Source organism: Lepisosteus platostomus, chromosome 1 (assembly GCF_059453375.1).
Source record: "Lepisosteus platostomus isolate fLepPlt1 chromosome 1, fLepPlt1.hap1, whole genome shotgun sequence".
Taxonomy (NCBI): Eukaryota; Metazoa; Chordata; class Actinopteri; order Semionotiformes; family Lepisosteidae; genus Lepisosteus; species Lepisosteus platostomus.
The window spans coordinates 73,286,326-73,574,683 of record NC_142611.1 but is presented as its reverse complement, the minus strand read 5'-3'; the positions used below and the strand labels follow the sequence as shown (position 1 = coordinate 73,574,683).

General features: G+C 37.1%; 4 protein-coding genes and 1 non-coding gene across 8 annotated transcripts; 1 reads left to right on the top strand and 4 right to left on the bottom strand.

Moving 5' to 3' along the window:
• Positions 1-9,406: 9,406 nt before the first annotated feature.
• Positions 9,407-9,593, bottom strand: LOC148678712 (U2 spliceosomal RNA). The gene has a single exon (XR_015940275.1). It is a non-coding gene; the product is annotated as a U2 spliceosomal RNA (small nuclear RNA).
• Positions 9,594-82,594: 73,001 nt separating this feature from the next.
• Positions 82,595-86,571, bottom strand: spry1 (sprouty homolog 1, antagonist of FGF signaling (Drosophila)). Of its 4 annotated transcripts, none has more exons than XM_088637421.1 (2): positions 86,003-86,571; positions 82,595-84,384 (listed from the first exon to the last, which is right to left on the bottom strand). In XM_088637421.1, exon 2 carries the CDS (start codon positions 84,327-84,329, stop codon positions 83,364-83,366), a length of 966 nt encoding a protein of 321 aa, XP_088493547.1. In that variant the 5' UTR covers positions 84,330-84,384; positions 86,003-86,571; the 3' UTR covers positions 82,595-83,363. The 4 variants fall into 4 exon arrangements, with proteins under 4 accessions (XP_088493547.1, XP_088493565.1, XP_088493556.1 ...); XM_088637439.1 differs by lacking the exon at positions 86,003-86,571 and adding an exon at positions 85,374-85,963; XM_088637430.1 differs by lacking the exon at positions 86,003-86,571 and adding an exon at positions 85,245-85,384.
• Positions 86,572-90,111: 3,540 nt separating this feature from the next.
• Positions 90,112-242,200, bottom strand: afg2a (AAA ATPase AFG2A). Its single transcript, XM_088637409.1, has 16 exons — positions 241,916-242,200; positions 240,146-240,270; positions 239,756-239,913; positions 238,804-238,862; positions 235,829-236,443; positions 235,548-235,677; positions 234,538-234,594; positions 233,552-233,675; positions 230,247-230,502; positions 219,218-219,372; positions 217,462-217,671; positions 206,994-207,047; positions 205,680-205,759; positions 199,765-199,891; positions 125,152-125,316; positions 90,112-90,378 (listed from the first exon to the last, which is right to left on the bottom strand). Exons 1-16 carry the CDS (start codon positions 242,091-242,093, stop codon positions 90,193-90,195), a joined length of 2,679 nt encoding a protein of 892 aa, XP_088493535.1. The 5' UTR covers positions 242,094-242,200; the 3' UTR covers positions 90,112-90,192.
• Positions 242,201-242,440: 240 nt separating this feature from the next.
• Positions 242,441-260,322, top strand: nudt6 (nudix (nucleoside diphosphate linked moiety X)-type motif 6). Its single transcript, XM_088637388.1, has 5 exons — positions 242,441-242,835; positions 244,784-244,987; positions 253,172-253,227; positions 257,298-257,352; positions 259,640-260,322. Exons 1-5 carry the CDS (start codon positions 242,574-242,576, stop codon positions 260,041-260,043), a joined length of 981 nt encoding a protein of 326 aa, XP_088493514.1. The 5' UTR covers positions 242,441-242,573; the 3' UTR covers positions 260,044-260,322.
• On the bottom strand, positions 256,768-282,087 carry fgf2 (fibroblast growth factor 2). Its single transcript, XM_088637400.1, has 3 exons — positions 281,437-282,087; positions 271,144-271,247; positions 256,768-261,139 (listed from the first exon to the last, which is right to left on the bottom strand). The coding sequence occupies exons 1-3, from the start codon at positions 281,612-281,614 to the stop codon at positions 260,954-260,956; spliced, it is 468 nt and encodes a 155-aa protein (XP_088493526.1). The 5' UTR covers positions 281,615-282,087; the 3' UTR covers positions 256,768-260,953.
• Positions 282,088-288,358: the final 6,271 nt, after the last annotated feature.

Genomic DNA, 288,358 nt, shown 5'->3' with positions numbered 1-288,358 from the left:
TTGGACATTTCTAAGCACATTACTAATCCTCATTAAAAATTGTAAGTTAAAAATAAATCTCAAATGAATCATTAATCATAATTTAAAGTAAATTTGATTTAAAATGAATTTGATTGCAATGCCTTATTTTTAAAGAAAAGGCAGTCTGGTTATTTCTCATTTAAAAGAAACAAGGATTTCAATTAGGTGAGTTCCATAACCATCTACAAAAAAAAAACCCAGTTTTCTTGAGGCAATAATGACATTAGTTCACCCACAGATCTGGTTGAGCCTTTGTCTTGTCCTCTGGTTCCCCTTTGTCTTGTATGATGTCATGCATTAAAAATGTTCTCCAATTTTAGCCAAAAACATTAGATCTGACCCCACCCATGTATACTGGGAAGTGAAGCACCATCTGGTGCACATAAAAACAAGGAACATAATGAAAAGGGAAAAATAATAGATTTGGCTGAGGAGGCTGAGAAAATACCCACACACACTTTACAGTGGGGTCACTCTTTGCCACAATGTGCTCAGCAGTTTCCCTTTTCCTGTGATGCAGAATATGACTCTACATTCATCAGACCTTTCTCATGATTACTAAGAAGTTTGTCACATTCACATCTAGGAAGTATCTCATCTTCCTCGTGGGAGACTCTCGGGTATACTGGAAAGTGACCTTAAAGTCAAGTGTTGTGTATTTCAGAAAGCAACAGAAAACTCTGTGTGAGTAAGTGCCTGACATGTTTCGTAATATATGTTTTAATTTTGAATGGCTCATAAAGGTTTCCCATTGTGGTTTTGAAATATTTCTATTTCAAACAAAATATTTCATATGTACTGTACATAAATCAAATATTTAGTTTATTTTTTTAGTTCACCCTAAACCATTCCACTCTTTTTCTATTTCTCCTTCCCAAGCCAAATTCAGAAATAACCAACAGTTAAATTTAAGTTTCAATGACTTTTATATAGTGTGCTTCCCTTCACCTGTTAGATCTACACGCAGGGGACCGGTTTGTGCCATAACACAACATAACATATCTCATTTTTGGCATTGGACAGAGCTGCCTAAAATGCTATTTTAAAGTGCGGATTCATTTGACTAAAAAATGAAAACATATAGGATAGAATTGTCATACTTTCTGAAGAGGATACACCAGGGTACTGCTTATGTTTAAAACATTGTTGTCCACTTTGCTGTCCGCATTGACATTTCTGTACATTTCACTTGAAACTACAATCTGGGTTTTGTTTCTTCTTCTACTTCTCAGACGTGCCCTTTCAACGGTGTGTGTACAGTAAAAATATAATGAAAACCAGATGTAGTCAATCTTCAGTTTAATGGAATTTCATTTAAAAAATGAAAAATACACTACTAAACAAATAACCCTATTCAACAAACAAGAAAAGAGCAAACCTTAGCATCCAACAACTTCATCTTTTTCCAGTATTTAAAAATTTTTCTATCAAAACTGGTTTTCTTTAACCCCATACTCTGTCATTCAGCTTCCCTTGAAAAAGTGGCAGTGTGGTTTTTACATAAAGTTTGTATTATGCAAATGTATTTAAAACGTTTTCAATCTAAAGGGGGCTGGTTAAACACCCATGAGGCATGAGATTGTCACAGTGCTGGCAATTCTACTCTTTAGTGCACATATTTCATTGGGAAAACAGAAAGCAGACTTAGGATGTTTATCGCTATAACCTCGGCAAGGACAGATGCAAGCACTAGATTTCAGTCCTGGAATAAGACTGTGAAATGAGCAGGAGTTCCTTTTACACACTCATGCAATCGCACACATCTGAAGCATCCTGTTTATGTGGCACATGATTCTCTGATTGGCTGCAGTTCATCAGCATACTACTACCAACAGCTGGGAATTACTCCAGTGAAGCATGCCTTTCCTATGACAAACATCCATGGAGCAACAGTAACATGTGTCTCCTCAGTCTTCCATACAAAGCTGCATAGTGTACTAAATGAATAGCACATTGGGCACTGGGATTTTGCTGGAACACCACAAAAAAGGGCCCCCAGCGACCTTTGGAGGCCATCTGAGATAATAAATCCATGACCCTGAGTTCCGGAGTGCTTTGGGCAAGGTCAGGATGGCAAATTTCCCACTTCCACAATATCAGATGTTAACGGTAATTCCTTTTAGCTAATGTGTAAGGGCAAAGGAATTTCTTCAAACCTCATCTAGGCCCTGTGGAATCTGTTGAAAATGTGTGACAGCTGTGAGACTTGGCTAGGCCGCTCCTGTGAATGTATAAGATTTGGAAGCAGTTCAGTAAGGAGAGGAATGACTGAGCTGTTGTAGTAAGCTTTTCGTTCCCTACTTTGGTACAACATAACCATGTCATGGCCCTGCTGCAATTTTCTTTACCTCTCCTTGAAGGAACATTTAAAAGGAATTTTCTCATATATACGTATGTAATTCACTGGACATAAAAGGGTTTGGAAAATTTCTTACAGATAAACCATATTTAAATGCCCAATTACACATTACAATAGCTATTTATTTTGAACATACAAAGGCCACAATAACTTATATTGCATCTACAAATATGTTTATTGATTATTGTTAGTGTCATAAAGCTGTCACATTATTTAGATCAAACTTGTTGGACTCAAAAGCAAAGTTCCATTAACATTTTATTAGTTCTATAATTTTATTATTTTGTTTGTCTCAGTTTACCAGGGTGTTTTCTGTTATACTCATTTTAGTTTAGTGGTAAAATCATGTGAATTATAGCAAACGAGATAAATCTAAAATGACATTTTTTTTAAAAAGTGCCACAAATGCTTGTCATGTAAAATTATTCTTCTTTTTCATCACTTTATGTGGCAAAAGAAATCCTTGTTCTTGTACGATTACTATTTGTGCAACCATTTTGTTATTTAAATTAAAAAAAATAAACAAATGTTGTTTTGTGTGTGTGTTTCAATCATCCTGTGTTTAGTTAAGGGTGTCTGGGATTGTGTACATGATTGTACATGAGGATAATGGAATTTACAATTCTTTTGAGTTTTTCTTCAAGAAAACCCCAATTATTATATTGATGATAATAATAATAAGGCAAAACAAAACAACAAGGCTATCATAGCTTTTGCCTTTATAAAGAGATGGGACTTAATGCTATATCAGAAAACCAATTTAAATGTGTAGGTTTCTAATTAGCTACCCCTCAAAGGAAAAACTAAGAGGACTATTCAGTCTAGGAGGAAACCTCTTCCTGTAATTTTGGTTGGCAGTGATGACTGCTTCTAAATCCCAAGATGATATTACACATCGTGTTATACCCTGTGGAGCGGGTGTTAAATAAGTAAAAACATTCTCTTTACTCTGAAAAATTGTTTTGCCGCATCTCTCATTAATGTTATGTTCCAAAATAAAATATCAAATTAGAGGCTTTTTATCTTTCTACCTTCATATGAAAATGTTAAATACACTTTAACTTAAGGAAGTTTGTAAACAAGAGGAGGCCTTTCATTCCATCTAGCTCATTTAGTGTGAAGTCACTCATTTATCTGATAATCTCTTGTAAAAAATACACCTCTTGGAAAAAGTCAAAGTATATCCTCTTTGCACAAAGAAGTGCCTCCTGTTCTCTGTTTTAAATACACTTCACCTTAGTTTCTATTTGTTTCTTCGGGTTCAGATTTTTAAGTTGGTTCGAAGATGTCCAAAGAATTGAACCTGAATCAGGTTCCCTTCAGTCGTTTAAGACTACATCAGAGAGCGGCAGTAAGATTTGCAGGCTTTCCAAAAACTACAGATTAAGCTGTACAAACAAAAATTATTTGAACCTATTCTAAAGTGTTACTTCAGCACTGCTCTATCCTAATCTGAGTAATAAAATTGGTAAAATAATTAAACATCACAAGTGTCTAAGAAACCTACAGATATCAGGTTTTTCATATAACAGACATTCCAGCTACAGTAGCTGTTAATAGTTGTTAGTCTACAGTATAAAGCACATGGTGCTTAGATACTTTGTTAAGAACTTTTATAGCTATTATACAGTCTAGAATCTGAACTCATAGTTAACTGATTACCTGTATATAAGATTGTAAGTAATCCCAATCATTGAATACAATATACAATATTAAGTCAAAATTATGACGTCTCATTACCCTTTTTTATAACAATCAAAAAGGTAATATTTCAAAGACAGTCACCCAAAATGTTCAGGCACTTTTTTAATGTGAGGCACGGGCTCTTTAAATTATTTTGTGTGTCAGTGCACTAAAGGCAGGAACTAACTGTTCACCTTTATCTTGAACTCAAGAATGGAAAGGATGCCACATACACTGGCAAAGACATTGGATACACATTACAGGTGTTCTCCTAATGCAATCTGAAAACTAAAAAGTGCATTTGGAAGCAACTGATTTAAGGTTATGGAAACTGTCGACCACCAATATCCCCCCCGATATGGAATATTCCATTATCCAAAGGTTCAATCAAATGAAATCTCAGATTTAATGCCAACAGGAGGAGGCTTCAGCTGGCTTCATCATATTCAGTTCTGCAACAACTCTACTGACTATGGAAAATTTAAATTAAATTCTGGAATAAATAATACAGACAGAATGCTAAATTCACTCTGGATCTATCTTTCATCAGCAAACTCCACTGCATAAAAATTTGAAGGTTTTTTCCATTAACTCTTAAAACCTTCAAACTACATCTGGAATTTACAACTGCAGGTTGGCTGCTGACGTTAAAGCACCAGAGTAAAATTTCTACTCCTGTGCCATCTAAACTCTTGCCAGTTCAAATTACTCTCTTCCCAAACTGCAGGAGCTTAGACGCAGCCCCACCCTATGCACCTGACTGCTGTTATATCCTAATTGCTGATCCTGTGGAATATTTTATTATCCAAAGAGCCAATCAAATGAACCCATGTTCCACCTGCGGAATTTTATTGTAAGAAGTGATCTTAATCACCAATTAAGACAGATGTGTCCAATGTAAATCCAGCAGAAGGAGGCTTAAGCCAAGCTTCAGCTGGCACCATTACATTATTCACCAACTTGTCCCCCAGTTATTTGGTTAGGTTACACTCTGAACACGTAGTGGGCTAGTGTATGGTACTAATTCGAGGCTTACATGGAAAGTCTTGAGAAAACCTTACTGTGTACGAACCAAAGATTAGTTTAGTTCAAAGATTAAGGTATTACAATGGCTTTGGTGCTGCAGAACCAATGGAAGGAACACAGGTCTCAAAATCAGGAAATCACAGCAAAATGCTGGGCAATAAGATTACCGTTGACAACAACAAATCACGTCGTAATGTCAGTATTACTGATCTCTACATCTTTGTGCAACTCTGTTAAAATAATATTTCTTTTTACACAGCAAACATTTTGAGTAATATGCTAAGAACACAAAATGTGACAATGTAAATTCACCAATGTAATTCACCAATTCACCATATTTGTCAATACTGAATGATTTACAACATGCAGAATATTGGCTGATGACATAGAGTTACCAATAGAGAGGTGAAGATTGCTTCAGCGGTCTTCCAAGATTCCCAATACTTTTAGCACTGGGATCTCTTACTTTTAGCAACAAGGATCCTGTTTTAGGGTCATTAGACACAGTTGACCAGGTTTTGGTCACTCACAGGTGTGTCCTGTCACTCAGCTATGCCAGTGAAATCTAGAGATGGTAAATGAATGATACATTTTTTGCCAGACATATTCCCTCTATGTCATATTTAGTGATGCAGCATGATAAAAAGAAAACCATGTGCAATTATGCATGCATCATTTTTCAGATATATGCTCACTAGTACACACTTCTTACGACATCTTCCCACACTTATATATTTTATCACTTAAAAAGTGGCAAAACAATTCTGAATCTATTTTATAGGCACAATCTCTCATACTTAGTTAATCATTAAGTAAGAATCATTTCAAGGGTAAAATAATGACATATGATGACAGATGAAACAATGACGGAGGTAGTGACCGTCTTCTGTGTTCTAGGTGAAGTGACAACAGAGAAAATGATTCAACTAGGTAGCTGCGTCAGCATGCGTAGGCTGCAAAGGAACAAGTAATAGGTTTATTCCATGCTGAAAAGAGAAGAAAGGAAACACAACGTTTCGGCAGTGGAGCTTTCTTCGAGTTTCCCTCCATATACAAACATTTTTAATTATTCTAAATAAACTATTTTCTATGTTGTAAATCATGCCATTTTCACTTTTACCCTTTTTACCTGTCTTATTAAAGCTGGACATCAAACAACAGTTCTGTGTGTTGCTATTTATAGATTTAAAATATAATAGCACCTTATAATACTGCACAGAAAATAGTCTACAAATTCAAATAAAAGAGTGATTGAATTAAAATACAAAATAAAAATACGATATTTGCCAATTTGGTTTTTTTTCTTCATAACTACTCCTTTACTAACCTTGCCGACTGTGAAGAAAAGATTAGCAATGTAAATCCAATTTTTACTTCCCTGGGGTAATCCCTTGAAGATATATCCATGACCAATGGGATTGAAATTTCACCCCCATGCTATATGTTCTCCAATTTAGACACAAAATAATGGTGCAAGTACAAGGAATCCAAGACATAGTGCAGCAATAATTAGAGCCTCATCTTTGCAGCATGGAAACGTTGCCTAGACTTGGCAAAGAGCAAAGTCTTTGGGGATGATGTTAGTCATGTAATGGTAACCCACAAGATTACATCAGCTATTTTATCGAAACACATGGGCTCCATTTTTCCACACTTTTTAAAGTTATAAGACGTTAACATATTTTTTAAATGAATTATTTAAATTATTATTATTTAAATGAATAATATTATTCATTTAAAATATTTGATACTTAAACAGAACTCTATGTAGTGGGTATATACGGGATTATAATAGCATTTACAGAAGTTACATTATTAAAATGTATGCATTATGTTTCATTACAATTTTAAATTAATTTGAAAACTGATAATAGTTTGTACTCTTGAATTAAAACAATAAAAATACAGCAATAAATATAACATTTGGCAACACTTCTTTTTAAGGTTACAATTGAAGCATCTATAAGAATCTATAAGCTTTGCACTTTAAGTGTCTCAAACCATTACAATTAAAGATTTTTGCATACATATTTATTGATTAACAATAATTTTTCACAGTTACATAATATGTCATCTTACATCTGGAGGACAATTGAGTCATTTAAAGGAATAGCTTATTATATCTGCTTGTTTCTGCCAGTTTTGTAATGTTATTTCCACTAACCAAGAAAATCAACTTTTTGAGCTTTGTTGCCTTTCCAATCTTGTGGAAAAGACAAGTATGATGCACTGTAGGCTTCAGCAAGTTTACTGTAATAAAACTGTCTCTGAATGCTACCCATTATTGAAATGACTGATTTAAATGCACAAACATAAACTGAGATATTTCTGTCAACTGAGCAGTTAAAAAGAAGTAATTTATATCAGAAGTATTTATATCTGGGTTCCTTAGAAATACATTCTCCCTGAATATCTCCAAAAGGAACCAGAGCACCCAATATAAAGCCACATGAACATGGGGAGAACACCCAAAACATGAAAGGCGACAACACTTACCTTGATGCGATGCCACAACATCACCCTGATTTCCAAAATAAAAAAGATATATCCAAATGAGATGATGTGCTTTTGGAAAGCCATTTTAATCAATTCAAGTAGGTAGCTGCATCAGCATGCTTAGGCTGCAAAGGAACAAGTAAAGGTTTATTCCATGCTGAAAAGAGAACAAAAAACACAACGTGAAGAAGGCTCCACAGCCAAAAAGTTGATTTTATTTTCAGTATGGAATAAACCTCTACTTGTTCCTTTTCATTTTAATTAATTGTGCAATACAAAGCTCTGGTTAATGAGTGTAGCCATTTATGACATATGGATACCTAAAACCTGAACACAAACATTATACAGGATGTGCATATTTTTCCAAAGAAGACGGAAAAATGTAAGTTCCAAATAAGTAGAACAAATGGTTGTACTTATTGAAATGGCATATTGAAAAACACAAATTATAACTGACAATGTGCTGTTGGAAAGAAGGAATCAGGGATCATATTAGACAAAGAAAATTGTAAACTGGATTGCAAGACACAAACTGAGTGACAGAGACCTCCATGCACATATAAATAGCCATTGGACAGTTGTGGGAAGTCTACTGAGAATACCTAAACTAAGTAGTGCATCAACAAATGGTGTTACTTCAGGAAGAAGTCAAATTCTAATCTCACACTTCTGCTTTCCTACATGTAAATGCTCACTGACTCCCCACAAGTTTGAATGCATCCTTTCTAGCACTCATATTTCGGTCTCAGTGGAGACAGATATCTCTTACACTTGGTATTACTAACACCTTACCTTATCGCATGTACCTCTTACAAGCCAGGAATGAAGTTGCTTTCTTGCCTCTTGTCAAATAAGCAGTCCTTCAACCTGAAATTCTCCACAGAATACAAATGGCTTTGCTCCTGTCATGCTTTCTGCTCTTTTCTTTTAGTTCTCCTAATGCCATCAACCCACCCTGGAATTCCAAACAACTGTAGTCATGTCTTCTCCATTTTTTTGCCAGCAGCCATATCACTCTGCAACCCACAACTGGCAACCCACTGAAGCTAAGCAGATTTGAGCCTGGTCAGTACCTGGATGGGAGACCTCCTGGGAAAAACTAAGGTTGCTGCTGGAAGAGGTGTTAGTGGGGCCAGCAGGGGCTGCTCAACCTGCGGTCCATGTGGGTCCTAATGCCCCAGTATAGTGATAAGGACACTATACTGTAAACAGGTGCCATCCTTCGGATGAGACGTAAAACCGAGGTCCTGACTCTCTGTGGTCATAAAAAATCCCAGGATGTTTCTCGAAAAGAGTAGGGGTGTAACCCCGACATCCTGGCCAAATTTCCCATTGGCCCTTAACAATCATGGCTTCCTAATAATTCCCATCTCTGAATTGGATCTCCTCCCCACTTATAGCTGATGTGTAGTGAGCGTTCTGGCGCACTATGGCTGCCGTCACATCATCCAGGTGGACGATGCACATTGGTCATTGTGGAGGGGAGTCCCCAATACCTGTAAAGCGCTTTGAGTGGAGTTTCCAGAAAAGCGCTATATAAGTGTAAGCAATTCTTCTTATTATTATTTTGGCTTCCATTTTTTCTTCTTCTAATCATGTTATCTCCATCCTTTCCCTTCCCCTTTTTTCTACTTTTCTGGTCCAGTGTCCAATCCACTGTACCTCCAGCCCCTGCTGCTCTCTCTCCAATCCTCCATTTTGTTATCCCTGTCCATCACCACCACGTTACTAATATACACTCCACTCAGAGGATGTGTGCAAATGCATGGTGTCAGTATAGATAGATAATATTTTATTAATCCCATAGGGAAATTGATGAGAAGGTAGTGCACCGTTCCTGGAGGCGCTGCAATACCGGGCCGATGCGTGGAGAGGACGGAGCAAGCTACCGACCCGGCTCCCTGTTCCAAAAATCCGTTTAATATGTGGTCCCCCGTTGGGGGACGTATCAGATATTAAACTGATAAGAACAGATTTTTTTTTTTATTAGAAAACAGTTCATAACCATACATTTAACATTCATTAATACACTAGGTCCAGGTCTTCTCATTCATAGCCTTCACCATCCCTCGATTACATGCTAATAGGTCTCCCCCTCCTTTACCCCACTCCTTTACTCCTTTACTCTTTGGTGTCAAACTGATTCAGTGTCAGCCCTCTACTCTTTCCCCCTAAAAAAGCTTCCACTTGCTAACATAATTGATAGTTCTGTTTCCGGGGATTCCATTTGGTCCTCATCCAGTTCTAGCAAAGTTAAGCAAAAAGTAATGCTCTATCTGTTCCTTCCTATCTGGTTTTTGACAATCCAGAGCCTGTCAATTCAATATACCTGTACTGCCCAGCAGCCCTTATATTATTATGTTCTTCTAGTATTTATGGACATATGTAAGCATACATGCCTATTTGTATATATACACCATATAATTTTAAGTACACCTTTAAAGGGTTTTTTTTTCCTATTTGTTTTTCTTACGTTGTCTTTCTTTATGGTTCTGTGTTGTGGTTCTTATTCAGCTTAATTAAAATTATGTCTGGCAGACATCTTTATTTGCCCGTTATTTGCAATTGTATTTGAAGATGAGGGATCTTCATTATATTCTACATGTAATATGATGCTCAATGACATTTCCAGGTATGGCCAAATACTGCATGCAGATAAAAGAAACTTAATCCTCCACAATGGTTTTAGTGTTTTTTTTTCTCTTGTTGTTTTCAAAGGAGACATTTCACAGTGCAATTTTTTGTCAAGTTTTATGAAGCAAAAGTCCACAGAAGGCTACTGTATGCTTTACATTACAGAATAACTTGAGTGAGTGAATTAATGCAAGTTTACATTTGGCAAAAGGTGACTTCCCATTCTCTCACAAATACTGTAGTAGAAATATCAATTCAAATGCACTCGAAAGTAAAAAAATGTTGATAGTGCATGATAATTTAATCTCATTAGTTATTAGAAACAAGAGGAATGAATAAAAAACATCAAACACTTTGGAAAACCCCTTCTGAAACAGGAGGTCTCCTGTTTGTTCTTTGGTACTTTGGCAAAGGTGATAAGTGGAAGAAACCTGAGATTCTGTAATGGGATGAAAGGTGATGTGGCTTTTACCAAAGTGCAAGGCATCAAAACACAAAGTTAAAGCATAATTCACAGTATAGAACAGGGATGTTCAGGTGTGATGTTGTGGGTCACATTTTCGACAAGCTGTTTGTAAGGTGCCCCAACACAAGAATGCTGTCTGATATCAGGCCATCTTGGAGGAAAACAATCCTGGGGCCATTACATTTTCTGGTGTGCAACCTGATATACTTTCAATTGGGCAGTGATCCCTGTAGCTCTGCACTCATCACCCCAGGGTAATGTGAACAGGTAAATGCTTCCTGTTCTTTAACGCATTATTGTGCAATTACTTTTTAACCTGAAGCAGCACTGTTCTCTTGTCACTAAAGGACCAAAGCATTGACAGGTTTAGACTTAATTGTATTCAGAATTGAAAATCTCAATGCTATATAAAATATGTGGAATCGATGAAAAGAACAGTGAAAATAGGTTTCATGATGTTAAAAGCAATAAATTAAATAATTTCCATTCCTTTCATGATGTTGTCCTCGAGCTGGTTACATCATCAGTGGACTCTGTTCTTTCTCTTTGCTAAAGCTATCAGTCAGTTTGCACTTTCAAGATAAACTTGGGAAGTTAGAACAGATTTTATTCACAGAGCACTAACCTCAGATCACTTAAGGTCATCTTTTTATAAAGAAAATAAAGCTATCTCTCAAATCACTCACAAAATTAATCTACACAATTCACAACTAAATACTAAGGATTAAAGGTGCAAAGCTGCCAATGCATATTGAAAAGAGAAAAAGTGGGCTGGGACAAATAGTTTGTTTCAAATGCAAAATAAGAACAAAAGAAAGGATTCAAACAAGGAAAGGCCATTCAGCCCATTTTAACATAGCCAGCAGCTATATCACCTTGCCTCCCATGACTGGCAACTCACTGAAGCTCAGCAGCTGTCCCCCTGGGAAAAACTAAGGCTGCTTCTGGAAGAAGTGTTAGTTGGACTAGTAGGGAGCTCAGAAGAAGGAAATGAAAAAATACACGCAAAAAATATGCTGCAAACCCAATAATGCAACATTTCTATCACTGTTTCACACCTTTCCCACAATACAGTGTGTACCTTTTTTATGTGAGCAAAAATTCAAAACTATATTTCTTTAAAAATCAGTATTGATCTGTTTTACTGGTTTACTGATTTGTTGTTTTACTAAATATGCAGTCAACTTTTTTTCAGGATAAGCTTAGAACAAAGCCAGGTTACACTAAATAAGAATCCTTACACTTACATAGTGCTTTACTAGACACTCCAGAGTGCTTTAGAGGTAATGTGGGCTCCCCTCCACCACCATCAATGTGCAGCTCCCAGCTGAATAATACGATGGCAGCCAAAGTGCGCATTGTGCGCACTCACCACACATTATGCCTTGATTGGTAAAGGCCAGGGGGAAATTGTGCCAAGACACAGTGGGAACACCTCTACTTTTTTTGAGAAAAAAATGGACACAGGGAGTCAAGACCTAGATTTTATGTCTCATTCGAAAGATAGCACCTTTTTTACAGTATAGTGTCCCCATACTATACTGGGGCATTAGGGCCTACACAGACTGCAGGATGAGCTCTCCCTGTTGGTCTTCCTAGCATCTCTTTCAGCAGCAACAGCTGCTTAGCCAGGAGGTCTCACATCCAGGTAGTGGCCAGGCTCACACCTACTTAGCTTCAGTGGGTTGCCAGTTGTACACTGCAGGGTGATATAGCTGCTGGCCATATATCATCCAGCAACTTTTCTGCCCATTGAAAAGGAAGCAAGGTGTTGCCTGGAGAGTTATTAGACAGTATTGTGTGTAGGAGCAATAAGGAGTCCCCTGTGGTTTGGTGCCTCCCTGGTGCCCAAGCTGAAGATCTTCCTGATCAAGTGCACAGGCTCCTGACCAGAGTTGGGGTGGATCTGGTGTGCTGGTCCATTGTGTGACAAATGGCATAAGAAAAGGCTGATGAATCTGCAAGACACATTTTAACGTGGTTTTAACTTGGAAACTAATTTTCTAACATCTGTGGTGGTTTTGTTTGGAATTCTACCAGTGAGTGGCATATTTCTGATGAGAGAGCCACTGAAAATTGTGACCATAATATGGTAATTTAGCAACTGTTTGCTATTTGTTGTTGCTTTGACAACATTGAAATTCAACAGTCAAGTTAATAAAACTCTTTGAATTTGGTGTTGAGATGCAGAGTATAGTGCATGTTCTAAATCTTAAAACTATCAGTTTTAGTTTACAGTTAAATAGAAATTTAAAAAAGTGGACTATGAAGGAGAAATAGGAAGAAGAAAAGGATACAATGTCAGTGGAAAAGGATGGACATACTTCAAAAACATAATGTTAAAGATTCCAAATGCATTTTAAAAATTCCAAATAAATTGTTTAATGGAGATATTAAAAAAAGAAAAATTCAAAGATAAAGTATATTTTACAGAATGATCCCAAACTTCAGAGAGAGGAAAAGAATATACAGTACTTCAGATATTTAAGAGGAATAAGGGGAACCGAAGATTGTGGGAAACCATCCACATATGAGTATCGCATTGATATTGGGATCCTATGACCAAGGGGATATATTTACCTCAGCTCAGGACACCATTTTCTTCCATCACCCTCTTGCGGAGTTACTATCCCTGCTTCTTGGCCAAAGCTGCTAGGATGTCACGCACCAGTGCTAACCTGAAAACTTTACTCTTTCTACCATGCCTGAAACCCATTTTTCTTTGGCTCACAAAGACTGGCCAGACCAGCATTAGTCAACACCTGATCTGTAAGCAAGACTTTTCTCCTAAATTACTTAATCACATAAATATATATATATATTCTGTACTTAAAGGAAACTCGGCACAGACAAAATGATGTTCCCCTGTTTAACAAATTTGTCCCTCTGGATTACAGTTTGTTTGAACTGCCTCGCCTTGCTGGCCATGGTGGAGGAATTATTGTTGTTTATAATCTGTTTTTCTGTTTAAGTTCTGTTACTGTACCTCTGCTATTCTTTTGAGTGTCTTGTTTTAAATGTCTCTGTTCCCCACTCTACTATTATTGTAAAGGAACAAGTAATAGGTTTATTCCATGCTGAAAAAAAGAAGAAAGAGAACACAACGTTTCGGCCGTGGAGCCTTCTTCAGGTGTGCTAGAATAAACCTATTACTTGTTCCTTTGCAGCCTACGCATGCTGACGCAGCTACCCACCTGAACTACTATTATTGTATATGCCTATAGACCCCCCCCCCCCAAGCCTCATGATGACTTTCTAGGTGGGTTTGCAGATTTACTTTGTTTTTTATGTCTTAGATTTAAGACGATTCTTGTTCTTGGTGACTTTAATTTTCATATTGATTCATAGTCTTCCATTTTAGCTTTAGCTGAACTAATAACAAAGGACACATCCTTGATTTGGCAATTGCAAATTACTCTTTTATTTCTCACTTCTCTTATCTTGAGCTAAGTCTCTCTGACATTTATAATTCCTTTAATAGGAAATTATAGGAATAATTTCCTATTACACACTTGCTCCCCAATCGCTCTGTAAGTTTTTGCAACTGGCAATCAGTTGACCAGACTAGGTTTGTAAATTCTGTTCTGTTCTCCTCACCTAGCTATCTCTTATCTACCCTCAACACCTTAGCTCCTCTTAAAACGCGAACCATCTCCATTCCTTGCTCTGCTCCTTGGTACACTGACCAGCTGCGTTTGATGAAGGCAGTCTCCCAGAAGCCTGAACATAGTTGGTGTCATTCTCGCCTGTATGTACATTTTCAGACTTGGAGGGACCTTGTCTGAATACAAGGATGCAGAAGAGTCTACTAGATCCAACTATTTCTCTCACATCATTGAAATCTCTAGACACCTTTTCTCCACCATCAACAGATTGCTTGAAACAAACTGTCAAAGATAATGCAACAGTAATTGAACTATAAAAGTGGGAGCAAGTAGTTTAGAAGACAGTGAGTTAATAACAGAAAATGGTATAGTAAGTATAGTAATGAATATTTCACACAGACTTTTCAACTTTGAATGAACTTAATCATATTGGGTGAGTTTGATATAGGAGACACTAAAATTCTGCAGGGGCAAAAACAATAAATCTCTGTGAGTACATTATTCCAGTCATTCCACACATTTCTAGATTTTATTTAAGAACCATAGATAGAATATTTCATGTCTCACTTTGAATTGGAACAATATCCACAGATTATAGAATTGCAGATGTAACTTTGTTAAGTAGGATCTAACAAGAAAGCTAAATTATTAGGTAGAACCTTTAAGTAGAACCAGGTTAAGAGCAACCTGAAGAAGACTGGGCAGGTTTTTCAGAAGATAGGACCAACAGAAAAGAGCTTGAATCCCTGAGGGGGTCCAAAAAAGGCGAATGATAGAGCATGTAAAATGCAAGAAAACTAATGTAACACACTGGTAGGGTTATGATTATGAAGTGTGAGTGAGTGTGTGCCGGTGGTTGTCTCTTGACCCCTTTCCAAATCAACCTGCTTCACTTCACCTTAGTTGTTCCTACCTGCAAGATTGTGGGCTAATGTGTTCCTCTGATATCTGATATCAGGTGCACCATTTGATATAGTTGAATCTCGGACTGGTGATTACTAATTGAACACATATCTGAATGAGAATCATTAGTATGTTTGCTGCAGAATCACTTTAGTATGATCAACAAGAGGTCAACAAGTCCCAGCATGTATCTTGTTGCTCTTCTTTGGATTAATTCCTGAGCAACATTATATTTTGTAATGCAGTGACCAAAAAAATGCACAGTATTGTAAATTAGGTTTTATTGGTGCATTTAAAAAAGGTTAATGTATCATTGATGGTTTTATTTAACATTTTGTTTGCCCTTTTGATTGTGACGACGCATCTTTCAGGACCCTATGCAGATGACACAATCCGGAAGGGAGTGAACACACACAGGGAGGAGACGAGGAACAGGGCTGGTAGACGAACAAGGTGGGGGGGGGGGGGCGTGGTCCAGGCGAACAGTACAAAAGGATGTCCAAAGGGAAATTCATGGTGAGGCAAATGTCCAGAGCCGGGTGATCAATCCAAGACGAACAACACAAAGTTAAAAGCCAGAGCGGGATCCGGCGAAGGGTCGGGGGGAAAAAGGGGGAACGGAACCAGGAGCCCCAGGTCCCGGACTTGGCTGGTTCAGGACACCTAGGAAGTGAATGCCACCCAAGCCGCAAACGTAGGGCGACTCGGTGGTAGGCAAGCCTCTGGGCGTCCAAGTTTCAGTGCAGAGCCCAGAACAGAGTGAGTGTCTGGCTTTTGTAGGGAGGCTCGAACAAGAAGCAGGTGCACAAAATCAACTAAAAAATGAACTAGCCGGAGTGCCCTTAAGGTGAGGGACTACAATTTTGACATTGATTGCTTTCACCACATACTGTAAAAGATGCAAATAATGTGTCAACACAAAGATGCAAATGTGTCAACAGAAACATCTTTTTCACAAGTAACCTCTTAAGCCTCAGCTTTTTAATATATATAAAATGCTGGTATCCCCAGGTATCTCAATTTTACCTCCTCCCCAAAATCCACTAATCGGACACTCCTGAATGCCCCATCGTATCAGCATGCAACTGTACGACTACTTACATCTCAGCCTTTCTCGACAGCCTTATTAGACCGCTAGTTGAAGGTAATCCCTCGTACATCAAGGACACCAACCATGCGCTCCAACTTTTTAATGATTTCTAATTTCAGGGCCCCAAATGCGACATTTTTACCATGGACATCACATCTCTTTACACTGTCATTCCCCATAATGACGGTTACAGCCCTCAAGCACACGCTGGACAAACGCACAGTGCTTGATCCACCCACCCACACCCTGGTACACCTTGCAGAATTGGTTCTCACACTGAATGTATTCTCATTCAATAACCTTTTCTACCAACAGGTTAGTGGAGTCACCATGTGCACCAGAATGGAACACAGTTATGCCAATTCTTCGCCTCCTATACTCCCTTTGTCCCTGATCTCTGCAAGCGATACATCGATGACTGTGTCGGTGCTGCCACATGCTCTAACGACCAGCTTGAGCACTTTCTGCATCACTTCACCAACTTCCACCCGTCCCTCGAATATAGAGTTAACATATCTTCCACCACTCTTCCATTTCTAGACATCAACTTCTCAATTAACTATCTTCGACTCTCCACTTCTGTCTATTATAAACCCACTGATTCACACAACTATCTCCTGTATAGCTCATTTCACCCAAAACACACTAAAAACTCTCTCCTTTTTTTACAGTTCCTTCGGCTACGACGACTCTGCAGCGACAACATCGATTTCCAGAACCAAACCCTCAAAATGTACTCTTTTTTCATCAACAGAGGATACCTAGCAGTGTTATTGACAGGGCCCTTGCATGAGCCAAAAATCACCTTGCATATCACCGACCACTTAATCTGCGTAACCTTCACAGCTCCCTTGACCGCCCTCAACAACCATCCACACCAGGTACTTTCCCTTGCAACAGAGCTTGCTGTATCACCTGAAAGTACATATCTAACACCACACTCATTCAAAGCCCCTCAGAACAAATCTGGATCACTCAGATGACATCTTGTACCTCCAACAACCTTATTTACTGTATCTCGTGCAGTAAATGCGAAGCCATCTATATTGGGGAAACAGGAAGGAGACTCAGAAACCGCTTCTGAGAACATGTTGGGGCTGTGAAGATTAAAGATTTCTCCCAGCCTCTTGTTTCTCAGTTCACCTCTGACGGCCATGATTACACTAATCTCTCCGTCTGTGTTCTCAAAGATGGTTTTCCTAACTCCCACATCTGAAAGACTACAGAAACTAAAATTATCCTGCAGCTAGGATCACACCTTTCTCTTTCTCTCAACGACAGACTAATGTTCTTCTAAATTCTCTCTATTTATTGTAGGTTTCATTTCACATCTCACTTCACCCATCCTGACTTCACACTACCTGATTGGCCACTCTGTCTGTCCCCTGCTCCCACCTGCCCATCATCCTCTCTCCCAGCTTTTGTGCTCCTGTTACATTACCTTTGCTTACTGCCCTGTCTTTCTCACACCTGAAGAAGGCTCCATGGCCAAAACGTTGTGTTTTCTTTCTTCTCTTTTCAGCATGGATTAAACCTATTACTTGCTCCTATATAAAATGCAGTCTGCCAAGTGTTTTGCCTTGAATTTTATCTCAATTCTTTTAATTTCATTTGCTTTGTTTATACAGTGCTTATTAATTATGCTTACTAATCCATTTTAGCATTGTCTCCAGACTTGACTGGCTTACTAACGATATCAGAAATTAATTATAAAAATTTGAAAGAGCAGTGGTCCTAGTACAGATCCCTGTGGTATTCCACTAATTGCAATACCCCAATTCTGAGCATTTATTCCTCATCTGTACTTGTTGTTTTCTACAGTGTGAATGAACCAATTTTCAATAGAAACATACACATTTCCCCATATCCCTACAATCTGTAAATTAATTTCAGAACATTTGATAGTGAGGAACACTATCAAAAGACTTCTGAAAATCTTAGTACATTGTCTGATATTATGTGTGCGTGTGCATTGCTGTTGTTGCTGCTCATTCAAAGAACTCTAACAGGTTAGTTAAAACAAGACCCACCTTTTACAAATACATATCGACTATCCCCTAAAATACCCTAATAGCCTGCTTTCAGAACTTGGCACTCTTTTTTCTAGAATCTCGTCTCAATGTAGCCAGGCTCGAAAAATGTTCTTTCAGCAGTCACAGTAGATTGTATTTCCCCAGGCTAAAAGGCAGAACTCAAACAGTGGCTTCTTTGTTGTTTAAGAATGGCATTCAATTTGCACTTGTGGAAGTAACTCCAGAGCTATGCCCATGAGTTTTCTTGGAATTTTGACCTGGATTTGAAAATCTCTCTCTGCACACTTTTCCCAAGAGGGTGCTCAGCAAGCTCAGGTATAATGGTTTTGCATTAATTCTGCTCCATTACCACCTGCAGATGAAGAATGCTCATTAACGTGCTTATAGTCATTATTAAAAACAGTTTCTCTGGAAATTATGCCTATCCAAATCTATTTTAACTGCCAAATCTATTAAGTAATTGTTATATTAGAAAGCATCTGCGCATTATAGAAATGTTGTGCGATATATGAAATATGCATGTTTATTACAAATATTTTTAGACATGCATTGGATCACCATTGCAACACAAAATGCATTTGTGATATGTAAATAATATTGCTCACTTGGATTATTATGAAACTTTAAAGTCATATGGGACTTCATAGGGTGTTTTCCTCAGGGCTTTTGTTTACCAGCAGTTGCATGCAGCTGCTACTAGAAATGTCCCTAAACCTGTACTGTAATCAACTGCAGATGACTTTATGAAATCAATGTGTATATGAATTAGTTTCTTGCCATCTGTGTATGATGGTGGGTAGCTGCGTCAGCATGCGTAGGCTGCAAAGGAACAAGTAATAGGTTTATTCCATGCTGAAAAAAAGAAGAAAGAGAACACAACGTTTCGGCCGTGAAGCCTTCTTCACCTGAAGAAGGCTCCACGGCCGAAACGTTGTGTTCTCTTTCTTCTTTTTTTCAGCATGGAATAAACCTATTACTTGTTCATCTGTGTATGATGTAAGACAAACAGTTGTCCTGAGAATTCATGATCCACAAGGGTAAATATAAATAAATAGAATTTTAGTGCTCCTTATAGTGCATGCATTCAATACACTTATTGTGTGTAATATACAAGAGGGAAGTGTATCCTTGACCATGTAATACTTGACACTCTATGTGTGGTGCTAGTATTCATCCTTTAAAGACATCTGCTCCGTAAATACATTGTAACACAGCATCTCCATTACAGAATCATCAGACTCTTGCATAGTAAAAATTGTCAGATGAACACAGGTGTGTAACTATGCTGAAGTCATCCACAGTCATATAAAGAAGGAAGTAATGGACTTTTATCATGTGTCATCACCACATATTACCATTTGTTCACCATTACAGATCCAGGAGCAAGCAGGCATCCATGTCAGGAAAGAACCTGTCATTCTGCTGTATATGACACCTCATGGCCACAAAAAGCTACAGTGCAGTGCATTGAGCAGCTTCTTAATTGAGAACTGCTACTCCACCAAACTCATATTTTGTATCTTGCAATATCAGGTTTTTATCTGCTATTTTGGTCCAGTTACATACATATTCTGAGGTCTGAACTTTAGTGATAAAAAGGTCCAAGGAGCGATGTATGTATGGCTTAGGGACAAGCCAACATCAGTGTATCCATTGTCTTGTTTAGTGGTGGCAGAAAAAGTTTGCTATGGCAACGCACCACAACATTATGCTTTCTGTTTTATTATTTTAAATTTAAATAGTACACTTGATTCAGTTTTCCAGTATCATCCTAAGCTTTCAGAAACTAGACTACTCAAATAAATACATTTAATTAAAATAGTTTAGAAAATGAAAACAATCTGCAAAGGGATCACCGCTAATGTATCTCATTCACTTATGAGAACAATTGGAATTTTCAAACTCTCGTTTGTGAATTTAAGATTTTCTTTTGAAATAACATTTTTTTAAAATACATAAATGCTTTTACGTCACATTACAGTGGTTATTATTGTCTTATCTTGATTTTTTGTGTGATTGCTACCAGTGTTTCTTAAACAAAGGAATTACATCCATCAAAACCCGATCACTGTGGAATAAAACAAATACTTTCAATCCAGCAAAATCCTATTATTTTCAGCTTACTTTTCATGAGTAATGATAAATGTGTTCCACAATGACTGTGTTTGTATAGTGTTTGGAAACTGTAGAAAGGAACTTTGATCTCACTTCAGTGGATACTGTGATTAAGTACATGCTGAAAAGGGGGAGACAGTGGTTGTCCTTGAGAACATGCCCCAAAGGTAGTTAGTAGGAAAGGTGCTGGGAAATATGGGTAGACTGTTCTTTAACTTGGTTCTCTGTACAGAAGAAATTCCTCTTGCGCCACACCCAAGGTCATTGTAATGAAAATTCCAATGGCCATGCCAAAGGGATAGTGTTGCTCTTAATCCCTCAGCAGCAGGACATTTGATCCCAAGGGCCCAACAGGGTTATTGTTCTATGGCTACCTAGGGTAGCCTGGGGAGAAGTGAGGATGCAAAGATCCAATGCAATGTCTCTTCCCCCTGTCATTAAGGCTTGTGCTGCTGAAGTCAGGGCCTCCTCCTTCCATCCAAACATTCTAAATCATAAGGGATCATATGCACATAGCCCTTCATCAAAATGAGGTGATCAAATCTTTTTAGCACTTGGGTTCCTGTGCTGAAATGAGAAAGAACAGGAACACAAAATCAATTACATAGTTGTTTTCATCACAAGAAGCAAACTTAGATTTTATAATACGTGATTGTCTCTCAGCCAAACCAGAAATCACATAGTAAACTGCACCCATTGATGTATATGAAGTTCAATTGATCAACATCAGCATGTCACATTTTAAGTAAAGAAGGTTTTAATGAAAACAGCATGAAACATATTCCTTTTTCTTTGTTCATGCTAATTGGTTATTACTCTATGATCATACTAAATGCAGATTATGACTTCACAGTGTATGACTAACTCCAAAGAGAATGCATTTTAAGCACAGCTCACACCTATTACTATAACAGATTACTTATTACTATAGCACATAAATTACATGAATAGTGGTAAATCGTAAACAATGCTGTGAAACCAATGCATCCAGTTTTTTTAGTTAAAAATGCTGTCCCATTTTATTTCTGCTGTTATGCTACATTTGAAATTAACAAATGTTTTATGTACACATTTTATATGCAAAATTATATTTAAACTTATATTCGAGAATTAAAGTTTTTTCCTCAAACTACTATTGTTGCTGCATATAAGGACTAGCAGTTAAGGCCATGACCACTTATATACATCTAAGAGAGTGGTTTTCTTTTTACCTATCGAAGGTATACCATATACAATCTTAGGTTTCCAGTAAATTTCCACATCTTCTAATGATGTCATCAGCAATGGTACACTCCAGTCCAGTGCAAAAACCAGTGCTGACCATGTCTGCCAAGTCTCTCCTTACATTTTTTGATGGCATTCGTTGGACCCGAGCACCAAACAACCCATTCCAATGCAGGAAAGTTAACGTTTTGCATTCACCTGCTGCATTATTCTCACATTTGTCACATTCATATTCTATACATGGACTGTGCTTTGAGCAACAAGCAAGGAAGAGAAAACCACAGAATGACCCCTGTGTTACGATCCCTGCTTCCCGGCAACGGAAGAGGCGTAGCCCACATTTAATTAAACAACCAATCAGATCACGTATTCACCACCACACCTCCGTCTCATCTTATACTTAAGCACAGTTTTTCCCTACCTCCTCGCTCAGTATTGGTTTTCAGTTTGAGCTACTTTGTTGCGCTACGCCTCATTCCCCTTTACTACTTTTTAGGGTTAGGAACTGCTTTTCTCTGTTTTGACTACAGTTTTCAGATTACAGCTTGGCTTTGGAAAATACTCTCCCTGGTTACGGTCTCTTGGCTTTCTCCTTTGAACTACGGCTTTTTGGATTACGGCTTGGCTCGGAAAACTCTCTCCCTGGTTTAGGATTACTGGCTTCCCCTTTTGACTTGGTTTTTGTATTGCGGTAAAGATCTTTTTCAGGATTATTTTTCAGCTCCCGCAAGTGGGTTCATTTCTAAGTTTCGGTTTCACTGTCCGAATTCTTAACACCCTGCTGCTCTTGATGCCATCTCATCAGCCCCTGATCTGTTGGGTGTCCTAAATGCAAGTAAGCCAGAAGGGTCATATGATATTCCCTGTCCTCTGATGTCAGAAAATCGACTCCATGGCCTCTTTCATCTGTCCTCCACACCAGTATAAATTCATCAAATAATCTTTCAAAAACCCCTCAAGAATTCTGCCTTCTATGTTCTAGACTACCAAAGCAATCCGCCTATATCCATCAGTAACAAACCAATCAAACAAGTCAACATTTTAATGTTCAGCACACCAAAAGCAATTCTACTATTAATATGTCGTTTATCTATTTACTTCCTGCATTAGTCTACCTCTATTACATTATCCAAAGAAAGCTTATGCTTGCTTATTTGCAACAAGTAATACTTTCTCAGCACAAGTATGTTGCTTCAGAGTTCATCTCCATTTCAAAAAGTCACACTTGACAACAAAACAACTGGTACAAACACAATAATGACATGGTCTTAACTTGCTTACATAGCAATAGCTAGAAAACTAAGAAAAAAACATCTTGCTCCCTGGCATATATCAGCAAATGGTTTCTGTACCACTTTCACTCACTTATGTCCCTGCAAGCAGGTCCAGGCCGCTGCTGCTTCTTAGTCGGTGAAGCACCTTCTCTGTTGCAGAATTACAGCATGTGTCCAGAACTGGTGGCCATACCACCTTGTAAAGATGCATGGCCATTGTTAATTGTAAATTGTAAAGATGAATGGCCATACTAGATGATATACCTTTCAGCCAAGTGGGAGGGCATCCATTAGGCCAGGACCACGAGAGATTTTTGTTTTCCTCTCCACCATGCACATATGGTCATACCAACAGTGTCAATCATGCACAATGTGTTTCGTCATATTTCAGAGTCCATAAGAAACCATGTTGCCCAGCAGTTTTTACCCTACACTCACCTGATCCAGCCACAACGGGAGTTTGCAAAGTCAACTGCGTCAACTGCCTCGCTGTCAACTGTCAACTGCCTCCAGTTGGCTCAGAATACTTACCTCACACCCAGAGTTCACACTTGACCACCTAAAAAGTATTTAATCCTTCCACCTCTCCTCTAATGCAAATTAGCTTTTGGATCTCTTGTTGTTGTTTTGTAGGAAAATCGTATGGTCATGGCCAATTTAAATCTACCTCCCTAAAACATTAAGAACCTCTACTCCATTATCTTCAGTTTCGGATCTCTCAGTGAGCATGTCCTGCTAATCCTCTTTTTGCTAATGAAATGTTTCATACTGTATTGTAACTGTTTTTTCTATAATCTGCAAGAAATTCTCACAAAGTCTGGATTTACTTCTGAGCAATTCTGGCCATTCCCTCCAGATTGAAGCTGCCTGCTCAGCAGCTCATCACCACATTCCTGACCTATCTCATTAAGCAAATTGACTGATGAGGCCTACCTCAGAAACCTTACAAAAACCTATACAGATTCCTTTATTCAAGCACTCCTCCAGCTTTCCAGTCACAGTTCAAGCGATACTTCACAGAACACTTCTCTCACCTTCTCTATGTTTTCTCTAATTCTACATTGGTGATTTGGGGTCCCACTTGCTTCTTTTTGGGGTTCCTAGAATCCTCTTCCTAGGTTGGGCCTCATCCAAGAGGGTTAAGCCAAATTTGGACTAAAACACTCCATAATACTTTCAGTACACTTAATTCTTGGGTGTTGTTATTCCTAGTGAAATACCCATATTACATTAGAGGATTCTCAAAGCAATACTAGTTTCCAACATTTCATCATGCTGGCACTTGTTGCTGCTATTCTACAATGTGCTTTTAAAAATTATTTACATAAAATAGTGATGTTTAACACACACAGAAATATAAACATCATTGTAATTGATTGTATGGATATGTAGAGATAGTGATGTCTTTCAATTTCTAACAATATTTTTGATAATATCTGCTTGAAAAATCTAACACATTTTCTGCATCTTATTTTTAAAAGCACTAAATGTGTGCGTGTGAAGGTTGATGCTTCTCTTCTAAAAGGTTCAAACAAAATGTATTCACAGATACACAATTACTTTGACAGCTGAGCCATTTCCTGTTTTCTGAGTTTCTAATAACTCCATAATGTGAAATGGTTATTCATTTGGAATTTAATATCAGAATTTTAAGTCAAAATGTATTTTTAAATATATAAAAATCAATGTAGATATATACAAAGATATTCTAAAACTGCTAGGTGCCATTGTAAGAATAATGCAACTGGTATTCTTGAAACGATTTACTTTTGTAACTATCAGTTTTGTGTTCACAGATTTCATTTGTGAGTGGAACACAGTTTGTATGCAAAGAGTTCTAATTAGTCTCTTAAGGGTGCTGCAGTTAAGTCAAAACCAAATGCAAACACACCATTTGAATATCAACTGACCTACTTCTGATTTCTTCACCTTAAGTCTCCTTTGTATTGGTCCTCTTAATACTTAGTATGACTAAGGTAAACCTCAGATGAATAAAGTTAATTTTTATTTAGGTCACTGTGGAGAAAGTACCCAAATCATAATTTTCCATTGTGTGCTTGGCAGACCTTATTTAAGAATGTTTTCTTTTTAAAAAATACATACGTAAATACAAGAGTATTAGGACATAATTGAAGGATTTATGGGAAAAAATATGAACCAATCAAATCCATTTTTACATTTTTGGAAAATGTATTTTGAATATATATAAATACTGTGTACTTCAGGGTGTTTGGCAACTAGTTGGCATTTGTGCCGAAGGCCCTCGTTAACATGCTGAAGTTGTGTCTTTACATATGCCCAGTGGGGCACACGTTGCTCCGCAACTGTCCTCATCTCTAGGGTCCTTCAGGGACAAATAAAACAAGGAGAGTGAAGGAGATGAGGGGACGCAAGCAGGACGGATTATACAGACCAGCCATCTGCAGAGCTGAAGGCTTCCTGAGGAAAAAAGGCCCCACTGTTCATGAATCAGTTACTCCCTATTCACAGGCTCTTCTATAAAAAGTTTCAATTCAAAATGGCTCTTAAGGTAGCCGTGCCAACAGAGTAGTCTGTGTTTTTTGTGAAGCTTGATTTTTTTTTATTTGGGCAGAAGGATGCTAGTATTTGTCAGTCTTACCCCTGCTAGTGTATCTTGGAATGAGTGAGAGGATCTTGGGTTTGTGGTACAAAGGCTGTGCTGCTAATACTCACAAGATCTAGTTTTTGTTGATGAATTTAAAATGTAACCTAAAAGCTAAATAAGAAACTTTCTTTAGACCATCTTTGACCCACATTATTTCAGTGTGTTCTTTAGACACAAGTATTTTAGGTGAAAATAAATCACCATTTTTTTTTTAAATTTTATTTTGTGGAAATATGTTTTTCTTTAAATTGGCTATGAATGTAAAAATATAAGAACATTCACATTACTAGGGTAAAAACCCTACACAACAAGTTTCTTTTGGTATACATCTGTTTAGATAATGCTTATTTTGTTAAGAACGTAATAGTCTGATTATCTGATTTGCTTATTTTACAACTAATTTTAGGCCTCACTTATATCATTTAGATTTTAAAAAGTGAATTCCACATTAATACCCCACAATATTATTTTTAAAATGTAATATGGTTAGTATTTACAACCTATTTTTTAAGATCTTATGTGAGAAAACAATTTCTTGTTTATTGATTGAATACTGGAAATTTAAATCCAAGAATTTCAATGTAAGATTATATTAAATGATGTTGATATTACAGTATGTACAAGTAAATCCGTATGTTTCTTATTAAGAAAAGGTTTAATTCATTCAGGCCCAATGACTTGGCTTTTGGTTTCTATTGCCAAACCCATAATTGCAATGGAGCAGGTTGATTTCTAGAAAGATTTTAGTTGCAAAATAGCTATATTAGAGTCTCTTGTCAGAATGTATTTGTTTGATAACTAAAAGCCTAATGGGATTTATGGACATGCTGTCTCAGAGTCAGTTAAATTATTTCCAGTGCAGTTTGGGCCACATTCTCCTGAAAGACATTAATTTCAGCCTGGACATATGTTAAGCAGTAATTCATAGTATTGTTACGGAAATTTCTTCTATCCTGCAAGTGCTTCACAACTCACAGCTGTTCATGGTAGCCACTTTTGTTGTACTCAAAACCAAAGCTTCCCCACTCATTTACCAATCCCCACACCAACATGAGCAGCAAAACAAAAACAAGAAAATACCAAACACTACTGGAATGCAAACATTAATTTGCTTTAAATTTGCTTCTACTTAATACCTTAAAATATGAAAACAGATACAAATGAACAATATGTTCATTTTTTGCTTGCTTTTGTCCTGTGTTTAGAGAACCAGGCTATGGAAAAAACAGGAGGCATCACGAGTCTCTCAATCTATATGAGTTAGATTTGTAAAAAACATTCCAAAAGTATAGAGCGAGGAGTATGCAACAGACAACCAAATACATGTGTTAATTGTAATTCAGTGCTGAAAAATTAAAACTGAATAAATGAAACATTTTTCTGAAAAATAAGAAGTGTTTTTATAGAAGACTTCAACTTTTCCCCGAAAGATTGGGAAAAACCAATAGCAATGTCAGTAACAGGAACATAAATGATAGACATGGTAAAATTATTGTTTTTGTATATTGATTAAGCCCCTACAAGAGGAAATGTTTGCATTGATATTGTATTTTAACATGTGTGCATGCAAATATTGACATTGCATTTCAGTGAAGGTTTGAAAACAGGTTTAAGCTGTTATGAAACAGCTTCTTCATAAATCTGACAGAGTAGACATACAGTATATTTATCTCTTCCTGTCTGGTCTACATGTAGATGTCCACAAGAAACCTATATACTCTAAAGACATCAAGAACCACATTTTTCAGAACAAAAGTACATTTAGAATTAACCTTTTGATTTTCCATATAAGAGACAATGGCATGTCTTACGTGGTTTTCGTTAATACAATGCAACAGGTATTTCTCTTTCTGCTCATGAACACCATTTACTCACCAAGCAAAAATCTTTTACACAAATAGCATATCCAAACAACCAATAGAGAATGAGGTCAACAGTGGTGAGAAAACCAATAATGAATTCTAATTATAATATGAGATTTGAAGTACGCTTTCACACTGTCAAAAGTACACAATTTCACAAAAGCTGATGTTAAATGAGTAGGTCAGAGCTTAAGATGTGGAATTGTAGAGAATGGAAGACAGCAGTTTAAACTAATTTTGCTTGAGGCAAATCAATTATAAAAATCAAGAGAAAAAGCACTTTTTTATGAGTGGAAAAAAAAGGCTGAAGAATTATTGTGACCCTTCTTGATAAGAATGGAACATCAGGTGGTTTGGGCACATACGGAAATTCCTGTATGACAACCAATGTTGTTTAAATTCTATATATTAATATGTATATATTCATATCTTGTGGTTGTCTTTTTAGATGTAAATAAACGCCTATGTGTTTTTGTAAGCAGCCTCTTCAAACACAGTCTTTCCCATTTTGTATTTTATCTTGCATTTTAAGTGAATATTTTTTAATTTCATTTCGTGCTTTTACAGTATTTCATATTCTTCTGATTCTGGTATTTTCTGCAACCTTGACTAGTTTACTAACTATACCAGAATGCAGAACATTGATATAAATTAAGAACAGTGGTCCTAGTACAGATACCTGTGGTACTCCACTACATTATACTCCATTAAATCAACTGATTTGAGCATTTCACCCATTTTCTGTAATTGCTGCTTTTTGTTTACCAGTTCTCAATCTAAACACAAACTTCCTCAAATATTTATTGAATTTCATTGGAAAATTAATCTTTTATGAAGTTCTTTGTCACAAGCCTTCTAAAATCCAAATGTGCCATGTATATGTACATGTAAATTCATTACTTATGTTGCTTGCTCAGACTGGACAAAAAGTGTTTAGGTTATAGAGCCATGCTTGATTTTAAGGCATAGGCATAACTGATGCTGTTTTAAAGGAGGGTGGGAATTTTGTTGAGGACTGTAGAGCAGACTGTAGAGCAGGATTAACATAAAGCAGAAGGAACGGGATCTCGTAGACAGGTGGTGGGTTTCATATGCAATGCCAATTTACTAACTCACACCTGAAGAAGGCTCCACAGCCAAAATGTGTTTATTTTTTTCTCTTTGCATGGCATAAACCTTTACTTGTTCCTCTGCAATTTACTAATTTACAGTGTCAAATTGAGAGAAATAATAATTATTATTATAATAAACGCTTACACTTATATAGTCCTTTTATGGACACTCCATTCCAGGACACTCCAGGTAATGGGGACTCCCATTCACCACCACCAATGTACAGCATCCACCTGGATGATGCGATGGCAGCCATAGTGCGCCAGAACGCTCCCAACACATCAGCTATCAGTGGGGAGGAGAGAAGAGTTATGAAGGCAATTCGTTGATAGGGAATTATTAGGAGGCCATGATTGGTAAGGGCCAATGGGAAATTTGGCCAGGACACCAGGGTTACACCCCTACTCTTTTCGAGAAACACCCTGGGATTTTTAACGACTACAGACAGTCAGGACCTTGGTTCTACATCTCATCCGAAGCACGGCACCTTTGTTTTTACAGTATAGTGTCCTCATCACTATACTGGGGTATCAAGACCCACATAGACCACAGGGTGAGCACCCCCTGCTAACCCCACGAACACCTCTTCCTGCAGTAACTTTAGTTTTTCCCAGGAGGTCTCCCATCCTGACCGGGCTCACACCTGCTAAGCTTCAGTGGGTTGCCAGATATGAGTTGCAGGGTGACATACAGTAGTTGCAGACTGCAAACCGGCAAAAACAGGCATGCAGGTGTGAGGTGTAGTAGTGACAAACGTGGTGGAAAGACTGAGATGCTGGACATGATTAATCTTGAGACAGTCATTTTGTCTCTGCCAGTTTTAAGTCAAGCACAGAAATTCATTTTTTTCAATGATGAAGTCATTAAGTAAGACTGCCTTGTTGTTTGCATAATGGGTGTTAAATAAAGCTAATTTGGTCGGTCTGAGTGAGGCAGTAGACTTGGCGAGCAGCAATGTGTGATACCGAAAGGCAGAGTAAATAGTGAAATTCAGCACCAGAGTGGGATGATTTATGGGCCTGGTGCCAAAAAGAAAGGTATTGTAACACAGTTAGAAGATGTCGGCAGAAAACGGTGCATGTCATAGGTTGCACAATCCCTGGCAGTATTCAAAGGTATTCATTTAGCCTGCATTATGGTGAAATCCAGGATGGAAGAGCAAAAAACGGCGTACAGAAGGTAGGCAGATACTGTAGCAGTTGTAGCCAGGAAAGCAGTGACAGACTGCAGAGAATGAGCAATAAATTAATAAAGATTAAACTAGAAATAAATATGATTATCTAGTGAATGCAGAGGAAACAACACACATATATAAAAATATAAAGCAAAAAACTGAACTAAACCGGTACAAGGAGTGGCAAGAGGAGCAGCAGCAAAAAGCACCAGTATTAACCCTTGACAGGAAAAGGAGGAGAGATCTTCTTTTAATATTGCAATATTGGAAAAACTCGTTATTTATTTTAGCCTGTATTATAGTATTCTGCTATCTGTCTCTTGGCTATTTTAATATCCATTCCACCTCATCTTGTTGTTTATTATACTCATTTCTTTATCTTTATGGTGCTACTTTAAATTAATTTATTAAGTGGTTTCTTTCTCCTTCTATTTTTCCTATTTGTTTTATTACACCATGTATATATGTCTTTTGATGTACTTTTAGAATAAACATGTGTTGCTTCCTTTTTTTCACAGGTATATTTATGTTATTGGTTTGAAGATAAAAGAGGGTGAAGCTGATTTTAATAGGCAATGAGGACAAACACAGATACACATTAATTTGAAAATCTTTAATATATAAATTGTTGCATTGTACTGTTGATGTACATTGTGTGTCATTGTATATCTTTGAAGTTTGTGCTGTTATCCTTTTCTATTGTGATGCAGAAGGATTTCAGTCTATTACGAAACAGATAAGTGAGCTTCTGATATATCTCATGTTCTCATTTACCAGCAGTTCAAAAATAACTGAGCAAGAAAGCCATCTTGAAGGCTGTATAATTTAAAATTGAATAGGTAACCAAGACTTGCAATGACTGAAATGAGATAATGAGAAAAACCCAAACTGCATCACCATGACGGTTGTCAGACATTACCAGACAAAAAAAAGAAAGAAAATGAAATCAGTTTAAAGATTTTTGTTCACTTGCAGCACAAATCTAGTCAAAAACTAAATCTACCCACATTAACAATGATGGATGCAGAAGAATGTAATGGTGAATGCTGCATCTCAGTGCCTTTAGTTAATCAATAATATTTTGCCTGATTGTAACTGCCTCCTTTTCTTCTATGTTTCTTTTCTGTGTCTCCATGTTCAGCATTCCTCTGGTTAGTCTGGCAATGCCTGCTCTTGTTCCTACACCTGCTGCAGCTCAAACAGCTGGGACTGCAAAACATCATTAAAGGGTCTGAGAACAGGAGAAGGCCACATAGCACAGCTCCACTGTTCACTTTCCTCTGAGTTCAATCTAGGGGCATGTAGAAGAAAGGATCATGATTAAGCTCACAGTGACAGATAAACCAAACCAAGATCATGGGGAGATGGTGAAGTTCTTTTTTTCTTTGGGTACCTGTTTAAAAAAATTTACTGATCTTAAATGTTTTAATGTATCAAAAAGACACAGTTGAGCAAAGCAGCCCAAAACGTTTTTCTGTTACATCTTTTTTTCCTCATTCACAAAATTGCAAGCCTCTTCATCTCTTTGACATCTTCCAGCATTTCATTCTTTGTACTAATGTGTAATTCCACCATATATAAAAAACTACATATATAAAAAACTACATTATACACTTGGTTACTTATTATTAATAAACCAGTTCACATATGAAAGATGAAACTACATACAGTAGCACAAAGTTCATAATTTATAGAGGAGTTCAAAAATCATTTAAAATTTTAAAGAATTTCCTATTTTTCTACAGTGTGTTTTCATGTGCTAGCAGGTGTACACAAGATGGAAATATAGCTTTTCTTTGACTAGAAGTGACAAACACAAGGATGCTATGAAAAATGGTAAAGCCACTAAAAAAAGCTACAAAAGGGGGTCGGTTTGCACAGAACATGAATTTAGTTTTGGCAACAACGTTATTCTATTTGCTGTAAGTATTTTATGATGTGGATGAAGCTTGATAAAGCACAGAGTTGAAAAAGCTGTTATGAAAGAGTAAGGAAGTAAAATGAGAAACCAATGATAACTGTATAACTGGCTATTTAAACAAAGAGATTACAATGTGTACAAAAGGGGATGTAACAAATCGAGTCAACTGACCCATCACTATGGAAAAGTAAAGAGAACATCAGCCTTTTATCACCTAAGCTTTTGCTGGCATGCAACTGCAACATTAACAGAAAAAAGGAATTGAGTCACATACTGTATGTGCTAGAAAAAGAAAATGTTAACATCGTTATTTAATTTTTAAATTAAATGATGCACGAGATAAAAAACAAAGTGGAAATTGTGAATTGTGATGTTAATTTGCTTCAGAATGACATTAAAAGGGAATGGCTGAATAGATATAATTAGTTTTTTGCTCTCTGTCAAGATCTTATAGAGTATATATAAACCACACTTAAATGAGGACTATCCAAAACCAGTGCAGAAACTGGTTTGGGTTATATCTGTACATGTTTTGCATAAGTTTTCGTCTCAAATTTGAAGTCCATTAGAACTCAGAATTGAAAGGTCTCCTGCACACCTGCTGAACGGAGGGTATTCGTCTACATAACAGCATTGACACAACCCCTGAACAACTTGTATTCACAAATTGTTTTTCATGCAGAATCACAGGGCCACCTTGTATACAGCAATATTTAATATATTTTTTTCTCAATTTGTAACATAATTTTATGCTTACTGTAGCTCAACAAGATTTTGGTTTAATACAATGACATTGTGGTATGCTTGGAAGAAAAGGATTATGACTGGGAGGATTCATAAATAATGGTCTATAATGTTCGTTGCTCTCAAAACTACGTCAATGACAGTGGGACAATTTCTTCAGCAGTTGCCGAGCAGAAACAAGGCTTATTGTTCATTTACAGGCTTTTAAATCAGGGGAAGTTATATTAATTTTGACAATAAATGTAATTAAATATTGAATTAAATATTAATTTGGAATATTGTGCATAATTTGGTCAGCAAGGTATTGCTGGATGGGATCAGTCCAGAGAAGAGTAACCAGATACATATCCAGGCTTAAAAGAATGTCCACCACTGACAAGCTAAAAGAAATTAATCATTTTAATCTTGAACAGAGAACACTATGAGGAGACCTCATTCAAGTATGTTAAAACCTCAAAGGCTTTGACAAACTCTATGCTACAGAATCTGCAGTGAAACATGTACCAAAGGAATCTTCATTAAAGTATTTAAAACTGAATGTATAAAAACAGTGATGTTGTGCATGAAACACAAAGGTTGTCCAGCACTTAATTTGTAATTCCTGCAAGCTTTCCAAAGCAGTAAGTCTGACATATATAAGATCCATGCACATAAACAGAAGTGAGGGATATCCTGTTTTTCAAACTTGTTTTCCTTCCATGAGCAATCAAATGCTGCTTTTTTTATAAATTAAACAATTTATATAATATTAAACTGTCCAAAACATCCCTTTTTCTGTTCCAGCCTATAAATCCCAAATTGTATATTTTGAGAGATCCTTCAAAAGAGTCTTTACAAATGAACAGTAAAATTGGAAGTGAGAGAATAAATGCTATAGGATTTAAGAAATGTGACGCTTTAAAATTGAAGGCAGGTTACCAAAGTGCTCCAGTTAATTGGATCCATACATTTAAACAAGCTTGTAACAGCTTATGGGCTGGCAACCCACGTTGGGCCTGCAAATAACCAAGCCACATCTTTGATTCATAAAGAGATAAAAAGAGAAGGAGACAGTAAAACTAGTCCTCCATTCATGCAGTTAATCCAAGTGTGGCAGGCCTCTGTTCTCTGTCACTCCTGGCTAATGTTAAAGCCAGTTCGGATGTGGTAAATATTAACTTTCCTTTCTGATGTTGACAGTGTGTGATTTTCCACACACACTGAACAAAGGTCTGCATCAGTGTTCACCCACCTTCCCTCTGTGTTAAGATGCACCAGACATTTATTATGAGACTCAGTCAGACCTTGTGTACTAAAGGTCTTTCGTCCATACAGTGCTAGTGAGTCCTTGATACCCAGGCACCTCCATGTTAAAAATAGCAAGGATTATTATACTGTAACGCATACGGCCACCATTGTTTGTGAGAGCCGGCTTACCAGAGCGGTGACGTCACCGCCCTTCCCTATGAATAGCTGGGCCCGCAGCCTCTGGGCTGAAGGGAGATTTCCCTTTGGCTCAAGAGGCTGGGTCCCTGTTGAGTGATGCCAAAGGCCCGGGTTTGAGTCCCCAGTGGTTGGTAGCTGACCTGATGTGGCAGTGGCAAGGGCACCCATGTGAACCCTGTGGTGTGACAATACATTTCAAACCCAATCATGAAACAAATCAATGTACTGTTTTTACTGACACTACTATTTGTGTTTCCTTAAATAGTTTTTAAGTACGTCACGTTCAAAAGTGCTGAGACATTCTGTATTTAAGTTTAATCTCCCATTGCAATCCGTCCTTGTTTGTTGCTCTGGACATGTTTTAAAATTACTATGCTGCGTGACACAAGAAAAAAATGGAACTGCATGCATTTTATTATTTAATGTAGAAAATGTATGTCAGGATTGTTATTATTTTTAATTTGATTTTTTGTCCTTAATTCATCTCTACAGTTTTCCTGAAATCATTCATACTGTTGCCCTTCCTGCGTTGTAGGTTTTTCTTGTGTTAACACAAGCACTTTACACCCTTTGTCACTGTCAAATCTTCAAAGAATTAACAGAAATGTTAACAGAATATAGGTCACGTTTTGTAATTAAATTCCCAAGTTCTGAAACAGTTACAGGTAGTGGACAAAAATGTAATTGTCAAAGTCACCCAACAGGGCATTGGGCCACTACATGCAGTCAGTGTGTCCTATATGTGCTGTAGCATAGAATCCACCAGTGCCTGGAATTCTGCAGGAGGGGTGCAGCACCATTTACTCCATGAGAAAGCCAATAATCTTGTGTTTGGTTGATAGAGGTGGAAAATGCTGTCTCAGGCATGATTTTAGATGACCAAGGAGACTGTGACGGATAGATAATATTACTGGCTTGTTTATCAAACTATTGGGCGACCGCATGTACAGTGCAAATGGGGGCATTTTCATCCTGGAACACATCCCATCCCAGCAGGAAAGAGATGCTGCATGGGTTGGGGGTGGGGTGAAGATGGAATGATCACTCAGTATGATTAAGTACAGCATTGAAATTGCCTTCTGAGGCAATGGGTTCACCCAAACCATGTCAGGAAAATTACAGAACGAGCACAACCCTTCGCTTTTGGAACCAAGACCTCAGGGCTGATTCCAAAACAGATGGATTTTTTTTTCCAAAAGGATGATTCATCTGACCATTTACATCGCATCACTCTACTGCTCAGTAGTACATCACCCATTCTCTTTGCAGCACTGGATTCCTAAAGTGGACTGCCAGGTATGATGGTCTGCGGTATCAACTCTGTGGAGTCAGTGGAATTGCAGTTGCTTGGCTGTTTCACCTTCCACATCAAATTGATGTGCCAATGTCATAATCTGGGTGAATCTGTTTCTGCACATTGCTGTGCAGATGATGCTGGTGATGATGTCCTTCGCTTAGAATTCCATGTTAACATCACCTTAGACAGCATTGCTTGCGAAACATCAGGAAGTTGAGCCGTATTTGTTCCTCCTAGAGAAGTCCCCTCTTGCAACCAAGCTTGTCATAATAATAGGCTACCAGATCTGGAAATGCATTTTTATACAAGTCCCTAAGCATGCTAGGATCATATTTGTTAAAAATGCTTGAGCCACACATGTATGGAATTCATTGTTTTCAATATACTTGATGTCCATCGTTTATTCAGGTGTATCCATTTTGTCTACTACCTGTGCACGACTCTTAATTTTTTCATACACTGGATATTATTAATGTCACATATAAAAACTGAATGTGAAAAACACTCAGTAGCTTTTAGGTAAGATAATCAGATCTGGCTTTGTTAACTGGAGCAGGTATTTCCTTCAGTTGCTTCCTTTAAATAGGTTGCAATAATAGATTTATTGCAAAGCTTAATACATTTTGAGTTTTGCAGAATTACTTTTCATTTCCATCTAATTCATTTACAAGTGTTCATTTGACAGGTTCCCCTCATTCTCCCTAATCACAAGAGGAGTGATATTCTAACACTATCGCCATGTTACTGATTAACCCGCACAAGTTCCAATAGCTCAGACACAAGCTGTGAAGTGCATGTTTTGCAGATGGAAGCATGAGACGGGCCCTTGACCAAGAAAAGGCAAACGAGATATAATTAAGAAGAAATGTTTAAGGGCGTTGTGGACCATTTTGAACAATTCACTTTAGAGCCTACATCTTTAAAAACAAAAAACTCTGCAAATCATAAACTCCAAAAAGCTTTTCCTACCTCTCTTTTTGACTATGTGGCAGACTCCCCCTCCCAGCCTGCCAGTGTGGTTTCACTCGCCTGACTGATAATAACAGACACAAAAATCCTCTTATCCTGTTCTCTCCAATGAAATGAGTCACTTCCTCACCAGGACCGGTAGTTGGAACACTGCCATGAGATACCCTGCTATTTATTGCCCATTTCCACCCAAAGGGAGCCTGGGAAGTATTTTAAAGAAGCCCACACTTCCTGCCTGGCTTAACATCCGACAGGACGCAGCTATATAGGATTCCAAGACTGAGGTTTGCACTTCCGTGCCTCCTCTTGTTTGTCTCCTGGGGCCGAGAGGATTTCTGTCCATCTTGAATATTTAAGATGGAAACTGTCGCATTTAAAACATGCACACTCGCAGAGTCAAGTTTTACTCCACTTAAAACTTAAATTGAAACATATGGAGAGGATTTCCTTACTCACACAACTATTTCAGAACAAATCTTTTGTAAACAACGGTTCAAAAATGTAAGAGGTCGTTCTGCGAGTCAGCTGTCTCCCACTCCTTTTCCCTGCCGCTTTCAAAATCCTAAAGCCAATGTAGAATTGAGCATCCAATGGGTCTTTCTGATGTGGACTGCAAGTTGTCACACTTGGCTAATCACACAAAGTTTAAATCGTAATTTAGGAAAATCAGAATTGTCAATGGAAAGATTCATGGAGATGAACTGGTGAAATATTTTGCCCCGCTTTCTGTTGTGTACTGAACCATTTCACCACCCTTTTTTCATTTTTGAGAGGCATATTTTTTCTTAAGATCAATAAAGACATTTTTTTTAAGTTTTTATCTTCACCATTATTCTTAAAATAGGACTGCATGCAATTCATACCTTGCTTTTAATCGAGATTTTGTCTTTTCGGGTATTTTACTGTATATGCTAGAAATTAAAAAAGTAAAAAAGTTTGAGTTATAGTATATTAATTTTAAATATGTTTTTTTTTTACATAAAATGGGTGTAAGAGATGTTGTGCGCTTCTGTTTCTCACACAAGGCTTGCCACCTGGAATCATTATTGTAGAATGCAAATGAACAACCTATCATTATCTGCTCTGCACCAGTTATTAAGTCTGTACACATGCTGTAAGCCTATGGAGATTGTAACATTTTTAGGCTTCCAAGTCAGTTACGACTAAACATGGTAGGTATTCTAATGTCATTCTAGTGACAATGCATTTAAAATTTGGAAAACTGAGATTCCTGCATAGATCGAGACGACCACCTAACCAGATATTGTTTTCCAAAAATTTCATAGTATCGTGGTCATAAGAACCTTGTCACCATTAAAATCGAAAGTTTGCAGATGTCAAAGAATGTGTAAACCAGGATGTTACATGACCCAAAAGTGTATTGTTCTGTACATATGTGTTATATACTGTACCACCAGCTGCTCTTCTTCAAAAACCATTCAGCCAATTAACCCCAAACCTAGTCAGTATCATTCTTGTGTACATCCGATTAAGATCAGGTGCGCTGGCGCTTGGTAAACTTTCTAAACCAAGACAGTCACTGTCAGCCTACGTTTTTCTATGACAATTCAAACTACTGCTATCCGGAGAACTGCTGCACCAATTGAGTTGAAACTTGCCAGGTTTCATCAACACTTGAACCTGCTATAGACATGCTCCTAACAGGTTGAAGCAATACTTTTTATGCCCACACCAGGTCACCACCAGCTTGATGATATGTGGTTTTAGACTGGTACCTGGTCTTCAAAAACTAAATTATGTGATTATGTGAGAAATTAGCTCAAATTATAGTTGGTATAGTTCTAACGGCCAATACAATTACTGTGCAATTACAACATGGGGTTTCTGTAGCCTAGTATGTCTGCCCCTTTGATCTCTTGTTGTCATGTGGCATGTACCGCAGACTCCCATTCAGTGTTCTATCAAATTGTAATTAACCTGACCAGATGACAGAATTAAAGGGATACCACATTAAATATTTTAATATTTGACAGTAACTCAAGGAAATGACAGCGCCAGCCATAGGCAGCAAGGTTAATAAAAATCCCCTCGCTTGTGAATGAAAAATACATGCAAAGGGGGCTCAGCAGGCTATAGTTATAGTAAATAAGATAATGGAGTTGCAAGATTGTAATTTTCCTCCTGAATATCTGTTTAAAGACTCAATTTGTTCAAAACCTGTTTTTTCCATCTAAGTTTCAACTTTGTAGGTATCATTCTACTGACAATTCAAATTCAAGTGTGGTGACTTAGCAGTCCTGCAAAACAGTCACCTGATTGCCTTTTTCTTCTCAAAATTCAAAAAGTGCATGCCTGGGGAACAGATGTACCAATTGATTGGAAACGTCAATGCAACATGTTTCATTGACACCCAAAACTTATTCAGCTTCAAAATTCGAGCATTACTGCCATAATTTTCCCATTCATGCCAGGTCATCACCTTCTGCCTGAAACTAGGTGATATACAGTAACTGCCTGCCAACAGCTGTGTCACCCTGCAGTTCACAACTGAGAACCACTGAAGCTAAGCAGGTATGAGCCTAGACCTCCTGGTCTATCTAAGCTTACTGCTGGAAGAGGTGTTAGTGGGGCCAGTAAAGAGTGTTCAGCCTATGGGTCCTAATGGCCCATTATAGTGACAGGAACACTATACTGTAAAACCGAGGTCCCGACTCTCTGTGGTTCATTATGAAATACTCATATTTCAAACTGCTGTTGTTAAAAACGGTTTTAGTTAACTAATCCCAGCCTAGGTAATATACCTATATAATAGGTATAATGGTAGGGAAATTGCAATTAGAATATTATACACGGTGATCCTATGTAAAACAATAAAGTCACCTGATCCCATTTGGGCTATTGCATTCAAAAATATTAATGGTCACACAGTTTGTATCCAATCAACTTGTCATATTCTCAGGCACCTGATATGACTAACTGCCACACTGCTTTACAAGTGTATTTCTTAACAAGGTCTTTATGGTTTCATATTAGCGAAGACTCAGATCATTCTTATGATATATTCTATATAATAGATAATAATATATGATATATATTATTTCTTTGTTACTAACAAGTACTGCATTACAACCACACTGTCATATTGCTTCACAGTAGCATTTCAGAACAATACAACTTGTTTGGAAGCCTTCAAAACTGTTTAGTAATTGTTTCTGACATTTCTCTATTTTTAGATATGCTCTGTACAACCTCTTGGATTGACTTCATCAACAGTAATAGTATTTTATGTGTGAGGAATAGATGATGTTATGTTAGTTTTACAAGTTTATCTTTATTATATAGCCAAGCTAGACACAATGTTTTACTTCAGGAACCTGTTTTGAATTTCTGGTATTGCGAGCAAGCTTTTCCAGGACAATGTTGAAAACACATATTCAAGACATTCAGTACAATCCATTTCCTATGTAAGTGGAAATGTAATAATATGTTGAGCAAACTAAATATCAGATTAAGTTAAAGGTGTCGCGTCAAATAATTTATTTTAATTAGTGGAGAAACACTCTACACCAAATGTTATACATTCTTGAAACTTAAAACATTAAAATTGCATTTTTCATAAACATAAAATCACTTGCTATCACTTTGTTAATAGGTATAAACTAAATATTGATTAGTAATATGTTTTTTGCATTTGAATTATTTGTTAAATGTATTCAAATATCTTAACATTTGGAAAAATGTGCCAAAATATGTCCTTTTATATGCTTAAGCAAAATATCTAATGTATACTTATTTCTAGATGGTTTTCATTTAGTATGCAGGTTTTCCTCTGTTTTAAATTTTAAATTGTTTTTTATTTTATTCTGTGCCTACTATTGTATTGTGTATTAACATCTAACAAAGGAGGGACAAAGGGAACCCATGCATTTGTGTAAGTGTATGGCTCTATAAAGCTAAATTAATTATGAACAATAATTTGCAGAATAATCTTAATCATAGGTTGTGCAACAAATCTTGAATAATTGAGAAAAGATTGTTGATCTACAAATGCTTTGAAAACATTCTTTTCTCGAGTATTGCCTGAAGCTTTTTTACCCAGATCCACTAAGCTTGGTCTTAGCTTTGGGTTTTAGATTGTGTATCACATAAAACCTTTTCAAATCCAAAACATTCCTTTCACTCCAGTTCAGACACGTCCTAGTAATTGTAGGGTTCTACTATTATTTAAGACTTCTACACATTATTGTTTTGTTTTTTTCTCGAATGAACGTGCAGTTCTCTAGATCCTCCTAAGTTTTATATTTTATGTAAAAAAATTTGGAAGCATGTTGTTGTAAATTAAAATGTCCCTAGTTTCCAAAGAGTTTCATTTATAATTTGTGCCCAATCGCAGCCACAGCCAAATCTCAGTAGATGCCAATTTGAACAAGTGGTGAGTGTGGTTATGTTATGTGGTGACCTGGATGAGGCCACAAAGCAGAATTTAAACGAGACCAAGTTCAGCCAATGCACAGACTTCATTCATTTATAGTGTAACTGGATTGAAGCCCAGACACAAAGGAAAAAACAAACGTATGTGCATAAGGATGGGAGATATTTTCTGGCTGCTGTTTTTCCATACAATGTTTTTTTTTTTCTCTGCTTGTTCCGTTTCTGTATTTCATCTCACAGTATAGTTTAAAGCAGGGAAGAAAAAGCAAATGACTCTTAGTCTGTATTAAACTCTGAAATAGAATGGGATTTGAAAATGTTCTTAAACTGAGAGAAGTAAACACTTTTTTAAGGAATTAAGGGGAAATTAAAATGTACACCTTAGCTTAGATGAACACTGGTAATTATGTACTGTATGTTGTAAACTTATAAAGTTGATCATCAATTCATTTTCCCTGTCAAGGGTCAAATCAAGTGCTAACAAATGTTACTGTTTTATTTCAGGAGGCTTATTTGGAATTAAGCTTTATCTTCAATGTTTTAGTAGCCAGACTTGCTTCAGACTTAAAAGCTTGAAGTAATATTTTTTATGTCTACAGCAGCTTGTTGATATACTGTATGGTTTACATTGCTAACTGGGCTTCAAAAACTCAAATTAGCTCAAAATGTAGTTGTTTTATTATTACAACAACAACTTTTATTTATAAGGCACCTTTCCAAACCCAGGGATGCTGTACATAGTGATAAACAAAAAGACAAAAAAGTATAATATAAAGTAAAAGAAGAAAAAAATATACAAGAGCATACAGGTTTACACAGATGGAATGTAGGGTAATCAGATACAGAGCCTGGTAAAAAGGAAAGTTTTGAGTTTGGATTTGAAGAGAGTAAAAAAATGTGTTTCTCCACAAGTAAGGGCATCCCATAACCCTGGAGCAGCAACTGAAAAGACACGGTAACCAAATTTCCAAGATTTAGTTCTAGGTACAGTGAGCAGAGGACAAGCCTCAGGTGATTGGAGCCTAGTGTTTTCTTCTTGTTGTGGATAATTAGTTGAATAAGAACAGTAGCAGAATTTCACATTTGAAAGCAGTCAGTTGTGAACATATTGTATTGTATGGATTTCACATATTATAGTCTGGTAGAAGAGCTAATTAGCTCATGAAACAAAAGACAAGCCAAAAAAATCCAGTAATGATTCTCCTAGTAATCGTTTGATTAAGTTTGATGACCTCAGGTGGCTGGAGGCTGCAATTACCTTACCACACAGTGCACAATACCTTCAGTACTGTAATGATTCCACTGCTTTGTTTGTGACTTTTGAAAATGTTTTTATCCAAGCTGATCACAGTAGCATGAAATATGTTTCTAAAAGATAATGGGAAAACAATACATACTAAAATGTACTGAACTAACACATTGCTCAGATTCTCATGTTCAAAAGCAAACGTTTCTGAAGCTGTTCTCTTGGATGAGCTGGTTAGGGCAGAATGTTTACAGTACCAATAATTCAGAGTCATCTAGATGACATTCAAGGAAATGTTAACCAATTCAAAATTAAATACAAATGATATGAAAAGGTCTTTTTAGTATAGATGCTTCTCACCTATCTTATTTTTCTCTCATTCTCAAAACACACTTTGCCACATCTGTGCAAGCCAGTTGTTTTGGCTTTCTTGAACTTTAACCTTTACAGGTTTTTTTTTCTCAAAATAAAATCTGATTGGTTCCTGCAATTATGCAACTCCAAAAGTATACACAATGAATACTTGATAGAGGTATTCTTGTTAATGTTATAAAAAGTTATTTCTCAAGTAGCTCCCTACAATTTAAGAAAAAATATGCCTTGATGTGGAAATGGAAACATAAAAACTTTGATTCATTGTGACACAAACACATACCTACTAACACACACATACAGTATAGTGTGCTTCTAGGGAACACAGCACTGCTAAGTAGCTCAGCCTGGTGAATCAACTTTATCAAATATTTCTTTAGCGAGGAAGGTCAATTATCCCATCATCACACATCCATTTCCATTGTGGCATCTAATATTTGTTGCTATGCTGCATATAAAGAAAAAAATGCCGAATTCACCTGGCATCTACTTTTAAAATTTGAAGTCATGAGACTCAATTTCCTCTTTGTGTGATAACATCAGCCAGTGAAAGCTTTTGTAGATTGTATTATGTCAGGTTCTATAAAAATAGCAGACCGGCAATGGAACACTTCCTTCCTGAGGCCCAATATCCAGACTGAAAGGATACACAGGGGCTACCATGACAACCGTGAGAGATGACACTGGAAGCCACAAAAGGACTATTTTACACTCAGTAAAATAAAGTCTGCCATAAAGCTTGAAGTGTGCTGAATGCAGCACGCTTGACTGTAGAAAATGGTTTAGAAATTCATTTATGTCTCAATAAATGCAAAACAACCCAACACTGTGCATAGTCATCATAATCATTTTTTTAATAATGTTTGAAAGAATAATTGGGTAAAGAACTACCGTGAAGCTTTGGAGAGCAATGTAAGACAGTGTGACCTATAAAATATAGTGTATTTGGAAAGCTATGAAGAAAAAAATACTTTTTTCCTATTTTGATTAATTTTGGTTTAAAATAATTTTTAAAGAATTTTAAATTCTAAAAGAATATTCAAAATATATTTTTAATATGTTGGTTTTTTTTATTTGGAATCGGCATAGTCAAGAGAAATTAAGTACAAAATATATGATTTCCACAAGTGGAATTTATATAAAAAGGTCTTTTCAGCACAGTCTTAAAGACAGGAAAATATATAAACATTAATTAAATCTGTGTCATGTTGTGAGTGCTTAACCGCTCAATCTCTCTTAAAATAATTATACCTGAAAGGCAAGAATTCATCAGGACCGCCTTGGCTGGTAATTACAGTCAGATGGGCAGTAGGGAAGTATAACATTTGCAAACTATTAGCATGCCAATTGTTTTGGTTCTCTTGATCCTGGTGCAGAAGTTGGTGGCACTGATTACGCAAATGCACTTTGAATTATTTTTTAGGTTTTGTATTCAGGGGTTTCTATTTAAAAACAATGATTCTTTCCACATCTTACAAAAACATGAACAAAAATGAGCAGTTAACATAGCTGTGGGAACTGCTGAGATCTATCACTGTCTAAAAGCTTTGGATAAACTGGAGTGATCTCACATGTTATGTGGTCATTTTAAAAAACAGTAGCTTTATTTAAATCTGTTTAAAGTAATATGCACTTATTACTGCTATCCAATCTACCACTCTTCCAGAAAACATTGAAACCACACCCCTTCCCTGGCAAATGTAACAGAGCATTGATAAATCATAATAATTATAATAAACCAAAAATAGCCCATCTTATCAGAAGGTATAAACCAATCCCCAGCTACACTGCTCTCCAGTCAATCTGGTAGCTCCGTGCTTCTTCCCTGACATCTAGAGATCTCGCAATCACCCATCCCGCAACTAACATCAATGCAGAGATTGCATTTTAGGTCAAGGTGAATTCATTTTTGTGTTTGTTTTCCAGGATTTAAGCAGTCTCTGTAACTGGAATTCAAATTCAGGGCCACCAGCAACACCCATGAATATTATACTCAATCCAAAACAGACAGAATGCAGCAGAAATCATTGAAACCACACCCCTTCCCTGGCAAATGTAACAGAGCATTGATAAATCATAATGGGGAGTCTCCTTCTACGTTTTGCTGACACACTTTGATACAGATATATACTAGCTTTGTCTGTACAGATACTCTACACACCCCATTCCAAGTCATAAATCAGCTGTTTTCTGTTCTGTTCCTCAGATCATCTTTAGAGCCAGATTGGATGGCAAATCACTTTTTAGAGCACCTGTACTGTATTTACACAAATAAAACTGTGAGAACCATTCTATATACTCGCCATGTGGATGACCCAGTTCTACACGTTATAAGACAGAGTAATTCTCTGAAACTTTAGTTCTAGGACATTTTAGTTTACCAGGGAAGCACTTGTTTGAAACAGACTTAGTCTTGTTTCCTCTCAAGCAGCCACATTGTCAGAGGTGCAAGCTGCTGTTGTTGCACTGCCTAGCTGTAGTGCCAGTTAATGTTTGCCCAGAAATATGTAATTGCGGACTTCCTCCTAATAAACTGTTCCAGAGAGCAGGCTGCCATCATCCCTTGTTATTATCTCTTAGACTGCTGGGCTAACACAGGCTGTTCACTCCAGCACAGATTAACCCTTGAAAGGGCTAAAGGGTAATTTACCTCAGATTTTCCAGTACAGGGCTCAACACTTAGGCTACATGACTGTTGTGAAGAAGTCAAGGGAAAAATAAAACATATAATGCCATCAGTAATGCTATGTTTCTTACATTGAGCACTGCAGAAAGCCAATCCCTGTATTCATTATCTTTCCACACTAGCAAAGAAAACATATAGTTTAAAAAGTGTTTCAATTGCAGCAGTCCTTTCAACTGAACCTGCATTCAGTTCTTTCTTTTTTTAAGTAGGCTACTGAAAGTATATGAGGGTCTATGAAGAGAAACACTGGAAGATGTTAAACTTTAAAAAATAAATTGGTGTTTTAAATAATAAGAACTGACTGAAAACCATATTGTTTGATTTTGGCATCAATAATAGCAGTAAGCAGTGACAAGAACTTACTTTAAAATCTTACTCAACACGTTACAAAATATCGCTGCTCTGGAATCAATCAAGAGAAGAGTGACCATTCCATACCCAGTTTTAAAGGAATATCTTACAAAATAAAGCAACTGATTTCTTTAACAGAAAAGACTATGAAAGGATTCAAACACTCAAATCCTCAGAAGCATTGCCAAAGTAAACTGAATGGACTTCTTCAAAATCAATAATGAAATACAACCTGAGGATGCAATTGAAAAATTGAGGGAAACTTTAAAACTGAGAGCAGGATGTATTTTTTACATATGGGGTTGTGGGAGTCTGGAACAAGCACACCCAGCCATCTTGTCACACTGACTTATTTTGAGAAATAACCAAGTTAGATCAATCAACTACTAACAACCAAATGAGACAGAAGGCCAATTAGCCTTCTTCTGCTTGTAACCAATCTTAAGCTCTTTTTATATATGGGGAGAGGGAGATGTAAAAACTGTACATACAATATCTAAAACTAGACAAGAAAACAAATCCAATTCCCTTACTACTTGGGTGTGCCAGTGGGTAGGGTGTGAAGATAACATTTTGTCTAGTTGCTTCTAGAAGGAGCCCTGAATTGTGACCTAAAACTCCCAACTGGCTGACTTGTGAAGAATTAATCCCTATTCTCAGTTCTTGGTAAATTCCCTTTTTATTCCAGCTTGTGACCCTTTTGTCTTTGATTCATAACATATTATGGTAAATGAGTTCTTATTTTTGTATTGTAAGCTTAAGAGTAATGTTTCCTATATGCCTGAGCTTTTTTGTTTGATATTTTCATTCTCTCCATACATTGTCTTGACAAGCACATAGATGAACATAGATAAACATACATCAGAATAAGCCCTGCAATATGCAATGCAATGCACAATGCAATGTATGTTTCAACTTACCGAAAGGATCACTTGGCATTTATCTATGGTGCACCTCATTTGTTAGCCAATCCATTCTTTTTAATTCCTTTGGTGTTGTTTCTGTATTTGTCACTTTATTTCTGTATTGTCTGCAAATTCAACTGGTTTCCTAACTATTTAAGAATATAACTATATAAGAATGAAAATCATTATATATTACTATACTTAGACTAGAGCTCAAGGGAACAAAGCTAAGAAAAAGCACAAAACTAAGAAGGTTTAAAAACTGTAACACAAACAGAAAGCTAGAATCTTCCTTCAGCTAAAGTCTTCAATTCCTGTTTGTGCAGCACCAGTTTGTGTTCTTATATAATTAAAATTCTAGATAAATACATTTGGATGGTATGAATATTTGGTTCATACATGTAATTCAAGGAGATTCTAATTTGTGAAAGATCAACTTTAGAAAGGAATGTGACAGGATCAAATAATATTTTTCATATTTTTTCATCACTTCTTGTTTAAGTTCTCTTTGCAATAATAAACAAATTTTGTATACTCTATAACATATGGTGAAAGCTGGTAAGTAAAAAATATATTATTCAAGACTACATAGGATTCATAACAGTGATAAGTCATAATTTATAGAAAATAACATTATAAAAATCCTACATGGTCTCAGTGAATATAAACAAACCAAATTCAAGAATGAGCCTTTCATAGAATTATATGATTTGGAAACTGATGTTTAAAAGTGTACTTTGCTGGCATAACAGAAATAGTAAAATTATTTGATATATTACTGCAATTAGAATTTTTGAAAAAGTCAAATTATTATGTTCTGATTTCCTGTATATAGCATTCGTCTTAGCAGCTGCACAATCACTGCTGTCAATATTGCCACACTGTACAACTTTTTTTGTGAGATGGATAACTTGGTCCTGAGCTTTTAAGAGCATGAACCAAGTGGAACCTCTTTCAGTGTCTGTTCTGTATGACTTAGAATTCCTTGAATAATTTCAGTACCAAGCAGTGTCAAATGACTGAACCAAACTTGCCCCAATAAAAGCTGACAAAAAGCAAATGTGCAATCAATTCAGAGCAATTCAGAGTTCACCTTAGACAGGAAGCACGTACTGTACATGGAAACGACGACACATGGACTCCCTCAAGGATCATTATTGGCTCCCAACCTGTTTAATCTGTACATAAATGACCTCCCAAAAACCACATCCCAGAATGTTTATATATGCTGATGACATCTGTCAGCCAACACAAGCAACCACCTTGGACAAGGTCCTTAAATGAGGAAATATCAAAACCTGAACAGAACTGCAACACATAGCGACCCAAACCAAACCCCAAACCCCCAAAAAAGCTACAAAAAAGATCAACATTAAGAGGAACAAACAGGTACACCACCTTCCTATTCCAGAATACCCTGGAATGGCCAACAAATCCTAGAGCTTTCTTTGGGAGCGCTTAAAGGTAACAGCAGCCAAGGTCATACCCAAAACAAGGAATAATATGATGTCCAAACATGGTGCTACAACATTTACTATCACTACCCTTATACTGTTTTTCTCAGCAGCAGAATACCATGCCCCTGTCTGGTCAAGATCATCACACACCCCCAGAGTAGACCCAGCTGACACAAAGCTGTTCATCACTGGATCCCTACACTCCACCCCACTCCCCTGGTTCCCTGTCCTTGACCTGTTCTCCATAATCCTCCACATATCCAATATGACACACAATAACCAACAAAATGCTCAAAAAGGTCCAAAACACTCTGCACCTGCCACTACACAAGGTCATATTTAATCCACCAAAGACACATCTGCCTTTAAGAAAGCCAGTCTGGCAAAATCCTCCCCGTCAAGACTTTAATGCAGACATGGGCTCAAGAATAGAGATCACTGGACTTAACAAACAAGCACCTCCTCACATCCCCTGCCCAAAAAGCTTCCAGCTTTCACCTTCCAAGTAAAGAGTGGTTCACTCTAAACCACTTTAGGACTGATCATACTCCTTGTCTTTCCACCCTTTATCAGTGCAAGCTCTGTGTGTTCCTGTGGGATAGAGCAAATCATGCAGCACGTCCTAGAGGTTGGCACAGCTGGACCAGAAGCTATCACTTGGCTCAGGGACTTTATATTCGTTAAATCAATTAAAAGCAATCCTTGTCAACCAAATTAACAGAAGCCTTTGCTGTCAAATAGAAAGCTCTGTATAGTGTAGGTCACCCTTGTGTCTTCTAAAAACTGAACCTTGGAATTTCATAACTCTTTTCATCATGAAAAGTACACAAATTGTTTACAAATTGGACAAATATGCCTACACATATTACAAAGGTGCTAAAAAACTATAAATAAAATGCAGAATTCCTTTCCTCCTTGCATGTTCAGAATGCAGGAGCAAGTAGTTTTAACACAGTTTCTCTCAAGCCCCTATCTCACCAGTCCTTTCATCCAGGTTGTATACTGTTTATTTAAGGAATACATGAACATATAAAAACCTTAGGCTTTCCATTACTTATTATTGCATCTCTAGTATTGAACTCTCTAACTCATACTGATTGTGTTATGATGCAGTTAGCTGGAAGTGACAGCCATGCCTTGCTGACAGGTTAGTGGCTGGTGGAGAGAGACAAAATGGTGGAGCTTAGAGGCCACTGGAAATACCCAAGGCAGGATAGAGAGTGACAGAGATGAAGAAAAGGATATGGCAGTTGCAAACAGTAGGCAATCTGCAGGGTCTGCAGGGCAGGAACAGACAGGGAGACTGCACTGCTTTGTGGGGAACTGGTGGAGAACTTTTAGCCACTAAAACCAGATTGTCAGGTGGATCAGGTCTAATACAGGCTTGGAATTCTTCAGTAAGGTTTCAGGCAGAGAAAACCTCAGTGACACAGGTTAGTACTGCTAAGTGCAGTACTGTAATCTTGGAAGCAACTCAATGACAGAGCACTATACCAGTGAAAAAGCAGGGTTCTTATAGTGTGGTTTGCAGATTGAAGTACCAGTTAACTGAACAAGGGCGGCTGGAATAATCGTCCCGAGTGAGTCCAAATTGCCCCAGGTGGAATGTGGCTCCTTGTGAGAATGTGCTTGTTTTACAAGAGGGCTATGAATTCTACCTCGTCTGGGCATGACACAGATGATATACTGTACCTTATGATAGCAGTTGCGGAGTGAACTTTGGAGTTTACAGAATCTCCTTATATTGTACCTTGACAATGATCCAAAACATACAATCAACCAAGCAGTTTATTGCAAGAAAAAAAATGGGAAATTCTTGAATTGTCTAAGCCAATCTCAAATTTATGTTCAATTTGGTTTTCCTGTTTTTTGATAATTGATGATTATTGGTGCTCTTGTTTCACATAAGTTGGAAGCTGCAGTGCAGTGTAAGGTCTGCATTAAAGCTATTGCGGAATGATGGATGAATATTGATAATTAAAACAGATCCCATATGTATCTATAAAATCTATCCATCTGTCTAACCACCACTTTTCTAACTGCTTTATCCAATAACGGGGCACGTGGAGCCTATTCCAGCAAGCAACATGTGCTAAGTGGGATACATCCTGGACAGGACACCAGTCCATCACTGACACACACTCACACCAGTGCCCATGTTATGAGATTTCTAAAACATTAATTCTAACGATATCCTGCTCTTCACCAACCCTTCAGTGTTGTGTAGAGAAAGAGAGATAAAGTGAACTGTGTTCATCTCTTCATCCCTTTCTGTTTTAATATGTTTATCTCTCTAGCTGTTTGCTTTGTGATCTTTTTTATCTGTCATGTGGTGGATCAAGATCACACTTTCACACGTTAATCTTTTATGGTGGTTCCTCCTGTTAATCCTCGGTGTAGAAAAGACCAAAACAGTTCATACCTGAATATGTGAACACGTAGATCGGCCATTTAGTATTCAAAAAGTTTATTTCCTTTTTCTCTTTTGGACATTCAGCACTGTACAGTGTTTTTGGAATCTGAGAGGTGTCACCCTAGTTTTTCTGTTTATGTGTGTTGATTATATCTAAACAATCCGATCACAGCTATTGTAAGGATCCCTCATCTGAATGAGAAAACAGACAGATTTGATTTTATTATATCTTTCTCTCCATCTTCATGTAAGAGTTCCTTGCTCTTTGTATTGTTTCTTGTATGAACTTGCCTTTTTGCATAATTTTTTTTCTTATTTACACCTTATTATTTTTAAACCAGTAGGTGAACGTATTGCATTTCAAAAAGACTCGATCTTAGTAATAGTATGTGATTGTTCTTATTATGTTATTCATCTTATTTGCTGTAAACAAGAGAAGAATTTAATAATTATAAATGTCAAAAAGGTACCAGAGATACATTTTATTTTTGTCTTGTCTCTCTGCAAATTTAAAAGCCCTAAACTCTTTTATTAGGTTTAAAAGTGTAGAGGATTCCCCCTTTACCAAAACAGAGAGAGGTGTAAGACATAATCAATACTAAATTTGATCACATTCTTCAATAGAAGAATAGCTTCCAGTCCTATTGAGGGTGGGAGAGGAGACTCAATAGTGTTGGCAGTGGCATCTCCTGTCACAGCTTGAGGAACAGAGAGTGAGCCTCCCCCACAATAATGCATTATGTGATGTGATGTATGTACATATCAAATCATATCTTATATATCCTATGTTTTGTATATGTTATTTAAATGATGTCTGCTTTGACAACACTGTAGTACATTGGTCATGCCAATAAAGCTCTTTGAATTTGAATTATAAGTTTCAGAACCCTCCCCGCAAACACTCTCCTTGTGATATCACAACAAAGAAACAATTTATTGCATTTTCTTTGACACTTTTCACCCCAAAGGATCCCTTAGCCCTGCACATACAGGAGATGATACCACTGAAGTGCAGCACCCACTATAAACTACTCAGAGAAATGTGACTATATTTAATAATAATAATAATAATAATAATTGCTTACACTTATATAGCGCTTTTCCAGACACTCCACTCAAAGCGCTTTACAGGTAATGGGGACTCCCCTCCACCACCACCAATGTGCAGCATCCACCTGGATGATGCGACGGCAGCCATAGTGCGCCAGAACGCTCCCCACACATCAGCTATCAGTGGGGAGGAGAGCAGAGTAATGAAGCCAATTCATAAATGGAGATTATTAGAATTATTATTAATGAAAAAGCTTTCTATTCAAAATGTTATACTTTGGGCCTTAATAAGGTTCCTTAGCTGGTATTTGTCCTGAGGTGCAGCCCTCACCTGGCAGTGTAAAATATGGCAGCCATTATACACCAGCAGCTCTACAACACATCAGATCGGGAGGAGAAGTGAGAAATTGTTTTACTAACTGAATTAAGCAGGACCTTTAGGAAGGCCAGTCCAGAGTGGAATCTAGTAAGGACACCAGGGACATGCCTCCTTTTACAAACATTGCCATTGGATCTTTAATGATCATGCAGTCAGGACCTCAGTTTAACATCTCATTCATAGGACAGTACCTCCTTCAGAACAACATTCCCAGTGACAATACTGCATAGTAGTAGTATTGGTTTGGAAATAATGATCCAGAATGAAGATCCCCTCCTACTGGTCCCCCAACACCACTCACTTAAACTAAATTTAAATGATTCTACAAGTTAGACGGGCAGTATAAGCACATATATATAACTATAAGCACACAAATATAGTTATATCGAATATAACTAGATAGATAGATACTTTATTGATCCCGTGAGGGAAATTGCAGTGCAACAGCAGCTTAACACACACAACACAGCCACAGTGTAACGAATTATATAATAATAGTACAATACATACAATACAATACAAGAGTTACTCACAGTCCGGACACACAAGAACAAACTAGAACAGAACAGTACACAGAAAATCGTATCACACGTATGAATATAAATATAGATGTAACCATAGATATAAATATAAATATAAATGTATTGCACAGGTCCCTGGCATATATTGCACAAAAGTGGTTTTAAACGGGAAAAAGAAAAAGAAAGAAAGAGAACAGATGTAGCAGTAGATGTGTATATGCGTTTAGTCCAGAAACAGGTCACTGTCGCTGTTGCCTCTGCCAAGACGCAAGGTGGATGCGTTGTACAGTCTTATGGCAGACGGCAAGAATGACCTCCTGTAGCGTTCCCTGTCGCACCGTGGATGAATCAGTCTATTGCTGAACGTGCTCTTCATTCCTGCAAGCCTGTCATAGAGGGGATGGGAGAAGTTGTCCATGATGGCCTCTAGTTTGGACATCATTCTCCTCTCAGCCACTACCTCCAAGGGGTCCAGGTCAGACCCAATGACAGAGCTTGCTCTCCTGATGAGCTTGTTCAGCCTTTTGGAATCTACTGCTCTAATCCCAGAGCCCCAGCACACCACTGCGTAGAAAATGGCACTCGCTACCACCGACTGATAAAACATGTGTAGCATCTTACTACACACATTGAAGGACCTGAGCCTCCTCAAGAAGTAAAGTCGGCTCTGTCCTTTCTTATAGATGGCCTCAATGTTCTTAGACCATTCCAGTCTATCGTCGATGTGCACTCCCAGGTACTTGTACGAGTCCACCATCTCCACGCCACTCCCATGGATGTAGACAGGAGTAGGTTTGACCTTTTTCCTCCTGAAATCCACCACCAGTTCCTTTGTCTTTGTAACATTCAGTTACATTTTAGGAAGTACACTTAAAGTTTCTTAAAACGTAGTAATACTATATTTTTCAAATTATTTGCATATTGATCTCTAGAAAAGTCAATCACTTCTTCTCTCAGTTGAGTTTGATAAATTGCACATGATTACACATAAAATAAACTCAGAGATCATGTTAGGGCTGTGAAGATTAAAGATCTTTCCAAGCCCATTGTTTCTCATTTCACCTCTGACGGCCATGATCACACTAATCTCTCCGTCTGTGTTCTCAAAGATGGTTTTCCTAACTCTCACATCTGAAAGACTACAGGAACTAAAATCATCCTGCAGCTAGGATCACACCTTTCCCCTTCTCTCAACGACAGACTAATGTTCTTCTAAATTCTCTCTATTCATTGTAGGTTTCATTTCACACCTCGCTTCACCTATCCTGACTTCACACCACCTGATTGGCCACTCTGTCTGTCCCCTGCTCCCGCCATTCACCCCTCCTCTCTCCCAGCTTTTGTTCTCCTGCTACATTACCTTTGCTTACTGCTCTGTCTTTCTCACACCTTAAGAAGGCTACACGGCCGAAACGTTGTGTTTTCTTTCTTCTCTTTTTAGCATGGAATAAAGCTATTACTTGTTCCTTTGCACATAAATTAAGCAGTTTAGTGAGTAGGCTGGGATGCTGCAAGGAGTAAGAGACTGTGTCTGTAGGCTATACAATGTAAAGCACCGCAAAAGTGCACATCTTGCAAGCGATTGGCTGTGGAAGCAAATGTTCTGTAATGTGTTTTGTTACCTGAGAAATACGAAAACAAGGATTTTCTGCTAATTGGTTAGATAAATAAATACAATTTGTCCCATTAAAATAGTCAAAGCAGAAATATCAGAAAAATACCAACAAAATTACAGTAAAACCTTTTTGTTGCTTATTTATTTAATAAATCCATAGATACAGAATGCTCATCAAACTAAAAAAGACAAGGATTTCTGAACAAGCTAATTGGAAGGATTTTATAAACATCAGACAAGCCACCCCTTCAAAGATTTTATGTTGTGTTTATGAACTTTTTAGAATTTCATAATTCCTTATGAATACAACAACATTCGATTAAAGACTTTAAGCACTGTTCGGCTTTGTGCTTGTTAGTTTTAGTCATAGTGGGTTTTCACAGATATCTTTCAACAATCATTAAACTGTCAAATGTTGTTCTAAAGCCCCATTGCAAAGTTAGATATTTCTCCATTCCTCAGAACCTTTTAGAGAAGCATATTCTGTAGTGATGTTTATCTTGTGCAGTGATCACTGTGCACAGATAGCGTGATTCAGAAGTATTCTGCTGAGGGCATGGGTTTGTATGGAAATCTCATTTAAGAGCAAGCTTCCAGTCCTGCTTTTGTAAATCCAGAACATTGCTTTTAACCCTCTGTTCCCTCACTGAGTGTCTGAGTTCTTAATATTAGCTTTTCTACCACTTGGAACACTTGATTGCAGACCCATATAAGTATAAAGATTATATAAAATATATGCATTTATTGGTATTGGAACATGTGTAATAATATAATGTTTCTCACTTCCAAAAACCTCACATTAAAAAACAAAAGCATAAGTATTCTTGACCATTAATCTTCTTAAAATGTATAGTTTTTCTTCATAACTGCAATACAGTTATCTATGTCATATTATATAGGTACGTTCACATTCTTTTTGAAAGATACAGTACCTCAATCAATATATGCTTAGTACCATTCACATCGTATTTCACTAATTATCAATGATGTGTGCAGTTAGAGAAAGCATTGGTACAGATTTAACCTTGCTTTAACTTCATGTCTAACACAAATCCATAAATGCAGCACCTATTACAAGATATTTTGCTTTGGAACCCACGAAATACATTCATATAAAGAAATTATCCAACTTGTGTATTATAACATGATATGTTGTCACCTCAAGTTTATATGCAATTTATAATATTTGGTCTGGTTTATACATAGAAATGTTGTAGATGAATTAATCCAGGGTGCAGATCTGTAGAAACCACACATAAGATCACAAATGTTTTAACTGAGCAAAGCAGTCACAGCTGTTATTCACATTTTGCATAGACTTCCTCACTTATGGTACTTGAAAAAAAATTATGCATTCTGTATGTTGCTTGAATTGCAATCAATGTCATTTTCTTTCACTGATTGTTTTAGTTTTGCTATATTTGTGACAAAATCTTAGCATTTAGCTAATGTACTAATCAATTATATAAAATTAACTCATATGAACCATATGACCTTTTATTACAACTTGGGTTTTGTAACCTAACCTAAGATATTAAATGCAGTCTGTAATACACAAAAGATTATGCTTTTATCACAGAAAATAATATTCTACTGTACCCATGTTTTTTTGCTTTCAATAATTAGAGTGAGTATTAATATTACATGGAAACTATAACATGAATAAAAAGATATATAGTATTAGAAATCAATTTAATTTGTTGTTGTTGTTGTTGTTGTTGTTGTTGTTGTTGTTGTTGTAGTACTTTATCCAGCCTTAATGTGTCCAGTATTATTACTACATTTTTTTCTGCTTTACTGTTAAGTGAGACCAAAAACTATGTTGAGAGACAGAAGTAGAAGCCTTTGTCAGTTTGGTAATGTGCTTTCTGTGCTTTGAAATAATGACTCCAGTCATTAACAAGACACCACTAGATCTGTGCTCGTACTTGCACTGACTTATGAGCTCTGCTGCTTGTTTTCTCTCATCTCAAGAACGAACCCTGGACCTAACAGAACTATATGATATGTGATGAAGGTTGCACGTAGGCATGTTCTCTTCTTCTGCGTAGGTGGAGGAGGAAAGTGGATTATACAGCCAAAAAACAACTGAAAGCACAATTGAAAGGTAAGTATAAACTCACAACTACCTGTCAAGGATGCCTGATTGTGATAGAAAGGTTCCGCTGTAAGGACTCAATCTCCATCCTCTAAATGATACTACAGAAACAGTTTCGATATATATAATATGGTATATTTTACCATACCCCCTCACCTTCAACAAACTCCTACCACAATGAAGAACCCAGAACACGACCTCTGCTTAGAAGTCAAGAGATATGTAATGTATATAAGCTATATATAATTCAGAAACTATCCTGTTAGGAAGGATTAAGAAATGGCATACATCTAGGGAAGATGTACTGTATACTGTGTACTGTATGAGGTACCATTTTATTGAGTTACCAGGAAGGCAAATTCAGCTAACATCCAGCTATTCTTTTGTAACTGTAATAAAATAATACTTAACATGGCTATTTTTTATCTGATGTTTCATCAGCTGTTTTTTCATTGTACCAAAGCATTTAAGGATCAGCTAGTATTGTGACCCTCATTTTCTATCAACACGAAACACCAGCACAAACAACAAAATAGTTTGTACCAAATCTTTATTGTATTGTATTGTCATTTTTTTCAAAGAGTGTACTGTACAGTCTACAGATTATTATCAAACCTGTGGCAGGGCAGGTTTTTTGTTTTTAGTTTTTCCATAATGTTTTACTGATTTCTTTTCTTCTCCTTGTACATTAAGTGTGGTCTTTTTTTAGAATTTCTTTAGTCCACAACAGCCCTAACCAGGACAACGGATGGATTTCATTAGAGAAAAGGAGAGTCATATCTAAGCTATTCAAGACCTTTAAGACTATTAATGTACCATGTTACATAAAAACGTACAAAAATAGGTGGTACCAATTTATAGAATGTTTGGCAAAATGTTATTGAGGCAGATCCACTTGAAAAAAATTACAAAAACATCCAGGAAGCAGCAAAAATGCAGTCACTGATCAAACAGCATGGCTGCAAACATTCTGCTGATACTTGAAATGAAAAGCACTTTATAAATGCACATAATTATTAGTAGAAGTAGCAGCAGTAGTAGCAGTAGCAGTGTAGTAAATGCTATGACAAAGGGAATTGTTTTTTATTTATGAGCAAGTTTCAAGAGTATGGTTGACTAGAAATCATACTTGACTTTTATGTTTACTTTTTTGCTTATTTACTTTGCATGCCCATGACCATGAATCATTGCTTGATTAGCAGCTATGCTTCAGCTGTTAACAGGAGACTTTATAAACTAAATTTTGTATCTCTGTATATTAACCTGTATAAAAAAAAAATGCTGAACAAATGCAAATGTATTTTAATTGGCGGTTTTGTCATGGTGCAAAAAGAAACAAAATCATTCAACAGGCAGACGTTTTCTTAGTTCAGAAAAATTGGAAAAATTACTATTTCTGATTTTAAATAATTACATAAAGTTGTTTTTTTTTATTGAGAAAATATTCCAAACAGCTGTTTGAATCACTTCACATTCATTTTCCAGCATAAACTTGTCGGTTACTATATACACCATACTGTAAGTTTATTTCTATTTAAAATGCAACTTGATACACTTGAATCAGATCATGCACAATGTCCCCAAAGCAATGTCTGAGCTTTATTATTTCTAATGTGAATGTCCTGTTTCCTTCGCTTTTTTCCTTCCCTTTAATACCAGCTAATGCCAGAGGGGAATTAAGGCCTGGACTTGGTAAGGTAATATAATTTTAAAAAGAAGATATGAAACACAGACGGCAGGAGCCATGACTGCTTTGTAGAGATGTCTGAACATGCCTTAAATGATAAAGCAGCAAAATGCATAACATATATGCAGTAAAATATCTTTATGGGGATATTTTCTGAAGTTTTGATTTGACTAATGAGAGATGACGGAGGTTCAGAGTGATTGCCTTTTGCATTACAACACATTAATACTTTAGAGAAGAAGGATTATTATCACATCTGTTTATTCATTGGCGCCATTAACAATATACTGCATCCCTTTCCCTGATCTTGTACTGTATCTAAATACCTATTAGATTCATCCATTGGTTTTCTAAGCAGCTTTATCCAGTACTGGATCACAGGGAGCCAGAGCCCCCACAAAAAGTTAGTGCAAGGCAGGATGGGACACCGTGGATGGGACACCAGTTGATCCCAGGGCATAGACAGACACAAACGCACTCACACCAATGCCAATTTTCCCAAAAGCCAATTAACCTACCTACCTTTGGACTGTGGGAATAAACCGGAGTACCTGAAGAAAGCCCTCATGAACATGGGATGAAAATACCAACTCTACACAGATAGCACCCCACAGATTGAATGAAGACCGCTCCAAGTCCGCAATGATAACCACTACACCACACTCTGTTATATTCAGAAATCCTTATATTCTGTTTATAGACTATAATTCCTCTAAAGTCCTAATTACTTAACTTTCTCCCACCTGTAACCAAAGGAAATAAATTTTGCTGGTGAATGAAATGTATGGAGCTAAATGATCATAAAGGGTGATCCTTAAAATAAAGCATGGAAAAACAGCTACTGGTTGTCATGCCTGTCCTTGCAGATGCGCTGTAGAGTAGAATAGTTCAGTCAATTACACCTCTCAGACCAGTTGCTGCGGAAACACAATCAGACAAGAAGCTTGCTTCACCTGTGGGTTCTCCCCTGTCTCCTGGTGAAACAAGCTAGTTAAGGTCTGACAGAGAACTGCTCTGGGCTCTGTTATAAAGGTTAACACTGAGCCTCTCAAGTCCTTAGTTCTGTATGCCTAGTTCTCTGTCTCACAGCCTGTTTGGATTCATGACCTGCTGTGTTTTGACCCTGTCTCTCTGACTTTCCCTTGGTACCTTGAACTGTAATTGACTGAAGTTACGAACCTTTCTTCTTCATCCCTACCCCGGCATGTGTATCTGACTTTTGCGCTTTCATTAAGTTTCACCCGGTTTTGGACCTGCCTGCTACAACCTCGGATCTAGACTGTTTGACTATCTTTTTTCTCAAACACCTCTGTTTTCCTGTTTCCTGGTCCCTCACTAGGGTTCATTTACAACCTTTGCACTACCCTTTTTTGCCATTTTAAACAATGGTACCTTACACTAACAATGTAAGGATTTCTTGTACGCTGCTAGCGGTATTAACGGTAGTTTCTGCAGTGGAAGATTGATTTATAATGATTAACATTTACATGACAATGAAACATATGAGACAGATGCAGCTCTGTTCTACTCTTGCCAGGATTCTGACAAGGTCACAAGGTCAGTCACAGACTTTATGCCATTTGTTACAGAGTGGTGAAGTCCGTTAAGATAAAATATCTGTTTTTTTGCATGTGAGAAAGCTATACTGTCTAGGTGGCAAAAGGGGTGATATCACCTCTACAGCATGCTCAGTGCCAACATGGAACAGGACTAATGTTGAGTGGTTTTAGACAGATTACTTGGGAGAAGCCCATCTCAGGAAGTTTGAAATCAGCTGTCAGCTGCCTGAAGGGGCTGACCTTTGCATGCAGTCAAACATACAGTTAAAATTACAATTATCATTTATTATCAATAATTATCATTATTTGTGATTTTTATTAGTAAAGTAATTGTGGATTTTTTCTACATGGTACAGCTTTGACTAAAAAAAAAAAGCTTTTTCATGTAATAAAGAGCATAATGTAATCATCATTAAGTTATTGTGAACTTTGATTGGCAAATCCAAATCAATCAGTCATTGGATTTCCTTTTCCAGATTGCATAGAAACACAATTAGACCAGTTTTGTGATGTGTCCTGATAGTTACAGGGGTTCAACATTCAGACGACCAGTCTCATTTAATCTGTATCTATGGCAAAATAAATATGAGCCCCCAAAAAAGAACACCTTGAAAGAGTTATCTTACCATTCTACTTCATTCATTGATTTAAAAATGTTATTGGCTTGTACCCATTGTTTGCTGGGATAGACTCCAGCTCACCTGCAATATTGAATTGGATGAAGTCGTTAGAAAATGGCTGGAAGAATGTAAAAAGACACATCGATTTATTGATAAAGTATGTGTGCTGAAATATTTAGAAGGTATATTGTCATAACCGCAAGGCTACAGTGCATAGAATGCATGAATTGAATACAAATTTTCATAGGGGTTATTTTAAAAGGTATGGAAGTGGTTATAATCAAAGAATTGCACATACATTTCCAAAAGGGCGAATCATGAAATGTGTTTGGGAAATATTCTTCTAGAACAGACACATGGTGTTTGTCCTGGGGGGAAAATTGCCATGAATTTCTTCCAAGTTTGGAGCTCCCTGTGACATGAGATATGATCTACAGAGCAGAGAAGAAAAGCAGAAGGAAGTAGGAGCCAAAAAAGAAATGCATGTGCTTCAGTGAATCTGTGTGTGTGTGTGTTTGGGGAAGGGGGGGAGTCTGTTCTGTCCCAATGCAGATGAAGTGCAAGCCTCAGAAATGATAGAAATCAGGAAATATTACTTCAGGTTGCATGCTTCTCTCCTGGACTATCAAACACACAAAGTAGTTAAATCAAATTGCTGGAAACTGCACTTTGAACTTGTCTACTGGCAAGGATCCCACTCAAACAGAAATGTAAAAGTTCCTTTCCTCTGTGGGGCCTCCTGTATGGGGGTGTCCCTATAGAAGACTTATAGCTAGTTACAGCAGGTTGGAATGAGGCCCACAGACAGCAAAACAAGCCTAGACCAGTATTATTTCCTACTGCCCTCTTTGTTTAGTAAAAGTTTTTGGCATGCCTTCTGTTACAGACTAAACTCCCATTGAGAAAACATGCACGATTCTTTGTTGAGCATTTTTCCTTTTCTCAGTTTTGGAACCCAGTGACATATTAACAAATACATGTCTCTCATTCTCTCTAATGCCAGTAATGCCTTCCACAAATTCTTTTGTATAGCAGGTTAATGGTGGTGTCTTAGGAGCAACATTCTTGCATTTTCTTTTTCCAAAAAATAAAGGGAAAATATAATTGAAAGCAGTGATCATTAATAGCCAAGTTCATATATTACCTTTTTGTTATAATACAGTTAACATATAACTAGTGATCAAAGGTAACACACATTTCTTTGATAAATCACTCGTAGTTTTCTTTATTACCATCACTCTGTCTGAGCACTGCAGGTAGGTAGGTCATAAATGGCCATTGGGGAATTGGAGGCAAGGGCCACCATTTTTCTTTGACCATCCAACACTGGAGGTGGAGGTGATGTGGTCAGCATCATGCTCAAGGCCGGCCTATTACCCTCAGTAGTCACTTGGAAAGCAGGCTGCGTGGACCTGAGAGCTGTCTGGATGAAATGAGCAAGCTAAATCACTTCCCCCTACCTTGGATTGAACCCAGGACCTTCCGGTCAGGAGCCAGACGCCCTTTGCTTCTGAGCTACTACAGTTCCGGGTCTGAACACTGTAAGGAGATTTTAAAAGGTTGTACACGACTTTGGAAAGGTCTGAGGTCAAAAGCAAGGTATTTTTTTGTTATACCACATAAGGGTTGTTTTCCAGAGTAACTATGGACCCAATATGAACTTTGATAATGTAAATTAATATTTAATTTGACCACAAGGACAGGTCAAAGGTTCTGTATGATTGCCAATTTATCAGTCCAATTAACTTTATTAAGTTAAAGACTTTAATTCCTTTAGACTATTATTCTGATGTTATAATTAAGAATCCTACAATATTCTAATACAGTATATGGTGCAACCTATGCAAAGCTATGCATATTAAGCAGACCTGAAATCTTATTTTCTCACATTGGCCTTGTGTTTTCTCTCAATCACAATCTTAATCTGGAACAAATAAAAGGCCCCCCCACGTGCAGTATAGTATATAAAGTTTTGTTTCAATAAGCAATAAGTTTCAATAATCTTATTTAAACAAGTTTTGTTTAAAGAAACTATGTCTAAGAGCTGTACTTTAATTGGTTTCAAAGTTGAAAATGTTAGATAATTGTGAGAAATTTCTGAAACATATTTAGAGTAGCCATGACCAAAAAAATCTATGTCATTTGCAGATCCAAATGAGCTCTGGAACTACATTAGGTTTCATGAGCTTGACACACAACACCCCCAAAATATAATGCCATAAATTAAGTAAATTACTGCTATCTTCAGAATTGATTGGCTTTTGATAGCTGTGTTCTATAAAATAGGAACATGTCAAGAAGCAAATATGACAAACAATACCATATCATATTCAGTCGTAACTCTTTTTACAAATCTTCTTTTTATGAACACTGAAAACTACGAAGCATGTGAATTGTTACCCTTTTCACACATTTTGAGTAATGAAAGCCAACCCTGAAACTAAGAAGATGGAATATTCTTCAGAACATTGTAATAATTTGGAAAATTTAAAAAGCTCTGCTAACTGTAGAGAATGAAGAGGAGGGCGTCATATTGGAGGACTTGTTTCATATTACATTAATATGAAACTAATACTAAAGGTGTTCAGAAAATGAAAATTGTGAGTGTGTAATTACACAAAAATATATACCACATTTTATTTTTAAAGAAAACTTGTTCAAAGGTTTTTTTTGTCAAAATCCAAAATGACAGCCAAATGTGACACCTCTATAAGGTTGGGTTTGAGAGAGCAGCATTTTTCAAATTTTGTCAAGAATCCAATATGGTGACCAAAGCATGTGACCTGCTAGTGTAATTTTCATTCTGACACAACGTGTCACTCTGACCTGTTGCATTTATGAATAAGGGTATATTTATTTTACCTATTACATTACTTCAGTAACTTTTACTGCCACCAATACCAAGCTAATGACATACAGTATTTCCACCATTCTAGTACATCTGTAAATATACAGAAATAAAGGACAAAACTGAGTGATGAATGAAACCCAATGGTGAAACATGGGATTATTAATTACATGTGCAGAGGCTCTAGGGAAACAGAAGTACAACTGACTCCAGACTTGCACTCTGTTTAAGGGGGTCATAAGTTCAAAAAAATGTTTCATTCAAACAAATATTCCTGTCCATAAGCACATAAACTCTATGTCATTAACTTTTTCATTTAAGTAGGTAGGTGTCATGCCATGAAACACCTATAAATGAATATCTGCTGTATATTTTCAAACACATTGTATTCCTGTGAGGGACTCCAATATGATACACACAAAAATTCATCCAAAATGTTATTTTGTTCATAGCTTTTTCATGCCACAGTCAAAATGAAATGTTAAGAGTGCTGTACTAATGTGAGGTTGAAAACTGGTTTAAAGAAATTAATGAAAAAGGTCAGTTTGGCAGAATATTTCGGCACAGAAAAATATTTACACAAAATTATTTTGAAATAAGAAAACAATGTTTAGAAAACAAAGCAAAACCAGATATTGTATACAATGCTGAAACTGGAATACATACATATTAAAAAAATATTTATACTTTTAAAGCTTTCTCAAGATTTCAAAGATTTCTCCAATTTTAAGCTTTGAACATTTTCATGCCAGATACTTTGTTGAATGCAAGTTGCACCATTTGTTTATGGTAAGATATATACAATAAAAAGCTTCAATAGCATAATTTCAAGGTCTTAGTCAGATGAGACTACAAATTGGTTAACTAAAGCACAAGGCCATCAAAGCCTGACAAATAGTCCCTTATAATATACAACATAATTAAGGCCTATGGTTCATACCAATAGCCCTTGGCAACAACAGTCACACAGTAAAATATCTCAAGTTAATTCATTACTTAGAGAGGAAGTTGCTGCACATAATGACACCAATCGCTCTGACCTAAATGCTGTAATAAGACCTGCAATCTATTGGAAAGGAAATGGCTGCAATTGAAGCTCTTCCACTTCCTAGCAACAGGACCTCAGGCCTACAATTTCTGTGGAAATTCTGTGCATTACCTGTGCAATTCAGTCTCAGTGCTGCCTAATGAATGTAAAATTGTACAAATTAAGGACCAAAAGACTACACAGAAAGTGGAAGCATGTGTGTTAAATGGGTTTCTTATTAAGTTCAACCAGGCAAAATTGCCAAATTGAAAAGAGCAGGATTGTTCCCTCTGCAACTGGTAGTCTTTGAACAACAAAGGCAACCTGCCATTTCAAAAATAGGAATTAACAAAATATGAAAGAGGTTGAGGTCCATATTAAAAATCTAAATTAACACCAAATGGAAACATTTTGTGTCTGTTTCGTTTAATATTACATAATGGGCACTTTAATAATCCTTATACTTACATAGCACTTTTCATGGGCACTCCACTCAAAGCACTTTACAGGTAATGGGGACTCCCCTCCACCACCACTACCAATGTGCAGCCCCACCTGCATGATGCAACAGCAGCCATAGTGCGCCAGTGCTCACCACACATCAGCTATCAGTGGGGAGGAGAGCAGAGTAATGAAGCCAATTCATAGATGGGGATTATTAGGAGGCCATGATTGGTAAAGGCCAATGGGAAATTACTCTTTTCGAGAAGCCCTGGGATTTTTAATGACCACGGAGAATCAGGACCTCGGTTTTATGTCTTATCCGAAGGACGGCACCTGGGGTCCCATCCAGGGTGTATCCTTCCTTGCTTCTGTTGCTTGCTGGGATAAACTGCAGATCCCCTGTGACCCTGTATTGGTTAAAACAGTTATAAATGGAGGCATAATTAAACACTAACCATGGAAAGGCTATCAGCTCTAACAATGTCAAACGCTAAGTTGGTAAATTGTCTTCAGATTTCAGATTTCTCTAAGTCATTTCATATCTGACTGCATATTGTGCAATTGGTGCATATTGTGCAATTGAATCTAACAAACTGACTTATACTCAGAAAACCTGATTCTAGCAGAATGGAAGGAGATGTAAAAATGAAAGCAACTTTACTGACAGTGTGTTGTGTTCTAACACTTTTTTAGAGGAACAGGTCAAATTAGAAGTTACAAAACAAGATTGCTAATGCTAATAATTGCTAATGATCTCATCCAGCCACATCTAGAAAGTTACACTTTTAACTTTAACAATGTGGATGGGTGGCATGTTTCAGACTCCCACAATCCTTTTGCTGAATTGTTGATATCAACTCATTTTGGTGAATCATGGTAAACTGATAGAATGAAACATTTACAAAACCATGATCTACAGTCACTAGTTTACTTTTGACCTTTTATACGTGTTTTTTGTATTTCCCTAAATAGTGTACATTTTTGCCATTTTCTTCCTTTCATATTTTCTCAGAAGGAATTTTATAAAACACTACTGGACCATTTTAAAATATTTATATACTCTAACATGTGTCAATTTATTTAGAAAAAGAAAAAGAATGTCTCATAATTTGTCCAGGGGGTTAAGGAAATATTTTTTATTTGTTGGCCACTAATGAAAGCACATTTGATAGTCATTCACTTGGAGGCCCCACCTGAGAGTTTGTGCAGAGATCCAAACCTTTGATTTGTCAGAGGATAATGTTATCTGGCCCATCTTCAATCAGCTTTGAAAATGCCAAAAGAACATAAAAAAGATTCAAGCCAGACTGGTTTGCAGATGTATGGAAGCTTCTTTCTTTATGTCATTTTGGTTAACTGCTGGACTCTCTTGAAGACATTGGCTGAGGTCAATGGATACAAGAAAGTGTTATATGTTTTGACTTCTATTTGAGGGAATGTTTGTAAAAACATTTGTTTGCTATTAAAACTTCATTACATTTATGTTACAGACTACAGAGATGTTATCATTCCCTGTAATGAAATTACTGATATCATATAGGCAATTTCCATTTTTGTAATGTTCCTCATTTCCAGCTGCCCAGTTTTGAAAGAAGCAATGCTCTCATGTACTGTATATTGACACTATATTCTGTAGGCCTGAAGTCTCTCAGGATATGTATCAAGGGAAAAAGGGAAAAAAAATTAAACCAATCCGTTCTAGGAACAGAATTAAAAATTGTGTGTTTAGAGGGCTATCTCTGGGATGTGGATATCTCTTTTTGCACAGGTACATTCCCAGAAACACCTGCCTGTATAGTACTGTTACATTATAAATAGATGACCACTTTGATATCAAAGCAAAGAAACAAAAATCATGGCTGCACTTAATCAGCCATTTTAATCAGTTGCTGTGAGAGAGGAAGCAAGTCCACCCTGTCATCTTGCAGACTAGTGTGCACCCAAGACTTTCATCTGTACAACCCTCACTACATAAGGCTGGGGCCCATGAGTGTCATCTCGGAAGTTTTTCTCTGTTTCTCCCACTCACATCTTAATATGTTTTTTTTCTTGATATTGCATAACAAACACTCTCTCAATATTTCCTACTGATACTTATATAAAGCAAGAAAAGCAACATATTATTTTTGTATTTCCAATTCTTTCATTGACTGGAAAGCAAAGCACATTTTTATTTCATTTTGCCTTTACAATATATGTCTTCTGAAGTGAATAACACCAATGCATTGTTCATTGGTGACCTAAAGAAAACCCTTTTTAGAAGTTTTATCATTAATCGTTTTACTGAACTATCCTAAATGCACATAACAACTGGAGGCAGATATTTATGAAAGTTAGCTGCAGGTAAATAGCCAAATTCTTCCATTATCGCTCTAGTCTTCATGCAAGTATTTTTCTTACAAATGATGTGTTAAACATTAACAAAGCCTTGGCTATTTACATATTGTTTCTCAGGACATTCTGTTTCACTCTCTTACTGCTTACCGCCTTTCTCCCTTTCCACTCTGAGAAGCAGGGAGGTAGTGAAGTACACCCTATAGACTAAATGGTCATTTTGGCTGCTAAACCTTGTTGTCCAGACAATGGCACTAAAGAGAATCCCTTCTTCCTTCCTTCCTGTTGAGTGTTCTGCCTGACTTAACAAACTCAATGTGTCCTACAACCGCCAACTTCTCCCTCCCCACCCAACCACCCACCCCACAAGCGCGCACACACACACATGCATACATACATACGCTACCACACACCAACCCCATTCCAAGCTGAACCCCCCCTCTTCCTTTCCCCACTGAAAGCAAGTGGACTAGACCAGAGCTGAAAAACCAACAAAGGCGTATTCTGTAGCAACCGGGCACCAAGTCAACAAGCAGGTTTCATTGAAATGCAGATGAGGAAAATGTACACAACAGCACCTACAGTGTTCTAAACTTTTCAACCCCCACCCCCCTATCCTTTAGTCAGTCTTGAAGATCCTTTCACGGGACTGGTACCAGCAGAGCAGTCGCGACCAAAATTCACACAAGCCCAAGAGTGCTATGGTATATCAAACTACAGAAGAGAAACTGTCTATAGTAAACTCCTGCATTCTGAAATTACTACAGAACCAGCAGCATTCTCTGAAGTGATCCACACCATATCACTTGCAGGCTTCTGTTTTTTTTCCCCAGTTAGGAGGAAAGAATTAAAGGATGAGCGGTTTAAGTAGTCTTTATCTATATAACCTATATCTATATTTTTTAAAGATATGAGCCCATTTTAGCTCATTTCTGCACATTTCTACAGCATGTGATCCTGATCACTTGAAGTTTATCTGATCCAAGTGATCAAAAAGATTTTGATATTTTAAATATCATGTGTTAAATAGTGTATATGCCACAAAGATTTAATTTTAAATGTCAGAAGATAAGTTTGAAATTGTATTGTATTTTAGTGGTTCCTATAAATGTATCCAAAATTATTCAGTTGACAATAGGTTAGTAATGAAAACTTCTATTCCGAGACAAAATGTAACTTTATTCACATAGAGGCTGTAGCTATAACTGTGCATGCGTTCTGAATCAGCAATAATTAAAGATTTTCAGCAAAAAGGGTCACTTCACAAATAAATTGAAATTATTCTTAATACACAGAGCCATATATTATTCATTCCACAGTCTGTTCCAAGCAGAACTTGCAAAGATTGCGCAAAAGGCACAGCATATATCCTTGTATGGTTGAAAAAGCTAAAATCTTGGCTTAAAGGTAGACTTGCAATAGCTCATACAAAAGTACATACACAAAAAAACTGTTTCATGCACCATATGTTTTTCATATTGTAGTCCAGGCAGCTATTTCCTCACTATAATGTACATAACTAAAATGTATAAAGGTTTAGCATCCTGTTATATACATAAGTCCTTCTAGGTCATTTAGAAAGTGATTTTCAATTTTTATTCTCAGAGCAAAATTCAATCCCTAACTTCTGAAAACATTTGAACAGTTTGGAGATGCACATTTAACAGTAGAAAAAGTTTGCTGTGGAAACTAAAAGACCAAAAAATCATTTGGAAATTTTTAGAAAATTGGACAGCTTTAATTCAAATAGGAAAAGTAGATTTTTGTTCTGAAGCAAAAGCTTTGAGGGCCATACTGTAAATCAAAAAGACATTCCATGACAGAACAGCTCTCTTCAGATTGCTTTACCATTTGTTATGTATATTAAATCCTACCAGCACTACTTAGAAGCGAACCTTGTAACAAAATATGTAAATGTTAATCCTTTTGAATAGAATTCTGTTTACTTTACTTTAGAAAAAAAATGCTAGTTCATTTTCTTAGAAGAAAGCTTTTCAGTGATTTTTAATTCTTAGACTGAAACATTCACTAGCATTGAATGCTGGACAAACCATTGCACAAACATTGAAAAATATATGAAGATGAAAAAATATTTACGATAGCACACAAAAAACACCACAATTTAAATCATTATGCACAAAACAAAATTAATTAGGTTATTTTAAATTAACAAATGTGAATTATTCCAAGGGTGAGCAGTGGTTAGCTTTGCTGTCTCACAATGCTGGGGCCCTACAGTAGGTTCAATTCAAGTCCTGGGGTGGCATCTGTGTGGATTTTGTATGTTCTTTCCATGTTAGCATGGAGTTTCATCAGCTGCTCTGATTTCCTCCTCCTACAATCCATACAAGAACATACTTTAATTAATTGGCTTCTGGGAAAATTAGACCAGGTGCAAGTGTGTTTGTGTCTGTGAGTCTGCTCTGAGATCCCCTCCAAGGTTTATCCTGCCTTGTGCCTGTGGGTTGCTGGAACAGGCTCTGGCTCCCCTGTGGACTGAGCTAGGATCTACACAGTAACCCATCCATCCTTAACTATTGGTATCCTTTACTCCCCAGCTATATTATTGATGCTAATAAAACCTGCACCCATGGTCTCTGACTTATCAACCAAAATGCCTTATTACTTGCTACATCATATCAAATCCATATACAGAACCCTGGGAGATTAAAAACAAGGCACCAAACATCTGTGTAAAACTTATCAAATTACGCAAAGGGGAACAAATTGTAAGCATAAGGCTTTCCCTTAGCACACATTAAATCCATGCATGGTCGGAACATATCATCATCATCTGATTAACAACCCCCCCCTTCCCCAGCACAGCTTACTCACTGAATATTTGAATATATTCTGAAAAATAATGGCTTTCTCAAACCGACCCACTTGAGATATTTCATGTGCAATCTGCATCACACTTGCAGCAACAGCCCAGACAGGTGATCGCTGAAAAAAATGCTCATATTATTCTGCCAGGAATATTAGAAGCTACTGGAGAACATGCTGGCACCTGTCCTGATCTCCCATATTGTTCCAGCAAAAAAATTACCTTGATATGAAAGTAAGGGTAATGCATGCTTAAAGTCAAAGAAACTTCAACATGTGCAGTGGGCAATGCACAATATTGCTACTTCATAAGTACATCATGGTAAAGGTAGAACAGATCTCTAGCAAAAGTTCTACAGATACTGTGTTTTACATATCAGGACGAGCATACTGTATGTTACACCTGCAGGGCATGAAGGAATAGAAGGGGGGGTATGTTTTCTTTTTTCTGTTTTTTTTAAGAAGCACAGTTGAGTTGAGGTTCAAGCTATTCGTGTTAGCACTCTCCACATGCCATATATGTCTCTGAGAGCACGGGCGCACTGACCTTTTTTTTCCCCAAAAGACCACCACAACACATTTTTTTTCTAATATTCCTGTTAAAGGAAATGGAGCATTTGATTGTGGCAAAATTTCAACTTGTTACTGCCTTGCAAAAACCAGTAACGTCGTAAAGAAAAGGCATTTCCACACAGATGGTTTCACTTTTTTTTTATTTCTCCAATGCATTTGTATTCAGTCCTATGAATAATGATGTGAGATACACAAGCAAGGGTGGCCAAGTCTCCTTTTCAGCTCTCATATATCCCTTGCAGCTGTAATGGAAAGAAGAGAGGCCACAGACAGTGGCAATTAAAGACATATCTAATTAAAGTCAGGATTTAGGCCATCAATATATTTTTAAAGCAGTAAAAAGGAAGTATACAAAAAATCTGCGGAGAATGTATATAAAGTAGACTCATCTTGTTCATGTATTATATCCAATTGTGAGTCATATTCCTGAACATTAAGTCCATTTAATGATTCCATTGTTAATGGAGTATTATTTCATTTAGTAGATTAAAATATTTTACATTCTCTTTAATGTATAAATATTCAGGGGAGACATTAAGGAGAACATTGCATATACTATTGTTATTGTGCAGACATTTATTGCAATGGCTATTGCATCATATGCTATTCAATATTATTCATAGTTTCTGAAAGTTTAGAATGGATTGATATAAGAGTCAGGTAAATGACACTATTTTGAGTAATGATCCCAAGAATCAATAGCAAAACAAAAAGAAGATGATAAGAAGATCTTTTTCTTGTGATTCTGATCAAATGTTGGAGTTGCTCCTGAGGAAAACGCATTTGTTCCTACCAGTCTGGAATTCTGGAGCACATCCATGTTTGGACAAAATTGTGCAATAATACACAATGTAACGTTTCCCAGGAGAGCTTCCAGTGGTTTTCACCCCTATACTCACCGCTCAACATTTCATTAAAGCCACATTTCATTTCAGTGCATCAAACTCTATATAGTTATTATAGTAATAACATACAAACCCCAGAGAAAAGGAATTCTCCAGCTCTAGGACTGGGCATCCCAGTTCTTTCAAAACAAAAAAGTGATTCTGGCTCCATGATTTTATGTGATGATACACCATGATAACCTTGTTGTCTGATGCACAGCTTTACTCGATGTGGGATTTCACTGTGCACTGCCTCAGGGAGTGTTTGAAAACCAAGCTTTTTATAGATTTCAAAGCTGTTTATGCCAATATAGTGGCTAGCCAAACCTACTTTCACTAAAAGGAAAAGAGATCTACCACTATAGTTCTCACTACTGATTAGGACGTTAAGCATGTGGACAAACTTCAGGTTGTCGAGCAACAGTACTGTCATAGGTTGAAAGAATCAGAAAGAATTATCTTTCTGCTTAAATGTTTACTTGAGGAAACCGAAGGAGACAGCCCTGTTAGTTTTTGAAAAATGTCCTACCAATATGATTACCCTCCTTAGTCATCACCAGGCCAATTGATGTGAACAACCACAAAGGATTTGTGATTGTATAGCGCTTCAAGAGACAGGATTCATACTTTCATCTTTAAGCTTCTCCTCTGTACTGATCATCCTTCAGGTAGACAGAAAACGACATGCACCACACCAATTTGATGGATATGGGTCAACAATTAGTCCTAATATGGACATGTTTATCCAATGCTGGAGTTAGGTATGCATCCAAAATTATTTTTAAGACAATTATTTTTTGTGCATTTGGCAGTTACCAAAAAAGAAAAAATTAAGGAACGATAACAGTATTTTTTTGTGTGTCTTGATTGTTTTTCTCCTGAGACAAAGCTAAAATGTAAAAAAATGACAAGAACCCCTATTACACGTTTTTTTCTCATAACCATATGAAACCTCATTCATTGCACTCTAGGAAACTTGCAGAGTTTAACAAGATTAGCAAGGACTTGAGTACAACCAGGTTCCAGAATTCCACAACAGTGTAGTTGTGGTCACCACGTGTTTTATCCCTTTCAATTGACAGAATGTCATATTATTTGCAATTGCAACAAAAACTGTTCTAAATAGACATAGTGGAGAGGCACAGAATTCACCTGAGATTATGTATCCCTAATTAAGTGCTCGCAGGAGATTTATTGTTAAAGGGGAACTGCAGTCCCAATTTCTCAGACTGGTTATTAAATCTCAGTTACAAAATAAATTAATTGATGGTATCACAAAATGTTACAGATTTGTAAAAGAATTGTATAGTCACCATGTTTCTGCAAACCCAGGTCTTCCCAGGATAGCACAATATACAATATACAGTATATATATATAGAATATGTTGTTGCAGAGACAGGGTTTTGCACACTCTGACAGAATTCAGATAATTTACCTACGGTCTTTAATGACTACTCCCTAGGATGAATCACAGTTTAAAATATTGAAAACATATTTTGATAGATGAGTCCACGGTAATGAACTGAATTTAGTCAGCTGAATTAGTCAAGAATATTGTCTCAAATGGAAAGTACTAACTTCTTCAACATTAAATGCATGTTTTAAATTACTCCATTGCATTTGTGATCAGTCACTGCTGGAGTCTGGGCTCAGAAGGTTAAAAATATTACTTTAACTTACCTTCCACAGAATGAAATTTGTGTCAATCACACTGCAATCGAAATACTCATCACAGAGTTGACTCTCAGATTGTCACGGGACTTCCTGTTAGTGGATATGGTGTCAGGAAGTGATAGGGTGAATTTCTTAGCAGCAAGGAATGGACAAGAACAGATCTGGCTTATTACCATAGCGTAATGCAATGCAAAAATAGACTAAATCATAAACCGACAGATATTTACTTTATGTAAGAGTAGATTTAATTTAAGTTTACATTAAGGGAGCAAGTAGAATTGTTGTTAAAATTAAAATTGAGTAATACAGAAACAAAGACTGAATCTGGGGAGCCCTTTCCTGGTGGTCAGAAATTTAATGAGGATGATCTTCACCATACAGGTTAGTGGAAACATGTCATGCCACAATCAAGAACTTCAGAAAAAGACTATTTGATACTCAGTCTGCCAAGGCTTACAAAACGAATTCTAAACATATAGATCTCCATCCATCCACTGTCACACAATCTATACATGGAAAATATTCTAGACCACAGTGATTCTTGTCCTGACAAAATTATCCAGGAACTCTCAAAGAACTTAAAGAGTTATTTTTAAGCACTACATGCAGGTCTGTCTTTCTGATGGTAATGTCAGCGCTCATGCATCAACCATCTGGAAAAGACTGAAGGGGGACGGTTTTCAAGCAAAGAGAGCCAGGAGAAACCCTTTCTCTCTAAAAAGAACTGTGTCATCCATCTCAAGTTCACCAAAAAGCACCTAGTCAATCTGACAAGACTTCTAGAAAAGAAAAACATTAGTGTGTCAAAAACAATACACTGCCTTCCAACAGAAGTCCATTCTTACCATCAAGCATGGAGGTGGAAGTATCATGATTTAGAGTTACTTTGCTGTCTAAGGAAGGCTTGTCATCGTTGATAGAACCATGAATTCAGTGTAGTATAAGCAAACTCTGGAAGAGAATATTGAAAACGTGGATGGATACAGCAAAACAATGATCCTAAATTTTCAAGCAGATCTACAAAGGCATGGCCAAGTTAGTCTGGACCTAAACCCCACTGAAATGCTATGACAGGACCTTGTTATGCAAGGAAACCCTCAAATGTTGTCAATTTGAAGCAGTTAAATACGGAGAAGTGGGCCGAATTACATAAAAGCCCATGTAAGATACCGATAAAGAGTTACAGGAAATGTCTACTCTAAGTGATTATGCTGCTCAAGGACATGCCTCCATTACTTAAATCTAAGAATTCACTTACTTATCGCACAGTCAGAGTTACTGTTTTTTTAGTTTTATTAATCCAAACATATCTTATGTCATTGTGATATACCTTAAATTAGGTTATCTTTATCTTATATCTAATGTAATAATTGTATCTTATTACATGTAAGTATTGTTGATAGTAATAACATATATATCAAATAAACAATAATGTGTATTCTGTATAATTATTATTTTTTCTGCTACAAAAGTTAGACGTGAACATATGTATAATGTTACAAATAATAAGGGGTCTATTTGGCCGAACTAGTTACATTCCACATTAAATAAAAGTTCCAAGAAAAAAATATTTCTGAAAAAAAATCTTCAAAGCTGAATGAGAGGGATTGTGGTTGCATGATTGTCTAAAACCCCCTTTTCTTGCATGACACTGATATTCGAACCAACATTTTTCAGTATTTAACCTTGAGGAATCTTAACTTTTAATCACAGCTCGAATGCTTACTTAGACTGGCAAACCGACAATCCAAGCAGAGTACACGTGCCATGATCCTTAAAACGTAAGGGTTATAGAAACGTGAAAAAAAGATGATATAGGCTATTCCTTTAACTCCTTGAAGTGTTTCCATAACCCTCTGCTTCTGCATAAGCCTAAAATCAACAACAGATAAGTTTTCTCCATATGCATTCCTTTGATGTCAAAGACCCTCGGAGCTTTTGGAAACAGAGGAGAGAACATCCCCCACACAAGACCATATCTTACTATGTACAGATAATCCTGGAATCTTCACGTCTGAAAGAAAATGTGGAAAAGGCATGAGCGAGCTGTATAACGCATACTAATTTAAGGGGTTGTTGTTGGAATTTATCTAAAAAACTGAAATTAATATTCTTCAGTATCTCTCAGATACAAATTCTGAGCTCAGATATGTAAAACCAGTAAAGTTTTTTTTCAAGCTTTTATCAAGAAAAATATGTAGATGCTAATATCTTTGATCAGGCCTTCTAGGATATTGCAGAAGGATGCTATTTTATACATTTCAATAGACTGGTTTGTTTGCAATTTACACTGCTTAGCTAGATGGAAATTAAAATAATTCTCACAAATCATGGATAAATTTAACTAGGAGGGTATCCACAAGTGCCATCAACTGCAAAAATTATTGTTACACGGTGTGCTAAATTGGCTTTCCGTGTATTAAATTAACAATAGAAATGGTCTCTTTTAACTAGTTCAAAACATTAAACTGCAGCTGGTAACCAGCACAAAAAGAATTATATGTCTTTGATCATTTATTTATTTTATTAAATTACTTCAAAACATCTTGATGTTTGAGGCAACATCAAGAGGTATTTTAAAAGCATTAGCATCAACACTTTAAAGGCATTAAATACAGTACAGTTTCAAAGGACCAGTTGTGCAGAGTCAAACACTTTATAACTCATAAGGCTTTGTCTTAAATAATTTGCAGGCAGTTGAGACTTTTATGTGGTTTGGAAAAACATCAGATTGATAAGAAACTTGAAAATTAACACAGACAATTTGCCCATATCTGGTTTACTGCTGGGTAAGGAAAACGCAAACTATACATTCAATGAATGCCCACTATTTTAATGTGATAAAGTAAAATGTTGGCGTCAAGACATTTGCTTTCACCTGTTCGGTTTTGTACCTGATTATAGTGGCTCCTATAGACAGTCACATCAGATGGAAGATTCTGATTCATAATTTAAATTGGTTATCAAAATAATAGGCAGAGAACAACAGCATTTTAATCTGTCTTTCTCTGTAACCCTAAACTTTGGGTGTCTTTTTCAGAATAAGACCTGTCACTCTTAATGAGTACTGGTAGCAAAACATTTTTTCAGCATTGTCTCTCAATAGCTGTAATCTAGGTGCTCTGCTGTCTATTCACACCTATTCAAATCCTCTGGCCTAATTCACAAGCTGTAATAAGAGCTCAGATGCATTGTTGTGTTTTATAGTACCATAGGAACAAGAGCGATGAATAGAAAAAAGCACTTTAATTACTATAGCAGAATTTGTCGACATCTGCTGAATTTCTTAAAATTACGCAAAGCTGTTACCTCTGTTGTTTTTGGCTTAGGGTTACATTTTTTTTCATTGTTGTTGTTTGATCAAACTAAACCAAATCCAAAATATGGTTTTACTGCAATTATTTCATATGGTGAAAAAAAAAAATATGCCTTGAAAAGTAATTTAACACAACAGCAGCAAAATGAAAAGTCTGTGCCAGCTCACAATATTGAACATTCTACATGTTTGAGGCTTGGAAATTATCAATATAAAACAAGTACGTGTTTTTAGAAAAGGAAAAAGGAAAACTATTTTAATTATTTTTTTAAAATGTATTTAGATTGAAATGGGAAGAGGTACATCATTTTATAATGGTGCCATAATGTGTATTAACACATTAATTGCAAAATGGGTTTGGGGTTTTGGGGTTTGTATGTGTATGTATGTGCTTGTTTCTTGAAATACTTTAAAACAAAAGCAAGGCTGTAAAAGGTAATCATACGATGAGAGTTTTGGAGGGATGCAGAAATTCCTATTTTCATGCCCGCTGGTGCATTTTGAAAAGCGGCCAACGAGAATCTAAAATTTGAAAGACGCCAGCTCTAACAGCTCTAACAGGTCCTCTTTTGTACAGATGAAAAAGAAAAAGGCATTGAAAGACACCTCTCCTGTGATCATCAGGAGGAAGTAAACTAGCACCGGAGAGGTTAACAGCAGCCAGAGCTCCTCCTCCCTTCTCTACACCCTATGTGACCCCCACAAACTGCCCCCAGCAGAGCTGTGGACACACTAAAAGTCTGCAAAGCTTTTCATTGTTATCCCTGACACAGGATCACCAAGCTTAGATAAAAAAGAAACTGCCAGCTCAAACACAATCATGTGATAGGACCCAGCCCTATCTAATCAAGGGCAGGAGGTCACTTCCGAACAACTGGGCAATAAAAGATTATTTCCAGCCGTGGAACAGAAAGGCCAGTTGGGGAGGGACGGGGGTTCTGCTGTCTGTGTGGGAGGAAGTGGATTGAAAAAAGCCAGCAGACGGGAACCATCTGGCTGTATGCGTGGTCTAATCTTAAAGGGAGGGGGGACACCTCCCTTGAAAGGGGCCACTGCCTCCCTGGAATGATTTAAACCTTTTTTGTAATTGAGGAGTTTAGGGGCACTTTTCCCCTTTTTGTTGTAAACTGTAGGCAAAAGAGGGACAGGAAAGTCAGAATAAAAAAAATCTCAAGGGCAGATGGGAAAACAGAGGACATAATTGAGTCCAGGGCCCCATCAACAAAGCACACAATGTATGCCAAGTTTAATTTTGCTAGGGGGGTATACAGCAAAAACACAAATGCTGTGACTATATAATTTCCCATACATAAATGACTTATTTACATAACCATAGTTTAGGGTCGGCTCTATCATCAAAAATAATATTTTTTTCCCCAGAGCAAAGCAAAAGAATTTTGTGACTGCAATCCCTCAACACAGATTTAAAGTAGCTTCAAAAGCACTGGACTTCGATGTTGCCTTTGGTATTTTAAACACGCTGCATTCAAACAGAAAACATCAGAAAACTATTTTCAGTGTTATTTACTATTAATATGTAATCCAATGAACAATTACAAACAAAAGTTGAAATGAATTGTTTTACAGTGTTGATATTGAATATTTATTTAATCATCACAATATTTACAAATATATTTGTATAATAAAACATGTTTATGATCAACACAAGAAATTAACAAACTATTACCAGGAAAGATACCCTACAGAGGTCAGTAGAAGGACAAGGTTAAACTGATTTTTGGAATCTACTTTTCTTAATTTTGCTTTGTTGTTAACCCACCATACTTGGAAATAGTGAGAAATTCTTTGTAAATGTTTTTGTGAAGTCGTCAAGCATCACTACAGTTTTTATAACAAATCAGAAACTGACCTTGGATTGATTTTGGCAAATTCAGAAGAACCTAAAGGAAAAGGCTCATTTAGTCCTTAAAGAACTTCTATTAAAGAGCTACCCAAAACAGGAACTGCATATGAAACTTGAGTGTAGTTTGTTTGTAAGGTGAAAATGTCTAAAATGTGTGGGTGACAGCTGGAGATCAGGATTTGCAGAGACATCTACATTGAGAACTGCAGTACAGCATGTTATATTGTATAAAGCCTATTTAAGTGAATAAGCCTGTAAAAAATAATTAAATTATGTAAACTTCATTAGCATGAGATACAACCAGCAGGTTTTATCAGCTCATAAAACATTACTACAGTAGGTGCCAAGTGACATGATATTTGAGATGTTGAGCCATGAATTTTGTCGTGTTTATCCAAAGCAATACACAAATCTAGTGGGTAGCCGAATTTTGATAACATCAATTCTATATTTCCAGAGAGCAACTCAATCTCTTCCTAGAATATGCTCTAAATATGCTGGATATGAAACATTCATGTACATGAAAAGCAAAATCTCTTTTCCTAACATTTATATCTATGCCACTGACTGCATTACATATGATACCATTTGGAAAAGAATAAAAAATCAATACCTGCTAAAACTGGCTTTTCATTACAGGTAACTAAATTAAATATCTTCAATAAATGTGCTTTGATTATGAGCTACTGAAAGTAACCGTTAAATTATAATTTGTTATGAACAAGATGTACATAACCGTCCCTGTTGTTTCCCAGATTGTAGAAAATTGCATTCACCATAGCCAAATGTATGCTCTCCGGAAATAATGTTATTAACTTTTATTATCCAGGTAAGGGTTATTGAGCTATTGAAAGGTTCTTTTTAAGAGGATCCTGGGAACTACACTGTCATGTCATCACCAGCTTATGTTGTGCATATCAATGAGACAGCAGCTCGAGTTTCTTTTTAGTGTTCTGAAGGAGTCAGAATGGGAGTTTAAGTCAGACAGGGCCAGTTAGTCGACACCAGAAAAGGACAAAGAGAAGCCTTGCAATAGATTGAAAGATGTGCTTTTTGTTTCATTCACTGCCGCTGTGATTATTTGAAATACTACTCAATTTCTGAAGCTGGGGTGAGACATCAAGTTTAAATATTAAACCACTGTTCTGATAGAAGGATTGGTTTCTTGAGAAAACCTCCAAAACAAATTTGAGAGAACAATGTATATAACTTACAGTAATAACAAACACACCTTGCAAGTAACATTGGCAAGATGGACAGATGTCAGGCAAGTATTTCTTCTGTTACATGGATCATTTGAATGCTTCTGATATCAGTTGAACCTTCACATTTTGATCTGATGGATTCAGAACTACACCACCATGGGTGTTATTTGTACTGATCTCCCTTAAGGATGTTGTGTTCATCCCTGTTTTCTTTTTAACAAGGCTTGTGATCCCAATATCACTGCACTTCACTAAACTAAGAATCGTTTACAAAACAAGATGGCATCGTTTTTCTTCCACCGAAAGGAGGACCATTCCCCAACATCTAAAAGCATTCCATTGAGTCAGTATTTGCCTATGGGAATCTCAGCTGTTAAGTATACACATTGAAATGCAAAATTATCCATACAAAAGGCAGGAAATTGCAGTGTAAAACAATTAGCGCTTAATTAGCTGGATTAAACAAAACTTTACATTAAGGAATGCTGTATGTCTGCATGTTTTTCCGCTTGTCTAACGGTAGCTTTATGCAACAGCTCTGCCAGACCCCTGCAAAGAAAAAACAAAAAAGCAGTGTTGTTTAGGCTCCTGGAAATGTTTCCTGGGAGACAGTGAGAGATAAGCAGCTGTAAAGCTGCACTCTGTCTTTCCTCACTCTGTCCCTCCCTGTAATTTCTGGGAGCACATTGAAAGGCAGATTTTTTTAAAGCAATAGTTTACTTGCAGAAACAGATCTACTATACTCCCCTTTCCATACTTCCTTAATACTGTAGACTGAAGTGAAAATATGACAACTAATCTTTCGGAAATTAAAAGGAAGCACTGATTGGGTTTCTTAAGAACATTTGCACACCTTTTTAAAAAGGAAACTCTTTAACACAAAGTTAAAAGTTTTCAGGTTTCAAAATTGAACTTCCTTATTTTCAACACAACTTTCTTTGGCAATTCCTTAAAAAAAAGACTAATAATAAATCCCTACTTGTTTTTTTTTTTCAAAGCCTCTAAGAAGACTTGTGTACTTAAAGCTCTGGACAAATTGGGTATATGGTAGATTTGTCAAATATTCATTTTCTCTAAAATCATATTGCATGAGTTTTTTTTTTGTGAGGTCATGTAACACATTCAGTATTAAAAAAATCTGTATTGGCTTAAATATGAAAATACCATAAATGGCATTCAGGACCTAAAACCCGAAAGAACAGAAAGGCTCTTGAGTAACTCCAATGAACATGATGAGTCGCTAAGACTATCATTCCTCCGTTTAGAAATAACTTTAAATGTAAAATAAATGCCACCCCCACACCACAACCACCACCCCCACTACTAATTTCTACTTATATGGTATTAGGAAAATAATGAAAAACACATGAGGTTAGGAAAACTGAAAGTTAAGACTGCTGTTTGTGATTAATTTTCTCCATGAATGTTTATGGAAACCTTTCAAATTGTAGTGCTGTCTGCTAACCAGTGATCCTGCCTCCATGTAATGTACAGGACAGCAGTTCCACTCTGACTCAGAAGGTAATCATGAATGTTTGCATTTATAGCCTAACTGCTGTCATAGCAGACAGAATGAGCAATTCTGCTTGCCCCCGAAAACAGCTCTGTGGGTGTGTGGTGGGGGGAACCAATTTTAAATCAAACACTCACGTAAGAAAACATTAGAGGCTCACCTACTTGATGGAATCACTAAATACTTGCACGAATCATTAAGATCCAGAGGAAGTCTCAGGCTGCTCTAAACTAAGATGTTGTTCATAATCGTAAGCAATCTCTAGCAGATAAAATGAACAGAAAAGTTAACTTGAATTCATATAAAAGCATTCAGGTCCAAACAGCCTAATACGTTTGTTTACAAAAGCAGAGTAAACTCCCAAAATAGGACCTTCAAAATGCTTTTGGTACAAGCTTATTGCTATAGAACTGCACAAAGGTTTTAGCATTTGACAGACATGCTCTACTCTAATTTAGTGTTTCAGCAAACAGTTTAATAGTGTATTGAGGGTACGGGGACACAAATTAAACAGGCAGACCATCCGTTTGGGGGAAAAAAATGTTATGCAATTTACTTTTCTTGATATTTACTTGGTTAAAAACAGTGTTTCATTAAGCCCCTCCAAACAGGATTTAAGAACGTGTACTCAACCCTCCTAGGCATTATTGTAGATTCCAAACTATGAACTATGCGTTACCAAAAAAAAAAACAATGCAGGCAGTGAGGAGCTGAATACATATGCTTGCCTCTATCTGCTTTCCAAATCCAGAGCAAACATTATCTACTGTTAATTACCTGTAAAGTACAGCTTTAGTCACTTCCTCTCTGTCTAAGAGCTCTAAAGAGAAACCTGAAAAAGTCTCCTATTGTTTTCAATTGTGAAAGAGCCAGCAGCAAGTGGGGCTCAAATTGCAGCTCTGAAAGGTAACAGGAAATTGGCAAACCGCTAATCTGCACTAAACTATTCATAGTAACAAAAGCTTCATTCCTGTTGAAAAAAAACAGAAATTTAAGACAGGTCCATTTAGTAGTAAAAACCCAGTTACTTCTAACTGCTTAGACTCAGTAACTACACCATATAGTGAGCCACTAGGTTAAGGATGAACTGATTAAATGTTCCATGTTTTAAACTCAGGTCTTTTGTTTGCACGTTAGCAACCAAAATCTGAGCACCAAGAAGTCTCAAAAGCTGCTAACCACTGCTTTGCTTACCACTATCTCGTCGTTTTGAATTCAGGGGTTTGCATTTGAGCTCCTAAAAACTGTCAGATGTTAGCTCTTTGTATTTATGTTTACCTAAAGCAACCAGAACTACAATTATCCAAAATACCACAAGCCTACAATCCAAGAAATAGTAACCCCATTGCATAGCCCTGAGGGTATAAACCATTGCAATCTAAAAATACCTTGTGGTTAATTACTCACTCCATGTTTCAAAGACAACCCTGGTATTTATAGATGTTGCATGTGTTTTCGGTCAAAGCCACAAAGAGTTCTGTCAGATTTAGTCAAGGAACAGACAAGTAACTTCCCCCCAGGGCCACCATGTTTCCTAAAGTGACAAAAGCCTAAAAAAATGTTACCAAATGAGGCTGTGTTACTCTTGTCAGCACCTTCAGTGTATCCTGGCAATTGCAGACAGAATGCATACTATAAAATTTCAGCAGGCTGCTAGCAAGTTTATTATCTTTGAACAGGTGGCCCTGAATTTAGATAACTCCTAATTCTTAAAGCTCCATACTCTAGGGTACAATTTGGACCATTTGTTGTGAAATAAACCCCCCCCCCATGCCATAAAACTAGAGAGGGGAAAAAAAAACAGGGTCTAACTTCATGGAGTCCTTAAATTGACCTTCTACATTATTAAAACTTCTTTAAAAAAAGCATATCGTACAAGACTAATGCATTTCTCCCCATGCAGTATGTCAAGCTATGAAAGTAAAATGTTACGCAATAACCTCATATTCTGACGAAAATCAAAAAACACTTAGTAGCATACCTATATTTCTGTCTACTCCGAAAAACATAAATCAAGACTCTGTATGAGCTTTAACTTAAGGTTCTGAACAACAAAATCAAGCTTCAGGCATTAGCTCTGTCAGTCACAAGGTAGATCTGTGTACCTAAACACAAAGCCTATTGTTTTAAGATGAAAGCAAAGGCAAATTCATCTTAATGATTAATGGAGAATACAACAAATTAACAACAAGGCCGACCCTGGAGGTAGCAAAGATGACTATGCATCAAAACCATACCAAAAAAAAAGCAGTTTTAGAAAATACATGAGCAGCAGAGATTATACTTCCATCTAAAGTGTAACTGATTTCACAAGAACATTTCAATGGCAAACGTAATTTTACTAAATGAGGAGTTGAAGAATAACTTGTTCTGTGCAATGCAGAAAAATTGTGAGGTTTAAACTAAGTTTAGTGAGGATTAAGAGGGAAATAGGGCAAACTTATTACAGGTAATTAAAATACTCAGAGATCGAAGCAATTATTGGCAACAAACTACTTGCATAACTTTTGGTTCATCAATTTCCTGAATATTAAAGCTGCAATTTGGATATCAGACTAATGTTAAAGTGAGGTTCCCAGAATATTTTACCTTGGTTTGATCAAGTAAAAAAAATTAGCTTCAATGCATGAAATCAACACAAGCCTTCCAGGAAATTAAAACGCAAGACAAGAAATATTTTTCATTAATTAATATATTTTCTGCATTATAGTTAACATAGGTATTTTCTTTTGTGCCACCCTTTAAAATTTTCAGTAAGTATTGATATTTTGTTATATTCAGACATGAGTAAAATTTCAAGACAGTCTTTTGCAATAAATATCATAAAATAATAGAGCTTCACATAATAAATATTCTTTACAACAAAGTGTTTTAACAGACATTTTCCTCCAAAAATAGCCCAAATTCATCTTTACGATTTATACATAAATTTACAAAAAAAATAAAAATACAAAATGCCACGGTTGTGGTCCATGAACAGAATATTTGGAAGTAGGGAGAAAACCAGATCCTATAGAAATACTTTTAAGATAAATTAGCTGAACTGAACAGAACTGGCCAGTTTTGTATGGCGCCCACCGATTACTTAAGATAAAAAATAGTCTTGGTTGCTATGGATATCTGGTAACAGCTACATATTGTCTAGATAGTCCTTCACAGATTTGGTAAGAGGCTGCTCTCACACGAAGCTTGAAGCACAGGGAACTCTCCCTTAAAAAAAAAAGAAATTCTCTACAATGAGTCAAGTGTGTTAATGAGTAGCTGAGGAAGAGACAAAGAACTGTAAGGCAAACACTGGTTTGTAGAAGGGTCCAACAGCAAAAGTGGTATCATACTCCAGACATACTCCAAAAAGGATTCTTCAGTAGAGAAGGGGATGGGAGGTGCTTAAGATCTGATAAACAGCAAGAATATCATGAGAGAAAATTCTCCAGCAACAAGAATCAGGAGGGCTTGTCCTGACTCCTTGAGGGCCAGCTCTCCAGTTTGCAATAGACAGTGTTGGAGTTCTTACATCGGCACCCTGGCCTCTTTACTCGGTCATAGCAGCCCTGGCACATCTTCACACAGCCTTTAGCAGGAGGGTAGCAGAGTAAACACGGGAAAAGCAGAGACATTAATCCCATACACAGGAATCTTGAGCAGCAGTGCGACTGGGAGAGGGAGCAAGGATTGTCCGCGCACGAGTCCCCTTCGTCGTCATTCGAACAGTGGTAAAAAATCCCTTTCACCAAGCACATGCAAGTTCCGTGCTCCACCATGCTCTCTGCCGAGCAGAGGCACTGCCTGTTACAGGCCAGACAGGAAGGCAGGGTTCTCGGTGCAGTGCACTCACCACACTTACACTTCCCACACTGTTCACATATGAACTGGTGCTTTGCGATACCCTCTTTCCCTGAAATTTTGAGCGTGTCCTCGGCCGGAGCGGTCGGCTTGGGCTGAGTCCGAACGGTCCTGTCGGACCGGTGAGCCGAGCTGGGCCGCGTTGGGGGCGAGCGCCCCAGAAGCCCCTGCTCAGAAGAGGCACTGCTATTGCTCCCTGAACTTGCAGCACTTCCTGTGCTGGTAGACCTGCTCAGCACAGGTACCCTAGCATTGTACTGCAGTCCCACCTGACCCGGCTGGGCAGAGGACCGGTGTTCATAGTTATTATTCACATTGATAAGAATAATTTCGTGAGTTCTTTCATGTTTTTCGGGCCTCTGCGTCGTCCTGGGAGCTGGCTTCCTCACCACAGAAGGACCCTCGGTGTACTCATTGCTGGACCGGATAGCCTTGATTTGGTCTAACGACAGAATGGCTGTGTGCTGGAGCTCCCTTTCATAGTCGAACCTTTGCCTGCTGTCCAAGGAAGGCTGCTGGATCACAACGAATGAACCGCCGCTGCCATGTTGACTTTGGAGCTCCATCTGTGGTGATCACAACTTCCAACATTCACTGTGGACTTGGCATGCATCGGAAACCCTGTGAAGACATGGAGCATAAACAAAACGACACAAACAAATGAGAATCAAAATTAAGCGAGCCCCGTGGCACGTAAAACAGGAAGCCTTCACGATAAGCCGCGAATGGCTTGAACTATGTAAATACTTTGCCAATAAACGATTAAAGGGAGGCTTCAGCTAAAATCTGTAGAATCTCTTTACACGTAAATAACAGATCGTTTTGAACGCAAAACTGCAAGATGAGGTTCTTTGGTGATATTTATCATTAGCGTGGATTTTCACACCATTGTAATAACTGTTCAGTTTTATGATCGGTGCATTAAACAAGGCGCATATTACCCAAGTTTTCAACAACCTACTTCACAATGCACGCACATCGGTTTAGTTCAAATGCTGCCCGTCCGTATTTACATTTGTATAGCTAGTTAACATTAAAATGCGACGCGGCAGCGAACCGAGGATAAGGTCCATATTGACAAAATGATTCCCTTATTTAACAATTTAAGCGAATGCATTTGACAGATTAAAATAACGTACTAAACGTATCAAAACATCTATCCAAGCAGTAAAAATGGCATTGTAGAAAGTTAAATTTGAACTATTACAAACCTTTTAACCTTTTTATGTCTATGTCAATATTAATCATACTTTTCCAGAGCTCAAAATGACCAATTCTGCTTTAAGAATCAAGAAAAACAACACACGCTCGTCGAGAGACCGTGTGTGAAAGCACGTTTCCGAAGCGAAACCCGATCTTGCGAGACAGATGTACTAAGCTGCTTATTTGCTCCACTTTTAACACGACGTTTTACAATTGCGGACGAGCCAGAGAAAAACGTGGTGCGTCTCCTCAAAAAAAAAAAGGCCCTTCTCCCTTACCTTGCTTCGTTCACTATTCGAACAGAAACATCCTTAAGGACTTCGTTCAGGTTGCTGAAACAAATGTCCCGGTATCGGAAGGGCAGCGCGCGTTTCTTTCCTAAAGCACAGTACAATTCCTAAATTTACCTCCTACTGCTGAGTCCGTCCAACAATGTTCATCTGCAAAAACTACCCATCTTTAAGAGTCCAGGCTATAGCTCAAGCACGTTCAGCATGCTCTCGAAAGTTGAATCTGTCGTATTTCACCACTATCTGACGGTACCGCGGGTTTCAACAGTATAGCTGCGCCCTCTCCGACGGCAAGTGAAGAACTGATTAATAAACAGATCCCGGAGACGAGCCGAGGGAGGAAGGAAAAACTTATGAATGAAAACAAGCCCCGTGGGGGGAGGGGTGTTTGCGAGTTACCGCAGGAGGGCGAACTTCCTAATTTTTAAAGGAAGACCGTTCTTTCCTAAACACAGACTAAAAAAAAACCCTGAATAAAAACAGTGGCAGGGAGCAGAGAGGGTTACATCTTAGTGCCTCGATTTCGACGCGTAGAACGCAATGTATTAAAATACCACTTTGTAAAAACAAGTTTTATGACTTCGCATTTATTTAATAGATGTAAATTATTATAGGGCTTAGCTTATTATATCTACCGAGGACATTAGTTGCACCACTATCTAGCTATATGAATACGATTGCGCACCACATAGCTCTAGTAACATTACATGGCAATTCGGAAATCTTCGAACAGGATGAAGACTCACCTATATGCAATTACCCATGATGTCCAATCCATCAACCAATAAACCAGAGAAGATCCATCCACCTGTATTGTACTTATGCATTAAAGTTTGTAAATATCGCATATAACGACGACTGTAAATCCAAAACAGGCAACGTCAGTTCTGTTTCTCCGGGTGTGTGCATTCATATACCAGTTCATAAATATGTTCCAGAAAAGTAAATCCACGTATTACACTTAAACGTTGCAACAAAAAGTGGACCCGATACGGTTGGCAAGTCTTGAGGCGCCGTTCTCAAGTCCGGTAACGTCGTTACTGTCAACGCAACATCACGGTAACGAAGGCACACACGAGGCGGGCTTAGCCCGTTACGAAAATTAACATACGTCGGAAGACGAGGCTGATACATCCAAGTTTACCCTGGTACCGTGCCTAGGAAGATTCTCTGAACATGCAGATTGCTACACGGGAGACTCCATCAAAGGGAGACTAGCGCCGCACTGCACAGCCGCCTCTTGCACTGAATGAATGAGAACCTCGAGGTCTGTGTTTGTTCGCCCAGCTCGCTCCCATTGGCCGTCCAGGCCCCTGAAAAAGGATACATCGCATCCGCTCTTAATTCATTGGGCAGCAGTGGGAGGGTGGGCGAGGGAGAGAGGTGTGTGGTGCTTTAAGGTGGAGCACTCTGGGTTTTTTTTTAAACGCTGGATTAAAGAATTTAAAACTGGTCGTAAAAAACGGATTTTTTTCCGATGGGGAAAGTAACTCCATGGTCTGACCAGATACAAAAGTCAAAAGTTCCACAGTTTCATTTAAAAAAACGGAGAATATTCGCTATCGTTTTAAATCTCTTAACGCGTTACTTACATATTTCTCTCCCCAAATAATCATGTTTTTGCATTCGGTTGGCGCTTAATCGCATCGCTTCTAACTAAAACCGAAATTATGCTTTCTTTAAAACGCCTGTGCATCCAATTAAAACCACCTAAACATCAGCTACAGAGAATATATTATGCAATGTAGGATAATTTTAAAATCCACACTTTCTTTATACGTGTACATGTTTTGGTCTTTTTCCCCCTGGTCTCCCCCCGCCCCCCCATAACACAGCCTTAACTTTCAGGAGGTATTTCAGAACCACCTTAAATCGTAAAGCGCCCCATGAGGAGGGGAAGAAAGACAAGATGCCCCTCTCAGTTCCTGGCTGTCTGGTTTGATTGGTGTTGAGGATGCATTACATCCGGCTCCATGAGAATGGGAAGTTCAATACAAAGTCAATCTGCCCTATTCAGATGGAAAAATCAATAGATTTTTGACCTTTAGAACAACCTGCTGGTTCCGATTGCACGTGAAACGGCCACTTTTACGACAGGGAAGCCGGCACTGTAATAAACCCGTTTGAAAATCCTGTTCCAAGTGTTTTAAATCAGTATGCTTTAATACTTTTATTTAACTAGAATTTAACAATAACGTAATACTGCATACTCTACAGTACTGAAGTCAAATGTGCTTTTGTTTCATCTTTGATTACAAAAACGAATACTTTGAAGTTTTCTAAGGCTTCGCGTTTAATTCGGGTGCCAAAAGACCATTTTTTTTTATTAATCGCAGCAATTAGCGATTTTATCACTAATCGCTAGATTAACCTTGTTAAGTGCTCGTTTCTGTCACTTCATTTTCTTCAGATTCTGTCAACGGTAAAAATCCGCTTTTTCAGGTCTGGGATTTTGAACAGTGGAAAGGGAAATTGTACCCAAATACAAAGATCGCGAATTGCGACCTTTGGAATTCAGTTATTCCCCTAGATTAAATATATAGTAAAAATGTGTTTTAAATGGTAAATTTTAACTATTTACAACAACTGCAATACTGAGATTAGTTTCCATAACGTGTCTTAAAATAACAGTTGAACGAATTACATTCGTTATTTGTTTTTCGCAATAATTCCCATTCGAAACAGTTGTTTTTTTTTGTACTCTTACAACAGAAAAATTGCTTTGTAGAGAAGAATCAACGATAGACATCATGGTTTTATTTCCAGGTGTACAATAACTAGATGAGACGTTACAATTCTTTGTTCTCGTTGCACTATATACACGGATATATTATGAATTATGCGCAGTTAAATATATCACAGTGGTTTAACCGTGGGCAGTTAACAGATTATTACATTGCTCTGTTCGTTTTACTTTCACGTGGCTCGCTCTAGTTCAAGGTGGTGCATTGGGCATTCAGGTTTTCGATCTTGAATAACTTGGAAAAGCTTTTTTTTTTGTATTTTAGGTTTAACGTCCGTTTAAACAAATCGATTCTAAGAATTTAAAGCTTTTATACACCAAAATACTAAAGTCCTAAAGTCATAAGCGTTTCATTACTCCAGATCGTATTGGGATTTTTTTAATTTCTCCACATCATTCAACTACTGAATAGCTGACAGAATATGTGCTAATCATTGACTGCTTACCAAAGGTAGGACAATATATATATAGAATACAGTATACATACCTCACACCCGAAGAAGGCTCCCCAGCCGAAACGTTGTTTTCTTTTCTTTTCAGCATGGAATAAATCTATTACTTGTTCCTATATTGTGTACATGAAGAGGACAGATGCGATGGCTTTCAAATATTCTTTATTAAACGTCTTCCTATGCAGATAGGAGCATGATGTAATGTATATTACCCCATTTTTAATCTGTCACAGACATAAAATGTTTTGGTACTTCAAAAGCTATAAGAATATTTTTCCCATCATTTTGAGAATACATCCGAATGTGCATATAGTGCATTCAATAGAATAATCCAGATTAAAAAAAAACACATTAAAGTCTTGTTTTATAAAATAAAAAAGTAGCTGGGGCCGATATTTTTTATTAACTGTAAATTGACATTGTATTATTTCAGGTATTATCCCAAGAGGGTGCAGTGTCCAGTAGTGTATGGTGGTCTTGTGAATTGGATACAAACTAGTATAAAACCAGAGTCCTGGAGTTACGCTGAAGTCCTTCAAAATGAAAGCAAAAGAAAAGTATGTTGTTTCAGACAGAAGGTGGGAAGAACATAATTGTGATTCTAATAAAAAACGTTTGGTGATGAAAAACAAAAATGAAACAAGGAGAAGCTCTGACCCAGTAATCTGTCGTCCCTGATGTCTGCATTATTGTTTTGCATTATGTTTTGAAAGTCGTTTTTTCCTGTTTTTTTAATATACAGGTTAAGATCACAGTATGTCTGAATAAATCTTACATCTGAAGAAATTTTAAAAGATATCCCAAGAAGGCGCTGGCCCATCAGTAACCAAGATTATACCCACGACATGTAGCATCAGCGGTCCACAAGATATTTTCAGATGTCTATGGAGATGTGGGGCAATTCACAGTTCAGACTCAATTCATAGAAGGAGATATACTGTAGATAGCAGTGAATTGTGTCTAAAGGAACAGTCCAGAACATCGCACATGTACGCATGGTTTCCTGTGAGAATGACATGTCCACAGAGCTGTCTGAATTAATACATTGGTCAACTTTGTTGTTACTTTCATGATGCATCACAGGCACATGCGTCAATAGTCATGTCTCTTGTGAAGTCAGTTACAGTACATCAGTCCTCTCTTCCTTAGGGCAGAACAGTAAGGAACAGGAATCACAGGACATCCCACATGCTGTAACATTTACACTAATATGGACTGAATTAGTCACCAATGGAACATGCGATTCTTTAATATTTAGGAGTCACAGTGTATATTTGTTGAAAAGCAATAGAAATGCAACAAATGCTTCTTGTTGGTTCCAAAACTCCTCTGTTGTGTTCCCTGCCTCTCAGTACACATGTCTAGTAGAATTTACTGCTCTGGAGTCCATATTGCGAGGCTGTGAGCTCACAACCTGGTTAGGAAGACACTGCAGTTGTAGCTTTGAGCCAGGTACCTAACTCATACTGTTCCAGTACAATGTTCTGCAGTACAATGGGTATGTTGCAGATGATCATAAATAATAGCATAATTACAAATGAGAATCTGATTTCAAACATTTGATCTAGTTAGAAATGCTTAATATGTGTGCATGTACTGTATTCAAAGTAAATCATTGAACTATTTGACAATATAAGAACTATTAAAATCCTTCGCATCATTTTGTATTAAAATAATATAAGTTTATGTCATTTTCGTAAGTACACATGACTGTAATGTCATACAGTAGAAGGCAGATTTATTAGCAATGTGAGCCAGTATATAGGCCACTCTGCTTCTGGTAATTAACATAAGACTGGATGAGGGAATCTGGAATCCTCGGTTTTACAATCTCCAAAGCAGTTTCGAAGTGCTTTCCCCTGATGCACTTGGCATTGATGTCCTCCTGAAGAGCCAGAAGTGCTGCTTCCTGACACAGGGCCGTTATCTGTGGTAGGATACAAAACACAGACAAGGCAGCTCTTTCACCAATATAAGAAAACATTCTTCAGTTTCTTGCAAATGAAAGTCAGTACACATACAACGGCATTTAACTTTCTTCATGTCTTGTCATAGGTGTTCAGTACCCTCCTAAGATAAATAACTGGAGATCTGGGAAGAACATTAAGAGAAAATGGACAAGACATTTGGCACACTGGCTTGAGCTGTTATAGTCTTCCCAGTTAATTACATGAAAGGTTTATTCCAGTTGAGAATTGTACCATTCGTACAACTAGGTTGCAATGTAGAAGTTGTTAACTGCAGAACTCATTTAACACACACTTAACTTTAAACTTTGATAAATAAATGAAGAAAAACAGTATTGCTGCCTCTGTGTTTCCCTGTAATACATCTGAAAAACAGAAATACGAATGTCTGTTGCTTCTACTTGCACACACCACAGCAGGGTTTAGGATTGTTCTTTACATTTGCAAGCTTAAACACATTTTTAAATTAGGCTACGCAAGTTCAATGGAGATAACTGAGCAATATGCACTATGTGTTTAAGGTCTCATAATTTTATTTTATTTGCAATTCCACTATGGCGAGGTCTCTGGTAAATTCAGACCTTAAATTAAATTTTGTTTTCCAAAAAATATATGCAAAGTATGGTGTATGTTTGGTGTTTTGCCTTTTTTTCACCTTTTCTTGTGATTTTCAGATTTCAATTTCTCACACCTTAACTTTTCAGATGTTCATTTTTTTGATTAGTCAAATGTGAATGTCATATTTAGTCATACATACTTGAACAATATGTATAGACTTTTAAAATTGTATTCCTGTTAAACTATAGCTAGTTAACTTGCATCTATTTATTTTCTTTGTGTTTTCACAAGGTACTTGAAGCTATTTCTGATTTACTGCAGTCTCTAGAATTAGCAGTGACAGCTAATATGATGAAAGTCTACAATGCTAAAATTACCTGATTTCCAGAACGCAGGTGTCTATGTCAAAAGAATGATCTTACAGCACTAGAAATGATTCAAATACCTCTACTAAAATATGTGGTATAAAAGAATTTGAAAAAGGGCACACAGTTACACAGTAGGAAGAGCCAAATATTCACAGTACTTTCCAAATGTCTTGGGACAGCAAAGTAAAAACCATTATTTGTGCTTTACAGAAAAGTAGTCTGGATTTGCAGTCTTGAGATTAAAGGGAATGACTGGTACAATGCATCTTTAATCACTGGGTACATCCATGTGTACATTTGATCATATTAGAATAAACATGTATTTAGATACATGCATTTTTAATGATCTCCATAAGTATTGGGACATATTCATTTTAAGTACATTTCAGACTGTAAAAATTAATATTAAGTAGTATAATACTCTGGGGTAATAACTGCACAAAGCCTGCAACCTACTGTGTTCACCAAACTCCTTGTGTAATTATATGAAATTCTTTGCCAAATTCTTTACCATTTAGGTGCTTCCTTCTTCCTGGGTCTTGACTTAAATTGTTTCTTCTGCTTGGAAAATGTATGCTCAGTTGAATTTAAATCTTGATATTGACTTGGGCAGTCAAAGATTTCCCAATTTCTTTTCTCCTGATGAACTGAATTGGTTGTTTTGGGTCATTTGGAAGTATGGAAGCATTTTTACCTACATAAGCAGACAAAATATTTCTGTAAACTTCAGAATGAATTCTGTTACTAGTGACACTATTAGGTACATGACCTATTAAGACGAGTCAGCCATGATATGACTTCCACTATGCCTCACAGATGACGTGATGTTCTTTGGAACATGTGAAGCTACTTTCTTTTTCCACAGTTCAACTTTTCCATCACTTTAGTAAAGTAACTCAGTTTCATCTGTCCATAAAAGATTGCTCCCAAACTCTCCAGGTCCATCTTTGCACATACAAGTAAATTCTGAAGCATGGTGTGAGTAATTCCATGGTCTATGTATGGCCACCTCTGGAACTGACTTTAATAAATGTTTATTAAAATCACTGGGTTGAACACAAAGTATAATTTCATTTAAATATTATGCTACATACAAATGGAATTACTCAATACTAATATATATTGTACTTTTCATTCCTTTTAATCTAATTATTACAACTACAAACTGCCTGACTATAAAGCACAAAAAACAGTTAAGACATTGCTGTCTCAATACTTTCTGAGGACACTACGTTAATCTAGCCTACATACTAAAGTAGATTTTTCCATATTAAAATTTGTATGCATTACAAAACTGAACAAAAAGGAGAGGAAAAAATAATGGACTGTAATATTATTTGTTTTTCAGAGCAACCATTAACTGAGAAAGGTTAACTGAAACACATTGACAGTTAAAACTTTCTCCAAAGGTTTAATACATAAAAGAAGAAATAGCCATTGGTCAACAAGTGTCTATATTAAAACAAATCTGTTTCTACTTATTTAAGACTTCTGGAGCTTCCCACAATTTGGGTGTTTTCTCTTTCTGAAATGTTGAAGAGCTCACTAAAACATGTAAATAAAGTCATGGTCACAGGTGAAACTAATTTATCAGTATTAATCCTGCATTTATTCTGGAACCGTTCCAGTAGATGGTACACAAAAACACTACTGCTTGAGACCCTGCGTTTGCAACAGACCAAACATTCAGATAGCTTAAAACTTTTTCCATTTTAAACTTCTGAAGTTGGACCTACTACCAGTTTTAGTTTCCAATTAAAGTGTTAAGTATAAACTAGCAACGCTGAACTGAAACATCTGATCTCTTAGACAATAGATGACATTTGTCATTCTCATAAAAAAGTGACTCACTCACAAGGCATGCATAACATTTCCGAAAGGTCATAACATAAATTTCAATGTCATGGTTGCATAATTCCTCAAGGGCTACAACATTGTGCTAGACACTTCAATTTCCAAAAGAAACTAACAAGCCTAAAATGGCCAGGGAACTGCAATCACCCAAATACACCATGAAGCTAAAATAACAGCCAGCTTTCTACTACCTGAAAGACAGGATTTAAGCTTTAAATGTATGTATTTAATTAAATAACTAGAAACTTAGAAACCCGCTGCTCCTTAAAATGAGTTAATTAACTTATTTAAATTGATTTGCTTTTCTGCACTCCCCTGAATAGACACATTCTGTCTCTTGAAGACTAGATTGGACCAAAATGAAAGTATTTTTATATAACAAGCACAAGGTTGGTGTTGTTCACACAGAGCACAGGGATTTATTGAAGTGTTATGAGAAACGTAGAACATCTTCATGACTCCCACACATTGTGCTTCAACAATTACAATCTATAAAAGGCCAAGCTGATTATACCTATGAGAGCTGCAAATCCTTCGCCTTTTGCAACGTTCACAGAAATGCAATTCCAATATTAACCACATGATAGATTTATGTGTAACATGAGCGCTTGGTTTAATGGAAAATTTTAAACATTGTAAAGTGGAAGACAAAAAAGATTTGGTTAAGAAAACTTCCTTCCTACTTCAAGGACAAAAAAAAACAATAAAGAGAGAAGGAAAAATTCTTCCAGATCCTATGTGTCAACCCTATGAACTGGTTTTTGATAAGAAGCAGGCAGCTGTTGAGAAGCTGAAAACTCTTTTCACGTCACCAAGTATATGTGAGAAGACGTCAGGAATACAATCCCTTCATTCCTGGTTTTGCTCCTTTTGACATTGCCAAGAGGCTTTTGGTCACTAATAAAACCAAAGAAAACAGTAAAATCAGCTTGTGTCGTCTGCAAGCAATCACAGTTTTTCCAAAAGGGGTCCTTCAGTAAAGTACTTTTGGCCCATGGCTTCTTGGCTGTTTAGTAGATCCTATCCTTCCCACAAAAACAAAGCCACTGTGAATAAAAGGGCTAGTTTGTTTAGTGAATCTACATTTCACACTGACAGAAAACATTTTTCTCTAGGAGTTGAATCTCAACATGTCCGTTGAATACTCAATATACCTCTGTACAATATCTGAAACATCTCTGTTAGAAAGACAGAATTCCTTGTGGAACTAAACTGCTTCCACAGAAAATTCAAAGACATGGCAGGAATTACAGTAATACTCTAATAGTCTACTTTTAGAATGTTACAAGTGTTATTTGAAGCTCACGGCCAACATATCCTGCAAATACAGCACATAAATGACATTAATAGTACAACCTTTAGTTTAACATATTAGATGCATCATTAAGATAGCATTATTACAGGAGTTTGGGAGTCTGGGATTATACAAAAATTACATTTTAACATGTTATACATTGCTAAATGTACTGGTAACGTGATATTACTTTCAGAGTAAAAAAAACTTTGGCCTGAATATCACACCCCAGTAATCAGTGGGTTATTGGTCATCTGTTAAACTAGGTATGGCAGTTACCCAATATAGCTAGCAACTGTCCTACTTAACCATGTTAATGATATCTTTACACAGAACAGTATATCAGCTTGTTTCTACTAAATTCATAGTAAGGAAAAAAACTTGGAACAGACACGCGGTAGATACAAAATGAGAATATCTGAATGTAATGAAGCTTTTTCTTCAGATTCCTTAAAGTATCACTGTCAACAAACTGCACAAAATGTGAAGGGAACAAGTTATGTGGCTAGCTTCATACTTTAAGGGAATGCCAAGTACAGGACTAATTGAGCTTAGTTTTACTTAGCTTCTCAGAGTGTGACATTTTTTCTAATCAGTATGTAAAATCAAACATGTCACTGTTAAACAAAGCTGGCTGTCTTGGCTGGGCAGGTGCTCACCAGATGGCAGGAAATGGCTTTTCCGTCTCAAAAGCAGCCTAAAAACACTCGGCAGACTTTGTAAACAGTCGTGATGCCTAATTTTCTTCGAAGGGCTTCCCATCAAGCAGGGAATTCAGTTTGTTGTCTTTAAGCAGAGATATGAAATGATGAAGGCAGGCCTTAAAGGAATTATTTCCTTCAAAATTACTGAGTCAAAAGGGAAGGGTGTGGTGGTTGGTGTCAATTATCTGAAGAGCTAGTTTGCTCCAGCCACAGCTGAGCTTTTTACATGCAGAAGAAACAAACACACTCACACACATGCACACAGAAATACCACTCAGAAGCATCAGTGACCCACATCTCTGTGGAATCTGTGAAAGTATAAAACTCACCGAAAGCACATCACACAATATAATCTGTTTTGTTTTTTTAATTGATCCATTCACATTATTTCACTGAAACCAAAGTCTCTTTTTCTTCACGGCTGAGTTCTGTGCTAGTGATTGCAGGATTTCCATGTTACAGTTCTGTACGGCCGAATCTTGACTTTTTCAAGCCTACTGTACAGACATCCAAACATATACAATGTACAATTCTAAACAATTCTTGTGTAATTATATATTTAAAAAACTTAATCAGCTACATTTCAACAAAACTCAGATGCAAACACACAAGATGTGCATTTCTTTTATAAATGTGCATTTATAAATATGAAATAGGGATGACTAAATACAGGCTAGATGGGTAGCATGATATCCAACTGTTTCAGTTGTTTGATTACTTAATGTATTCCAGGCTACAGCCAAAAAGGCACTGAGAAGGCCTCTGGCTCCAGGGCATGATCACTAGCACACATAAATTAACAGACTGGATCGTGGCAGCTCAACTAAATTATGAATAACTTTATTTCAATACTGACATTTTCACACCATTCATAAATTATTGAGGCAATCTCTTCAATACATGGGATTTTTAAATGGGAAGTTCTGCTGATGCAGAATGGGTTTGAAGTTATATGGTTTAATTGTGAAACCTACTGTACCTGCTCAGATAAAGATCTCAAAGTTATACATTTATATTCGCACAATTTATATTGGCACTGTCAGGGATATGATGCCTTTCTCCCATCATCCCTTATATAAATTGAGATTTTTTAAAGATTTGCCTCAGTTTCTCTTAGGCAGAACTGGCAAGATATTAGCAAGGTTACAAAACAATATCCACTATGATCAAATGTCTTGACAGGTTCATGCCAGAAAGGTCACAGATGGATGGAGGTTATTCTGCCCATTGTACCCTACAGATATTAATTCCCCTTGACATCAATTAACCTAGCCAGAATACCTTTAGATATGGAAAGAGGCCAGAATATCAAAGTAGAAAACATGTGAGCTTCATACAGAAGTCACCCCAGTCCAGAATTGAGCCCAGCACACAAGGAACAGCAACAGTCATGGCAGACAGACAGGGTGTGAGATGTCCTAACATGAATTAGGTTTCAGAAGTGTTTAGGTTGTTCCTACAAAGAGCAGACTAAAGCCAGCACTGGATTTGTTTAAATATACTGCATGTACATAAAAAAATCCATTTGGATTAGGAGATACAATTTTTTTGCAACCACAACAAGGGTAGGCTTCCTCGACATTGATACGCTGTTGCTGGTTGGTAGTCGAGTTTATTCCCTGTGCCTAGTTGGTAATTTAACTGGGGTTAGCAGGCAAAGCAATCTGACTGCACTAGATGGCCAATGTGGTGTATATCTAACAGCGCAGAGAGCCAGATTCTCAAGTACAGATGAAATTCCGCTGAATGACATCACAGCTGGCACGTGGAAAGAAATTCCTTTGAGGTTGAGGCATTTCCACTTCCCATGCATCCCATTATTACATGCCCACAACATGAACTGATATCCTTTTGAGAACTTTCAGCTGGACGTCCTCCTGTTCTCCCTTTGCCTGTCCTCTGTTTACTGTCTCTGCTGCGCTTCATAAAAGGTTTGCAGATGCACTAATGCACTAAAATCCATATTTTTGCTGTGCTTGCTTGCGGACGTCATCGCTGGATGCTAGTCTATGTTTTCATTAACTGAAGAGGCAGGTGTGCAAGTTAACAGATTTGATTTCCTTTAGTTTATTTTGATACATATTAGATGTGAGTGACACCACTTTGATAAATGCTAGTACGACTCCATTTTTATTATATCATTACATTTTACTTTTTATACACCTATCTTCAGTCACTTTAACATTTAATTTGTGTTGTAATGAGAACTTTCTAAAGCGAGCGATACAGTTCTACAGTTTCTAAAATAACATTTTTCCTATTAGCAAAAATTCATAAAATTAATCAAATAATAATAATAAATTAATAAAAACAAATAATTTAATGTAATTTGAAGGACTAAATTGTATTGTAGCTGCAGCAGCCAAAGTGAATGAAAGGACATTTCTGGCAGTTTACTGGCAGTAAAACAATGATTAAAGAAAACAAGTGCTTGACATATTCACCAGATAGGTCCCTCCTGTACCTTTTCTGTAACACACTTCCAAAGACGGAATGCTTAAAACATTTATGATAATCAACCAGACCCTTTATCTTGATTTATAGATTAGTTTAAAGTCATCTTTACTGGAACAGAACATTCATACATATGATACATAGAATTTTCCTCACTATAATACATCCGTATACAGCCCCCTGAATCCCAGAAGATTGAATAATAAGGTTTGGAGAACATAATTAAACAGGGAGCCCAGGACATAGTCCTGAATTCTAAAGTTCAGAATGCATTGTCACAAGGCAATGACAAATACACTTGCAGACATGAAATGTATTTGTAGAGCTTTCAATAGATGAAAAAAGAATATGGTTTTAAAAAAAGGTTATGAGAAGATAATACTTTATGTAAAAACTGGATAAAAAAGCTTGCATCAAAGAGATACCTTTAAATAATACTTAAAAATGAAATAATATAAATAATATCAAATACTACCACATCACCATTCATCAGATATTCGATATTTGAGATTTGAAAGTTCTTGGTGGCAAATTGTTCTTAATTGCTTGTGATACTGCAAAGGAACATTGCTGTGAACAGTGGTGTTCTTCCTAAAACTATTATGCCGGCTCATTCCTCTTAAAACTAGGAGATACACTTACAAAAAGAGTAAATCCCAATTATTTGTTTAGAATATATATTTTAATATGATAGGCTCTCCTTGCAAATGCTTTGTATGAACTTTTAACTTACGCAACCTAAGGAACAGAAAGCTCAAAACTGAATGCCGTGTAAGGAAAGAGTCTATTTTGTGAGTTTAAAAAATAAAAATAAGTTATAATACACTGATTAAAAAACACCCATCAATTTTCCAGGAAGAATGTTTCTGGTAACAAACACCATCAGCTACAACTTCAAATTTTCAGGGAAAAAAAACCCCAAAAGAAATATTTATTGCCTTTCTTAATACAACATTAAAGAAAGATTTATAAAAGAGTCAGATGTTATCATAAGAGGACAACCTCTGTTGATGGAAATGGACACAGCACCTGGCCAAAAATATTCGCAACACCAGTCAAAAACAATACCTTTTGCAATTATTGCTCCTCGGGCAAGAAACACCATTAGCAGTGCATACTACATTCACACAATACTGCTCAGTTCTTGTATCACAGGTTTAATGAGGAAACTGTTTATTCTGTACCTGTAGATACACACAAAATGCTTGTGCTATCAACTCACACTATGTCCCTTGCAGACTATATTCACTCCCTCAGACAAATGTACACATTTATAAGAGCAGGTCTATAGAAAATCCCGTCATTCTGCATTATGGAAATCGTTCTCCCCCCTTGCATGCTGCTTTGCTTTAAGGCGGACTAATCAGGTTGACATCTACCACCGCTGATTATATTGGCCCTAAAAGACTTCTTAAGCAAATGAAAAATATTGACTTCCATTCCTAAAAGCCCTGCTTCCAATTTTTTGGAGGAAATTAAATAATGTATAAATCAAACGCCCGGGCCTGGTCCCAGCCAGAAATAAAATGTTTCATCCTCTAAAGGCAAAGAGGAAGTGTCTGCTGCAGCAAGGACATGCCAAGAGAAATAAAGCCTAACCTCAGTCCCATGTGAAAGCCATTTAAAATAATCACAAGGGGGACGGAGCAAATGGGTTAACAGGGCTACATACTCACAGGCAAGGACACATGTGAAGAAGGGCAATGTGGTAACTCCACACTGTGACGCACTTTTTGTACCAATGAAAATGTTTTGAAAACCGTGGGCGTTATTTGGTTAAAGCTAGAGTCTCCGTAAGGGGAAAGTAATGTTACTGGGAGGGAATGTGCTACAGTAAGACAACTTGTCACAAATTATGACTTAACAATTTTGTTTGGCACGCTGACAGTATACAAGACTTTGAAACGCATTCATTGATTATTACAGCAGAACATCTCTTTCTATTTGGGTTGGAATTGCATGTTAAAAGGAGAAATAACATCCCAAACAGCACAAAAAACAAAACTGAAAGGCAATATTGTGTTACTCATGTACAGTTATTGTAGGCAACGTCTACCAGATTACATTCAGTAAAGTCACTGTGAGCTTAATTGTGTTCACCCTTGGCCATGTATTGGGAAACCTTCTTAAATTTGTAAAATAATTCCTGTGGTTCATGAGGACTCGAATGCAATTCTAAACTCTGGGTCATAACTAAAATCTGGTCCTCATTCTCCGGGCTTCCTAAAACACCTTATCTGGCACAAAATTAATGCAACCTCCAACACTGCAAAGTAAAATAACAAACAGAATGACACACAAGCAAATGTGAAATTGTAATACCCGGTATTGTCCCTGACTGTGACTGGGATTAGTGAAAACGTCTAACCTTACACCATCTGCAAATTAAAAACCCCAATCTGTTCAACGGAAATCTGCCATCAAGTACTGAATTTCTAATCCACAATTGCTGGGTGGATGGAAGCTTTGAGTTTTTACAGAAGGGATTAGACTTCCTACTACAATGCTTCATACTCCATTTCTGAATTGATTTTGTCGGGGTGGATAGTAAAGTGAGGAGTATTACAGGGGGAAATGAGTAAGGAGCAACAGGCTCCTCCAGCTGGTCATCTTTTTATTCCATCAGGAATACCCTGTTTATAAAACAGGGGATTTCTTGGAGTAATCTGAGTGAAGTATCTTGCTCCAGGGTACAACAGCAGAGTCCCAACTGGGAGTCCAGAGCCCAGCCCACACTGCTGCCTTACATACAACGTAACATGCTGGATATTCTACAGTATGTTCAGCAATGTGCAGAGCATTCAGCAGAGATCTTCTGCAGGCATCCAGGGAAGTCACTGTTTTGCTGAGGGATCTGACTAATCCCAAATCTTATTCCCAGCAGTGGGGAGACAGCTTGGGGATTCCTGGTCACACTCGGCCACTGACATCACAGACTTACAAGGACTGATATCAGAAAACAAAAATACAATGTTGAATAGAAAACTGCACAGAAATTAGAGAAATAAAGACAAAAATACAAATGTTCCAAAAAGGAGAAAAAGGAAAGCTCTAAAAGCCTGACTAAACAGATCAATTTTTAGTCTAAATTTATAAACTGTAAAAGAGTTAACATTTCTCTGATTGGCAGGGAGTGAGTTCCAGGGTTGAGCAAGGCAGCAGAAAGCATGCTCCCTGATCATGTTTGTACTTCTAAGGTACTACTAAAAGGTGTGTCTCAGTAGAGCACAGTACCATATTTTGTGAAACAACTTTGCAGTTTTTTGGTTAAGTCTAGGTTAATTGTCTTACATCCATCCTTCTAAATATTTTACATAGCCCCCAGAAAAACAGTTTTTTGACCAGAGTTTTATCCAAGAAAAAGTAATTAAAAAAAAACTTTTTACCATTACCTTTTTTTTAAATTCAGTAAACTGGCAGAAGTAAACAAAAACACAAAGTAAACCTTTACCTAATACAATTATCTTGCACTGAAAAACCACAGGGAATGAAATACAACTGCTTTACTTGTGCTTCGATGTAAAACTTCATCATTATTTGACAAATTTCCAAGCCTGCACAAAACTACACAGGGCACTCTGAGGATTCCAAGAAACTAACAGTCTATTTGCAACTCTGCACGTTCTTAAGGGTCAAATTAGATACCTTGACTTAAAATACCCTTTCAGAAAAGTTACTGTCATCCATTTCAACACAAAAGGAAGCAGAAGAAATGCCAACACAAAAGGAAGAATGTAAACAACTGGAAGGTGAACCCCTGCAATAATTTTCAAATGAACATCTGAAGAAACACCTGTGCCAGAACTATTCTCCATCCATATTCAGTGTTATGGAAGAAAACAGTGTGCATATTAAGGGCATGTTTGTCCTCACGCATTAATCCGGGGAATGAAAGCAGCACATTCTCTTCTGCCTCGGGATAGATGGCATATTTACTAAACATGCCCACACTGGATTAGTCTAGAGACCTTCTCTTCTGAATGCTGTTTCTGCTCCACTGTGTATAAATGTAAACATGTGGTGTCAAACAGCCCTGTCTGTGGAGCTGGTCATGCTGGTTCCACCTGTAGCCTTGACGCTGGGAGTACAGTGTGTTTCACTCATGGCCTTAATGGGGGAGAGATCACTCAAAAAAGGATGCAGTGGATATATCTGAGTCACGGGCTGGAGGAAAAACATATGGGTTCTGAGCAGTTAAAACAACAAACATTGTGTTTGCTAGGTAGAACATTAATGATTAAGACCTGTTTTACTGTGCTATTGTGCTTTTCGGGTTGGGAGCATAAATTATATATTTTTTGACTATTATAAATGAAGAGAGATGGGAGCCGACTTGTTCCAATTAAACAAATGAAACATTCTTGCAAAGCCCTATATGAATCTCTCCTTTACTAGAAGGGGCATGGGAAATAAGGTCTGCAAAATAACATGCATTAAAGACTTTTTGTTTCTCCCTAGGGGTGTGAGGAATTGCTTTTAGAGGTATAGCATCTAAGCATCTGCAATATTTTGTAGCTTAAAACCCAACCCCCATTCTCATATACAAATTCTGTTTGTGCTTCAGCTGGAGGCAGAATAAGTTGTGTCCAACTTTTTCAATCCTTGCTTTGCAATGTCACTGTAATCTTTATCTCAGCTGATTCCTCTTGAAGGGTACTCTTTGTATTCAGATCCCTGTAAACTGCATCACCCAGGCAGCTGATGCATTGCTCCTCGCCAAAACACTCATTATCAAACAGGATGAGGAAGTGTACTTTCTGTCTGCATTAAAAACTCAATCAGCTCTTCTGTTCTTGTTTGATTAAGGGGAAGATTGCTTACACAAGAACGAGACAAAGAATAACTGTGAGCTGAATACTGCCTACAAGTTTAATGAAGCAGAAAAAAAGTTATTTCAAATACATATAATGTATATAGATACTACAGAATGAACAAGGGGAGGATAGATTACCAAAGACTATGAAAATGATAAGTTTTAAACTAAATGTGCATAAAAGAATGCAATTAAACTATACATATCTTGCATTGATAAGTAGAAACATACTTTTTAAACAGAGTAATGTCCAAAGAATGTGTTTATGAAATTGGTTTTGCAGTGTAAAAATGGTGATATACAGGTGTATTCAATATATACAAAGCAGAATAGTTATTCTTGTGGGACGGTAGGGAGCACAGGTGAAATGATAATAACACCTTGTGGGGGCAGATTCTGCCTTATACTAGGGCAACAAAGTACTTTTGTATTATAAGCAGCAGCCCACATCTGCATAATTGCCCCTCCAACCCCTAAGACCCCTAAGTACTGCCACTGACATCTTAATAACCGAAATATTTGGATTAATTATTGAAGGACGGGCTCAGAGGGCTTCATCTGTAGTGATTGGTCAAGTCATATCACAGATGTGCTGCCACGGATCTTTTCAGTGTGGAGTGTGATACAGACATCAGCAGACATGGTTACTTCTGCCAGATTCTCCAAAACATCTCAGCCAAGCCCTGGCTAATCACACCCCACAGAGTACACATGCAAGCTTGAGGCACAGTGGACAAGTTATGGGTGGAAAACACACTAACGCAGGAAAATAATTTCAGCTGTCTTTCACATGACACCTGCCTGCAAAAAGAGTTCCCAGAAATCCCCTTCCTGGGATATCCTTCTGCAAATCCAGTGCTTGAGCTGTCTTCAGTCACACCCATGTCAGTCCCACAATATGAAACGATGTACCTGACTTTGTTTTGAGCTTGGTTTACACTTCCGGTTCATTATTTATCAGGAGGGCAGATCCATTTCTATTTGACTTCATTATGATTGCCATTGCAGAGAAAAATATTTTGTACCGCGACACATGTAATGAATTACAACTGCTCACAGGTTTCCAGGTTTGCCAGAAGGCCTAGCAATAATAAAAACAATTTGTGAGAAATTGCACTGTGAAACAAAGAGACACAAAGGCACAAACATTTGCAAGGTGTTAAGGAGAAAATAAATTTCCTGTTTGAGGTTGTTTAGCAAAAGGCCAGCTGCCTTTCATTGAGGTGCTAACTACAGTTCTCTGATGTATACCAGCTATACATCTCCTGCTGGTGGCCTAGAGCACCTCCTTGGAGGTATAGTACAGAGACTTCTCAGAGTCACTAATGGGAAACTATTTAAATTCCACTAAGCCGCCTTCTATACCACAAACAACATTGACAACAAAACAAGCTTGTATTTGAATAAGTAATTATACTCTAAATTATACTTAATTTCTATGCATTTATGCATGTTTATGTGAACAAATATATAAATTGTGTGAAGAAAATGTACTGTATAGTGTATGTTTATAGAATGTAACACCTGATCTGATTCATCTAAAAGAAATGGCAGTGAAATTGATGTTTACTTTTAAACAACAGTGCACTATTATTACTTTTGCACTATTATTACTGTACATAAAATGGTTGCAGCTTTGATAAGAATAAAATGTATGTAAATGGCAGAAAATACTAAAATTATCTAATAATTCAAAAGAGCTAGCTTTACGTTGTACACTTATGTTAAGAGCAGCAGAAATGTATGCCCTCGGGTTTAGATTTATACTATTCCAATTTGCTCTTAAATTGAGGACTGTAGCCCTCTAAATGCAAAACAGCTAAAAACGAAAAAAGTCCCAATTTCTTCTTATGCTCATCTAGAAACTGAGCTCCTCAGTCATACACTCTGTTAAAAATCAAGGATGCAATCCTTGCCTGTTGTGAAGTAACACAATACTTTAAAACAGTTCAGGTGGGCAGCTGCGTCAGCGTGCGCAGGCTGCAAAGGAACAAGTAATAGCTGTATTCCATGCTGAAAAGAGAAGAATGAAAACACAATCTTTCGGTTGTGGAGCCTTGTTCGGGTGACACCCAAAGCAGGCTCCACAGCCGAAACGTGTTTTCTTTCTTCTCTTTTCAGCATGGAATAAACCTATTGCTTGTTCCTTAATGCTTTAAAACTCCCATTCTCTTCATGATAAAACAACTCCTTCCTCCAGGCATGTTCCTCACAGGCTTTTGTCCTGTGTGTTGAAACAAAGGCTTCAACAGGTCTCCTTGAAGCAACTACTTTGAATGACTATCCCTGCTGTAAAGCAGTGTCCCTCATTGTCATTCACCTATTTACAATCCGTGATGTTTTTCTTTCTTTTTAAATATCACTTAACACTTTTCTCTTACATATATGTATTAATATGTACTAATACATCATAAAGCCAGTTTATAATCTTGCATCATCCAGGTGGGTGCTACACATTGGTGGTGGGGCAGGTGTGTCCCCATTGCCTGTAAAGAGGTTTGAGTGGAGTGTATAAAAAAGCGCTAAAAAAGTGTAAGGAATCATTATTATTATTATTATTATTATTATTATTATTATTATTATTATTATTATTATAGTGTGCTATAAAGAAAAAACTATACCTTAATCAGACAGTTTAGACAAGCCACATATCTTAACATTTCTGCAAACTATGAGACAAATTTAGTTTAATTGTGTTCAGCAACAGAAAGCCAAGATAGCTAGGTCTTGTAGGATGTATGAAATGTGAGATTATGTAAAGTGTAATCTGGTAAATATACTGTATAATAAAAAGAAGAAAATTGAATCTGAAAGAGAGAATGCACAAAGCACTTCTTCTATATTTTCCTAATACCTTACGTAAACAAAGTTCATATGTTGACCATAGGTACATATGTTAACTTTATGGTGATAAAGCACTTCAGAATAATAAATTGTTTTTTTCATTATGTTAAGTACTCCTTACGTTGCTCATATCATACCACAACCAATTTTAACTAAGCCAATACAGATAGCAAGACAGATCTGCAAGGCTTTCCAAAACAATAAATCTTTTGACAGTTATTTTGACAAAGAACTGCAAGATAAACAGTCCAATAAGAGGTGTGTTTTTCTTACATTCCTTTTAAGGCAGGTGCGAGCCAAAAATACTGAATGAACGCTTGTATTGTTGTCAAAAAAGTCAATTTCAGAAGATATGAAAAAACACAGAAGAATGATTACTATTAAACATAAAAAGCTGAAAACATGGGACCTATCTGCTAACAAAGCACAAAAGCTAATATAAAAGAAATACCTTGTATTACTTTGGCCTGCTAAATCTTACCTCGAAATGTTTCAACATGTAGGGGATCACCTGTTTCACCTGGATCTTTTGACTCTAGTGAAATCATCATTTTTCCATCAGTAAGATAGTTACAGGTTTACCTGATATTCTAATTGATCATGGCAGAAATTGAAAAATAAGCATCTGATGGATGTCATAGAATAACCATTACTATCAGCATTTTCTTTTAAAGTAGGATGATATGTAAAATGTGAAACATTCACACTTTTAACATGGATACCTTTTCACAAGGCGAGATGTCTCTTATTTTATGGTCAACTTGTAAAAAAACACTGGTTCTAATGCCTTGATATTTAAGAACACCAGCCTCAGGTAAAAAAAAAACGTATTTGCCAACAAGACTATATATTAGTGTGTGTTCAATAAAAGCTTCCACGCAGAGGGCAGGACAAGTCCCACAATCACATTAGGGGTCTGAAATTAAGATGAGAAACTCAAATTTATGTGGAGGGGACAAAACAGTCAGACAGCCAAGTGACAAAACTAAAGTGCAAAAGGAAGCAGCTGTCTGACTGCAGGATCTGTGTGTGTGGTCTTGGGCTCTTCCAGGTCTGTGTGAGGTCGCAGTTTAAAGTTGATTTGATTAGCAATCGTGAGTTGCAATCGGGGTATTCAATGGGGGTTTCGAAAAAAAGTCTATCACATTCCTTGTAGTGAGGCTGAAAGCATTTTTAGATTAAAACATAAGGTAGTTCAAGTCATTATGAAAAACACTGAAATCTGAACATACAGTAGGTAACCTGAACATTGATTTAGAATTCTAAATTGCGTGCTGCAGAATAATAAACGAGTATTAAACAATGTGAGATACTGTTAAACTACACTTGTTTTTGCTAAAAAATCATCAAAATTTGTGTATTTATCTGTCATAGTTATTTTTTGTCCAGTAAACTATTTATACCTTTATGCTCAAATATACTGTTAAGAAACGAAGAAGGTTAACAGTCTTGAATTCCCTTACTTAAGTGCCCATGCTTCTTTCTGACAGCTAGTTTTAGGTGTCACACTACCTTGGCTACTGATATTCTTTTGTTCCTTTTCAAACATTTTACATATAAAATGTCTCACTTAAAAGTTTACATTTGTGACTTGTGTCACCAAACAGGGCAACTAGGACAAAAAGGGCTGTAACACAACTCCCTTTTCAGCTAGGACATGAAGCGAAACATTTCTTTTGCTCACTCTGTCCGAGCTAGTTTGTATTCTGAGGATCTTTGAGCCATTTGCTCACGGTCTCTCAGGCTCAGACTCCTGCACTCCAGAAGCACCATTCTTGGTGTCAACACATTTATCTTGTTTATTCACATGCCTCAGTCCTTCTGTTCTTTGAAATCACTGTGCTCCTAGCTCGCAGACTCCCGGGCTCAGTGAGCCTCACACTTCTGGTTCTTCAGTCTCTTTTGGGAAGCAGCAGTGGAAGACCCTTGACTTAGTCATTCCCATTTGGACTGAACGACTTTACCACCTTTTTTACTTTACCAGCTGCCAGACACAAAAACAGTGTACCCCGTACCTCGATGACTCTTTTCTCTAGGAGTCAACCTGCTCCTTGATACCTCACATTGAGTCCACTCTTGCTGATACCATACATGGAACCCATTCTCTGCTCCTATGTGGACTCCCATCTCCTGCTCCTTGATGTAACATAGAGTCTGCGCCTGCTCTTCTGTGGAGTCTCTCTGTAACTCACTCACACTCAATTGCTGCTGGGTCACTCACAATCCGCCAGTTAGGCTCGGACTTTGTTTTCGCCTCTAGGTGCTGTCATCTCTGCCCTTTGCCACCAGGTTGTGTCTCAGAAACTGGAGACTACACGACACAACTCATAGTCTCTGGTAACTTGAGCTCAAGCCCCAGACTCACACCACTTACAACTCACAAACCCCCATGCCTCAACTTCATGCCCTGGGCTGAGTGCCTGCAGCTGCTGATGCACCTCTCTCTCGTGCCCAGCCACCACTGCCTTCATATAACTCACTCACAGCTCCCGGCACATCTCTCTCTCTCTCTGGACCTCGCTGTCTCACAACTGGAGCATCTATCAGTCATGTGCAGAACTCAGTTTCACTCACCTCACATACAGCTTCCAACTCGTCCTCCTCGCGCCCCTGACCTTGCAGTTTTCTCAAGAGCTGTTTCTCTTTACATCACCCGGTTCCTACAGCTGTGGTTGTTCAGGTACATACTGAACACTTCAGGTGCTGTTTGACCTGGCATGCCCCACCTTGGACAGTGTTACAATATATGCATATATAGCCTTCAATTTGTTCAGAAGTCAGTAGCCTGTGTACAATCGAAACACTCTACATCACTATATAAAGAGCTTAAAAATGAGAGGAAGCCATTTGAAACATTTTGCTTATTTGATAATTTAATAGCTAAGTGAAACTAAAAAGCTGACTATCTGTTTTTTTAAAAGTACCCAGATTTGGGAACCCAGAATCACCTGGCAGGGAAGCCTGTTCCAGCACACATACAACACTTTGTGTTTCCTATTCTCCACTCTAAATTCTATTCCATTCTATTCTCTAAATTATTTTTCTTTTAGTTTCAACATGAGTCCTTGTTTCATTCATGAGTGTGGAAGAGTCCCCTGGATTAGCCCTACATACTCCAATACTCCTTAGGATTTTAGATACTGGATCAAGCTCTTTGCTTCCTTAACCTTTCTGTATCCGACAGTCCCCTAAGACCAGGATTTCTTGTTGCTGTTCTTTGAATGCTTTCTAATGCTATAATCCTTTTGTGGTATGGTGATCAAAACTGATTTTTAAAAAATCAACTTTGTTCATTTTAAAGTTTAATCATAACTTCCACAGATTTAAACTCAACACTTTGTTTTAGGCACTCATGCTTTCTGTTTGTTTTTTTTATTTAGATTTCCCCACATTATCTTTTTGAGAACACTTTGGAATCTATATAAACAGCCAAATGCCTTTCATTTTGTTCATGCACAACTTCTTGTAGATCCAGATCACCTATGCTATATATAGTGTATATTCCTACTACCAGTGTGTATTACTTGGCACATGTAAAATTTTATTTCTCATTTGTCCACCCAATCCATAATTATTTTTGTAATTTACTCTTCACTGTTTCTCCACTTCTCATATTATTGTATCTACTGCAAGTTTAACTAAATTGCCTTCTTTATTAGAATCTAGATAATGGAACAGGAAGAGCAATGGGTTTAAAATGGATGTCTGAGGTACACCACTGCTTATATCTACCCAATTAGAAGCTGTTTCTCTTAGGATGCCTTTTTGTTTCCAGTTCATTAACCAGTTCTCAATTCATGTCCACACATTATCTTGGATTCTTTTGGTTTATCTTTCAATTTAAGAATTAACCTTTTGTGGGGGACCTCATCAAAGGCTTTCTGGAAGTCTGTTGCATTAATGACATGACATTAACGACAACTGATGTTAAATGATATTTGCTTGCTTGAAGTATTCTTGCATTTTATTCAAACAGGAGCTTCTCTCTCTTAGGCGAAACAATACCTTTTTTTCTAAACATTTTTTTACTTTAGATCTAAATGCATTTACTTAACAGTGGGTCACATTTTACTTTCACCAGTAAAATATTTACAGAGTGATATCAGGTTACAATAATGGGTATGCTATATAAAGTGTGTACAACAAAATAATAATTCACAGGGTGGCAAAAATGGACTCAAAAAGAAACAATGATACTTTCCATTTAATTGCAGCATAATATTCATAAGCTAAATAAATTGCATATAATGCTTATATAGTTTGTTTAAAGGTGAGTGAAAAGTTAAAAGTTCTCACTGATTCCACTACCTTACCTCTTGATAAAATAAAAAAAGCTCCTAAATAAAAGACTCTCATATCACTGTTAGCACTGATGGAAGAGGCAACAGTATCTCAAATTAACAGTCAATAAAATTAGTCATTGGCAACAAATTCTTATTTTCCATTCACCATCAGTACTCCCATTCATACTAAAAAAAACAATGTGGCACAAACGAAACGGTTGTTATGAAACTGTAAAAACTATGAATTCATTATTTTTACAGTTCAATCCTTGTACTAATTTCATCTTTACATGCTTCCTTACTTTGTTACATTCTTGAGAGGAATAATCTGAAAAGCTTTGTGTGGTTGAATGTCATACAAACAAGCTGCCTGTGGCTTCCCTCAAGAAACAGCTGGATGAGATCTTTGGATCAATTAATTACTGAAAAAAAGATCCACGAGCTAAATGGGCATTCATTTGTTACTGTTCTTATGTTCATATTTCATAGAAATAGCCTGCAAATGTATTTATCAAAATTACATATTTATGGCTTTAAATAACAACTCATTTCAATGTTACCACCACAAATCTCAAAAGGATTAGCCAAAAAAGACATTTCAATTTTGGTAACTGTGAAGGAACTTTATCCGTAACACAAAAGAACTGTTAACATACAATAATCATAGTAGCATCACCTAGTAAAGAGTTAAGCAAAACACACAGAAAAACAAGTACATGAGCAATGTCATTTTAATTATGCAGTGGACAGCATTGAGCTCTCAGAAATATTTTTTTTGTCTCCAATTACATAGCCATCCACAATCAGACTTGCTTGTTATCCCTCACAGAGCTGACATTTATTAGGAAACCTTTCATTTTCACATTACCAAGGCAAAGCAGAGCTCTTCCTGACCATTTTAAAGGCATAGAGTGAAGGCTGGAAGTAACCTTAACCACCCAGCTTACTAAATGAAGTGCAGAGTGAAGAAAAAAAATATTAGTCTAGACTGCAAGCGGGATAAGCCTTTAAACGATACAGTGAGTAGCATGGGTTTTCAATTAAGCAGTACCCATGTTTCCGCAGCTTTTAACCTGTCATTGCCAACAGCCACTCTATTTAGACGACTTGCATGAAGGTCTGGGAGCCCTTTTGAGAATAACATACAAGAGCAGTCTGGGGTTGACAGCCAGCCTGTTCTTTTTCCTGAAAAGCAGGTGTTCCTCATTATGCACAACACTTCTGTAGTGTTATAAATGATTGCCACTACTAAAGCAGTTTTATACAGGTGCTTCAAGAATATGAGGGTAAAAGCACATTTAGTACCACCAACCATTTTATACACATTGCTTCAAGATTTGAAGGGAGGTGCAGTCTTTAACATCTCCACAGCCAGCCAGTCAGAAGTTTCAGACAAAGATAGTCGGTAATCAGGAGATAGGTGGTAGATCACTTGGATTATTCCAGTTTATGTGCACAAATTTACATTTAATCAGAAACATTTCATCAGCCTGCACTCAAAATATTTTTCCATATGTGAGTATGAACTAAGTCACTTTTAAAGCTGAAGTTCAGACTTTTTATTAGGATTGCAGTGTCATTTCATTTTATATAACACAGGTTCAGATATCAACATCCGATTACTGCCTTCTCAGTCAGGAAGAAAAAGTCTGCTTACTTAAACAGAGTTTTGTGATGATACATGCACAATTTCAATAGCAGCATTCAGTACACATATGCTTTTATGATCAAATAGCTCAGAGGCAATGCCTTAGTCTTGACTAGTCTTGACTTTTTTTTAAAAGAGTGCCTTTTTTTTTCAATACATCCTTCTTAATCTTCATATCAGGGTGATTGCCAACACCTAATACGAAGTTCAACTTATCATTTTCTCATTTCATTATTTTAAAGAATAAATATAAATTACTCAGGCTACCTCTTAGAAACACATGAAGTTAAAAAAAACGAGTTTACTTTGGCCTTCTAGAAGAACAAAAAAAAGTGTGAAAGAAACGGAAAAAAAACTAAACTTCACAACACTCTACCCAGATAATTAGACACCATGAAGGTAAGGCTAAAATAAACAAATGTGGCCTAATTCAATGGCCTAAAAATAAAACGTACTTTACATATTCCTTTACATGTTAACAATGTGGTTAAAAGCTATCAGTATGTAAAATTCAAAATTTCATGCTGCCTACAAGAAGACTGGATCACCCGTAAAGGGAAAAATCGGTAGAAACAGAGAAACGCATGTCAGCAAAAGTAATGAGCTGTACAAGCTGTACAGAGGGAGAACTAGCTTTAATACAATGTACTGCACACAAGCAGATATTGACGGAAGGGTTTAAGCATGACCTTCAATAAGATGGGAGAAGTGCTGATTTTGTCAGCTGCAAAGATTAATAGATTTGGAACCCACACAAGAGAAACAATGGCTCCACTGACTGCAAATGGCCATGGTCCAATCTATATACACACTTCAGCAAAGCACAAACAGGCTGCTATCTGATTAAAATATACCACTATTAGTTTGTTCCTGGAGACAGTCTAAGATATTCTCCACAGTTCTGGAACAGGATGTAGAGTACTTTGCAGGCTAAATTTTCACAGCATGAGCAAAAGAAAACCACATTTTTAAAGTACATTTTCTAAAGAAATTTTGTTTTCCTTTGTACCAAAAAATGAAGAGCTGTGCTCTTAATTAATAACGTGAGTGACAAACATAAGTTTATATTTCAATATATATCTGTGTAGGGAATAATTATGAAGGGCATTGTTTTTTATCAAATCACTCGATTTGATAGTATATTACTGAATACATATTTTGCTATTTTCAACACTGTCATGTAAACCATACAAGAGAAGAGAAAATATGCTTGAAACTAAGACACTACAGTTAAAAATGCCATTACCAGCCATATCACCCTGCAGCCATATCACCCTGCAACTCACAACTGGTCAGTACCCGGATGGGAGACCTCCTGGGAAAAACTAAGGTTGCTGCTGGAAGAGGTGTTAGTGGGGCCAGCAGGGGGCGCTCACCCTGCGGTCCATGTGGGTCCTAATGCCCCAGTATAGTGATGGGGACACTATACTGTAAACAGGCGCCGTCCTTTGGATGAGACGTAAAACCGAGGTCCTGACTCTCTGTGGTCATTAAAAATCCCAGGGCATTTCTCGAAAAGAGTAGGGGTGTAACCCTGGCGTCCTGGCCAAATTTCCCATTGGCCCTTACCAACCATGGCTTCTTAATAATCCCCATCTATGAATTGGCTTCATTACTCTACTCTCCTCCCCACTGATAGCTGATGTGTGGTGAGCATTCTGGTGCACTATGGCTATCGTTGCATCATCCAGGTGGGGCTGCACACTGGTGGTGGTGGAGGGGAGTCCCCATTACCTGTAAAGCGCTTTGAGTGGAATGTCCAGAAAAGCGCTATATAAGTGTAAGTATTATTATTATTATACTGGTTATACCACCCAATGTTCCCTCTTAGCTGTGCGCGTATATAGGAGATTGAACTGCGCACAAAAAATGTAATTAAAAAAATTATAATAATAAAACAAACACGGTTGTCAATTGAAAAATGCTAAATTGACCACATGAGACTGGCTGCGAGAGGCCAAACTTGGTTGTGTTCTTATAGTCTCGTTCCTCACTGCTAGCTCGACACTCAGTCTTTATGACTGGGCTCGTTGAATTGCTGTCCCGGTCTTTTGGATCAATATGCTTCTATGAGAATGACTATGTTTACAAAAAATAATTTCAGGTTTACAGTTTTACACCCACTTTTGGAGTTGTGTTGCAATGGCGATAAACCCAAGAATAGTCACATGAATAAGCCTACATTGTCAAACTCAGTTGGCATCATGTTCAAACAAATGCATACCTTAAGTTTCACACCTGTGACAGAACACAAAGCAAGGAAAGGATTTTGCAAGCTATTCATTGCCTTGTTCTGCTTACAACATTCCTAGTTATATAGCTGAATATACAATTCTAGATGTAAAATCCTTCGTCCAGTCTGTTCAAGGGGAATTAGCACATCATGAAAAGAAACATTAAGAGATTATGACAGAATTAAATTCTGAATGAGCTTTGAGCCTTTAAGGGAATAGACAAATACAGTGGATTAAATAACAATACAGTAATAAACCATATTCTTATGCATACGATAATTCTCTGGCTGTTCTCAGAGTTCCTTAATAAATTTTGAAGCCCCATAGCTCTTTCCATTTACTTTGCTGGTATTTTAAAACCTGGTATCAGCTTTGCTGGTTAATTATTTATTTGTGAAATGGAACGGGGCAACTTAAGGCTAGATTTAATTTCGGAAGATTGAGGCACCTCATTAAGACTGTAAGTTTTTACAGATCATATTCATGAAGATAATACTCCTTTGTTTATTGTGTGCCTTTCCTGTATCTTTTTAAAATTGTATTCCTCAACTTTAAGCCACTTACAGATCACATGGAACCAGTGCCAAAAGAAGTAACGCTAGCATTCCCTTGGTACACTATATTAAGACTTTTCATATGTAGGACCAAAAAAATGTATTTGAGAAAATCATATAGAGTTCTTATGCCAGGAACAAAGGTTAAAAGAACAAAGTTTGAAACTAAATTGCATTGCAGCATTCATTCTTCCACAGTGTCTTTCCAGTACCAGACTAAGAAACAACCCTAGACTACAAGAATCCAGGAGATATTAATGTCATGATTTCACAATTAATAGCAGTTTTTAGTTTAAGGAGATAATCGTTAAGATCTCAGGGGACAAGATCCTTGACCTTTAGATCTTCATGACAAAAGGGTTAATCGACAGCTTCCTAGCCTTTGAGCTATTATTAGCTCTTTCAGTGATTCAATCAAATTAATTTAAACATAGTTGAACCTAGGGGAAATTTAATCTAACAACAGTTTAGAAATACAGCTCCTTTGATATCACAAATATAATAAAATACACCATATATCACAACAAAATACACCCGAATTTTGTAACAAAAGAAAACTCATTAAACTTTGTGAAACAAATACCAATGCTTTACAGGTGATTCAAATGACTCAAAATAAGCAGATTCTGAGTGATAAAACAGATAAAGGTCCCTATAGGCTGGTCCTTGTAAAAGCCTGTATCAAGTTTCCTCATCTTCTTCTCTGGAAAAGGAAAAGCCTTATTTTAAAGGATAGGAATTCCAAATTTGAAAAATTGGATGTTAAACTGATATTACAATACACCTTTTATTTCCTTTAAGAACGTATCCCAACTCTTGCAGTGTCAATGGCACTGTGGGAATAATTTCACTGCTGTTACCTATGTTGTCACCTGCATCTAACAAATCAAAAGTTTCAAATAATTTATTTTCCTTTTTATTCTGTCACACTAAACAAAAACTGTGGAACCAGAGTTACATTCTGGAGAAGATAGATAGATAAGACTTTATTGATCCCGAAGAGAAATTGAGGTGTTACAGCAGCCCAGCCCAAGACAAGCAAAAACAGACATCATAATAGACGAAAAAATTAAAATACATACAGTAATACAAAATAAATATAAAATAAATACATAGTTAGGTGTGTGCAAAATATGCTCATAGTCACTGTAAAAACAATAAAATATGTGCAAAATGTGCATAGGTATATACAGATTTAGTGTCCAAAACATACAATAGTGCAGCATGCTGTTCATAGACGAGCAGATGTAGGGCTGACAGTTCTAGCCTAGGGCAGTATTATATACCCTGACAGCTGCCAGGAGGAAGGACCTGCGGAAACATTCCCTTGAACACCATAGCTGGAGCAGTCTGTTCCTAAAAGTGCTCCGCTGCCTAATTACAGTCCCAGGTAGCGGATGAGAGGCGTTGTTCATGATGGCTGTGAGCTTGGTCAGCATTCTCCTCTCAGCCACCACCTCCACGGGGTCAATGCCCAGCCCTAACACAGAGCCAGCATTCTTGATGAGTTTATTGAGCCTATTTACATCTCTTGCCATGATGCTGCTGCCCCAGCACACAACAGCGTAGAAGATGGATGCTCCCACCACTGATTCATAAAAAATGTGTAGCAGTGTTCCACATACACCAAAGTGAGCCTGAGCCTCCTAAGAAAATATAGTCGGCTCTGACCTTTCTTGCACAGGGTGTCAGTGTTAACAGACTACACCAGCTTATCATCCAGGTGTACCCCTAAGTACTTGTAGGACTGCACCACCTCTATGTCCTCACTCTGTAAGGAAACAGGGTTCAGGAGAGACTTATTCCTTCGAAAGTCCGTGACCATTTCTTTAGTCTTGCTGGTGTTTAGCTGGAGATGGTTAAGATGACACCACTCAACAAAGTTGGTAATCAAGCTCCAATATTCCTACTCCCTCCCCTCTCTAATACACCCCACAATTGCAGAGTCATCCAAAAACTTCTGCAGATGACATGCCCGAGAGGTGTACTTGAAGTCAGAGGTGTAAAAAGTGAACAGGAATGGAGCAAGGGCAGTCCCCTGTGGAGCCCCAGTACTGCTAACAACCTGTTCGGACACACAGCTCTGTAACTGTACATACTGTGGCTTGCAGGTCAGATAGTCTATAATCCAGGACACCAGGGGAGTGTCCACCTGCACCGCCCTTATCTTATCTCTCAGTAATGGGGGATGGATGGTGTTAAAGGCACTGGAGAAGTCAAAGAACATAACTCTCACAATAATCCCCACCTTCTCCAGGTGAGAGTTAGCTCTGTGTAGCAGACAGATGACTGCTTCCTCCACTTCCAAGTGTGACCGGTAGGCAAACTGCAGGGGGTCCAATGCTGTATTCAATAGGGTTCTGAGGTGGTCTAGTACAAGCCTTTCCAGAGTTTTCATTAGGTGTGATGTCAATGCCATTGGTCTGTAGTCATTCAAGACTTTAGGGTGCCCCTTTTTGGGTACTGGCACCAGGCAAGATGTCTTCCAGAGCACTGGCTCAGTTTTCACTTATTCTGTGAGTCCTGCAAGGGCCTAATAATAATAAACTTTATTTTATATAGCGCCTTTAAAGGTGGCTTCTCAAAGTGCTTTACAGAATGACAACAACAATAAATAAGAAGAATACACAAGATAAAACACAGTTAAAATCCACAGAGAAGACCATGGACGGTGGTACTAAGTATTGTAGGAGCAATTAAGCAAAGGCTTTTCTAAAGAAGAAGGCTTTGAGTCTGGATTTGAAGGAGTTTAGAGAAGGTGACTCTCTGATATCCTTGGGGAGAGAGTTCCAGAGCTTGGGAGCATAACAGGAGAAGGCCCTGTCACCCATAGAATGTAAACAGGCTTGGGGGACAGTTAGGAGACCAGAATTAGAAGAGCGAAGGTTGCGAGGTGGGGAGTAGGGCGATAATAGTTCAGACAGGTACTGAGGTGCCAAGCCATTCAGACCCTTAAAGGTGAGCAGGAGGAATTCCACACGGAATTCGACAGGAAGCCAGTGCAAGGACCCCAGGATAGGAGTAATGTGAACACTTGCACGAGACCTGGTCAGGATTCTGGCTCAGAATTTTGGACATACTGGAGATTGTTCAAGACTGTTAGATTTGGATACCCCAGCGAGTAGAGCATTACGGTAGTCTATTTGGAAAAACACAAATGTGTTGATCAGCTTTTCAGCCACAGTTAGTGAAAACATAGGGCATAGTCTAGCGATATTTCTGAAGTAAAAAAAGGATGTTTTGACAAAATGCTGCACATGTGGGTCAAAGTTAAGCCAGAATCGAATATCACCCCAAGGTTTTTCAATTTAGACTGAAGCTCAAGTACAGAGCCATCTATAGATAGGGTTACAAGACTGGCTTTACGAAGTTGATGGGGGGTGCCAATAAGCATGACTTTAGTCTTGTCACAATTAAGATTAAGGAAATTGTGAATCATCCAAGTTTTTATATCAGAGATGCAATTAGATAGAATAGAGACAGCCAAATCAGTGTCAGGTTTGGTATGGATGTATATTTGAGTATCATCAGCATAGAAATGATAGCTGAGGCCATGTGATCTTAAAAGCTGACCAAGTGGAAACATGTAAATGCTGAAGAGTAAGGGGCCCAGTATTGAGCCCTGAGGAACACCAGACTTAACAAGACCAATTTCAGACCTATACCCATTAAGAGAGACAAAGTGACAGCGATCAGTGAGGTAAGACTTGAACCATTTGAGAGCAGTGTCAGAAACTCCAAACACAGTCTCAAGACGAGAAAGTAAGATGTCATGGTCAAGTGTCAAAAGCAGCACTGAGATCAAGCAGAATGAGTATAGAAAGAGAAACAGAATCAGATGTTATTAGAAGATCATTAGTGACTTTGATCAGGGAAGTTTCTGTACTGTGAAGTTGACAGAAGCCAGATTGGAGGGGTTCAAAAGGGTTATTTGCATGAGGTGGTTATGAAATGTGACACCATGTTCTAGAAAGGGTAAGTTGGAGATGGAGCGAAAATTGGTTAGATTGTCGAGAGCCATGTTAGGCTTTATTTGCACGGGGGTAATGGCAGCAGTTTTGAGGACTGCTGGTACAACGCCAGTGCTCAAGGATTCATTTATAATATTGAGAACAATGGGACAGGGAGAAGAGAAACAGGACTGAAATAAAGTGGTGGGAATGGGATCTAAAATAGACGTGGTGGGTTTCATGTGTGTAACTAGTTTGTTGAGGGATGCTGAGTCAAGAAGAGAGAAGTTCGAGAGAAGGGAGCCAGAAAAGTTGGATAAGGAGGGAGGAGGTATGAAAAATGATATGCATAGTGGAGAGAATGTGATGCCGAATGTTGTCGATCTTGGAGGTAAAGAAATCTAAGAATGTGTTGCAAAGATGCAATCAGGCAGGTAATGTGGTGAGGAAGTTTGGCTTTAGCAAACTGTTGATGGTGGAGAAAAGATGTCTGCGGTTGTTACGGTAATTTTCAATGATGTGAGAGAAGTAGGTGGATCTAGCAGATTCCATTGTAACCTTATATTCAGACAAGTAATCTCTCCAAGCCTGATAATGTACATTTAGGCCAGAAAGATGCCACCTACACTCAATTTTGCGGGAGACTGCCTTCATAGATCGCAGATGGTCGTTGCACCAGGGGGCTGGACAAGAGTAGGAGATGGATCGAGTTATTAGAGGAGCAAAGATGTTAAGGGTAGATAAAAGAGCACTGTCAATTAACTGTATTTTGTCCTCTAGAGGGTCAGAGGAAGAGAAACAAGATAAGGAGAATAGAACAGAATTTACAAACCTTGGCTGATCAATTGATCGCCATTTGCAGACCTTTACAGAGCGTGATGGGGAATTGTTAGTAACAGGTAATTCCAGATTGAAGAGAATAGCTAAGTAGTCAGAGAGGCCTAGATCAAGGGAAGAGCAGTGGGATACAAAAGAGTCGTTTGCAATGATTAAATCTAGGGTTTGTCCTTTGTTATGTGTAGGGGTACAAACAAACTGAGGAAGATCAAAACATCCCAATAGAGAAAGGAAGTCTTTAGCCAGACTGGATGACCAATGTGTATATTAAAGTCCCTTAGAATATGGATCCTTTTAAACTTAAGGCATAAAAATGAGAGTAAATCAGCAAACTCACCTAAAAAGGCTTCGCTGGGTTTGGGTAAACTGCCACATAAACTGTGGCAATGATAGTAGATTGCGGGATAGAGACATTTAAAACAAGGCACTCAAAAGAAGAGGGAGAAGGTATAGTAATGGGACTTAAATTGTAAAAAAGGCTGTAAATAACAATGATGCCCCCGTCTCTGCCTGAGAGACGCAAAAGGTCAAACAAACCATACCCAGGAGGGACTAGCTGGTTAAACAGCAGCCCATCGTTTTGTCTGTGCCAGGTTTCAGTTAAGCACAGAAAGTCTACTTTTTTTTTCTTTGATAATGTCACATAAAAGAAGAGCCTTGTTGGTATGGAGTAGCGCTGATCTGGCCAGTCTTGGGGATGCAGGGGGAAGCGCTCCAGGAGCGGTAGTGAGAGGATTCTTTCGGCTCCGGTACGGGATGGACTTACAGTCCTGTGCCGAAAATCAGGGATAGAGACTCCGCTCGCAGACGAATGAAAGAAATGGTGCCCTGTGCTGCGATGGAAGTAGCGTCTCGGTCGTAAAATCCCAGTAATATGGCAATAATCAAATGTGATTTACGTAAGTGTTAATCAGATTTAGGAATCCCAGAATCCTGTATGCAACAGTTCCATACAATCCTAGTGGCTTTCAGGTCATTTTAACAGTAGGGACTCCCAGTGACAATTCAAAAGCAACACAGCCCGGATTTGAACCAGTCAGCCTTGATCATCATTTGTAGTATTGTACCACAATCCCATAGGTTAGAAAGGGACACTTTGTAAATGGGTCTTTGAAAGATATACACTACTACATCTCAGAATATTCATGTCAGAGCTTGATCAGAGAAAATGAGAAATATTATCCTCCCCAGCAGCAACCCCTCTCTATGACAACAAAATGCAATTACAGTATCAGATTCTACATTTTGAACAGGCAGAGAGGCATCAGACTCAGGAACCAGATGTTGCAATGGGTTGGCTCCGGCTTAAGAAAGCTGATTTTAACACGCTTTTGTCCTCAGGCTGACATTAAATGAGCGTCCTAAACAAGAACAAATTCTCACAAACATAGATAAGATGCTTGTTGTAAAAAAAAGTGGCTACTCCAGGGAAACTACTAGAACGTTACACCAGTGTACAAGAAACCATTTATAAGCCGTTGAACAGAATGTTTTGATCATTGTACAGGATAAATGTCAAGGCTGGGTTTAAAAACGAAATCCCCTAATTATTACTTGAATTCTCTAGCTTCACTAACTTTGAACTCAGGGTCCTTCTCCACAGTACTTTTCCCTTCATAAGAACGTGCTCAAACGTCCTTGTCAGTTAGTTCCCCCACACAGTCATTAGCATTAAGTACCATTTAAGATAATTAAATATTGTAAATCCCAGGGGATTTTTAGTTTCCCTCAGATTCCCTCTCCGCTATCTGCACCAGAGTGAAATTACTAAGCAAAAAAGGAGTTAACATGCGAGCTACAGTACACATATGCAGCATGGCTTGGAACAGGCTAAAGGGAGAAATATGATCATCCCTTGTCTTGCCTGTGGACAGACCTCCAGTTTCAATAGAAAAGCATGAAGATTTATGATGGCCACTCATCGTGCTTGCTTCCTATAAGCGTGGAGTTGATATATAGCTGACGCCCGACTACGCTGGCACTCTGCTCCAGCCTTGCACCACTCTTATGCACTTCGGAACTGAGAGTGCCAAAACAAATACCAGCATGTAACAGCTACCCAGGCAGACCACTCTAATCCTTTATGACCAAGAAAGAATGAATAGGAACATTTACATGTATTCTCTTACCTAGCAGGAAAGATAAGGCACAAAATGTTACATTCAAGACTGTTTAAAGATCAACACAGAATTTAAAAGAAATATCAAAAAGGAATGCAGGAATAAAAACGGGAAAAAAATAAAGGTAGGACAGTTTTAAAGGTATAGCGACCCCATATTTTAGAAGAATGCTTTAAAGCTGGTTTTAAATCTGTTTGTGTTCTTAATATTTGAAAAATGTACAATTATTCATGGCATAATAAGCACAACATTGTACAGATGTTTCTTGTGTTTTTCTTTTCTTGTGTTCATTTTAAGCCAAGCCCCATCCATAACTTCTGTATGTTTGGCAGTCATTTATTTCTGAAGAGGAAAACCACAAACTGTCTATATCAATACAATAAAAAAATTAGCAAATTCTGCTTTGCACTGGTGTAAATCAGTGTTTTTCTTATCAGGTAAACTCAGAAAACAAAGGAAAGTTTAAAAGCTTTAGGCAAATCAAGACAGGTTATGTATGAAATGCAGAAACAAAAAACAGAACAACTGACAGGATTGTCAGATCTAGAAGTACATGGCATTGATGATGAAACTACAAAAAACTATCACACCAAAATGTACAAGTGCAGCAGGGGTTTTCCTGCAACTGATTTCTTTTTCTCAATGATGCTGAATTTTGAATAAGAGATCAGAAAAAAAAAATATTTCTAAAAGGAATAAAATTCTAAACAATGTTTGCAAACAATGTGTCAGACAACATTACATTGTCCATTTTCACGGAAAAGGGAAGAGACGCCCGCGTGTTTTTATTGGCCAGAATGACCTCAGATGCGTCATAAACCGGATGTCTAAACCACCGAAGGTCAATAATCCTGAACCTATCAGATTTCCAAATATCAGCAAGATGAACATTTTCAGAATTATATAATTGGAGCTAAAATACGGCAGAATTTTAAACTATGACAGGTCAACAGAAAACGTTTCCAAACCACGTTTTGCGATGATGCTGGCAGCGCAATCTATGTTAATATCAAAATCTATTCTCTACCAGTATAAACGGTATAGCCAAATCCATATCGTGGCACATATTTCTATTGGTATACCTTCTATATATATATATTATATATAACAGCCAGCAGCCATATCACTCTGAAACTCACAACTGGCAACCCACTGAAGCTAAGCAGGTGTGAGCCTGGTCAATACCTGGATGGGAGACCTCCTGGGAAAAACTAAGGTTACTGCTGGAAGAGATGTTAGTGGGGCCAGCAGGGGGTGCTCACCCTGCGGTCCATGTGGGTCCTAATGCCCCAGTATAGTGACAGGGACACTATACTGTAAACAGGCGCCATCCTTCAGATGAGATGTAAAACCAAGGTCCTGACTCTCTGTGGTCATTAAAAATCCCAGGGCATTTCTCGAAAAGAGTAGGGGTGTAACCCTGGCGTCCTGGCCAAATTTCCCATTGGCCCTTACCAACCATGGCTTCTTAATAATCCCCATCTATGAATTGGCTTCATTACTCTACTCTCCTCCCCAGCTGGTGTGTGGTGAGCGTTCTGGTGCACTATGGCTATCGTTGCATCATCCAGGTGGGGCTGCACACTGGTGGTGGAGGGGAGTCCCCATTACCTGTAAAGCGCTTTGAGTGGAGTGTCCAGAAAAGCGCTATATAAGTGTAAGTATTATTATTATTATACTGGTTATACCACCCAATGTTCCCTCTTAGCTGTGCGCGTATATAGGAGATTGAACTGCGCACAAAAAATGTAATTAAAAAAATTATAATAATAAAACAAACACGGTTGTCAATTGAAAAATGCTAAATTGACCACATGAGACTGGCTGCGAGAGGCCAAACTTGGTTGTGTGCATTATTATTGCTACTCGATAATCAATATATATGCTCTTATAGTCTCGTTCCTCACTGCTAGCTCGACACTCAGTCTTTATGACTGGGCTCGTTGAATTGCTGTCCCGGTCTTTTGGATCAATATGCTTCTATGAGAATGACTATGTTTACAAAAAATAATTTCAGGTTTACAGTTTTACATACACTCAATGTAGTGCTCACAAGTTTTTGTGACTGTGGCAAGAATTTGCACAACATTCAATTTTTGCACACACAGGCCATTAAAAATTAGAGGGAACATTGCCACCCATCCCAAGTAATAAGTCATATCTGCTTTACAGATAGGAGAGGGCTCACTTTATCCACCAATGAAATATGGTACTATCTATACATCTCTTTGTCTTCAGAGAAATGTGTTAAATGAAGCAAATATTAATTGCCATGTTTTAATACCATCAATCAAATTTTGATGATAAAAATATCTCATTGAGAATTCATCACAACAGTGACTCCATGCTCTCTGTATTTACAAAACTGCAGTACTTCAGTAAAACTTTAGTGATGTGAGGATATCCTGTTCGAATGCACATATAAGAGAGAACAGCCAATGAAGCAGGGTTTCTCTGAATGCCAGGCTTGTGCTGTATTCTGTTATTATTCTTCAATTCACACCAATGGATGCTGCTGGGTTCAGCTGAATGATCCACTCCACTGCAGTGGGAGTGAATTTCAAGAGTTGCTTACTTAGTAGAGATTGGGGGATATGAGAAAGGCTTCCAAATTTACTCTCCTCTACCTGTTGTATAAAAAGTAACACCGGGAAAAAAGTATTTCTAAAGCATCATTCTCTTAGATCGTAATATGATAGAGATGAAATTGAACATGGTAACAAACAATCTGCACATAGCACTTAACACAATGACATATCACACAGTATTAGAGTACACAAAGACATAGATGCTCTCTCCAGAAGATTAAGAAAGGAAAACGGGCATGCACAGACAAATTCCCAAACTAAACAAGGGTCTTCTCTTTGTGAATGCAAAGTCACAAGCAATTAAAATAATTACGAAAATTAATGCTTTCGGCACGTTTAACATTTATTCTAAAAGTGCGAGAGACCTTTTAGAGAGACTCCCTTTGACACTGAGAAGTTCTTAGCACACGTTTGTAAAAGGATTTATGTGTGAGTGTGTGTCAGCATGGAGGGGGGTGTGCGTGCGAGCGAGCAGGATAGGGAGAAACGGATTTACGTTTAGAAAGAATTGTGCATTCCAGCGCTTTCAAGAAATATGCTGCTACTGTGTAACTAAAGCAACCTTTTAAAATGTGTCACAGTCTTACATTTTTGTCTTGCCTGCGCCAAAAAGGCCGGAAGAACGACATTTGTGCAGACTTGCAGGTAGGCAGCATTAGGAAATATTTTACCTGCTTCTGAAGGTCACTTTCACCAAAAACATTTTCATGTCCGATAACGACTGCTCACTTTTAATGGATCAAATGCCATAGAACAAAGTATTTAATCTGACCAGCTTAATGACATTCACCTATCAGAAATGCTTCAACTGTATTTGTTCCACTATTATATACTAAGGACAAATAAGTCAAGTATCTTTAGAAGAAGATCCTAAAGAAGAATAACACACATTGAGGATGTTTTCTGACTTCTCCCCTTTTTTGTTGGGTGTACAAAAACCTAGGTTCAAACCAGAAAAGCCAAATTTGGAACTTCAGCAACCCTCTGGGTACTAAACTTGTTTCAGGTGTGAAGACTTCTATGTTAAACCAACCTTTCAAAAATACAGGAATATCTTCATGCCTGCTTATCAGTTGCATATTTTTATACTAATACCTCGTAACATTCCTGAATCCAAGCTGCAGTAGAAAATGTTTGTACCATTAAAGCTCTCCCACAAGGAAATTTTTTATGTTCCTGAATATACCTTTATAATGAGCTGGCTGTAATCAGTGATCACTAATTTCCTTTATAACTAAGAAAAAATAATTTTATATTTTTTTGGTGAAACCTTAAGGGGCCTTAAGAGAAAATATAACTTTCTAATTTCCTTAGCAATGTTTTGCAATGCAATGCTCTATCTGTGGTGTGAAAGCTATTTCTTGAATGCCATATTGAAATTAATCGGCAGAAGTGAAAGTTTTTGCATATCTATGTAGATAAAACAATTGTCACACGTGTGATCAGATTTTCCTTGGGGGTATACTGTGGGCGAATTGCCCATCTAATTCATTTAGTAGTTAGTGGGCAGTATGCCCACAGGGAAAATAAGAAACATAGAGGTAAATCAATTTCTAACCTTTCACTTCTTCTGCATTGACTGACTCCAAAGAGAATCATAAATCTTAAAGCGCAAACAGGGAGAACTTACCTCTGCGCCTGAGTATTTCTTTGTCTGAATCACAAGGTCATTGAGACAGACATCCTCAGCAACTGGAATGTTGCTGAACTGAAGTTTCAGGATTTCTCTGCGTGTGGCTGCATCTGGCAAAGGTACATAGATGATGCGATCCAACCGCCCAGGTCTCATCAAGGCCTGCAGGTGAGGTGATGGAGGGTTCAATTGAGAAATAAAACACAAGGGTCTATGGAATCATATCTGGATCTCATTAAGATTCATTATTCAACCTTAATTACTGTAAAAGATCGGCAGGTAAGGTTAGATATTAAATTATATTAAAGCCTCTTTTTCCAGCAGGTAAGGAAAAACATACTGTGAACTCAGTAGTTCTACCCAGGTAAGACTCAATATTTAGCCATTGCTCTATGCATGATTGGAAGATAACTTAAATGTACCTGTCAACTTAAAAAATTGTGGGCACATCAACTTTTTGAGAATGATGTTTATCTTCAATACAACCCATAGTAATTTACGTGTTCTCAGGTATTTCACAAAGTGAGACGCAAGAAATACACACATTCTTCTGTACAGCACAGAATATATTTGGGTATATTTGACAGCTAACAATGTTGGTTATTGACTCAGCACAGTGAAAGCTTTAAATTTCTAGCTGCATTCAAACTGGAATGGCAGGATTTTTTTTATCACGTTATGCAGAACAACAAGCACATCATTTAGGAGCTTTTGACATCTGTAGGCAAAGACACAGGATTTTCACACATTCACAATCTTAAAAGGTGAATACTGCATTTTATAATAACCTCTGAGTCTCCCCTGTAATGTGGATTTTAAGATCACACAGTCTCTGACACTCCCATTCTGTATTGCATGTTGAAGGTGGATATATGCTAAATGGAACTGCTCTACCTTCTCCTCAGGAAGTACCTCTGGCAGGCCCTTTCACTTTGAGAAAAGTAAAGCTCAGACATGAATGAATGAGGTATCTCCATGGATCAGTTGTAAGCCACAGAAATAAGGTGGAAGTTATTACTATAAGATAAGTGACGGATGTGTGTCTTTTAAACTTATTTACTTGGTTGTCATGTCAAGGATGTACACAATCATTTTTCAGACCAACCTGAAATACTGAGATGCTTTTCCTACAAGTACATGAGGGTATTTAGGAGGTCATAATAGACCGTTGACACTGAAAAAGGTTTTTCTCCTCCACATGGATAGTGAAACGTACAATGTCTTAAAAAAAGAATGGGTTCTGAAGAAAACGCACCATGGTGGAATCGTGTTTCTGCGTTTCTTAAAGCGTGACATTGCAACAATCACGGTCAAGTTGTAAAAATGACAATACTGCTCTGGAATCAGCCAGGGGGACAGAGGCCATATGCATTCCCCATTCTCAAAGGAATTTCAAAGGTACTTCCTGACAGACAGAGAAGACTAAGGGGGGACCTGGTTCGAGTAATTAAAATCTTCAAAGGCATTCCAAAGTCAAACCAACAGACTTCTGATTCTGAAATTCTTCAGAATCATTGGTGAAAAACAGAGGACCAGAGGATGCAACTGGAAACTAGGGGAATGTGCCTTTAAAACTGAACACTGTGTAAAAAAGCCAAGGGGTACGTCAGAACAAGCTACCCAGCCATGCTGTCAAAGGTTGGAAATGATTCTATAAATTAGCTGCTAATAACCAAATCAACTAGGTGCACTTAATGATTTTCTCTCATTTGTGAATTTCACTAACAGTGATGAGAGAATGGTGCAAGAAGTTTCCAGCTGACAATTACAGAATTAATAAGCTGTGATAGGACATTTGTAAGATTTTAATAGCCCATCCTATGAAAGAATCTAATTTTGAATTGGCTGTCCTTTGACTACTTCTTTGGATATCAGGATTTAAAACTACACTTAAATATCACAGCAGACTGAAGGTCACTGGAATAGGAGTGTCAATAATTTGGGTACTTCTTTTTGTGATTTACATTTGAATCAGGTCTTTAAGATACAACTGAATAAAATTACCTGTGTGTCACTGATTGATAGTTTTTTACAACTTGATGGAAAGGCAAGACAAAAAGGCACAAATCAGATATACTGTATAAAACTGCTTCTTAATTTAGATAGTAAAATCCATATGTGTATGAAAGTGTTAACATTCACATATAATTTCAAAGAAACTAGAAAATCCATTCCTGGCTGTTTTGTTAACTTTTTCAGCTCTATTGGTGACTCTGTAGACACAGTGACCCTTGAAGGGTTTGTAGTGGTGTTACTGTTATTCAGTTCCGCTGAAAAATATCTCTTGAATCCCCATAACCCAACATTTGTTTCTATTGATTACATTAACTTGTGTCCAAAACCTTGAAAAAGATCTGTATTACTCACACAAGCAATGACGAATTTAATAAACAACGTCTGATTGATGGTACTCTATCAACCGGATTTGTGAAAAACTGTCACTTGCCATAATATTCTATAGCATGCATATTTTTCACAATCCAATTTCATGCTACATGAAATCCATTCATTCATTAACAAAAAGGCATCTATTCCAGGTACGGACCATGGCAACTTGGAGCCTAGCCTGAAAGTATAGTGCACAAAGCAGGACTACACTCTGGCCTGGATGAAATGCCAGTCCACGACAGGGCACACAAACAAGCTCAAGGGAACACTAATTGTCAGCACGTCTTCGTCAGATGGTGGGGGTAGTGTAGCATAATGGGTAAGTATCTGGTCTCACAACAAGTGGGTTCAGGGTTGAAATTCCCTCACTCCTTTTGTACCTTGAGTGAAATATGTTACCCCAATTGCTCCAGTTCACCAAACTGCACAAATGAGCTGATGTGGCTTGCATATGGACATTACCTAACCTTTATAAAATGGGATGAAACTGCAGCACCAGGAGAAAACCCCCAATAACAAGGGCAGTCCCAAACTTCACACACCGCTGTGAAACAGCATTACTAACTGCAGGCCACCTTGATTCCTCAAGACAAAAACTGTATTTTCAGAAACCAAAGCAACAACCGTGATTACAGTTTGTTTTTCAGTATATGTTGGGTTTGCACAACCGAGATGAAAAAGCAGGACTTTAAATTAAAAAAAAAATGGTTAGACTATAATGAAAAACAAATGACTGGGATATGCTATTTCTGAGCTAGTTCCTGATGATTCAAAAATAATTGTTTTGCATATAGATTTTTCACACATTATACATGGAAAGAGTTTGTAGATGTGTGAAATAAAAAAACACTATTGGAAACTGAGAAATTATGGAATAAAGTTCTATCCCACAACAAGCATGTGTGTCACAAGTTCCAGATAAAAGCAGGAGACATTAACAAACCTTTTTCCAGTAACTCTGAGAACATTAATAGGACAGCAATAGTATTTTTGGTGTTTGTCAGCAAATAAAACAGGAGTCAGAATTGTGAATGTGGTCTTAACTAATCTTAACGAGCCTTGTTTGCTTTCTTCAACTTTTCATCCACCTCATTATCCATGACTTTAAGTTCAAAACAAGCAGCTGAAAATGACTATACTTTTACAAGTCAACAACCTAATTACAGTTTCAGCTGAAAGTTATCAAAAAGTGGAATTATTTACACAGGTCTTTTCCATGCGGTATTACCATTAATTAAAAAAATGTCAGAAACAGACTTATTGTGTCGGAGAAAATGAGCTAGAAAGATTCCACTGAGCCCATTATTTTTACAGTCTTCTTCGAGAAATGTGATCAGGGTCACTTTAAAACAAAACCTTCTCAACATGGCGTTTGTATTACTTGAGTCTGAACAGCAACATCGGACTAGGGAAACTGACAAGAAATGCTCTTCGCCAACACATGTATAACAAAGCAGTGCATATAAAATGGATTAGACATCTTTTTTTTAGCATTATAATATCCAAAGGGGAATAAGCTTTATTTTCCTTGTAGTTGGTTACAGATATTATTCATTTTAGCTGTGAAGTGGGAAGAATAACCCCAAATATAGCTTATTAAAGACAAATTTATAAATTATAAATTTAATTTAGAAGTTGGGAGGGATGATTTCTAATACAACACACTACAGAGCCTGGCATGACGTCCAAAATTTAAGGCAGGAAAAAAAACATTTTTGCAATTACTATTTTAAATTTTTGACAAACCTCTCTGCAGGCCCATTATAGTCTATCAGTCAGATACGTGCTTTCAAGAACGTTTTTGGAACCGTGACATGAACAGCTTCAACTGCATCTGAGCACACACACACCCTAAGACAGTGAACAACTGTAGAACTCATTTAACTGCCCAGGGGCAAAGAAAGCCTTTTCTTCCTCTCAGCAAAGTAGAGCTATCCATCACTTAACAGAGATACTTCCTGTTTTCAAGCAGTTCAGGAGGTAGGACTTCCAACCCAAATACTTGGCTTGGCAAGAAGTGCTTGTGTTGATGGACGCTTTTATAACTACTTCATTCCACCTGAAATCTCAGTCTGGTGGAGGAAGGGTAGAGTAACAAAACTGAAACAGCTGGAGGGAAGACGCCTGTGTTCTGACAGTTGTTACTACCTAACCTTCTGCTGACATATATCAAGTTTCACTGATGGAAAAAAAAAAAGAAATAAATGAACTTCAGGCAGTAAACAGCAAAGGATTTTTTTTTTCAACTAAACCAAGATTTAATCATTCTAAACTAAGAAATTAGATGAAACAAAACTGTACTACACAACCTTGTAATTGTGGCCATTACCCTTATAGAACAGTGTCACAAACATATTCATTTTTGAGTCTTACCCATCTTGGGTCATTATATGCATTCTAATATTTTATAAATCTAATGCAATTTGAACCTATACATCCCATATTTTAAAAAAAATATACACATCAAAATGGCTATACTTTTTTCACATGACTGTAAAGCGTATATATATACAATAGCACTGTGTAATTCAGATATGATTGTATATTTGACTTGTTAGTTGCTATATTTTTAATTAATCAATTGTCTGCTGAACAATTTCCTGGACCTGTGGAATGCTGAAGGCTGGAGGGCAAAAAGGCAATTTGTTCAAACATAATCTAAGAAATTGCAACCAGTCCTCACATTGAACTATTTTGTTTTCAATACTTTAGGTATGTATTTGATGATGCAAAAAAAAAAAGAAGACCAAATCAGTGGGAGTTTTTTTCCGTTTATATCAGCTAACAATAGTATTAGGTAAAAAAGTCATTCCACCCCACTGATGAGATCCATCCAGATTTGACGTATTAGAAATTCTCCCCCAACAACTGAAGGATATTAAACCAATATTTCTGTTTAACACAGATGAAAGCCTATCAGTGTGCCACTGCTCTTCATTGCACAAACATGATTATAAGGATTTGTAGGTGGGTTCTAAGGATTGCAATTATGAAGAGTGTCCAGGTATATCAAATGAAGAAAAAGAAGAGGTAATGGGAAGAGTGAAAATGAAGTGGGAGTCTTCTCCAATGCCTGTTTTGCAATAGCATGGTCTCCTGTAAAAGGGAACTAAGTACATAAAGCATGAAATTAGCTGAGGTGACTTAACAATAACGTGTGATACAGCAACCTAACATGGGGGGAGGTCTCTGTGAGCTATCTTGAAAGCACCCCTTGCACCTATGAAGATTAATTTCTAACAATTACTGCCAAAATGGACTACAAGATAATAGCACTGTATATTTCAAAACTTCAGTTCTGAACATGCTTAAAGATGTGAATATGATTTGATGTTTTCCTTTTTGGATTGTTTTCTGCCCTGAATATTTTTTAAATACTCCTCTACGGATTTGCCTAAAGGGGCATTTGTTGAGTCTGTCCTGATATGATGGCATTTACTGTATGTGGTTTCCCAACCTGTCAGTCTGCAATCCACAGGGGCTTGAGACTTATTCTGAACATTTAGTGAGCTAAATCAGAAGAAAACAATCAAGAAACATGCTGTGAACTGTGTGAACAGCCCCAGCTCAGCTTGCTGAATGTGTGTGGAGGATGCCTGGTGCCTGCCATTTCATTACTCCAGGGTTCCATCACAGAAAGCCCTGACACCCCACCCAAAATTGACAGCAGCTCTTCCAACAACAGTGCAGTGCAGCAGTGATTATTACATTAGTCAGGCTTGCTTCCATTCCAGTAGGTAGGACTGACTTAAGAAGCCTCTCAGGATTCAGCTGCAGTACTCTTCCAGCCCAAGGCTGATTGGTCCTAATTACAACCAAAAGGGCAAGCTTAACAGTCTTGGTTCTTCACAAGGATTTTAAAAAGGTGTAATCATAATGCAATATCTATACAAAATTTGCTGTACACTGCAGGGGGGGTTTGTGTCTTCACAATTTAACTAAATAGTACACACCTAGTAATTAATTTCTTACATGATAATTACACATATGATCAATAAACATGCTTAAAGAATCTCAAAATATAGAATTTGAAGGTGTCAGGAAGGCTGAATTATCAACAGCCGAGACCTAAATGAACATACCCTTATAATCCAAACAGCAAGCTCCTATATTTCAGAATCACACAACCATATAACAATCTTGAGTGAGGAAACACTAGTGAAACCTTTCCTCACACACTCAAAACCCACTACAGCTAATCCATCTGCTGCCACATTTCATAAAATGACTGACTTTCGGCTTTGAAATGAACAGGAACTGTGACCTGTTCCAACACTGCATCGCACATAAAGAGCTTGTTGGAAAATTCCATACAGTGCCTTGCGAAAGTATTCGGCCCCCTTGAACTTTTCAACCTTTTGCCACATTTCAGGCTTCAAACATAAAGATATAATTTTTTTATTTTATGTGAAGAATCACCAACAAGTGGGACACAATTGTGAAGTGGAACGAAATCTATTGGATTTTTTAAACTTTTTTAACTAATAAAAAAATGAAAAGTGGGGCGTGCAAAATTATTCATATAATTATAAATTATTGCATATAATTATAAAATTATATGCATAAAGATATAAAAAAATTTATATCTTTATGTTTGAAGCCTGAAATGTGGCAAAAGGTTGAAAAGTTCAAGGGGGGCGAATACTTTCGCAAGGCACTGTATATTATGCAGTCTTTGTAGTGAGAAAGAATGGGCTGTTTTGGGGAAATCCAAATCCTGAGTGCAGTTTCTCAGGTAACTGCGACTCCGAAAGACTGCAGACCTTGCCACAAGCAAAACAAACACAACATAAACCCTGCATTTCCAAAATTACGGAAAACTGAGCTACCGAGCATGAAGATAGATGTTCTTACTAATAAGGGATTGGGCTGCTTGGTGTTAATATTTCAATTGCTGTGATGCAGTGTTCAGCAGACATTTAAGCTCTTACTTATTAATATACAGAAATAATATTTATGCATACCTATTTGGCTCATTTAGGCCACAGTAAAGAAGTAAAAACATAGCACAGAATAAGAAATGTTTCCTGAAAATGATATACAGTTTTGGGAAGAATTCTTCGGGGCCAACAAGAAGTGAGATTTTTCTGTGTCTGGGTCTCATAATCCACCAGATTCCATTAGAGCAGAGCTGGTCTTTGTGAATCAAGCTTTCAGCTTGTGGAGTTTGTGTCTCAGGGACAAAAGAAATGTCAGGAATTTGAAACTTTGCCTCTCTTTCTCCATGCACACAGGAGATTCATTTAATACACTCCCTGAAACCCTTACAGTAACAGCTTTATTCCATGGGATAACACTGCCTCGTATTTCATTTAATGAGCGGAAGTCCAGTGACAACAAACAGACTTGATGTGGGGACTGAGGAGCTGGTGGAGGGAATGTTCCGTCACAGCTGTGCATAGTTAAGGACTTTTCCTCCTTCATGTTGAGTAATCTGGGACTTGGCCTGCTGCCCACAGCACTCCTCACGATAACCAAATAAAAAAGCATTTGTACAAGTGCATAGAGACCAGCAGCACATACTGCAGGTCAGATGTCAACCGCGACCCCCCCCCCCAACACTAATTACTCAACTGCCAATTGAGACAGCAAGTGGGCAACAAGCTTCCTGGTCAGATCTGTCAAGTTACAGAATCTGGCAGTGTGACAAGCTATTTTTCCCTTCTCTTCACACTATTCTCAACTCACTGCAAAACAAGTCCCTCTGACTAATTTCTAAACAACTTCCACTATGGAATGAATGATGTAAAGTCACTGCGAAAGTTACATTTCTAATGAAGAGCTGTGTCTACAGCTAAAGGCTAGACCCATTCAGGTTCAAAATGGACGGTCTTCACATGGTCATCCTGTTAGGTAACGTTCAGGGATATCAGAATACCCTCAAGCCAGACGTTATTATGAATAAATGTTGCCAAATGGCCAACAACAAGAATAACAAGCTACATATCTATATATACAACTTAAAATTGTTGATTTGGAGAAGGGATAGAACTCTTTCTGACTGTGATAAGAATCTCAAAAAGAACAAATGACATGTTTCATATATGAAATTATAGAGTATATATGAAAAATCATATTTCCATATATTTCACAATATATAATATAGTTATAGCTAGTTTCCTCGCACAGTCCAAAGACCTGCTGGTAAATACATTGGCTTTGGGGAAAACTGGCCCCGGGGAAAGTATTTGCTTGTATCATTTCTGCAGTGTTCCCTGTGATTAACTGGCCTCCCATCCATGGTGTATCCTGCCTTGCACCTATTGCGCCTATGTCTCTGAATTGGATGAAGCGATTAGCAAATGGAATGATAAAATTGTTATATATTTATATTGCCATGACAGTCATAAAGTTTTTTTTAAAGGGATTTTATTCAAATGGACATACTTTAAACATTTTAAACCCTGCTGAGGTGACTCTTAATGGCTTAGTTCTTTCATAGCTAGGAAATGCGGAAACTGAATAAAATAATTATTTTAAAAATAATTACTCTAGTCAAAGATACTAGTATTTAGCAGGAAATAATACTTTGAAACAGATCACACAAGACTACAAAAGAGAAAAATTAATTCATGTTGTTTACACCGAGTCAACTAAGGAAAATATCTTTGTAGCTTTGTAGAAATTGTAGCTTTCTACAAAGCTAAATATTGTAGACATAATATATGTTTTTGGGATGAAAAATGTTAATTAAATATTCCCTATAGTATGACACTTAAAGTGTATTCGTGTTATATTGTGTAACCTAACCAGCCAGGTTGTTGAAACCAATAGCCAGATGGAGGAACAGTACTCAAATATTTTGAGACCCAAAGGTGTCAGAACAAGGATGCAAAGTGAGTTCACCACCACTGAATTCTACATCATGTGACCGGATATCACTGGAGACAACCAACCAGAGAGTCTGCAGGTCTTGTATTAATCTGATCAGCCATTTTGTGGTTTATGGAAAACAGTCATTCTCGAATGTGAGGGAAGCCAGTGTTTAAGAACGGAACTTTATGGCTTTAGTTTTCACTTCTTGATTTGGGAGCTGTAGGCTGTGGGAGTAGGAAACAGCCAATACGCTGATTTGTGTCAAGAAACGGCTGTTTCAATTAGCTACCTTCACACAGATCAGATGGACCACATGGCCTCCTCTCGTCTGTATCCCTTCTGTATATAACTGTATTGAAAGAGCTGCACTGCCTTGGAGGCCAGTGAAATGAGGTGTTACCCCAACCCCAGGCCTGTAAGGGTCACCTGAAGAACAAGCAGGGTAGTGAGAAGACTCCTCCACCCTCTGGCCCTGCTGAGCTTCAATGAAGGAACATTCCCATCAGGGCTCTAACATGCAATCCAGCTTCCATTCCTTCCATTGCTTTTTTTTTTAAATTAGAAATGTCTCGATTTGGCTTTAGATTTCCCAAAACACAAACACAACCAAAGCCCTGTGCCCCCATTAAGTGACACTTGACCCCCTTCATGCAGCCCGAGGCAACAAACAACAAGAAGTGTCCCCCTGGCATTCTAAGAAACACCTGTATGCATGTTTAATTCTGCCATAATTAAAGAGGTAACAAGCTCATAAATATTTGCATTTTTGAGCAAAGCAGGAATCATTTATGATTTGCAGGAGCATGGATAATTGCAAAGAAATTAAAAGAACCTGGATTTAAATGATACTTCTTAAAAGAGCAAATTTGGAAATGGTAAAAAAAAGCCGCAACAGAATTGGAGTAGTGATCTTTCAGTTCATGGTCGATGCTTAATGTTATGAAATAGTTTTACTTAACTGTCTGGGGGTAAATCAATATTATTAATTAGGATTTATGCTCTTGCTATTGCTCATTTTTTGTGTATGAGCTGTAGTACAGAAAATATTTTGGACTTCCACAAGTAATTTGCTTAGCAAGCTTAATATTTGACTGCACAACACAATTTTTGTTTTTCCATTGAAAGTCTCCCTAGGAGTATTTTGCTCTTGTGTGTCCATGTGTGTGGAGAGAGAAGAATTGTGATGTGGTGGGGGATGGTGTCAACTAAATTAAAAAATAATTTAAAAAATCAGTGGGATCTTGACGTACAGTGACAAATACACCTGCAGAACATTTTTAACAAAAACGTTTTTAACTTGCCAAACTGAAAACTGGGCAATTTTTTGCATACTGTGTACTCAGAAAGACAGTATTAAAGGGGAACTGCAACACTATTTTTATATTTAGGGGTTTGAAAGAATCGGCATCGATGAGTGCATTTCAAACTACAATGAAAATAAAATGTATACATGTTAAACCTTCAACTTATATCACAAAATAGATTACATTTCCAGGTATGCGGCGTGCCATATTCTGCAATTCAGAGCGAGGTAACAGAACTTCCAGTGAGATGAAGCAGCTCTATCACATAATAAAAAAGCAGGCTTGGGAATAAATCTCTTTTAATACAATAGAAGTATTGCTATCGGCTTTGAGAAAGTTTTGCCGACCAATACAACTTAATTATAACTCTGCATGTATATTGAAATATTTATGTGGTTAAATGTCTACAGCTCAACTATGTTCTTATTTGCTCATACATCACATTACATTAGTCACGGCAGTGACTAGTGAGCGGGAAGGGCTGTTTCACGTTGCAATTCGCGCAAACTCTCGCTTTCGCCCCTGGCGGGACCAGGGGTTTGTGACAGCACGGCGATCATACAGGTCATTCACAAAGTTCACGAGTTTGTGCTTAATTCGGAACTGGTACAATTCTGCGATACCATCATTTATTTTGTTACCAAGATTTAATCACAGACTGTGAAATTGTGATTGCAGTTCCCCTTTAAGGTCTCAAGACATACCGCAGCACAAAGACAAACATGCTGGATTTGCTAAACCCTTAAGAGCAAAGGAAGTGGTGATAAGAAAATACAAAATCAGGAAAACAAGGGTTTGAGGATTCCCAACGACTCTTTAACAGTTATAAATCTTGATCAGAAGTAATGGTATATGGGCTGTGAAAAATCCTTGGTTAATCCTTACTTTGATTGTTTCTCAGAAATACTCAACGACACACTGGTAGATTTTTGCAAACCTCTAAACTTAAAATTTTAAAATAAAAAAATACAGAATCTGAAAATAAATGATGGGGGGGGTCATTGACTTTGACTCTTAATCTCAAAAGGTACAGTTTCTCGAGAATGATATCAGTTTGTTTTATGACTAGGTTGCATTTTTAGTGATGACCTCCTTTATGTAGTGAACCCATAGCTGTGGTTCCTAAAAGACTGCTGCAATACGAACAAGGAAGACTTGAGTAACAGCTTCCTTAAACTACTGAAATTGGATACTTTGGGACACAGCAGGGAGTGCAAAGAAAACAGGCCTTATCAGCATTACTCTCAAAACTCTACACCACACTAGTAACCTTCTGCCAGGCTAGACTTTTGCTCCTGGCAGAGTGGTGAAAGACACCTTCCAGGGATGCCTGTTCTTCAGGACAGCTTATCTCTGCTCGCTTTTAGAGTGCTGATTGAAGACAGTGACTCACAGAAAGTCAAGGGAGGTGGCTATATCTACTTTCATTTCCGTGAAACCTAAACATTTTTTCTCCCACTCACCCCCCAAAAAACAGCTAAAATATTCAACCTTCAGTGTCTGAAAAAAACAACAACATTCTTACATGCACATGTAAATGATATTGCAAAATAGTTTAATGCATTAAAAGGCTATCATACTGCCACAATCCATTAAATTTACTCTGCATGCAGCCAAGAGTCTGTTCTTTTTTTCTTTGCCTGATAATCCCATTTATCCGTCTTTTCCTCTTCGTCTAGCTGTGGAAACTCAGGCTGGCTAGGGGTCAGGAATGCTGAACAAGTGCACTAACAGTGCCACATCGAAAAAGAATGCAATAAGTCAAACCATACAGTGGGGTGAGAAGTCCTTCTCAACAGCCCTAAATAAAATTAGTTACTTGTCCTCCACATGCCATAGCAAAATAGCAATTAGTTCCATAGTGTTCAAACATCAGATAACTTGTACAAGTGAAAACCTGCATATAGTTTTTTATTCTAACTCAGCTCTGACAAGGTCACCCCCAACTCCTCCTCCACTGAGCTGGAGGTACCTTCTGTAATCAGACCCCTCACAGGCTATGACAAACCTGTTTTTGTCACAACAGAACACCCACTTGGTTTATTAGCCCACAATCTTAGAAAACACACCTCTATGGTTTCCCCCATAAGCTATTCCAGTATATCGGAACATACCCTTCACTGAAAACCACAGCACAACGCAAAGGCGTCTCTATGTTTAGAATCACCTATTCAATAAAAATGAACACTAATCTCTACCATCTGCACCCCCTTCTCCCCTCCCTCAACAGAAAAACTGCATCTCGGCTGAGTACATTTCACAAGCCCTAGTGAATACACCCCGTTGACAGCGCCAAGCCTTTTATACATCGAAAACATACAGTATTCCCTTTCAAAAATAAAAAAGATTATCATTACAGATCCAAAAGTTACAATTGGTTTCTCATCCTTTTAAGCCCTTTACAAAGAGCTCTATAATTAAGAAGGGAAATGATATGAAATACTTTTCCTTTCAGAACGGAGTGGGTTTATTTTGGATATGAGTGTGATACCTGACCCATTTAAATGGAAACCAGAGAATCTGTTAACACAAGGAATGCCCCAGATCCTGCCTTCTGACTGATATGGATATTTCAGTTCCTGTTCCAAAAATGTCTGGATATCAGTACAATTCCATATTTCTGGGTTATGTTTTGGCAACATTTCCTCCACAGACTGAAGGGTAGGAAAATTGAGTGTGTGTGTGAGTGTGCATGTTGGCAGGGCACTCAAACACAGAAGAACAGTTGTAAGATCTTCACAACGGCCTTCTTATCTCCTTCCTATTTAATTGATTGATTTTTGGATTACTACATTAATCTGTGCTTACTATGTTGAAAGTAAAAGGATATATAATTAATCAAATGCTACAATGGACTGGCATCCCATCCAGGGTGTATCCTGCCTTGCAATCCTGAATTGAAGTGGTTAGAAATTGAATGGAGGGCTAATTAATAAAAGTGGACAGCAACATAGTGTCATGTTAAGTCCTGCTGCCTCTGAGAATAATCCCAGAGTGGAGTTTCCATGTTCCCTGCATGCCGGTGTGGATTTTCACACCGGTTCTTCCAGTTTTCCTCCCTCCTTCTCAAACGGCCACCTGGCATCTCTAAATTGCCCCCAGGTGTGATGCTGTGTGTTTCCTTTTGATGGAAAGACATCCCACCCAGGGTGCACTCCCACCTTGTGCCCTATGACTGTATGATAGATGCGGGACTGACAGGACCCTCACCAGGAATAAGCATCTATCTGAGAGCAGATGGATAGAATAGCAAAATTACACAGTCTCTGATGCCCAGAGGATAAGACTACCAATAAAAAGTCACTTGTTCATTAAAAAATACAAATTCCACATAAATCAATTTTGATGTGGAAATTATAGTGTGCCATCACTATAAGAAAAACGGGTATTTTCTGAAAACGCTGATCCCATTCGCTTTTAAATTTTTAAGATTACATTTTAGAAAATAAACAGTAAGACAAGAGAGGCATTCAAAACTAACAAATGCTACTGATCCAATAAACAGTTCTGGGTTTACATGCCTCTCAGTGCCTACCCATTTTCACCACTCACTTTATCCCGAAAGAGCCTCAGTGAGCAACAGCATGATCTGGCAGGCACAGGACACAGGCTGGAGTACATCTTAGACAGGACATTAGTCTACACACACACACAGAGGAGGCAATTCAGAGATGCCAAATAACCTGGACAGCATTTTTTTGGACACACAGATGAGTAGAAAATACGGACTCTTTGCAGAAGGTGTCAAAGGCTGGAATTTCACCCAGAATCCAATCGCACAGACACATCACCGTTTCACCACTTAATATATATTTTTTATAAATATATATATATTTCTTCATTTTCCTCACCCCTGAAGAAGGCTTCACAGCCGAAACTTTGTGTTTTCTCTCTTCTCTTTTCAGCACGGAATAAACCTATTACACTTTCCTTTGCAGACTACACATGCTGATGCAGCTACTCACCTGAAATATATATATTATATATATTTATAAATATAACATTAATAATATTATTTTTAACTACATTTAGACAGGGCTATATTGCTTACTGAAATCTAAATAAAAGAAGAATTACTATGCGTACATGGGAGACTTGTGAAGTCCTCAGTAATCTGAAGAAATTATTTCTAGATGCTAAAGTGACAGTGCCCTTACAGCATAACTGACTAAATATGCATCTGAAAACCCATCATTTATAATGCCCTCCAGTGAGGTAGATCCTACTGCAAGTTAAAATAAAAGCAAGCTCGGGATACTTAAAAAAAATCCATTACATACATTCTTTGTACAGGAAATTATTCCACTTTCAGACGTTCTTTTGCTTTTCTCTGTATAGAAAAGTTTACAGTGCTTTGGCACAAGCACATTACAACATCCTGAAGAAAATAATTTTTTAAAGGATGCTTAAGTCAATAATCTATTTGAGTAGCCAATGGTGACTAATTGGGGCTTTCCAAACTCCAGCAGGTAAGTACCAGAGTAATTAAAAAAGGAACTCAACATCTCCTCTGGGAACTTTGCATTGGGTATTTTCTGTTTCAGCCTTTCTTTCTCCTTTAGTGCCTATGCCTCTAATCAAAATGAAACAGAGTAACTGTTTTTGTTTAAACATTTCTTCTAACTGGAAGCAATTTGAATGTGTTCAAGAGAGATAATTGCTGGTCCCTGAAATGAAAGGGTTTTGCTGTAGTAATTACTAGATGTGCAGTAAGGGCAGTAAAAAATGACAGGCAGGTATTAAAATTAAAAAGGAGTCAGGAAGGAAGTACTCCCCACAGAAGGTTTGAAAGGATTTGGTGAAACAGCACAGCTAGAAAGGGTCACAAGAAATGATACTCTGTGTGTTTGCCTGTAACCACTGTTTTTGGTTGCAAAGACATGCTTATGGTTTAAGTTTACTCCAAGATGGATGGCTGCCTTGATAGAATGATTAAACAGTCCAGCCTTTCCAAAACTGCCCTTTTGGAAATGAATCTGTACTGCATGTATTTTACATCTTCTACTGTAAGATACATACAGTGTAATTAAAATTAGTTTATAAATGTATCAACTGTTCCCAAATATTAACCCTTATATGCATTAATTACTCAAATAGTTGAAAACCAAATAGTGGTTTTAAATAAATAAGTAGCTTTTAACTTTAATCTAAATTTCATAACATATTTCACGTTATCTTTGGCAATGATATGAGCTAATGACCTCATATGAAGTCATCTTGTAGCACTTGTAATGTAAAAAAATAATAATTTCACTTCACTGAATTAGGCTGAAACCCAAGACAAACAGAGCCAATTCTGGAACATGTGGTAATCTCGCACATTTCACACACATGATTTATTTGGCTACTTCCTGTCAAACTGATTTGCGTTGTTGTTTGACAAAATTATTTAACAGCTAACATATTTTAAAACACCTAAACATGATGAGCATGAGGTCTACCGCACAATTAAAAATGCAAAAATATGTGAATAGATTAAATTATATTCATGTAGCAAAAAATCGTATCTGGTAGATGGCCAAGGAAATTAAGCACCCAAAATCTATGCAAGCTTTTTCCAGTTTTCATACACAATGTGCTAAGCACATGCTATACCACATTCAAACTAAACAGCCTTTCTAGCTGTTAAAACTGTTGTGTTTTAGAAGGGTGGATTGCTCACCCGGTTTGATGAGTTCATAACTCCATTGTTTACCGTAAGATCCCCTTGTTTTTATATATACAAAAGACCCTGAATAGAAAAACAAAGTGGATAAAATAAAGCAAGTGAGAGGATAAAGTAGAATTAAAGGACAAATGTAAAGTTTTTGTTTTTACAATTCAATGCATGTAACTAAAAATGTACTGGCTTATGTCACAAAACCAAGCATTTTCATCTACAGCTGTGAGGAAATTGTTCACTACTAAGGAAACAAGTTAGTACTGAAAAACACTGCAGGACACTTAACTTAGTGTAAAATGTAACTGATTGTATTTACATCATGCAAACCTGGGTTTGCAGTTTGCGGTTTAAAGGAAGAGAAGAGGAAGATTCTTAGCCCACAATAAAAAAAATTATTTGGTTAACATATTGTAGGTTAACATAGGTAACATAATCAAAACTGGAATGCTTCAACAGTGTAAACACAGAAGACAAAGAAACTTCAGTGAATAATATGGTATAATTGATGGCACAGAATGTCTGCTTTTAGACATTCATACACATACATGGTACGTTGATAAGACATCTGATAGCCAAAACACAAATTACAGACAAATTGGTGAAATCAGTCATCCTGTTTTAGAGAAGCTGAAGTGACATTTCTGACTCAGCCTCATCTAGGATTTCTTAGCAATTCGTATATTTGTTTATAATATATATTTCAGAGTGACGGAGCCTATGTTTCAGTATTTTTGCCTTTTACTTCTTTATATATATTTAGGATATTAAATTATCAAATTTGTGATACTTGTTTTGAATTAGTTTATGCCCAACTGTATAGAATAATATAATAATAATAGAATTTTAAAAACCTGCATTTGAATACATTAAATTGGACCACATTGTAAAAGATAAAAGCTGTGTAAGTAAAGCCAGTCAACATTTAAAAATAACATGTAATCTTTAATGACAAAATAGACTGAAACACAGTTTAAAGACTCATCGCTGTATTTCCAGTCATCATACTGGGCTTATCCTTCAAGAGCGCATGTTTCGTGGTAAAGTGCTGCATCATGCTTTCATTGCTAAGAATCTCACAGCACACGACACACTGTGGTCTTGGCTCTTCCTCCGTCCTACTGTAAATTAATCCCAAATTTAGATAATTTGGATCGTACTGCGTTGTAGCCATTTTCCGACGCTTGCTAACACTAGCAGGTTCAGCAGCAGAGCTAGTGTCGGTGGCCGATGTATAATCCTCCTCGTTCTCAAGAGGTGTGCGTGATTTATCGGAGCTGGCATTATTACTCTTGGCATCTACTCCTTTCAGCCATGACATAATACTTGATTTTTGTGAGGTTTTCATTTTCGATCAATAGTTCTGCTGGCGAATGTGGCGCTGTTGAAAAATGTTTTCCCTGTTTCCCCTTAAAAGGCAGCCAGGAGTCCGTCTCAGAAGTTAAAAGAAGCTTTTATTTCATGTGCATGGGAGCGAAACAGAGATGCTCTGTGTATTTTTCTCAAACTAACCCAGAACAGTCCTTAAATATTTTCCTATCACGCTTTCCTGTGCCTTAAAGATTGTCAGTGTTCCAAAATCAGGCACATTCTCCTACCTCCCTATTTGTTGGAGATAACATTTATAAAATACAATTTGCCACTTACGTTCATAGCACGCATTCCTTTACAATGGTATAGAATGTGATATTAGCGCGCTGTATCGTCATAGCTAAGTACGTAAGCTGCGTATTTGACACTTAAATTATTTTTATTAAAATAGAAAATATGAAAACCCGTCACAATTTTTCAGTGCACACAACAAATTTCCAGGTTCATCTGGCGTACCACCTGGGGGCGCTCCACACAGTTTGAGAACCACGGGTCTAGAGTGAAGACTGCCATCTACTGGTCCACCAATATCACTTACAGCAGCAACCAAGATTTCTTAATAGGGCTCCCATTCATTTATTATCCAGGCCCAGTCTTACATAGATTTTGAACTCTTATAAGATCATCTACGATCATCTGCTGTCATTATGAAATCATTTAATGATGTCCCCTTGAATAGATTCCCCGCTGGCAAAAATTTTGCTCCATTCTGGCGATATTTTCTGGATTGGGGGCTCTGTTGACAGTGGTTGGGGTCTCCTTTATGTACATTCTGCTCACTGGTAGATGATGAGGTTTTGGAGGTGTCAGGTGTTCTTCTTTGTACACATATACTCCTTCCCGAGGGGTAAGAAAGGAGTTTGTCTTCAGTACAGCTTTGGGCTCTCTGATAGCACCTGAATGCAAGAATATAATTTTGCTCAGAACACCAAGTATGTGTTCCTTTCGCCTTATATTGAATCCTTAAGAACTGTTTTCCAAAACTACATTACAAGCACACTTTAACCTAAAAATGAAAATATTTAAGACTCTGATATACAGTATGATCACTTTAAATGCCTGACTCAAGAAATTATAGAACAATAACTCTTGCTTCCATTATATATAAGGTTAAAAAACAATAATTAGAACTAAACTATAGGATCATCTATACGGAGATTATATTCTAGGGGATTTAGAAAAGGTATGTCTTATTAAACTAACTTAATAATATAAAATTCCCAATTGAAGAATTTACCATGGTTATGAAAATCTTAGTAATGTATCTACTACAATGTTGTATATTTAGGAACTTCCATTTACAAGAGCAATAACCTACATTATTAGTTATTATTATTATATTGTTATTAATAATAATGTTATGGATTCTCACAAAGCTGCACTGTCAGTGTCAATATAGTCACATGGAAATGCTGATCTTATTTGAAATTCACTTTTATAAACCAAGAAAAAACAAATGCAGATGAAGAGAAAAACTGCACCATGTTCATTTTACAACACTGAGTTGACAAAATACAGACCCTTTTAGTGTGGTGAATGTCTGCGCCTTATGAAACAGAACCAAAAGCAGGCAAAACACATGTGGAAAGTTAGAATGTGGTCTGTCGGGAAGCTAATGATCTTAAACTAGGGACCATTTTATATTACATTTGTATTTTAAGTTTCTGTTATATGCGTGCCTCATGTTTGGCCCGAGTTTCTGAAAACAACCAAACAACCGCTTACAAGTAATTAAAAAACAAATGGGACTCTAGTTTACATTTTGGAACACTGTACACAATTACCTTTGGACATTTGTATTAAAAAGAGGTCTGAACTCTGGCCTTGTTCTTGGAATTCCTGCCTACATTTTCTAGTTCACTCAATGGGTCCTTGATCATCAACCAACAGCCTTCATGTTCCTATTGAACAATTCATCTTCACATGGTAAACAATGTAGTGTCTCCAAGATCCTCTAATTCATAAGAACATAAGAAAGACAAGACATAAACAAAAGGAGGCCATTCTACATGTCTAATCTATTTGGTGGTTAGTAGCTTATTGGTATGAGGATCTTCAACCATGTTTTTGTTTTAAAGAAGCCAAGGTAACAGCATCAAAATAATGTTGTGGTAGCCTATTCCATACTTCATGTAAAAAAGTGCTTCCTGTTCTCTGTTTTAAAAGCAAACAGTTCCACATAATTTCCACGTGGGTCCTCATGTTTCACTGTTTGTTCTGAAGGTGTCCACTGAGCTGACTCAGGTCCCCACATAGTCTACTTTGATCAAGAACACGAAGGCTTTGTACTTTTAGCACGGCAGTGTAGGACAGTCCTTTAAGTAAAGGAAACGTCTAGCAAAACTGCTAGACTTCCACTTTCTTTGAGTAGCTTTACAACTTGATTTTGTAAATTTGTATATTACATTCTTTTTGAATGGGATATAAACAGATAGTTTCCTACTACTCTAATTATGTGTCAGTCAATTTGTCAATTAGTGGTTTGTGTCAGTGATTACATACCCATTATGTAACCATAAATTGTGTAAATACCTCTTATTTTCCATGCATGATATCAGTTTAAAAATGTACTTATTGAATATGATTTCTGTCACTTCTCATTGTTATTTTGTGAATGGTTTCATATAATTTCAACTAATGCAAACTAGATATTTATTGAATATGTATTATTTTACATACTTCTGAATTAAATTGAAACCTTTATTTTTTAATGTTTTGCATGAGACATTTCTCTTGGTAAAGGATTGCTCTAAAGTTGAGAGGGACTCGACAGTTTTTTCAAAGACGGTTAATATACTACAGTTGGAATAAATGTCTAAAGCTGGCCCTAAGACACTGCATAACGAATGTTACTGGACCTTGAAGTCACCTGAACACCTCACAGCCATTCGCTTACACTAAGTTCTGCACGAAAAAAGAGCTGTGGGCCACCTAAGTTGCTGAAAAGGTAATGGCATTTGGCTGAGAGGAGGTTAAGCTCTGTAATGTCACTAGCAGACTGTGACTGGAATTCCCCAAGCGGTGGCACATGATACGCAGGTAGGCTAGGATCACTCTATCCTCTCAGTGACTCCTGCAGCCTCCCAGGCACTTGAAGGCATGCGCTGCTGTCACTAAGGAGCTTGAGATGTCGGAGAAGGCGAGTGTCTGAAATCTGTGTGTGCGGGGGGAGTTTACCTACTGTATACTTTCTAATCCCCCCTTGTGTGGTCGCAGGAATCGTAGTTGCGAGCTGCAACTGGTTATTGCAAATCAGGTGGATATAACAAAAATAATGAGGGATTCTAAATTTATAACAAAAAAACATACTAGACCTATTAGGAAGTAATACGCTCAGACAGTCACAGAAAAATGCAACCTTGAAATAAATGGTTTTCCGTGTGGTTAAAAGGCTTCTCTTTATCTGTTTGATTATCTGCTCAAATTAATGGAAACCACTCTTGAAGAAGAGCAAGCCAGAAATGCACCACTTAATATATTTAATAGTTTCACAGCAACGTTGAAAAAATGTTGAAAAAATTTGAAAGTGAGGGATTGTCTATGGGTAGCGAGGTAAAGATGAAGGTGTTTGGAAAATGAGAAGTGATTTCTGTACTCAAGGTAATAATAATAATAATAATAATAATAATAATAATAATAATAATTGCTTACACTTATATAGTGCTTTTCTGGACACTCCACTCAAAGCGCTTTACAGGTATCAGGGACTCCCCTCCACTACCACCAATGTGCAGCATCCACCTGGATGATGGAACATCAGCCACAGTGCGCTAGAACGCTCACCACACATCAATTATTAGGGGAGGAGAACAGAGTAATGAAGCCATTTCATAGATGGGGACTATTAGGTGGCATAATTGGTAAGGGACAATGGGAAATTTGGCCAGGACGCCAGGGTATGGAAAGGTATGGAAAGAAAGAACATTTTTGCTTTAATTTATGAGTGGGAGAAAAAGGGAAACAGTATCTCTTAACAAAGGACAATTCCAAGAAGACTCTTTGGGAAGATTCAAAGAATCAGAAATGTGGATAGTCTGGTACAAAACCATTATTAATGTTCGTAAAATGCACACTGATTGCTTTGGAATACTCTAGATTATATATATATAAGACTCCATACTTACGTATACCACCTACACATTTACTGAAGTCTGAAATGTCCTTATTTATGACCATTCAGTCATTGCTGGTTTGGTTTGCAGTAGCTGAGAGATGAGTTGTGAACAAACCAAACAGTGTTAAAAGAAATTATATCTTCAGTTTAACCAAATAAAAATTTTAAATAAAAAAAGTTTAGCGTGATAACCCATATAAGAGCAATGTCTGATATCTAGTTTCTGATCTCGCTAATAATTTACATTATTCTACTACTATTCAAAGTTAAAACATTTTAATTTCAAACCTGTTTATCAGCACCTTTCCATTCATTAAATCAGACCATTTCTAACAATACAGCACTTTTAAGAAAATTACATTAGAAATCCACAATTTCAAATGGAAAAAGAGCTCTGTTGCTTTTAAAATTCTTAATGCAGAGACTAAGCAAAGCTTTGACAGGCTGTAAGTACCCATAAGGCTTGCTTAAAAAATGACAAGTGTACTAGCTGTAGATTTATGTGAACATAAATATTGCGTCTTGTGGTAATGTTTGTGCCACCTGCCATTTAAAAAATAAATTAATAGTTCTAATATATGTTCTTTGTTTTGTGTTTTCTAAACACATATGGCGCCAACACAGCCTATGAAGGTGTAAAATGGTTTAATACTTATGCCATCAGTTATTATCCATCTTATATACTATTTATAATTAATTTAGGAGGATCTGTAGAATGTTGTTTTCACTTTGACATTATAGAGCGCTTTCTGACAATCCATGGAAAAACATCCCAGCTAAATACTCCACGTTTATTATTCCATATTGTAACACAGAATGAGATTTTTTTTTAAATGTTTAAAAAACAGAATAGAAAATTATATTGTGCATTTAAAAAACACTATAACTGTAGAGACACTTACGTAGTAACACAATTAAAATGTTATTAAAAATACCCAACATCTAAATGACAGAAATCTGAATGAACCAAAGGCAGCATTAATTTTGGTTACTTCAGTTACTGCAAAGTCCATGTTTATTGTCATCTCTCTGCTTGATTTACTGCACCGGAAAGTGAAAAAAGCAGAAAACCTGCTGTTTGGGTATGTGGCACCAGCTGTGCCTTAATTGCGTCCTGTCACTCACTGTGATTTGTACCTTTTCCTGTTAAGGGCCAAGCAGTAATGAAGAGAATGCACTTCTGCAACATCACAGTGCCCCAGGAGGTGCGGTTTGTTTGAGGGGAGTATACAAACATCAACCGTTTTCAAGGAGACAACCACTGATTTTCAACAGGCCAATCGGCCAATTTCCGCCATTCGAGAAAGTGGAAGCAGATCAAATTGGTGTCCTTTAAGTTCCCGTATAGGGACAACACAAGCGATAAGTTGGTAAACTGATCAACTAAAACACTTATTGAGACAGTTATTTGTTTCCATTTCCTTCAGTTAATAATTCTGATAAAATTACATACGTAAGATCCTAATTGGTAGAATAAGCTAAAAAGAAAAACAGCAAGGTAACCTACAGGTGCAGGATTACAAAAAAATGGAAATGCTTGGGTAAATGAGGGACACAAGGTATAGTCAATGGACTTAAAACACAGGTGTGTCTCATGCGTTAATTATAAAAATGCTGGACAAGCCTGGTTGCCAGTAATTATGACTTGCATAACTACAGGAGATAACCTCAATGACTCTGAAAAAGGGGCAATTTTTGGAATCTTTGGCAGAAGCAAAGCAAGGTTATCTAAGGTGATGTCAACATGGAACTCCGAGGGAAAGACATTATAACCAAGGGGCAACTTATATAAGTTATATACTTATAAGTAGGCGGAAGCACATACTGTATATCCAGTATACAGTACTTCAAAAACAGTTCACAGAAAACACCACTGTGATGGTGAATGTAGGGGTTTTGTTTAAAGCCACCAATTGGACGTAAAATTAGACACACCTGGCTTAACTGATTAATTGCCATTCAGTGTGAATGAAATTCCACAGACAGAAAAAGGCATACATGATTGGCTCTGTGAGTAATTTGCCACTCCCGTGGATTAAAAATCTGGTGTATACAGGGTTAGTCAAAATGTTGTTGACAAGTATAAATGGCAATTATTTTATTAAAGTTTTGTTTCCTTCTCCACGGATGCTGCTGCAGCCAAACAGTATCCACAATGGCGTCACCTGTGGAGAAATCACTTTGTGTTCTCTGTTATCATGAAAAAAAATCAAGCGTTTCCGTGCAGCGGAAGAGAGTTGTTGACAGCATTTTGACTAACCATGTATTAGCAGCCAGAAAGCAAGGGCAAGGGGCTACGTCTAGGCACCTGCAGGGGTGGAAGAGAGAGAATGGAGAGACACGGAGCAGTTGGGAGGAATTTACCCTTTCCGGACTTCTAGAGATTTACTGAAGTACAAGAAGTTATTTAGAAGAGTGAAAGAGGAATTAAAGTGATTGTGCTTCTTAAAATCGTAGACGGATGAACTTTTGAATAGTGGACTGTGCAGGCTTTTCCAAAAGGGGGAAACTGATACATCTAGGATCCCAGCGGGGTTCCGTCCTCAAGACTGTATGACGGGCTATGCTCAAATGCACAAGTGTTAAGGTGGTTTGTGGGTCGGGCTTCAGCACAAACAGATTACAGATTATAGTGCACAAACTATTTATTACATGTGGCAAAACATGTCTGTGAGTACAGTGGTGCAAACAGCACATGCAGTGGACTACCAAGAACCGGAGACAGGAATCTGAACCATCCTTCACCATGTTCTTGACAAATGGACAAGTGTGACACTTATTCCATGCTGACAGGATTTTCTCTGCTTTATGAAATGCTGAAATTCTTTATATATATATATTTTACAGTACCAAAACAATACAAAAGCACACCTGTTTTAACGCTTTTGTTAAGACTGTGCTATATTTTGGGTAAGGGTAGGACAACATATTCTTCTTCCAAAAGAGTTGGAAGAACCACTTGACTTAAACGAATGGCACCTATTTTTAAAGCAGGAGATCAATTTGCACTTCTCTATGACCCCCAAAGCCCTTGCTGTAACTTTATACCAGTAACCTGCCTTACAATACATTTCAGCATATTGGGAAGCTTTTAAGATTTAAATAATACATTTTTAGGCTGCTAAGTGAATGTCACCTTTTGACACTGACTTTCTGCAGCCTATAATATAACATTTTCCAAGAGACACCTGTTATAAATGGAATTATTAACATAGAAAAATCATATCCTAATATCAAATAATTTTGCAAAAATATCTATTTGATAAAGAATTAAAAGTGATCCTTAAATAGAATTCCATTCATGGGGAGAATTTGAAATAAATTACATGAATGCCATGATGCCATTTTTACTAAATGAAAAGACCCTATAGCAGCACAAGATTTTATTCTGAACCAGTAATTTTCATTACTCATATTTTATACTGTATCAACAGACTAACAGCTGAGACAGTTATTGGAATGAAATATCATATCTGCATTATTATTTTTTTTCTTTGTAGATTTTTTACAAAAGGCCTGCTTTGAAACCTTCACCAAGAGAGTTAGCCTCTATAAATTGATAACGATCACAAAGATAGTCATTTTCCAACTGTTTTAAACATTTTACTGTTCATAGACAACAAAGAAATTATATTTAACAAGATACAAGTGTGACTCTTCAGCCAAACGTTTTTGTGAGTGAAAGATATTACTGTGATTAGCATCCCCAAAAGTACTCCTCTTGAACAAACTGCTGTAACTAATTTATTACAGATTACAAAGATTACAGATTTACAGAAAAAAAACCTCCACTCATTATGCTTTCCTGGAATCATGTAAACTAAAATCTTCTTTGCCATATAAATGAAGAGGTAAGGGTCAAGATTCATTGTTTCCACCACAGCTGAAAAGTAAAAACACATGGACAGCAAGAAGCTGTTAGTTCATTGTGTGGCCAAGGCCACATACTGTCCTTGAACAAGTTATCTTTGAGAATGTGTAAAAACACTGGTGTTAAACTAATATTGTGCTGGATATATATAGTGCTTTGTCACTATAGGTAAGTAAATTATGGCAAAGACTGTAGATGTCCTGAGAGAATGGAGAATAATTATTGGATGTACTGCTGTTGTAGGACATGCCATAATATTATCATCGTCCTTAAAACCAAACATTATAGCTTAATTGTTCTTGAAAACGTTCAGTATCCAAACCAAAGATGGAGCAGAACACGAAACAGAACAAGAAAAATCTCGGTACCTTCTTCAAAACAAAAAAAAGCAGCGAAAGTAAGGGTTAATGCACTTTGTTTCTCCTCTCACTTGTGTCCCAGATCTACAACTAATGGATCTGCAGGAACACTGCAATGTGGAAGTGCATATTAAATTGATATTTACGTTCTTTTAGGTTTGTTTGTAAAATAGGGGCCAAATCATGTTTTGCCATGGAAAAAGCAATGGAAAACTATGACTGTTTTAAGATAAGACCAAACTAAAAATGAGAGCTGCAGACATACCCCCTATTAATATTTTGGAAAAATCTGTTTATAATTAATGGTGTGGGACCTGGATATCTTTTGGTCTTTAGTAACGGCAGGTTAATTCGGCCTTGTATGAGGTAGGAAATTAAGAATTGCAACAGCAGAAGCCTACAAACCCCCCACTGCCTTTATCCCTGCCTTCTCAACAGCACATCTACCTGTCTCCCACAGCACTCAGCACTGGTTTCCCCTTGCAGTCATGTGAATAAAGGCATTAACCTGCCAGCCTCCTTAATCTGCTGGCAGGAAGTTCTATCGCTTTCAAGAGGAGAAGACAGAGGCTTTACTTAAACAGCAAGTCCCCTCCAGCTGGCTCAATGAAACGCACAGGAAAGATGCAAATCTGGCTGGAAAGGTGATAGCTCAAAGTGTTCTATTCATGTCTGTCTAATCCTTCCAATGCTAAGCAATCAGGGGAGGATGAAGGCGGAGAATGCTTTGTGACATGTTTTTTGATCATTAACGTTTGGAACGGAAAACCAATATTACAAATGTAACAAATACCTACATGTTTTTTTTTTCTCTCCTGTTAATCCTGGGACAATGCCAAGGCTGCTGCTGTTTGAAAGAGTAGACATCATCAAAGAAAATGTACTAAAGTACCTGCACTACAGTAGCACCAACTCCATATAATTATACACTTATGCCTAATATTTAAAGCAACACCACAAACAGGACTTGAAAAGGCAGCAACATATATGTCTTCTTCTTCTTTTTTTTTTTTTTCTGGTAACACTAACAGAAGCTTGGTTTTCTTCTTTGTATTATTAAGGTGTACGTTTATTGAGAGGTATTTTGTCTGTGTTGTTTTAAACCAAGTAAAACATATTAGTTAATGGCACATGGATTAAAAATACCACTCAGCACCTTACATAAATGAGATCTGCATGTTGAAAATTAAACACTAAAGTATGCAGATTTAGATGGTAGAATGTCTCTATCCTCCTGGATTCAGCATACAATGCTTTACAAAAAATGCTTTAAAAGAGTATATTTCCTCACTAACTTTCCTACACCACACTAGATTTAAGAAAGTCCTTTCAATGCAACCATTATAATGACAGAAAAATAGTGCATCTTTGTTATGGACGATCAAGTTATGTTTAAACATTTTTTTATTTGCACTTTGAGGGCCCTAACATCTAACTCCACCTCTTATTGTGTAATGTTTTACTTAAGACAACACACCTTGGCAAATATCAAGCTATGCTTTAAACAAAATATGGCAGCTATTGGGAGATACTTGAAAACTGAACTTCTTGGGCCTAGGTTTAAGAACATGAAAGCATAAAGGAAGAAAAGTTCTTTAACATTATGCACTGGATATACAAATAAAACATCAGCCTTTTCTCCTTTCGTTTTGACATGGGCTTATAAAGATTTAATTTCCTACTTTAAAAACCAGTACAAAAAATTGCCTTAACCATCAACTATAACATTAAATAAGTTTGAGTAGGGAGCTGCGCCAGTATACGAGGGCTGCAAAGGAACAGGTAAAGGTTTATCCCTGAAAGGAAAAGACCTCACACCAGAAGAAGGCTCCACAGCCAAGCTGTTGTGTTTCTTTTCTTTTCCTTTCAGCATGGAACAAACCTTTACTTGTTCCTAAAGCATTAAATGTTTAATGCGTATGCCTTTTATCTTTAAAAAAAGCATACAAACATATAAACACACACAAAAAACGAAAGGTACTAAGTTTGATCTGAAAAAGTATGGGTAAGGCAGCACAGTGTTGGGGACAAGGAATTAAGCACAAAAACATCAACAGAAAAAAAAAACACCGGGACTGCTTCCATATAACTCTTTCTCCTCTGCAGTAGATTATCTCCGAGAAAGAATGGCAGGATCTTCAGGCTTTTTTTCCCCTGTACAAGGTGAAGATTACAAAAGAAACACCTGGAAAAACACGGATGTGGCCTCTTCGTCTCATTGTCATACTCCCCAATCAGCTCCTTTTCAAAACGGCTGTGCCCCTCAGCCACAGGAATGCCAAACAATTCTTTCAAGAGTCTCAGACTCCCCGGCTCTTCTTTCACACGCCAGGAAGTGCCATTCAGCAGAGCTCTGCAGGTACATGTCCTCTGAAGAAACACCTCCATGAGCACACAAGACGACTGTGAGACACGGAGACGGGAAGGATTGGAGAGACGAGCGCACACACAAAGAAAGAACAGGCAACTGCAGAGAAATGCAGAAGCAGGAGACAGTAAAAACAGCAAACATAAACCCGATACAAAATGTTTGACATGGTAAACTCTAGGTGTTTACTAGGTTAGGAATCAAAAGTAACGTTAAAAAACCCATAAAGACTGTGAAAAAATATTCCAGAGGAAACGTTTAATTAAAAAACGTAAATGTCAGGCAATAACATACAGTGCAGTTGTAATGTAAAAAGCAACTAATAAACACCAATAACTGCACCAGGTCAAGCTGAGAAAACAAACCCTACAAAGCGACACCTTACAATTCCACCAAAAACCTACAGAAGGGTATTGGCCAGTAAGTGTAAAGAATGTGAAAATGAATCGAATTATTTTCAATAACGTTTAGAAACCTTCGCATGTTGCTGACACATCTCGGGGTTTGCCCCGTCTTTTGAAAGCTAATGTTACACTAGCCATGTGCTAAATGGGAATGTAAAGCAGAGAGAAAACAACTGTATTCACTCAACAACAAAAGGAGAATCAGACAAAAATTATGTAACGTACACCCTATCGTGAGGCCTTTTAAGGGTAAAAAAATGAAAGGGCAAAGCGGTCTGTAGTCAGTTTAACGCAGTGGCACACGTATGTAAATTATGTATCAGTGTGTCGCACGCTCAGCAACGGAACGTTTTGAGCCAGTCGGCACATGTAGTAGAAAGTACTAGTTATTTAAGTTCCTTAGTTGAGGAACAAAAGAGACTGATCCAGTTCATTCGTTTATACACAGACTGGGTGAACATTTTGGAAGCAATGCAGGATTATACAGGGATCAAATACAATTTGAATAGATATTCTTAGCTGCCAGCAGCTCCGGAAAATACTGATTGGGTAATATTTTTATGTGAAAGTCAATGATAAACCTCAACATACTGCAGGCATTTTATCAAATTCTTTGGTGGTGTATTGTCTTTTTTTTGTCTAATTTTTGTTGTGCCGAAACTGAATTCTTAAACTCAAAGTTGTTAGTGGGAAATATCCTGACTTAATCATTATAGTATAGCCTACAATTTTACTGCATTTGTACTTTAAATCATGCTTTTTTTCAATTTAACCATTTTAACTAATTCAATATTCAAAAGATATCAACTATTTTAACACTGAAACAAATTGTCTCTTTTAGAAGAAACCAATAACCAAACTCATAAAGAGTGTAACAGAATACTAGAGCCAATTTCCATTTAAGCTTCAAGCCAGGAAGTACGTAAATTTAACATTGAAACTGTACAGTACTATATATTCAAATACTGGTCTTTAGTGGGGCTACTGTACGTGCTTTGGAATATGTATTTAAAAGTTAAACTCTTGACAGTGGCACAGTGTTAAAGTTTAAACAAACTCTAAATACGGACCTAACATTTTAATATTAAAATAAATTCAATATGGGCTCAAATTTAAATGGTTTGCAACAAAGTCTAAAATAGAAGTGTACACATTTTTCCTTTAATTTCCTTGTCCTCATCAATCAAACATAGAACACTTTCTCAAAGTGTAGATTTCCACAAATCTGCAGAGCTTTGCATTCATTGGGAAGAGGGATGCTATCTTACGCCACACAGCTGTTTCTGCACAGACCTGTGCAAGTTCTCCACAGCCCAGTGCAGCTGAACTGCGGCTGTGAGCAACTAGGGAGATGCCGGAGTCAAGAGTGGCCTCTTAATTTTTTTAATGTTCATATTTTTTCTATATACCTGTATATAAAGCAGCTAAAACCTAAAAGCAGCTGTATTGACCTCAACAAAGTAATAATAATATAAATCAGCAGTGCTTTCAGTGAATATTATTATTTCCTTCTCGGCTTAAATACTTTTGGAAAAGTTGTCTCTGGAGAAGCTGCATGTCACGCCATACTTTCCACAGCTGGGGCAGCAATCTCTACACTAAGAGATCGCAGTCCACATAATCCCAGTCCACCAATCCCTCTGCTATGAGATCTCAATGAAAACATTAGCACTGGTTGTGTTCAGTACCAAATTATGATATTTTACAATACATGTAACCATGGCTGACAAACAAATGCTTCATTAGATTTTCTTATATAGTAATTGAAATAATTAGAAAAGAACTGTGGAAGAATAGAACGTCCCACCATTAAGGTGCAAAAATTCCTTTTTACCCAGAGGACTTCATGAATGAACATAAGAATATGAGAAAGGTTACAAATGAGATGTGTCCACTTGTTACATCTAGCCCATTTGGCAGTTAGTAAGTAAATGATCAAATAATATCACCCAGACGTTTCCTGATATAATTCAGCATATTAGATTCAACCACATGGATGGATATCCACATATTCTTGCCACTCTTAGTGGGAGACGTGTCTCCTATTCCCATTTATAAATGCACATTGCTCCTCATAGTTTCCACTGGTGTCCTTTTGTTTCACTGTTTATTCAATGGCAGTCCACTGGGTTGACTGTCAGTGTGTTCGAAGATTTTGAATATGTGGTTTTGAGGTCTCCTTGTAGTCTTATTAAATAGGAAATACACAAGGAAGTCTCCAGTTCATACCATGTCATGACCCCTGTAATAAGTGACTGCTGTAAGAATTGTATGGATGGCTTATGGATAGTAACTTTATCTGATCAAAATAACTACAAACAACAGTTTTCACTTTTACAAAGCCTTTAAAAAAGGAACTCTATGACTGCCCAATCCTGAGCTAAACTGAGGTGATAAACTGAGGTGCAGATATCACATTTCAAAAGGTATTGCAGAATTTAAAACACCCCGGCTTACAAAGGCATTCATTATAGCAGAGGAAACTGTCAGATCAAGAAAATGAAATGAAAGAATGAAATCTTTTGTATTATGTAAATGTGCTACATATTTTGCAATCACACTGTTTCAATGTTTATATACAAATACAATTTTAAATATACCTGTGCACACTCAGGAATTAATTTCAAAGCTATTTAAAGATTACTTCACCTGTGGGACTGGGGAAAATGTAGCACATACAGTTCTGTAACAGTTTATACAGCTGGAGCCAAAGCTTTGGCAAAATTAGGTGTAATTCTCACAGCCAAAGCAACAGTGTCATCACCTTTGCTCTTTTGGTTTTTACATGAAACAAAAACATGAGAAAAGACACAGTGGAATCAAAGGAGTTCTGTTCCAATGCTTTAAAAGACGAAATCTCAACAAAACACACTTAGCTTTGGGTTGATTAGACTCTTTTCACACATCAATGCAGGTACTATAAAAGTCAACCTTTTCATTTTTTTTCCAACAAGCCAGGATGTTGATGTAAGTTGATGCCTCCTTCCCCACTGATACAAAAGTTATCAAAGTAGTGGATCGATTTAGCACTGCCTGCATGCGAGTCTCTAGGCTGTGAATTATGCAGGCTCCTGGGAAGTGGAAGAGCTTTATCAGAGGCAGATAGGCCTTCATGACCCAGATGTCAGGACTGCAGAACAATTGTCCACCTTTGAATGGCACCAGATAAATACAACTATCCTGGGACTGCACAGGTGATTTTTTTTTACTATTCTGCTTAGCAGACAATGGCAAAGCAGGAAGCTTGCCATCTGTTTTCCCCTGTTCAAAGTGAGAAAAGTAATCTCAGGCCTAGGTGTGTATTTTAGAGCCTTAAAACAAGTTGTATATACAGTACATCTGTATATATTGAGTGAGTAAGAGAGAAAGGAAGAGCTTTTAACAACATTCTACATTTAAATTGTTGTTTTAAATGAGACACACTATTTCATCCTATTTTATATTGTACAAATATACAATAATACAAGATCTACAAAAAATAACTTTTACATATATAAAATGGAAGAGAAAAATCATGTCAGCCATCTACAGATCTAAAGACAACCTCAGGAGCTCTCTATGTGTTCTTTACATGTTTTATATTTAGTATTCTCCATCTATCCTTTATTCTTTCAACAAAGAGATGCGGGAGAAAGGAACACGCTACCAAACCATGCTGTTGAAAGTTTCTTTCAAGACAGACCCAGATAAGACCCTTGGATCAATTTTCTACTAACTTCAAAAAGGCTAGATTGGCCAGATCTCCTCCCCTTATTTGTAACCCTTCTCATATTCTTATATAAATTGAGGTTTGTACAAGAAACTGGTATTAAAGAATCAAAAGGGCTTTTTAAATGCTCTATGCAAGCCCTGCCATGACACCCTAGGGCAGAAACTGTCAATAGAGGTTTGTGATATTTTTCATTTTCTATGCCTATCGTTAGGAAATCTTGTGTTTTGTAATGGATTTTAGAAGTATAAAATCACAGGTAAGTCACTTTCCGTTGTATATATGGGCTTCAATTAAATTTTACATATGTTCATACGGAAAACCATGTTATGTTTGAAGTAAAGTGCATTGGAGACATTTATGAACATTTATGAACACAAAGACATTAAATCCCATTTTCTTTACAGCATTACCAAGAAAGCCACTGTCACATCTATAGGAAAGGAGACAAATTACTTAAGATACTGTATGTGGTTTTTCGTAGGAGATGATTCTACGACACCAGCTGTCAAAGCCAAAAGTCAGGAGTCTGCATCCAGTAACAGTCAGGATGTTGACTCTATATTATGATGCCCTAATGTGATCTTGTTGAGTGCCATCTGTTGACAGTCTTGTGCCATTCTGTCCCAAATGAGACTGCTTTTCCAAACTGTTTGCTTGGGCCCCTGCTGAGAAAGGCCAACCCTGACAGGAACCCCCTAGTGGGAAAACACACATCACACAGCTGTGGCAAAGAGGCAGAACTGACAACATCTCAATGGTCTTACTTACGAGCTGCAGATTTCAGCTTCAAGCATCCTTTATGGAGTACGGGTGGCCTTGCCTTGATGATCAAACTTCCCGTTTACAACCAAAGCAGCAACCTTCGCTCAAAGTGTGAACATCTCCAGCAGGACAGAGCTCTTGAAGGTGTAGACATCTACCATTTGTTTTAAGGAAGGAAATGTCAGCTTCACCATAAACTGAAGAATTTATAACCAATAACCTTAAAACACACTCTTATAGTCTGTTTTTTTAAGCAAGGGGAAACACCATAACAATTACAAGATACTCAAGTAGAGTCTTGTGAGGTTGGAGCAGTTCAAAGGTGAGAGTTCATTAACCAGGTTGTTCAGCTGAACAAGAGTTCAGTTACTCCAATGACCTGTGAATGCTACTAGCCAGACTAGTGCATTTGCCCTTGAAATATTCAGTTGTTAAAAATGCCTCAGTTAATTCCATCACTGCATGCTCTGAAGAAAAATATTAGCTACAGCTATAGATTCTGTTTTTCCCTCCCTTATCAAGAATTAATTGCAGGAAAATGTTAGATTTTCTATTTCATAGTATTGAATATAAAAAAAATCTTGTAGTTGTCTATCAAAAATAGGTCATAAACAAAAACAAACACTTCCATACATTTAAATCCTTATCATATTGTAACCAAATATCAAAGAAGCCCCATTACAACAAAAAACCTGCTATCCTGGACCTCATATCCTATATACAAAAATTAATTAAAAGTCTGTTTATATGGTTCTAACCATTAAGCTACAATGTTACATATGTTACAATGGCCTCTCAACATTGTGAAATGACTCAAGCTAATTAACATCCATTCACATTTCTTTCCAGTTTAACTCTGTTTCGATCATATTTAGGCAATCCACTATAGGTTATAGCTTTTTTTCTGTCTCTACCTATATTAGGAATCTAGGAGATGAACCCATGTTTCACAAGTGCACGCCTGACACATCAATGTTAACATTGCATAATACACTTTTGGGAGCAAAGACACAAGGCTGTGGTAAAATATGTGAATGTTAATCACATGCATATTAGATACACAACTTCTATATGTATGATACAAAGGAATGTTTCTTTTGGGTTAGTAATTTTTTAAAAAATTGCATTTATCATTGCAAAGGAAATATTCTGCTTAAATTGAGCCAGAGAGGTGGTCCTATGAAATCATAAGGCAAGATGGAGAGTGTATCAGTTATTGTAGCTTGCAGTCTAATTGCCAATGTACACAACAAACGCAGTGCAGCTCAACATCCTAGATGAAAACTATCATTCTACAAGCCTTCTACAACACAGATCACAAGCTCTGATCACATAGTCCCACATATAAACTAGAGTCTCAAAAAATAAAAAAATAGGCGCTTACCTCTGACATAATAAGTTCAAAAAAGGACCTGGGAAGATATTCACACTAAGATTTTTATAAGACGTTATGATCATTGCAAAAAATATTTGAATGCATGAATAAAATGTTGTGACTGTAGTTAAGGATAAAAAATAAATTTAGAACATTTATCCCCACTGAATGGACTCGAAATTTGGTTACCAATATGTATCATGACATGTTCAATTTAACAAGCAGAGTGATTTTATGAAACTCAGAAAATCAAATTAACCAGGACTGAAAATAAGAGTGTTTGAAAGAAATCAGGTTTCAACTATAATTTGACAGCAATTACTCTCTGAAACTCAGAAATCATTTCCTTTTTAATCACTGTGAGTTAATGTCTTGAGATATAAGGTGCCATCACAAAGTGATGGGCTTTTCTTTGGCAGTACAGCATATCCAAAAACTGCAGCCTATATTTTATTACATTTTACATTTATTTGCACAACACGTGCAACATATATAGCAGAAGCAAAATAGCATTTCAGAATGAAAGGCAGCTGAGGGAATTTTTAAAAGGAAATTTGCAACTTACGGTAAGTAATAAAAAATAGCATTCTTGCATTGCTGGCTCAAGCTCTTCACGTGTTTGTTGAATATCTACACAGTCTCCTTCAAAGGCAACAATAACATTAATTATGTGCTCACTTGATGTGATGTTTTCAAGGTCCAGAAGAGGCCCATGGAACCAAGGGACTTTTCAGTAAATTACAAAGGATTATATAATGTATACACTTCTAAAAATGTTTACTTTAACTACTGGAATATTAGGACCAAGATTTTTAAAGGGCTACATTTTCTGAACATACTGTACCACTAAAATGCAGAATACTATATACCAAGAACTGACCCCTACTGTACGTCAACATCTGATATTAAAATGTAAAAGTATGACTGGGGTTTGTGGTAGATAGTTAAAAATTTATAACATTATGTACAGAAAACCTCAATTGAAGAACTGGTTTTGTAAAAATAAACGACTTTGTTTTTGCAGCTGATGCCTGTTGTGAAACTACTGCATTAACTCAAGTGTATTCAGATGTGTTTATAAATCCCACTACGCTAAGGCCTAAAAATGTTTGTGTTCCAGGTAGGCAATAATGCAAGACTTTGTTATGCTGAATATCTATCATAAACACTAAAAGATAAATGCATCAGTAAACAATAAGCTTTTCTTCAGTTTAATATACATAATATAATTCCTGTATGGCTTCTAACTAGGTTCTCCTAGCAACGACATTTTGGTTAAAGAGAAAAAACAGGCATCAGTAAAGTCAAAATCCATGGGCTAATCTGAAACCCAAAATAAGTTTCAAGCAACAGTATTCACAGAACTAAAAATCATTTATGGCACATTTTTCAAGAGTGTAAATTCATGTGACAAAAGGGAAGAAAATAATAACAGATAAAGAGGTCCAACATATCACTAGAAAATCTGTTGTTTTTTTTTTTTCTACAACATATCACAGATTCCCAACAGCTCCTTTAGGTGAATAACCACGTGTCTCACACTCTGGTGTGAGCTGCAATTTGTATTTCAAATTGGACGCAGGTGGTAGTCTTGAACTGTAGGCTATAGCTCACAAATCATGAATCTGCAAGAGGGATGCCTGCCTTTCTGACTGTGATCACCTATACAATGCGGGCACTATTTGTTATAGAACATGGTGCAACAGTTCACACCTCATGTGCATTGCCAAGATGAAAAGAGAATACAAAGGCACTGCCACAGTCTGGCAAGCCAATGCACAAACCCCACTGAGCAATTGAAGGCCTGACCATCCATATTTCAGAACTGCTTCAGACAGAATTTGTCTACAGAGAGGATTATAAATCCACATAGGACAGGTCATCCTACTTTCTGTAAGGCAAAGAATGCTTCATACCTTCCAGTGCTATGTACAGTTCCAGAACAAAAATCTTATTTAAATCTTGGGCTTTTACCCAGTCATACGAAGTGTTATAGGATTAAAAAAATGTAAAAGCATATCAGCTATAATGAGTTTCACTCAGCAGTCAAATGGGGTTACAAATACACAAAAGTATACAAAAAACAATATATTTCTGTTAAAAGCTTTCTTCTCTAGTGCAATACTATATTCCTTGTCTTTACTGACAAGTACTAGAAGATTTTGGGCAGCCTCAGTATAGTTTAAACCATATTTTCCATGCATCTAAGGTATCTCAACTTCTGTCTCAGCTCCAATGCAGTAGTTCATTTATTCTGACAGGCATATGGAAAATTGCTTTCTTGTTTTCTTCCACAAATGTTTCCTGCTTGTCTGCAAAAAAAGATATAGGATTTCCTCTCTGTTTCTTCAATAAATACCTAAATACTTTAAAATATATGTGATACTGGTTGACACACCGGTATAATTGCTCTTCCAAAATGCTTACACTAACCAAACTGAAAACCTGCTGTGGCACTCAAATTTTGTCATTGTAAAAATAATAAACTAAAAAAGCATCCCAATGGCAAGTTAAATTAAGTTAAAATGAAAGCTGGTATCTGTATTAATCATAGCGACTTCGCCTTGTCAATTTCTATCACTCATATATTTTTCACTGCTATTGCTGCCAGCATTTACAAGATCAAATTAAACCCAAATTAGCAGAAAGGTGTATGTTCCTAATAATTAAAATTTTAGGTATTGACTTTCCATTTGAACAAAAAAATAAAAAGAAGTTTCACAGCAGAAATACGGAAATGATAAAATGACTCACTATTTCTTGAGATACAGAGGTATGGAATGGACTTGACTTAATCTATAACCTTAAAAGAGAAAATAGTTCTGTCACATCATGCATCCATCCTTATTGCTGGCTCTGTTTTCAACTTCTTTCTGTAAAGTGGTAATTGTTTGGGTCATACCTTTCTTTTCCAAACATCGTTCACAACAAGTATGTACTTTTTAGCATTTGCCCTGTACTGTTTACAACAACAACAACAACAACAATGGTTAAGTTGAAAAGAAAGACATGCTTTATGTTGTAAGGCCATGCAATTGCATACCATAACATTATTTTTAAGTAGCATTTGATGTAAAGAATTTTAATACATTTTATCATATTTCCAAGCCAAACACTCTGCCCAATTCTGTTCGATGGGCTATATGCAGTACAATTGTTTTATCAGGTTATTTTTTCAGTACTCTATCAACATACATGTACAAATTGTAATTTTATAATAAACACAATACTGGCTGATCCGTTCCAAACACATTAATTTGTGGTAGAAATATTGATTTTGTTTAAAAACCGCTGATTGAAAATGAAATTCCATTACCAGCTAGGGACAGAAAACAAGACAAGGGAGTATCTTTACTGTGTGTGGGTCTACATGGATGAAACAGCAGTTTATGTCTCGGAACCACTGGAAAATTAATGGCATGAGTTAAAGGTCAAATGGAAGAATACACATTGGAATGCAGAAACAAGAGAACTTAAAACAGCAGTAGGATATAGCTGTCAGTTAAGGCTCCACCAAAATAGGAAGCAGTCATTAGCCGTTTTCTGCAAATATATTAATCACTGCAATGTCACCAACCAATGGGAAATCAGTCATTACTGGCGTGGCAAGAACTTTCTTGATGATATTACACAAATGCTGTGGTGAAAAGAACATACATATAGAAGCCACAAAGCTATTTACCTAGATATTGCCCATATGATGCACAGTTTTAAAACTAGCAATTATTTCTATTGTAAGATACAGTACTATGATAAATGGCATTATGTCATTGTCAATAAAGAAGAATTTTAATGGCTTAAGTGCACAGACACAACAGGATCACCTTCTAAAACAGAACAGCTTCTATAACAGGACACATACTTACAGTATGTATTTGACCAAACCCTGATCTGAATGGCATTAGGAAATACTACATCCACTACTGAACCATTACACTACAAATTGCGCTATAATGTAGCAATACTAATCAATATCAAGGTACAAACCAGAAGATAAAGTCTGCCCACCAAAAAAGAAACTTGAACCTATCACCATGCTTGTGAAATCAATTATTTTAATTTGTTCTGACTGCAACCTCTATAAAATAAATTATCCTTCCCTTCTGAGAAAATGTTTGTATACCCCCTACTGTTGGACCATATTCTTGCATATTTTAGATCTGAAACACAATTAGATGTTCATGAATGCCTTAATAATAAATGAAGATAATCTAACTAAATGCATAACACAAAGACATATTATATATTTTGATTGATTAATTAACATATTGACTCAACATAAATTGTCCTTTTGTGAAAAAGTATGTGAACTGTTTGAAATGGTAACTGCCGGCACCTCAATGAGCAGCAATGACTTCAACTAGATGTTTCCTGTAACCATATATCAGTCTCTCTCACATCAGCTTTTATGAATTTTGGCACATTTGTCTTGCAGTCTGTGACACTGGAAGATTTCATTGCATTAATAATTCACTTCAAGTGCTGTCTGTTTCCACTAACCTAAGTGGTAAACTCACAAAGCATCTGACCATTATATACTGTAGATCAGAGCTACCAAACCCAGTTCTTGTTTACTTGTCACTCAATGATGTAACCACATATTCCTACTTACCCCCTCAATTGTGCTTAGAAAACTAGGAGCTACCTTATTATTTTCCATACACTGATTCTTAATTATTCAGTTTTTCTACTACAAACATTGCATCTCAGAAAACTGTAAATCTAAACCCTTTTTTAAGCTATTTAAGAAAAGACAAGATTCAATTAAACAAGAGTATCATGGTAAGGAATTGTAATTCCCATAATTATACTGGTGGTTCACAAACTTTTTTTTGGCACTGTTGAGACTACACTACACAGTGGGACTGCTTGCTACAGGGATTCCCCTGAAATTGAGATTGATTTGTTCATAGCAATTTACCAAAACTGCTTTTCTTCCATCTGCTTTTGTTCCATCAAACTGAGCCCAAATGTATTTCTAGAACACAGAGTACAACCTAGCTTTCCAGATGATTTGACAGACTAGATGGAAAATATCCTCACAAATATTATTAAACCAGATACACCTTTATTACACTATTTTCTGCCACTGTGAGATGTGACAAATATCCTTGTTAAACCACAGTGTTCTTAGTCAGACAGGCATCCTATAAATGAGTTCAGGTGGGTAGTATAATTAGTCCTTCCCTGCAATAGTGTTTATGTCCTGATTAGGCCACTTCCTGAGGCAAATACCATAATGAAGGCAAAAGAATGCTTGGCCACTCAGACAAGTCAGCATCAAAGTGAAGGAAGAGCATCCATGAGCTTTAATGCAAAAATAGTTTATTGCACAACGATTTATTGTTACTGTTAAGCGATGCTGACAGTTTTAACTGAGCCCCTAAACATATACTGCTTCTTAGCGTATCATTCTCACTGCTTGATATCTCACTGTTCCAGATATTACAAATTGTACATTTACCAAATATTAAGAGGATTAGCTATGTAGTGGTGAATTAACATAAAAGCTAAACCTCAATGTTGTCTGACTCAAAAATAATGTGAAATCCACTTTTACGAAGCACCTGAAACAATTAATTTAATTATTTGTTAAGGAGCGAGTCAGACAACTACAAGATGAGGAGGATAAAGGAGTACAAAGAATCAATCGGACTTGGTGAGTGGATAAGAAGGCAGATTATTTTAGGTTGTATTATTATCAGGTCATTTCAAAAGGGAAAAATCAGAAAATATGTGCTCTGTGATGTGTGACGTTTTGGAAAACACAGGTCCATTTTCAGTTTCTCTGATGGCCATTTGCACAAAGCAATGTCCATTGACCAGTCTGTGGGGGGAGGTGTTATACTGAACTCCAGATGCAAGCCAGCAAGAGCAACAGAATGTCGCTATCTGAGTAACAGCCCACGTTATCCAGGATGACAGGACTATGTCAGCCATGGCTGTCAGTTCTGCTAAATGGATTTCTGAAGAAGTACATAGACTTTCCACAGGGTCGTTTCCCATGGTAAGAGAAAGGGAAGCAAAGACCTGAAATCTCTGAAAGGCTTATCATGATTCTACAGTGGATAAGGAAACCGTCTAACAGATGATACTTTATTGCTGAGGCATTAAGAAAAGCTGAAATGCATTTCATCAAAGCATGACTATCCTGATGTAGAACAGAAACTCTTGTCCCTTTGTATTTTTTTAAAAGATACATTGTCCCTTGGGTAAAGAATTCGCATATAAAAAGGCAGGTTTGAGACAGAAATCATTGAACTGTTTTAGTTTCCAATTCATTATAACATGTTTTGTTGCAGAATGCTGCTATAAGTTTATTTTAAGACTTTAATTCTGAAATTAGCTCTCTTCTTCAATTGTCAATTGTACTCTGCTAGCGTTTTTACTATATAAAAAGAGACAAAGCTTCAAAAGAGTACCGGACACAATATCATTTGATTAATTTTTAATGCTTATTAGTATCATAATAATACGATGTTTGATTGGGTAGCTGTGTCAACATACAAACTACAAAGGAACAAGTAGAAATTAATTTCAAGTACAGAGAAAAAAACACCAAAACACCATGTTTTTTGTCTACATTTGTAGTGTGGAATTAACCTCTATTTGTTCAATCGTAAGAAGAACAATACAATTTATTTCTGAGTGCTTTATAAACTCACAGCACTGTAAACAGCACATGCAGAGAGTAAAGAGAGAAACAGCGCAGAGTTAATTGATCCTTAAATACTTAGAAAACCCTTATTTGTCATGAACAAAATGATTAAATACATTGTCTTAATGCCGGTGTCACATTACATGACTCGACACAACTTGAAGTCGGAGAGCATGTCAAATTTAATGACTGCGGTTGCTGAATCTCACTGCCTTTTCTGTCCTAGAGGGTGTCAAATTATACGACTAGGAATCGCAGTGGGTGACTACACGATTCCCTCACGACTTTTCATCACGGTTCCAAATCTCATATTGCACCGCGAAAGTACCACGAGGTCACCTCATTTTGGCAGCCAATCAACGTGGAGCACACCGGAAAAAGAGGAGGAGCACCGCACGAACGTAAACAAACATCAAACACGAAACTACAAACACGAAACATCGAACAGACATCTCTGCTGGCTCCAAAGTTCGACAAGCCTCTCTTCCATTTGCACAGTCCAAAACACTGGCTTTCCTTCTTTCCTTGCAGCCGCATTGTATGCATTGTACGTCCGGTTGGCTGTTGACTCTCGCAGACACAAAAGCTCACCCCTATGACTTGCAACCTAACCAGTTTGATTTTGTCGTAGCGAGCCAGAGGGGCTGTTAAGAGCGCTCTGACTGAGTCACTCGGGGTGTCACACTACACAACTGACGGTAACGGGCGCACTGCGACTCTCTACAACTTGCTGTGATTTTCTTACGATTATGTAAATGAAGGCTGCGACTGACAATCCTAGGAAACTTTGTGTAGTGTGACACCAGCTTAAGCAAAATAATACTAATTTGATTAAAGTAGTAATAAACACATTGTATATTTTAACTTGAATGTTGGATTTTAACACTTTTTGGCAAAGCAACTGCTAGACAAGCTGCGGTTCAACTGCATGTATGCATTTTTAAAAGACTGGCATTCCTCTGGTTACTAAAATTGCAGCTAATAATCAAACTTAATTCAACACCAATGTATTTCCATTTACTAAAAAGTAGCTTCACGTTATGGTGAAGACACAAAGTTGATTTTTTAAGCTGTAATTCAAAATTTGAAGCCATGCACCCAAACAGACAAAGTAGAAATTGTAAATGGCGAAAAAAACAATGAGATATGTGTGCTGTTGTCCAAGTCCCTGCAGATGCAGCTTAGTTCACAGGTGCTGAGAGCTGTTGCAAATAGACTGTTCCAAAACAGGATGTCTGGAGATCCCAAGTTTGGGACTTCCTCCCAGAGCAACAGATTTTAAAGGTTCAGAGCCACTCTAGTGAGAAGGAACTGATTAAATATCTGGCACAAAAGACTACAGAGTGCTCATAAGAATTTTCCTCTTAGAACTTAAACAACAACAGAAATAGTCCCTCTGGTTTCCTTCCAAGGGAAAGCATTTTTTTCAGTATAGCTTTGTGTCAGCAGGGGCAGGCAAAGTACATCTACCGCACTTGTGTCTATGAAATGCTTACAATAAATCTGGCTTTGGAACTTAACCATCAACTACAGACTGCTTCTTTAAGGCTTTAACTTCACTAAGTAACTTATAGTAAACTAAACTCACTCCTAAAGCATGCAATTATGTATACTGATATCAGAAGGAATGCAAACATGAAGTTTCAGTGAATTTCTTACTGAAGAAAATACTCTTGCTTTCTCTTTAAGGCTATATTTTAGTAAAACAGATTAATGCATTTATACTTACACTTTTTAAATAATATTTCTTGTGTACAAACACAAATTACAAATGTACAATCCATTTATTTAGCTTAGTTGAATTGTAAGAACCTAGATAAGGTTCAGAACAAAAGTACAGAACCTTTCATCAGAGTGTGTTACACTCTGTAAAAATGTCTGTAAAATGAATACACTGCAACAGAGCAACAACAGACCTGAAGGGAAAATGATGAGAATGAAGCACAGAGAAACAGCTCTGAATCTAACTGCTTGACTGCCTTTAACAATACCATAGAGCACATTAAAATCCATGTTTATTAAGTTGATATAATTTATATGAACTAGTCTGCAGATTTGACTGACGGAAGTATGAGCACTCCTGAAAACACTGATCGGCAAAAATGGAGCCCAGACCTTAGTGTTACCATATACAGTATGTGTGTGGGAATATACCTTAGCACTGTTTCTGTAGTTTGCTTTGAGTCTTTAAATTGCTTTAATTTGGTTTGATTGCCAAGTCCTGGCCTTGCCTCCTCTTCTTGACAGAATTTCCATTTCATTGCCATGTTTATATTTCACATAAAAACCAGAGTGATAATCACTATTTACTATACTGAACTCACTAAATTAATAATAAAAATAGAATCTTTATTACTTCTTACAATAGCAATAACGGGTAAAAATTGATCAGATCAGTATTTGTAAGGTTAAAGTAAAGAGAACCACAGAATAGTCATGTTAGTTAAGCTTATGGTGTTGCTTCTAATATTAACCCTGGTTCATTCTAATTTAAATTTATTGAAATTATATGACAATGCCACAATATGCTTTCGATACTGGCAACCTGTAAATAATTCAGCCCAAACAGCTGTGTGTAATGCTGCCAGAAAAAGCACGTGTGATGAAATGTTGATGAAAACAATGATTAACAGTGTAGGCCATGACAAGTCTCACTTTGAACACAAGAAAACACCTGGCAACAATCTTGTCTCTGAAGTGGACATCTACATTTAGTGCTTCGATATCTGAGAGTTAGTGAAGATTTCAGGCCTTTGATACTGATACACAACTCATATGGTACAGACTTGAAAGACTAATCCTGAGATTACAAAGGATGCACAGACTTTATCATTAAAAGGATTTGATCAGTTTTTAACTCTTAGAGCTGCTTCTGTAAGAAACTTGATATGGGTCAGATAGTGGGGCTGATTAGCTATACACAGTATTATTGCCTAACAGGACTTTTATTCTCTGATAATTTCATCATGACTCCAGCATTATACTATATCTAAGCTTTCTTGCCTTCCATATTCATTTTCTTCCATGTGCATTCAAAGCACATTAGTACACCAATGGCCTTTTATGCTAAGCTAAGCGGTTTGTGTCATATTGAATTTTTACATGTTACAATGTAAACATATAAGTGCTCAATGGCAAAAGTTAATAAAAGAGCCACAATTTATAATTAAGACTTGCAAACAATACAATTTTAGAAAATGGGGAGTGGATAACTCCCTCATCCCTTTTTAAAAGCTACAAAGATGTGTTTCTCTCCCACTGTGACTTATTTAAGCGGATCAGGGAAGTTTAATTTTAGTTATCACTTGGGTGGCACAGTGACATGATGGCTGGGCCTACTGCCTCACAGCTCCTGAATCCTACATTTGATTCTGGCTTGATGTACTGTTTGTGGTGATGTACTGTCTGTGAATGCTAGCAGGCCTTGCGCCTAATGCTCCTGAGGCAGAACATGGTTGCCATGGCCCCTGCTTGAAAAAGCAGAACATTAACTTCACTTTTAATGGAGATGCACCCAAACAAAAAAAAAAAGGAACTAGGAACTGTCCCAATTATGCTTAACAAAATAATTCATTTTAAAAGGTGATTCTTTCCAGTATTTTATATTCCACAAAAACAGAAAGATGAAAAGTAGGCCTAATTACAGGTAGTAGTAGTTCAGGTGGGTAGCTGCGTCAGCATGCGTAGGCTGCAAAGGAACAAGTAATAGGTTTATTCCATGCTAAAAAAAAGAAGAAAGAAAACACGTGAAGAAGGCTCCACGGCCGAAACGTTGTGTTTTCTTTCTTCTTTTTTTTAGCATGGAATAAACCTATTACTTGTTCCTTTGCTAACTACAGGTAGCTCAACAAACATGTGTTCTATTTGTTCCAGTGTGATCTGTTTTTTTTTACAACTTTAGATCTGAGCGTTTGAAGGCAAGGATGAAACTGTGAGCTGTGGAGAAAAAAGTAATATTCTGAACAACATGAAAATAAGGCTGAAAAAATGCCATTTGGTACCAAATTATAATAATTATTGAATGTTATTTCTACTACTTATGGCACAGTATAATTTTTTCATTATGTGTGATTTGGATTTGCTTTGGATAGAAATACACATTTTTACTTTACTTAAACTATCTATTTCAATGTCTACATACAAGGTAACACTATATAAACTTTCTTGTTAATACAGCACATTAAATTTGTGCTGTCAAATTTTTTATTTTATTCTTACTTTTATTATTTTGCGCCATTAACCATGGTAGAGATTTTCGTTCTTAATAAAATGACTTTTCAGTCATCCTCTCCTGGGGAGATGACATTTTCTTTGTTTTTTTGTTCTGAGAGAAGTAGCAAAGACAGTATTTATTCCCAGGGTGGAACTGCAGCAGCCTTTCAAGTTTTAACAAAAATAAACTGAAACTAAAAGTTCTTAACCTAACTAACTATAAAAATAAAACTAGAGAGTTTGGTCACTGGGCCTGATTTTGATTAAATTCTATACATATTAAAGAAATAATCAGTGTCTGCTCCTCTGTATTAAACAGATTTATCAAACCGACTCCCAAACACAATTATCTCCAGTCTCAGCTACTGTAGTTTGAGCTCACACTGGATGGGTCCGACACTGATTGGAAGACTCTTTTCTTTTAACCATGGAATCAAATATCTAGTCCTCAGGTGTTCCATGGAGCTTCTGTTTCAAAACTAAGGAGCACCGAGAAACCTGACAGCTGGCTCCACTAACTTGGATTGATTAACCATAATCATAGTGTTACTGTTATTGGTTTTTTTTACCCCCCTTCCCCTATGTCAGGCACTACCTCTTGTTTCCTGGGAAAGGTCAGTTTTGTTGCGTGTCTGGTCAAGTTGCATTAATATAAATATTTGTGTCCAGGTACACTCGGAAACTAAAAAATGGGGATTCTGGATTCTACAACACTAAGGCCATGGAAGACCTGGTTTGTTTCTGTAAGGCTCTGTGACTGTGTCCTATTTCTCATATTGTGTTCATAACAAAATGCATTCCTATAAATCACCTCTATGCTTTCTTATAGGTTTATCACCCTAAAGGCCACCGCATTAACACCACTGACAACACTGTTTCCAGATAATGCAAGCAAGTGCAACAGAGCTCAGTGATGACACCCCCTTGAACCCCATACAGTAAAAAATCATTATAATAATAGCAACCTTAGCTTTCTCAGGGGGTCTCCCATCCAGGTACTGACCAGGCTAACACCTGCTTTGCTTCAGTGGGCTGCCAGTTGTGAGTTGCAAAGTGATATAGCTGCTGACTAGGATGGTGCCATCCTTTGAATGAGACACTAAATCCAGATTCTGACAACTTGGTCATTCAAGATCCTGTGGCACTGCTCTTAAGAGAAGTTCTGTTATCTCAGTGCCCTGGTTACACTCCATTTTGGGCTAGCACAAACTATACTACCACAGATTACAGATTTCTCCTCAATAAAAGAGCTGGTGATCTGCAGTGGAGGGTCCTTCACACCTTCCCAGGGGTCAACTGGGAACTGGTTTTTGTCGGTTCTGGTTCTGGCAGAGTCTGATGCCTGTCCCTTCTGGGCCCAGAGGGAGATGGTGTTCCACTGCTAGAGCACCAGCCCCCACCTGTCGCCCATGTTTGCTGTGCTGGTCAGGCTCTTTATTGACCTTGGCGTGTCCTTCAGTAATATCACCTTCATGTCTGGGGTGGGTTACATAAGAAAGCAGAAAATTCAGGCCTACCTTGCTAATTTTCTACTGGGCCAGGCCAAACTCACCATCTATAAGACTCAGTAGAATCAAATTTTTGTCTCTGTAGAGTTGGTGAGGATTTTTGAGGAGTTCGTGAAGAGCAGGATCAGGTTAGAATTTTTGTTTTGCAAACTGGATAACAGTCTGGGTGACTTTAACAAGTACTGGTGTTTTCAGAATGCATTGTGCAAAATTGTAAATAATGCAGAATTGGTGTTTCAATTGTGAATACTGTTCGTGGGGGTATTTGTTGTGGGGGGATGTTAAATATGAGTGGAAATTATTACATGTTTTTGTTTTCTGTCAATAAAGTCTAGTAAAAACTATCTTAATTTAATTAGTGAATAGTTTCTCCACAAGGATCTGTTCCATATTTGGGCTGCTGATGCAAAATGGCTGCTGCACATCATACTAATAAAAGATAAAGTAGGAACCCTGCTATGTGTATAACACTTTGGCTTCCTTTGGAACAAAAAACCCTTTACAAATGGAAAAATGATTGCTTTTATTTTTATTTGATTTTTAAACATTAAATTTTGCACTGTTTAAATTAACACTTGGTGTTGACAATACTATTTTTAACGTGTATTCTAAGTAGGAGTTTTGAGTAGGAATGTGTTATGTCCAATCACTCCTGTGTCACACTGGGCACTCAAAACTGAAATCAAGTCTGTGAAATTAAAAGGGCAATGCAGTGCTTAAAACTTTCAGTGAAAAACAGGTCTCCAAACAGCACGTATACTGAATGGAACACATGGTGTTATGGTTAGAATTAGCGTCTCTGGTTTTTGGCGGATGTGGGTTTGATTCTCAGCTTGGGCTGATTGAGCCTAGAAGCAAATCTAAAATTAGTGGCTGCATTTTCCGGAAAGCAGATAATTCCAACTTGATTAGGAAAAAAAGGAGGAGAAAAAAAAACATTGCAAGGATCCAAAGTGGCCACTGAGAACCATATGGGCACTTCCAATGGTATCGGCACATCCCGCTACCTCGTAACAGAAGTCATCACAGAGCCAGTGATGAGTGTGAATGATTAAAAACAGGATCAACTGAAAAAGCTGACCCATTTAAAGGTTAGTTCCCTGAGCTTTCAGCGAATATACGTGAGTTACAGGCTGTTTGCATTAATTTAATGATAAAATGGTCAGAATGCAATATAACAGTGTTGACCTTTTGCTGTTCTTGGGCTACTTGTTCCTGCATAGGTGACGGCTTAAATATATCTGTACAGTACTGAGACGGTATGTAATCAGTTATTATTGTACAGACAGGGAGAGATATTAATGCTGGAGAAAAGTACTGAGCCAGTATTTTGTGTGATCGGGCAGTATGTCAAATGCAAGATTAAATATCCAATTGTGGGGCACAGAAGTAGAAGAATATTATCAGTTTACTTTAGCAGGTTTTTCTCCAATAACTCTAACCTGATTTTTTTCAGCAGTTAAGACATTTTAAACTCAAACAATTGAAACAATTGAAGCCAAAGAGTATTTTCTTTCTAAAAAGACTCCTGTATTGCCCAGCACCCAACAGCTGGATTTTATGTTTAACAAAACATCCTATTAAATTAGAAACAAGTGTTTTAATAAGGAAATAGGTCTCTATTATCAGAAGAAAGAGGGTGATACTAATAAAAGAGTAAAATACAGGGCTCGGGGCATAACTTCCTCCACTTTCATTTATAACAGAGAAAGGGCTTACTTCCGAAGGACTGGAAAAAGTTTCATGCTAACAGTTTTCAGGTTTCATGTGTCAGATAAAACTTCACATGGGCTTGTCAGCATGCCAGACTGGAAGGGGAACAATATAAAGAATTTGGTAGGACTGAAGGAAATGCCTTCAAAAACAAGCATAACTTCCCCAAATACCACTGACAAAATGTTTGTACAGGCTACATTCTTTTAATATAACAAAATACATTTAACAAAATGTAATTTTCTAATTTTCTCTTCCACTTTGTTGGTGAGCTCGGAAACTGTTTTTCCCAATACCAATCTTACTGTACGATCTTAGTGTCATATCTGTGAGGTGTAGATTTAATGCCAAATGTGCATTTCAGGAAGCATGAAGATGACTTAATCTTTATCTCACCAGACTTAATCAGAGTCTAAATTTTCAGTAATTTAGATTTTCAGTAATTTAAGCATTTTATCTAGATGGTCACACAAAGGTTATCTCATTGCAGAATAAAAAGTACGAAATCTGGTCTCTGGCCAAAATGAAGACACATGACTATCTTTGAAAATTAAGATACTGATGTCTCGTGATAATTCAAGGGGTTTGTTTTCAGATGCCAACTTTATCTGTCTTAATAATGATTACCCACATGAATGCTATGAATGGTTAGCTCTTTACTTTCACAAGTATGACTATTTAGTTTATAAGCAAGCCCTACATCAGGAAAACCAGAGGAAAAAAGGTTACCAAGAGCTGCATTTCTTACAGAGCTAGCCAGCTATAACAATACTTTTTGTCAGTTTCAGGGGGGAAGCAAGCATTTTTAGATTCTAACAGATTAAGAAAGATATTTATTTTCCCTTTCTCTCTCTTCTGTCTTCTCTGACAACAGGGAGGGCTACCGAAAACCCCTGAATGATTACAAAACTCGTTCTTCCAAAAAAAGAATAATTTAGTTAAAAAGCATGTTTTATTTATTAATATTTATTTCTGGCAATGTTGGTTTCTTGGGGGTCTTTTTCGGGGTGGAGCGGTGGCTCTGTGGCTAAGGATCTGCGCCTGTGGCTGGAAGGTTGCCGGTTTAAATCCCGTAGCCGGCAGAGGAAACCTACTCTGTTGGGCTCCTGAGCAACGCCCTTAACCCCAACTGCTCCAGGGGCGCCGTACAATGGCAGACCCTGCGCTCTGACACCAGGCTCTCTCCCTATCTGTGTGTCTGTGTGTCTCATGGAGAGTAAGCTGGGGTATGCGAAAAGATAATTCATAATGCAAGAAATTAATAAAGTGATGTTGCTGTTCTAGAAAGTGCAAATAAATCACTAATAACACAAATGTTCATTTTTATGGTCCCATTTCTTCTTCCTTATTCTGTAATGTCTCTTATATCCTTAATGTTACATGTGACAAAAAATGACTGTATAGGCTTCTGTTTTGTTCTCTTAAAAAAATTCAACTAGAGCAATATGCAGAATCAAAGCACAAGGCAGAATAAGTTATCCATCAGCTTTGCAAGCAGAATCAGATATCAATCAGATCTGCCACGTTTGTGTCACTTACAATCCTCATACTTTACTAAAACAAACTCTTCTGTCCAGTCCCTAAAAGAAACCTAGAATGACTAAAAATAATAAATACTTGACACAAAAGACACACAAAACCTTTTTCCCCAGGCTGTGTTACCTCTCAAGCAATATCTATGAATGACCGGATGGAACCTGCAAAACTCTCCTTGTTTATTTTTCTGCATATTTAGGTGAGTAGTTGGTGGCAGAGAATACAACACAAAACTGAGTGGTTTTAAAATATAGAGATGTGATAGACTGATGACGTTCTCAAAAGAGAGACTTTCACAGCTGCTATTAGTTCTAACAAATCCAGCAGTGCATACTCAGCTCTGCATAACAGGGCTCTTATTACTTTTGTTCTGTTGACATGAAAGGATACAAAAGCACAGTTTGGGTAGTTTAACAGTGTCACTGAAACCACAGATGGAATTACAGCTTGTACAACATTTAGGTTCTTTATTAGCACTGATGCATAGTGGAAAGATTCTAATATGTTTTGGCACTTGACAATGAAACTTCAGAGTAAGGCGAAATTATTAGTATCTCTGTTTTCACAGCCTCAAAAAACATTTTATTAGGAGAATCTTTATGTGTTTTTCAGTTTTTCATTGAGCCCCAGATTTTGATCTGTTAAAGCAACTTTAACATAATTTGCCAAACAGAAACTTTACCATTTCCTCTCCTTCTTCTTTTCAAAATTTAGTCTAAAAAAGTACAGAGTACACACCTGGACAGAAATAATTCATAAATCATAATCACATTTCTTATGACGGTGTCTTTTCTGACCGGAGTTTCTGTCTTTTCTGACCGGAGTTGAACTTGTGTAAAGGTGCAAAATGAACGCTTACTGTCTCCAGACAAAGAAGGAAAGCCATAATTGTCCTCATTAGCAGTCATTTTTGGTTTTCGGTAATGGAATTCTAACTGAAAGACAACAGCACAAAAATGTCTAATACCCACAAAACTAAAATGGCACCTGCATCTGCTACAGTTTTCCTGTTGGTTAAAATCCCAACCGTAACTGTTCCTGAACACGATTAACCTCTCAGGAAACAAAAACAGAAGAAGGGGCCCCTGGCCCTGGTTTGTAGATGCTGCTGTAATTGGTAGTGTGAGATATGAACTTTTGACTCTTCTCTGCAAAGCATCACAGTGGACCAGTGCACTCAGCGACTTTGCGCCTCACTAGCATTTACCATTTCTTTCAACCAGGCTGGCTCCACTACATCACAGGCTGTTATTTACACTGCTCCCTCAGCTTGCCTAAAATGAGCCACATGAGAGGTGCGAGCAAAGGAGTGGCTAATACTGAGCTCAAAGGTGACACACTCCAGACTCCCTTCTGTCTCCACAGCATGCACAATTAACAAAGCTGGAGCCATCGCCATCTCGCCACTTTTTTTTTTTTCCAACTTGACAGCTGCCAAAAAACTAGGCCCCCTGTAACAGAAAGGATTCTTCTTGCAAGGCCCGATGCTAATGGAAGTATCAGATTATAGGCCACAAGAGCCAAGATGACTTTAGGATATGACCTGTCAGAAGAGCACATAAAATGTTTCTCTTGTTTGTGTGAATCGCGTGTACAATCAGCGAACCTATGGCCGTAAAAATTTTAAACACTGCAGAATCTATACAAAGCTGTAATATATTCTGTTTTAACATCAGCATTGTCTGTGACAACAAAGCCCTCACAGGTTATTAAAAGCATTGTTACGTGTACTTGATTTTTAAATTCATTCAAGCTTATATATATATAAGCATTAGAATGCACTTAATTATTTTGTGTTTAAAATTTAAACTGAATTACATTTGGTTTTAAAGATGAATAATACTCCAAAATCTTTCAACATGCGTTTTTCAGTCTCAAAACAAGCCTATGTTTTCAAAAATATATTTTTTAAATATACAATCTTCACACTTTTATGCCATTTTTTCAGCTCCTTTCATAAAACACTTATTACAGTCCAAAAAATAATTAGCAGAGTAATCAACACATTACCTATGAGAGCGTCAGGATCTGAAAAGTAATTAATGTCTTAAAACTGTCTTTGGCACCAGCACTAATCGTACACCAGTGCCATCAGAATGGCTGAGGTGAGCTTTCATCCTGTGCTTGCTGTAGCTGACACAAAGCCCTTGTGAGGATTTTATTTCACTCTGAATTAGTGTCTGACACTTGGAGTGCCTTTCATCATAGGCTTGTACTGCCTTCAGGTGCCCATAAATTCCTGCCTGTCTGTGTGTAGCACTTGTCTATCAGACCGTGTCATCAGTTTTTCTTCAGGCAAGAGACAGACACACCTCTTCCTGAGACAGGCAACAAAACAATTACCACAGCAGCAAAGCACAATCTCACTCACCCATATCAACTCCTTCTTCAAACACTAATCTAGCAAGGTAGGCTGTGGAGGAAAAGCTATATATTCAATACATACAAACACATCTTTGGGGATTTTACAATGAACTGCTTCCCAAGCATATAAAATCATTTCAGAGTACCCATCACTCCCAAAATTTTGCTTTTATAGTCCTGCCAGCTCCCCAGTATACTGTTCTTTAAGCTTTTTTTTCTCCATGAAAAGAGACAGAACACAAAGAATAGCAGGAGTGGTTTTCACTGGCAGTTTGTAATGGTAGGGGGTGACTTTATTCAAACTACTTTAGCCTTGTAAAACAGTTTTGAGGCTTTTAATTCATGTGAAAAAAGTTGCTGAATACAAGTACTAATAAAACTATAGTTCCTGTGGCTGAACATTGGGGCTTTCAGCTTCCCACTGCCTGCCAGGAATAGGAGCTTTATAGATCCATCACGATCAGACACAGAATGGGTTTGGAGACGCACAGGAAAGCATTTTGAAAGCTCCATTTCAGTCAAGAAAGAAATCTGCATGTAAAAAGAACTCCCCTACAGAATACAAGTAACATTTACTGAATTTACTGAACAAACATAATACTGAAGAGATTTAGACAGGAAAAATGTCTAAAATATTACAATCTGCTTTACTTGCGAAAAGCAGAGCAGTTTCTTGATGATTTTCATCATATCCAAGCTAATTGCCATCCACATGTATTATAAATGCTAATGATTCAAGGAAAAAACTAAGAGAATAGATTAAATTCTATTTTCTGCTTTGTACATTTCCTATTCTATGAGGTCTAGGATATAGTAAAATTAATTTCAAAAGGATAGCCCCTATACTCCAGCCTGGAAAAACTATCAGTAAGATGAAAGGAAAACTACTAGGTCTTAGTTTTTTTTGTCTGCCGTTTCAAACCCAAATGTCCTTTTATTCTTCAGTATGCTGCTACTGTTCAAAGGAAGGAACTGAATACAGGTAATGCAGACCAACTGATCTCTTGAAAGAAGTGTCAGGGCTATATCTGACTGATCATTTATGTTACCACATACAGCACAGCAACCAGAGACAGACACATAACAAACACAAAAACATAAAACCAAAAAGATACAGTAAATCACAAACGTACACCATATCAGCATAAATATATTACCATGCAACAACAGCTGAGTGCAGTAACAGTGCACGTCTTTAACATCACAAAGTACCAGATAGGCAATGTGTGTGTAGAACAAAAACAGTTCTAGTAGTACAAAAAAGAAGAGAAGCTGCAGATTACAACAACATAGCATAATTACTTGGAAACAATAACTGAAAATTGGGAACATCAGCAGTGGATATAAAGTGTAAGGTTACGGGATTTGGAGAGAGCAGACGATCATAGATGCACTAGGACAGGTCAGTGAGGAGCAGGAGGCAGGAGGGGGATGCAGAAATGATTGGTGTAAGAAGCAACAGAGCCAGGGAGAGAGCAAGAGGCAAGGACAAACGTTCTGGAATGTGAACAACAACAGGTAGTGATAGAAGGGAGCAGAGGTCTGGGGTGAAAGAAACGGATGAGAGAAGACATAAATCTGAGTTTTGGAGGAGCTCAAGTGTGCAAATACAAAAGTAAGGATGAGAGCAATGAGAGAGAAGACAAACTCTTAAACAGAGAAAAAATGAAGGTGCCATAATGGTACTGTGTCATTACTAATGGGCACTCCCTTCGGAGCACAAATGCAGTCTGAGCAAGTGCCATAGCTACATTTGCTCACACACCTGAGAGAACCCCTCTTTTTTCTTCTTCTTCTTCTTCTTCTCCTCTCTTACTGCTGGCCTGACATTTGTTTTTCCTAATTTGTATGTTATTTAACTTGTTGTTGCTGCTGTTCTGCGTTTATGTTTTGGTGTTTCCTTAATGTCTTTGTATCATAGCATACATGCAAATAAGCATTTCATTGCACCTGTGGATATGACAAATAAACTGAACCGAACTGGACTGCTACCTCATTTGCTCCATGCAGGAGGCTTACAAACTCATAAAAGGGACTCACTGCCTAGATTTGCAATTGTCTACTCCTTGCTAAGGACTAGGTAGCAGTGGTATCCTACCTAGTTACTATTGTCCCCTCATACAGTAGAGGAAAACTAGGACATAACTTTATTTGCACCCCCCCACCACAATCCATAGAAAGTGCCTTAGTTTGCTTGCTGCTATGTAAAGTGACCTTATGACTGACATTTATCACTGTTTTACTAAGCTTAAAAACTACAATGCCAGTTAAACATTAGAAAAAAGGGCAATGTGAGGATGTGATCATATGATCACACAATCGCCTTGGGTTACTGGATGCAAGCTCATGAACTCTTGTATTAAGATGGCTCAGTATGCCATTTTCATCCATGGGGTGGAAGCAGATTTGAACATTACCAAAGAGCTTTTAATTCCTCAGCTAGGCAAGGCAACATAGCTGGAAAGGACATATTTTAAGAGCTAGTAAAGTGTATGAACAACACGGATGTTTTACAGTAAGTAAAACCAAGTCTGATATCCCTGCCCCCAATAATCTATACCCTGACAGGAAACAGTTATCTCCATTACTAATGACTGTTGCTCCCAGATGCACAAGGGAATTCTACAAAATATTTCTTCTACCATCTTCCCCTGCTCTGCCTAAGCTGATAATACACATGATAAGTGAAAAAGAAGATGTTTTGCCCAGCAGTTTTTCAGGAAAATGGCATGTGTCCACCTGTGACATATCTGAGCCAGGTGTAAGGAGACTTAAATATTTGTAAAGCAAGAGTCATGAAATGTCATTGGCTTGTGGCTCCTGAAACATGAATACAATACATAATTAAATGCATTCTCTTTGTCCCACAAAAATCCCTCATTTAATTGTTCAGAGTTGTATGAACCCTTTAACATCCCTCTAAAAAAACAAATACAAACAAATATGTAAACAAATACATTAGTCATATTTCTGTTGGCATCTTGTTAATAACTCTAGTGCCATCATCACTTCAGGTCATCAAGCATTGTTGCCTTCACTTGATTAAAGCGGAAATGTTTTCACTAAAGAGGGACCTCAAGAGGGCATTTTGTGTCCTGCACACTGCAGCTAAATAGACCTAATAAAACATTGTTGTTACACTTTTCCAAAAAAGCATTGCTATAGCAAGACGGGAGGACAGATAAGACAATAGGCCTTACATCAAAAGCTATGATATTAGGTTTTCCTTGTACCGATACAAAAAAAATGAATTCAGTACATGAAGTGCAATGCTGGATTCTGCCATGTCTAGACTTAAATTAGAGCAATAGCCTATCCCCTGCTTTGAGTTGAGGGTGACATTTTATCCATTCATTTCCTGACTTTAATGACATGCCTGCAAATACCACAGCTCGGTCTTGATGGCATTTATACCATAAAACAAACTTCCTTTTTCCACATTAAACTTTGCAATTAGCTTACTGTTAGGACTAAATCTAACTGTACTCATGCTCAACCATCTTTCTGCTCCTGTTGTCTATTGCATGCATGCTTTTGTGCTGAGCTTTGAGTTAGTTGAAAAGCTCTCATAAGTTGTAAAACTTCTATGACTGCTGCTACAGGATTTGCATATTTGGTAGGCGAATTTACTTTACCTCTGAAAAAATAAGTGATGATTAAGAGATGATTTTTTTTCCTCTGGTTTACAGCTTTTAATGGTATGCACAGAATTTATGCATGAGAGGAAATCAGAGAAAAAAAACTTAGTGAACTGCAGTACCGGTGGTCAAGAAAGCCAGTTTGCTTTCTGTTTATATACCTTATTTTTTTATTAAATATTATTTTAAAACCAAATGCTTATGTACACATAAATTAAACTCGAAACTGGATTCATCATTTTGATATTTCCTAATTCTGTATATGACTTTGGCGAGCAGTCTCTTCCCATTTATGAAATGATGTACCTGTTTTCTTTAGCAAACGTTTCTTTTGCAGGTGCAAAGATTTGTTGTAGATCTCATTCCCTTTGTTTTGCTTAAAATGGGGTGTAAATTAAACGAAACAACGTGTTTTCAAAGTGTAAGAGATTAAAAAGTAACATATGCTACTTTGAAGTGGGATTCCCCAGACAGTTTCCAGTTAAACTACCATGTTAATACTGAATTTGAATAACAGCTACTTAAGTTTTATTAAATTATTCCTAGGTGTTATACTGTACACCTTTCTGCTGGATCACAGTTTCTGCTGTGCAATCTTTGCATTTACTACAAGATTATAAACTGGGAGACAGTGATGTTAAACTTCAGGATGAAAAGTACATCATTCTGGAACACATCCCAGTAATGGAGATCGACATTGCAGCGTCCCCTTCTCTCCTTCTGTTCAGCCAGTTACATGCCTTATCGGTTAAAAAGTACTGAAGTGAGATGTGCCCTTCATCTACCCACCAAGGTCAGCACCTGCCCCTTAACTTGTTTAAAGCCCAACTCTCTACCTTGTGGGTGATGACTCAATCGATGAAGTTAGAAAGCCTATAGTTTTTTTCAGTTTTAAAAGCTTCATTAAAATTTGGTTAAAATGCCACAACATATACCTGTGAACTTCTGTACTTAAACTCTACTGTTATATCTAGTTAGGATGCGATGGAATAACAGAAAAACTGCCACTGCCACTGAAGTGAGCATCTGAGCCCCCCGGGAATGAGAAGAGCTGCAGTAAAAGGCTTTACTGTTTTTCACACATATCTCATTGAGGTCCTCAGAAAGGTGTTAAAAGATCTTATGTGCTTTTTGTTTTTTAAAATATAGAAACATTCACGCATTTATTTTTAAATGTTCCAATACCTGATGATTAACCTGAAACATCATCACTGGGATGTTCTTACACCTTCTAGGACAACCACTCAAAGCTAAAGCCTGTTCCACACTTGCCAAGTCGTTTTGTTAAATAATATTTATCAAGATAGTAACAATCAGCGAGTAAAAGTCAACATATCATAAAAAATACCTGCACTGTTTCATTCAGAATTGGCCAAATTTGGGGCTTTTTCAGGTGCTTCACATTCTAAAACGTTTTAAATAACAAAAACACTTATGTTAACCACTCTACAGTTTCACTGCCAAAAGTTTACAAAATAGCACTTAATTCTAAGGCAAGTCTGATTATGATCAACCTAAAACAGAAAATGGTTTTAAAGACATACGTTTCAGTGTTTTTCATCTATACAGTGTACAAAAACTACACATTGTTCCATATCCCACTAAAAAAAGACTGCCTTAAAACTACTCTAAAATACTACTCAACCAACCACAAAGAAATTAAAAACTGATGCAACCTGTAGTGTGCTCAACTTTTAATTAGTGGCTTCCTTCTCCTAATTTGTTTCATTAAAAAAAAAAACACACAAACCTTTCAATCTCCTATACTTTCTGAGTTTTGTTTGTTTTTTGTGTAACTGAATGCCATAATCGGAATACAAAATTAATGACCCAGGGGCTTGGCTAACCATCTACGCCGCGGCAGAATTTAACTCCCAAAGAAGACCGAGATCAACTTGGATATCAATTACACAATAAGAGGCTGACCTGACTGGAAGAACATAGACAAAAACTGCAGACGTACAGATCCATCTGAGGGAAACTGTATTTTTTTATGTGTTTCAAAATAGCATAACTGGTCAATTTTTTGCTACAAGTTGAAAATGCTGGTAAAATGTTACCATTTTGATAAGACATTGTATTTTCGGTGAGAGATGTGTTATTTTTAATCCAGCTCTTTAGTAGGTAAGGACGTTTCATCTGAGTATTTATTACAGCATACAGACACAGCAGGGTGTGGTTAAAATAGCATTATTACATCCACAGGGACATCAAAACCCTTGACTTCTTTAAATCTCTGGGATTGTGATAAAGTCATGGCAACCACATGTTCCCAAGGTAGCCTTATCAATTCAAACATCCAGACCATTTTTTCTTCATTGCTTTCACACTGTTTCTTCGTGGACGGGATGTTTAAATATGTTAAACTGACGCATAAAACCTCAACAGAAGAAACATGGCACTGCATCACAAAATCCAAATGAAACAGAAAGGAAGTACATTCTCATTTCCTGTAGTGAGTAAGTAACAGATCATGCTAAAACATTTTATCTATGTAGAAAAAGGTAGATACATTTGAACTACACCTCACCACTGAGCACCATTATGATAGATCTTGTTTCTGACACTCATAAATTCTGAAGCATATTTGTTTTACTTTGTCCTGCAGTTACTAGATGCAGCTATTTGAAAACAAAATCTCAAAATGATTCCTTAAAACAGATTCATTGTGCAAAGGAATCAAATTATTCACACGTGAAACATTCACATCCTGCTGAAAACTCCAGAAAAAATGACATCTCCTTTCATTTATTCCAAAGTAGTTTTCCCAGTAAGACTAATTTGGCCAGCATCTAGGTTCAAAAATAACAGTTGTCCTAAAAATTACATAACAGCATTTTTTTGTGAATTACCATATTCTATTCTATATTCTATGTCTATCTCAAATATAAAATCCTGTTAAGCATAGAAATTAATTTGCACTGGGAGAAAGAAAATAATTCTGTCTCCCTTTTAGTAATAACCATGTAATACATCCAAAGAAAACAAAAGCCATCATTTATATAAGCTTAGTACACATTTTATAAGCAATAAAGCTAAGTACTTGGTACACTATGTTTCAAAACCTTTGTACCACATTCTCTGAAAATAACTCTCAAATATCTACAAATGTTAATTTAGCAAGAGAGAACAGATATGGGAAAGAGATTTTTTCCACGTTAGTATAGTTTTGAAAAATCAAACAATTTTTCTATTTAGTCAGATAAGGAGTACTAATAATGCACTGGACTGGGGCATAAGGCTTCTTGTCCTGATACTGTTGTGAGAGACCTATTATTCATTTATGTGAGAAACAAGATTGTGCTCTGTTGAAGCCACTCCTTTTTATTATTGTTCCTTTAATCCCCTTGTTGGGAATCAGACTGTGAACTTTTCATTAATATGTATTGGGTTGAGACAGCTGATATTAGCATTGAAAGGGAAGAGCTTCTATAGATTCTAACCTACTGTGTTCTAAATGTAGTTTATCTGAAAAAAAAGTCCTCATAAATAATGTGCCCTGACAGCCTCAGGGTTTATCTAAACATTGCGTGAACTTGCACAAGAGCATAAAAAGTGTATTAGGTAGGTAAGCGAAATGCACGTTTTGCATTGCTCAGAAGCAGGCCATTTACAGAATGGACAAACAGAACATAGTCAGTTGCAGTCATTACTAGGCCTGGTTGTTTAGTACTACCAAGCAACACTGGAACCTAACGCTCATCTCTTCACTTCTCCCTGGCCGCATTAACTGCAACACCTGATCTGTGTGATTCTCCCGCTTTAAACCCCAGCCGGAAGAAGAGTTTCTGGTTTGCCCAGATTCTGCCCTTCTCAGCATCTAACACAATAACACAATTTACAATGCATTTAATTATTTATTATTTCACTATTCCCAACGGCTGACAAAAAGGGATACAAAATTGGAGATTGTCTAGGAACAATATAAGTCAATAACTCTTTTAACACTGATTTGCCTTTGAGCTCATCGTCTTGGCCAATATTTTAAATACTCCACTTGCTCCTGTATAAAAGTAGGAAGTCTGTTTGTCTGTCTGTGACAGGCCAGGAGGAGCAACTAGAGCACATTTGGCACAGGCTGCAGTTATGCACCCTGCTGCTACTTAAACTAAAGGCCAGAAGTAAAGAATAACAGGGCGCAAGCTCTCAAGAATGAGTGTAGCATAATACCTATGTTCATATACGCAGGTAGCATTCATAATATTAATAATAAAAATACATTTATAAACAGAAAATAAATCAACAATAGTTCTAGATGGGTCGAATGGCCTCTTCATGCCTGTAACTTTTATGTTCTAAGTGCAGGGTGGACATCTCCACAACGAAAGAATTAGATATGACTCAGCATACAGACCAGACAGGTGGGTGAGTTCCAGCAGCAATTGAATCTAGTGCCATTTCACTACACTACCATCTCATCAAATGAACGATATATAGCTGTCCACGGACATTAACTGCATTATTTGCAATTGCTAAGAATACACACTGCATTTAAAGAGAATGCATTAGGCAGTGCAGTCCTAAATCACATACATTTTTGTGCCAAATCAGCTGCAAACTATACAGAAGTCTGTAGAGTGAAAGACACAAGGTGCGGAACACAAAGTAATTGACAAGAAACCCCAAAGTTCTGTTTGATATGATGAATGAGAATGATGCCTTTAGAAGTAGTATTATGGGTAAATAAACATAGATGATCAGATATTGATTACATTGAATTACCTAGTGTAAAAATGCTACATATGGTGCCAAAACTTAAGAAAGTATCCAAATAAAACACACTAGTGGACAATTCCAATAATTTACAAATTGTGCGTCTTGCGTGTACAAGTGACAGCACAAAAAGGCTCTTTTCCTCCTTTTTCTGACGGGTGTCTGAGGCTGCTGCTGCCCTGGGCAAAGGAGCTGGGATTTGTCTGTTTACAATTACTGCAGTCCTGCTTCTAATGAATCTTCCCGAATGACCGCAAACTGGCAGTTTTGTTCTTCAGGAACAAGGGAGCTATTAGTTGAGGGATTGAGGAAGGAAGGAAAAGGGAAAGCCAGGAGAAGGCAGCAAGGCTCAAAGGCGGCTCACAGGCCTCAGCTGTATCCCCCCAAGGTGATCTGTTTCACAGGCTGCTCTTGGAAGACGGACAACAGCGAGCTCTGCTTTCTCCCTTCGTTCGCGGGAGATGAAAGAGGTTATTTATGGGTCTGCTGAAGAACAATCGTTAGAACATCTGAAACATTTTTATTTCTCAGGCTCAGGAATCACAGGGGGATGTTGTGCCATTGAAAAAAAGATAAATATATAAAATTCCTTGGGACGCAAATGGATTCTTCCCTTATACTTTTTTTCCCCAAGATTAAATATCTTCTCACGTACATCTGGGTGTTGCTGTGCTATGTCCGTTTTCAAGATTAACAGTCTTAGCCTTGAAGCAAGTAACACATCACAGGGAGATAACGTTGAGCCAAAAGCTTATTTAGATTTAGTTTTTTTAAGAAAAAGCTCTAAACAACCTCAGACGAAGGCTGAGGTTCAGCATAATTCAGCAAGCAGGTTCAAATGCAGGAGTCAATCAGCTGCTCTTGGCTTAGCTTTGTCCACACTCCCACAACCCTTTGGGTAAAGAAGTTTTCTTCCAGCTTTAAATGTACTTCCACACAGTTCCCACTTATGTCCCATTCATGTTTCACTGTTGATACTGAAGAAGTTCACAGGGTCGACTCTATCAACGCCTTTGAGTATTCTGAATATGTGGATAACCTCTCTTTTCAAGACTAAAAAGGTTCAGCTCTCTTAGCCTGTGAGCAGAGCGACATTCCTTTAATCCTCAGATAGTATTTGGTTTCTCTTCTCTGAATTGATTCCAGAGCAGTGATTTTTGGTGACTAGCATTGTATAGACTATACATTAATTAATAGATCAATTACCATTAATATTTTACATAAAATGTAACCATGTATTTCTAAAATAAAGGCATGACTCACTTTTCAAAAGCCACAAGTCTTGCCTCTTATAGCACTAATTGAAATGCATTTCTCCTAGTACAAGCAATACCTCATCGCTACTATCAATTTACATACTTCATTCTAAACTAAAATACTCAATCATTTTTTACTAGGCCTAATGGTGAAGAAACAGTGAGCTCATTCTGCACATCCTCTCCTATCTTAAATGCTTTCAGGTATACTTCTCATAATGCAGGCTTTCATTATACATTACTAAAAAAAAAGGCTGCTTGTCAAATTTCTGCCTTCATTTTCCAATTTCGTTACATATTTCACACTGTTGTAACAGCTTAGAAAGCCATCGGAAATGTTTGGTCTATGGTTTACCACTATTCTGTTATGCATCCTAGAATTAATACCTCCAGGGCTTTTTACTGAGATGATTCACCTTTTGCAGACCCATGCCAAACACACATAGCATTTGGGTTTTGTAAGAAATTTTTTTTGCAAAAAGTCTTCAAAATGCAGCTCCGATATAAATCATGTAAAGGATGAAAGAAAAACTTGGTTTTCTCAAGCAATTTGAAACACAAAGGCTCTGCTTATGCAAGCAGGATTACTGCTGTTTTCAATACACTAGTTCAGATATTTAACTGCAGCCCTTCCTGAGGGAGTGACTTGGAAAGGACAAGAAATTATATAGTCTTAAATCTCTGCATTAAAATTAATTTTTATGCCATAGACACCCCTTCAAAACTTTGAATATATTGACAGTGAAACCATGCTGGTTAAGTAAATCGTAACACGAGCAGTTCACATCTTTCGGTTTTAATCAGTAAACAAATGTAGAATTTCAATTATGGATTTGTTTTTAATACAAAGAAGTGCAGGTTTACTTTAATAGCAATACTGTGTATTATACAAAGCTGAATGTTTTTTTATGATTGAAAGGGTTTTGGCATGTTATTTCATCTTTTTTTATCAACAATATTTTTCTTCTTTTCAGTAAATTCTTCAAAATAATTTGACAATGGTTTACTTCATTGACCTTTAAAACAGAAATGTTCTCCTGCAGTTTATTTTCAGTCCTAATGATTACCACATACAATTCTAATTTATCCCTACCTGAATTTTACAGAGTTCTTTTGAATGATATGGACTATGCTTTCAATTCCATGTGGAAGACACCCATCTCTTTAACAACAGTTTTCAATCCCATGTAAGGCCAAGCTGGGGGCCTGGTTTGCCTCACTGCATCTTGAGATATAAATACACCTCTCCCAAGCTGGAATTACTTATTCCAATAAACAAACAGGCCCTTTACTTGAAGGTATTGATTTCAATTCGCTTTCAAAGAGTAACCAAAATCTTAATGAAGATGACTTGGCCATTTGAAGATACACATTGGGATATCATTACTGCCAGCCTCTCTTTCATGCTGCTACTGATCAGTTTCACAACAATAGCTCATTTGTCTGACTTTGAAACAGAATTGCTGTTGTTAGTAATGCTTCCTTTTATAATTCTACATTTTATCCACAAACATTACTATTACTGGTCTTTTTTAAATCCTAAAATTTACATCTAATCTACCTCTAAGTAGCTCTTAATGTGCTGTTCTAATTCTTACCAAGACATTTTTCTTTAAGGTTTGTGACAAACAATGGGGTTATTATTTTTACAGCTTGCTTTAAATGGCCCCTCCCAGATTTAATGGCAGAGTGTAGTGCTGTATCTTTACAGGTAAGGGCTGCTCTTTCATATCTTGGGGAAGGTGTAGCTTGTTGTTGTAAAAGGATGATTTATAAGTGAAGTGATTAATGAAAAAACGCCATTAATAACACAGATGGATGGGCTGACAATTCAGAACTCGTTTGTGATTACATCAAGATAAAGTCTCTAATAAACAATATTGTTTATGTGGAGTATTAAAGTGCACTTAAGACCACAAGTTAAAAGCTGGTGGTTTCATCACAAAAACTATGCACCACAATAGTTTTGATCAGGACTTGGACATTGTTCTAATCATATCTTTCACAGCACTTTTTAAGAAAGTGAACCTAAACAGATAATTCTGCTGAAAGTTTTTAAACACACTGATTGCTCTGTTACAATTCACAGACCGTATATGCTACATGAAGCAAACATAAGATTCATATGCAAAAACCATATATAAATGTATAAATATTCTAATTGCTCTTACACTTTGAAGTAAATGCAGTGCAGAGTTGCAGGCTTCAAAAATGAATTCTTAAAGGGTTTAAGCATACTACTTATGAACTGAAGTGAGATTTCCTCAGCTGAAAACATTCCAAGGCCTCTCTGTTCCGTGCTTACACAGAGACAAGATGACACATGCAGCAGATGTCTGCAAGGTATTAGAATACACAAAGGGCTTTCGTCTCTAGCCCATTATTCAAAGCACAAAACAGGAAGCAAAGGAATAATGCAGTATGTAGGTTAAATGTTGTTTAGTGTAAACTGTTCTCCACAGAAACCAAAGCTATACGTTAACCCTATAATGTACAAAAGCTTCTTCAGAATTGGCTTGAACTCCACTTAGCACTAAGCAGATGCAGGATGTAAAAAAATAGCAGAAGTTCCAATGTTACACTATTGCAAGCGTTGCAGAAACATATTTGTCAATTTCAATTAATTCCTTTCTCTTTACTTTAAATCCATTAGATTTATGTCCATAAAAAAATGGAATGAGATAATCATGTCTGTTTTTTCCTGTGGTATCTGTGTGTGTGCATTTTAAAAAACAACTGGCTTTGAAATTCGACAATTATACTCTGATTTAAATGTTATTCAGGGACTTATTTAGGAGGGTGTCCGGAACAGCAAATTTTTCATTGTACCCTTTGCTTCTTTCATAAATCTTAAGATCTATGGGACTGCCTGACCGGAGTAATAATTAAATATAGATTTACGATCAGGGACTTTGTTTCACGTATGTACTCATAAAGTAGAAACTACAACAGGGTCAAGGAGTTCCCATGAAATGTACTATACCTAAGGTAGCAACGAAATACCCTGAGGCTAAGCTAATATGCTTCTAAAAACAAAATTAGTCTTTAGTAGGTATATCACCACAGTATTATATACTGTATTTGCACTATATTTGAAATTCACTTGCTGTAGTTGGTGAAGATACAGAATTTGGAAAGCATGGTAAAACACTATGAGTAGCAGCGGTGAGTGGAGCAATGGTAAGGGCTTTCGCCTCATAACAGGAAAGTCATTGGTTTAATTAAGAGGTGGGGCACTGTTGTCTTGAGTTCAAGGTACACCATTCAGATAGCTTCAGTTACATGCCCCCATGCATATATGGGTAAGTTGCTTCGGATAAACATACCAACACAAGTTACAGCACATTGCTGTATAGAGATTATAGTGTAGTGTATATGTTATGTAGTGTAGAGTGTACAGAAAGAAGGCAAATCACCATGTAACCCACAATGCAGGCTTTCTGAACCCTGTGCTGTTCAATTATGTGTGATAAAGAGTCACATCACATTATAAATGTACACCTGTATTTTTCTACCCAGACATAAAAAATATGTCTTCTCATTGAATTGCAAAAAATGAGCATACCATGCTTGTGTTGAACAATTTGACTTCCTCACACAAATGAAGAAAATCAGAGGGATAAACAGAGAAAAGGATGAGAAATGAGTCCCAGTCTGGAGCTGTCTCACCTAGCTTCACTCAAATGATTAGAATCCAGGAGGAAATTACACAATAATGACTGATACAGCACAGTATGGAAAAATGCATATAGTGAGAGAAGATGCCTGTAGTGAATTAAGGAAGTTGTAAGATGTAGGCCATCTTATCTGAAATGTGTTCTGCTAAGCATAGACTGTTCCTTTGATGTCTGGACCCATGTGATAATTTACAACAAACACTACAGTGCTGAGAATTAAAATTCTTAAGACACATAAAAAAACCTAATTGGGGCACTACCATTACATGGTGTTTTTTGATGTCACTCTCTTTTGGTCTTGATCCATAAACTGGGAAGAGGTTATCACCGACAAATACCTTAACATAAAAATAATATCACAGTTAATAAATGAGTTAACAACCTTATTCCAAAAAATATTGTTTCCATATGTTTGTCTACAACTGTTACTGATTTAAGCCATGCATTTTCCATGATCTGAAGCACGATTCTGCTTGATTTACAAAGACACAAATGATTCTCAGTCCAATGATTCTTTGCAATACACCTTGTGAAGGAGAGAATTTGTGCTGCTATCAATCACTTCCACCTTCTATCAGCCTTTTCTGTCCAGATACAGAGGTAGGGCAGAGAAAATGTAAGATCCAACACCTCTCCTTTTGACAGGATTTCTTTACACATTTCTAATCGTTCAGCACTGTGCTCATTCACATGGGGAAATGTACATACAAAATAAGAAATGTAAATACAATGTATGTAACTTTTTTTAATGTGAGCTTTTTTATGGGGGCAAGTGTTGCAATAAGACATTTAAATAACCATTTTCATGTTTTTGGAATTCTAGTGCATTTTGGAGTTGTTAATAGCAATTATTTTATGTTTGGGTTTGTGAATGCTATTAAAAATAAATCAAAAGGATTTGGTATTTGAGATTTTTTAACAAATGAATTAAACCTAAAATAAAGCTTAGATCAGATGCATCTACACAGGTTCTATACTTCATCCTTTGTTTCACTCTTTCAAATTTAAAGACTCATTAACGCAGAATTTACACTCATGTCTAGCGAGTGTTGCAGACTTATTGCAGCAGTTACAGGGATTTAGTGTTTACTGAAGGTCAGCCTAGTCTAGTCATGAGGTGTACAACAAAAGACACATAGATTAATTCCTGGAAGACAATAAAAAATAATATAATCTATTTAGATTTAAGCTCTTTATCACAAATGACTTGAGCCGTTTAAGTCAGGAAAACCATAACAGCTGCACCCACCACTTAGACAGAAGGGCTTGTTTTTTGTCAAAACCTACCAATACACAAGGTCTGACGAAAAAGAGATCAGTAAAGGGCAGAACTGCATTCATGCAGGTAGCTTGAAGTGTTTGTTCTTGTTTGCAGTCCAATGACTTGGTTGTCTCCAGGGCTATATGTCAGGAGAGGATAACATGGTGGTGTTGGCCAGGACTCTCATCCATCTCAATCTTTTAACAGTCCAGTCAGTGCTTTATCAGAATCATCTCCATGGATGACTTCACATGTGTGTAAAGAGAGGTGTGAAATAACAACAAGCTCAACACTAACAGAGCGTTAATATGGCTTCTACTGAAGGCAAATGCGGTTTAAGAATATGTCCCTACCACAACAAACAATAGTAAGAACCTACAAAATTAAAAGATTGCACAGGTCTATCTGCATATTTATTATATGCCTTATGCCTTTAGGTAAAACTGCTTTTCCCTTTGGAAGCCTTCCACTGAAGGATTTTTTAAACATCAGCCGCCACCTAAAGTTGGTTTAGAAAGTTAAGCATAAAGTTCTTTAAGAGGAAGCCTTTTTTAAGATGTTCAAAGATATCCCTATCAGGTATCAAAGATAGATAGAAATATATGAGGTATCAAAGTTTCAAAAATCTAAAAATCAGAAAAAATCATACTTTTTGCCCTTTTTCTCCAAGAAAATACAAAAAACTTTTTCAGGCGCAGCAGGGAAAAAAAAGATATTGCCAAAATGGAGACATAAGAGAATACTGTAAGCCAGGTAAAAAATGCAAAGTATTTTTTCCAACTGTTTACAAGACAATAGTCAATTAATAATAGATGATGACAAAGATACAATAAACATACTAAATTAATATTTCATAATAAAAAATGCCAATAACATGACCTATGTACAAAAAGCTCCATCAGTGATGAGAAAGTTTTACATAACCGACACTGAGGTTCTGCAGAGGCTAGGGCAGCTAATACTTAAGTTGCTAAATTCTTCAAAAAAGCAACCAACACGGTAAAGCATCCAACACGATTCAGTTAGACTTCCAGAAAGCTTTTGATGGAAGTCCCTCATAACAAGGTTGAGTCTCCAATGACAAGTCATACGAAGAAATGTATGCATATGGCATATACATATGTATATACACAGGAAACATGGCATCAGTTTAAGGGGATCTACTTCTAATTGATCAGATGTACGCAGTGGTGTGCTGCACCACTTTTTTAGATGCAAAACCTACAGTGCGGTAGCTCTGGTAACTCATGCAAAAGTACCTCTTGATCTGTAAACTATGCTGCAGAACGCATTGCTCTTCCTGCTCTCCCTCAAGATCCTGACATAGCAAATTACTCAAATGTACACATGACTCTAACGTGAGGGAAAATGGCAAACAGAAATAGCAGCAAGAGAATCATTAACAGTCTTGAGCAGACACATGGTAAATGAAACGTACATCTATAACGTAATCTAAAGTGATAACAGTACATAATGGGAGAATAAACATACAATTATGTGGGTACTATAAAAATATATGTCTCATGGGTGATTCAGAGCTACAGTTCGCTACACAAGAAAGGGATCTGGGAGTTGAAATAGATTCCTTTATCTTAACAAAACAATGTGGGGAATCAATTAAAAAGCAAACAGATGCCTGGGTACGTATAACTAGAAGTATTAAACTTCACGGAAGATATGGCTAATCCTTTAGCCCCAGACTTGAAAAGAATCATAACCAGCTTTTCTTTCCACAAAGAAGACAAAAACTAAAATCTGTTTCCCAACAAGCAAAACTCAGTCTGAATAACATACTCGTCATTACCTCACAACTTAAGCTATCATTCTATACCTACTGATCACCAAGAGTGCAGTGCTGATACCAGCCACAGAAGACAAAATTCCCTTTATCTGAAAAGGAACAGATCATGCTGCCAGACTCAGGATGACTTGAGGTATTCCAAATCCAGGAATAATAAACAAGACGTGCCCCCAAATTACATTCAAAGCAGCTTTTATGTAATCAACATCTATTGAAATTGACATTCACTGATATGTTTCTAAAAAGAAAATAAATTCACAGGTATGTCTATGAAACCACTATTTTTAAAACAAAAGTTGATTAAAAAAATACTACAATATTTGTTTTTAATATGTTAACACTGTGTCTGAGGTTATCAATGTCAACTAAACTTATAGTTGTTATGGGTTAGCTATAAAGAAGGCAATGTACTTGTAAGGGCAATTGGTAGAACAATCGGTTTTCAAAAAGAAAATTAGATGAAGATCGCAATATTCACAGAGGAAAAAAAAACTTCAACTTAAAGAGAAAGAGAAAAAGGATCTGTTCTGGAACAGTAAGTACAGCAACACTGGTCCAAAGAGGACAGGTTGCAGAAAGGTAGGACACTCATGAATGCACTGGAATAGAAAATTGGTCAAAGAACAGACTTATTACTTGTTTGCTTAAGCATTACTAATCTTTGATCATTCACAAGCCTAAATCTGACAGCATCAAAGATAAATCCTACTTTCCGCCTTGTCAGTACAGTGAAAACCTCGAGGATACTAATCAGTGCAGGCATCTGGGCACCTTCTATTACTCGCTTTTACCAATATAATTTACAGAAAATCAGCAGTTTAGCAGTCACAGGTATTAATTCCATCATGTTATCCTCCCCTTGAAATTCAGTATAGTGAAAGACACAGAAATAGATCGTAAAATGTTAAGATAAGATGGGAAATACAAAGATAATAACAATCAAGGCACTCCAAATGAAGTACAACAAATCAAATCAGGTGATATATACAAATATGGACCACCACTTCAAATAAGACTTCCACGGTGAAAGAACATAAATTAAAAGGTTTATTAAAATAAGGGTATTGAGCTAGATCAGTGTTGGGTACACACTACTAAATCTTCACATCCTGTTATTCTTCAATTATTTTTTTAATTAAACACAGAAGAAACCATAAAGCTGATTTTATCTTGTGCTGAGGACATTTCCAAAAAGAATGAAATTCCACCTGACATGTTTTATGGCAAGGAGACAATAAATTTGGAATTATTTGAAAAATCTTGAGCTGTCTTTGTTCTTTATTGCACTTTGCCCTTTGGGCTTAAAGCTATGCATGATTTACAGCTCTGTTGCTATTATCACACGTAGAATGGGTTGGTTCCATTTAACAGACACCTGCCAAGTTCCCAGCCAGGATACAGAACTTCTTTTCAAACCATTGTCACTAACGAGCCAACACCTGACAGAAAGGAACTAAAAACACTTCAAATTCACTGTGTTCAATGTGTATAACATCCTGAGAAAACCCAATAGTTTAACATTCCACTAGGAGATCTAGATGTCATGCAGGTCTGAGAGATTAAACCTCTTTTTATAAAGAAGCATCATGTTTCAGTTAGGTAAAGTATTTTGTATAGCTCTAGATCCTGCCATATCTTTAAAAAACCACAATGTGCCCAACCAGTTTTCATGTTCCACTTTCATACCAAAAATGACATTAATGAAACGTCATATGCAAAAAAAAATGAGATTGTGCAGTACTGATACGCATCAATGCACAAAGGAGAGGTTTCTGTGCAGCACAAAGCTGAGCCTTACAGACTTAATGTTGCAGGTTTGAGCCTGGGCTACATTATAATTGATCATTTCCTTAGTCAATGCCCTAAGCATTGATAAAGCAAGGATAATATAGAAATACATACATCAGATTTAGTTGTCTCTGTAGCATACATACAAAAAATTTCCATTAGTGGTAGGCAACACAGTGGCAGGACAGCTTAGGATTGTATGCAAGCAGAAACAGGGAGCCAGTGAAGAGACTGTTGCATGAGAAAAGCAAGGAAGAGACAAACCGGGGTGTTGACTTGGAAGAAGCAGGCTCCGAAAGGGGTTAAGGGAGAGCATGAAGCTCACAACCGCTGTGTCCAGACCCCTGTCAACTACTCAAAGCAATTGTTGTTCACACAGTAGAATCTGAGTTTCTGATTTTCTGATTGGCATGTTGGCCATAGTTGGTTAGTTTTATTTTATCTTGACCGTAACTGACAACCAATAACTACACATATATTTTCATGCATATACTGAGGATTACATACAAATGGAGCAGTGGTTAGCACTGCTGTCTCACAGCAAAGTTCAATTCTGCACCTGGGATGCAAACTACATGGAGCTTGTATGCTCTCCCCATGTTTGTAAGGGTCTCCTCCACTCCAGTTTCCTCCTACAGTCCAAAAACATGCTAGTAGGTTAACTGGCTTCTGTAAAACTGGCGGTGGTACGTGTGTGTTTGTGTCTGTGTGCCCCGTGCGTCCCATCCAGGGTGTATCCTGCCTTGCGCCCGCTGCTTGCTGGGATAGGCTCTGGCTGCCCCGTGACCCTGTACTGGATAAAGAGGTTTACAAAACAGATGGATGGGATACAATGAAATTCAATGCTTCAAGTAAAAGCGCTGGTGAATTGAAAAATGGTCAACATATTTGCATACATATTTTAGTACTTAGTTTTCAAAGTCTGTGAAAACCTCTTTCGACATATTTTTTTTTAGCTGCTTCCTTAAAGGTTAGGAGGGAGGTACACAATTAATAGGGAGCTTTTTCCTTTTTTTTCCCCAACCAGGCTTATTATTGAGAAGGTTCCGAGTTCCAAGGGTCAGCAGGGTCAGATTGTGTAACTTTGCAATCATGTGCGGAAAATTAAAAATTACTGGGAAGGCAGTTTAAAAGTGGGGGGGGGAGGAAAGTCATTTTATGTTTTAAACTGTCTCCTTTAGGAAACAGCAATTATTAGCCAGCAGATTAAAATAAATACCGCGTGAATTTCAACGAAGACAACTCACGCAATTCACATTCCAGCAATTATCTTGGCAATCAGAGAAAACAGCCAGTTACACCACCAAGCTGATTTAAAAAAAGCAGAAAAAAAATGTCCTGTCTCGAGAAGCTTCAGGTATACAAGAAGAGCAATAACCTAATCTCCTTTCAAAGCTGGAGCTCCAAAATGGTGAACATCATGCATTTTTAAAGCTGCAGGTATCGCACTAATTTCTGGGAACTGCAGGTCTTCACAAAGCAAGAACTTGCCATTCGCGAATTCACAGGTAACATACGAAATTAAATTGGTAAAACATATTTTTTTCATGCAAATGATGAGATAAAAAGGGGACAGGGACAGGGAATGCGAAGGATTAATAAAAACAGAAGTTAAAAAAGTAGGTTACGCCTAAAAAACTTAGTACTTCATATCCAAATACACAAAATTGTAAGCACATCATGAATACATCATTTTCATATTAACATTTCCTCTCTATAATTAATCTTGGAAAATGTTTTAGATGCAAAACCTGCAGTGCGGTAGCTCTGGTAACTCATGCAAAGGTGCATCTTGATCTGTAAACTATGCTGCAGAATGAAGAATGAAAGTAAAGATAAATAGTGAAACACATACAGTATATACAGTATATACATATTTTATATATACCTCAAGGACATTAACAGGTCTAGTTTACATGCTTCATCATGGAACTGAACAAATCAGAGCAATATCTGATTTGGCGCCACCTCCTGTTTGCTATGGCCCAGAAGAAGGTAAATTAGTTCAAGAAAATATTTACACACACCTGGCTGGAAGATACATATTTGAATATTGACATCCGAGTCAAAGTTTTTCAAGGAATATCTTATCGTCAATATTGCTGTTCTGCTTTAAATAAAATACTAATAACAGTTAAATTTATACATCAGGGGAAGAAGGATTCCTAAAGTTTTTTTCCTGTTGTTTTTAGTTAGTTTTGCGTGGATTTTTATGGGTTTTTTTTCTTTTATTCCTTGATTTTCAAAGCAGATGCTTTGGTAATGCTGTAAAAATGGACTTTGTAGAAATTAAACTGTATTTGACTTTTTTTTCTCTCAACTTCTGTTTTGAAGACGTAGTAAAATAACACACCAATAGCTGAGCTTTTTCCTATGCTCTTATAAAGCAACATCGTGAAAACCTTCCATTGCAAAATGACTTTTCTGATTTCTGCAATCAAATAAAAACTGTAACAATAGCCCTGGGATTATCTTGTGCTTCATCTTTGCACACTAAATTAATTGACACCAAAATATCCCATTAATCTTCATTTGTCTAATCATTTCCTGCATTTCTTATGCAAATGAGTCATTTCACGATGAGACAGCCCCTCTGGTCCAGCAAGGCATGATGACTGGTGAAATCCCTAGGGTGCCGTCACAATCCCTAATGTGACATTCTATTCAGCTGCCTGTGTTTAACATCACAGCTAAACTGTTTGACATTCAAATCAGGCCCTGTGGGAGGGCAAAATAATCTGATTTCTCAGCTGCCAAGATCACTTCCTGTGCTGAAACAATCATAAAGATCCCTGGGGCTTCGACACTCTTCTTCAGGGAAGCCTACACTTGTTAATAGGGCTTAAAATACCTTTCAAAAGGAAGAGAAATTAAGCATAAGGCCATGAAATATCAATTCTCCAAGGAAACCCAAAGGGAATGTTTTCATACAGCTCTGCTAGCTTTCTCCACATCATGGATTGATGGTCATTCACAGGCACTGACAGACGGGCACTTCCGATATCTTTGAAATAAAAACATCTCCATGTGCAGGACAGCAGTATAACATTCTCCTATTTGCGTGGAGCAACACTGTGATCCGAATTACATAATCAGACCTGCATCATAACTTTGGGGTCAATGACACCTCATTGTTTTGTGATTTCTTTCACCTTTCGAGTTTTATGTCTGAGGTTAACCTGTACTATTCCATTCCTATGGTTGTTTCTGACAAAAAAGCAATACTTATAATACTACAGACAGCATACTGATGTGAGGCAAACCAAACAATGAAAGCACAAAAAATAAAAAAGTACAAAATTATTCCAATCACAAACCTGCTGTGTAAGATTTGTTTCAGATTCACACAAGTTCAGCTTCCTCAACATGATGCTGGGATCAATGCTAAATTATAATATATTAGGTTGCGCAATTTGTGCACCACACTGGGGATAGCACCAGCAATGCAACTGATGTAGAAACTATGGAATAGAAGGGTATCATAGGTCCTTTCCTTAGGTAGGGGACTAGCAGGATAACAAGGATAACATCCCAAATTCTGGCATCACAATCTTTGTGCTCAAACAAGCTCTGCCCACAATCCCAGCTCATGCTATGAACAAAAAAATATTTTATTTCTCCCATTTCACCATCAGCACAGTTTGCCAAAACACATGAATATTTTAGAGTACATACCCTTTTCCTGAGGTTAAAGACAATTCCTGACTGAATTGTCTATACTCCATTAACATCAGCTTTAATCTGTTTATTCTATTGTATGTCAATCATATGGGAAATACAATTATCAGGTTCAAAGTATCACAGTACGGTATGCGCAATGGTGCTCAAAGTTAAATCAAATCTGTTTAAATTTCTAGCCATGATTGTGGTTATGGGTCTTGACGTGAACCCACTGGACAAGGTTTTTTAGCAATCAGTGCACTGCCACAGTAGTTAAATCATCATGGGTGACGAACTGGAAAGGTACGGAAATGGGTCTTACCTTATCAATCATATCCGGACGATTTGTTGCGGCCAACACGGTCACATCCCGAAGCTGTTCAATTCCATCAATCTCGGTTAGCAGTTGTGCCAGGACGCGGTCAGCAACACCACTGGAACCTGAGGAGCTAACAACATAAGCTTTTTAACCTGCAGCCAATGTAGATGAGATAGGAAACGCGTCAGCTTCAGAAACACCAAGGAATGAAGCCTCACCAGTAAGAGACACAGCCATTTATACACAAAGGTTCCTTACTATAGTTTAACATCGGGTGATTTGCCAGAAAAAAAGAATAGCAATGCCAAATGGAACAGTCATTTAGCACCTTAAAAACAGCTACTAAAACATCATATATTGGAAATGCTAAATTCCAAGTTCTGAAAACAAACATAAGACATCCTTAAAAAACAAAAGAGGAAATGGAATCACACTAGCACACAATGTTTTTGAAATCAAGGCTTTCATAAATGACATAAGCAAACAAGTTAGGAAGTAAACCTGCAGTAAGCATATATTTGGCCATGTACTGTACAAGGCATGATCTCTTATTTCCATGTACATCACAGTCTCAATTGATGTACTGTAGAAGTCTTAACGACAGACATATTCTTCACAGGAGTAATGCTGCCTTTATCTGCATGTTATTGATCTGCATCAGTGGCTGAGTAGCACACAAATTCAGTGTTGAGCAGTACTGTTAGGGGGAATCTGCAATTGTACTTCTTATATGGCACATCAGCATAAACCCCTTTGTCAGGAAAGGAATTTGAAAGCCTACATGTTTTCATTTCATTTCTGTTTACCAAATAGGACTATAAATCACCTGTAGGCCTCAGTGTCAAAACTATGGCCCCAAAGATCTGCCCGTACCAAAGAAAAACATGTTTGTTAATAAAAGAGAAGCACGAATTTTTGGATGTGCGCACCTTTCTTATATATGAATCACTTGGAACTCCATACTTTTTTATGTATACATTTAAAATGCTCTTAACATTAAAGGAAAAACCTTTTTTAGTTGGAGGATTCCTTTTCAAGGAAATTCTCTCTATAAGAACACCAGACTTACAAAATCTTACTTTTATTTTAAAATTTCTACATTATAAATAATACTAAGGTTAATTAATATTAACAGCTAAACAGCAGGTGCTCTTAAGGGCTGTCATATCCATTCTTCTTGGTGAGCTGTGAAATTACACACTAAATTTACTACATCTAGAAACTGAAGATTTCATTTATTAATGGGGATCTCCTGAACAGTCTTTGAGGGTTCCCTGTGGTCTTCTGATATAGTTTTTGCAATTGCATACTGATTTTAAACTTATAAAAATTGGCATCCCATTCCATTTTAGAATTTACAAGATGCTTTTTTCTATACATCAAATTGACATGCACATTAATTTACAAATACGCTGACTGTATTAGTATTCACCACCCTAATAATAAGCCAATACTTCTGGTACACTAAAGGTTGTAGCGCCTTAATCAGTAGTTAACAGTTGGTTAACTTTGGTTAATATTAATCTTTGTACGGTGGGATGGGCTGTTTTCTGCCATTCTTTTTGCAAACTTGCTCAGATTTTGTCAAGTTAGTTGGGAATCATCGGTCTTTGTGACTCCAAAGTTGTTTTTAATGCTCCTTTGTCTTCATGTTTGAATTGTTGTTTCGGTTTCACTATCTGACTGAAGGACCTTACAGAGATAGATGAACTGTTTGAACTAGATAGATGAACTAGATGATTACTCTGCAATCATATGAAGCACTATAAATGCATACAAAGTCCATTCAACTAACTGTGTGACTTGTCAAAGTCATTTTACGTGCCTAAACTAATTTAATTTCTTGTTAGTTAGGTTTCCAATTCTGCAAAGGGTAGTGGATACCTATACAATTAACATTATAGTTTTTCATTTTTTTGCTGACATTGAACTCTTTCACCTATAAATGTGGTCGACTTCAGTATTCATGTGTTCAGTGCATGTGTTGGATAAAAATATCCACTTTACACTGTTTGCAATTCAACAAAATGGAACATCACCGGAAAGAGGTGAATACTTTTCAAAGACAATGTTACAGGGAAGCTTTAATGGCGTGAAATAAGGTAAAAGTGCAAGAGGTTTAAAATGATTTTTTACAAGTTATTTCCTTTCATTTGCTGTCCACTCTTTAAAGGCAGCCCTGGGAGTCCTTGCTTTCCATCTAGCTTTTCCTATTTTCCTCAAAGAAAATGAGAACTTGTTAGTTTCTAGTGAAGAGTGATGTCAGAGTTCCTCAAATACCAAAGGTACTGCCAGCACACTCCCACAGCTGGTCAAGAGTCAAGCTGTTCACTTTGTCTGTGGGGTTTTATTGACTCTGACATTCTGTCAGGGCTTCACATAAGAAAACTGTCAGCAAGGCACACCTGCCAACTCAATCTTTTCAATCCAGCAGCCATGACAGTAATTAACTGTCACACTGCTTTATTTCCTCTGCTCACTAATTCCACTGAAACACAGCTTGGCGGGTCAAGGTTTTCCATGGTATTCAAATCCTCCTCCACTAGCAGCAGGAAATGGCATACATCTTCCCACGGACTCAACCATTATTGCCTTCCAACATAAATCCCTTCAGATAAGAAATGTGTCCTAAATAACTTTTATCTGCTGATTCACTGCATTCTTTGTGAGCAAATACATACCTTCCATTTAAACTTTGAAGCTGTGTGATACTATATCGCTGATGAACCTCTAGATTCCAGTTGCAAAAGTTTGTACTGCATACCGCCCTGACTTTGGAAGCCAAGGCCACAGTCAACAGCATTTGCAATTTAGAAAAACTACATGTGGATTGTATCATTTGGGCTGTAAGGATGTACTGTATGTTGCTGATTACAATGACTGAGCAGAATAACTTATTTAAACACAATTTTATTATAACCACACATTTTTTTGTTTGTCCTTGTAGAACAAGGTTCTGGTTCTGGTTAGTCTGTGAGGTTGAAATCCCTCCTCTGCACCGTCACAAAGTGTGGCTAATTTCAAAACCCAAATCTGAGGTTACAGCGAAGTGGATAGACCTGTCTTATGTCCACACAGCTTAAGGAGCCCGTTCAATCACAGCACACCTCTCTGAAAGGCCTGCTGTACCGACACAAGTACATTTTGATTAGTTTGGCTGCACTGCTACCTCGCAGCACTGGGGCCCTGGGTTCAAATCCCAAGCTGCTGTCTGCATGGAGTCTGTATGCTCTCCCCAAGTTCCCACAGGTTTTTGCTAAAGTGCTCCGGTTTCCTCCCCCAGTCCAAAGACATGCTGGCAAGCTCATTGTCTTCTGGGAAAATCAGCTCCAGTGTGAGTGTGTGCATGTCTGCGACTGTGTGCCCTGCAAGGGACCGGTGTCCCATCAAGGGAGTCTCCTGCCTTGCACCCACTGTCTGGCAGGATGGGTTCTGGCCCCACCATGAACATGCACTGGATAAAGGAAAATGGATGAATGGATGGCTTTGTCAATAAAGATTAGAAAAGCAACTTCTATGCTCAGCATTAATATTTTTTAAACATGAAATCCTGTTTCACCATGAGAATTCTGTCCCATCCAGAATTCCTTTGTCACATAAAACGACCCATCCATTACCATCTATTATCAGAAAGCCTTTCACTGGGCATGGAAACCCAGAGCCTGTTCTGGAATACTGGGATCAAAGTGGGTGCAGAGGGATGTCCATCCATCTGTATGTAAAACCCCCACAAAAAAGTGTCTCAGGCTTAATCCAGAATAAGCTTTGCATTTAAAGCCAATAAAAGTTCTTTATCTGTACAAATAAGGATATTTGTCATGCATACTTCTATTTCTATATGATCTACACTAACCACTATCAATAATTATGAGATCTGTAGCACCAACAATAAAAATGTATAGTGAAAAAGATGGTAATCATGTGCCAAGTAACACGGTAGATTTTTTACAAAGTAAAAAAAAAAGTACTCAATCGCAAAAAACAACAGCAACAAAATGTTACCTGCCGTTATTGTACATGAAGGTTTCTCTAGTTCAGTTTACATGCTTGTACATGAACTAGAGAATGTTACTGGCCCTTAAATTTTCTTGAAGACAATTATATTTTTACACTGATAAAACCAATTAAAAACTCCCTCTGTGTAAATTTAAAATATTCTTACCAATAGTTTCTCTTTTCTCATGGTACTTTTATTTTTTATTATTATGAGCTTCACTGTAAAACAATATTTTCAACTCAAAATTCATTTAGCATAATGCGCCCACCCATAAGGCTCCACAGAGTTGTTTTTTAAAAGACTTAGGAAACCAAAATTATTACTGTGATGATTAGAGCATAAATGACACATAAACACTAATACAGAAAAAAGAAAGAGAAGAAGTAAAACATCTCATCAGAATTAATTGTAGGCATAATTATCTCTAAGCAACCTGTTTAATTTGACCCAGTTTCTGTCAACAACAATTAAGCAAATATTCCCATGCAAGAGGTACAGAATGTATGTCACGGAAGCTAAACTAATAAACGACTCAATTTTTTTTGTTTCTCTTAATTACTTTTTAATGACTGTATGTTCCAGTATGCTTGAGTGCCATTAGAGTGCCATTAGAACAATCTAGCAGGCTTATATCATTAGGTATATCCCACACTGGTAATCACAAGCCAGAGGTCTTTAAAGGCTCACGGTCTCCCGGATTTCACTGCACTCAAGCTCCTAATTATCTGGTTAGTACCAGTCATACAGCAAGACATTTGCTGGAGAAATCTGAGTGAATCTGTCTCTGCTTGCAGCCTTCCTGGGATCTGCACACACTGTCCTGTAGTCTGGAGTCCCAGAGACACAACCACAACACTGCTGTGCTCTGCTGGGCACATCTAACCCATCGCCAAGGTTTCAAGCAGATGATTATTTAAGTCCTGCATCAAACGGTTAAAAAATACAGCGGGCAAGTGCAAATTCCATCCACACCAAATCAGTTTGCAATATCTGTCTTGTCTGAGTTCCCACACCATTTAGTTTCAGTTGATTTTAATGGGAACTATGCTTCATATTTAACTTCCCATCTGGTTCTGATTGCACAATGAAACACTTGTGTACATCACCCATCCTTCAAGCTCTACAAGACAGATGTTCCACATGCCATTGGATTACACAATGAGGAAAAGGCACTGTGCTTTACTGATAAATCAATGGACATTAAAAAACAATGTACTGGCAATAACCCACTTCTTCAAAATGGCTGTATTTTTAAGTTATTAAAAAAAAACACAGATATACTTTGTTTTAGAATGATCCATCCATAAACAGCCTTGTTTCGTATGACCTCTGTTGGCCTCCAGCACATACCGAATATTCATAGTAACAACTCGTTTCCTCTAAACCAGTAAAACATTTCCACACATCTTTCCTGGAAAACAGCACTTAGACATGTTTGGATTTACTGCAATGAACTCGGCTCCAAGTCATTAGCTGACTGTGACAAGGCCCCAAGCAGCAAAGACAAATGGCTGGGACCGGCTGGCTAAGACGCACTTTGCTTTCTGGCAAGACATTCACTCCTTTAACGGGCCTGAGGCAACATCAACGAAATGTGTATCACTCATCCAATCAGCACTAACTCTCCTGTAAGGCACTGTGAGGCTTAGAACAAAACAAATTATGAATGGCACTAGATGTGGAAGTACTGTATCAGAGCAATTATTTAAATTCTCAATGTGCGGAGTAAAGGAGCTTCTAGCCATACATACAGTATAACACACAATTCAAACTCCAAACTAGATGGACATCAAATAATAATTACTGGCAATTATAATTCCAACTGGCTTTTTTTTTAAAACAATATACTGAACAAGCTAGAATGGAAGTTAAAAAGCACAGCACTTCAGTGTCAGACTGGTGACAGTCAAGCAATAATTACCTTCCTCTTTCAACTGCAAGGGCATCAATCTCATCAAAGAACACAATGGAGGGAGCCACAGCCCTGGCTTTCCTGAAGACCTAACATTAGGAAGGGGAGAAATCCAGGAAGAAACTCTTAGTAACTGTCTGGTTCGTTTAATTCTTCTCAACATTAACCCGTACATTGTGTCTGAATAAAAAGATACTGTATATATTCAGCTGTATGTTTTATGAGTTGAATCTTATCAATTATTTCTGCTAACCCTTGCTGGAGCATGGAGTACTTTGTGTCAATTTGTCTGAAATGGATTATTCAAAAGCAATCTACTGTACTTGAGAAGAGCCAGTCCAAATCACTCCCAAGCACAGGTAATCATTGCTCGCATTCAATGTTAAATCAAACACTGTGCACCAAAATGAACGGGAACTTTTTTGAAGACCTTATAACAAAAGGGCACAGAAAACAAGTTTAAATATTTATTTCTTCTTCTGAAAAACAAAGCACAGTAGACTACTTCAGGATAAACAATGAAACAGTAACTGGAGGGGAAAAAAGGAAGGTTATTTAAAACTGTGGCACTTCTTTACAAACAGTGTTGTTGAAATACGGAAATATGAAATAAGCTACTCAGGCTTATTGTTAAAGCCAATACCCTGGCTTCTTTCAAATAATAGATGAATAAGATTCTCAGATAAATTAGCTTTTAACTACTAAATGGGCAAGATGGACCAAATTGCCTCCTCTCATTTGTAAAATATTGTATGTTCTTATGTTCATATGCAATGTTAAGCTGTAATGAAGGTGCATGCATAGACATTTTCCACTTTGGGCAAACTTTGTTCTTAATTCATTTACTACAGATACGCTTGCAGTTAATGACAATAAGAAAGTTTGGGCACCTTGCCCAAAGACCAAAAAAGGATTGTTTCCATATTGGAACATGGTTTGAATCATGTTTGGACAATTTTAAGCCATCATCTGCAACCTTAAAGTTATCTATGAACCATGTATATGCCCAAGTGCTGATGAAAAGAAGTCTTCTACCATATAGCTCATTTAACCGAATTAGGCCTTCCTCATCTGTCAAACTGATTTTAGAAAACAATATAATGGCACTTTAATCACATTTGTGTTACCATACACCTTGTTAAGAGAATAAAACAATGGTTAAATAAAAACTTTAATTTTCAAGAGATGCTCATGGAAGCCGGAGAATTTATTAGTCTCCCCCTCGGGCTAGAAAGGGCCTCTTTTGGAATCTGGCTCATGTTTATAGTGAGGTAAACCTCTGAGAACATCCTGAGATAAATAAATACATTTTTCTCCACTCACCTCTCTGACAGCTCTCTCAGATTCACCCACATATTTACTCAATAATTCAGGGCCCTAGAAAAGAAATAAAACACGAATAGAACATCTTCATTTACATAATGAAATACTCTGTAAACAGTAAGAATGATGTCATATTCTGGCATATAATGCTCCAAAACTGTCAGAAATAAAAGTAAGAGTAAAAAGTAAGACCAAAAGTGAAACTGAAAAAAGGACTTTAATGTGCAATAGACATAAAAATTACTCTACTGAAATCAACATTATACGGTCTATAGTATCCCTCACAACATGCATCTCTATGCAACAGCAAAAAGTCTCACAGCCCTTTAATTCACATTTTCTAAAAGAAACAGGAGAGTGACAGTCATTCTACACCACACACAGACCACACTGGTAGCACACAAGCACTAGGTTTACAACTCTATTACCCAGGTAATACTCTACCTCTCAGACAAGACTATTTTAGCACACTGGTCACAATGTTTTAAATGTTAAATGTAAGGAAAAATATTCTTACCCCCCCTAAAAATGGATTTGTGTACTTCTGCACTCTCCTGTTGTACATATAGTTGACACAGGATGAGATCCTGACTGGAGAGCAAAAGCTGTATTTTCACATTTTTACTTAGGTTTTTTTTACCTGTCAAGCCATGACTAGCAAATTAGTAATTCATTTAAACTTAAGATGTTTATCAGTGTTAAATCAACCTGCAAATACATGACTTTATAACCCTGAATATATACCCGCATTATGCAAATCAGAAAAACTGAACTTTAAACAAGTGCATGTATATACTTGCGATGTGCACCTGTGTTGTACAAACCTTAAAAAGGTGAACTTTAATTATATAAAACTACAAAGAGATTAACTGTAACCATAACAAATATTACCCTGTAGATTATACTGCTAAAATGTTTATTTTGCTTCAGTTTTGAAAGTTTGATTTTTACCAAACTGGGTGAATTAGCTTAATCATCTTAGCTTCAAGTTCCTCTTTAGTTCCAATGGCTTTTCTTGTTGGCATGTTGATACCTGCCCAGCTGTGGATTTCTTGCTGGTGTCACCACCCCCATCTGACAGAGCAGCACAGCAAAACAACTATATTTTGTCAGCTATAAAAGCTGATGCAGGTAGGAAATCTACACTTGCTTGACAAAATGGCACAACATCACTATAATCTGCAGTTTAAGCAATATAGACACGAGTATTCATGTGTTTGTGAAATAAACACTTAAGACTGCTCAAAGCCAAAACATGCAATGCCATTTTCAGATTTCATCTAAGATGTTAAATACAAAAATACAGCTGAAGATAAAGCATATTGGTAGCCTGAACAGGCAAATGCGGTCTATGCACTTTCAGAAAATCTCTGCCAGTTTCTATATGGAGTCACACAAAGGAAGAGGCTGGAAAGCCCTAATCTGAGAACCCATAAGGACAGTTTATTAAACATATTCAGTCACAAATACAGACGTTGAGCAGCAAGTCGGTCATGCTTCCTATCATGTTGATGTGTTACATTGAGCAGAGCCTAGCAGGCTTGGTTTCTTTTAATAGGATGCAATTTATTGCTGCCATTAGAAATTCCACATGCGCACTGTAAACTTTCAAGGCTCATTGTAGCTGTCTATGTAATGGTAAAGCAACAGTCCTTTAAAATGTTTTTTTTTTCTCTAGTCAATCTTGGAACTCCATTATGGAGGTCTCAGAGGTCTCAGAATCCTCATTAGCTCTCGTATCTCAGTTTCAGCAATATACAGTATTCAAGGGTGTAAATGAATGAGCCACATAGGATACACATGAGCAGATGATGTGTATCCAATCTTCTATCCTGTGAAGATCTTTCTATCTTCACATGTCTTCCAGGCCCTGATTTAGCAAAGCATCCCCATATCATTATACTGCTTCACAATTCACAGTAGGGATGGTGTCCTACTGATTACTGATTACGCCAAACATAATGCTTACCGTTGAGGCCGAAAGGGTCAATTTTGGTTTCACCAGACCATAGAATCTCCATCAAATTGCAAAGTATAGTTGAGATTTGATGGGAGTTTTTTGTCACTCTTCCATGAAGCCCAAATCTGTGAAGCACCAAGGCAATTGGCATATGCACAGTTTCTCCCACCTCAGCCATGGAAGACTGTAATTACTCTCGAGTCGCCACAGGCTTCATGATGCCCTCCCTAACTAGTGCTTTTCTCACCTGGATACTGTTTTTGAGGACACCTGGTCTTCAGAGTTTCAGAGTTGTGCCGCATTTTGTACATTTCTTTATAATGGACATTTCTGTGCTTTGGTGGATATGTAATGCTTTTGGGATTTTCTTATACCTTTCCCATAATTGGTGCTTTCCAAAAACTCTATCCCAGATTTACTTTGAAAGTTCCTTTGTGTTCATGATGGAGTTTTTGTAGAGAGCTGTACTGATCAACTGTGGGTCCTACCGTAGATAGGTATATCTCCTAAGTGCACACAGGTAGACTCCATTCTACAAATTATGTGACTTCTAAAAACATTAGGATGCACCAGAGTCTATTTAGGTGTGGCACAGAAAAAGGGGGTGAATACTTATGGAATCACCTATTTTACACTAATTTCCTGTTTTATATTTATAATTAATTTAGGATGATCTGTAGAATTTAGTTTATAATTTGACATTATAGGGTGTTTTGTGTTGATCAATGGCAAAAATAATCCATATAAATAGACTAATTCTATGTTGTAACACAGTGAAATGTGAAAAAGTCCAAGGGGGGTGGAATGCTTTTGGAATTATAATGTATATCTGGACTACAAAAAACAAAGGGCTTTGCTAATAACAAACTACGGTCATAACATACAACGTTCATTTTTGATACTTGCCTCTTAACCATTCAAATTGTGCAAATTTTATTTATAAACCCGGATCTATATTTTACAGATTCTTAAAAAGACTGTACTCAGTTGTTCTTTCTAGGTGTACCATATAGAATGTCCTCTTGAGATTTTCTTGTATGAACTTCTTAAATGCACTGAAATATTTTATTCTACAGCAGTGGTTCTCAAACTGTGGTACGCGTACCTGTAGTGGTACGTAACGTGCCGCCAGGTGGTACGCCAAATGACCCTGGAACTGTGTTGTGTGCGCTGAAAAAATCGGGACGGGTTTTCATATTTTGTATTTTTATACAGTGCCTTGGGAAAGTATTCGGCCCCCTTGAACTTTTCAACCTTTTGCCACATTTCAGGCTTCAAACATAAAGATATAAATTTTTTATTTTATGTGAAGAATCACCAACAAGTGGGACACAATTGTGAAGTGGAACGAAATCTATCGGATTTTTGAAACTTTTTTAACTAATAAAAAAATGAAAAGTGGGGCGTGCAAAATTATTCGGCCCCCTTGCGTTAATACTTTGTAGAGCCACCTTTTGCTGCGATTACAGCTGCAAGTCGCTTGGGGTATGTCTCTATCAGTTTTGCACATCGAGAGACTGAAATTCTTGCCCATTCTTCCTTGCAAAACAGCTCGAGCTCAGTGAGGTTGGATGGAGAGCGTTTGTGAACAGCAGTTTTCAGCTCTTTCCACAGATTCTCGATTGGATTCAGGTCTGGACTTTGACTTGGCCATTCAAACACCTGGATACGTTTATTTGTGAACCATTCCTTTGTAGATTTTGCTGTATGTTTGGGATCATTGTCTTGTTGGAAGATAAATCTCCGTCCCAGTTTCAGGTCTTTTGCAGACTCCAACAGGTTTTCATCCAGAATGGTCCTGTATTTGGCTGCATCCATCTTCCCCTCAATTTTAACCATCTTCCCTGGCCCTGCTGAAGAAAAGCAGGCCCAAACCATGATGCTGCCACCACCATGTTTGACAGTGGGGATGGTGTGTTGAGGGTGATGAGCTCTGTTGCTTTTACGCCAAACATATCGTTTTGCATTGTGGCCAAAAAGTTCGATTTTGGTTTCATCTGACCAGAGCACCTTCTTCCACATGTTTGGGGTGTCTCCCAGGTGGCTTGTGGCAAACTTTAGACGAGACTTTTTATGGATATCTTTGAGAAATGGCTTTCTTCTTGCCACTCTTCCATAAAGGCCAGATTTGTGCAGTGTAAGACTGATTGTTGTCCTATGGACAGACTCTCCCACCTCAGCTGTAGTTCTCTGGAGTTCATCCAGAGTGATCATGGGCCTCTTGGCTGCATCTCTGATCAGTCTTCTCCTTGTCTGAGCTGAAAGTTTAGAGGGACGGCCAGGTCTTGGTAGATTTGCAGTGGTCTGATACTCCTTCCATTTCAAGATGATCGCTTGCACAGTGCTCCTTGGGATGTTTGAAGCTTGGGAAATCTTTTTGTATCCAAATCCGGCTTTAAACTTCTCCACAACAGTATTACGGACCTGCCTGGTGTGTTCCTTGGTCTTCATGATGCTCTCTGCGCTTTCAACAGAACCTTGAGACTATCACAGAGCAGGTGCATTTATACAGAGACTTGATTACACACAGGTGGATTCTATTTATCACCATCAGTCATTTAGGACAACATTGGATCATTCAGAGATCCTCGCTGAACTTGTGGAGTGAGTTTGTGTAACTGAAAGTAAAGGGGCCGAATAATTTTGCACGCCCCACTTTTCATTTTTTTATTAGTTAAAAAAGTTTCAAAAATCCAATAGATTTTGTTCCACTTCACAATTGTGTCCCACTTGTTGGTGATTCTTCACATAAAATAAAAAATTTATATCTTTATGTTTGAAGCCTGAAATGTGGCAAAAGGTTGAAAAGTTCAAGGGGGCCGAATACTTTCGCAAGGCACTGTACGTGTCGAATACGCAGCCTACGCACTACGATACAGTGCGCGCTAATACTTCAGTGGACACAAGAGATACTCTGTAATTCTATACCACTCTATAGGAATGCGTGCTACGGACGCAAGTGACCAATTGTATTTTAAAAAATCTACTGTATCTCCAGCAAATAGGGAGAAAGGAGAATGTGCGTGATTTTGGAACAATGCCAACGTTGTAAACACAGGAATGCATAGAAATGCGTGCTACGAACGCTGGTAATCTTGTGAGCACAGGAAAGCGTGAAAAATAACAGAAAAATATTTAAGAACTCTTCTAAGTTAATTTGAGAAAAATACACCGAGCGTCTCTGTGTTTCTCTCCCATGCGCATGAAATACTTAAAATAAACACTGAAATAAAAACGGAAACGTGGAAAAATGCAAGCTTGCGGATTGCTAAAGCAGGTAAGCCCCACACTATTATGTGTGGAGAAAAAGCTGCTGAACAGCTCGACCTGCTGCCTCCCCTGAAAGACACAGTCATTCATAGAATTACTGAAATTAAGGATTATATCAAAAGTACGCTGACAGAGCGCGTTAAGATGAGCAGATGTTTTTCACTGCAATTAGATGAGTCTGTAGTCGATTTGGCCAATGTGCTCGTTTACGTTAGATACGAGTTTGAGGGTACGTCCCATGAGGACTTTCTGTTCTGTAAGCCGCTACCAACAGGAACTACAGGAGAGCACGTATTACAGCTTCTGAATGAATTTATCGAAGAGAATGGCATCGACTGGATAAAATGTGTCGGAGTTTGTACAGACGGTGCTAGAGCAATGACAAGCCGACACAGCTGTGTAGTTGCACGAATTAGAGAGGTTGCTCCAGAAATTAATGGTTTCATTGCAACATCCACCGCGAGACCTTTGCCGTCAAGAAAATGCCTGACGATTTAAAATCTGTTAGACTGTTGTGAATTGTATCAAGGCTCGAAAAATTAATTCACATCTGCTTTGCTCGACTAAACAGGCTCACCCCTCTCACTGAAATGGTGCTTTTTTAGTTGTATTTGTTGTTGTTTTTTTCTGTAAAACACTTTGAGAAGCCACATTTTAATATATCAAACAAAGTTTATTATTATAATATTTATTATATGTATGTGTGAGTGTGTGTGCACGTGCGCTCATGTTGGTCATTGAGAATTTCTGGGGTTCCTATGAGAAGATGACTTGTAGGTGGTACTTGGATGCTTTGGTTGGATTAGGGGTGGTACTTGGTCCAAAAAGTTTGAGAACCACTGTTCTACAGCAATCAAGCTTTTTTTTCCATCTTCATATGAGATGAAAGTTCAGCTTTCACCACAAAAGTAAATACTATGTTAGTAAATACTAAATACTAAAATGAAGGTTGCCTACCCCGTGGTAAAAATAGTGGAAAAAACCCAAACAAACCAAAGGAAAGGAAAAAAGGGCTGTCTATAGAACAGCTGAAATCTAGCTTAGAAATCTTTCAATGATTAAAGAAAAGTTATTTTTGAAACCGTAATTGTCAAGGAGCCTACAGAACAAAAGATAAATATCTACAGCACCAGGATTCTCTAGGACCTTGTTCCCTTCAAAGCATGTAAACATCAACTTTAAAACCATGTTTTAAGAAGCTTTTAAAACAAAACTGCTCATTTCTGTCTAAAAGGCAGAAAACACTGAACAACAACAGCTTTTTGTCTCTTATAATAAACTTATAATAACTTTATGAAATTCTTTTTTAAAGCTTTCACTACAGGTAACATGCTCCATCATCCCTACCTGTTCATGGGAAGATCCTGTGTTTTGAGGTAATATAATCATTAAAGAAACAACTTTTTTTATATTCTGGAATCCACTTGGTCAGAGAATAAATGAAGTATAATATAATGGACTTCCTAATTCTGATTACCCTATTCCTTAACAAAATATTTAAAAAGCAAATATTGAATATTTAGTGGAAAGGTTATGGTTTAACATTTTCTAATCTCATTGTTACGCACTTGCATGAGCAAAAAAAAAAACATAACAAATTATTTAATTTCAGCTATTGGAAAAATAACATTTTTTAATGATCTGAACAGGAAATTGTTTTTTGCTTAGTCAGATCTGTAAAATCTGAAATCTAAAGGTTTTTCAAGTCCATGGTCTTTTACTATGACCTGGCCACTCTTTAAAGCTCACCTGTTCAGAATGCAGTGGTGAATACAAAATTCTGCTCCTCATACTACATTACAGAATACAGCTATTGAATGATGTAGTCTTATTTTTACTGTGCACATCTGTATAAGATGATGTATTATATTCTGAACTGTTGTGATGTGCCCATAATGCTGTGTCCAATAAACATACATAAAATATACAGTATAAAATACTTAAATGTTTTGTAAGAATTGTTATTTAATCTATTCAAAGCTGTTCACATTTCAACACCATTAAAAACAGTGTTGGCCAAACCATAATAATTAGAAGATCACTTGAGGGTTTAAACCTTACGAGATATTGTAACCTGATACAAGCAGTGCTGTATGTTGATAACATCATGGATGTTCTAACTGAAGCCCATCTTAATTCTGAAGACCCAGACTAATCACAATTTTCAGAGGAGTGAACTTCTAAACCCCTTATGGCTGGTTTCTAAAAGAGACCAGTTATTGTCTTTTCTCTCCAAATATGAACCATGAAAAACAAAACAATGTTGGTTCTTTTTCTCTTTCTCTGTCTCACCAGATTAATTCTTTCCATAAAACCACAACAACCACAAAGCCCCTGATCTGGTTCTCATCACTTTGTTTACTTTTATTATCAAACTCTTCATGAGTCTCCAACCTTTTAACCTGCAGCTTTTGTCTTGTATTGAAACAGAAAAGAATAGCTTCTGAAGTAAACTGTAAATTGCACAGAACTATCGGAGTTTAATGCTACATCTGTTTGGTTTACATCAGCAATTTCCATCAGCACTTGGATAAACATGGATTGCTGTAGATCCACCCTTTCTAGCTGTATTTGACTCAACTGGACCTTACAGACTCAAAGAGCCCCACATGCATTTATACAATTATTCCACAGCAAGCTGAACAAACCCATGCACTATATATTTCCACCCCTTTGGACTGATTAGGATGCAGTTCAGGAAAGTCTATCTTGAAGTCACACATTTACTACAAACTGAATTTTATGGATTTAATAGAATGATATGAAGAACCAGAAATTAATAAAGGCAGTTAACAAAAGTACCAATACGATTTGAGTCGAATGAGTAACAGTATGATAGTATGTAGAAGTGTCTGGCAATATATTGCAAGAGCAATCCTGATCTAAAAACATATCAATAAAAACATAACCTCTCATTATCACAGACCATAACTAAATTCATTCCTTCCTGAAAATGAGTTTAAAAACCTATGAGTTGCAAAACGTATTCAACATACTTGTACAGTACATTATACATTATACCAATTAAAAAGTTGTAGAAGTCATATACCAAATATATGCAGTTCATATCAAGTTATTTGTACCTTATTTCATTTACAATTCATTCCTAATCTCAAGTCATATTACCATCTGTGAATGGCTAATAATGTTCTGTTCGTCCCAGGGCAACTGAGTGATGGAATTTGAATAACACAGGTCACCAAGGCTACACCACAAAGTCTTGCAAGTACAGCTGCTGTGTCAGAATAAGCTGTCATTATTCTGCAGTGGACAAAATAAATGAAATAGTTTAAACTTTTGGAATAATCAAAAGGCTCCAGATCTGGACCCTCAGATGTAACCATCTTTAAAACATTCTCCGGTGCGGAAAATATGACAATGCCTTGTTGCTTGATTAAAATTGCATGGATTCTCACAATTACCATATTTTTGTTGGGGGCATTTTCCATGAAAGTCCTATCATGTCTAAAGATGGATGCCACAAAATCTTAGCTGCAAGATCACCACCTAAGAATAAAGACCAGGAAAGAGTTACTCAAACTCTTCTGCGGTGATCCTAAAGAACGACTCATCTGATAACTGATGATGAAACAGGGATTCACAGATTAGTTCCTGAGAACAAGCTTGAATCAATGCAGTAGAAGCTCCCAGAATTGCTGCCCACAAAGAAGGTCTGCAAAATGATCACAGCAGACTTTATCATCAATAAAGACAAGTAAAACTGTTGCAGAGGCACCATTACCTCCTCCCTGCTTCAGAGAGCATGTTTCCTGGGACAATGTGCAGGTCCTTTCTTTCCCCACATCTTAAAATTTCTATCACTTGGTAATGAGGTTTACCCTGATCTCATCACTCACATCTTTGTCATTTCAAGCAAATTCTAAAGCAAAAATAAGTTCTGACTTTGCCATCCTAAATCTTTCGGAAAACATGGTATTTATCGTACATCCAGGCTGCAGAAATTCTTGAACGCTCCTTGCAATCTGTAAAATCTTATCGAAAAACAACAGGCCTTTAAAGAAGTAACACCCCAAGAAAAGTGCATCTTAAACTTTCCAAATGTAGAAATGGTCATCATTTAAAATCTGTGCAATAGGTTTCTCCTTAAATTAGAAGAACCTTGAACACAAACAGCCGAAAAAGAAAAGGCAAAAAAGAAAAATATTCTCACATGAATATGTATACACAGGCTGAACTTCAGTAAATGAATTTCGCTGACATTTCTCTTGGATCACAGCAGTTGAACCTGGACTAAATTTAATCAGGGACTTGTTGAGCAATTCTGTCATGGACCCTTCAAACACTCCCCCACAACTGCAAAGCAGTTTTCAAATAACACAGAACCAGTCAACAATTCCAGAGCCAATTAATCTCCTTTAACATGCTGCTGCTGCCATGTGGGAGTTGCTGAGGAAATTTCAGCTGTAAAATATCTCCGGGTGATGTATGGAGAAGACAAACAAAAGGTCAGCAGATGTCAAGTGAGGAGCCCTTTTAGGTCTTTACGGTGGTATCCTGGGGAGCTCACAGCACAAGGAGAGGAAGCACAGCAATGAAGCTTTTGCATGAATGGAAAGAAGCCAACTGCTTTGTACAAAACTAACATTTAACCAAGAGGAACAAAAACATCACAGGCATTCTTTCATTACTTTTTACTCCACTGCAGTATGCCTCCTCGACAGCTAACTGCAATGCCTCAGACTCAATGCTCATCTGCAGTATGCACTTTTTGCATGGTCTACTGTGTTTTTTTCCCACTAATACATATTTATTGTTCTCCACAACACATTCATTGTTCTGTTGTTATTATTTATTACAGTATGTTTGTAATGTACTGTGTACATTGTGTGGTGTCTATTGTACTATGTAGGGGCTGTTGTACTGTGTATGAGCCGAGAGATCAGCGCGAATAGGAATTCCAATGTTCACATACATGTGGCAATAAACTCCTCTACTACACCACTTGAAAGTCTTCTGACACTGAAACTCACACGTTTCACCGATCTCCCTAGGTCTGCTAACTTTACAATTGTATGGCTCTACAGAATTATAAAATTATAAAAAACACAGACTTCACTTTCTTTTTAAAATGCTAATTTTAGTACTACCTATCTTTTTATAAATAATCTTTGGCCTTTTTATAAAAGCCCAAGGGAAAACACTGTGATAAGCCCCCTGTTAAAGAACCAGGCTCTTTCCAAACCCACACATATACAACACATTTAGTCGCTTAACTACCTTTATGGCCAAGAAGTTGATTCCACTCTCATTTGCTAAGGCCTTTGCTATCATTGTCTTGGAGCAGCCAGGAGGACCATACAAGAGGATGCCTTTTGGGGGGTTAATACCCATCCGAGAGAAAGACTCTGGGTGCTTCAGTGGCCACTCCACAGCCTGTTTCAGCTTTAACTTCACCTGGTCCATCCCTCCAACATCTGCCCAACGTACCTGTGCAGTTGGTAAAAAAAAAAAATTACATTATCAAATGATAACTGAAAGGCACATTTGCAAACTCCAGAGTCATTTAATTTGAATGTCTTTAAAGTCTGGTCGAATGACATCAGCTTCTAGTTAAGGGTTCGACATATGATAATCTGTGGTCAGCCAATGTACTACACGTACAGTACATGTGCCTCACAGAGAAATCTTACAAGGCCTTTCAGTAAAGGGCTGGAAATCACATTCCTTACTGGTTTTGCTGCACACCACTACGTCTGTGCCTGCGTAATAGAAGGAGAGATTGCATTTCTGAGCTTCTGATACCTTAAAAGGTGAAGAAACTACAGGAAACAGATGTTTTATTTTTTGCATGCACCTTCATGAATTACTCTTAAAACAACACTCATGCATTTGCTTTTCACTTAGTGCACAGTGATTCAAGGCAGCCAACTTGCAAAGTGTAGACTCTGTTTTATAAAAGAACAAGTATATTCTGAATTAAGACTGTAATATTAGCCATTAGGCTGGTACACCAACCATCAAAATATGACTGATAAGACAATATATACCTTGAGGAAACAGAAATAAAAGCTCCATACACTTTCATTTAATCTGTTTTTGCAAATAATATGATCCCAGCCCACTGTGGGTTGTCTCCAGTTAATAAGGTACGTAATGGAAAACTGGCTCCTGTCCACAAACTGTAAATACCACACATTAAACATTTCAGAGAAAGACAGGAGGTTTCTGCATTTCCAGAATACAAAGCATTCTGCAGCCTCTGCCAATACCTGCACACTGTAAATCGATCAAACCAAAGAGAAGTGCCTAAACAGGTGTGCAGATGTGCAACCCAAATCTTTTAATGTTTCGCTATATGCATCAAAGATGAATTTACAAATACTATTTTAACTGGAAGTTATAAAAGCTTGTTTAATTTCTTACCCCTCTTTCAAAATAATTACTTGACTGTATTTTCTTTTTTTGGCTGTTAACTCAGGCGACATTTATTTAGTTATTTATTTCAATGGGCAAAAGCTGCCAGATGAATGGTGGATTTTCTTTTCTGACTGCACTATAGCAACCCGTCCAGTCTTCAAAATCAATTTCAGGATTACATCTTGTCCAGTTTCACTCCAAGGGGTTTTATGTAAATGAACTAGAAACAAATGTTTCCCCTCATGTGGATATAATCAAGTCTGCCTTTGCGGCCGGCTCTTCAAGCTGTGTACAGTAACTGAAGTCCTCCTTTGTTTTAGGCATCTAGCCACAGAACTAAAAATTTAGGGTGATCTTAATACAGCATAGGAAATTCATCCTTATTAGTATAATCCAATATCGTCTGTTTTAAATTAACACAAAGATGATGTGATGGTCTTCCTGTATGTTATGTCTTGCACATGCAACCTCCTAACATCCTATATCTCATGGAAATTCTTCAACAAGATTTTCACCCTGGGACGGGTAGCAAGTACACTGTTTATCTGGCATATGGAGTAGTTGAGTTGGCTCCACTATCCCATGCAAAAAGAGAAGGTTTAAAATGCTTACGCACTTTTGGGACATCAATCGCAACCTCTCGCATAGCGCTGGGTCGGACATCATTCATGGCTTGCTGGAAGTCCAGGAATGTGACTGCTACTGTTCCCATGACTTCAGCGTCTGAAAGCTGCGTGTCCTTGCTTAATGCCCGACGCAATGCATGTAGCCCTGTCAAGAGAAAAGGTGTTCAGCATGTGTGGAATCTCCTGCTGAAGAACTGTGATAAAATGAACCAACTGAAAAGGATAAGATTCTTTATTCTTGTACAATTAGGACGAGGGCTTTTTTCTGGACCCACCTATCATTACACAGCATTGCAAAGCTCTATATTATGTTCTCATTTATTAATTTTACAATTGATATAGCTGTAATATTGAGCTAAATAATTAATCATTCTGACAGGCTCCGAGAACACGTAAACAAGGTAAGGGACACACAAATCTGGTGTCTAAGTAATAAAACCACGTTTTGTCTTAAAACAAACACATATATTGTATACAGTACAACCAATCAATAACATTTTAAAAATACATTACATATATTTAGTGTATAATTCTAGCAAATATACTTTGTGTATTCAAATGTAGTGCTACATTCAGGACTGATTAAACTTTTTAATACATGCAATTATATGTCACAGAGAAAAAAGACATGGTTCTTTCAAAACAATTACTATTGAATACCACTATAAAACATAACAAAATCTCTCTCGATATTTGAATTAATCTCAAAGTGTCACAGTTTTTTAGACGCATTGAAAGCCTTATTCAGTGCAAAGACTAAGGCGCTGAAAGAGAAGAAAGTGATGTTTCTCAAAACAGAAGAAATAGCTAAACCATCAGAGACCTGGACAACCTTTGGACTGGGAAGAGGCAAGTTCCTGGGTAAAGTTAACAACTCAACATCTAAAGCTTTTCAAAGCTCTGCCTCTCGTAAGTTATGGAATTATTATAGTTATAGTCCATATAATGCAAAGTCACATTAAATATGAAGTGAAATAAAGCATTCTCCTGGTCTTTTTAAAAACTAGATTTTTATCAACAGGATTTAAAAGGAATTAGGAATTTTAACTAACAAGGCAGATTGATAAAATGTGAACAACAGTTTAGAATTAAGTATTTTATTATTTAAGGATTTTAAGTATTTAGAAGTAAGTATTCTGAATATACAACCAGTTTAAGCACTTAAAGAATAACATTGAAACATATGACTTCATTAACACTCATATTGTAAAAATCCTCTCCTTAAGACCATTCAAGATATTACTCCCATCCCTCTCAAGCTTAGGCACTCTGAGCAGGATTTAGAATTTAATTTTCAAGGACTGACAGAAAAATAATTGCCTTTAGGAGGTGTTGAAAACCTCAAACATTTGTGACAGTTAAAAAGTTAATAAGCACCAAAACATTGACACATCATTCGAGCTATGTATGGAGAAGAATGTGCACGCTGTAAAAATAATGAAAATAAAAATCCCCTCTTCTTTGGTATGAAGGAAATGCATTCAATGAGAACATGGAATAGAGGCAGCACAGGAAATATCAACAAAACGAACAAGATCTTCATTAAGGAGCTAATCTCTAAGTGCATGACAGGACACTATCCAGTAAACACAAAAATAAGGCTTCAGTGCTACACGTAGTCACCTTAAGTACCCTAATTGTACAAGAACTCAAGGACACTGCCAGGAAAACAACCTGCTTCTTCATTTCAGGATATTGCGAATATCACTTAAAAACCAGCTCAGAGGCTTCCTTCAAAAAGCAAGGGTTAAAGCAGACAAGAAGGATTTACAATCAGACAAGGCTGTATCCTGTTTATATTTTTCAGGATCTGACCGAGACTTTAAAAAACACAATTAATACCGCAGCCAAGCGCAAGGTCAATGTGTTCCAGCTCGGGCCTTGTGCTCTCCCTGGAGCCCCACATCAATACTCTTCAGAAACCACTGCCGGATAAGACTGCAATCTCTTTGAATTAATGGTCTTTAACAGTACAAAAACATCTGTTCCAGCCTTAGTCAATAAGGCTAAATCACATTAAAGGCCAGCTTGCTGTGTCTGAAGTTTTCTATTAAAGCAGTAGCACCAATACAGTACTGGAGCTTTGTTGATAAGTACATAAAAGTAATTTGAAGTTGTAAATAACTGTAAGCTCTTGGTTTGACTAGCCTCTTCTTACTGACTTCTTAAAAGTTGACCACTTTCAGACAAGTGAGGATGAGTGCCTGTTTATTCTTTCTACCATGAATTATTACTTTTTAAACCACAGGAAATTGGTTTAAGAGTATAGAAGAGATACTAGCACTCATAACAGCTCGTTTAGAAAGGACAGTGTAATATAAATAGTCGCTTAACTACCTGAGCACTAAAGTATATAATGACTGCCACGAGTCTTATAAAAAAAATAATAATATTTAGAGTGAGCAACTGCAATTTTCATTTGTGTCTTCATGAACAGGTATCATACTGTAAGTTGTCATGGTGACAGATCTGAAAATAGCTTTTGTACTTCGACCAGAAAATACTGAAAATTTATGACCACGACTTTAAATTATATCTGTCACACTTTTTGCATATTCAAGCGCAATTGTGGAATTGTGAATGTTTGCCATTTTGTACAGCCAATACTGAAATTTAACTGTCAGTACTGACTGTTTCTGTACTCAGAAAGCAGTTAATATTGGATTAGTACAGCTTTTTGGATAAGAACTACCGGATCCCTTTTCTTTGAGGGGAGGTGGGGGGGAGGTCAAGGGTATTTTATATGTGCACTAGTTACCCAGGCACACAGAGTGACCCAAAAAGAAAAATAATTAGAAAACAACCTTTAAGTATAATTTGATGATTGTGATTAGATTGTCTTTTTTATTGATAGCTCAATTGGCCTGCCTGTGATTCTAAATGTACATGACAGAAAAAAGGAAAATGTTTCTTTTCTTTTCTCATAATGTGATGCATATTTCAAAATGAAAGTCTAAATCCTTTAACATTCGCTGTTCTAAGCTGTTTCATTTGAGGTATTGGAGGTCACTTGTAAAACCTACTCAACCTGGGTGTCCTGTTAGACAGATGATTAAATGCATTCCCGTAACTTGTCACCATAATCTATCAGAGGCAACAGTAGCTAGAACACATGCAACTCAAGCTTATGATAAACTGTTTTTAAGTTAATCAATGTGTTATACAAAACGTAATTCAGAGTCAGTGAGTGGCATAGTAGCACAGTGAATTGCATTGTTGCCTCACAGCACTGGGGACCTGGGTTCAATTCCTGGAGTGCAATGCGCATGAAGTTTGTATGTTCTTCCCTTGTTTGTGTGGGCATTCTCTGAGTGCTCCAGTTTCCTCCCAGACTCCAAAGACATGGGTAGGTTAATTGGCTTCTGGGAAAACTGCCCCTGATGTGTATATGTGCATGTTTGTGTCTGTGTGTGCCCTGCAATGGACTGGCGTCCCCTCCAGAGTGTATCCTGCTTAATGCCCATTGCTTGCTGGGATAGGCTCCGACCCCCCCTGCAACCCTGTTTTGGATAAAGCAGTTAGAAAATGAAGCGATGGAATTCAGAGTCAATTCGCAAAAGTCCTGATCAATCTGCTCTGCTTTTTATGCAATCAACCTTTTCAAGAAAATCCAGGCATGCAGGACAGTTTCCTAAATTTGGAGTCCAACAACTTCGAAAGAAGACTCTAGTATTAGGAATATATCAAACTAAATCCATGAAGTACTGACAGGTTAGAAATAAGATGGATGAAGTCAGTTCACAAAGTTATAATACTGAGGCTCACGGAGCTGAGGAAAAATAGTTTTGAAAACATTTGCATAAAGTCTATGTACTCAGCACAAAAAAGAAAAGTGTCAATATTTATTCAGAGCAAAACACTAAACCAACATCAGTCAACAAATGAAACCTTCAGCAATAACATTTCAGGATGCCAAGAGTCTCAGGAAAAAACAAAGATGTGCTGACAGATACCAAGAAGACTTAAATCTAAATTAATCCATTTTAAATGCCCTTACTGCAAAAGCCAAGACAGAGCCAAAAAATAACTAATCAAAATAAAATATATTTAATTGAAAAGTGGATTGTATTCCATAAGCTGCTTAATCGCTGTCATGACAACTGTTCAACTATCTACTTTAACCACAATTTCTCCTTAAACACACAACATCTGCAACCACACATTACAGGATTTGATCAGGTGATCAGCATATACTCGCATTATCAGTGGAAGTCATAATCTCATTTATTATGCTCCGTTCCCTTGTCATACTGAAATAATACATACAGCATACACACACATGCACGGTACACGCAAATCTGAGAGTCAGCCTTTGGACCCCTTTCCAAAAAGTCCTGATCAATCTGCTCTCCATTTGCTTTTACACAGCATCACTGCGGCTGCCACTGATCTGCTCCTCCTACCACACACTGAGGCCACAGCTGTGGGTGTGTCAGTACAAGTCCAGAGATGAAACCAGGGGAAAACACAAGCAGCAACACTATAAATCAGTTACTAAAAAAAGGCCAAGATTTTGAGTAACACTGCTCAAGACGTCTCAATTATCTCCATTATTGCACAAATACTGTTAAATCCAAAATGATGTGGTCACACAAGTGTTTTATGAGATTAAACTTCTATGCCTTTTCCGAACTTGAACTCGTAACCTATTCCTACAGTAGGTACCACACTTAGACAGCAATTCAGACTGCACAAAGTTACTCATGGTTAAAGAGTTAAACACAAGAGCTCGCAAGGCATTCTTTTAATCATTAGGAAATTATTCAAGTGGGGTAAACTGAGCTTGAGCCAGTGATCCTGTGGTTGTTAACCAAGCATGTTACCAATTAGAACATTTTAAAATAGAATCTTTTTTTTTTTGTGCTCCAGTTTCAATCCGGAGGGTCATCACAAACAACCGCTGCGTTATCATGGCCATGGATGTGGAAAACAAACTGCGCCAAAGACGTCAAAGATGCATTTTAAATCAAAACCTAAACCAATAAAGAAACCTCCAAAGTAAACACATTGAGGGAAAGTATTTATAATAAAAACTACAGTCTTTAAATAAAATGTACAGTAAAAGCACCAATCGGGAGAGGAAATAAATTATTTTCACATGCAGGATCTTGGCTTGTTTTAATCTTGTAAAGCAGCCCAAGCTCTTCAACTGGGCAATTAAGCACTGGTGTACGGGGCCTCTGGGGATACATCTTTCAAGCTGCAGGTCAAAACAGAGCCACTTGCTTTAACTGTATTTATAAAACATGGAAAAAAGTTGATTTGTCTATTTAAAAAAAAATGTCCACAGTGAACAAACACTGAAAGATACAGTAACTTGATCCATCTTTCTTACCAAGGAGTTAATGAAAAAAAAACAGCTCTTGTGAATGAGCTGACTTGCCTCCACTAGGAACATATTCATATTTCCAGAATGCTGCTGAAATTGTAGCACTCCACAATGCCTATGAGCAACAGGTCAAAAAGGAGCATTTTAGAGTCAAAACTATACAGCACAACAAGCTTAAAATATCCTTCAGCTGGAAGAGTCTGAATGGAAAAGCAATGCCCTTGGACTGAAAGTAAAATAGCTTTGCCATTACACCACCAAAAAACAGTAACATTTTCATTACTTTGATGGGCTTCCGGACAACTGCTAGCACCTGTATTTACAATAAAGAACAGCTGTTCCAAGTAGCAACACCACAATTACACAGGCTCTTAAAAACAGAATGATCATTAGGAGAAGGTAAGAATAGAGGTTAAAGAGAACACTATGAACATTTCCGGATTTTATAAACAGTTTGGCTAAATAAACTTAATGTACTGATCCTGTAATATTTATGTTAGTTGGACTAAAATGTCACGGACAGCCATACAAGGATAAGAGGATAAGAGAGACTGCTATATATGGAAAACTATGGTTCTAAACATCATCTAGCATTTAGCCATGTTTATGTCATTCACGTCTTTCGTCCAGAATTTATATCAAATACAACGTTAGCCTCCAAGTTTTTTTTTAGAAAGATACCTCAGTTACATTTTTTTCTCTCCCTAAGAATCTGAGGAACTTTAACAAACCTCTCTTTCCTAAAGGCTGCACGTGCTTTTACCCAGCACAGTAATCCTCTTTGCCGTTCAAACCTTTTTAAGGGTGATTGTAAGTTTTGCCAAGAATAATTAGCTCGTGACCATGAAAGTCATGAAACATGACTTATTTTCTGCAGTCTGATTTTCTATTCTTAATGTATTCCTCCCTGTTTCTTGTATTGTTCTTTTTAATTATAAGTTCCATTTTTATTATCTGTAGAGGAATCCACAAAGCACAGGTATATTTGTGTAGTAATAGTGTCATTTTATTATCCAATCCATAAAATGTAAATAGCTCGAGATATAAACTGATTGGAAAGTTTTCTGTCACATCCAGGCTGTAGTCCCACCTTGTTCCTGTCTGGGTTGCCAAGATGCTTACCAGAAACAAGAGGTTTTCTGTAAACATATGAAGATGAACGGATGAAGTTTTAGGACATTGTGCAGTGAATAAATAACTCATGCAATTGATTATATTCTACAAAAGGTGCAATCACTCACTTGAGCACAAATAGTACATCACCATGTAATTTACAAAAACAATGTGTGACGTGTTTTGAAATTCCAACAATTGGGTGAAACCATACAAGAGCAAAGCTATATGAGACACAACCACTGTTAATACGTCCCACTGCTGTATTAATGAAAGTTTTGTGTTTTTGTATGGCTGATGAGAAAATCGCCAGTGCACACAATTTTTGACGAAAATGTCTGATGTATGGATTTGAAGAACTGACTTTGAAAAACACTGTTGAAGTCAGGATCTTAAGGCTCTTGGAATAATTATGCTTCACCACAAGAGGTCAGCAAACAGTATAAGAACACACCTAAAAAAACCAGTCCTGAAAATTAAAAGAAAATGGGACACTTTCTTGTAATTTAGAAATACAGCATACAGTATTTATGCACAGATTTGCAAATGCACACAAAAAAGTCAGAGTGCCCTGTTAAAAAAAGCAGACGGGCACAGGTTAGAACATTTGTCTTTGGAAAACCAAAATATCAACAAGCTAGGGAGAATTATCAATTTTCTTTGTACAACCTTAGCACAAGCCTCAGTACAAAAAACAATAACAGCTTCGACAAATAGGCATTCATAATATACTAATTAGCAAAGAAAAGCAGTTAAAGAGTTACACACACTAATTTGCACATTACACCCCAATATTTTTCCCATTTTGCTTGCTACTTTTTCCTGGTGTTTGCTTCTACAGGTCATCCTGTCTTGTGGAAAATACAAATGCCCAGAACTTCAGGTACACTTAGTGATGCATTTAACTTGTACAGCAATGCTACAATATAGCAGTAACACGCCTAAGGTGTTTATTTTCATCACTACTTTGGTTTGGCAAGGTGGCTGGTAATTCCACCCGTGGCCACAAGAGGGCCCATGTCCTCTCAATTCCAACCTTTAATCACAGTTTAACCAATTTCCACGTGGGTATTAGAGAATGATCATTATTATAATATATAATATTATATTATAATATATTATAGCATAATAATAAACAAAAGGCTTTGGTCTGTTTGGTCTGGTCTGGTCTGTGGCTTTTAAAAATCACTTTTATTTGACCAGTTTTGATCTGACCATCTTTCACCTGTTAATACAATGCCAAGCCATTTTGCTCTTTGAAAAACTAAAAATAGAAATGACTGTGAAATGACTGGGAATGCAGCAGCTACAAGGAGGTAGGTACTTTTGTCAGGAATGAGCTTATAGGGAAGGAAGTCTGACTCCCTGCTCCACTAATAAATTCTCTTCAGGGTGAGCAGCTGGTCAGGTCATATAGTCAACCTTGTTGGTCTAAACCTGCTGTCTTAACAGGAAAACCTTTTGTAACGGAACCTTTTTCTTGTGGAAGAGAGGAAACAACTCTTGCGTATGAGGCAATTCCAAGACCTTGAGTTTTTTTTTTGCTTCAGCGGTCAAAGGAAAAGGTAGCAAAGTCGCAGTTGCGTCTGAGTCCAGAAGGGTCCGTTTGTAAAATCCACAAAAAATGGACCTGAGGCGAGAGCCTGCTTTTGTGTATCATTCTGACATGTTGATCCTAACTGAAGTAGCAGTTGGGCTTGCTGTCACCCAAATGTTCCATTTTATATCCCAAGCACCTTTAGTGTTATGTAAGTACATTTAACAGTAGTTAAATGGACATAGATGCAGTTTTTTTCAAATTGCTTACAGTGGTTCAAGATTTGTACAGTAGTGCCCTGCACAGCTGCAGCCAGTCTACTTAAGGCCAGAGTGTATATGAAAAGGCAAATATATAGGCAAATATATGAAAAGGCAAATAATCAACTATACTGATACATAACCATTTTATACCATAAACAGGATCACTCCTCTTGGATGTTTAACAAAGCAAGATTACTATACAAATGCTCTTTTTTTCAAATATTATGTTTAAACTGATATCAACACCCTTCATTTCCTCTGCAGACAAAACATTGAATCACTATTTTTTGTACATTGTGGATTGTACTCCTGCCCTCTCAGACTCCATTCAAGTAGAACATGCATCCTTCATGCTCTCTGTCACAAGAAAAATCGGGGGACAGCGAGTATTTAGTTCAGTGCTGCCATATTCTAAATGAGTTCAGTCACCACATATTAACTGCCAAGTTACAGATATGAAAAATGTGATTATTACACTACTGTTATCCAGCCAGGTTAATATAAAGAACAGCAAAATACTCCTTTCAAAACAAAGCAATTCTAGCTGTAACCCATTTTAATATGGATGTTCATTCATTTGTTACATACGCTCTGTAAGCTTGCGTTGTTACTTTCCTGCACTACTGGGCAACTGTAACAAAACCAAACAGCTTTAGTAAAACTAAATAAGGTGGGTGGATAAATGGACTTCTTTTTTGACCTTTGGGTTGTCTAATCATGCAATGCAGTATGGTACTTCATAATATTCAGCAGCAGATACAGACCATCTGTGTCAAATGGTCTGTTTTTTCCAGACATCCCTACATTCTACAATAACGTGTGATCATTTTTTAATCAAGGCAGATGATCAATTAAACCAGATAGGTGGTGGACTGCTGTACTATGTTGTGAACAGTTCATTACAATACATGTATGGCAGCTGATGGCATTTGATTCGTAAATTACTTCTACTTTACTTCATATTTTCGACAATTAGACTTTTTACTCTAAGGAATGACATTTTGTAAGAAAATAACTAATTCATATATTTTAATGATCACAAGTAGAGCAAAACTAGAAATCAGCAAAAATGCCCTTTAGGTTATCCAAATACAAAAAACTATTGCTCTGATTTAGACATCATGTTAAAACAAAAAGAAAGTTATATTCCACGATTACCTGACACGGCATTTCTGTACTAAGAGAGCTAAGAGACCTGAACTCAGATGCACAGTTCCTAAAAGACACTTAAGAAGCCTCCCCTAGATACGTCTTTTCAGACTGTGAACAGAAACACAGGAGCTTGAGAGCAGGTCAGAGTGAATGATCAGCACACACACTCCCTATTCAGGCAGCAGCCATATCACCCTGCAACTCACAACTGGCAACCCACTGAAGCTCAGCAGGTGTGAGCTTGGTCAGTACCTGGATGGGAGACCTCCTGGGAAAAACTAAGGTTTCTACTAGAAGAGGTGTTAGTGGGGCCAGTAGGGAGCGCTCATCCTGTGGTCTGTGTGGGTCCTAATGCCCCGTCACTATACTGTTAAAAGGCGCTGTCTTTCGGATGAGACGTAAAACTGTGGTCCTGACATTCTGGGGTCATTAAAAATCCCAGGGCCTTTCTTGAAAAACACTGTTATCCCCACATCCTGGCCAAACTTCCCATTTCCCAATTGGACCTCATCAATCATAGCCTCCTAATAATCCCAACATGATTCTATTCTTCACCCCACTGATAGCTGGTGTGTGGTGAGCGTTCTGGCGCACTATGGCTGCCATGGCATCATCCAGGTGGAGCTGCACATTGGTGGTGGAGGAGAGTTCCCATTACCTGTAATGCGCTTTGAGAGGAGTGTCCAGAAAAGCGCTATATAAGTATAAGGAATTATAGCAGTGTTGAACCGTGGCTTAACGTTTTATAAAAAAATCACTGTCCACTTCTTTGTGAACATTGGTGTGCACAACAGCTGTGTCTGTTGACCAATATTAGCATGCTGACAAATGCACAACAGGAAGCACAACAGTGTCAGAGTATCACTGATACTCCAGATGTCAGTTCCTGCCTCCTCGTTGCCTTTGTGTTGTGGCTAATCAGACATGTGTGACAAGAGAAAAAACACATGAGAAAAGCCAGTGTTGTGCACGCTAAAGAACCACAGACCACTTCAGTGTTTTTCATTTTGATGAATCACTAAAGCTATGTATTGCAACATTCAGTGAAAACTCGATTAATTTACTTTTCTTTTAGTATATTTTACTCATAATTTTAATTTAAACAATTTCAGTGCAGAGGGCTTCAGAACAGCTACTGACTTGAATCCAGTTACACCAAGTTTCAATTAACCCCTACTATAATATAGTTATTCTTTCGGACAGTCTAAAGAGCTAACTGTAATAGAAATAACACTGCAGCATCCCTACATCATGATTAAACTTAGGTAGCATAACACACTTTTTCTAAACTGGAGATCACATCTTCCAGCAGGAACCATGCACAGAAATGTTGCTGGCAGTGTAATATTCCATGTTTGGATTGCCCAGCAGCACTGAGCCCACATGCAACACAAGAAGCAACCACCATCAAGGACCACGAACATCACTGCAGTATTGAAATCATCTGTCTCTTAAGATGTTAGCTAGAAAACGGACTCGAAAAGGGACCCATTTCCAAATACAAATACAAACAAGCAAATGTCAGGAAATCGGCAGGAGAAAGCATATAAGCTGTCCCCAAGCAAGAGAAAAGTGACAGTTCAGAGGAGGTGAATGAGCTCCACACCTGAGAAAGCTGGTCTCACCTGCTTCTTTGCAGACAGCTGCCAGGTCTGCCCCCACATACCCATGAGCACTGTCGGCAAGCATTACAATCTCCTCCTCGGACAGCAGGGATGACGTGGTGCTCAGCTGCTTCTTCAGGATGTCCGCTCTCTCTACTGCATTGGGAATGCCGATCTCGATCTCTTTATCGAAGCGGCCAGGCCTGCGTAGAGCAGGGTCCAGTGCGTGTGGCCTGTTAGTGGCGCCCAGTACCAGAAGCTGGCCACTGTGCTCCTCCTGAAAGACAGATGCACCGGGATCAATTGAGCCTTGTGAGTGGGCAGCACATCCAGACAAGACCCCGATCTTATCTGAAGCTGTTGCCCCCTCACACCCTGCTACCTCCCGAACACCCACAGGTATAGGACAATGAAAAATGTGACTTGAAAGTGACTGAGTATTGTTTTAATATCTGTATTATTTAGATCACTTTCATATCAAATTATATACTTTACATATATACACATTATATGAATATAACTAAAAAAATAACTTTCTCAGGAATAAAACATTCACCTTTCCTTGATACTATACAAAATTGCTTAATGCAAATCAAACACATATTTTAAGATTTCTTGAGTATTTCGTATTGTGATGTATATTATTTTATAATTCAACTAAAAAATGTTATTTTAATCTTTTTAGCACTCTGCATTCTGTATTTCTGTCATAATTGCCATTTTGCCTTTGTCATAATTTTGTATTTAAATGGATATAGATTTATGTTTCTTTTAACATAAATTTTGCCATTCTCTTTCTGCATCACCGTTTGTTTGAGATATGTCTGCATTAAAGTGTTAGAAACTGCAAAATAGTTTTTAACCAACACGTATTTAAATCCACAACCTATCTATAAGAAACAAAACAGAATTCTTAATCCAAGAAACTCAATGCTAAACCAGACTTGTTAAAGTAAAACATTCTAGCAAGAAAACAATTCAAAAGTTTTTATTATCCATCCATATTTTCTGTAATTTCCATACACCAGTACATGTATAGTAAATGTACTAAAAGCATATTTTTTAACTTATCTAAAACTAACGAATCCCAATGAAAACCAGAATAATTTTTTTAAAGAGACTGCATGTTATACTTTTGGTTTATTTATTTTCATTGTTCATTGTTCTAATAACAGTACAAAATGTATCACTGTGTGCGAGTAAGTATTTGATAGTCCATATTTGTTTCTTATGTTTCAGACCTAATAACACTACTGTATATTGCACAAAACTAAATAGAATATATTGCAATAAATAAATAAATAAATTTTGCACAAAAATGAAAATATTTGTAACCTTTTTAAGAACTATGTACGAATATAGAGCTCAGGCACAAACTGAAATGGAATAACTTCATTTCCATTTCTGAGGGTGGTCTAGCTGACAGATTATAAATAATAACCTCCCCCCAACTGGGTTCACAGAGGCAGCCGATCACGAAAACACAAATAAATTACAGAACAAGCTGGAATTCGAACTTAGTACGGCATTCATCAATTCAAGGATCAAACACAACAGGCCTGTCCATGTGGTTTTCCTATCAAGTGACCTTGGTTTCCAAACTGAGGATGCTATTCTGGAAAAAAGATAAGACAGCTGTTTCTCTTTTAAAAAAATATTTACACAATATTCCCTCTACTGAGATCCAAATGCACTTCTTTGCATTTAGGAAAAAATAATCAGTATATTCAACACTGAAGAGTTTCACAGAGCACTGCTATCCTTTCGTACAACTTCTGTTTGGTTCCCTTCATTTTTTGTCTCCTTTTCCATACATTCTGTCCCTGACCCAGAACAGGTGAAGTTCAACTCCATGATGAGAGCCTAAAAAAAGTTCTAAAGATCCAAAAGAAATGTTCTGAAAAAGTCGATCAAACAGGTTCAACCATTATTACGACATTGAAATATAATTTCAAATCTGAATGCAGAGTTGGTATTTCACTCATGTTGCCCCAAAACAAAACAAAAAATAGAATGGTATTGCCATCAGGAATGAATGAAGAAATATAATTAGGCTGAATTGAGTACATTTAAAATTATTACAAAGGCAGTATATCAACTTTATTATAGTTGCTCATTGCTATTTATTATACACTGCAGTTTGGTATAAAGCTTATACCGAGGCAACAAACTGTATTGTAGAAATGTCAGCTAATACAGAGACTATAGAGAAAAACACTAGACTAAAAAGTATAGTAATTTATTTTTGAAAGAGACATTAAGCAGGTCCTACTATGGTTCAGTAAATATAGGAATACAATTAATTAGTTGCCTGTACAGTCCTTTTTGCTTTTACTTATACTAGTACTTAATCTTGTACTTTACATACTGTTGATCATCACGATAAAACCACAGCAGTGATGTGAGAATTTCTGCTTGATGCCTTACCTTGTGGAGTTTTGTTTGTGTTCAGACTGGAATTTGACAGTAATTACACTATGATCTGAAGTGGCTGCAGAAGAAACTTTACTCCATCACTGCTCACCACATTAGAGATCACTCCTTCTCTAAAATTGCATTAAAGCACAATTCTCCGAGGATATGAAATGGGCACATGCAAAATCACAGGGTTGGCAATTCTGTGTGACATTTAGCTCATAGAGCATCGACAGCATAGGCTTTCCTTATATAGATCACTTTTAGAATCAAGCGTTTGGTCTTTAAATGCCAACATATCAAAATGAACATGTTGGTGATCTCGAGCAACATCAGTCACACCTAATGTTAGAAATGTGTTTGGAAGGGACTTCCAACCTACAGGACTCAGATTAGAATCAGAGGCGCTATGTGGATCTATAACAAAAATGTCAGAGAATGATCCCCATAAAGAACTCAAGTTACATTAAGGGACTGAGAGTTTAGCTGAAACGAAAACCAGTACATATGGAGATCCCAAGGACTGTAAAGGGAAAGGGACTGTAAAGTGGCTCTGTGGTTAAGGATCTGCGCCTGTGGCTGGAATGTTGCCGGTTCATATCCCACGGCTGGCAGAGGAATTCTACTCCGTTGGGCCCCTAAGCAAGGCCCTTAAGCCAAACTGCTCCAGGGGTGACGTACAAATTGCTGATCCTGCGATCTGACCCAGAGCTTCTCTCCTTGTTTGGATGTCTCATGGAGAGCAAGTTGGGGTATGCGAAAAGACAAATTCCTAAAACAAGAAATTGTATATGGCTAATAAAGTGATCTTATCTTATCTTACTAAACAGCTGAGCACCTTGAGGAAATCTGACATGAACCACTTCACGATGTTACAGGGAGGATACCCCCTACAGTAACCCCATACTTACAGAGCCAATGCCATCCATCAGCGTTAGCAGTGATGCCACCACTCGTTTCTCTACTTCGTTCTGAGCTCCCTCCCTCTTTGGACACAAAGCGTCCAGTTCGTCTATAAAAATGATCGCTGGCTGCCTGAAAACGATAAGCAATTACAGCTTTGCAACCTTGCAAATGAACGCAAAATTTCTCATCTCCGCACACCCAGCATAGAAAACATCATTTTGTATTATAGCTTAATTACATCCATCTGATAAAGTGCCAAGTTTATGTTTTGCTGGAAAGTTTCGATTTACAAAGTTTAGATATGATTGATGTTTTCATTAATTTAAAAAAAATCAGGGCATTGACAGGAGATGAGCAGAGAAAGGACCTTATGAAAACTAATTTTAAGGTGTACAGAAACTATTTTTTTCTCTTCTAAAAACTTGTGCATAGACTTAAACTAGAGCTGGCATCTGCCCTATAATTCAGATTTTCAAATGTGCACTAACCATGAACATAATGACTATAAAAAAGACTAAAATAATTTGTGAAACCTAAATGTATGTAATTATCTAACTCCCAGCCTAGGAAATTTTATATGAAAAGATTTCTATGCACTAATGTTGGAAAGAAAATCTGATTTTATAATAGAAAAATATTTAACATTTTAATACCGTTTACTTTCACACAATACATTTTTAGTTTTTTGTCAAATACAGTGTGCTGGTAAACTATGTACAGACTTGCTTCAGCTAAACGAGAGTTGCTAATCAGCTGTACCCTTGGTCTAATCACCGGAAAGAATCTAAGTAATTCATTTCCACAGAGAATGTGTTAATCAGGGTGACTAACAAAATTAACACATTTAATAATGTTAAAAGTTTCCAAGTGATTATCAAGCTGAAAAACTCTAAACTTCCTCCTGAAATCATGGACTGTGGTGGTGATCCTGTTTCAAACAAACTGGCAGCAGAAAAAGACTTAAAGCTGGGATTGTTCCAGCCAGGATTACCGTTGAGAAGCGTCAGAGAATATCTGCCTTAGCCGAGCTTCCGTTTCTCCATAAAATCTGTAAATCGCAAACGATAAGAATCAGAATGAAAATGCCTCATTTCCTTTTTCTAGAAGATAAAAACTGCACCACTGTTTCCAAAACTTGATAACTTGCCATTCTGACATCAGCCTGCTACAGACAGCCTAAAAGAAGGCAATAAAGTCTTGAGCTTGCACATAAAAGTTTGTAAACATTCATTTATTTAAAAAAAATAATACCATGTTTTGCTCCCAAGTGACTGAGCACATGTGACAGAGCACCACTATAGAATGGTCAAGAATCGGTTTTCTGTCAGCCAGTAACTCAGTGTAGACTTGCAGTGATATCAGAGAGAGTCATACTACTCTTGCAATTGGCACAACCTCACCTGTGGTGTATGCACATGTCAAAATAGGAACTGTTCTGTAGAGGTATATGCTGGAAGAGCATATCTACAAATCACATCCACTTGACCAGGTACAAGAGTCACTGCCAGAGAGCCAAGCCTTAAAACAAATTCCAAATTTGTATGGGTAGGTAACCTCCAAATGTATTAGGATAACAAAGCCAGAACTGTAACTTTTAGCTTAAAAACCCAAGCAATTTGCGTTTGTGGTCATGACGTCTATATGAATGACAGAAAGTCCAAGATAATATCCTTTTTTTAATTTTAGGAAACTTCCACGATCATATTAGAACTAAAAAACAGTAAAGCCATGTTTTTAAGTACTGTCATTAAAAAAGTACTTTTATTAACTTTGTCAATTAAAAAACAGGCCAAGCTGGTCCACTTGCTGGAGGCCATGTGAAGTTTGATAGAATCTCGTGATTGATCAATTCGGTAAGCACACATCACAGACAGGGCAGAAGCGCCTTCAGCTCCATAAACACAGCTCAGAGGAGCTTCAGACTGAAAGATGGGGATAGAATGGACACTGTAAAACAGCACTACAACACCTTTGGAAAAACAGTTTTATAAACAGCCTTACTTGCTCATAATTTCAGGCCCGTTGATGACAGTGATATGAACACCCACTTCATTCGCTATTGCTCGCCCAATCATTGTCTTCCCAGTTCCTGGTGGCCCATAAAGCAGCACTCCTCTGGGAGCCGGGATGCCTGCAGAAAAACCAGGGCCCAAACATCAAACATCCTGAGCACAAAGCTAGCTAGAAAAACAACTTGCCAACTGCGTTCCACAAAGAGAATGTGGCGACAACAATGAAAAGATATTGCATTTCATTCAAGATATGTCAAGCTGGTGACCTACCATAGCGCTTGAAAAGATCTGGATGTTTCAAAGGCAGCTCAATCGTTTCCCGTATTGTGCTCAATTGGCTACTCAGCCCCCCAATCATGCTATAAGTGACCTTAGCTGTGCTCTCCAGCTCCGATTTGCTGTGTGCTTTCTGTTCAAGAAACTTTATCTTTGTCAGCAACGAAAGGTGATAAAATGTGTCACTGTTGCATTTAACTCCGCAGTCACTGAGGGGTGAACCGGAACTGGGGTGAACTGGATTGCTAGTGGAGTGACTGAAACTTGGGTCTTCTGAGCCACAAGGCTCCCCTGATTCTCTGACCGGGGATGGGCAAGGCTCTAGGTCAGAGGTCACCGATACACACAAATGGGGCTTGCAGGGGGTGCTGGCTGGAGGTCGCGCCTCATTCTCCTCAAGGTTCAAGTTACTGAGCTGCAGAGACAAGTCGACAGATGTGGTCTCCAGAGTGGAATCGCCAGACGCCTCTTTTTCCGTTTCAGTCACCGGAAATCCGCTCGTTTCCATCCTGATGCCATCCACTCCTTTCACCTTCTCCACTCTCAGGCTGCATGGGCGGCCGTAAAAGGTCAGGCCGAGAAAGTTTCCTGGAAGTAGAACTTTTCCATCTGAAAGAAAAGAAGATGAAAGGCTGAGCGATGATTAGATTTATGGGCTGAATGATTTTATTTCCACAGAAGTGTGTGGGAATATGTAAATAGTTTTCAGAAATGAGAGGTTAGAAGCGACCCACCACACTTTTGTTAAGAAAAACATCCGCTTTACACAACCGGGACTTGTAACAAAATTCTAAAAGTGCTTTGCCACTGTAACCACAACCACCATGAAATAGTTAAACGATAGGCATTGCTTTAGAACTAAGCAATAAAAAAGCACCTTTTAAAAGCCCAGGAGCATAGAAGGATGGTGTACTGTAGTATAGTAATATCATGCTTTGTGAATAAATATTTCACCCCCCCTTAAATCTGTTACAGTTTCAGTTTTCAAATGATACTGCATGATGATGAAGCAAATTCAAGAAATTTAAGATTCTTTAACGTGAATAAAACACCAGCTTATCTTAGTGGAAATAAATCATAGCATTCCCCCTCCCTCAAAGCATTGTCTTCATTCACACATTGAGGTTTTTAATTTGATGTCAGTTGTAAATACACTGCAGAGCTACAACAAGCTCAGCGCTATAGACATACCCCATATTAATGCTTTGTTTTGTGGCTATAGCTTTTAACTATTTTGAAAAACAAATGCCTATAAAAAATAAACTATATACAAAATTGGCGGCACCGTGGCGCAGCAGAGGACTGAATTACTGCCTCGCAGCGCTGGGGCCCTAGTTTCAATTCCTAGGGAGGTATCTGCGTGGAGTTTGTATGTTCTCCCAGTGTTCATGAAGATTTCCTCTGGGTGCTCTAGTTTCCTCCCAAAGATACAAAGGTAGGTTTAACTGGCTTCTGAGAAAACTGGTTCTGGCGTATGTGTGTCTGTGGGTCATTTGTGATGGACTGGAGTCCTGTCCAGGGTGTACCCTGCCTTGCGCCTGTTGCTTGCTGGGATTGAATCTGGCTACCCGCAACCTTGTATTGGATAAAGCAATTCGAAAACAGGTGAACGGATAGATGATATTAACATTGAGGAGACAGAAGCCATTGATGTAATGAGAGGGTATCGATGCAAAGAGACTAAAGAATTGCTCATGTAGTGATTAGCGATTAAAAAAGGGTTATAAAAGTGAACCAAGTAAATGTCAATGAATAAATCCAGATTTAATGCATCTGTTGTATACTGTATGGATTCTAGCACAAGTAAGGTTCTGTGAATAATTATCAGAACTAGAGCATCACCCGTTAAGAAATAGGATGCAAGGACATACTAAACAGGGATATAGATAAGTTAAATCTTGTGTTACTAATTTGTTCTTAGTGAATTATTTGAACAAGCAACATTAGTAATGGGAACATATCATACAAATACAACAACATGTTTTTTTTCTTATATGTTGTTGTATTTGTATTTTCAGAAGTCTTTTGATAACATTCCTCACAAAACATTAGTTCTCAAATCACAGACAGTAAATGGTGTTTGAATTGAGAATTGCTTAATAGAAAACACAGAACACACATAAAGGAAGAACGTTCAAACTGGAAGTACCAGAAGTATCTGTACTAAGAACACTGCTCTGGTCCTATACTGCTACAAGTTTGAATAAAATTCAAAAACAGGCTTGGCAGATGAAATTTAATGTAGACATTGCATAGAGATTGCACTCTACATGCAGGTAGAAAAAATTAAAGCGCAAAATGGGAAACTATAAGCTTGATGACAAACACATAGGCATTTATGTTGACATCACTGCCATCTTCTTCTGGGATACAAAACAAGACAATACAGTCAAAAGCATAGAATTCAAGTAAAATGATGTTATAGTAAAATTGTTCAACGGTTTAGTAAGACTAAATTTAAAATACTGTGTATAATTTTGGACATTACAGTTACTGCCAGATATATTCCAGGGATTAAGGTAATGTCCTATACTTACATGCTGAAGGAACCAAACCTTTTTAGTCTTGAACACAGAAGATTATGAGGGCCCCTGATACAAGTTATCAAAATCCTAAGAAACATTGACAAAGTCAACCCAGTAGACTTTTCAGAATAAACAGTGAAACAGGAAACAGGAAACAAGTGGAAACAGAAGGCACTTTAATACGCAAAAGGTTGTGGGAGTAATGAACAAGCCACCTCATCACGATGATGAAGATGATACCCTTGCTTCTTTCAAGACAAAACTGGATGACATCCCTGGCCAATTAGCTATTAACTACCAAAAGGGCCAAAAAGTTCCTATGTTCGTATAATGCACCTCCAATGAATGACAATACGGAAAAAGGTGTGTAGCATTTAAAAGCTAACACCCCCCAAGAAAAAAGTTATATTTTAAATCCAAAAAGTAAAGAGCAAATTACTTTACCCATAGATCTAAGAAGGAAGTTGGTAAATTCCTCCATGTTAAAAGCATCATCCCTCTGTCTGCAAACAACAAGACACTTGATTAAATAAGATTATTAATGAACATGCACTTGCCACCATAACAGTTATAAAATACATGACCAGGAGATGGCAGTACTTACCTCTTTATCCAGCACTTGCAACACCAGTTGCTACATCGAACAAAACTTCAGTTTTGTTTACATGCACAACTACAATATGTGCAAAACACCAAATCATCTTCAGCTTTTACTTTTCAATGCTATTTTATCATGGCTATATATAAGAAAATAAATTATCACTCTATTTAGAAATAAGCTTTTAAAAAAATAAAATATGCAGAGCTTGGATATTGATCAAATGTTTCTAACACAATTTTGATTTACTGACCATTTGTGACTAACTGAGATCTACATTCCTTGAGGAACTCTTGACTAGTGCATAAGCGTCAAATCACCTAACTAGCCAAAGAATTGATTTGGCAGTAAGATAAATTGACTATTTGATTGATGGTTAAGTGTACTTTTTTTAATAAACTGTGTAAATAATCAAAGATCACACTCTCCCCTCACGTTCATAACATTCCAGCAGTGGTGTCAAATTCCTGAAATTCTGTTAAGAGAAATGTTTTATATTCTGATACGTTCCGGAAACTGCTATAAGCATACATTTAAGATATCAGAGTTTTAGTCCTATGTCTCCATGAAATGACGCATGACTACTACTTGAGGGATATATTAAGCTACTACAAGACAGAACTTTTACCAAATTAACAAAACAAATTCTGTCCCATGTCACACTTGCCTAGGCAAAACCTGAGACAAATGTCCTCAATTTGGAGATGTACCTTAATTTACCCAATGTGTTATGTAAAGAAAATAATTCACATATTAAACATCAGTTTTCAGTCATACCAGTGATGTGATCAGTCATACCTGAAAGACAAGTGTATTTCTTCTGCCTGCAGTATAGGACCTGTTACCGGCTGGACAGTAATCACATCTCCCGGCTTAACTTTCAGATTTTGCTGGGTCCACTTATGTAAGCCAACCTTTCCACCAGGGAAACTGGCTGTAGGCCAGGCAGTGCACACCTTATACACAAATAAGGGGAACAATAAAAAACAGTTAATAAACATGCTTTTTCTAATTGTACACAATATATACTTGCACTTCTGTACTTCGTTTTTTTGTCTGAGAAAATTGTGCTTTCATTTTTCCAGTTAGGGATAGAAGCAAGCAGTGCCACAGCACAGATTTCTGACAACTACATTTGTGATATAATAGCTTGAGGGGAGTCAGTAATCACACCACAAATTGCCTTACCTCCTGTTTAGACAAACTGCTGGACAGCAAAACTGGTCGTCCGATACAGATGTTTGCAGACTTCATGGCATTTAGACTTAGTTGTACAAGGGATCTTCTACAGGATTTAGGAACTTTTTCATCAGCTGTGAATCCAATTTACATATGCATATGTAGTGAATACTGAACACTGAACACTTCAACATCCCCTCCCAGTACCTATCCACACTAAGCTATTTAATGTACTACACATATACAGGATCTTGCAAATGTATTAACTCCTTAGCTATAGTGTCACAAGTCCCTGAAAGAAGACAAAGTGAAATTGATAACTTCCAAAGTCAGCACTTTGTATTTTTGGATAGGCGTCTACCAGCTTAGCCCAGTAGAAGAGTCTAATCGTACCCATCCATCCTGGCAACACTGAATCAGTTCTGTATCGCAAATGAACTGCAATTGGCAAGCCTCACAAACTATCTCTTGGTTTCAAGTCAGAACATTCACTCTTATCCTTTCGGATGCCTTAAGTGTGGCTCTGGCCTTATGCAGCAATTCACTGTCCTGCTGAAAATGTGAATTTTCAGCTCAGCCTGGGATTATTGGGTGACTCTAGAACATTTCCATCCAGGATTCAACTGTACTTTGTACGCCATACACGTGTCCCTCAATCCTGACAAGTTTCCCAAAATTCCCATAGCATGATTCTGCAGCCGCCACGCTTGACAGTTTTGTGTGCCGCTGAGTGGGAAATGTGCTGTGTTAACTCAACTCAACTTTACACGGGTGCATAGTATAGTGAAAAGTGTTTCTCATTAGTCTCTCAGGTGCAGCATAAAATACAACAGCAGACAAGACAATAGAAAAGTACAATAACAGTGTAAACCACAGTATGGTGTCAGTGCAAAATTGTCATAAAACCTGTGCAAATACGCAAACAGAGAAAAGTATACAAACAGGACAAAAACAGTGCAAAAGTAATACAGCGAACAGTGCAAAAATAATAAAGCAATTAATAAATAGTACAACTAGTACAGTTTTAAGTACAATTTCGGCTCACATTCAGTTGTCGTGTATGTAGTGGTGTAGGAGTACAGTCATTGTGGGTACAGGAAGAATTTCACCAAATGTAATGTTTTGCATTATGTCTTTTCTGGAAAGCAAACAGCATACAATCTTTTGCCAGATAGCTGCAGTAACTTGTATACGATTTAAGATGAGTCTTCTGCACTAAAGACTTCATTCCCACTAGTCAACCACACAGAGCAGGTTTGTGAAGGAACCATGATGTTATCAATACATAAACATTGATTCCCATCTCCGACACAGACCTTTATAAATCTTTCAAAGTCAATGTTGGCGTAAAGGAAGCATCCCTAGCTAGTTTCCAACTTGCACGACTGTTCAGTTTCGAAAGGCGCACTGACCTAGGTAGTGTCTAGGGGTACGAATTACATTCCACCTTTTAGCGATGGACTATACTGGGAAAAAAAACGGGTAAGTAATTTTCTTGATCTGTGACTCTCTACCATTTCCCTTTGCCTTGCTTGGACATCTCCTATCGACATAGCCGATTTATCGTATCGCTATGTGGATTGTGGCCAGGTAACTTACAGAGACAGATGCATTTGCTAACTACTTTGATTATACGTCGTAGCTATAAATATTCTTATATCTTTTTGCCACAGCCTTTTGTATGAACTATTCTGAAATGTGATGCCTAAAATACGCTGATTTGTTTCCAGGGACAGCTAAAACAGACGTACTGCAATTATTCAGGAAACTTAGAAATACCTTTATCAATGAAGTCAGTAACGATGAATGACAGGTTAGACAAAACCCGTCTTTCTTCCTCGGTATTTGAAGTTAGGACTTTTGATGAATCAAGAGAACAGCTGTCCCCTAACACGCTGCTGTTTTCCCCCTCGGCTGATCTGCCGGATTTTGCTTTATTTTTCTTTTTAGATGACATCTTCACTGTCTGTGCACTATTATAACGGGCTGGAAGCACTGTGATTCAAGTCAGCAGCAATAGAAAATCAAGCATGCTTTACACACGCCACTGAAGAGACATAAACTTCCAGGTTAAAGTTCACGATGGGCTCCTTTTACCGTAAATGTTATAGTAAATGTTTAGTTCGTTTTCGTATAAAAAAGAAAAGTAATGTATTAAGACTCTTGGATTTCAAAATATCACATAATTAACAAAATATCTTTCTAAATAATTAATAAAATATGTATTACTATTCAGAGTGAAAAAAGCCTTTTAATTCAATAAATGTCAATGTTGAAAAACTGCTAAAACACATACAACGGTATTTTATGTAACTTTGACAGTCTCTTTTTATGCAAAACTTAACTGCTGTTTTAGTGCTCGAGAGCCATTCAGGGAAGCTAAGTTCTAGTTGTTTTTTATTACTGTTATTAAAGAAAGGCAGCTCTTACATTTAAAATGTTGCGTGTCGCAACATATGCGATTGCGGCAAGGTCCTGTTTTTGTACACCTATTGTCCTCAGCCGACGCAGAGGGCTCAAAGCATTTTGCTCGCGTACGGGGAAACACTGTCAGCAGCAAAATGAACAAGTAACAGCAACAACAAAGAACAGTCTAATAACTGGGAAATCAGATAAATTCGGAGGAGTCACGGTACATCTCAACGAACATGATTTTCCATCTGACCTTAGTGAGGATGCTTTTCAGAGAATGTTGCGAGGCAAGTAGACTTATATTATATTATTATGAATAATAATAATAATAATAATAATAATAATAATAATAATAATAATAATAGTTACAAACTCGTAGTTTGTATACAAAAGCAATTAAAAATGCTGACTGCAGTGTTTTAGCTACTCTGAACTATCGAATTTTTTTACACGTTTATACTACTGAAAGAGAGCTTACATACTACATGTGTTTTTATCAGACGTTCAAGGATACAACAGCAGTATCCAATCCTGGATTTGATCCCACATCCTTTATGTCTGGTTACCAGAGTGATCGGATAAGGGGGAAATCTCAGACTGGGGTGATTTATTCATTGTAGTAACACAGGGGTCTGAGCTAAAAGTGTAAACTTTAAATTAAGGGTTGTTATGTTAAAGTTGTATAATGCAATAGTAAGACCTCATTTAGAATATTGTGTACAGTTTTCTTCAATCTTGCTACAGAAAAGATATTGCAACTGTGGATTAGTCATAAGTAGAGCAACCAGGTAGTTACCAGGGTCAAAAGAAAAGGCTCTGAAAAGCCAAAAGCTAAAGAAAGGGAAAGTTATTTAAAACTGAGAGAATGATCACCTATTTACACAATGTTGTGTGGAACAAGCCCATATGGTCCTCATATCAATTAGGTACTAGAACACCTGCACACTCAGTAGACTGGATGGTCTGCTCTCATTTGCAGTCTCTTTTGTGATTTGATGTTACTTTTCAAATTCAAAGCCATCAAACACATATTTGAATCAGTGCCCACAATTTGGTTTCCTTCTCATTATCTGTACTTTTGCATTTTAGGGGGCAATAAAGTATGAAAAGCAATGCTGTACTTGGTTCAACCTGTGCTTGTGTCATGAACAATACAGAGTAGTATGACCATATTTAGTGAAATAGCTGGCAGTTTAGACTATGATAAATAGATACGGAACGTACTGTGGAAATGCAGTTTGTATGTGAAGCATCTGGTTCACCAATTTTCATTGTAGCGTTATTTTATTTTGATTAATATCTCGTGTTGAATGAGCATCTACCAAGATGGCCAATAAAATCAAATGTTCTGCAGATAATTGTGTGTTTTGTAATTAATCAGGAATTAATAATTCCACATAATAATTAATAATTGCGCTTTTGTAGTGGATTATATCCTAGGTTGCTATTGGAGTGGACCCACTTCATCCACAAGTGCAGTGCATCCCACACCTAGATAAGGCTTTTGAGCTATAATGCACCAGCATTCCCACTCCAGGGAACATTTAGTGTGAAATAAATTCACCAAGTAAATTAAGAGGAAACTTCAGGTTTTTAGGAATTTAGGCAGGGTGCTGGGGCTGCTACCCCTACCTCTGCATTCTCCTCTCCAAGTACTCAGTACTCCCATCTCATGTTCCTTTTATCGCTGTTTCAGTAGATACCACATTGTGCCATTATCTATTTTAATTTATAAGTAATTGACGTTCTGAATACATACATTGGTACCAGGCTTGCTTTAAGTAACTAGATAGAATCCACAAAGTTCAGGACATTGACTGGAGGTGCTGGGCTACCCCTCAAGTAACCAAAAATAATAAAAAATAATAAATGAAGTAGAAGTGTACCTATCTTAAAGAAGATTATGTTTTGATTTTAGTGAGCTGCTGCAAGTGTTTATGACACTGGATATAGAACTGGAAAGTTATTAATTAAGATCCAATGGTTTGTTTTACCTATAGCAAAATGTGAGAAGGGGTGATTTGATACATCATAATTTTTTTCTGTAAAAGAATGCTGTTTCACATAGTTGCAGTGACTGATTTCTGATTTCTGCACAAACTTCATTTGTACCAATTACCTTCCAAGACGGGTTGTTTTCACAGCTGAATTTCATGGAAAAGCTAAAGTTATATAGCTTACGATTCCCATGTAAGCATTCAGTGTTCATCAGAGATGCTTCCTATTTTATTTCAGATTCTCTCAGTCAGTGGAGGGCTGAAGGCAAAGTGGCGGTGTGGCTTCATGTTCCCATTTTCCAGAGCCGGTTTGTGACTGTGGCTGCCTCCCAGGGCTTCGCTTTCCACCACGCAGAGAAGGACAGCTCCACACTCACGCTGTGGCTGGGACAGGGAACCAGCAGGCTTCCAGGGTATGCCACACACCAGGTCGGCGTAGCAGGTACCATACGATACAGATCGCTCCAAACAGCTGGACGAGCTCTTCCGTCTTAAAGCTTAAATCCCGTCTTGCGGTGCCAAGTTAACTAGGTGTTTCGAAAATATATTCCAGTGGATAACATTGGATGAGGAATGAAAGGCAAATTGGCAACAAATCCCTGAGCCTTGACCCGTGAAACATAAGTGTGAACTATCAGCTAGATATGTTAGAAAGACGTCCTATATATTTTAATGGCTGAGGTATATAAAGAAGTTATTGATTTAGAAACAGGTAAAGGTTTAATCCTTGCTGAAAGGAAAATAAACTAGACACAGTGATTTGGCTGTGGAGTCTTCAGGAAGCCTCCACAGCTGAAACATTGTGTCTCTTTTGTTTTCCTTTCAGCGTGGAATAAACTTTTACTTGTTCCTTTGCAGCCTATGCATGCTGATGCAGCTACCTGCTCAAAAATATTAATTTAACCTCACACAAAAGAAAACCACATGGATTGGAGTTACCAATTGGTCTTCATTCTAACTTAGAACGATTCCCTACTTTTTTAACAAAAAGAACTCAAGTAAAATTTGACATTTTGAACTGTTGTTCTTGCTTTCCAGATATGGCATATTTTTATGCATAAACGTACATAAAATTGAATATTTTCTAGATTTCACTGCTTCCTTCTGCCTTCTGAGTTTTCTTCAGCTTTCCCTCTCACGGCAAGATAGAGTATACAGCTGTCCAATCATTTAAAGTTAAGATTTGTTCTTCTAGATTTCACTTAATGAAATCAAGAGGCCAAGGAGCTTGTGTTAATTGTCCTCTTATTCCACTGAATTCGCATTTAATGTTGGACTGCCTGTGCCATATTGTCTCGTTTCCTGCCACCTTATATCCACACTTGTATTTCCCACAGTATGCAACCATTCTGTCTGCAAATCTCCAACTTAAGCCCTTGTATACTGCAGTTCTTCAAAGCTGCTAATCATGTAATCCATCAGCTTTTGCACCGACTCCCTTGCTCAGGAAATTAGAGTAACATGTTATTTGTGCCTTTTGAATGTATATTATGAAATGTTCACTAAACAGACTTTCTTAGTGTTTTTAATTAAATATACTGTAGGAAAGTCCCCTTGTTCATGTGATTCTGACCTGTGCTTAGTGATTTAGAATGTTGGTATTCATTAACTGGGTAGTGAAACGTAAAAAAGAGTCTAACAAAGCCATAACCTAAAGAGTTATATTGTATACCACACAGTATCTACTTTGACAGTTGAGTCTGCCTTGCTGTGCTGAAGGTTTTTGAAGTTAAGGCGAAAGTATTTCTCTGCTCTTTTCAAAAATAAAATAAAATTACCTCCTTAGCCTGAAGATTATTATTAAGATCTCAAAATACTTTTTGCAGTATACTTTGAAACTGTGCAGGGAGAGTCTAAGACTAACCAAGGTTTATGATTTCAGGAAAGTAGGAATTGAAGAAATGAGACACTTTGGCAGGTGTAGACTGGGGAATTATTGATATTGAACCAGTAGAGAGACTAAATGGCATAATTTTAAGAATATTCAGCTTAAAGCACAAAGTATTTAAGTATTACAACACCAAATAGACAGTAAAAGAAGACATATAATGTCTCGGTGATAATACAATTATATTAAAATGGATAACATACTAAATAAATATTTCACCTAGATGTTTGCCAAGGAAGAATAAACAACATACCTCACTATGCTTCAAGATAAAGTTTTATATTAGAATGATATTGTGTCACGCAAATATTAGAATATTATAAACAAATCGCCAGTACCTGATGATATTCTACCAATTGTACTTAAGCAAACAGGATATGTTATAGGATCTTCCAAGTGTTATTCAATCCTAGGATAATACCCACCGCCTGGAACATTCCTAACATTGTACCAATCCTCACAAGGGCAACAAAACCAAACAAAGTAATTAGAGACCTATATTGTAAGCCTTGCTTCTATTGCCAGTAGGCTTATGGAAATGATAATTAAAACTAAACTACTCAGAGTTGCCCGTTTTCTGTAGACAATATGATTCATAAGGGATATTCAAAACAAAGTGTAACATTCACCTGGATGATGTGACGGCAGCCATAGAGCACCAGTCTGCTTACCTCACATCAGCTATAAGTGGGGAAGAGAAGAAAGAAATGAAGTCAATTCATAGATGGGGATTATTAGGAGGCAAGGCTTAAATCTGGCCAGGACACTCGGGTATCACTACTACTCTTTTTGAGGAAACACCCTGGAATTTTTTATGACCACAGAGAGTCAGGACCTCAGTTTTACGTCTCATTCAAGGGTGGCACCTTTTGTTTTACAGTATAGTGTCCCTGTCATTATACTGGGGCATTAAGATCCACACAGACCACAGGGTGAGTGCCCCCTACTGGCCCCACTAACATCTCTTCCAGCAGCAACCATAGTTTTTCCCAGGAGGTCTCCCATCCAGGTACTGACCAGGCTCCCACCTGCTGAGTTTCAGTGGGTTACCAGTTGTGAGTTGCAGGGTAGTATAACTGCTGGAAAATTGTTAGACATGCTAGTTCTTTAAAACAAGAAATAGCAGCAATGTATGCAAAGTACATGATATTGTTTGTTTAGGTTTTCACAAGGCTTTTGATAAAGTTCTAAAATAGATAGCCTTAATTAAAACCGGATGTGATAGGCATTCCAGGTGATGCATGTTTTGGACTGAGAAGTAGCTAATGGAAAGAAAGCTGAGGGTAAAAATTAGGGGTGATGTAATTAGTGGTGTACAACAGGGATCTGTGTTAGGATCACTCGTCTTCTTTTTTTACATCAGTGACCTAGATTCTGGTATAGTTAGTAAGCAAGTCAAGTTTGTTGTGGATGGTAACTTTAAAAAATCTGGTACACGGCATTTAATGTAGACAAGTGTTATATGTACTGTAAGTATAAAAAACTTGATAATGTTATTTATACATTTTTAAGAGATAACAGAGCACAATTCTATGCATTAGCATTGCACTTTGTACTTCTGAAAATAAGTTTTGAATTTGAAGCAATTATTATACCCTGTACAAACATTTATTTAGATGCAGATAAAAAGTTATTATTAATTATACAGCTTATCTTATTTTTAAAACTATTTGAACCTCTTATAACATTATCTTATTACGTATTACATCTCTTAATTATAACATTCAAATGTAATAAAGGTGCATTACATTAAACATGTTCTAGTGTAATGCATTATTAAGATGCACTACTAAGACCTTAGTACTGTGTATAGATTTGATCTCCATGTTGTAAGAAGGATATTGTCCAGAGAATGGCTACCAGATACGTTCATAGGCTTAAAAGAATGTCCTGCTTTGACAGGCTAAAGACCTGAATTTTAATCTTTTAGTGTTGAACTAATCCAAGTGTTCAGAAGCTTCAAAGGCTTTGACAGAGTCAACCTAATGGACTTCTTCAGAATCAGCTGTGAAATACAAATGATACAAATGTGAATTTTGAGGAAGTGCATTTAGAACCAAAACCAGGTGTCAAGGAAAAAGACGCCGAGCCATGTTGAAGCTAAAACTTTGGCTTTGTTCAAGGAAGTTGAACTCCCAAGATCAGTTCGATACTAACACCAAAATGAGATAGAAGCCAAATGGCCAGCTCTTGTTTGTAACCTTTGTTTTATTCTTATTACTTTGTATTCAGATTTTTTGCATTTTTTCATTATGTTATACAGATGTGCAACATTGCATCCTACAGCAGACACAATACTAAAGTCTACATGTTCTCTGTTTCAAGGGGAATGCTCTTACCTTTAAAATGTGCCTGTATTGCTGAATACAGCTTTGAGTTCATACGAGTGTATTTTGAGTTTACAGTTGATATTTTCTTTTCCTTTGTTGAAGGATCACCAGCAGAGGGCAGGCTTTTTATGCGTCAAATAGAGAGGTTTAAATGGGCATGTTAGAACATGTTTTGATGACCGTTTTATAACAGCAGTTATCACTCTGGATCTTAATGTACCATTGCTTATGTGGTTTGCTGTGATGTTACATGAGGATGTCCTCCTGTGGTTGTGTGTTGTGCATCAGGAAAAATGAAACCTTTCTTGGGGCCGTGAGCGTTTCTGGAAACATTCTTTAACAGTTTCCAGCAAGGTTATGCTCTCTTGCATCATCCACCTTCTTGTAGAAAACTTTCTATACAGCTGTGCTGTACATCAAGCATATCTCCTTTTAGTGAAACAAATTCACACATCAATTTTAAATTGTATTTCCCAATGTGGGCTCACTATATCTTATATTGTCACAACAGACAAGCTTCAGGAGGTAGAAAAGGGACAGATACAGTAAGTCTTTTATTCAAGTTTTTGACAAAACATTGAAGTACGCTTAAAATATTTTTCTAATAAAAGCGTATACAATACCTCCAAAAATTCTGAACTCAGTTTTATTGTAGCATTTCCTAAAAAATATGATAGTTTTGTTACTTTAAAATTGGGCATGATATTTTATAGTCTTCAGCGTGTAGCCTAATCTGTATGATTCTATATAACAAAAATTTCAGATTCACTGGACTTCTCAGTCAAGTTGTATTCAGCTCAATAATTTGCCTGTGCTGCTATGTCGAAAAAATAAACCCATTACCTGAACTTCAGTTCACCTTGCAACAGGCTGTGCTCTGTGATATTTTGTTTTATTGTTTATAAATTAAGACTCAAAATGTGTTCTGTTCCTCCCATTGCTAGCTGAAACAGACAGTATCAAGGACTGCCAGATACGAATTCCTGGAAATACACTGGGCTGAAGGAGAATAAAAACATTACTGAGGTTCTTATCTGGACTAATGAATAATTCTGAACTGAGCTGATGAATAAATCTGGCATTATATAAAAGGAACCAAAGCTCAGATTTGGATTTACTGTTGTGGTTAAATTCCAAAGTAATGTGTAAAAATAATTTGGGAAACGAAAGAGCCTTTAAGTGTAGAATTGTGGAAAGTATTGGATTTGGTATTATGTATTGTTGACATTTTACTAAGAAACCACATTTTGATCATTAGAGCTTTTGTGTTGCATTATAGTTTCAAGCTGAAATTTCAAATAATGTACAATACTCTCGGCCGCAGAGCAATTATTTACTTTTTATTAAATAATTAACAATTATAAAAACAATTGTTTGAACATCTAACATACATTTTTAAGAGATAACAGAGCACAATTCTATGCATTAGCATTGCACTTTGTACTTCTGAAAACAAGTTTTGAATTTGAAGCAATTATTATACCCTGTACAAACATTTATTTAGGTGCAGATAAAAAGTTATTAATTATACAGTACAGTACTTCCATTTTAGGTGTGAACAATTCAAAGTTCCTTACAAGCAGCCTGTAATGCATTGTTTAGAGCTTTTAAAGAAGAAATTATAGTAACTCCATTATTAGATCTCATAATTGTTCTATATGCTAAAAAAGTTAATGTATAATAAGAGTTTCCACTGCCACATCAGAGTTAGTTTTGGAAGATCTCTTCATGTCAACCTCCACAAGATGACATAATAGTATATTAAGCCAATGATATTACAATTATTTGGTAATATATTCCATGCATTGTTATTTCTCTGCAGGACAAGTGTTTTTGTAATATCAGTGCAAAATGGACTTCTAACAAGTTTGCAGTTCTGCTCACTGAACTAAATATAAAATAACCTTATGTCACACATTTGCTAAAAAATCTGACAACTTCATGCTAACAGAATGTATAATAGGCTTGTTTTTAAAGTAGACAGCAGGGTTATTGATAGGTTATACAGTATTTAGAGGTTATGTACAGTATATGTTATTTGAACGTATACAATACTTTAAGCATCCTATATTCACATATGAACGAGTAATAGGTTTATTCCATGCTGAGAAGAGAAGAAAGAAAACACAACGTTTTGGCCGTGGAGCCTTCTTCAGATGTGAGCATATATTCACATATGACAAGGACAGAGTGTAAGCAGATATTTTATTAATCTTTTATTTTTAAAAGACATACTTGTAGGATAATTGTCTTTAGAGAAATGTGGCCCTGTCTATCTGTGTCTGCCCTGGAATAGACAGGTGGCTGTGACTCGGATTCGCCAGGAGATGATAGATACTGCACCTGAGAGACTAATGAGAAACACTTTTCATTATACTGAGCAGCTGTGTTAGTATAATGACAAATAAATAAATTGGATTAGATTGATCTGAACTGAACTGAATTGAATTAATGTGCAGCAGCAAGGCTCTGATTAGTGACAACAGGATTGTAGGATTCAACAAGCACTGTGATTGAGCTTCTAGTTGAGCTTCTGCCAACAACTATCATGGTTTCTGCATATTATTCTGTCTTTAATCATAAATGTAAATAAATGGATTCTGCAGAATTAGTGGGGTATAGAGTTTGGTCTTTGACAACACAACAGGCACATGCTAATACCTCTGAAATCCAGTAAATTCTAAGAGTGTGTTAAGTATAATTTATTAATTGAGAAGCATTAGAGTGGGTTGCAGTCGAATAGCGGGCCAGGGATTTCTCGGCTGTCTTCAAACACAGCGACCCCTGCGCCAGTCAGCGCTGAACATCCGGTATGGGGCTGTGGTGCCTGTGACGCGTTCAAAAACGAGTGACAGGAAGGTGGGCAGGGTCGAGGGGTGTGCTTGTAGCTATGAGCCGAGCCCGGAAAAACACACAACTGGCAATTCCAACACTGGAATTGTAAAACTAAGCTTTTGTATGCCAGTGAATTAGGATTTATTTTCACCACTTATTAGTCTGAAAGCCCATTAAACAGACCATTAAGATAACCTAACCCTATCCCATTCTCAGATCCACTTTTATGAAGTGTAACTTCATTTTAACTTTTATAGAAACATTTTTGATTAATCTTTATGCAGTTCTTTTAAAATGACGATTCTACAATTGCAGTAAAAGTATTTCTTTTGTTCCCTCCTCTGAACTGTGCACAATTAAAAAAAAAAAACTGCCATTGGTCAAATGTGACTCGAGCTGGAAGTTTTAGCTTTCACCATTGCATTTTCAGCTGCAGCCAGAGATCAAACAAATTAGATTTCTCCGCCCTGTTTTATTTGGTTTGTTACCTCATACTGTAGCTCTCAAACTGTGGTTTACTTTAGGAAACGAGTTTTCCTACTCACTCCACATAATGATAACTTAGGAGTGTGATACGCACTTAGACTGTGATGTGCTCACAACTTTAATGACATCAATTTCCACACGGAAGGCCAAACTGCTCTTGGGATAAAACATCCCTCCCAGTATGTGAGTAGGAGTTGCCTGTGTAGGAGGGCAGTTAAGGGACTGCAGATGGAAAAAGATTCTGTTGCATTCATAAGTCAGTAGGACTGCATAGCTCGGCATCTTAGTCACAACATGTTACCCATTGACTGCCATAATCAATACATACCAGAAGATTATGGCAGTCAATGAAATACATTAGCCTTCTGTGGGATAAAAATTGTAATAATTTAAGGAATTGCTGCTGACTCACTCAATCATACATTCTAAGCCAAATCATACAAAGCAATGTGTTTCGTTATAGTTGTTGAATTTTGCACAGTGTGTTTTTCTAATCTCCATGCAACAAGTCAAAGTCTCTTTAAAAGTAATATTCTGGTTTAAACATTTTTTAAGACCTGTTCTCAGTTTGAAAGTTGTTGCAAACATCGACATCAATGAGCAGCGTTTTTTCATATTCAATATTTTTTATTGTTTTTATGAAGGGATCGAAAATAACACCAAACAGGAAGGTGGTCCAAAGGAATGAATATGTCAATTTTTAGGCATGAATGAATTGATGCTTTGTGTGTTTTGTTTGTTTTAAAGGAGGATGAAATGACAAAATTCAGAAATGTTCAAGTAGGTATCTGCGTCAGCATGCGTAGGCTGCAAAGGAAAAACGTTTCGCTGCGGAGCCTTCTTTGGGTGTGCTCCACAGCCGAAATGTTGTGTTTCCTCTCTTCTCTTTTCAGCACGGAATAAACCTTTAACTTGTTCCAAAATTAAGATATGTTTTTTATTCAGTGTCTCCTTCTCACGTGCCTGGCAGAGACATACTGTACCTTAGTATTTGAGGGTTTGTGCTTAAATTTTTCTCATCTATGTTCCTTCTCATTTTTTCAAACACTGAGATTTTTAGAGTAACCCAATTTTCTGTCATCCCTAGGCGCTGTCCTCGATGAAACAAATGGTAAAGTTCTTGTTGTTCAAGACAAAAATAAGGTATGTCTTCTCCTTATATATGATCATCAAGGACGTTTTTCTTTATCAGTAAGGACGTTTTTTGATCAGTTTTGGAGCACTAGTGATTTTGAACTCCACACACGTAGCACCACAGATCTGGAATTGAACCCAGCGTCTCAGCATTGCGAGGCAATAATGTGAACCACTGTGCCACCTGTCAATGAATGCAGTGGATAGTAAATACATGGTTGCTTTTAAATAGATGTAAAACACGAGAAAACTAATTAATGAAAACGTGACGTGGATCTGTTACATATTCAAATAAAATATTAAAGAAGACAGCAGAACTCAAAACTTTAATTGCTGAAACATTTTTACGTAAGTTCTGACTGAGAGTTTGACACTACTGTATATCTTGAACTAGAATTATAATAATTTTATATTAAAATCAGATTCAAGAGTAAATTGTCTCAGGAAGAAGAGATCACAAGATTTTAACAGTGATTTTCAGTTTCATTTGGTTGATAAAAAGCGCTCATGCAGTTGGTTCAGAACTTTAAATGCCAAATGTCTGCACATACAGTACCTAACTATTGGCTTTAGTTCTGTGTAATTCTAAACCAGCACGCTATGGTGTGTTTATGTAGAGACTTATACCTGCACTAATGTGATGCAGGAAAAGGCCATATTGAACTCTTCTGAGACTATATGAAAGGTGAATAGCTTCCGTTGTTGCACATCCTGCTTCTAAAAATGGTTGTCATTAACTAAGTTTATTTAAGCTATGTTTTCCTGGAGCCAGTTTCAATAATTTCCCCCTCATGATTGGAAACATTTTTTTACGTCTCTGAGGCAGTGTTTGCAGAATCCAGTTCTGAGATGGATTTTAACACAGTTAGGGACACAGTCACAGTCTGTGTGATAACGCATGTGTTATTATGGATTACATGGTAACCCTGGTGGGCTGTGAGTTTAAGTCCCTGCTGCAGACATGACTGCTGTCCCAACCGCTTTGGAGGACACTGTTACACTAACTAAAGAGGAATTAACAGTAGTATCACTGGAATTGCATTTACTGTAGCAATTTGCAATTAAATTGCTTTAAAAAGGCTAGAATACTCCAGTTTTACATAGAAAGAGGTTAATTAGTTAATTCTGTGGAATTAAGGCCAGAGTTCTTCTTGTTGTGTTCTGGATTTTGTTATTATTTTTCTTATTTTAAATGGGGGCACGTCACATAATGGGATAGTTTTTGGACTCATTTCTAGTGGGTTGTGGGTTCAAGTCCCTTCTGCAGACACAGCTGTTGTACTTTGAGTGAGGTACTTTATCCTATCTGCTCCATTGCTGGGAGGACCAATAAACAGGCTTTTCATCCAGAGGGGATGTCACAAGCTGTCTGATTGCTCTGGCCCAATGAGCCATTTGTGTGTGACTCAAATTAAATTGCCTTACCCACCTTACCTACCGTCAATGATTATTTGCCATATTAATATGTGTATTGAGATGATATCTGGAAACTTGATTATTGGCAAACTTTTAAAGAAATAAACTGTTTTTTTCCCCCGATCTGTTATACATATTTTCCAAAGAGGGGTGCATTTTTTGAAGAAAATTAGTATGACTTAAATTTCAAACAATTTTACCAATGGTAAATGAAACCATAGCACAAATAAGACATCTCCGCACTGTATACATATAAGCTTTGTTAGTAGAATTATTAGCAGTTGCCATTACTATCATCTGCTCCCTATGAGCTAATGGTAAAATATGAATTAATTATATAAGACAATATTTTATTGTTTGTCATGAGACATGAAATAATTCTGTTTTCAGTTCTCGCTAGCATCATCTTTCAGGGCAATGAGGCCCTCCCTTTATCCGTTTTTGGGCTGCGTTTTAGTATGAATTGAGATGATTTAGGAAAAAATGGCAAGCACACATCTGCTCTACAACAGAGCACCTCCAGGCATGCTCTCTTCATAGCATGTGGTAAATGACTTGGGTAAAGGGAAGTGGAGTTTTGTTTGTTTTTTCTCCCTGACATGAAGGAGAGCTGTCGTTTGGGTGAGAAGGTCTCTGCTTGTTAGGAAGCCAGAAGGAAAAATTAGTTGAGTTTCTTACTGAGTGTTTCTGATGCTGAACTCTGTACTTCACTGGAAAGAGGCCCTGAGCATAGTCTGGCTCGCAGTCATAAACATGCTTTGGCAGACAGGCTGAAGTCAGACAGAGCAGTTTAAGTTTATGGTCTCCAAAATGAACTCTACTGACATTTCAGAATAATGTCCCCATTAAAAAACAAAACTAATTAAATACCAAAAGGCAATTAAAAAAAACTCTGTTTACGGAAATCTACAGCATGAAATCCATTTAATTTCATGAAAAGCGTGTTTTTCTCACCAGGTTGATTTGCTGATTAAGTTGTTTTTTTTCTTATTTCATTCCTATTTTTTAAAACCAAACTCCTTTTCCTTCCATAAGCAAAATATACACTGTATATGAAAGCATAGCCTACTGTATATTTTATTTTGTGCAGGATTTGATTTGTCAGTAAATCATATGAATGGTGAACACAGGTTTGTAAAAATGGGTTTATATATATTTTGGATTTTATAATTATTTTGACTAAAGCATTTAAATGGGGTTTTAATCAGAAATTCGTCTTTGCTAGAGCAGGACAATTTCTGTAGTATAGGTAGCATTATTTTGTATCTTAAAAAATGCAGAACTATTGGGGATATCTGTCTGTAGGGAATTTCAAGAAAAATAAATGCTCTGAATTCTGCAGTGTACTGAGTATAGTAGCACAGCGTCTATCGAAGTCATAAACGTGAATTTGTCTGTTCACATTTAGTCGTACCTTTGTGATCATCCTGCTGTGTCAGTTATAAACAAAATAACTTATGAGAAACAAATTAATTAAATTAATTACAAAAGCATTATTTCTTGTTAAATACCTTTTTATATATGACAAATACTGTTGATTAAAACTCCTTGTAGTATATCTCTTTTGCTACTAATTCATATGAACATTTGCATAATGTCTATTTAATTATAGAAGCATGAAGATGCCAATTAAGTTTGAGACAAAATAGCTGCAGAAAATAAATACAAACTGAAATGTTTTTCATTTAAATTAATACTAGTTAAATAGAAGGTGTATAGGGCAGACTATATATTTATGAATGAGTTTTCTCCTCGAAGCCGTAGTGCATTTACTGTACAAAGAAGAGAAGGTTCGGTGTAGGGAGACAAAGATATTTGCAATTCCGGGATCAGAATGAACACAAACAATACTTTCTTCCTCCCTAGTGCCTCTGTGCTTTATTTTTTCATTCCAAACTTATGACCTCTAGTTTTCCCTTCAGCACAAAAAATACACAGAGGAAAACTTCAGTACACAACTGGAGGCACAGGTACACCCCACAGCATTAATTCCCCATTTCTAGCTAAGAGGAATGCAAATCCCAGTAATTAATTTAGTATTTTTTGCCAAGACGTAGAGGAAATACTTCACTCTTTAAGTACTGAATCATTACAGCAGACGGGAAGGAATTTCAATTAATAACACGACACAAATTGAACTTTCTAAAAAACATTTTGTTTTTAATATTTATGCAATAACAGCAGAGGTTTATTTAACTGAACACAAACAAGAGACATTTTTAACCAGTGCAGTACATGACAAGACACTACACCTTAAAGTTAAAATACAATAAATGTAAAAATATAAAAGCTCGAGTAAAGGAAAAGCAATACATCTTCCATAATTGTTTAAACAGGAACAAGTAAATGACAACTACATCATAATTTATCTAGCAGCAATTTCATTTTTAAATACCAATAAAGTAAGATGAACCATATTTATTAAAGAAAATCAGTAGAACATCAAACTTCATAATCTTCACTCAGATATAATCAAGAAAAAATAAATCATGGAATCACATTGAACTAATACATTTAATCTGTACAGGATATAAGTCACACAAAATAATTCCTTTCTGCTGAATCTCATTCACACATTCATTTCCAGCATTCTCTGGATTGGAACAAAGTACATGCCACAATCAAAAAACAGTTTAAATCTGTTTTTGCAATTTTTCTTACAGACAGCAAATGCTTGGAAATTCCCTGGTGGACTATCTGATCCAGGGGAAAATATTGGTAAGTTATTTAGTCTGTCCACAGACATTTTAATGTATATTTCATCAAGTTAAATAAAACCTAATATTCTATATATGAAGCAAAGACATTCAGAAACAAATATATTCAATACATTTGTGCTATTTGCGCTGATACTACACTTTGTTCTTACAAAATGCCACTGTACTTTTCATTATGTTGTAGTTCACATGAATGTTAATGTATTCAGATACCATAAAAAATCATCCAAATGGTTCTGATTTTCAGTTAAGTAGTTATATTTACAGTTTAAAAAGTAAAAATAATACATTTTAGAAACAAAAAGCTTGGTTCAAATCCTGCTGATTAACAGTTCTTATAAAGCAGCTTTCTTGTCACCCTGTTCAAAACTTGAGTAAATTTTGATGTGGCATCCAACAGTGTAGATTTAACAGTATACCTTTAAAGGGATAATTTTTAAAGCTGTTTGCTCTAGAGAGAATATTTCCCACATTTGTCTGAGAGTAGTAACAAAAATTTAAAAGAACAAACCTAGCAAAAGATAACATGAATATGAATAAGAAAAAACAAAATTATTTTGAATAAAACATAATCTGTGGATTGTATTTGGCTGGTCTAAATGTGGAGCACATTTTCAAGGGAGCAAAAAGCTTTAAAATTTGTCCATCAAAATTAACAGAAATTTCAATGATGTTTCCTGTTGTAGAGAGACACTTATTTACAAGAATATCCACATTAATTTGGATAGAGGTTCATTGTCATTCATAAAGTTATATAATATGTTTTGTTGTTTTGTGTATCATATTATTTTATGAAGAGTATGAAAATTGGTATGAAATTAGTGCTTTTATTTTCAGAATCAGGTCACACGCTATTCAATTGAAGGCAGAGCTTATTTCAGTGCTGTGATCGGATTGTGGGACAGCAGTCACTCAGACCACTTAGTTTTAATTAGAAAATTATCATTGCTCTTTCTCTAATCATAATTACACATGCATATTTCTTTGGACATAGACTGTTATTTAAGGCAATCAAGCAACTATTTTGAGGTATAGAACTATGCTTTACATTATGCTGTTATCTCTTAAAGTTACAAATAGGATTTTAAAAACACAAAATGTATTCATAGAATTAACAAGAATTATCTTTTAATTTGAGAATATTAGCCATACTGAGATTGCCATTTCAAAAGGCAGATTTTTAAAAAGTCCCGTTATATGTCTGTTCTATTTAAATTGTACTTATAGTACATAAACAATGGCAAATCAGTGGTTCAAAAATGAAGGAAAAATACTTTAAACTTTACAATTTATTTTAAATACAAATCACGTTCTCCAAACAATATTGTCAAAATGTGCTTGGGGTGTCAGAGCAGCTAGACTTTTTACTTAATGAATCTTTCCAAAGAGCAAATAACTAAAAACTTAACTTACAGGCTACTGTATGTGAAAAAAGAAGCATGGTCTCTACGATGATAAAATTTATTAAACATCTGTACAGTATATCTTCTGAAACTCGAGATCTTTGAACACAGAAACTTTGTCCACTTGTGAAATTTTTGCCAATTAACTGCTTCAGTATCATCAGTATTATAAATGAAGAAAAGAACAGAAATTTGAAACAAAAATGCTTACACGTTTAATAATTTCAAATTTTTAGATAATTTTAATAATTAGTAATTAGTAATAGTAATTTAAAAACACAGTGTTCAGAAGTTCAGATGGTCAAATCAGTCTCTTGTTGCAAAACTTACATAACATCTTAAAATTAGTGGAAAGTTGGTGATCTTTTCAATTAATGCAGTATGTATCATAGCACAGTTCCAAAGATAGTGTTGTTTTTTTTTGTAGTGTTGTGTTTTTGCTGGGTTTTTTTTTTTCAGGATATCACTGGTATTGCACAACTCTCATTTTTAGTCAAAGTCAGTCTAAGGAAATCTGTTAAACATTTAAGCATGCTGAAGAAAAGGATCTCATCTCAGGAAATGCAAAACTTGTGGGTGTGTTACAGTAAGCAGCAGCCGCTTGTCTTAAAATAAAACCCTAGGACCTTCAATGATTTAGCCAGAAAACACATTATTAACATCAATAAAGGCAGAAAACAGATGTTCGTCTTCTCTGATTTTCACACCTCTAACAGGTACTGTATTAGACCATGATGACAATAGTCAGATCTCTTGGATGTTCCAAGAAAAGGATCAGAAAGAAACATCACTTTTAAATGTAAAAAAAAAAACATTCTCATGCTATTACCATTTTCAGGCTTGTTCTTGATCATAAATTAACAAAACCATTGCATATTTTTACAGGCATCACAGCCATCCGGGAAGTTTTTGAAGAGACTGGCATTCGTTCTGAATTCAAGTCCCTCTTGAGTATAAGACAGCAGCATAACCACCCTGGAGCTTTTGGTATTTCAGATATGTACATCATCTGTCGACTGAAACCATTGTCATTCGACATTAACTTTTGCCATCAGGAGTGTCTGAAATGCGAATGGATGGATGTAGCTGAACTAGCCAAGACAAATGAAACCACTCCAATTACAAGCCGGATAGCCAAACTCTTGTTATATGGGTATAGGGAAGGCTTTGATCAAATTGATCTTGTTGTAAAAGAACTCCCAGCAGTCTATACAGGGTTACATTACCAGCTTTACCACAATCGATTGCCTATGCCATATGAAAACATGTATTTTTCTGATAAAAGCTAAGTGCATCAAGATAAAATAACACTTTAAGATATTACTGTTAGTAAGGTATTCTAGGTTTCAAAATACTGTACTCTCACTGGCATGTTAATCAGGGATTTTCTGATTTCTGTACATATATTTTTAAAATAAATATTCGTAGGATAGACTACAATATATATGTCCAAAAAAGGTATTGGTATCCAATATTTGAAACAATATTTTAATATTTTTAGCAAATAAGCTGAAGTGTTTTAAAAAATATTTTTTTTTTATTAAATTGCAATTTATCAACTGAAATAATATTTTGCCGTTTCTTGAATGCTGATTAGTTTTAGCAAGCAGTAGTAAAGATTCTGGATGAATTAACTGAGCTCAGAGAGGGCCATCAAAAATTAAGTTTGTACAGAAGTTTTATACTATCTGTCAATGTTCAATAATTTATGAAAAATATCTCTGCTAAAAATATGGTTTTAGCAAATGACATCTTTTAAATTAAATGAATTAGCAAATAACATTGTTTCAAATGAAAGGTGGTGGTGCTATTTTCTGAATTTTACATATTTAGTATACAGATATTGTGTACATATGTTTATATAAATCTTATAAATAATATAACATCCCTTTTATATATTAAAATATTTGGTTTTAGAGCAGATTGAGTATACGTTTTTTAGGATATAATCATTCACATTTTATTAATTAAAAATGCCTTTGTGTTTTCATCTGAAATTTAATTTATTGTATGTATACACAAAGAAATTGACTGCAACCTCTATGAGTGTTAAGTGACAGTCATATCACAGGTGTGTGATGCGCTGTTTGTTCAGCTTTTCACATCTCCTCAGTACCAAAGTATATCTCAATACCAAAGGTATTTTGCTGAGTATCTTGCTATTTAAAAGACTTGAGTCTCTTTTCTGAAACTGTGAAATCAACTCTTTGCTGACATGGGAAGAAAGAGAATGGCTTTTTGTCCTGGTCCTGTTCTGGATCCAGATTTGAACTGTCCAGTCCTTTTCAGTGCTACGTACCACTCAGGGTACTTCTTCGACCGATAGGTGTTGTAGTTATTCGACTCGAGTCGTTCGATAAAGTAGCATTCATCTGTGTGGCATTTCTGAAAAAGAGAACAAAAAGTAATGCATCACACCTACAGTATGTTAACAAAAAGTGATATCCACTTTCCTTTCTAAAATTAAATGCATCAATGCTACAAACTTAATTTCTAATTATTAAAGGACACAGAATACCATCATGGGCCCATCCTTAATGATTTTACTAACTGGTGCAACAAGTTCTCCCTAAAGTTAAGTTTAAAAAACAAAGGAACTGGTTATTTATTTTTAGGAAAAATACCACACCCCCTCAACCCACTATGATTGATGGTCAGCCTGTTAAAATTGTCGATGACTATAAATACTTGGGACTGGTCATTGACAATAACCTAAAATAGGACAAATGTTGCGACACTATAAAAAAGGCCAACAGAGACTCTTCTTCCTTAGGAAACTCAGCTACTTTAAGGTACTCTAGATAAAACTTTTACTTTTATCATTTATTGAAAGTGTCTTAACATGCTGCTTCACTTGCTGGTTTGGCAACATTAGTACCGGTAACTGTAATAGGCTGGGTAAATTAGTCAATATAAGTGGCAAAATAATCGGGAATAATCAAATCAACTAAGCATCCTTCACAAACAGGGGGTGACTAAGGAAGCCAAAAGCCCCCGCCATTGCGAATTCACACTTCTCCCATCTGGGAGACGCTTCTGTGCCCCCAAAAACCAACAGACTCAGGAAATCTTTCATCCCCACTGCAATTACACTCTTAAACAATGCAAAGTAACTAGCTTGTCTCTTGTCTCTTGTTTCTTTCTCCTGTAACACTGCTGTATTCTCTTCCCTTTTGATAATGTGCATTGTGTTGTGTTTGACTGTGCCATAAAACAAATTTCCCCTAGGGGAATATAAAGCTTGAAATTGAAAATTTAATTGAAATTTAAATTGAATTGTTTGCATGTGCATCTCTGTATGATGTATCGGTAAACAAAATTACCGTTAATTTATTTGAAATCAAACAGACACTGTCGGAGAACAGTAAAAACAAGTGGCTCTGAGAATAGCCGAATGCAAATTTGCTGGATCAGAAAACAAAAATTTTAAAAACGTTCCCGCGAACACATACTGTAGACATTCCATAACTGGAACGTGAATTACACGTATTATTATACTCGTTTTAGCTAATTGGCTTCTTGCATGCATTGACGTCTTAACCTAGAAAACTGTATGTTCCAGGAAATGATATTCCGCACATGTACCATTAAAATCAATTCTGTGTGATATTTACTGTGATACAGAAAGTGCTTGGAACGTTTTCAGATGACTAACATTTCAAGACGGTGCAGAACAGAACTTGTATACATGCAGCCCACTTTCTAAAGGATCAGAAGACTGTGGGCTCCTTATTAGAAGTGTTTCTGCATCACTCAAAACCTTCTCTCCTCCTACGCGTACACAGCAGAGTTACAAATCATTGCTGGGAAGAGGTAATTGATTATCATTTTACTTGATGACTTCCCATGGAATGTCTGTACAGTTGTCATTGAGCTCATACAACTGAAAACAACATTCCACATTCTGCATCAGGTTTTTAAGTGTATTAGACACAATTTTGAATTATAAACAATTAGGAGTAGTTTTAAAATTCTAAAATGTAAAGCATTAGGAAAAAATAGCCATACATTTAAGGTTACCCGATTCAAAATAATACAAATTGACTTGAGTAGTGTCTTTTGTTCTATGGGAAATTCATTTTTATATCAACTAGCACTATACTCATTACAACTATTATAATTATTATTCTAAACTGTGATGGTCAGTAGCACTGAATGAGCCCTGTATTTTGAGATGATAGGAAATTAGTATGAGTTCAGAAAGACCTTATTGACTACCCTCTGCCACCCCCACCTCCAAGATAAAATTAAAAATCATTGTGTTCAGTTCCCTCATTTGTTTCCATATCCCATGTAAATCCCATGTAAATGCTGAGTGAAGGATTTATTCTCGTCAACATGGGAAAGGGAACATGGAGCAAATACAAGAAAGTATGGTTATGGTTCTGACCTGAAAGTACAGAAGAGGTAGGTCTTGTCCTTTTTCAGTTACTGAAAAGAGTTATGATATGCAAATTATTTTAATATGCTTAGACTTCACATTGACCAAATGTTGCCAAAATGCAAATGACATTCATAAAAGGTTTGGCAAAAACCTCTAACTTTCTTGAAGCATGAAGGCGTTGTTCCCTCATACAGTATGTCCTCTTTTATAGCTTTGAATCGAACCTTCAAAAAGGAGCACTTTTTCTCTGCTGTTTAAAAAGGAATCATGTTTGGGCCACATGATTAGATTTTTAAAAATGTCAAAAAAAATTATGGTGACGGGAGGAGAATTTTACCTCACACAAGAAAATAAAATGCTTGTTAAGCTCTCTGTTTACTCCATTGTATACTAAAGAAATAGTCTACCCTCATTAAAACTGTTAAAAATATAATTATCCTATTATTCTGTTTATATTTGAATTATTTTAATTTTCAAGAATAGATTAAAGCTTTTTATTGTAAGTTCAAACAATATAACTCAAAGAACATTTACAATTTACAAATCTGCAAATACGATAAACGTTATACATAAGAATTAGGTCTATTCTCACCTGTTCCCTTACTATTTTACAAATATTTTACTTCTTACATATACATATGCAGTCAAAATAAGGGAGATGCATAAGTTTTTATGATTATTTACTCTTAATTCAAGTTTCAGTTATTCTGTATCTCAACAAATGCACATACTGTAGCTGAACTAAAAACCTTTTGCATTAAGAGTCTTTGTAAAAAGCAGCTCTACCTTTAAAAAGCAGAGAAAACCTTTGCTACAACATGCCTTAAAAAAAAGGAAACCTCAAAAGATCTTGAGGTCAAAGGCACATATGGGGGACAGTTTTATGACACAAATCCTCACATCTGGCTCAGATTTCTGTTGCTACAGGCAACGGAGTTCACAAAATGCCGCTGCTCTCAACAAGGAGTCTGTTGTGTATTAAGCACCTACCTACACGATAGCCTTCACATACTCTCTCTGGAAACAGTTAATGAAATTTGCTCGAGGTCAATTAATTTTTTCGCAGGACTATACATTTTTTGTCTCTTTGGCAGAATAGGACAAGAAAAACCTAAACATGTAGACAGAAACCCTTTCACTATATCCTATACAGTTCAGCATGATTCTCTTTTTCCAAGCACATATACTGTAATGATCCAATCACATTTTATTGTATTAAAATAGGTTATCCAAATATTTAGTGGTATAAAAACATTATGTAGTTATGGAGCCTTGGTTTTGTCCTCTGTTTTGCTTTCAGGGAATTAAAAAAGAAAGTCATTCTTCATTTTTGTCCATCTACCTCAACAAGCAACAGGCACAGTATGTACCCTGGATGGGACACCAGTCCCTTGCCAGGCAGACACACACTCACATCAGGGTCAATTTTCCCAGAAGCCAATGAACCCACCAGCATGTCTTTGGACTGTGGGAGGAAACCCATATGAACAGAAAGAGAACATACAAGTTCTACACAATTAGCACCTCCAGGTCCAGAACTGAACCCAGGGCCCCAGCACAGCCAGGCAGCAACACTAACCACTACACCCTGTCTGTATACGTGTTCAAATTCATATTTTTATTTCAGATGATTTAAAAAAGATTTCGATACTTTTACAAGCACCATAATGCACCTTTCTGTCATTTTACTCCTAGACTCCCATTTACTCCTACACTGCTAGCTCATTAGACCTCCATAATCTGTAGTGCAGATAGTGGTGAATATGTGATCAAACTTTCCACAAAGGTGTGAAACTCATTCGGTGGCAAAAATCATACTGTTATTTTAAGTGGGTGGACATCGAATAAGTGACAGACCCTACCAATATCTGTCCTAAGACTGTTACTGTTAATCACTGTCGACAAATGAAGGGAAAGTGTTTCCCAGAGCCTGCCACAGAGTTCCTGCCACAGGCATTGCTGTGTCAGACAGAACAGCAAAGTCCAAGGTCTTCACTTCCTGTTCCACCCAACGAAGCCCAATCCCTAATAATTGCAAACAGCTCTTTCATGTATGCAAGTGTCTGAGGAATGTTTTTCTTTTTTTGCGATATGCAGTTCTACAAGGCGTTCAGTCAACAAGAGTGTATTTTCCTCTTTCTCCTGCATATTTGGTGTAAAAAACGTGCCTTTATTTAGGCCAAGTCAAAATATTTGCAGTGACAATAAATCTTTGAATGACATGGCTCATGTGCCTCTGGAACTTTATTATATTAACTTTGCACTTAGCTCTGTAAACTCATTTATGACTCTAATGTTGTCATTATCCACAGCTGAACCCTCACTGTATATTTGCTTGGCTTTATTGACCCTGGATGTCTCAAATGTTTTTTTCGAAAGCTGATCGAAACCCCCCATGTAACCAATCAGGACCAAAGTTTGGATTAACTGGGAGTAATAGCAGTGGGTGAGATCAAGAGTTTTGGGATGATCTAATGATCTGAAGGGCTGCAAAATGTATCCAAAACAAATCTTGGACACGCGTCCAAACATTTTCACTGGTGACTCGATTCTCCCCTAAGACATGATTATCTTATTTGGGGTTGGGTCTGACGTGTTTTAGAGCATACTGTATAAAAGCTATAGGGAAAATAAAATACAGTAAACCCTCTGTATGGCCAAATGTCCAATAAATCGTGAATGATGCTTTTCAGCAAAAAACATACTATTATATGAGAAAAAAGATCAATATTATATACAGTATATGCTTTCTTCGTATATTTTTTTTTACTTAAAAAAAATCAAATCAACACAGTCAATGAAAATTGTCCGTACTGTATGCCTTTTTATCATAAATATATATGTTCTTTCTTTCAAAGTGTAATAAATTATACTGTATAAAATTTACTAAAGCATTCGAAACACAAACACCCATCGTAAGCAACTGGCCTACCCCACAGGGCACCACTGATATTGCTGAATTTAAAATGTGTGCTGTATTTATTTTTAATCTTGTTTTATTATTTGAGCTTTTTTTGCATCTTGTTATCATTTTAGTGTTTTTCAAATGATTATTTTTTCATTCAAAACACAACAGCCACCATTAGCATTTCACAGTCCTCAGTTGCATTGAAAGTCAATTTTCAATTTTACAGACAAAATTCCCATTTATGTTACACCCACTTATTTTTTGGGGGGGTTGAACTTAAATATTGGTTGATAAAAGGGAAAACAATGATTTCAATGTGAAGAAAAACTTTCAGAAGGATAGGGCTTGCTGCCAAGTGACTCACTTCATTTTCATTTATATCAGATGACCGCAGAATGCTGTCATTTGTCTGATCACCTATTAAACATGAAGGTTCAAAGCAGTAATATGGTAAATCAAAGAAATGCTGGTTTATGTTAATTGCTACTGTCTGGTATATTTGTGCTGAAATCAGCTCTGCACTGGGAGAAAAAACAAAGCATGCCCCCAAAATATTCATTAAATAAAAAGAATAGAATTTCATTGACATCATGTGTTTTTCCTGTCATTTTTTTATTTAGTTAATCGTTGTTGTGCATCTCATTATGTGTGTGTGCTGCATTGTGGTCTGTACTGTTGTGTATGTTTAGATTATAACTGCCATGAGTGACTGTTCCAGGAAAGGAGAGCTCCTGACAAACACAGAATAATATGAATTATTATTGGCCCAGATTAAATTGCCTCTAATGTGTGTGTAACCGTTCATGTTTTGTGAATGGCTTTCCTTACAGACGATATAGTCTTAGTCTGTGATGTACATGCCAATTCAAGGCATTATAAACATGAACAGAGAACATTTCCTTCCATTTTTGAACAAGCAGCTAAATGGCATTACCAATTAACTAATTATGGGTATCTTATTTCAAACCAACAAGAGCACTTGGGAACAAATTTGTCTTCAGCCTTTTTTGGAACACATAAACTGGTCTGTGTAACTGCACCATTCTTTTTAATTTGGGGTAGGACACCAAACACCCCTTTATTGTCTTTGAGAAAAGATGGACTGTAATGTTAACACTCGTTTCACATGTGGTGTCAAAATACCTACAAGGATAGGTACATAGGTAAATCTGTGAATTGTTCACAAAATAGGCTTTACGGGTGGGGAAGAAATGATTTTTCCAAACAGTCCCCCTTGCACTGCTGGCACCCCTACACAAGGATCGATTCCTTTGAAATAAAATTATTTTTTTAGTCTCATCTTCAGTCCTGCACCACCAGTTGGATCCTTGTTATCATCACAGAACATCTGACCCTGGAGATCCAGCTGTGAGAGATTCGGGGGTGGGTGGGGTAACTGTTCTTCACTGTAGACCTTGCTCTTGCAAGAGGAGCTCGAACAACAAAACTCATCTATGGAGTGTATTTGATAGATAACTCAAAATTCCAGCGATCTATTTACCCTTGCAATTAGCGTGAAAAACATTAACAAAGAACTTCACCACTCCCAGTACATGCTTCTGTTTATTCAACCAACATGCATTAATCAATAGCAAAATACAGCAAGTTATTTGTTTTTCACTTTTGAGTGCTTAAGTCATATTATTCTTCAGAGCTTTATGAAAAGAACATTAGAGGGAAGGGAATGTGAGAAATTGGCATTTGTCTTAGTTTTTATTTTTTTGCTTGTCATGCTGCTGCATTGTTTCCCCCAAAATGTGAAAATCAGGGGGAAATGAGAAGGATTTGTACTTTGGAAAATGAGACCCCTAAGCTAAGTTTTAGTGGCTGTCTGAACCGTGGGTTACAAATGATAAAATAAGGAACCCACAGAATCTACTCAATGTAATAAAATCACATGCATATCCCTCTCTGCTTTCCAGTAGGCTGCCCTTATGCAGCGATGTTGTGGACTATTGAGTAGGCTGGAAAAGGTCACTGTAACAGAGTTTGTTTTCCTCTGCACTTTGATCTAAGAGTGGGCATGTCCTTTCCTAAGGCAACACATTATCTAGGGCTTCTATCCACTTTTAGATTCAGATAACATAAATAAAAAAAGTACTCAAGGAACTGTAAAATCAACAAAACGAAGAACAGAACACTACATTTTCCTAAGGCACGAAACACTTTGGACATGAAAGAGAACAGGCTATTCAATCCATCACAGCTCATTTCCTTCCTGTGGCCATCTTAACAAAACATTGTGTAGCTATGACATGATCTGGCAAAGTATTCCAGCCACTGACTTTATATATAAAACACTGTCTCCGGGAAAAGAACTGATACAAGGAAAATGTTCTTTGTATCAGTTCTTGATCTGCCTTCGAATACCTTTTCGTCACTGGTGGCACCTAGAAGATGTGTCTATAAAACATCACCTCTAATGTAACCACAGGTTCTGACAAAACCTGAGACTGAAAGGTTTACGATGCAGAGCAAGAACATTCGGTATCAATGGTAAAGTATACATCCTTTGTTGTAGAATGGTATAGTTGTTGTAGGCTTTGTTAATACCTTTGTTGCTTTGTTACTGTCCTCTGTTTTACAGTTTATATGCAACCTTTTTTGTAACCTTGAAAAATAATTAATCAGCTATAATAACTATATTTATAATTGGGTTGATGTGGCTCTACAACAGTATTTAAAAATAACTACCCTCAGTGAATATCCTTTATACTGTATTAAAATATTGTATATTTGGCTGCAACACATAGGATGTACAGTAGGTGAATACATTACAAATCCAAGTCCGGTTCTCAGAACCCACAGCATTTGCTATTATAACCAACAGGTTGGATCTGACTTCAGTGAGAAAACACCAGCATTGTGGATCCTTAGTGTTCTCTGTTGAGGTGATCACTAGCTCCTATAGATTCTAAAGCTCCTGTTGCCTCATTTAACCTAAACACTGGCGTACAATTTTGCGAATTACAATTTAAAAGGGAAAAAGAATATTGCAAGAATAAAAAAAGTGTTTTTCCTTAGTACATCTGTACCCTGCCCTTCAAAAGTCTGTGTGGGTAATCTTAGAAACAATCAGGAGTTACAATATTTGTATGTTATGAGCATCAACAATTTGCTCACATTTACTCAATTTACTTGCTCATTAGTGTTTTCTACTATAACAAAAACATTGACTGTTTCGGTGAAAAAACATCACGCTTTCCATTTAACGCATACTGATTGGAATCTTCAAAAACACAATCACACACAGCTTGCACTGTATTATCAGTGGTAACAACCTTGCCTACCCTTATTAGGGCTGAGACCTGTCACATCCACAGCCCTCCTTACATAAAACTTTAATTTGCTCACTATTGTTAGGAGAAATTTCCTTTTTTTTGTTTTTGTGTTTGGAACTTTTTGATTGCTTACAAGACAGTGTATTATATCAAAGTGTATTGTACAAAATACATAATATTTTCTGCAAAATAGTTTTGGGGCTTTGACCATGTTCTGTATTGAATAAAACTTTAGGCCCTATGAAAAACAGCTTTCTTTCTGTAATTTTATGGAAAATTATAATATTTGGGACTTTGGGTGCAGAATTTGGGTGCAGAAGATCATTCATGATACAGGATTAATGTCTGAGCACCACATTAATGTCAAGATCATTGGTTCACACCCATCAGCTGAACAGAGAAAATATCTTTTCTAGTTTTCAAATGGCAATTCATTTGGAATTTCGTCATACAAATATACATTTTCATGTACATTACTCAGCTGCTTAACACAATGAAATCACTGAACTCTGACATATGTTGTATGACTTGTATGAACAACGCCCCACAACTTGTATGAGTTGATCCCATGACAATAATTTTGTGTCAGAATTTTAAGCTGTGATAACTGCTTCTCTATATATTGGCTGTATACAGAAAAGTGTATGTGAGAAGGCCAGCTTATTAGTCTTATAAAAGGATTTTGTTTCTATGGTTGACTTTATATTCAGTAGAAGACAAAAGTATAATTTTAAAATTTATATTTAAAGTCTTTCTTTGACATCTAGAGTTCACGAACAGTGAATACCCCCTTTAGGAGAGAGATCCATACATTTTCTCTAAAATTGACTTGAACACAACATATTGCGGAACTTTTTAATTATCAAATGAAAACTATACAAATTCTACTAATACGCAAAAATGAGTCAGTTCTCTAATTTTCAGAAATCTCTTTTAATTCTTCTACACATATGTTTGTGAAGCCAACCAAAAGTGCATGGATCAGTATTAAAAAACATTTCACTTTTGATTTAGACTTGTGATCTACAGAGAAAGCAATCATACTGTACATGTTTTCTTTTCCAAGTGCACATTTTTACATTGGGGGACCAAAAAATGTCATTTAGAGTAGACAATGGCTTTTTAAATGTAATTTTTAATTAACCTTTTTAAAAGATACAGATACAGATACAACTTGCATGTGTAAAGGCATTTGGAAAAGAGTTTTAAAAGTTATGTTTTAAACAGATACTGTGGTGTACTGTATGCAGTGTAAGTATAGCTCCCATGTATACTGTAGCTATATATTACCTTTTAAAAGCAATTCCCCCCAGCCTATCAATTTAAAAAGTAATCCCTTACACAACTTGTAACTGTTATGGATTACTTTTCCCCCAGCACTATTTACAAGCAAAATGTATCAATAAATGTAATAAATATGGGCAGCACGGTGGTACAGATGTTAGCTGGGGTCTTGGGTACAATTCAGTGGGTGCTATCTCATCTGTGTGGAGTTTATATGTTTTCCCCATGTCAACATGAGCGCTCCAGTTTTGTCCCACAGTCCAGAAACATACTGGTAGGTTAATTGACTTCTGGGAAAATTGGAGCAGGTGTGAGTTTGTGTCTGTCCTATCCAGGGCATATCCCACCTTGTGTCTAATGCTTCCCAGGAAGGACTCCTGGCCACTGTAACCCTGAATTGGATAAGTGGTTATTGAAAGTAATGTGATAATGATATAATTTAATAGACATTTCAGTAACATTTGTAAGAATTTCCAAGATACATAGTCTATTCTAAAGTTGGTACATCCTTCTCAGAAAATGCTTAACTTACCGAACCAAAAAGCCTTCCATCCTCATTCATCGCAAGGTATCGATTTGCATAAATCCCTTTGATTATGACTTCACCAACTGCTGTTGCCTGGAGCTGCAGCTTGACTGAAAAACAAGAGATTTGTATCATGAAATAATGTGTCAAAGATTAACCTCAGAGGACCCAGAGGTCCAGTAAAACGCCAAAGTATATGTATTATTTAAAGCTAAAAAAAATAAAAGTGGAGCAAAAATATTCTGAAAATAAACATAATAAAAACCCCACCTTAATACTTACTTTATATCAAGGGCTATGGAATACAGAAGGAGCTACCCAGCTGTGTTATTAATGTTGATACCCTGACTTCATTCAAGAACCAGTTGGATGAGATCCTTGCACTAACTTACTACTGAAAAACCAAATAGGCTATATTGGCCAAATGGCTTTCTCTCATTTGTAACCATTATCAGTAGTTTTGACTTACTTGGCCCTATTCTGCACTGTTTGCAAAGCCCTAACCAATCTCAAGCCACTTTTGCAGATAATTCACCACAATTAGGCACACATGTGGGAGAACACTGTTTGCCCACCACTTTTATTAAGAAAACATAGTACAAGGCAGAGGCTTGATTTTTGGAGGACAGTCCTCATTTACTGTACATCCAACTGTACCGATCTGGCGAACTATCAGCAAGCAATGGCGCTAACATTTCAGCTGATGCTGAAACCAGGTCAAAACTGCGCACAGATCACACGGCTGATTGTAGGAATGAATGCCAATAAAAGCATATAAAAAAGAGTGAGAAATCATGTATAGAAAAGGAAAAAAAACTTAAAATACTACAGGACCCATTTTGTCCTGTGATGCTGTGAACAGCCTAGCGATCTCAGATTAAACCACCACCTGCCAACAATGGATTTATAAGCAAAACAATACTGAGAAATAACTTTGCAATGCCAAAACACTGGGGGGAGAAATCGACGTTATCAAAGTTCCAAAAGGATGAAGTCAGACACCTTCCGTGAGGCTCAGTACAAATGAGAAACCAGAAAATGTCAGAGAACACATATAAATGTTTCACACGCCTTAGGGTTTTTGGGGTCATGTGAAAATTAAAAGAAATATTCACTTATTAGCTATAATATTCATCCATCCATCATCTAACCATTTTGCCCTGTACGGGGTCGCGGAACACTGGAGCCTATCCCAGCAAGCAAGGGGAGCAAGGACAGGGAACACCCTGGACAGCGTGCCAGCGCTTCTCTAGGGACACACATACTCATACCAGGGGCAGTTTTCACAGAAGCCAATTAATCTACTAATATGTCTTTGGAATCAGGGACGAAACCAAAGCACCCAGATCATGTAAACACAGGGAGAACATACAAACTACATGCAGATAGCACTGTGAAGCACCAATGTTAACCATTGCGCCATTCTGTCATAGGGATAATATTGAGTGTGGAATTCAAAACCCCCTTACAGCTTACTCTTAAAGGAAGAAGACCTGACTTTAGAAAAAAGCTCACATGTTTGCCTATACTATAGCACTGCAGCTTTGCTCTATTATCCATGGTACTGTACCACAATCTACTTATAGTGTGATTCCTCAGAGATGGTCTTGCTGCAGGAAGCTTAAGTAAGTATTAACACTAACAGAATGTGACTACAAGCAGATCGAAACAGAAGACTGAGCCAGTTTGTCTAAAGTGACAAATTTCTGCAGTATACAGTAGATATGGTTGATGAGCTGAGGTGCAGCCTGCCCATAAGCCACTAGAAAACATACTGAAGATACTGCTGCTAAGTGCTCAAAAAAGACTACAAAGCATGCGACGCAGATTAGTGAATCATAACAATATAACAATAACATCAAGGTCATGCTGTTAACTGACACTTTAAGCGGAGCATACAGTATCTACCAGAATGTAGTATGAGAGAGAACCTATAACTGTTGGAAAACGTACTTATCTCAGAAGATTGGCTGTGAGGTATTTCTATCAGCAGCTTTGAAAAACAAGCTGTTTCATAGGGTGAAATAATATTCTGTAGAGACAACTGTAAAATCCCAGATATACTAAGGAAGGAAATAATGAATAAGGTTCACTCATCTGAACTTGTAAGGATATTTGAGACAGGCTAGGGATTTCAATATTGGTCAGACATACCTTTACAGGACATAGAGGGCAAATAGTGAGATCTGTAAAAGGGACAGACCTATTCACTATTGATTACAAGGAATGTATTCTGTGGATTACTGCTCCAATTTCTACGACCTATGAAAGACAAAATCACATTTGTTCAGATAGTGGTCCGTATTTCACATTCCATGACAGATGACAGATGAATCCAGTGACAGATTCCTGGTGACAGCTGTGGGTCACAATGCTGGGATCCAGGCAGTGGAAAGAAGAAGAATGTGATAGTGGATTCATAGAGCTGAATATTTGATGAAAACTGGAGTTTAAACAAACAATATTGCATAAACTCTTCTGACCATTGGCTGCACTAAAAGAACTTCACCTCTCCAGGTTTTCCCCAGAGCAACAGAAAGACACGTTTCCAGTGGAAGAAAGTGCTAGAAGATCAAAAGTAAAAAGTCCACGTAGCTATTCTGAACCACCAAAACGTCACAAAGTGGAAGCTCGGATTTTTGAGATGTGACCTAATATTAATGTGTGGATGTCTGCCTTAGCCCAAGGTAAGCAGGACACGACCAACTGGCAGATCAAGCATGTTATATAAAGAAAACTCAAGGGACCTGGCCAAGCTACAACAAGGGGGTCGTTGTGAGAGTACACTTTTTAAAACAAACAATGGGTAATAGAGCAAAAGCTGCAGCGCTAAAACTTTTAGATATGAGGCCAAAACATGTAAACCTATCAAATGGAAGGATTCTGAGATGGAACCTTTGACATCTCAGAAAATGCAAAGGAACAATTAACAATTGATGGAGAAACTAAACCAGACGAGTTCAACAGAAAGACAACAAAATAAATCAATAAGCAGGTTTCAACAAGTGGAACAAAAGTGGGTAGAGATCAGCAATATTACACCCAAGAAACATCAAGATTGCTCAGCCCTGTGTCAATCCAGCAGCTGATGACCAATCAAGCCTCCTGTAAACCAGAACCTAGAAATAGAACCTTCAAGTGAAGCACATAACTACCACTAAACCCAGAGCTTGATGAAGTGTTAAGTTGTCATAACAACTGAAAGACTTTGTGTGCTAAAAGAACTACCAAACTAGACAGTTTAAGTTTTGCACTTTAACGCGTCAGCCAAATGTTACTTTTACTGTTAGTAACTAGAACTACACACTGTATATTGTTATAAACTATATTGTTTGTGACTTTTGTGTAGTGTGCCACAGCTGTGGACAAAACTAATTAGATGTAACATCAGAAGAAAAGGAGCAGAGAGAAAATGAACAACAAAGAGAATGTGCAAGACAGCATGCTGTGTAATCAGTTGTTTAATAAATAATTAGATGTTTTGTTTAATTATTAAGGGTTGGCAAGGAGGGAGGCAATGAAACACAAAGTATACAGTACTTTTGCCCCAGCTGACACAGGAACAAAAGAAAGGTTATGGAAACGAAAGCAAGTCAATAGCAGCCATATCACCCTGCAACTCACAACTGGCAACCCACTGAAGCTAAGAAGGTGTGAGCCTGGTCAGTACCTGGATGGGGGACCTCCTGGGAAAAACTAAGGTTGCTGCTGGAAGAGGTGTTAGTAGGGCCAGCAGGGGGTGCTCACCCTGTGGTCTATGTGGGTCCTAATGCCCCAGTATAGTGATGGGGACACTATACTGTAAACAGGTGCCGTCCTTCGGATGAGACGTAAAACCGAGGTCCTGACTCTCTGTGATCATTAAAAATCCCAGGGTGTTTCTGGAAAAGAGTAGGGGTGTAACCCCGGTGTCCTGGCCAAATTTCCCATTGGCCCTTACCAATCATGGCCTCCTAATAATCCCCATCTATGAATTGGCTTCATTACTCTCTGCTCTCCTCCCCACTAACAGCTGATGTATGGTGAGCGTTCTGGCGCACTATGGCTGCCGTCGCATCATCCAGGTGGGGCTGGAAGGGAGACTCCATTACCTGTAAAGCGCTTTGAGTGGAGTGTCCAGAAAAGCGCTATATAAGTGTAAGCAATTATTATTATTATAATTGGCTTCACCGAACCTGTTGGTAGTTAGTAGCAAATTGAGCCAAGGATCAACTCCAGACATTTCTTTAACGCAGTAAGATTATTGCTTACTTCCACAACCTTTTGCATAAAGAGGTGCCTCCTGTTCTCGGTACCCTGGAAACCCTGCTTTCTTTCCCCTGTGACAGATACAGATACACAGGAGATGGTAGGCATCAAGCTACAACCTTCTTGATTGCAGCCTTACTCCCCCACAGTGCTTTGATTGGCTGTGCTGTTGAGGTGCATTTAACCACACATGAAACCTGACCCCTAAATTACACTTTCAAAAGCTGTTGCAGCGGTTTGCTAATACTCCCCTTTTAGTGGTAGCAGCTATGCTCTTTTATCTCTGATCTCTGCTCATTTATGCCAAATAGGGTCCATTGTCTATTTTTATATTCTTTACTGTTCAATTCTATTGCTTTACAAGCCAAAACGGCTCAATGAGTCATTGCTTACTTGTTGCTAGTGTTTAATAATTTGTGAACTACATGACTGAATGGGACACTAGTTCATACCAATTCATAGAGCTGCAATTGCTGAAGCGCTTGCTAAACTGTAATTGGGGAATTAAATCCACAGACATCTGGCAATGGGTTAAGGATCTAACCCATACACCACCCTCCCCCCTTTATTTTCCTCCCTGACTATTTCGAACATTGTGTTTCTATGTAAACTTCTTGGGTATCTGTCCCATTTTCCCTGAAATGGCTTTTCACTGTTGTAATAAGAAAATCGCCATTGGAGTTCTGCCTCTTTTCTGAGCTTACTCTTTCTGGCTCTCATTTACATATCACTTCAGGATATTTTCCTTGGCAGCACTGAGCTTTCTTACCGTCAACATGAGGAGGATATTATACGTGCAAGAGTAATTAGTACTTCAAGCTCAATGGCTTTTATTTCATTAAGTGTTGAAATAGGCCTCATACGGCCACTGGCACCAATCTGCACATTGTTTAGAAAACATGGAACATGCAAACTTTTGTCTTTCAAAATTGCAAAACTTCAATGAATGATTTGTGACCTGCTCTTCCGAACAACGACTCAGTTCTCAATGTCACTTTTAATGGTTAAAGTTAAATAAAATAGAGTTATTTACAATAATAGGTTTAGAACATTCCTGTTTAGGGGAAAAGGTGGTATATTCACACATTTTCTTAATAGCGATTTTAAATTTAATTAAATTATGAAATTGTTTTGAAATTTTATGAACATTTGAATTAATTTGCTGCAGTTAAAACAGGCACATTATATTCAGTAACAGAATTTAATAAAATCAGGGATCTTTATAGGCAATAGAGTATAGAATAGTATACTGTTGCCAGTTCTTGCTTGGTCTACAAAATCAAAAAAATACATTTTAGTAAATGTTCATTAAAATCTTAGGCTATGATATAAATTAGCATTATACTTGCTAAGATGCATTAACATATCCTTTAAAGGGTGTTGTTTCGTAGGGACAAAACCCTGTCAAAGTACAATTGTGAGAAATATTCACCTGTTGACATAGGCAAGGGTACAAATTACTGTACTGAATAATCTGCAGTAGAGGACTGTGCTCCATCTGTCACAGTTCTTTAATGTGGTCTTGGTCAACAAAAAATACTTTTTCTCCTCCAGTGACAAAATAAACAGGAGGTTTGATCCAGGACAAGTTCCGTTATGAGGTTAGTAACCCTGGGTTTCTTTTCATTCAGTGGCTTAAACACAAGGTTTTTCTTGGTATTTCAACCACATTTCAAATGACCAGATACTAAAAACTGAAAAATAATGGTTATCCTGTGGATCTACCGTATTCTGCATTTACTGTATATTGGTATTTATAATCATTTATTTTTCCTTACTGGAATTAGACGAAGAAAGTTGTATTCACTTCAGAGGTTATGATTGTAAATCAATTGCCAGGTCCTAATGCATTTAAGGGGGTTTGTAGCCCATTTTCAGAAATTTTATTTCCATCAGCATCAGAATCAAAATTTTGGAAAAGGTACTGTAGGACGTGGCAAATAATAATTCAAACATTAGTTCTGTAGAAAAACACACAGGCATATAATATTGACAAAATAAAATTACAATTAAATAATGCTGGTAATTAAATTTCTGTTCCCAAATCTCTAACCTTTACCCTCAAGTTCAGTGTAGATTTTAACATTAAGAGCAAAAATAATTCAATCTCCCAAAGAATGTGCATGAAAGGGACAATGCTATTGAGATCATTCAAGACTATTCATCTGCAATCTCTTAACTTTTTCTACATTCTTTAAATGATAACATTTAAATTTCCTGTTAGGAGAACAGATGAACTCTACACTTCTAGAAAAATACCACACGTTTCTTATTGCAGTTCTCCATGCTGAAGTGTCCTTTTTTGAGTTTTATAATGGCTTAGAAACAATGTGCATTAATTCTAATGACTTAGAAGCAATGTGCAATGTAATTAAAAGCTAGGAGGTTTCCTTGGTTGCTTCTGTTCATTAATTAATTTGATTACTTTTTCGATTATATAGTTTAATAATTGCATTTGGTTGGTTCTGCTCTTGCTCAAACATTGATTGTTTCTAAAATGTAAACACAAACGTATTAATGAATGCATCAGTGTGTTTGTTGGTGAATGTGTCTGTATATTTACAGTTAGGCTCTTGAAATAAATCCCTCACTGTCTGTGGTCTCTGTGCCTGAAAAAATAAACAACCCCCATCTATCTCCACTTAATTTCTTAGCTTTCACCAGTGTGTAACAATGCCGAAGAATTAGAAATCATTCGCACCTGAAAAGAACCTAAATGTTTTTTAAAAACAACAAAAAAATAAGCTAATTTCTATTAATGTAACTGCTTTTGTTCGAATACATAGTATTTAACACTGATTTACAAGCCCATCGCTTTTCAATAGGCTGTCTTGCATGCTATTACATGAAACATCTGGCAATACTTTCCAAGTGCTATTTGTTCTCTGTTCAAAGTGAATTGCTTCCTCCATGCTTTGACTAACCACTACAGTGTCCAGTGCTATCGTTTACAGCAGATTTTCCAAACCCTAATCCTAAGGGGAAACTGAGTCTTCTGGTTTTTGCTCTAGCTGAAGTCTTAATTACAGGCTAATTGAATTCAATTATCTGTTTGGGGCACATTGATAAATTTGCCTTCAGAGCTGAAGAGGATGTGATTTCCATTAGTATTAACATTATTACTCTTGTTGTTGTTTCCTCAGTAGATGCCTTTATCCAGGGTGACTTAATATACAATAATACAAAGCGTAAATGCAAAAAGGAATTATTCAAATGCAGCAGAAAAACATGTAAAAATCGAACTCACAAAATAACAGTAAGACAGCCATATGTTAGAAGTACAATGCCTTTAAAATGCAGATCAGAGTGAAAAAAACATAAATCTGGCAGTAAATGATTTGTAGGGTAGGTATCATTGATTAGATTTAGGAAGGAAGTGCAGATTGCAGTATAAGCAGGTGTTTAATGTTCACGACAATGTGAGATACATCCAAGAGTGGTATTAGTTCTGTAAAAAAGCTCAAAGCTAATTATGGGAGAGTTTCTGGGAGATCATAATTTGACCATCTATCAACATCTTTGTAGACAGAAACAGGGTAAACAAGTTGATGGGAGGCTTCCGAGAGTATTAGTGGACTGGAATTCTATGCTCAATATTTAATAGAACTCAAATAATCCGTGGTATTAGTAATATTACGATTTGCATTTGGGTGCAGATAAATTTATAATATATTTAATCTTACACAGAATGTAAATAACAGGTAAGGCAAGTGGGTATCCTACATTTTTTATTGAGAAATTATCAAAGAAATACATCAAATTAACATCACTTTAAGGAAGCGTGCTAAATTAAATACTGGTTAGTACATTTCAAATCCAGTCTGGGATATTTCAGGTACAGTATTTTCTTAGGAAAAATGCCAAATTGGTATTTTGAATTGCTCACTAGCTCACTATAGCATATACAGTACAGATCAATATCAGCAAACTTGCTTAAACTGCTAAACTGGCTTAAACTTCCTTAAACTCTTCCCTCTCTCTTCAATTGTAAAAAATTACATCCATATGCCACACAATTTAGAATTAAATTCCATCTATCCATCTATGTCATATGTTTTTAAAACAACAAAAACACAAGTAAGCAATTTAAGGCTTATGGAAACATAATAACAAATTTCACAAATGATACAACAGTCATTTTTAATGCTAATTAAATGATGCATCACCAACATAATCCTCGGCAGCATGATGTAAGTCGTTCGGTATTTAGTGATTGCATCCATATTAGAAATTACCTAAATGCCTAAAATGTCTTTACATTTACTTACTGCCTACAGTGTGTTGAGTATAGATTCATGAAAAAGTGATCAAATACTGAGGATAGATACATTTTTGCTAAGAATTACTGTATATATTAAATAGTATATTTATTTTTAATGAGCAGAAATGTTATTCAAACTACATTTGACATAATGGGACATTAACTGAATGTTTTCTCAAAATATGGGCATTAAGTGTTTCCTGTAATAAAGCATGGGTTACATGCAGTGTTATTTCAGTGTACACGTGATGATCCTCAATTTAATAGTATTGATCGCAAACTGAGCTACAAAGCAAGAAGTAAAAATAAACATAACATTTTAAAAGTTTAATTTTAAAGCTATTATATAAAATGAATAACTGAGTAAATTATTTCATTTGGCTGTTCTTTATGTGTATATATTTTTAATAGGTTATATGTGATTTAAACTGGCTAATAAAACTTTGAAAACAACTGTAAAAAAACCAATGCAGATTATTCCCTCATGGTGTAACAATTTCACTTTCAAATTGTTCTATGGTCCAAAATGCTAGGCAAAACAAATACAGCTCACTTTAAAAAAGACATCCAATTCTGAAACCAATCTGATTTTTTTCTAAGAAACTAATAGTCATCCTTACTAACTGATCACAAAACATCATACAATAAACTGAAAAGAAAGAATACACTGAAGAAGATAAGTAGACATTCCCGAAAAATACGAGAAATGTATAAATTAATTTTAACTGTTTTACTGTCATTAACATGTTATTGTTCTTTGCAAACTGTTTCATCATACCAGTTAAATGCTTTTCCTAGTAAAACTGGAGAGACTAACTTTCCCCTCATTATCAATGTTACTAATATTACATAATCCTACCAATTATATATAAGAAATAAAAAATGTTCAGGAACATTCACCTGTGTGAATGGTTTGGCTTACACGCATATCATCAGTGTCATAATTTACAGATTTTCAATTAAAGATGCATTTTAAACTAACGTGGGAATATGTGGGCATACTGAAGGTGTTCTGCATTATAAGGTTATAGTAGAATCAAGGGAGAATACTTCGTAATGTGCTCAAATTTAATTTAAAAATGTTCCACAGATCCATGTATTGATTCTAAAAGTTTCTACATATATCAAATACACTACTACTAGTACCAGCGATTTAAAAGATTGCGTAGCACTGAAAAAATGTAAGCAAGCCTAGAAGAATCTGCAACAGCTGCCTTAATTTTACCCTGTCATTAACATTTAAGAAAAACGAACAAACATTAGTGTTGCTCATTATTATTTATTTTAATGCCAGTCCCAATTGCAATTTAAATAGTACTGGTAAGGCCTCCTATCTGCTTAAACTCCACAAGCGAAAACAGAAAGGATTTTTCTCTAACAGTATTTAATTGGTATAAAACGTCACTATATAAGGCATTAAAGGTAATCATATTCCCCCAAAACTATTCTTTTAGAAAAATAATCGCAGGTCCACTTAATGACGGAATATGACGTTTTTCAGTCACGCAGCACTGATTACTTTGCCTAGAAGGACACATGAGATTCAAACTAGAAAGTCAAAGTGCAATTCATACTATGATATTATTTGAAACGTTTAAAAAAATAATGACAATTACAATATTTCCCATCAAGAAAACACAGTTTTTATCTTTGTGAGGCTTTCAGAAGAGTACAACTTTATTTCCCTATTGCAGCTCTGCTGTACCTCAATATATAAAGAGGCTTTGTTGTTTTTTTCCCTGCTTACTGGCCAGAATGAAATTATGGAAATGTAATTTTCCACAACTTACTGTGAGGATCATTTTTTTCCCGGATCCCATCTATTCTTCCATCCGAGTTGATCCTCAAGAAATAGCCCCCATTTTTACAGTACAGCCTTTTGGGCTCCTTGAAGTTTCCAGGAGGGAACGTGCCGCTGCTACCATCTTCAGGTGCAGGGGGAAGAGTGGTGATCTCTCCTGTGGCCATCGCGGCTCCCCTTGTCTGCCCTGGACAACGGCCCTCCACACGCGTAGAACACAAAGTAGTGCCCCTTGATTCAATCCCCGGTGCTGGGGAACGGCTCCGGTTTCTTCTCCCCAAAGAACGTCTCACCCACACCCGCAGAGCTGATGTTCAAGAAACTGCCGCTGATACAGTTTGCATTCTTTTATACTGAAGAAACTGTGTTGCCAAGCCAGCTGAAAAGATGCCTGTGTAAAGCTCAGAGCACTGTGGGCCCACCTCTTTGGTTACTGATGGTCTTCTTATGAAAGAGAAAAAAGCTCCGGACTGATAGTGGTTTGACTCTCATATTCCTGCTCTGCAGCTTACAGAGGCTCCCCTGTCTTTTCCAGTCATTTGCACTGAAATGTTTACTGCTGTGCAGCTGGTAGAGGGAGAGCTCTGGATCTGTCTAATATTACCCTCTGTGCCTCAGTGCGCCTGCGTTCCCCCCCCCCCCTCCACCACTCTCAATCAGTCACTCGGCTTATCCCAACACGGTCTAGGGCAGGGAGCAGAGGGGGTGGGCTTTCACACAGATCTGCATCACATGACCCCATGGCAACCCTATTCCTAAAAAGTAGCTGAGAGGACTGTTCAGCATGACAGACTTGAGCTAGTGCTTCCAAGGCCTAGAACTTTCATTTGCAAACTAACGCTCGTGGGGATTATTTTTCAGAGAACAGCAGTGCTAAGTATCAAAGTTATTAAGTTTGAAATCCAGGTAACATTGGAGGCCTTTCCTCCCCAATTCCCTTATTGTTTGTTACCTCTTCTCCTGACAGTGGAGCAACATAAATCCCCTGATGCTGGTCTGTTAGTTGCACGTCTGGTCAAGCAGCACTCAACCTTGTGGTTATGCACTCCTCCGGTCATGCTGTACCGTTGGGAATGCTCAGATTGTTATTTTTCAAAACCAACATTAAAATGGGTTAGTCTTTTGTCGTGTCCTACAAGGAGCTTTCGGCTTGCAGAGCACCGATCGGTTCTGCATGCTAAAAAGATTTTAAAAAGGAGTGGGAGTTTATTAAAGTGGAAATAAATGAAATGCCAATGAACTACACAGTACAGAAATGTTAAACCCCTGAGACCCATCAGTGGCAATCTGATACCTGAGATATCAGTTTTTATGCTACTAGAAACTCCATACCAATTCAGACATTTTAACATCTTCATAGCAACTGCTTCAACATTCTTGGAATCCTAACAACTGCGAAGAGATCTTAGCATCTCCTTTAAAAAGAAATATTCAGATTTACTGACCTTGGCATAAAAATAAACACAACTCTGACAAACAGAATGTGCATACAGGCAAAACATTTAAATGTTTTCTAAATATTTTTAGTCCACAAAAAGTATAAATTCATGAACAATTGACTTAGTAGGGACGTTTCCTTCTAAGATGTCCGGTATCAGTCCTATCCTTTTTCTCAGGGCAGGTGTGGAAAAACATGTATTTGTCTTACGAAGGTGGCTTCGGTTTTGTAAGATTCATGAGATTAATTGAATTCTATTTACCAATTACCATAGCAGCATTTAAGCATTTGATGTTTCTTCTATACAAAGAATGCTACCAAAGAATAATTTCTTCCCACTCGACAATGCTGGTGCCCAGTTGTCAAAGGAATAATATAGAAGGAGAGAAGGTACTGTTTCTTTAAACTTTGTTAATGATGCTATTTCTAGCATACATGCCAGGCATGAATTTTCCAAATTATACAGGAAATAAAAGATAAATAAAAACTCACTGGTAACTGTTTTTGTATAGCCTACCTTTTTTTTGTGGATACCACACCTAATGTTCAAAAATAAAAAGAGGCATCAATATCTACAAAACAAGTTCATTATACCTATATACCCTATATATAATTACTAGGCATTTAACCTTTCTATAAGATCATGAAAAAGCTTGTTGAAAGATAATGCTGCAGCATAGATTACAAGTCCATATTTTCAACAGATACTGAAATATGAAAAATGCACAGAGAAATCAAAAGAGAAACTTTTGAGAATGTGTTGTTATAAATTCAAACTCTTTATAATATTCTGCTCTACCCCTCCTACCCAAACCCCAAGGTAAAATCTCATGGATACATGGGGCAGCTGAATAGCATCTTGCCAAACAGTGCTAACATTTCGGTGATACAGCAATAAGTTTGAAAGCAGTATGGAAACCTGGGTTCAGTTGTCAGTCGTGACTGCCCTCTTCACTTTGTTAGTTACTGGATGGGAAAAGGAGAGCCAACTGATTCAATCCCTTACAGTCTCTTTAATGATCATGATATCTTACCATCTCCCTCTGAAGAAACATTCAGAGGTCCTGACTAATGCAAAAGACGAAGAATTGTGCATTCTATAAAGAGGACCCAGAAGTAAAGGTATATAACCAATAAATAGTTGTTTTCAAAATTGTTAGGAGAGCTAAATACCTCATGACACATTGCCCTCAGTGTCATCACATAGTCTCAATTCTCCGTCACACCACCTTGGTCCTTCCCTGACCTCACATAGAGTCCACTCTTGCTAAACCACACATGGAGACCTTTCCTGCTTCTCGTGGATTCCATCTGGGGCTCTCTACGCCCTGACGGAACTTCTCACTCGATGACTGCTGCCTCTCTCACTCTCCACCAATAAGTCCTCAGCCTTTATGTCCGCCTTCAGTCACTGACATCTCCACCTGCACCAAGAGCCTGGGTTTCACACTCTCAACCTTGACAATCTCACTCAAGTCTATGGCAGCTCAACCTCACCCCAGAATCACAACACTTACATCTGACAAACCCCAATTTCTCATCCTCGGACCCTGGGCTGTGTACTTGCAGCTGCTGGGGCACCTCACTCTCATGCACAGCCATCACTGCCTTCACTACCACTCACAGCTTCTGGCATGTCTCCTTCTCCAGGACCTTGGTTTGTCACTCAACTCTTACAGCTTCAGGTGCACCTGCGTCATGCCAAACATTGCTGTCTTTACTACATATCTATACAACCAGAGATCAGTAACGAGGTAGACCCTTCTCACCATCCCATACCTTAGTTTATAGAGTGAGGGCCTCTCTCTATACTTACTCTATGGTTTACACTTTGCCAAAGGCCAGTAGCCAGTAGCCGGACAGACCCTTTCCACAACCCCATACTTTGAATTTTTATAGTGCAGATTCCTCTATTACAACACAGCTCTCTGAACTTCACTCTCACCATTAAAAACAGCAGGCTATTCACTACTCAGACAAGCCTTGTCTCTCTTACTCTATAACAGTTTGACTCTTTAACACATTTTTTTTCATCTCCAATCCATTCGAGGATTGCTGCTGTTAATTGGCCCCTTTCTGAGGCAGAAACAAACATTTACCAACAACTAGTTCCCAATCATTGGTCTTTACACTCCCCTTATGGGGCTCACTTACATACAGTACATATATACATTGCCTGCAGTCACCAGCCTTCTGATATCAAAATGGCTTCTATTCTATTCTCTATTCACACAGAGAGTCATGCAGACACAGGCAGCAATACAAGCACTGCTGCTCCGCACACGGACACCAACAAACCTGTCTCTCCCTCAGCTTCAGCTCAGCTACTCTCGCTACCTCGCTTTCATCTTGAACTATGTGGACACAAACACACACACACAGACACTACAAATGACTTGGGAGCCAAGCTCAGACTGACTCCCTAGATGTTTCTGCTCACAGGATAGTACTGTACCAAGCTGGTAATTTGTCAGACCGTCAACAAATGTTGCTTGCTGGATCACCAGGCCTCTACAGCTGTGGTCACTTAGCAACACACTTCTCTGACGTGAAGCTCCACCTCCCTGAAAACTACACCTCATATTTTGTAATATTTCTTTGAGCACAGTAAAGTCAATCCTTAAGAAAAAGAAGGAATCCAGACACTGCCTGGATCAGGCTGGTCCTCCAAACTGAGCAGCTGTGGAAAGAGACAATGGTTAGGGTGGTTATTGTAAGACAGCTTTGATCTTTTGGTCTAAATGCAAATCCAATGTCATCATTCAGTTAGCATCATCCCTACTGTTAAGCATGGTGGAGGTAGCATATTGTTATAGTTCAGCTTCACTGGGGGCTACCTTTACTTCTGAGTCCTCTTTGTCAAAGATTTGATGGGAACATAGATGGAACATAGTATTGGCAAAACGTGAGAAAAATCTGCTTTAAAACAAAATTGGGACTAAAATTCACCATTCAGCAGGATAATAACCAGATGACTGCAGGACAGCACAAGGCCAAAACTACAGTGGAGAGGTTTAAGAATCAGAAAGTGAATGTTGTTCAGTGGCACTGTCAAAGTCCTGACTTGAATCCCACTGAGAACCTGTGGAAAGACCTGATACGTGTGATCCTTAAACAACCTGAGAGCCAATCTGCCAAGAAAAATCAGCAAAAACTGAACCAAGCCTGTGCGCAAAGATAAGAGTGACTTATATCTAAGGACCTGGCTGTAATTGCTATAAAAAAGTGTGTCTACCAAATATTGAGTTCACAGGTATGAATACTTATGCTACCATGGAAGAGCCAGAGCCTGTCTTGCCAAGCAACACATGCAAGGCAGGGTACACCCTGGATGGGATGTCAGTCCATTGCAGGGCAGACACAAACACAGACCCACTCACACTGACACTTAGTTCAACTTTCCTAGAAGCCAATTAACCTACCAGTATATTTTTGGACTGTGGGAGGAAACCAGAATCCCAAGATACAACCCATACAAACACAGGGAGAACGTATGGGTTGCAGGTACATGCAGGTACAGTTGTGGAATTAAACCCGGTGCCCCGGCACTGTAAGGCAGTAATCAACCACTGTGCCACTGTGCTGCCCTGCAATCAATGTATTTCAACTTAAACTTTTTCATTTTTGCTGACATTTACTGTAAGCTGTCTTATTCTGCACTTCATAGTCTTCAGCTTGATCCTTCAGGTATTGAATGAAATTTTATGTTAAAAAATTAGTCTGCATCACTTTCTATGGGAAACCTTTTGAACTTTTGCAAGGCACTGTACTTGCATAACATCAGACGTTGCCATGCCCTGTGCAATTTCTGGCCATATCTCTGCTGAGCACATGTGGGCTATCCTTGACTGACCGTAGTAAACACGTTTCCCCTGCACTGTCTCTTATAGAGGCTGTGTCAGGAATGGAATTCCACAGACCACAACTGCTAAATCTTGTGCACAAAATTTGTAATTGTGTTACATAGCAGCATAATAAAAGTTTCACCCCCTTTTCATATTTTGCCTTTTTTAAATTAGCAAGCGCTCTTTTCAGAAAATCTCATTTTACTCACAGAATATTTGCATATAAACATTCAGTCAGACAGATATGTTGCACACACTGTATTTGCAGTCATATGGGGACCCATTCAAATTATTTTAAAATTCTGCACAGAAAGACAACAACATTCATAAACCATTCACAGAGACAAAACAACAGTGCTTTAGTTTTAAGGTGAATTTTGTCAGTTTGTCCCATGAAACAGTTGCCCCTTTTGATAGGATATGTATTTTCTTCCCAGTTGGAAACGTGCAGACAAAGTCACTTGGTAATAATTAATTTCCATTTGTAGGTAAAGGTAGCTCTCCAATGACATTTTCATAAAGTGCTAATAACAAAATTACAAAATGCTCTGATAACAATTTTACGTAAAAACACATGGCTGTTTAATTTGGAATTCTACTGAATCTACACTTGCATTAACAATAATGTTATTTGGTAATCTGCCATAAAATGTTGGTTTAAGTTATGAAATGGCTCATAGGCTCAAAGGGTGGAGCAGTGGCTCTGTGGCTAAGGATCTGTCCCTGTGGCTGGAAGGTTGCTGGTTCAAATCCCACAGCTGGCAGAGGGTGCTCCAGGGGTGCTGTACAATGGCAGACCCTGTGCTCTGACCCCAGGCTCTCTCCCTGTCTGTGTGTGTCATGGAGAGCAAGCTGGGGTATGTGAAAAGATAATTCCTAATGCAAGAAATTGTAAAGGGTTAATAAAGTCATTATTATTATTATTATAATGCCTGTACTTAAGAAGACTGAACCAGACCCTCTACAAACACCATGTTGTTCTAACACCATTGATAAAGGTATTGCCTTGAATATCATTTGTGGCTACAAGTTCTACAAGTATTTCTCTTTAATGAAAAAGGAAAACAGCCTGAGAAAGATGTTGAGAGATTAGAAAAAGTCTATTCTGCTTAACAAATCGCAAAACCATCAAATTAGTTTTAGAAAATCCAATTTGCCGTTTTGTACATAAACAGCCTCTTCTAGATTAGATGGACAATCACATATTGAGTGAGTTTCTTTGAGCCTCACTGTTGAAATCTTGACTGATCAAAGACTTCCTCCAGCTGGGCAGAACACAGTAGCATCTGTCTTCAACATGACCTTAACATGGGCAGTTCCTTCACTTAATTTGTGTTGCAGTTTATTGAATATTGCGGTTTACAATGGACCTTTATTCCACATGTATTTCACACCATGACTGAAAAACAGATTAAATCCATTACTCAAGAAAGATTTTGAGTGCAGTATAAGTTTATTTTGATGCATTTAGCACTTGTGTGTGATACAATTATATTAAAAAGGAAAAAAAACATTTAATGATTTAATTGTCTTGCATTTGTTTACTATGCTTCTGAAGAATTATTTAAAATATTCAGACTGGTTTTCAAAGCATTTTGTTCAAGGGCAATCTTCAATACAATTTCTGC

Excerpts from the sequence above, each read along its gene's own strand:
- spry1 (XM_088637421.1), bottom strand. The coding sequence starts at position 84,329 with ATGGAGCTCCAAAGTCAACATGGCAGCGGCGGTTCATTCGTTGTGATC.
- afg2a (XM_088637409.1), bottom strand. The coding sequence starts at position 242,093 with ATGTCATCTAAAAAGAAAAATAAAGCAAAATCCGGCAGATCAGCCGAG. Across the intron at positions 238,863-239,755 it reads GAAATACACTTGTCTTTCAG|ACAGAGGGATGATGCTTTTA; the intron begins GTATGACTGATC and ends TGTTGTTTGCAG. Across the intron at positions 90,379-125,151 it reads AGAAATACTCAGGCGCAGAG|ATAACGGCCCTGTGTCAGGA; the intron begins GTAAGTTCTCCC and ends ATCCTACCACAG.
- nudt6 (XM_088637388.1), top strand. The coding sequence starts at position 242,574 with ATGTTGCGTGTCGCAACATATGCGATTGCGGCAAGGTCCTGTTTTTGT. Across the intron at positions 242,836-244,783 it reads TTTTCAGAGAATGTTGCGAG|ATTCTCTCAGTCAGTGGAGG; the intron begins GCAAGTAGACTT and ends ATTTTATTTCAG. Across the intron at positions 253,228-257,297 it reads TTGTTCAAGACAAAAATAAG|ACAGCAAATGCTTGGAAATT; the intron begins GTATGTCTTCTC and ends TTTTTCTTACAG.
- fgf2 (XM_088637400.1), bottom strand. The coding sequence starts at position 281,614 with ATGGCCACAGGAGAGATCACCACTCTTCCCCCTGCACCTGAAGATGGT. Across the intron at positions 271,248-281,436 it reads GGAAAAAAATGATCCTCACA|TCAAGCTGCAGCTCCAGGCA; the intron begins GTAAGTTGTGGA and ends CTTGTTTTTCAG. Across the intron at positions 261,140-271,143 it reads ATGGAAGGCTTTTTGGTTCG|AAATGCCACACAGATGAATG; the intron begins GTAAGTTAAGCA and ends TCTCTTTTTCAG.